The sequence below is a fragment of the Nomascus leucogenys genome, chromosome 12 (assembly GCF_006542625.1).
Source record: "Nomascus leucogenys isolate Asia chromosome 12, Asia_NLE_v1, whole genome shotgun sequence".
NCBI classification, from domain to species: Eukaryota; Metazoa; Chordata; class Mammalia; order Primates; family Hylobatidae; genus Nomascus; species Nomascus leucogenys.
In genome coordinates, this window is record NC_044392.1 from 63,994,572 (window position 1) to 64,229,710 (window position 235,139).

General features: G+C 47.2%; 2 protein-coding genes across 6 annotated transcripts; one reads left to right on the forward strand and one right to left on the reverse strand.

Moving 5' to 3' along the window:
* Positions 1-9,209: 9,209 nt before the first annotated feature.
* Positions 9,210-14,921, reverse strand: LOC115837576 (nascent polypeptide-associated complex subunit alpha, muscle-specific form-like). Its single transcript, XM_030823650.1, has 4 exons — positions 14,884-14,921; positions 12,928-14,197; positions 12,427-12,540; positions 9,210-9,310 (listed from the first exon to the last, which is right to left on the reverse strand). Exons 1-4 carry the CDS (start codon positions 14,919-14,921, stop codon positions 9,299-9,301), a joined length of 1,434 nt encoding a protein of 477 aa, XP_030679510.1. The 3' UTR covers positions 9,210-9,298.
* Positions 13,530-229,800, forward strand: KCND3 (potassium voltage-gated channel subfamily D member 3). 5 transcript variants are annotated; one of them, XM_030824837.1, is made up of 8 exons: positions 13,530-13,620; positions 20,336-21,513; positions 215,953-216,115; positions 222,563-222,664; positions 223,040-223,129; positions 224,861-224,917; positions 226,079-226,326; positions 227,076-229,800. In XM_030824837.1, the coding sequence occupies exons 2-8, from the start codon at positions 20,408-20,410 to the stop codon at positions 227,275-227,277; spliced, it is 1,968 nt and encodes a 655-aa protein (XP_030680697.1). In that variant the 5' UTR covers positions 13,530-13,620; positions 20,336-20,407; the 3' UTR covers positions 227,278-229,800. The 5 variants fall into 5 exon arrangements, with proteins under 5 accessions (XP_030680697.1, XP_030680699.1, XP_003268027.1 ...); XM_003267979.3 differs by lacking the exon at positions 13,530-13,620 and adding an exon at positions 13,969-14,376; XM_030824838.1 differs by lacking the exon at positions 13,530-13,620 and adding an exon at positions 19,479-19,542.
* Positions 229,801-235,139: the final 5,339 nt, after the last annotated feature.

Below are 235,139 nucleotides of genomic sequence, written 5' to 3' on the forward strand. Positions count from 1 at the left end.
TTTTGAGCACCAGTGATGGACCAGAACTTGTGCCACTGCTGGGGATGCCAAGATTGACAAGACTTCAGGAGTTTGGCTTGGCAGTGAAGAAAGACCTCAGGGAAACACAATACAAAGTGTTATTTGATGGGGGGGAAAGTGTGGAGAGGACACTTAGGGCAGGACAATTAACCCCACATGGGGTAGTGGGGCTGGGCATCAGAGAGGCCAGGCATCTGGATTGGTGTGGAAGGAAGAAAACAATTTTGCCCAGTGGAGAATTTGGAGGAAAGACTCTGCAGGCAGAGAGAACAGCAGGTGCAAAGAGGAAGTGGGGCAGGCCTGGTGTGTCTGGGGGAAGGTGAGAAGTTTAAGGATGATAAAGCGTATGCACATGCGCATATGCATGCTTGAGTGTATGTGTGTGCGCACGTGTGCTGATTGGGGGACATGAAGGGGGTGGGAAGAAGAATGATGGGGGATGAGACCCAAGAGTTAATCTCTCCTCTTATATCTCAACTGTGATCAGCAGTTCTATAATCCTTTAGCTTCTGTGGCCTGCTATCCTGGGATTTGCTCAGCCTTATTTTGAAAATTTATCCCTCTATAACCAAAGGAGTTATTGAGTTTGTTTCAGGTGAACCCAGCGTGTTTCTGAAGATCTGCATTGCTCTCAGGCTTTGAATGTCCCCAGCTGACAGGTCTCTCCAGTCCAGCATGAACAGCTCTGGCTGGAAAAGACCCTGAGAGAGAACTATGACCACCTTCCTTCCTGGAAGGACTGCATCTACACCCCCAGCAGCTCTGCTTTGCATTCCTGTGTCCCAGATTAGCACAGTCATTTGTCCAGGCAGCACAGCCTGAACTGGGACCTTCTTGTGCTGCTCCACATCCAGCCAGAGTCCTGATCATTTTTACCGCAAACATATTTCTCTCATGTTCCCTCTTGTCCATCCCCAGTACCACTGCCCTAGTTGAAGCCCTCCTTATCTCTCTCCTGGAATGCTGCAATAGCCTGCTAATTGGTCCCCCTGCTTCCCATCTGGCCCTCCTCAAATCCATCCTCCACATGGCCGGGCCAGAGTGGTTTTTTCAAACAAGATCTGACTGCCTTATGCATCTTCCTGAAGCCCTTGGGTGGCGCCTCACGGCCTGCAGAATAGGGTCCAACTCCTAAGCTTGCCACACGAGAGCTCCATGGGCTGCTTCCCCCGCTTTGGCCCTGAAGTGCCCTCCCTCTGGTTTCACACTCCAGGCACATGCTTTGATGTTTCATGCCCTGGTGTCTTTGCCCTGCCTGGTGGTCACATCATTCCCCCACTCATTTGGCAGATTCCTGCCTTCTTTCCAGGCTCAGCTCAGATGTCATCTCCTCCAGAGCATCTTCTCTGACAGCTTGGCTGGACCAAATGTCTCCTCCCTGTGCTTCCCTAGAGTCCACACACACCCCTATCACACATACTAGCTCTGCCACTACTGCAGCTGTGTGACGCATGCCTCCAGTTCTTCATCTGAAAATGGAATCATAGCTCTATCTCATGGGATCATTTTGAGAATTTGTAAATCTAGCTTCTAGTTACCCCTCAGGCTTCACTGACCCCAGATGAGGTTTTAGTAAGCCTAACCGTCAGTGCAGAATGCAGATTCACTGTCTGTCTTTCTCTTTAAACATGAGCTGTACTCCAAGAAGGCAAGGTCAGTGTCTATCTTGCTCACCACCATATGCCCGGCACAGCAATTGCATATTCAACATTTGTGTGTAAATGAATGAATTGTTTAAGAAGTGTTTATTGAACTAACATTAGTGGATAAAGACCTATCAGTTCAAATAAAATGTTTATTGAATGCCAGGTTGCCAGGTTCCCCTGTTAATATGTAGGTGGGGCAGAGGAATACAGATAAGACAAGGCACACTGACAGCAAAGCATGGCCAAAACAGCATCTTGAGTTGGGAGTTGCATTCAACTCAGTAGCACTTGCACAGAGTGAAATGAGGAGTAAAAGGAATCTTCTAGAGAAAAACAGTAAGTCACTCTCTCTCCTGACCCTCATCACCATCCCACTGATGCAAGCAGTGCTGTAATTCACTAAGAAGGCTGTTGTGTTTCCTTTTCTGTCCACGTCAGGAATCTGGAGCAAAGAAGGAACCTGCTAACGTTGAACCTGTATTTGCAAAATTGACTCAGGCATTAGTTAAGAAGTCATTAGCTTACCACTTCAGAGATTCTAGTCTGTCTCAGTGGGAACAAAGCCCTATGGAGCTATCAGGAAGGGTATTCACTCTGTCATCAACAAAGAGGTTAGAATTTTCTAACTTCTTTAAGCACGTGGCTGTTTTTTTGTTGTTTTTTTCACACCAAGGCTGGCTGTCTCCATTCTTTAAGACTCTGGGCATGATTTAACACATACACTTAAAAAATGGAAGAACAGCTTCTTAAATTTGCAGTAAATGTATTGTTCAATAGATTTGATTTACTAGTTATGAGCCATGGAAGAGCCACCATGGCGATTTATTGTCATGTTGTCTCAGGCATTGGAGTCACTGCTTCTATCTGCTCCAATCCTATAAAAGTAATCCAATGAAGTGAAGACCCACAGCGCTTCTTGGCACCAGCTTGGATTGTGACTGCCACACCCTATTCTGTATATCAGGCCCCCCTTTCAGATGATGGGATGATGGCAAGTAGGAGGGGGAGTGGGGCATGGCCCATGGATTTAGTAGCACTTGTTTCACAGTGGCTGGTTGGGGTCAAGGAGCAGAGATTTCTGGGCGTTACAGCTTGTGAGAGATTTACAGGGCTCCACTTGCCTCCCCGGTGACTCTGCAGAGGAATTAAGTCGATGGGAAATATGTGTGTGTGTGTGTGTGTGTGTGTGTGTGTGTGTCTGTGTTTGTGTGTGTGTCTGTGTTGAAAGGAGGGAGGGACTGAGACTCATGATTTAGATGGATTGAGAAGGGTCATCCTCTTGAGAAAAACCTCCACAAAATAGTCTCTGCTTTTGATACCTGAACTGAAAACATCTGCTGTTCCCTAAACATGGCTGGGAAGTGTGGTAAGTTCTATAGTGGGAAAGGGGGTGGGAGTGGGGAAGAAGTATTTCCAAGCTAAGCCCTACATGTAGGAGTTAGCTAAACAGACATGGGGAAGGATAGAGTCCTTGCAGAAGGAAGAGCCTGAGCAAACACTCAGGGGTAAAAGCAAACCTGTGAGTTTGGAGAACTGCAGCACTTTCAACATGGCAGGAACACCAGGTTCAAGGGGCCCAGAAGTAGAAAGTGGTAAAGCAGAAGTAATCAATGATTCAGTGACAACAGGAGACATGTTGAGATATGTTTACTCAATTCTGAGGGCAGTGAGAATTATAGAAGGATTTCAACTAATGGGCAACATTGTTGGATATGTGTTTTGAAAAATCACTCTGGCTGCTGTGTGAAATATCCCTAATCCAGGCCAGGAAGCGCAGCACTGTCAGACACCAGTCTCCTGGCATCTAATGCTCAGCATCTACACAGTTGCTGGGTAGGGAATGATGTGTGGACCCTCCTCTCAGGACTGTCTGGAGAACAGGGTCAGACAGAGCTCCTTCTGTTTAAGGAAGTCATATCCAAATTATGTTACCAGTGAGTATAGGAGGGCCATAAGATGATTGCCTGAGAGTTAACTAGGAAAGGCAAGAACAAAGATCCAAGGTTCAGGTCAGGGGAGAGACAGAGACATTTATGTCTATGACAATCTGATTGCTGGCTATGGTACCCTCCGCCCTCTCGTGAGCAGCATCCCCAGCTTCTTCCAGCTTTTCTGCAGGGGTCTGGGGAGGGGTGCATTGTGAATGAAGGTCTATCTAAGACAGCATTATCCAACAGCACTTTCCATGACGACAGAAATGTTCTCTGTCTGCACATTCCAATGTGGTAGCCATTAGCTACATAAGACTACTGCACACTTGAAATGTGAGCCTGCAATTAAGAAACTGAATTTTTAACTTTATTTTAATTAATTTAAACTTTAATTTAAACAGCCCCATGTGGCTAGTGGCTATCATATTAGCACAAATCTAAGATGCGAGATCTCCTTGAAGACAGTCCTATCACATGCTGAGCATGTAGGTGATTCTTATAAGCAATTCTTATTTGTTGTGCCTGGAGGCAGTGTGGTTTAGGGGAAGACTTTGAACACTGGCATAGTCAGATTGAGCGTTTAAATCCCATCTATGCCACTGTATTGGTCAGTCTAGGCTTTACTACTTGAACATACATCACCCACATTTCAGCAGTTTCACATAATAAAAATTTATTTATTTACTTATTTTGCGTATTTCACAGTTCAAAGAAGGTTGGGAGGGATCTCTACTTCACATAGTCACCCAGGGACCAAAGTTCCTTCCTTCTTGTGGCTCTGTCCTCTTCTAAGCCCTTGAAATTTTTTCCATTCAGCCAGTGGATGGAGAAAGAAAGAACACGCTAAATAGCCCTAGATGTTTTTTATGGGACTGGCCTATATTACTTAGGCTGGAACTTAGTCAGATGGCCAAACCTAACTGCAAGAGAACCTGGGAAAGTAATCTAACTATCTGTAGAAAAGAGGAACTGAATTTCATTAGCATCTAGTCTGTCTCTGCCACAAGTAACTACTAGCTGTGTGACCTTAGGTCTTAGTTTTCTTATCTGTAAAATGGAACTAACATGAGAATTGGTGAAAGCTGAATGAAGTAAAGTATGTGGAAAATGATGAATCCAGTTGGGATTCATGACCATGACTCTTTTCTCTGAGCTTGGACCTCATCACAGCTATTGAGCATCATCCCTGCTGCCAAAAAAAAAAAAAAAAAAAAAAAAGCTTGCACATAGTGGCACCTCTACCAGACATTTTATGGGTTCCTTTTTCTACCCAAGGAAAAGGACAAACTTTGGACAGCATTCAGTAAATCCTCAAGCATGCCTAACCCAGAGACCACTCCTGGGCATAGATGCAGGTACTGGCCAAATGTTCTTAGCATCATGGAGGGAGGGTAGAATGACTTCTTTTCTAGAGAGATGGATTTTGTTGCCATAACAAAGGTGCAGTCACAGAAATATTTACAGATGAAATTATATTTGGAATTTGTTTCAAAATTATGGTGGGGGAGTGTGTGAGTAGGGTACAGATGAAAAATGATTGGCCATGAGTTGGTAACTTTCAAAGCTAAATGACAAGTTCATGGGTGTACACTATACAATTCTTTTATCTTTTGTATATGTTTGAAATTTTCCATGATAACAAATTTAGTTATTTCCCCTTTTTCTTTCTTTACCTCACAGTCTCAGCGCAAAGGACACAATAAAGAATTCTGTAAGAGCCATGAGGACTCATCTTTAATGAGGATTTTGCAGAGAAGTCCAGAAGCCTCTTATGATTTCACGACGTGGGGACAATAGCTGGACTGTCTTTCTTTACTTGTTGATTCACCAAAGCAATTAATGACTTTGCAGCTGAGTCTCCTACAAACGCAGTGAGGCGAAAACACCCAACTCTAGCCTTGAGCTCTGAAGAAAAAGATGCACTTGAGTACAAGTGTCATAGATGTGCAATGCTGGAAAGGCCTTGGTGCTCATGAGCTGTGTCTGTTTACCAAGAAGAGGTTGGTATATAAAATTAGTGCCTAAATTTCCCTATTAGAACACTTTTGCAAAAGCTGGAGACTTGATTTTCCAGCTGCAGAATTCAAACACGACCACCTTGTTGCTTATAATGCATCAATGGTACCAGTTTTATGAATGGGCAGGACTCTGTGGAATTGGAAAGAGTCTCCTGGGACCCCAGACTTTCCCCATTACTTTGATGAATGCTTGAAGTACCATCCACCCTATTTCACTGCCTTGGCTTAAGGCTCTGACCTACTAAAATGTGAATACTGTATCTCTGGATGAGATGGTCACTTACATATCAGTTCAAATAATTTTATCAGTTCTTGCTAATGAGAAGGAAATGGAGAGAAATGGGCTTAAGCTCAAGGCTGCAGAAATGGGGTTGCACAGAATGGAGAGAGGAGCCAGTGGGGTGAGGGGAGTGTCTAGGGACAAACTTCTGTGATTTCGCACATTTACCAAGGTTCAGTAGAAACAATAATTACATAGAAAGAACTCAGGTGATCTGTCTAAACTACACAATACTGCTTGTAAAGCTGTACCCAGGATTTAAAAGAGCTAGTTTCAGACACATGTAGACTCAGTAACAATATTATAACAGCCAACATTTTTATTTATTATTGTATATGAAACATGTTGTATGCATTATCTAGCTCAGTCCTCATGAAACTTATGAGTTGATGCCATCATTATAACCCATTTTGCTAGGTGAGGGAACTGAGCATCAGAGAAGAAAAGTGGTTTGCCCAAATTCACACAGCTGGTGAATGACAGAGCCAAGACTTGAAGCCAGGTCTATCCAGACCTCATGTTCTCACCACTAAGCCTCCACTGTCTGAGATCTGCGATGTGCTTTTCATGCAAGTTTATACTTAAAGTTCAGCAGCCTTTGGTCTTGGCATCTTCCTGAGCCAAGCCATAGTTTGGCTAATACATTTTTGACAGGTCCCCATTTTGGTTTTTTTGGTGAGCCGTCAGCTTCCAGCAATCAGGAACATTTTCAACGGACCATGCCCTGGCTGTGCCCAAGGAGGTGACATTCTGGATATGTGATTGACATTCTGCCAGAAAGGAAAGAAAAGAGTTCTCTGACAACCAATCTGGTTCAAGAAAAGAACACTGGCAAGGTCTCTGCAGGCAGCATCGACTGAGGCTCACTTTGTGAGACTTTCCTTTCCTCCCCACTGGAGGAGGGGGGCTTTGGGGCCCTTTTCATGTAGGATAAGCTGAAAATCGAACACCCTCATTCTTTCTTTCTGTCCTCATGCTAGTGCTTAAGATCAATCAGATAAGACCTGGAGACCAACCAGCTGACAAATTAATCGCATATTCCCAGTTACATACAATCAAGGGAGCCATGTAAATTAAAGTTAAAATAAATTATTAATGTAAATGTATTGAACTTCTGCAATGTCCCAAGCACTGAGCTAGGATTCAGAAATGGCTGGCAATGGTCCTTGCCTTAAACAGCTTGAAGTCCAGAGAAGGATACCACCATGCAGAAAACAAGGCCATACAGGTCATAAGAACCATATTTGAGGTATGCAGGAAGGACCGTGAAAATCCAAAGTGGGGAATGATTAGTTCATCCTGGGATGTGGGGGAGGACTTTACCAACACTTACGTGACTTTTGTCTTGGGTATTTAAGGTTTGAGGCTGAGTGGAAGTTTGCTAGGAAGACAAAGGAAATAGGAAGTGGTGGAAGGCATTTCTGGAAGAGGGTGCAGCATGTACAAAGGCATGAAGATATGAGATTTTGCAGGTAATGAAGAAAAGATCTACATGCTAGAATGAAAGATGTGAGTAAGTAGAAGAAGGTAAGGTTGGAAAGAAAGTAGAGGATATACCATGATAGGAACAGGGTTTTTTAGGGGAAACGATTGCAGAAAGATTAAGGCTGCTGGTGAGATGAAGCATAGAGGTGCCTACGTACAAAGATGGAGATGCACAGTGGATCATTACTGGGAACAGAAGAGTGCAGGAAGAAATCATAAGCATCTGAGTGAACTTGAAACCATGGGCTTGCATAAACTCTCCAGGGAAAAGGCCAGAGAGAGAAGCAAAGAAGGCCAAGGACAGAGACCTGGGAAACATCAGCACACAAGCAAAATAAACCACCAGCAGAAAACAAGTCATTGCACCTAAGAGTTATATCCCCAGCCTCCACTCACCCTTCTCCAGACTTTCTAGCAAGAAACTAAACAAATGATTAGGATTTTCCCAACTCCCAGTACCTGTCTCCCCTTCTCACATTTGCTTTCCTCCTTCTCTTCCCTCCTCTTCCTTCCCTAGCATCTCCCTCCAAGGGAGGTCTTGATGAGCAGAAAACCCTCCACCTGGACTTTGCTTCCCCCAGGAGCTGCCTTGGTTGGAGCAGGGGTCAGGGTGGCAGAAGGTCCACTGGAAGGGCTGACTTTCGGAAGCTCCACTGGACCCCAGCAAGTTGGATGGCTTCTCATTTGCCTAACTGGTTTAAGCATATTGATCAATGAGATAACCATCTAGGCCACTACTGGCCTCCAAAATGGAGTTAATGCTGCAGGAAGCAAGAGTTCTCCATCCTCAGAAAGGGACTAGAAGCATCTGACAGTTGTGAGAATTCAGCCATTGGGGCCACCAATGTTGGACAGTGCCTCCTGGCCTGGAAGCTGGACAACCTAGGCTGATACCCAGCAGCCAAAGCCCTGGCCTTCTGAGACTGGGGCAAAGCTCCTCAGCATTTACACCACCACCTCCTACCCCACCTTGGGAAACTAGAGAAAGCCAAGCCTCCCCCAAGATTTGGAATTCCTCAGGCAGACATTACCCTGAAGAAAAATAGGGTACATCCCCACCCTGGACATACTGAGCCTCCACCCCCGTATTAGTCCAGGTTTATTTGGCTTATGGTTTCTGCAGGCTGTACAAACATGGCACTAGCATCTGCTTCTGGTGAGGTCTCAGGAAGCTTTTATTCATGGCGGGTAGGAAGGGGAAGCAGATGTGTCACATGGCAAGAGAGGGCAAGAGAGAGAGGAGGGAGGTGCCCAGACACATTATAACAACCAGCTCTCACATGAACTAATAGAGCAGGAACTCACTCATTACCATGGGGAGGGCACCAAGACATGCATGAGGGATATGCCCCCATAACGCGAACACCTCCCACTAGGCCCACCTCCAACACTGGGGATTGCATTTTAACATGAGATTTGGAGGGGGCAAATATTCAAACTATGTCAACCCTACACCTAACTTATGGAGGCCAAACACAGGAGAGGTCAAGAGTGTCCTCTTAGGGTAGCCCTCTATCTGACTGAGGAGGATAGTCTACTTTCAGAAGCGGGGAAACCAAGGATCCTGGGATAGCTGCAAAAGGGAGAGGTCAGAGCTCCAATCTAGCTATGCAGCCTCACATCCTTCTGGAGTGTCCCTCTCCACCAGCTACCTTCAGGTTCTCTATCAATAAAATGATGGTAATATCTACAGTGCAGGGTTATGGAAAATCTAGCAAGGAGCCCAACATATGGTGGCTCCTCAACTTACAGCTGATATGCTAAGCCGAGCATTTGCAACGTTGCTTCCATCCCTTGGACAGCCTCCTGTCCTTCACAGCTCCTCTTCCTGCCAGCAGCTTCCTGCGGGCCCATCTTCCTTCTTTACATGCTCATGAACCGAGGTGAAATAAACTCTAATAGCAACTGAATAAAAGCTCACATGCCCAGCTGTGGGAATAAGGGATGGAAGACAATGGCAGTATGAAAGTAAGAGTACCCCAAACCCAAGGGGAGCCTTGGGGAGAATGAGGTGCCACCCTCCTGAGTTTCTCGCTGGAGCTCACTTTCACAAGGCCTTGCTTTCAGTGGTTAAATAAGGGAGGCTGGGACCACATGGATAGTGAGGGTCCCGGAACTTACTCTTCAGCATAAAATCGGCCCCAATAAATGTCCCATGGGCTTCTGACGTGGTCAAGCCCCTTCCTCATCTCTATCCCTCTATCCCTAGACTCTTCCTCTATTCCTTCATCAGAAATCTCCCTTTTCTGGGACTTACAGAATTAACTATCTCAGCAAGGTGAACTTGACTCCCTGTGGGCTGTGGCCTGCCACTTTTATTGTTACATGCATGGGTAGGTGAGTGGCTATATGTGTCTCCGTGTACAATCCGGCAGTTCTATCTTCCGCCTCAGACAGATTTCTTTGCACCTCCTGCCTGTACCACTCCTACCCTGAACAACAACAATCAACAATTATATTGTACTTCCCATGTTCCAGGCACGATTCTAAGCACTTTATCTGTGTTACTTCATTTAATTTTCACAACCCTATAAAGTAGATAGTATTATTTATTGCCATTTGGGAGAGGAAGAAATCATGGCACAGAGGGATTAAGTACCTTCCACATGATCACACAGCTAATTACCAGCAGAGGCACGTTCAAACCCAGGCAGTCTCACCTCAAAGTCTGTACTTTTTACTTCTAAGGTACATAGCACCCTAAATGTAGAAAGGCTGTAACCCTCAGAGGTACAGCCCACCCCCAAAATTCTTGCCCTAGCATGGGGCAGATTGCTAAAATGGGACAGCTATAAGCAGTGAGGGTGGGAGTGACCCTTAAAGACATTCTGAGGCATATGAGGCATAGCTTCAAAGAGACAGCCTGAACAGAGCAGCCCTGGGAAGCAGCCACGCAGACACACTAGCCTGGCACGTCAGCAAAGAAGCAGCCGACTTTGAGCTGGGCTCCCTATTACCCTCACAGTCCACACAGTGACAAGCTTTGCAAATACCGGCCAGAGCCACGGGACTAAAGAGTCCTCATGTGTGCACAGCTTGGAAAGGACACACACAGAGAGAAAGAATAGTCATCCATAGGAGCACCATCTTTAAATAGAAAAGATAGCCTGAAATACACCCTGAGCTCGCGGGTGCTCACACACACAGACACACACGGCCAGGGCCAGAGGAGTGACTGAACAAATGCCTCAGCTGTGCTGGTGGCAACGGGAGGAAATCTAGTGCCCTGGCAGCTCCTGACTTTCAGTTCCTATTTAAAATGTCTGAATTGGGAGCATCGACAAGCTCCCAAATTAGCTTTTTAAATAGAAGCTGAGAGTTAAAGGAAAAGCGGCCGTGTCATGGGGGAAAAGCAAGTGAAAATCCCGGCCAGGCCAGGACCAGAGGCAGAGGGGGAAGGTGAGGACAGGCAGTGCTGGAAAGATGCAATAGATGACTGGGACTTGTGGGAGGGACAGCGTCTCCTGGGCAGTAGGACTACTACTCCAGCTGCCTGAGTCAAGGGGCCTCCTTTCTCCCCATCGCTTGCTCTCATTTTGCAGATCACCTGGTTGTAGGAAGGGCTGGTAAACAAAACCCACACTGGCCTAGACTAGAAATCCCAGTCTTTCCTATTTTCCCTAGATGGTTAAGACAGAAAGGAGAGAATAGTCTACAGCTACCACTCTTAAGCAATGAGTTACAAGCTTATGAGGAATGAGGGGGCAGGTGTCTGGACCGGTGTCTGGCCTTCAAACGGAGCTTACGAGTCTCAGGAGGCCACAACTGTCCCATTAGTTGACTTTCTGAGGAGAAATGATGTGCCCAACTGTCTCCTGAAGCCTCCAAACATTGAGGCAGACTCAACCCCTGAGCTGCCTCCAAGATGCTAAACAACAGTGAGAATGTACAGGAGTTCAAACCTGGGCAGAAATAAAATATGGGTTTCACTTTCCCGAATTGAACATGGGATGGAGGACTGAAGGAAACTGCCCCTGCCTCCTGAGTAGTGACCACCCAGGACCTGAGGCACTTTCTCCCAGGGGTCAGAGCAACTGAGGAGTGCAGTTGCCAGAAAATTAGCCCTTCCCCAGAGGGAAGGGAGGAGGGAGATGGGAGCAGCGCCAGGGCCTTCCCTGAATTCTTCCCCTGTCTGCCAGGGAGTGGCAGTGTTGTTAATCATTATTACTGTATGCAAATCCCACACAGCTCCGGGACTCCTGGCAAACGCTAATGGAGCCCACGCCCACCTCCTGAAGGGCCAATTGTGTACCTTTCAAACTGACAGACTGAAGGGGACTCCGGAAAAAGTGACAGTGAGTGAATGAGGGACTCCAAGGTGCCAGGGGCCCACAAGGGCCCAGACCACAATTACCGACTTCCACTCCTTCATCTGGAAGAGGGCTAGGGGTTCTCACAAGCCAGAAGCCCCGTTCCGGATTCAGGGAGGTCCTTTCCCGGCCCTGGGTCTACAATTGTCCTAGGGTCTAGAACACCCTCGCAGTCTAGAATACTCCAGCGGTCACAACGCACTTTGCATTTCTCTGCCTCGGGACCCACCTCTCCACACCCAGAAATGTGATGTCTCAAGCCAAACGTTCCCCGTCCCTGCTGGGGCACGGAGCTGCCTCGCTTCCGGAGCGCCAGGCCGAGATCCAGGATTCCGGGCACCTAGGCTGGAGACACCGGGAAAGCCGGAGCCGCGGGTCCGCCCAGCGGCTGGGACTGTGCCCTTTGCGCGCCGCCGCCCTGAGGGTGGGAATCTGGGCCGGACACCTGGCCCTGTGGGCACATGCTGACCTTCCCACTCCCCATCCTGGGTCGACGAGGCACGGAGCAGTGGTGACCCACCGGCTTCAGGGAGGGACTGAGGGGCTGGGCGGGCTCCAGTTGTAAGGGGACCGGCTCGGGTGAGAGTTCACGCTCCCAAGTCCAGACTCCCGGTCTGGGTAGTGGGTAGACGTGGCGGAAGAGGAGGGCGAATCTTGACCTTCCGATGGTGCCTTCGCTCTCCGAGAGGAGAGCGGCTCATACGTGGGGTTAGAGGCAGTGTGTCCCCCGGGTACCTCTTCAGCCTCTGCCCTCGGAGCTGAGAGCCGGGGACCAGCCGCAAAGCTTGCGCGGTAGGGGGCCCCACCTTGCCAGGTCGCCGGGCTTGGTCTCAAGCAGGTGCTGCTGCCCTGTGGACAGTCAGCGAGAAATAGACACACAGCTAGGTGCACACATACCCCACGCGTGCACACGCCGGCCCTCCCTGCCACCTCTCCGTGGGTCCCCAGCCACACACGCCCCCGAACTTACGCTCACGCCGTACTCCCTGCTCCTCCCCCACCCCCAAACCCAGCTCACCTTGCCACGCTCACCCCCGTGCCCACCCTCGCTGGCACACGCGCTCACACCCGCGTCGGTACACTCCGCCACCTCCAGGCACACCCTAGGATTCCTCCACTCGCCCGGGGAGACGCACTAGGCTCTGCCTCGTCTCCCCACCCCCCGCTCACGCGCGCGCCCCTCTCCACACACACAGACACACACACACACACACACGCACTCACACTCATACACACCCTCGCGCGCGGAGTCACTCCCCCTCGCACGCCCTCGCCCTGGGCACCCTCCCGCGGCGAGACTCCGGGTCCTCCTCCTCTCTCCCTCCGCTGCCTGGCGGCTCGGCGCTCTCCGGCCCGGCCTCGGGCCGCTGGGCCCGCGGGGATCGGAAGGGAGCCGAGGGCGCAGCCTTGCCGCCTCCCCCGGACTCTCCTCTCCTCCCCGCCCCGCCTGCGCCGCGCCCCCACCACCTCCCCCCTCGGGAAAGGGACCTCGGGAGAGGCAGCCCGCGGCCGGCCGGGCTCCGCTCGGCGCGGCGCCGGCAGCGGCGGGGGCAGGGAGCGAGCGAGGGAGCCCGCGAGCCCGCGAGCGGAGCGGCGAGGCGGGGAGGGGACGCGCTGCCGAGCCGGGGCTGGAGCGGCGGAGGCTGCGGCAGCGGCGGCGGCGGCAGTGGCGGCGGCAGTGGCGGCGGCAGTGGCGGCGGCAGTGGCGGCGGGGGAGGGAGGGCCCCACGGACGGACGGACGCACGAACCGACCGAGCGAGGGAGGCAGCGAGCGAGACTTCGCTGGCGAGGAGGAGCCGCGCGAGCGGCGGCTGCTGGGCGCTTCCCCGCGCTGCTGGGCGCTCGGCGCCTCCGCGGCCCCGGCTCCCGGCCGCAGCTTCCTCGCGCGCAGGGCGCCGGGCGCGGGGCCCGGGCTGGCTTCGCGGAAGGTAAGAGGGACGCGACCGAGCCTTCTGGAGCCAGAAGTGCGAGGAGTGCTGCTCCCACGCCTGTTGCTCCGGCTGCCCACGCCGCACCCTCCCACTCCCGCGCCCGGGTGGGTGGGCGCTGGGGCGCCGGAAGGATTGGGGGTGGGGCCCGTGCCGTGGGGGAGAAGGCAGCCGGCCCGGGGGCGTCGGTTCCCTCGGGCTGTGGAGCCACCTCCGGGCAGCCAGGAGCGGGGGTTCGGGGGTGGGGTGTGAACCTCTGCCCTCTTTCCATTGGCCTGTCTTCCCTCGGCGGGTGCCAGAGACAGGTGGCGAAAGCTTGCTCCGTCCCCGCTCTTGGTGAGGGGAAAAGGAGAGAAATGGCTGAAAGTGGAAACCCGGAGCGGTTTGGGGCGCTTCGCAAAGTTCTCCAGCCTGGCGAGCCGGCGGTGTGTCTACCAGAGGCTGGGGGCCAGTCCATCTGGTCCTGCCCGACGCCGCTTCCACCCCGCGAGCTCTGGGAAAGGTCTCTACGTGACGCCAAGGGCCGTCGCGGCCCCGGGGAGAGGGATCGAAAGACTCACTCTGCGAGGTGTTTACACTGGAGGTGGGGGACGGGAAGGGACTAGGCAAAGTTACCTGGACTCAACTAAATTCCTGGGCTTGCTTAGTGTTGACATTTGAATAGGATCCAAGATGTTCTGCTTTTATCCCGGGCAGCCCTGGTATGTCAGCAACAGGCTGAGGTTCCAGACCTGAAATCGCACTGCAAGAAAAAGGGTCCGTATTTCTTAAGAGAGAGCGTCTGAACTTTCTCGGGGTCCTAGGCACAATGCGATCTTTTTGTAAGACCAGGCATGCGTTGCTGTATTTTGCATGAATGTACGTGATGGTTAAATGTATGCCTTGTTTACCTTACTTCGAGGGCGCATGTATGTTTACCGTCTGTAGAAAGGGCTCCTGGGTGTCCACGAATTCAGTACAAAGCATGTGTACATTTCCCCATGTGGACCTGTTGGCACACAGGAAGGGAACTGTTGTGTTTATTTTTTCCTCGTCTCCACTTGAATGCAACAAAATGCAAGTATACAAGGGACCCCCCAGAGAAAGAGGTTAGTAGCTTGTTCCCTTTTGCTCTTGAGGAGGCTGGAGAAAAAGAGTTCAGGAAAGTGCCCTGGCTAGCCTAGGAGTGGCACTGTTGGAGAAGAGGATCTGTGTGTGTGTCCCAAGCCTGTCCCCCAAGGATCCCCAGCTTGGTTCACCTTGTCAGTTTCATGCTTTGCCTACCAAAATCCTGTGAACACAGGAGAAGCCCTCTGGGTCATGGGCACCTTCCTCTGCCCCTACACCAGCCCCATTCTGAGCTAGGGGATGTGATGTGAGATTGTGGAAAGTAAGTTTCCAGAGGCTCTCCACTGAGGTCATTGAAGGACAGACCTTGGTGACATGACTTTTTTTTGCTGCCTTATGCCTGTACTCAGCTAGGTGTCAAACCCCAGGACAAGCTGTCTGGTCACTCCACCCCCTTTTGGCCTTTTACCTCCAAAATAGAAGCTGTTTAATGAAGTAACTGACTTTTTACAGCAGGGGAAAATGTTTCCCTTTGCCAGGATTTGTCACCTTTTTCATTTCAGAGCTTACCTGTCTTGAATGTCTCTTTTCCAGCCTCCCCCCCACCCCCTATCTTTCCCACTGTCAAACTCTTCTGCCAAAAACAAAAATAGCTTCAGATTTTTCATTTGTAAGGCGTCCACGTCCTAGTAAAACCTTGGCATTTGAGGCATGTGCAGTGCCATTGGCTGGAAATGGGGCCGCACTGTTGTGCCTGTTGCAGGAATTCATACCCAGGCCAGCTCCGGAAGGTGTTGGCTCCTGTCAGGGGGCGAACGCTGCTGTATGAGCCATGGAGAAGGCCTACTTGAGTGGGTCATTCCTGCAGGGTTGTGGGGTGGGTATGGCCAGTGTGGCCTTAGGTATGGTATCTGGTGGGACACTTGTCCTCCCCTTTCACCTCCCAACCCCCACACACAGAGAAAGTAACAATGGGGTAATTGCTCCTTTTTTGGTATGTTTTACCAGGGGGACAGGGGCTGAGTCTCTGGAGACAGCCTGGTGCTTGCTTGGCCTTCTTTAGGAAGATTGCCCTGGATTCACGCATGGGGTAAACATTTGGCCTTGGGACCAGAAGCTTTTATGGTCCCCAGATAGGGAGGGGTTAATTTTTCCTTCCCCTGAGCTCTCAATTATTCATCTGAAAGCAGTTTGTAAAGCACTGGTGGTCCTTGGAGATTGGCTTAGGGTAGAGAGGAGAAGGTGATGGGACTCAGCTTGGCATGGGCAGGTACCTGGCATTAAAGCTTGGGAATCAGGGTAGAGCAGGACTAGGAGAATGAAAGGGGAAGGGCATCACCCTTTCAGGGGGCAGAACTGTGTGTCTGGCCACACAGGGTTCCACAGGGTGCCTCTGATTCAGTGATCTCTTACTTTTTGCCTCTTGAACCCCCTCAAGATTCTGCCTTTCTGAGCTTTATCCTGGGATAAAACAGGATGTTAAGGGTCAAAGGTCCAGGGCTCAGAGTCTGGGAGCTTGGTCTCCTTTACCCTCTAGGAAGGTGGCCAGGGTTCTGTGGGTGCACTAGGCCTTGGATTGCCCCTGGTTTCCAAGTGACACAGGTTGTGTGCCCTGTGCTGAGCACCAGCCTCAGCAGGAATTCCCAGAACTCCCTTTGCTACCTTGAGGCTCAGGCTAACTCCATCCTCACAGCAATAAGCCCAGATGCTCTACTTCCTTCTTTGCATGGGTGATTGTCATTAAGAGGTCTCAATGAGACCTAAGCTATTGACTTGATGTCCTGGATCCAGTGGAATCAGGGATCATTTGAGCCAAAGGGTCTTTTGTCACGTTCCTGTCCAATTCTTCTCATTTTACAGAGGAGGACTCTGAGGCCCAGAGGGTGATCATGGCTTGCTTTCACAAATTGAGGATGGGATTGAAACTGGAATTGCAAGGCCTCATGAGCCCTTGCTCATTGCTGCCTGGGGAAGACAGGGAAAGGAATCTCTGCATCTTGCTGTCTTCTGTTGGGAACATCAGTATTGGGCAGCACCTAGATCAGGAAAGCCATTTGGCAGTGAAGTGATCAATGGTCTATTTGAAAATTGTCAGCTACCATATACACAGAACTTAGCCACTTTGAAAGAGACTTCTGAGCTTCCTTCTCCTTACCTGTAACCTTTGGGCAGAAAAGGCTTTATCATAGGATTTTAGTGGGAATAAATTAAATGTTGTATGTAAAAGTGTCTCAGTGTCCAGAGCATTGTCAGTGTTCAATAAATGTTAACCAACTCTGAATTGGAATCACCTGTGAACACAGTTGAACTTGTGGGCTTGCTTCTCAAACATCCCTTGCCCCTTAGAAATAAATCCTAGCTAAGTGCATGCTGAGGAACTACTAAGTCTCCTAATCCTAAACAAAGTATAGTTAGAAGGGTAAATTTCTCCCAGAAAGAAATACAATGCAGGATGTGTTCCTGACTCTTCTATCAGTAGCATGTGGATTACCCACTGCCATGCATGAACGACCTCCATTCTTTCCTCAGTTCCTCAGTTCCAGTAATCAGGAGCTCATCAGGCCTATGCTGTTTTTCTGTTCTCTGAGCAGTGACATTTACGGGAAATGTCATTGTCATTCCTATTATCTTCTGCAGCATCTGACTCAACCTCCCTTTATTAGGGAGAGAAGGGACCTGTGACAATTTCCTTTAGCATGCGGATGGGGAAACTGAGGCAGAGATTGGCTTCTGTAGAAAACTCGACTGAGTGAGTCAGAGGCAGATACTTGAATTGGATTCTTCTGCTTCAGATCTGTCTTCAGATTTTACTCTGTTTGGAGAGAGAACGCTCACCCTTGGCAACCCCTGAAATATATTAGCAAGGCATAGAGTAAAGTTGATGGGAAAAAAAAAATGGCACATATAAAACCAGGGGTCCCAGCTCGAGCACTACTGATGCAGTGCACTGTGCTGCCTCCTAGGTTGTGATACAAAAGTGGAGGCATCTCGGCCTTTGCCCGAAAGAGCTTAGTGTGGGATAGGGAAAGTTGGAGAGTGGTCTGGCTGTACTCTTGAACTCCACATTGAGACTGCCTGGGTTTAATGGCGCTGCCTACTTATTACATACTTTAGACAATGATTACAACTCCTTATGCTTCATCTTTCTTTTGTAGGCAAAACATGGCCTACAGTGGTGTCTACCCCTCAGGGTTGTTGGTGGGATCTCTTGAGATTCTCCATGTAAGCGTGTGGTACTGTGCCTGGCACACCATCAGCCCTCAGCAGACTGCCTGAGGTGGAATCCCTATTCTGCCGCTTTGGGTTTGTCAGACTGCTACGTCTCAGTAAGCTTTAGCTTTCCTTATCTATGAAATGGGGGACACAGCAGACTCTTCTTCCTAGGGTTGCTGTGAGGGTTAAATGAGATAATCCATGGAAGACAGTTAGTGTAATGCCTTGCATAGCATAAGTGCTCAATTGTTGGTCATTATTGTTGATAAGACATATATAAAGTGTGTGTAATCCTAGCTGCAGGGTGATAGGTGCTAGGGAAGAGGGCAAACAATGAGTCAAGAGCCCAAAGGAAGAAGAGAATCTCATAGTGAGAAGAGGAGGAAGCATCGCAGAGAGGGTGATGAATAGGTAGGATTCTAATAGGAGGGGTCCAGGGGAAGGATATTATCATGAGAGGGAGAAGTGGTCCAGAGGCACACCTCCCCAGGGTCTGTCCATGAGCAGGTCTTGGTCTTATTGCTGGAGACTAGGACGGGTGCCTGGGCCATTGGGCTGGAGTATGAAGCTAGGATCTATTTGTGGGAATGGTGGAATGCCAGGCCAAGGAGTTTGGACTTTATTTTGCAGGTTGTGGGGTAAAGTACAATCAGAACCTTGCTTTAGGGAGATAACACTGAGCAGAATGGATTTCAGGGGAATAGGAGAAACCGGGTGGGGTGTGAGAGTGAGAGACAAGAAGGCCCGTGGGAAGGAGGCCAGAGGGAGTTTCGGCCTTCATGAGGGCAGTAAGAGCTATTGCCTATTATTTGGCAACTCTTTCAAGAAAAATGGTGAAGGTGACAGCCCTGCGGTTAGGGACGTCATGAAGAAAAGGCAAACAGCAGCTTTTTACAAGGAGGCAGGTTCTGTTTAAACCTGTCCACTTCAGAGGCATCTGAGCAGAAAAGTCCAGTGGCAGCTCAGGAGTTTGAGGGAGGTAGAGATCTGAAAAACCTCAAAGAGTTGCGAGTCAGGAGAAGGTGAAGCAGGTTTATAGGGAGAGATGAAGATCAACTCCCATTACAAGTCTTCATGTAACAGAAAAAAATTTCCAAGACTTACCTCTTCCTCGTTTATTTAAACATAGAATCACAGCAGCTGAATTCCAGAGGGCCCAAATAATTCTGAGTTAGGATTTGTTCTGTGTGATCAGTTTAGGATTAGTGGAGATGAGTGTGTCAACCCCAGACAATTTCCAATTTCTTTTACGTGTGTTTCCGTGTCACCACATGCCTTCCCACAGATGGTATACATTTGGGGACTGCAGAGTGATTTCACTATCATCTTTAAAAAGCCAGATTTGGGAAGGTAAATCTGCTTCCCAAAGCCAAATATAATTCTCCATGCCATTGCTCCCTCTGTCCACACAGGTAATGGGGAAGTGCTTATGCAGTGTGGTTTAGAGAGGTGAAGGGACAGGGTGGCCTGGCTGTGTAAAAATCTCTGAGGGTGGAGTGGGGACCAGGTGAGAGAGGCTGGCATGGGAAGGAGTGTTGTTATATAACCTGAGGGAGCTATGGATGGTGGGCAGATGGAGACGGGAGGAGAGGAATCTAGGGACGGCAGTGAGCGCTGATCAGCTTCCTCTGGGGAGGGAAAGAGACGATGCATGGAAGTCAGGTGAACCAAGAAGCCAAGACGCCTTTCACAGAGCAGGGAAAGAGACCCTGCCCGGCCTCACAACCTTTCCCACGTCTTTCCATCATGGCTCTGAGGGTCTGAGGGGAAAAATTTGATACTAGGTTGCTAGGGCAAGGAGTAGGGGCTGAGTGTCCCGCAGAGTAGCACTTTGCCAGGGAGAGCCTTCTCCATGGGAGTTGGGGACAGAGCCTCACCAATCCTGGTGGTCACCTGCCATCTCAGAGAATTTTCTGGACTTGGGCAGCCCCAGCCTCCTCCTCACTAGGGAGGAGTAGAAAGAATTGTTTACCTGATCTCCCTCATCTACACCCCATTCCTGATTACCCCAGTGGGTGAAAGAGTGAAATAAAAATTAGCATGTTTATCCCACTTTTAAATTCATTTAATGAGAACTCATTTACCCTCTCCCAGTTTAAATCGGTAATAACGCCATAACCTTTCAGAGCTGATTATTACCCACGTCTTGCCAGATCTTCCTGCTAAAGAGGCCTTCCCTCCAAATGCTCTTGAGCCCTCTTGGAACTTGAGGATTTGTCAGGCAGTCAGCAACATCTGGCGATCCCACCCTGCCGAGCTCCAGGAGCTAGGTGTTCTCCCAGTGTCTGGATGGCAAAGAATCAAGTCCCCTCTCTGTGGTGGGGATTTCAGTTTTATGAATCTGCCCTGGAGATTTTGGCCGTTTCACTCACCAGTGATCCTTTCCTGTGTCCCATTTCTTACCTGCCAGTCAATATGGACTCACCCCTTCTCTCTCTCCCCTCCTGTCTCCCAGGGTTTGCTGAACTAACTCCAAGCTGGTGTGCCTAGCGTCCACGCGGCTGCCGGCCCAAGAGCTGGAGTCACCATGGCGGCCGGAGTTGCGGCCTGGCTGCCTTTTGCCCGGGCTGCGGCCATCGGGTGGATGCCGGTGGCCAACTGCCCCATGCCCCTGGCCCCGGCCGACAAGAACAAGCGGCAGGATGAGCTGATCGTCCTCAACGTTAGTGGGCGGAGGTTCCAGACCTGGAGGACCACGCTGGAGCGTTACCCGGACACCCTGCTGGGCAGCACGGAGAAGGAGTTCTTCTTCAACGAGGACACCAAGGAGTACTTCTTCGACCGGGACCCCGAGGTGTTCCGCTGCGTGCTCAACTTCTACCGCACGGGGAAGCTGCACTACCCGCGCTACGAGTGCATCTCTGCCTACGACGATGAGCTGGCTTTCTACGGCATCCTCCCGGAGATCATCGGGGACTGCTGCTATGAGGAGTACAAGGACCGCAAGAGGGAGAACGCCGAGCGGCTCATGGACGACAACGACTCGGAGAACAACCAGGAGTCCATGCCGTCGCTCAGCTTCCGCCAGACCATGTGGCGGGCCTTCGAGAACCCCCACACCAGCACGCTGGCCCTGGTCTTCTACTACGTGACTGGCTTCTTCATCGCCGTCTCGGTCATCACCAACGTGGTGGAGACGGTGCCATGCGGCACGGTCCCGGGCAGCAAGGAGCTGCCGTGCGGGGAGCGCTACTCGGTGGCCTTCTTCTGCCTGGACACGGCGTGCGTCATGATCTTCACCGTGGAGTACCTCCTGCGGCTCTTCGCGGCGCCCAGCCGCTACCGCTTCATCCGCAGCGTCATGAGCATCATCGATGTGGTGGCCATCATGCCCTACTACATCGGCCTGGTCATGACCAACAACGAGGACGTGTCCGGCGCCTTCGTCACGCTCCGGGTCTTCCGCGTCTTCAGGATCTTCAAGTTTTCCCGCCACTCCCAGGGCCTGCGGATCCTGGGCTACACACTGAAGAGCTGTGCCTCCGAACTGGGCTTTCTCCTCTTCTCCCTCACCATGGCCATCATCATCTTTGCCACTGTGATGTTTTATGCCGAGAAGGGCTCCTCAGCCAGCAAGTTCACAAGCATCCCTGCCTCGTTTTGGTACACCATTGTCACCATGACCACACTGGGGTAAGTCAGCGCTGGTGGATGAAACCAGGACGGAGGTTGGAGGGCAGCTGGATGGCCTCTGAAACCTTGGATGGTGTCACCATGGGGAGAGGAGGAGGGAGTCCCTTACCCAAGTGTTGGGGGCAGGGGAAGTTGCTGTATCCCAAGGGGAAAGGCCATGAGTGATCTGTTTGGGGGTGGTAGCTTGCTGGGAATTGAGTTTTCTTTTTGAGGTGGGGGCATGTGTTTTATAAAGCTAAGAAAATTAAGTCACCAGTTCTTTTTTCAGCCATGCCTTGTGTGCGTGTGAAGTCTCGGGATGAGGTGATGTCTGCATTCATATATGCACCTGCCCATATAGGGGCTGCATGGGGAGAAGGTCAGGGCAGTGGTTGGGAAGGGAGGGGACCGTTGAGAAGTTCAGAGGGTTCAGATGTCCATTACCAGAAGACACCAAGAGCACTCTTTTTTGGATCCTTTCTGCGTTTTTTCTTTGTAATATATTTTGCAGGCCATTTTCCCATCTGTTATGCTTTTCTCCTGTGCTGCCACAGACACTCAAGGGTTCAGTAGCTCTGAGCAGACTTTCTCTAAGTGACTCTGAAGCTGGATTTTCCGCAAAGTGAGGCACCTGGTTTATTCTTTCTTTCTAAAGCAGTATCAGTCTTCCTTTCTTAGTCTGAGTCAGTGATTAAATGACCTGGGTGACTGTGAGATGGTCTGAATGGATCATGTGGTCAGACACAGAAGCAGCAATATCATCAGAAGGAGGGACAGGTGCTCGGTGAGGTCATGGTAATTCCGTCTCTCCGAGGTCCCCTCTCCAGCTGAGGTCACAGAAATGTATTCATGATGCTGGGATGTGAAGCTTTCCATCAGAGGAAGGGGGCTCAGGAAGGAGATTACAATCTTCACCCTAATAGGATTAGAGCCAATAAAGGTGGCTTTATGGAAACATAGATTTCTTAGGAGTTTCTGCCTCAGCTATTAGAAACCATGGAGCCTAATGCAAAATCTCTCCACAATTCGTATACTGGGTCATATTTGCTTAGGCTAGGAAGCATTATATTGCTGATGGAGAATTCATGAAGCTTTTTATTTTGCCTTTGACGATTTGGTTGGTGGTGTCCTGGTGATTTGATTTTTTTTTTTCCTGGCCGAAACCCGGAGGCGGTAGTGTCGGTTTTTCCATAGTGCTGCGTATGCTTATTGGGAATGACTGAGCAGGTGACGAGACCTTTTAAAATGATTACATTTGTCATTCTGCCACACACGAGAGGGAGGGAGTAGCAAGGGGAAGAGCAAGGGTGTCACCATCCATTTGCGAAGGCCACATTTGATTGGGGCATTCCCTTTACTTCTCATCTGTCTGACAGAACCACCCTGCCCCTTCCTCCCACTCCAACCCCTGCCCCACCCCCACACACGCACATACACACACTCTTCAAATGGCTGCTCACCCAGAGTGGGTAAGAATGTTTGGTCATTTGACCTTGTTTCTCTTGTCTCAGGTGGCAGATGTGGGCTTTTTGGCACAGTGGGGTATTTTGGGGATAAAATGGGCTGGAGAGCTTATGCTGTCAAGAGGTCGTCTTTATCCCTTTTAGGCTGACCCTAGCCATCCCTTTACCTTCCTGAAGGGGACCTCACCCATGGCCGGACATCTCACCTCCACTTCTAGTCAAGCTCCTGATGTGGCTCTGACTGCCCAGTGCCCTCAGATGCCCCTTGATGGGACTCATGACACCAGAGAGATCCTTCAGGATAGCCATGTGGAGGAAAACAGGCATGCTGATAGCCACCTGCTCATTACTTTTTATTAGTAGTATAACAGCATATGATTGTCTACTATATGTCGGCAGTGTACTAAGAACTTTGCATATATTATCTATTTAAGTTTTTACAACAGCGCTGCAAGGCTGGAAAAAATTCTATACCCTATAAAGATGCAGGAGCTGAGGCTCAGAGAGATTGTATAAACTTCCATAGTCATGTAGCTGATAAGGAGCAGAACTAATTTTCAAATACCAATCTGGCTGCTCCAATGCCCTCTCTCCTTTCACCCTACTACTCATTCCCATGCCATCAGGGCCCTTAGGTAGAAATCAGACCTTCACAGTTATTACTTTTTTGTTATGGCCTCAGGGTGTGATATTCTATTCTAGTCATATTGCCAGTCAAGAAAGCATCGGCCCAATGAGTACTATATGCCAGGCACTGTACCAGACACACAGAGATTTTAAAAATAAAACATTTCCTTCTGAGCAGTTTAGATACTGCCTTAGAAATTAATGGTGATTAATCCATGTTTTAATATTCTAGGGAAACTGCTGACTTCTTTTGTCATTCACCCTGTAGATTAAGGGGCAAGTCCAGCATCAAGGTGGACTATCTTGGTCTCATTTTTACTTTCTTGGGAGGGAACTGATAGATTCTGCTGGAGGGTGAAAGGAAAGGTGCCTGCATTAGGGAGAAGCATGCTTTTCCTGAATGTGGACCTGGTGAGCTCCCTCACCCCACATCTGACAATGAACAAGTTTGTTTTACCTTCCCCATGCATTTAAATGTCTAGCTTCTGGGAGGAGAACCAAATGGGCAAGAAAGAAAACCTTTAGTAGTGTCTTCCTTAAACTCAGATAAGTAATGAGAAAGCAACCCTTTTCTTTCCCTCTATCCTGGCTAGTGTAGGTCATTGCTGGGTCAGGCTACTTTGACTTTGACCTGAGTTGGCAGTTGACACCATTACCAAGCTCGTTGCTTGATTATACGTAGCAAGCACTTGGCAAGATGCTTTTTAGTGGATGAGCCAGTGTGAATGGAGTGTCTCTTCCATTTGCTTGACCTGATACTATTCTCAGTCCCTTCTAGACCTACTTGTCCTCTCTAGAAGGTAGATCTAAGATTTCAGCCTGTACAGCCTGCAGCCCCCTCAGATATGTGTATTCTGCCCCAGCCCTGGACCCCCAGGAGGGAGGAGAGCAGCCTTTACTTGGTGTCTGATCTATTCCCTGGGCTGCCCTGCAGTACTGTGGAGATCTTCTTGTCTTTACTGGAGGTTTCACTGACTTGACCCTGGAAACTTTTCCCTCTTCCATGGCTAGTTTCTGTCCTGACCACATTCATGGTCAGTTGTAACCTTGTTCAACCATTCCAGAAAGCCCATCTTTTTCTTTACACTGGCATTTGAGTCCCAAGTGGCCATGGAATACCAAGGACCAATATCTTGCCATCATTCAGTTGCTTCCAACAGCTCCCAGCAGACATCTACCTCTTCCTTTCTCCAGACACTCCCTTCCCTGGTCCTTCTCTGAGTTCCTATTTCCAGTCTGGAGAGGGAATGTCTCCAGCTCTTCTGCAGAGCAGGGCCGACTGATGCACGGAGAGCTCATATGCAGAGTAAAGGCATTCACTCTTCCTGCTCTGGTTGCCCTCTCTGCCTGCTTTCCCAGCACCTCGTTGATGAGTTACTCAGGTGTCCTCCAGGGAGGGATCTCCTGGAACCAATTATTACCATTTAGTTAATATCTCAGAATACCTTAAGCACACAAGAACAATAACAGCCCAGCTGCTGTCAGGGCTTGAGGATGGCTTTTCTATGCAGCCTCCTGCACTACTGGGGAAGACCCTTTACGCTCTGCCCACGTTTCCCTTGAGCCCCCTGACAGCTGAGTTCCCAAATGCTCCATTTGAGGTTTAATTTCCATCCTCATAATTGATGCTATAAATAAAGTAAATCCTCAATTATCTCAGTTAACAGAGGGAAGGGATAACAGAACTCCCAATATTAAATAAGACCAACCTAACTACTTTGAGAATGTATTATGTGATGTAAACTCTCTCAAAGCAGATTTCCCTTCTTAACTTCATTTGACTTTGTTTGGCATCATGATTGTCCCAGACAGTCCATGGGGGAAGCTCAATAGGGTCTGGGAAGGAGGAGAGCATGTGGGAGGAAAGCCTTGCAAGCGAGCATCCGCAAGGACCATGGGAGGCCAGCTCCCGGCCTGGTTTTGATGAGGCTGCTCTTGGGTATCCTAGGGAAGGGTCCAGAGCAGTGTCCGATCCTGACGAGATGGCTCACTGCTACTGGTTATCTCAGTTATGTAATTGAGACCAGCAGCCTCTCTGTCACCCGATGCTCTGAGATGAGAGAGCGTTTGACAGTGTCCAAAAATCACTTTAATGAAAACAGAATTGATTTTTACTTCTTCCAAGCAGGAAGCCACCTCCAGGTGATTTGCATTTCACTTTAAAACATAATCCTGGAAGGGGCCTGCCTGAGGTTCCAAGAGGCAAGAAGACTAAGCCTGGGAGATCAATACAGGCACACCACAGAATGGGGTACGTGATAAGCCTCCCCACAGTGCCAGAAGTGGAGCTAGTCTGAGATCTGCTTTTGTTAACCCTTAAATACCTGAAATTTTATCTGCACCTTTATCTACTGCCTCCGGAGCCCATCAATGCTCCTCTCAATGCCCAAGCACCTTGGCCCCAGGACACTGGCTAATAGTGTCCACCTACTTGGGGGTGGGCCTCTGCCTAGGGGACTTGGATCTTAGGACACCTATTGGGAACAAACGACCTCAAAGCCTTTTCTTTGTTGACATTTCTCTGTTGACATTTCTTTGTTGACAGTTCTCTGGTGCTGAAATTCTTAAGAGAGGGTGCAGAACTGCATCTCAACAAGGAATCTTTCATTCGTTCAACGTTTATTGAGTGCTTCCTACATTCCAGGCAGCATGGCAGGCTCTGAGAATACACAGGCACTATGATTGCACATCAGCCAATGTAAGGCTCAGGCAACATGAATTGCATGAGACCCCGTTCTCTTCCTTTGAACTTGAGCACTCTTTCTGGTGCTCCAGAGACTACCCTTCACTCTGCTTCTGTGTCTGGCTGATACACATCATCCTCCAAACTCAGCCCATGTCACCTCCAGGAGCTGGGTACACTTCTCTTGCCTCCTCTTGTAGCCCTTTCATTACTCTGTTTTGTCATTGCCACATTTTGTTAACTTCAGCTGTTTATGTGTCTTTCTGCCAGGATGTGAGCTCTCTGTTCCAGAGATCATGCATGATTCATGCCTTACACAGAGCTTGATATATAGTGTGTCTCAATAAGTATTTGTTCACTTAAACAGGTTCATTTGTTTACACAGCTTTAGTTTTCTCATTTGATAACCATCTTCTGGCGATATGAGAACCGATGAACGTGCTATCCAAATGTTAGCTATATAGTCATGTCAGACATGATATTTGTGGACAGAAAGGAGATAGGGAGGCCAGGCAGGGCATTCTGTGGTTCTGATTTTAGGCTTAGCAGGGTTGGGGCTTTCTTGCAAGGTAAGTTGGCATCAAACTCTTGGCTACTTGGCTACGCTTCTTCCTGCAGACTCTGGAGCCAGGGATGAGGAGAAGGGGAGCCATAGTTAAGCCCCTCTACCCATGATGTTTTTCTCCATTCAGTTATTTACTCAACAAATGTTTATTGAGCACCTACTAGACACTGGGAATACAGCAGAGAAGAAAATAGTCTCTGATCTTGTGGAGCTTACTTTCTAGTGGACAGCACCCAACAGCAAATAAATAAATACATTGTATCAGGTTGCAGAGGAAATTAAAGCCTGATATGACAAATATGGAGTGCTGAGTGTGGGGGGCTGGGCAGAGCAAGGGATAGTTGCTATTTCATGTTAGGAGGTCAAGAAGGGCCTCTCAGATATTTGAGCAGAGACATGAAGGAATGAGGATAGCTTGGGGAACAGCATTCCAGGCAGAGGGAATAGCAAATGCAAAGTCCAACAGGCAAAGTCCAATAGGCAGGAGGGGCCTTGGTGTGCTGTTCTTGAAAAAGTAAGAAGGTCCAAATGGTCAAGCTGCAAGAGCAGGAGACAGGAGAGTACCAGGAGATGAGGCCAGAGAGGTAACAGGGGAAGCAGCTCATGTAGGGTCCTCATGACCATCACAAGGACTTTGTCTTTGCTCTGTTTGGCATGTGAAGTCACTGGAGGGTTTTGAGCCACTGATACGTTTTTAAAGGATTTCTCTGGCTGCCCGATAGTAAATACCTTGTAAGAGAGAAGCTAACACAATAATCCAGGCAAGAAATCAAGGTGGCTGGGACTGAGGGTGGTGGCAGTGGAAATGGGAGAAGTGAGCAACTCTGCGTATATTTGAATGTAGAGGCACCAGGAAGCTTTCTCAGGAAGTGCTTGTTGGTCCTGCTCCCACCAAGCTTCACCAGCTCTCACAACAGGGGACTGGCTCAGAAGACACAGTCCTAAAGATCTTCTCTACCCCTGGGAGAAGGATTTCACAAGAAGAAACCTCAAGGCCTCGCAGGATGGCTCCAAGGCCAGGGGCAGCCGAGACCTCAGAATGTAGCAAACCAGCCAGAGCACCTGAGTTGCAGCATCAGCATCTCAGAGTAGGCCTGATGCTGACAGTAAGCAGGCAGCGTCTGTATCTGGGTGGAACTTTCCTTTCAACCTGGGCAACATTTACTGAGCACCTGGCAAGTGGCTGGGCACAGTGCTCCCTGCCATGAGGAAGACAGTGTTGACACAGACATGAAAACAGAGAGGCCACTCTAAAACTCAGCAGCTATGATAGCTGCAGCAGAGGAAGCCAGAGGGCTTCAGGCTGCAGAGAAGGGAAAGATTAATTCACACCGGTAGGATTTGAGCCTTTTGGGTGCTTCACACCGGGAGCATCACATTGAATTTGTCTTCTGATTCAGCAATTCAAATTGCTGCAATTTTTGGAAAGGGATTTCTAGGCTGGTGCCCATTTCACAGATCTTTTCTGGAATCCCTCAAAATCAATCCCAATCTCTCTCTGTATCTCTCTGTTTGGTTTTGTTTGGGTTTCCCTCTTTAAACACACCCATTAAACACAACTGGGATTCCTCCTGAGGAGCAGCAATTATTCTGCCTCAAGATAGTATAAATAAAAGGCAGCATTTCCATCTTCGGGAGGAGGGAAATGCCCCTCAGTAATTGCTTGAGTATTTTTGTTTCCCCCACCCAGGAGGGAGCTCCTGTCCCAGGCCATTGCAGGGCTTTTGTCCATGCTCCATTGTAGCTGGGAGCTCTTTCCCATCAGGGAGAGGAGCAGAGACTTTTAGCTCTGAGTCTCCTCACCTCCCACGCGCTGTCCTCAGGCAGGTGGCTCTGCACACAACCAACCACTTCCAGGAAGCTGATACTCTACCAAATACTCATACCTTAAGTGTTCATCCTCTAGTGATGTCCAAGTTTTTTTTTTTTTTTAATCTGGGAAACAGGGACCAGGCCCCCAGAAATTTCTTTGGAAGAAGTGCACAGTATTGACCTCAAACCAACTTCTAGTGACAAGCAGGAAGGAGTTCCCACAATGCTTTTGGGTATCCAAAGTTTTCTGCCAGAAGTCTCAGCTGCCACAGCCTCCAGAACAAGTTCAGACTCCAGCCTCTGTCCAGCCTGCTTTTCTCCGGCCCAAACACAGGCATCTTCTCCCCACTCCTACCTCCCTCCAACTAGCTCAATGCAAATGATGGGTGTATGGGAAGATGGGGACTGGAGAGAGAAGATAGCTGAGCCTTTGCTGACCATGACTGGATGGAGGAAGATTGCATTTAGCTCATGTAATCTTATTCTGGGTGTCAGGACTCGAATGAGTGTCATTAAACTGAATCAGAAAAATCGTTTTAATATAAGTGCCACCTCATACACAAGCTAGTTGATGGAGAGATGGATGAGGCTGGGGACGCCTCCTTTGTAATGTGATGCTGTAAAATCCCATCACCCTCATTATTTCCCACTGAGCCGATGCATCATAATACCCATGAGTGGCAGAACAGCTTGAATTTAATATACAGAAAGTCCAATCAAACAATAAATGGATGGAACTATATAAAGAAACCATTTTCTGGGAGGCTGGCTCCATTCTCTGGGATTCAGCTCCCTGACACATGAAATGTGCATCAATTTTCCCCAACTAATGCAGCTGCCGAATCTACCACATGTGATATTTGTTTGCTTCAGAAGTGGAAAAGGGGAACTTCCTCCCTACATTATCTAGCTATCATTGCAAAATTGCAAATCACATTTTCTTTGATTTGCACCCAGTGGTTTCCAGTGGCACAGCCAGCAACTTCCAATCCCAACAGTACTGGAAACATAGCCCTCCCTCCATCCCAGAACCTTATAAGTCCCAGTAGAACTTTGTTATCTTATTTATATGAAAACAAATTCTGGACACCAGAGTGGGCTGTTTAGGAGACTGGGAAATCTCTACCCTTTGCAGTCATCCAAAAGAAATGGCCAAACCATGGGGCCCTGCTGACACACTCCAAGTGCCTATGATGTTCTAACTGTCCAGAGCCTTGCCTTCGAGGTTGTACAAAGTAAATGTTTCGCTCTGAACTGGATTTCTCCCAGTGGCATAGTCCTCCATCTTTCCTTCCATCCCTATTTCCCACCAGTTATTGAAAGACTGTAAATGCAAATATCAACTGATCAGCCAAACAATTAAAACGGCAAATCAGCGCTTAAAAACTAAACAATGCATGTCAAAGACTGATGGAAATAATGTTTTTATGATTCTGATGTGGGAGTTTTTCCAGTGCTATTTTTCCAGTGGCGTGGATAACCGACAGTTAACCATAATTACAGGCTTATGGCTGCTGAGGAGTATCATTAGTTTATTTTTACTTCTTTCTGGACACGCATACTTAAGCAGAAAAGAAAACTAAGAGAATTAAACTAAACGATATCAAAACCATGGACGGCACAAATCTTGATTCAATTCAACAAACATTATTCAACATCCAGTTGAATTTGCAAGGCATATTAGTAGGCATTTTGGGGGATATAGAAATAAAGAAAACATGAGGCTTGTCCCTAAGAAGTTGTCAATATAGTAGGGAATTGGAGTATGTCTATGAGAGTGTACAAGAGAGAATGGGGCATGTGCTGAAAAGATCAGGAGTACAGAATAAATGCCTAATAAGCATTTGTTGATGAATGAACAATTGGCTTCATGGTAAAGAGATTTTAGCTAGACCAACAATGGTGAATAGGATTTTGATATGTGGAAATGGGAAATACTAATAAATTGCAAAAGGGCTTGATGTTTGGGAAGCTTAACTAATATGCTGGTCTGCTAGTGTTTAAGATATACAAATAGGAAAATAGCTAGAGATAAGCAGTAACAAAAGATTTGATAGAGATGCAGAGAGCCTAAAATATTAGGCTAAAGAATTCATTTGATAGGCATTAGGGAACCACTAAAGGTAGTCCAGTGTGTATTGATTAGGAAGATTTATTTGGCAGCTGTCTTCTGGATGAATGTGGAAGGGAGCCCTTGGACACAGGAAAGTCAGCCAGAAGATTAAGCCAGGTAAGAGGTAAAGAAGGCTTGACTAAGACAGTTGCAATGAAACAGAAGAGAAAGGACTGGAATGAAACGACACCCAGGAAGATAAGTCAAAAGAACTCTGGAATTATAAGACTGGATGAGTAGAGGTATGGAGTTGGCATGAGTAGAGGTATGGAGGTTTGAGTTCCTTAGAGAAGGAACAGGTTGTCAGGAGGTCAAGAGGGAAGACAGAGCCAGTGAGCTTGGCTTTGGACCTGTAGTGTTTGCAGTTAACCCTGTATGTCCTTGAGGTGGTTGGCAGACAGGTGGAAAGATGGGTCTGGAGCTTAGCAGGGAGAGAAACGATAAACAGGCCATTTCCAAAATCATCTGCTGAAGCAGAAAAAATAGATGAGATTGGCCAGGGAAAGATGAAGGGAGGGAAGAGAAGAGGGCATGGGGAGCATTTCCTGCCTCGTGCCCTACTTCTCTGGCTCCTGCCCCCAGTAGGAATTTTGGTGCCGTCTGTGAACAGCTTTGCTGAAGCTTGGATTCAGTCTCTCATCTTCACCTGTGGAAATTCCCTTTTATACTGTGTTTCTGCTGAAGCCAAAAGGTCACATTGGGTTTCTGAGTAAAACAAGGGTTTTCATTTGTTTGTTTTATGCTTTTTTTTTTTTGCCTCTGCAATGATTATTAAACAAACAGTACCCACCCAAGAAAGCAGAATTTATGCGCTTTGCTAAAATAATAATAATAATAAAGGGACCTTTACATTGGCATGTAGATAGCACATGATGTCTAAATGGCCACAGACCAAGGACCATTTCTCCTTGTCCAAGGGTGATGCTGCTTCAGAATGGTACTGCCTTCGTGGGTGACACTGTCCTGGTTCTTGCAGTGCCAAGCTCTTGGCAGAACTTCCAGACACTTAAGACACCACTTCTCTCATTTACTCCTTCCTTTCCCTTGGAGAAAAATTCAGATGCACCCGCTGGTATCACTGGGAGCATTCTGTGACCTGCCCCCTCTAGGAGACATCTGTCTTGGGCCCTTGGTAAGAAACTAGGGGAAGTGATGGTTCACTAATTCAGCAAACATGCATGGAGCTGACACTATGAAGATGACTCAGTCCTAGTTGATATGAGGGGCTGCAAAGAGAGAAAGGGGTGGGGACTAAATCCCTTGAGGTGGATGTTGGGTTCCCATTCTACATATGAGAAGATTATGAGAGATTAAAACATTGTGCCCAAGCTCCCACATGGTAGTAGCATTACTGGGTTCAGACTGAGGTCCTTTGACTTCATTAGAGTCCACTGGCTTCATTAGGAGCTTTAGTCCAGTAAGAGAAATGCCTGTGTTCACAGAGCTATACATTTCTGGGCTCAACAATGTCAGAGGCATGAGTCAAGGACAGGAATGTGTGAGAAGATGGAGGAGGCAAGGATCAGGGAAGGCTTCTTGGAGGAGGTGGCATTTCAGCTGGCCCTTAAAAGATCATTTTGGTGGAAAAATTAAATACATTAATTTATTTGATTGTTTATTCAACAAATGTTGTGGGTCTACCATGCAACAGGCATCATGCTGGAGGCCAAAGACGTATCTGTGAACAGAACAGGCAAATTATCTGAAGCAGACCTTTTAGTAAGAGCAGCACATGATCAACAAATGAATGTTTAAAATGAGAAGGATTGGAAGGCTGAGGTGAGTGATCACCTGAGGTCAGAAATTCGAGACCATCCTGGCTGACACGATAAAACCCTGTCTCTACTAAAAATACAAAAATTAGCTTGGAGTGGTGACGGGTGCCTGTAATCCCAGCTACTCGGCAGGCTGAGGCAGGAGAATCTCTTGAACCCAGGAGGTGGAAGTTGTAGCGAGCCGAGATCACGCCATTGCACTCCAGCCTGGGCGACAAGAGTGAAACTCCATCTCCAAAAAAAAAAAAAAGAGAGACAGAGAAGGAAAGATTGGAATAAAAGCTATGAAAAAAAAGAGAGAAAGCTGGTAAGAGGAGAGACAGCGAAGGCCATTAGCTTGCATGTGGAGTGAGCCGAGGGGTCACAGCAGGAGAGTGCACAGGGGCAGCCATCCAGCATCCCCCCAGGAAAGTGTCATCCACAGTTGGTTTCGAGATGGAGAGAGGCTGCCCCACAACAGAGATGACGATTTAATAGCTGTGTTTGAGTCTCTTTAGGGTTGTTAGCCAGAAGGTAGAGAAACAGCTGTTTGCCACTCCACTGAAGATTGAATGAGTAGAAATAGGTTCACCCTGACATGTGAGATGACTGTCATTATCCCTAACAACAACGACAGCAATAATAACAGCTAACACTATTGAGCCTTTATAATGTTATTAATTATTTTTACGTATTTTGCTCTCCCGATAACCATATGAGAGCAGTATTACTATTATCTGTGTTTTGTAGCTGAGGAAGCCTGCTCAGAGCCTCCCACTGAGCAGTGGAGAATCTGGGATTCAGACTGGCACTGAGCTGACCAGTGCCTGCTCTCGCCTATCATTTTCCACCAGGATTGCCACTGGAGGCATTTGGGAGCCTGAAATGCCTTCCCTGGAAGGTGGAGAAATCTCCTTCCACAGCCTCTGACTTGAGCATAGGAGAGGAAAATACATGCGCCCCCAATGTCCTACCACACCAGGACCAAAGACTCTTGGGCTCTGTTGGCACAGGTTCTGAGGGTGAAGGGTGGACACAGAATGGATGAAGAATGGACAAAGGGAAGGTCAGAGTCAAGGGAGACGAGGTCAGTAGGCACACGAGGGTGGGCATGGAGGCTTGTGTGGCCAACAGGGACATGGACACCTGTGGCAGGCAGACAGTGGTTCACCAGCAGGGGAAGCACATACTGGCGAAAGGAAAGGAAAACAAAAAAGAAGGAAATGGGAAACTTTCATGTATTATAAACTTCATGTTTTTGCCCCTCCAAAGGAAAAAAAAAAGCCTGAGAGGGAAAACTGTAAATATGCATACTATGTAAATATCTTTTATAATAACTTTTAAAATCTCATGCCGTCTCCTGCTCTTGAGAGATTCTGGTTCCAGGGAGCCTTGTTGCTAGTGTCCTGGACTGGGAGTTGGTGACGTCCCTACCCACTCCACAGTGGCTTTGGGTATCACTCAGCCTTTCAGCCGGTCCCCTCCTAGTCCACTAGAGAGATCACAGCCCAGCCAGCAGAGAGCTGGAAGCCAGTTCCCACATTTCTGGGGACCAGGTGGGGGAGCCTGTCAGAAGCCCGTGACAGAGAACAGGTTCCCCCATCTGCCATATGCCCCTCTGCAGTAGGTCCTGGCATTGACCTGCAGACACTTCTGGTTCCAGGAGATAACGGAGATGGGGCTGGGGGTGGGGGAGGAAGATCCTCCTGGAGATGTCACCCCTGGGTGTAACAGAACAGGCGTTGCCTCACAGCCTTCCTGAGGAACCCCCAGTCACCAGATATGGATCTTTCTTCATAAGTTGTGATCCTCACTTTCTCCTCTGCTGGCTCTTCTGACGTTGTAGCTGTTGGCCTCATTCTTTTTCATGCCATTTTTGCACAAGAAAGATGAAGATCAATACTGCTTATGTGACCCTAGATTTTTTTTCTTTTTTCCCTTCTTCTGTGGCCCATTTCTGTTCTGCCTGCAAAAATTGCTTTGAGTTCCTGAGATTTTTGTACCTGAGGACTCATGCCCCCTGCCTTCTGAGCCAAGTCCCCCTTCTCTCCTTTCTTTCCTCACTGCAGCAGAAGCTTGTCTCAAGCAAGCAAAATTGTGTTGTGTGGATTAATAAAAAAATTCTGCAGCCCAGCTGGCATGCTCAGAATTTGGGCAGGGCTTACAGAGAGATTATGAAGCATTATGCCCACCTCCCTCCTTCTCACCCCCACGCATTGTGTGTGTCTTTCTGAATATTTCCATGTAAGGTCAGCTTCTCATCCGAGGAGCAGAGGCTGCTGTGTCCCTGCTCTGAGTTAAGTGCTTTATGCCTGAGCTGGACCACATAGGTTGCCCAAATCCTTTGGCTAGAGTGGGGCTCTGTAGGGCCCTGGCAAGACCACTGGATTGGGAGTCAGGAGATGTGGGTGTGGGGCCAGCTTTGGCAAGCTGTGTGACCTAGGGCAGGTTACTTCCTCTCTCTAGTCCTCAGTATCCTCTTCTGAATGGTGAGGGGGTTGGATTGAATGAATTCTCACCTACTAGCTAGCTACAGAAGGCTTAAATCTCTCACTTTTCCAAAGTAAACTGGTCATTAGCCCAGTAGCCTGGATAATCCTTACCCTGGAGAACCAGCCCCTAAGAAGGTAGTGCACTGGGGTCCTTCTATTCCCATTTCTTCTCCTCCAAAGAAGAAGTTAAAGAGTCCTTGACTAAAGCAGCCATCAGAAATGCAAGTCTGCAGAGAGGCTTGGGAGGCCCTGCCTGCAGACTCCCCCAGAGTGCGTGAACAGGGTACTTGACGGTGAGCTGGCAGGACGCAGATCAAGGTCAACAGCTTCGCCCACACAGGGCTGAGGTGCCGTGCTTGGAGAGAGCAGGGAACCGTGAATTCAGCTCCCTGGATGCCTCTCATTGGGCCAGGAGAGGGAAAAGCATAAGACATTAACCCTGGGACAAAGAGGCGTTTTAAAGGATGAGCTCAGACACACACTTAAGCCCCACAAATCCTAGATTTAGGGTCTAGTTTGCTATTTCCTTTGGAGCTGGGCTGTCTTCAGCATCCTCCCCAGCAGAGGGCAACAGGTCTGCCTGAATATTTCCAGGGATGGGGAGTTTACCCCCCTGCTTTTTTTTTTTTTTTTTTTTTTTTTTGAGATGGACTCTCACTCTTATCTCCCAAGCTGAAGTGCAATGGCGCAGTCTCGGCTCACTGCAACCTCTGCCTCCCGGGCTCAAGCGATTCTCCTGCCTCAGCCTCCCAAGTAGCTGGGATTACAGGCATGCGCTACCATGGCTAAATTTTTTTGTATTTTTAGTAGGGACGGGGTTTCTCCATGTTGGCCAGCTGGTCTCAAACTCCTGATCTCAGGTGATCTGCCTGCCTTGGCCTCCCAAAGTGCTGGGATTACAGGCATGAGCAACCATGCCCCATGAGTTTACCCTTTTTGATGCAGTTCATTCCATTGGTAGAGAGAGTCAGTGATCACCAACCTCCTCTTTGTGTTGAACTCAAATCTACTTTCTCTATACCTCAGAAAGACAAGAGCTTTGAGAACCTGGAAGGTTCTGTTATGAAATAGTTCTGGAAGACAGGTATAACTTAGATCAGGGAAGTCATTAGGGGACTCTGTGTCAAGAGGATCCATGATACATCTGTCCTGGCACAGACTTAGGGTGACCCAGGCCCAGCCCTGGAAGAGTGAAGTCCGTCGGTGAGTGGAAGCTTCCCTGGTGAGCCACCACTCAGGGACCTCACCAGGCCCTCTGGGATAAACAGCCAAGGACCTTTGCAGCATGAATGGGTGGGTTATGGGGGTAAGCAGAGCTCTCACGCCTTCTTCTGTCTCCTGCCACCCCAGCCCTACTGATACCTCCACTAGTGGCTGGTTTCCTACATTCCCACTCCCATCACCAACTTGTTTTTCTTCCCCTATTATCCTGTTGGTCTGTAAATGGCCCTTTCCTTCTCCACCCCCATTATTTTATTACGAGTTCCCTGCAAAATGCAGGGGAATCTATATATTGCTGTTAGCATCCGTGTGGGCAGCATGGCTTACATTACCTTGAGTTATTTGAATGAAACCAACCATTAAATGATCACGGAGGGCTGAGGAGAGGGTAAGCGTGTGGGCTGTCTCCAGGATGCGAGCATCTTCTTGGCTTTCCTTCCAGTGTGCAGAGGGGATAAGGACTGGGGGGCCAGCAGCAGGGTGGTGCCAAGGAAGGCCAGCTTGGTGGGGTGGGCCAGGTGAGTGAGTCTTGTAGGGAGGTCCCAGTCACCACGATCTGAAAGCCTCCTAAACAAGCCCTGCTTGCATTGGCAGCCCTTGCTCCCCAAAGCCGGGGCAATTGTCCTGGAACCCAGCTCCCAGCAGAGTGCCTGGCACACAGAGGGGCTTAGTGGACGTATACTGGTCCATTGCTGCCTTGTCATGGTCCTGCTGGCTCACTTCAGACAGGAAGAGGCACCTGCACATGTGTGGATCAAACATACTGAAGGATAAAACTTCAAAACAAGCAGGAGTCAAGTGCAAGGTTTGTGCATTTCATGAAATGACGTGAGGGAGGGTGTACCCAAATTTGGAATGGCATATGTAGTTTGGGGACATTTCCTATCCAGGTAGGGGCTGCAAGGGGATCAATCAGTCTGTTCCACTTAGAGAAATCACAGAAGAGCTAGAACTTATAGGAGGGTATAAATCACTTGAGAAAGCTGGTTTGGAGAGCTGGAAAGGGCAAGTACTCTGGGCAAAAAGTGGAAGTTGGAGGAGAGACTCGGAGCCTGGCACCATGCTCCTGGCGTGTGTGTGTGTGTGTGTGGTGTGTGTGTGTGTGTGTGTGTGTGTGTGTGGTTTTGCTGGCCATAAGGGGTCGGGGAGGAAGGAGGGAGTTCTCAGGGTAACCTGGGCCATTGTTGACTTAGGGAACTTTAGGATCCTGCCCTCTTCCTGCCATCCAGAGTCCCTCCATTCTTGGAAGATTACCTCTTCAGAGGTGACCCTTCTCTCACACCAGAAGCAGCATTCTGATCCAGAGCTGGATCTTCTGGTCCTTAGATGAACCTCTGACCGAACCTCCACACCCCTTTTACTCAGAAAGCAACTCTGTGCCTGGAGAATCCAGAGAGAATTGCTGGGGGATGTTTCCTGAGCCAGAGAGATTCAGCAGTCCTTGGACTTGCAGTCCTGTTTACAAAAAAAATGAGTGTTTGGGGGCGGTTTGGGGGGGTGCAGCAAAGCTTTTGACTGCAGATGCTGTTTCAAATCTGCTGTTGCCCATTTCCTTTATCTGCTCAACAAACATTCCTGGCGTGCTGACCATGTGTTCAGGCCCTTTATGGTGATGAACAGCTTGCCAGGTGTGGTCACTATCCACAGAAAATGAACCAGATGAACTGGATGACAGGCTCATTGGCAGAGTTAAAGATTGCGCACATCGGGAAATGGGGAGAAAGGTGAGGGAAGCAGCCCTCCAGTGCCCTAGCTCACAGGATCCCTCTCTCGTCATTGCTTAGTCCCTCCCTGGTAGGTAGGACAATACCCCCTCCTTTTCCCGACTTTGCAAAGGAAGTAGTTTTGTTCTCCATTCTATTCTTGTGTCTACCTCCTAGTAACACCTAGAATTTCAGAAATATAAACTTTGATTCTGCTCCAAGAGGAGCCCCTCTGAGTTAGTGCTGCCTTTCCTGCTCCAAGTGTGCTGGTATTTTCACTTAGAGCTGTGTTTCCCATTGTGGTCACCTGGCTGTGTCTGACCTTGCTCCTCTGGGGCTGGCTAGGCTGCTTGAGGCAGGAGGTTACTGACCAGGGCTCTGCTGCCCCCACCCCACCAGCTGCCTCAGGAGCTGCGGGGGCCGGGGGTGGGAGGGAATCCGTATCAGTCTGCTGCCTGTAACCCCTTCTAACCCACCTGTGTACTGCAGCCCACAGGTTGGGAGGCTGTACTTTAGCATCCCAGGCTTCAGCCTACCCAGGAGTCACCCCTCCCCACCTACTGCTCTCAGGGTCCCAGCTGGGCCATCCTCAGTGAAAAATCTGCTTTGACCAGAGCAGTGTGTCAAGCCAGGCAAGACATTCAAGTCCCAGAGCCCAGTATTGTGGCCCAGGAAGACTGTTGGCCCCTTTCCCCTCCCTGCCTGGCCCTGGCTGGGAGCTTGGGCAGCCATAATGGCATGTAAGTGCCTGTTTCCCTCCTTCTGCCGAATCACAGTAGAGTTGCAATCGGAAAGCAATTCAGAGACCCTGACTGGTGGGTAGGATTAAGGATTGGAATAAAGGATGACTTCTCTTCTTCTTTCTTGTGGAGGACTAATTCCCTCTGAATCCTGAGATGGTGCCTCAAGGAAAGCCGTAAGATGATTCTGAGAGAAGCTGAGGTTTTGCTTAGGCAGGAAGCCTTTCAAAAAAGAAGTCCTTGTGTGCATGTTGGTGTGGTGATGGAGAGGCATTGCAGCCTGCCTAGGCGTTTCTGTCCCCAGAAGGCCATGTAGCCATAAGGTCCACTATTACCTTCTTTGTGTCTAGCAATGCTCGCTGTCAGGAAGTCTCTCCTGAGGTCTGACTTTGTCCCTCATGACGGTAGGCTCAGTTCACTTCCTCACATCAGCCCTCACTGTAAGTAGAGATCTGCTAGTCAGCCCCCTTCCTCCATGTAAAAACTCTTCGACAATTGGGACTTTGGCAGGACTGTCTGTTAGGGTAATAATGACAGGAAAATCCTCATACAGTGGACCAGGTCATGTTCTCAGTGTTCTGTGTTTAATCCCATTTCACAGCAGCCCTTATCAAGCAGGCATTACTATCATCCCCACTTTACAGGTGAGAAAACTGAGGAACAGAGAGATTAAGTAACTTGTCAAAGGTCACGTAAGTACTGAATGACAGAAGGGTTTCACCCTGAGGCATTCTGGCTCTAGGACCCCCTTAACCACTGCCTTCAGCTGACTCTCTCAGGTTCACAATATTCTTCTTAGGACCTATTTTCTAGCTCCTTCTTCAATTCCTTTGTGGGGCTCTGAATCAGTTAGCTTTTACTGTATAACAATCCACCACCCAAAATCTAGTGGCTTAAATCATAAACATTTATTATATCTCATGATTCTGTGTGGTGGGGGGTTGAGTTGTCTGGGCAGTTCTCTTGGTCTGGTCTGGCTCAGCTGATCTCCCTGGTCATTGGAGACCCAGCTGGGGATGGGTAGTCTAGGATGGCCTCACTCACATATCTGGTGGCCCGCTCAAGATCACCTGGGGCAACAAAGAGAGGTGACGTGACTGTTGTCTCATATCATCCAGCGGGCTATCCCAGATCCTTCAAATGGTGGTGGTCACAGGGTTCCCAAGAGCTGCACGACAAGCCAAGCCCTCATACACAAGCTCTGTTCAAGCCTCTGCTTGTGTCACAGTTGTTAATGTCCCAATGGCCAAAGGAAGTTGCATGGCCAAACCCAGATTAAAAGAGTAGATAAATAGATTCTACCTTTCAATAAGAGGAGGAGCAGTAACATCACATTGCACAGTGGTATAAATACAAAGGGATGAGAAGAGTTGGTGGCCATTTTCACAACCAACCTCAGGGTCCTAACCATGAACGATGTGGACTGAATTTCATAGTGAGAAATACAAAGAAGGTCTGGACAGGCAGGGCATCCACATAGGCTTTAGCCTGATCCAAAGTCCAAGTTGTTTCTACTGAGTTAGTGAAGCCCATGCAAAGGCAGGGGCTCTAAGTCCCTAAGAGTGGGATGTAATGGCGTGATGTCGCTCTTTTGGTTGGGGTTGGGAAAGGCAGTGAATGGACAGAGAATGGATTTTCTTCTCTGGTGCACTAATTTTCTCCTATCCCTAGGCCTTCTGCAGCTCCCCCAGGCCAAAGGGGAAGAAGCCACAGACGTGTTCATTCCTAAGATCATGATTGCAGTCTCAGCAGCACCCTGTGCTGCCCAGGCAGGTCAGACCCTCTCAAAGAAGACCCCTCCTGGAGAGTGTGGGTTAATAAGAGCATGTGTTCCAAACGCAGGCAGATCTGGGTTCCATCTGCAGCTCTGCCACTTACTTACAATGTGATCAAACAGAAACCCACCTGTGAACCTCACTTTCTTTTTCTGGCAAATGAGGATTGCTGTGATGATTAAAAATAAAGATGTTTATAACGTACCTAGACCAGGGCCTGGCACATGTGCGTGCCCAGTCTTAGCCATCACTGGGGCTTGGATGAGCTCTCCTGCCCTCACGCTTGGGTGGCAATGGCCAGATGAACAGAGCTGTCACTGGTAAATAACTCTTGGCTCACCCAGGAATACCAGATGGCGTGCCAGCAACTCAGGCCAGAGAAACTCAGGGCAGAAGCTGCAGGGAGAACAGAAGTGGGACTGTAGCTGCCTAAAAGGCTTGGTTCTGTGGGCATCACTTACTTGGGGTGGAGGGATGTAGTTGAGCCCCCTTGTCTTAGGCATGAGAAAGCTGAGGCAATAGCCCTAGTGTTAGCCAGGCAGCAACCGTGGTCACATCACTGGAACCCAGATCACTTTATTTCCTAGTGGATGCTCTTCCCTTCATGCCATGAAACCTTCAAATGCCCCCCTCTTGCCTCCCTTAAAATACCCAGTTCCCTAGGTCAGTGTCCTACTGGATCCCCATCCTGCTCCCATCCCACGATGCACACCTTCAGCATAGGGAAAGGGAAGAGGAGGGATTCAAACAGTAGGTGGGAAGGGAGGCAAGGAGGGAAGGAGCTTGGTAAAAGCTGGCAGCTGCCAAGTAGGAGATGGGGCTTGGCAGAGGAGCCTGTGCTCCCCTGCACTAAGCAGAGGTCAACCCTGGCTTTCAGATGCCACAGAGACAAAAGGAAGGACCGTCCCCATCACACCAGCCTCCACCCTTCCCTAGCTTGGAACTGCCTGGAGGGAACGAGGAAACAATTATTTATCAGGGATGAGTTGGTCAGGAAATTGGACATATTCAACAAAGACCAGGAAACATTGTGCCAGCCGGGTCTGATGGGGTGACAGAGCTGCTTAGAGCACAATGGCCTCACTGGCGCCGATATTTGCTTTCTGAGGAACAGCTGAGGACACACACTGCATATGTGATGAGTGCAGGTGGACAGGGCCCTCTGTGGCCAGCCAGAATCCTGGCCACCAGCCCCTGGATGCTAAGCCAGGGAGGAGCAAACTAGGCTGGGCTGTAGCCCAGGTCCCTGGACAGAGCTTCGCCCCTGTGCTGTACCTCTCTTCTCTGGGACAAGAGCACAGAGTCGAGGCTATGCCTATCTAGGCCCTCTCCTCATGGCTCTGGCAGGGACATGGCAAGGCACCACCAGGAGAGGTCTTCCCTAGAGTGGAAAGCTGGCATTTGGATGGGGTTCCCCAGTCACTCACTCACCTCCCCAACTGCCATGGCCCCAGGCCCCCCTCGATCTCCTGGTGAAGAATTAAAACCATGAGGGCTGGTGGGAAGCACTCTGGAAACAGCTTGTTCTGTTCTCTCCCCTCATCCCTGAGGACTTAAGCTCATTCCTATCCTAATAGAGAAGGGGTTGGAGAGAAAGTGTTCCCCCCATCCCAGCTGAGGGTTTACACTGTTTACACTTCAGTCAAGCCTCCTTCCCTGTCTCAGCCTGTATGGTTAACATGGGATTTCTCCCCCTACCCCACCTCTGGCCCAAGTTTTCCCCAGTATCTTCCAGTTTTTTTGTACCTGGCCACTTTCTGGGCTAGGGGAGGGAGCTGGAGAGGTCCTCTTGTGCTCTTGGGAACTGTCCGTGCCTGACCACTGCTGTGGGGAAGGGAGGAAGGGGTACCAGCCCTGGCTGGTCTTTAGCTCATATAGTTCCCCACCCATTGGTGTGCCCTGTTTCTGTTTGGAGGGTTGTGCTAAATGGGGCTTTATCAAGCATGCTGAGGATCAGCATCCTTCAAAAGAAAGGATCTTTGGCTTTTTGATATTTACTGGGGGCCCAGATTCCAAGCCCTAGATAGCTGGTCAGACCCTGAAGCATTTACATGGGGTCTGCTCTGAAGTCAGCTTGGGCAGAGGAAACAGATCCCAACATTGGGTATGGAGGGCTTTGGTCCAAGGTGGGAAAGGGCTGTGTATTAGTCCGTTCTCACGCTGCTAATAAAGACATACCCAAGATGAGAAAAGAGGTTTAATTGACTCACAGTTCTGAATGGCTGGGGAGGCCTCAGGAAACTTACAATCATGGCGGAAGGGGAAGCAAACACTTTTTTTTTTTCCACATGGCGGCAGGAGAGAGAAGAATGAGCACTGAGCAAAGGGGGAAGCCCCTTGTAAAACCATCATATCTAGTGAGAACTTACTCACTATCACGAGAATAGCATGGGGGAAACCACCCCCATGATTCAATTACCTTCCACCAGGTCCCTCTCACAACATATGGGGATGACGGGAACTACAATTCAAGATGAGATTTGGGTGGGAACACGGCCAAACCATATCAGGCTGTGAGACCATTTAACTGTGAACTATTTTTTGCACCTCCAGCCTCTGAGGAAGAGGCTCGCTACTAGAGTTCTACCATTTACCTACAGTGTGTCACAGAGCACCTAGCAGGGACACAGAAGTTGCTTCTGGTCATTGCCCACAGCTACTGGTGTCTTGGGTTTACTGCCATCCCCAGCAGGGGGCAGGAAGAGAATATAGACCTTACTGCCCTCGCTGGCCCTAGGAAGACTTCAAGAGCCAAGTTAAAGCGTCTACAGTTTAGTTCACAGGAGCCCCTGGAAGCTTCCAACCCTGGTGACCTTTAGGAAGGAGAGAGACCCTCCCTGATGAGGGCAGGAAGTGGTGGATGGGGCGAGCCTCCTGGGGCAAGGGAAGTAACAGAAGACCCAGAGGGGTGGGAAGGGAGAACTGTTTGCCTCAGAGTGCTTGAGGTGGAATGTTTAAATACTGGGGAATAGCCTCTGTTTACTTCTGTGTTTATAGTTGTCTTTCCATCCTGAAAACAAACCATCCTGGAGTAATTATAGCAAAGAAAGCTGAGGGTTTGTGGGGGATTAGAGGGAGCTAGTGAACATGAGAAAGCACTTATGGAAGCATGGGCCAGGCTGTCCACCACCGACCGCATCCCTTTGATACACAGAATCAGTAACTGTGCATGTAACACATTCTCTATTTAAGCAAGTGGACAGAGTCCAGCTCTTGGAATTTCAGAACAATTACTCTGCCTGTTATGCAGTCTGGCTGGCTCTGTGAGTGTGTGTGCGAGAGGGTGTTTCCCTTCTCCTATATGGATCTGTCATTGGGTGATAAAAAAGAACATGATGAGTGTCATTCTAAAGCAATTACAAGCAAGATGCATAATGGCAGAGCTGGAGAACATGGCATATGGCCTCCGGCAGCATCTGTGTAAAAATTAATCGAAAGATTTTGTTCCCCTACCACCATCCTCAAAAACCAGTCCAGGCTTCACGTTGAGGAAGAGAAGACAATAAAAACCCTCCACAACCCTGCAGGTGGATGCTGGACACTGTGGGGTGGAGATCAAAGGGCTATAGTGCAGTGTTGTCTGCCAGGACAGATGCCAGACAGAGGGGGCCTGCCAGCTCCAGAGGGGTAGAATAAAGGGGAGCAACAAAAGCATCCCCAGAAATCCAAGGCTTAAGCAGCACAATCCTGGAGAAATTTGGGAAGCTATGGGGAGTACGAAGAGTGGAGGTAAAATGGCGATGTGTTTTATTTCACCAATTTCGATTCTACTTAATTTTCCTGTTTCTAGCCGCTTCCTGCTCCCTAGTTCCCTGGCAGCACCTCTGCTCTGGTCATACATCAGAGAACTAAGTGAAGCTCACAGGGCCTCCATTCTGCTTTGTTTGTCAGTGACCAACTTTTCCTACTCTTCCCAGGGAATGACTCTGCTTCTGAGCACTGCGAATGGACCTGAGGCTCTTTTCTACCTTGGCTTCAGCTCAGGGTCCTGCAGGGTTTTGGGGAGCTTTTCTGGAGCAGATTAGCCATGGAACCCCAGCGGGGACGAGAACAGCCTGGTCAGGTTGGATGCTCTTTACACAAGTTGGATTAGGATCCTTACTATCACACACTCAGGATGAAAAGAAAATACCTCTCTGTCCTACTGCACCCCATGGTGTGTATGTATGCCAGGTGGTTTGGGGACAGCCTGTCTCCAGGCTGCTAGGTCACTGGGCAGGGTCCCTAGGGCTCAGGGTCCTTATCCATGTCTCTTGGAAAAGTACTAGTGATTCCTACTACACCCTGAGTTGTAGGACAGTGGAGAATAGAAAGTCAGCTCTGCCCAGGATCTCCCCAAGTTTCACCTCAATTGGGAGTCCTTCCCCCCTCTTTTTACCCCACCGACATGCCCTGGCAGAGTTTAACAAACTTATTTTTTAAAGGGACAGAGAGTCGATATTTTGGGTTTTGTGGGTCATATATTCTCAGCTATTCAACACTGCTGTTGTAGCACAAAAGCAGCCATAGACAATAGGTAAATGAGGGGGCATGGCTGTGTTCCAATTTTATTGATAAAAACAAGAGATGGGACAGATCTGGCCCACAGCCATGGTTTGCCATAAAGAGTGGAGGGCAGGAGCCTGACACCAGGTCCAGCCCTCTGCAGATGCCCTCCTTTTGGAGCCCAAGTGCTTTAAGATGAAAACAGAGCCTGGGCTCTTCTATGCTCTCTTCCTGGCATATGTGTATATATCTCTTTTTTTTTTTAACTTAAAATCTTATCATTGTGGAATTTGGAACAGAAAAGAACCTTAAAGGTCATTTTGTTTCACCTACTCATTTGACAGATGAGGAAAACTAAGGCATAGAAGTTAAGCTGCATTCTCAGGACCATCCCTCATTGGTAGCAGAAGTGGGATCATATGAAGCCTGGCAACTTAAAGGCAGACCCTTCTTGTCTGCCACACTGCCTTGTTCCCAGCCAATCACGTTCCTCGGGTGGGGCCGGATGAAACAGAACCAGGTACCAAGAAATCACAGAGTGGACTGAGTAGCAGCACTCTGTGTGTGCTTAGTGGCTGTTGGGGCCTCCTTAGTGGGAGTTGGAGAGCAGTCCTGGAGAAAGAATCTTGTGGCTTTCTGGGAAGTGACTCTGAAAGGCATCTAGAGGGGAGACAGTGTTCTACCTGGTGCTTTTCCACCAGTATAAAAATGTGTTAGTCAGAGGGATCATAATTAATGTGTTTTGTTTGAGATGTTTTCCTCCCCTTATTGTGACCCTGGGTCTTGTAGGCCCCGGGCCCTTCTTCTCATTGTCTTAAACATAGCACTGAGTATAGCATAACAAGATTGGTTCCACTTTTGTTAAGGAAGAGAAAGAGGCACGGACAACCCTAGTTGTGAGTTAGTTTCTTCTCCAGAGACCTTTAAACAAGATCGTCACTTGTCCAGGCCTCAGTTTCCCTACTGGTATAATAAGGAGGTGTCCAGGTGCTATAGGGAGGGATAGGGCTATTGTCCTCATTTGCAGAGAGAGGGAAAGACTCAGGTCCTGAAGCAGCCCAGGAGAGACAGTGTTCCAGCTTCTTGAGGTCTGTGCCGGATTTTCCCTGGGGAAGGCAAGTACCTTCTTGAGCCAACCCTAGAAGGAGCTGTGGAAGTAGGGGAGGGCTGGGAAAATGAGCTGAACTCAAGCCTGGTGTTCAGCTGCACCTGCCCTTGAAATTAGGAATGCCGCACATCAGAAAAAGAAAAGTGGGACTCGAGAGCCCAGGCCCGGCTTGGAAAGGCTCCCAGAGGGTGCTGAGCTCACAGCCCAGACCCTCCAATCAATAGGGCATGGCTATTTATAGCATCAGCCTGAGAGAAACTTAATTATGATCAAAAGGAGCTATTTAATACCATGCTTGCAGAAGATGCAACCTCTTGTCAGTGGAAATTAATCAGCTGCTGCCATGGGCTCTTGCCCCCTCGGGCTCCGGAACTGGGGAGGTGACTGGCGGGAGCACTGATGACGTTGGTGCCCTCACAAAGTCATCCAACATGCAGTGGTCTCCCCAGGGCTCCAGATGCACAGGGGTCAGGGAGGCAAAGTGAGAGTGAGGGGGATTCACGGTTCAGCTCAAGTGCAGTCTCCCCGCAAAGCAGTCCCCGAGGACTCCAGCTCACAAGCAACTCCCTCCTCTTCTAACTCCTCTAGTGTCTGCAATCTGTCCAATGCTGGTTGGGTCTGGGCATGCCCCTTCCTCACTTTAAGCTTCAGTTTCCTCATCTGTAAATTAAAGATAATAAAAACACATTCCTCATAGGGTGATTACAAGGATTAAAATGAGTCAGTTATCACATGGTAACTCACTTGGAACTGTGCCTGGCATGTGGCAAGCACTCCATAAGTGCTAGTTGCTGTTACTGCCACTACAACTACTGCTTATTAGTTCCCTCTGCCTCCTCAGCCAGATCGTTTGTTTCTCAAAGGCAGAAATGGTGTCCTCATGCTTAAGGTGGCCCCACTTCGTGCCTAGCCCAGTGCTGGTCATGTAGGGTGTTGAATGCATGTTGGCTGTTTCGTCCCTATGATTCAAAAACTAAAGGAATTCATTCTTTCATTGAGTCATTCATAATTTATTCTAAAAAACCTTTATTGGACCCTCATGTATCAGGCCTTATACCAGACATTGAAGATATGAAAATCATTAAGCACCAGTGAACCTTGTGTCAAGCTGTTCACTGCCTAGTGAGGGCCCAGCAAGGGAGACGCACATGTAAACAGATCATTACAATGCAGCGTGACACAAAAACAGAAATGTGGCCCCCATCCAGCAGAAGCACAGAGGAGGGGATGATTTACCCTCCCAGGGACACCATGAGAGGCTTCTTGAAGCAGATGGTTTTTGTTGTTGCTGTCGTTGTTGTTGTTTGAGACAGGGTCTTGCTCTGTTGCCCAGGCTGGAGTGCAGTGATGCAGTCATGGCTCACTGCAGCCCCAACCTCCTGGGCTCTAGCAGTCCTCTCGCCGCAGCCTCCTAAGTAGCAGGGAATACAGGCATGTGCCACCACACCTGGCTAATTTTTTAATTTTTTATTTTCTGGAGACAGGGTCTTGCTATGTTGCCCAGGCTGCTCTCCAACTCCTAGGCTTAAGCGATTCTCGTGCCTTGGCTTCCCGAAGTGGTGAGATTACAGGTCACTGTTCCAGGCAGGTATATAGGGTTGGACATGAAACATAACTACAAGAGATGAAGGAAGTAGAGAAATAGAGGCAGAGGGAAGAGTATGTGCAAAGAAAGGCCTGGAGTTGGGAAACTCAGAGGTATTCAAATCATTTGTGAAAATCTTGGCCAGATCCTAAGGACAACAATAAGGCAGACAGCTCCATCTAGGTTGACATAAAAGGCAAAACTGAGGGCATTAGCAGTGAGCGAGGAGGAGGACCTATGTCACAAATCATATTCTATATAAGTGCATTGGTTCAAAAACACAGACCAGTTTCCTCCCTAGAGAAACCAAAGGAAATGCCCCGAATCATGGATTTAGGTTAGAGTCCCAGAGGAGAAAGATGGAAATCTGAATGAAGGCTGCTGGAGGAGAAGTCTAGGTCTCCATCTTGCAATGGACATTGGAGGTTAAAGAGGTTCTCACTCCTACGTTGACTAGTCTTGTAAGAAATTGTACAGCAGAGTGATGACAGCATGGGCCCTAGAGGCAGACACCAGCCAGAATCCCACTCTGGCAGTTGGGAGAATGAAACAAGCACAACTCTTTGGTATAATCAGAAAGCAACTTTACTTTCAGCTCCCACTGTTGCTGCAAGTTTATTGGGTTGAGGCAATTCTGCACCCCAGATGAAATCTGGGTCAAGTCCCATGACTTTTCAGGTCACTTTTAGATGACACAAATGGTCTCAGTTCTGTATGTTCAGTTTAATAATCATAACTTTAAACTTAAGAGTTGGGTGTCTCCTATCCCCTGGCTCTGCCTGCCACAGATGGAAATGGGGTGGGGTGGGGGGCACTTAGCTCCTCGTCCCTTTCCTCTATGTCATTAAGGGTCCCAACAGGAAGCAGATGGCTCACAAAAACTGGACAGTTGAGGTGAGGTTCATAAAAGGACTATTTACAAAGGTGTTGGCATGGTTTGGGAGAGCAGAGAATTCCACAGTCTGCAGGTGCAAGGGGAAGGAGAAGTTACTAGAACTAAGAGAAGGGAGCTCTATGGGCCATCTGAGGGGCCTTCCATCTTCGGGAGAGGGACACAGCAACCCACAGTGACCTGGCAGGGAGGGGCGGAGAGTACACTCCGCCCCCACCCCCCACCCTGGCTTGTTAGCCCATGGTGCCTCCCTCTGGAGGGCAGGGAGCCTGCTGATGATGTCCATAGAGGTCGGCCTCCCAGGATTGGGGGCTAGGAAAGGGTAGAGAGTGGATCTGCAGCAGGAGGGAAAATGCCCTCAGTGAGCCTCCTCCTCCTCCTAGATTGCTAACCAAAGCGTCCCTGGGTTGGAACTGAGGCAGGCAGGAGAGGAGAGCAGGGCATGGAAGTTCTCACATGAGTGACAGTGTCATGAACTGCTCCCGTGCTCTCTGGGCCCGGAATATATGTAAAGCTGGCTCCTTCTCCCTTGAGGGACACTTTCAGAGTTCTTTGGAGAACTTTGCCCCACATAATCATGAGGAAGCCTACACAGCTCCTTGGATGCATGTGACGCCCTCTCCCTGAGTGAGCACTCAACTCCCTTCTCAGTTGGGCAGGTTCTCCGCTTCAGTCTTCTAGGCAGGCCGTTTTCCAGGCTTAGTCCAAACCAGGTTCATAAGAAACACTTTGCCTGGAAATGTGCAAGTAACCTGTGAAGCCATCCAAGCTGCCTGTGCACACATCACCTTCCCTTTAGATTATGTGAGCATGAATCAACACTGGTTTTCTGTGTCTCCCAAATGCAGAGAGCCCATATAAAACTCTCTGAGAGGTTTTCTTAATGCCCCTCGCTCTTGGCTCGACCTGAAAGGAGAAGCACTCACAGCACACCAGTAACTCTCTTCAGTGGTCCTCTTCCAATCTCCAACAAGCTTTTTATTGTTCTCTCCAACCTCATTGATGGACTGGATGGGTGGACAGCTGGGATCCTGTGTGGTAGCCTTGCACTTCACTGGAGAATGTGGTAGCTATTCATGTACAGCCTCATCTGAAACTGAGATTAATGAAGTCCAGCATCTAGTTATGCCAGCTTTGTGACATTTAGTAGGTTGGTTCTCCTCTCTCTGCTGTGGTTCCCTCATCTGTACACTGGGGATAATGGTACCTCATCTGATTTTGTGAGGATTTAGTGAAATTGTTCATATAAAGCATTTAGAATAATGCCCAGAATATAGTAAGTGCTCAATAAAATGTTGTTTATATTATTTTCCTTTTTATCTGATTGAGAATTGGCTTGGGGGAAGGTCTTCTGCAAGAGGAAGAGCTGAGAAGAGGGAACCAGAGACACCCCCGCCTCCATCCCCTTGTCTCTCCCTCCCCTTGCTAGCTTTTCAAGCCTAATGGGAGTGGTTGGGAAGCACTGGGCCTGTGTATGTCAAGAAAGAGGCAAGCATGGGAGTTTTGGGTTCTCTCATATTTAGCAGTAAGCATGACCTGGGGAAGTCCATCCTTCGGCATCTCCCTCTGGGGAGGAGTGAGCTTCCTCCTTGCCCTAGATGTGTGAATGGGAGAAGCCAAGAGGGATGTTCCCTCTTTTTCCAGCTACCTCGGTTGTAAGGGGAGAAGGAAGGCAGGGAAATGGCAGCCAAGCCCCAGAAACTTCTTACCCGTATTGGGCTGCCAGAAGCTGCAAGCGCTGTTGCAAGATGGTGACACATGAGCTGGGACAAAATGAATCACTCTGTCAAAGTTGCCCCGGGCCCCAAAATTCCCCCACACCAGCTTCAGAGTTTCCTTTTCATCTTCCTAGACCCTACATGGGAGAGTGTGAGGCAGAAGGAGGGTGTGCCTGTGTGGAAGAGGCTTCCAGGTCAGCCCTGCCCTGCAAGGGTGTGGTAGGGAGTGGGGCAAAGACTCTTTTGAAAGCAAAAACTCCCAGACATGCAGCAAGCAGCCACCTCCTAAGAGGCTGCAGGAGTGGCTTTCCCTAGTCCAGGCTGAAAGCAGCTCTTGCCTAATGCGACTCCTGACCCCCTGAGGCTGACTCCCAGAGACTTTTGATAGTAGCTGTGTCCTGTTAATGGACCAAACCACATTCCCAGAAGATTCCACCATCCCAGGCTTGGATGCAGGTGTGCCCTAGCTGATTGCAGCCATAGCTTGGCAGCATTTTATCAATGACTTCAGTGAGGACGTTTATGCCTCCTGGCTTTCATGCTGTTCCTGGACCCTGAAACATTCTCTTCTCCTACCAAATCCCTGCTGTCTTTCTGTAGGGACTGCTCTTAAATGATTTTTCTTAGACCTTCTGCTGTTGCTTCTCCGTCTTTCCACACTATCACCTTGGATGTTCCTTTGGAACTTCTCCCTAGGTCTCAGTTCAAATTTCACCTCCTCAAATGATCTCTTCCCAGACTGCTCTATTTAAAATAGCCAAACTCCAACCCAGCTTCTTCTTAGCGCTTATTCCTTCCTGGCATGATTTTGTATCTTTTTGGTTATTGTCTGTCCCTCCTTACTGTAGAATGTGAACTCCACAAGGGCAGGGAACTGTTTTGTTCTCTATTGTATCTTAACATGTTGGCCAGTACTTGGCACATAGAAGGTGCTCAGTAAGTGTTTGTTGAATGAATGAATGAGTACCCTGCTCTTCATCCCTTAGTTGTTCCCACACTTAAGGTGGTCAACACAGATGCCATCTTCACTCCACCCATCCAACCCCTCTCATACATATATCTACTCTCCTCCTGATTATAAGCAGCTCCCAATTCTAAAGAAGGTGGGGGCTTATAGACTGTGTCATCCATAAAAACTGATGAACAGGAGGGGGCAGCCAGAACTGAGGTATGGGCAAGGTGGTGCAGGGGAAAGTGTGTGGACCATGGACTCACACTGATCTGATTTGAATCCTGTCTAGGCCACTTACCAGCTGTGATTAGATGTATGCAAATGTTCTGGCATAGTACCTGTACATAGTAGGTGCTCAATAAATGCAGGCTGTTGTTACTATAGGTCTTTTTTTTTTTTTTTTTTTTTTTTTGCTCTTGTTTCCCAGGCTGGAGTGCAATGGCATGATCTTGGCTCACCGCAACCTCCACCTCTCAGATTCAAGCGGTTCTCCTGCCTCAGCCTCCCGAGTAGCTGGGATTACAGGCATGCACCACCACACCCAGCTAATTTTGTATTTTTAGTAGAGATAGGGTTTCACCATGTTAGCCAGACTAGTTTCGAACTCTTGACCTCAGGTGATCCCACCACCTTGGCCTCCCAAAGTGCTGGGATTACAGGCATAAGCCACCATGCCCAGACTACTATTTCTTTACTAAGCTGCAATAACTGGACAAAACATCTATCACAGGGCATCCTGCCTCCAGGCCAGAAACTTGGGGTCCTCTTTGTCACTTAGTCTCTGGCAAACCCACAGCTCTCTGCCATAAAACCTTGTCACCTCTCCCTTCAAAGGCCTTAAGGAAGGGCTCTTCCTTAGCCAGTGCCCTGGCCAGGCCCTCCTCCTTTCCTGCCTGGGATTTCTGCCCTCCTGCCCTCACACACTCTCTTAAGATTTCCTTCATCTGCCTGCCTTTCAAGGCCCTCTCCATTCAGTCCCACTCTTATTTCGCATTCCTGCGCTCCAGCAGGACATGCCTCCATTCAATAATTAATCTATTCAACAATTTTTAAAGCACCTGCTGGGCACCAGGCACAGTGCTGCAGGCTGGATCGAGGGGAGAGCACGGTCAGATGCCGGTCCTCAGGGAGTGAGGGGGATAAAGTCTTGCACTTGATCCGATCCGGGGCAGGGCAAAAGTGCTACCACAAGGACAGGCAGAAGGTGGTGTTGTCAAACAGTGGGTTACCAGCCCATTAGTGGGTCACAAAATTAACTTAGTGGGTCACGACCAGTATTTTCAAAAAATTAAATAGAGCAGAGTAGAAATATCACAGAATGCATCACACTCATAAGGGGAAATGTTTAAAAAACTTTTGGCCAGGCACAGTGGCTCATACCTGTAATCCCAGCACTTTGGGAGGCTGAGGCAGGTGGATCACCTGAGGTGAGGAGTTTGAGACCAGCCTGGCCAACATGGTGAAGCCCCGTCTCTACTGAAAATACAAAAATGAGCCAGGTATGGTGGCATGCGCCTGTAATCCCAGCTACTTGGGAGGCTGAGGCAGAAGAACTGCTTGAACCCGGGAGGCGAAGGTTGCAGTGAGCTGAGATCGGGCCACTGCACTCCAGCCTGAGCGACAGAGTGAGGCTCTGTCTCAAAAACAAAACAAAACAAAAACTTTTGTTTTCATTCTATATATTGAGTGTGTGTATGTGTGTTTATGTGTGTGATGTAAAATATATTTCTTATTTGGAGTCACAGTAAAAATATTTAGAAAACACCCATCCTTGGGAATCAAGAAAAGCTTCTTGGAAGGAATCACATGGTAAACCTGAAATATTAATGAAAGTTCATCAACCAGAAGGGTACAAAGATAGGAGCCTGTTCTAGGCAGAAGGAATCAACTAAAAATACGAGGGTGGAAGGGGGAAGAGGGGAGAGAGAGAAAAGCAATGAAACAAAAACAGAAAATTCATTTTCTAATTGTCCCACAAATAAAACAAGTATACTCCTGCTTCCTGCCCTTCTGTAGTGTTTGTCCTCTCCCTCTCTACCCCCTCACCTTTTCCTTAACCTTCTAAATCTGACCGTTTACCTTTCCCAGCCCAACTGAGAGGCTCTTGCCTGCAGGGCTCTTCTCTGGCTTTCCTGTTCTCTCTGGCTGTCTTCTGAGTGGCCCCAGTGCCAGCATCCAGCCCTAGGTTGCTCTTTTTCCTGCACTTCCATGGGGTTTTAGAATTTGAAGTGCATTTTCACCTGCAGTCTCCTTTGAGTGTCCTGATAGCCACATTAGCAGGACATGCCGTATTATCTCCACTTTACAAAAGAGAAACCAAGGCACCCGGAGATCCACCAAAGGCCCAGGCTCACCTTGCTGTGAGTGACACAGTCAGAACCATCACCCTACTTTCTATTCCCAGACAAAAGCGTTTTATTTCCATTTAGTTGGACTTGCACATGTGATACTCACACCAGCCCTTCAGCCCGATTGCAAGCCCCTGTGGGACGAAGGCCGCGTGTCATGCTTCTACACCTCCCACAAGCCTAGACACTCAGAGTGAGGCTCGGAAAGGCTCGTTGTGGTTTTCTGCCCATGCTGGAATATGGCATTGGCCCCTAAAGAAAGGATCTTCGTGATAGCCAGCCCTTCTATTGTTTATGTTCTTCTCCGTTTGGACTTGCCCTCTCTTCTCTGCCTGCTGCTTGCTGCTGCTCCTTCTCTCACCTTCCAGAAGCCCTTCCCTTCTTGCCTGTCCCTCCCTCATCTTCCCCACTTCCCTGTCCCTCCCTCTCCTGCTGTGCATGGTTGTCTGCTCACAGCTGTGATAAGAGGATCTTGCCCAGCCCTCCTGGTAGCGAGGAGGGCTAGACTGGGCCAGCTCCCTAGAGGGGAGCAGCAGGTCTGCTTGCTGCAGAGGGAAAAGACCCTGGCCACAGGCTTCCAGCTAATTGGTCTGAGGGTTTTTAAGGCTCTCTGGGGAAGTGACCTGTGCAGATGGGATAGGAACTCTCTCCAACCCAGGGGGGAAAAAGTGGGAGAACACAAGAAAGAAGAAAGAGAAAGTAGAAGGCAGAACAGCCCTATGCTGTGGGGAAGGGAAGAAATAAATTCTATCCTTAAGTGTGGGCCAGAGTCCTGAGCACCTCCCTGGCACCTCCCAGGGCTGCCGCCTCCCTACGCCACCTCAGGAGGCTGGCTCTCTGCCCTGTGAATCACAGGCTCTGTGGGGAGTGATCTATTTGCTGCTAAGCACTTGTCTGTGGCTGCTTTTCCAGGAGCTGGAGTCATTTACAGATGGGAACAGCACTCATCTCTGGCAGGGGAGCCCATGGCCAGCACCAGCCCTGTGGCTTGAAATAGATCTTTCTGTAGAGGCAGAGCAGAGAGGGAGGCCACACACAGGATAGGGGCATGGTGGGACCCATTTGCCCTGTGGGCATGATAGGGCAGCCTCCCCAAAGCACACAGATAGGACTTTCCTTGGCCATCCTTGTACCCCAGGGTACACTAGGAACTCACTAGGTGTTCATGGAAGGAATGAGTGGTGGCTGAACAGGGCTCCTCGGAGGTGAGGCCTGTACAACCTGTCCCTCCTCACTTCCCCCTGACTGCTTACCTGACCCTCCTCACATATATACACACATAGTCCCCACTGGAGAAGTGTCATCGTACCCAAGACAAGGGTTACAAAGCCAAACATAGTAATACAAACAAATAAACAAAAAACTAATCAAACAACAATTATCATCGCAGCCCAAGATTTCACAGGTCCCTCTGACAATTCTTAAACAGCTGGTCTACCAATATAGGTTATTTGTTAGCCATTATGAGAATACCTGGAGTTCTTCCAAACCTCAGCATCCCTCTTGGAAGCCCCAGACAGATGAAGAAAAGTCCCCACAATGAATATGCCTTCTTGTTTTAGCTGTTTTGATTGACCATTCGCCTGACAGAGTTATTGCTTCAAGAACACATGGTCTCATGTGTTGAAAACTGGGGTTTGAGTCCTAGTCTCACCAATTACTAGCTGTGTGATTTAGGGCAAGTAATTTAACCTCTCCAAGTCTGAATTTCTTCCTCTATGAGATGGGAATAACACAAATACAATTTTTACATCACTAAAGTGAAAATTAATTGAGATAATGTTTGAGAAAGTACATTATAAATTTTAAAGTGCTGTAGAAATGTTCTGTTTATGTATCGCCCCATTTATGTAAGCTCCATGAGGGCAAGAACCTTGTTTTTCTCACTGTTATATCCCTAGCACCTGGAATGGTGCCAGGCACATGGTAATCATTCACATGTTGAGTAAATTAATAAATGAATGACTGGTTATCCAGAACACAGGAATTGGGCAAAATTACCTAACCTAGAATACAGCCTAATTACATTCCGTGGAGAAAGGGACTAGTCCTGCCATCAGAAACAATTAATAAAATGGTACCAGTCTATCAATGATTACTTAGAATGTAAATAGATTAAATTCTCTAATCAAATGGCACAGAGTTGCTGAATGGCTTAAAAAAAACAAGACCAACCTCTATGCAGCCTACAAGAGACTCACTTCACCTTAAAGGATACTCAGACTGGAAGTGAAAGGATGGAAAAAGATATTCCATGCAAACAGGAACCAAAAGAGAGCAGAAAAAGGGACTAGTCCTGAGTCTGCCATTGTATCTGCAGAGCCTTAGAGTTCCTGATCCATGCAGTCCTTCCTTATGCATTTGTTATTGATTGGCTGATTCACTGGTTGAACAGCTATCTCCTTGGCCCTTGCCTACCCAGTGGGGCCCCCATATGTGGTGTGGAAACTAAGGCCAGCTCTGGCAAGACATGGATAAACCCCCTGCAAACCTGAAGAGCAACACAACCTTCAGACTTCTCACTTTTCAGTATTTAATAATAATCTGCAAGTCTCTGGGGGAGTATTAAAAGAAGAATGTGGTGTTCTCAGTCCAATGAGGTTAGAAAATAAGGAAACAGGCATGCACTAAGCCAGAGGGGTCTGGAGACTTGGGAGGGATCCTGGCAGGCCCTGGGGCTGGAGGCTTTGCATGGTCACCAAGAAAGTCCGGCTGCCCTTCCCAGTGCCAAGGAGGGCATGAAGGACTCAGACAACATTGCTCCCATCTTGTCTACTCAACAACTGCCACAAGGAGCACTGACTATGCTCTCAGCCCTTTGCTCAGCACATGGTCTACGAGAAACAGCGGCTCAGCGTTTTCTTCCATTTCTGAATGGAATGCCTTTCCCCTTGCCCATGACTTGAACACCAACTCAGACCAGGAATTATGGAGCCTCTCCTGGCCCTCCCCAAACTCTTTCCCCTGACCCTCTCTATGCACACAGGACATTATGAGTCACCTCCTGCTTTGTGTGTCCACTGCACTCTGAGCATGGGCCCACCACAGCCTTGATAACACTTTGTTACTCTTACATAGAACAGCTGAGCTGACAATTTATTGCCAATAACAGCTACCATTTATCAAGTACCTACTATGTGCCAAGCACTGGGTCGAGTGCTATACATTGTTATGTACACACTTAATCCTCACAACACCTAGTGATGTCGGTAGTGTTCTCCCCTTTTCTCAGATGAGGAGCTAAAGCTTGTCTGAGGTCACAGGGCTAGTAAGTGACACGGTGGAGCCAGGACTAGAGCCCAGTCCATCTGACGCCAAAGCCCATACTCCTTGCACCACTCATACAGCATGGAGAGAGGCTGCGGGGTCAGTGCACCAAGACCTCAGAGGGCCGTAATTGGTGTGGGCATCAGACACCAAAGGAAGGCAAGTTCTTAGTAAACATCACCCCGCAACACTGGTGACAGCCCAGGACCCTACTCAAGGTTCTTGTTTGGCAGAAAACCCAGCTGCTGGGGACTTTTGAGCACAGAAGCTGAGGCAAGAGCCCTGGAACTTCAGGGCTCTGAGAAAGTGATGAAGGGGCAAGGCTGAGACCTGGCCAAAGCCTGAAGCAGTCATTTCCACACAAATGGCTGTCCCGGGCCAGTGAGAGCAGCTGCCAAGCTCCTCCCTGAGCCTCAGTGCATTCATCTGTGGAATGGGCAGTGACAGTGCCTGCTTCGTGGGATTGTTGTGAGGGTTAATGGGGGTAGGCCATAGATGTAAATCTCTCAGTACAGTTTCTGAAACTGGCAGTGCTCCGTTAGTGGGAGATAGCCATAGAAGGGCCCATGGGATTTGCCCTTGACGTTGAAGGCTACACCATGCATTCCAAACTTCTATACTAATCCAGTGTGAATTTGTCTTACATGAAACCCCTCCTGTGCCTGCCGAGCCACACGAAGTTGCCACCTGGGGTTGTGCCAGTGTACCTCGAACAAGGGCACCAGAGGCAAGTGGTGGTGTTCTGCTCAACAAATCATCTGCCCTGCAGGAGGAGGGGTGCCCTGGGGCTGCCTTTACTCCTTCTCGCTGACTTCTGCTCTCCACAGGTGTCCAGTGTGTCCGTGGGTGGGGCTGTGTGGTTCAGGACTTAGCCCCACCACCTCCCCTCTACCACTTGACTTCCTTCCTCAAATATCTGTTGAGGACCTACTATGTATTGGGCACAGCTCTGGCACTGAGGGCCCTGCCCCATCATCATGGGGCTCATGGTTGAGTGACAGAGGCAGGCAGACAATTGGCAGCACAGCACCATGTGTGCCAAGGCTGAGTGGCGATAAAGACAGCGAGTTCATGCTCACTGCATCGCCTGGTTCAACCTGGGCCTCCGGTAATGGTAATGGCTGAAATGCCCATATTTGTTTTCATTTCCCTCCCCTTGGAGTGTAATCACCCCCATGGAATATATTCACGTGTTCAAAAAAGAACATTTACTGAGTTCCTTGTATGTGCCAGGCACTGCGGGAGACACACAAAGACCAGTGAGCCAACATCAGGGCAATAGAGGGCAGTGGGGAGACGACACGTGAGCAGATCCATTACGGGGCAGCATGCACTTGCCCCCACACAGCCTGCTGGGAGGCCCCAGGGTCCAGGCAGCATGCCCAGGAGGGGCAGCTGGGGCTCACCCTGTGCCCAGGGCATGGCTGGCCGGGCTTCACCTCGAAAAGGTCTACTGGGGGAAATGACAGAGGGAGCCTTGGGCCAGACGGAGCCTCCAGAGGGAGTCTCCTTGGGAAGGGCCTCCTTGGGGGTCCTACTAAGCTGCTGTCCTACTGTTGCAATCAAGGGCACCATTTGGCTTTGTAATTGTATCTTAACCTTTCATTTATCGGAGTGGAATGACAATGGCAGGTGTGTAAGCCAGCTCTGAGTGGGCTTCTTGTGGCCTGCGCCTCACTCCTTCCTCTCCCCTCAGCCGGGCCTCCCTATGGGTCTCCACAAGGGACAGAGGGACAGAGGGGCCTGGGCTTCCCTCTGCCTCCCCTGCAATCCACCCCTTCTCACCCCCTTACAGAGGCAGCCACTTGATTGGATTTTTAATGTAGTTTTCCCCTCCTCTTTTATATTTACATAATATTAAGTCTAATAAATAGTTGTCAAGAAGATGGATGAGGGTGCTGTCTTTATGCTTTCCTGACAGATTTAGTCCTTTATAAAACTCGCCAAAGCAGAGGTTTTTCTGCAGCTGATAAAAGGTAATCACTGTGTGGCCCCGGCTGGGTTTAGCTTGGAGTAATTGGAAAGAAAACGAAACTTGAAGCAGTTTCTGGATTTGGGTCCTGGCCATGCCACTCCTGGGCTGAGTGAACTTCCTCAGCATCAGTTTCTTCCTCTGTAAAATGGGGTGAATACTGCCTGTCCTGCCTGCTTCATGGGGCAGAAGGACTGTGACAAAGCACTTTGTAAAGGCGATGCATCATCTGAGTGCAGTGAACACATCTGGATGGCCTCCTGTTCTCACTAGCTTCTTCCCGTCCAGGCTCGGGACTGTCCAGGTGATGCACAAGAGGCATGACCCAGCAACACGCTGTACAAATAGAACCCTTCTTCTAGGAGAAAGGGCAATGGCTAGCCCAGCCCCTGAGGAAACATCAGGAGACTTAGGTTCTAGCCTCAGGTCTGCTTCTGCCTTACTGTGTGACTTTGGACAAGTCACTCACCCTCTCTGGACCACAGCCCCCTCCCCTGTAAGATGAGCAGATTCCATGAGCCAGTGTCTAAGTTTCCTCCAGCTTGAACTGCCTCTAGTCCAATGGGCAGGGGAGAGTGAAACAGTGCTCTGAGGAGATGCTAGGGCTGTAGGCTGGGTGAGGCTGGGCATGGTACGCTCCACGGAGAAGGAGCTGAGTGGAAATAGGTGGGGGCCAGGGCCCCTCTGCCCTATTTGCAGCTGCTCTTCTTCTCTTCTTAGCCAGGATTCAGCCAGGGTCCTCTGGCTGCATCTGAACGCATACTGGGGTGTAGCTTTTATTACTTCCTTCTCCATTAAAATGCCACCCCGCCCCGTCCATCCAGCCTGAGATGCAGCCTCCCCACACTGAACACTCACTTCACTCCTGGGTGTCCCCTTCTCCCAGACAGCTTGCCCTTTCCTGCTCACAGCTCACCTCTGCTAGAAGTCGTCCCCATGAGTGCCTCCTCCTGTCTTCTCCGCATTCCCTCCAGCACAGCATTCATGGGTTTTAGCTTCGGTTCTTCAGCCAGGAGAGAGGCCGGGTGTATGGTGCTGAAGAACATTTCCACTTTTGTGTCAGAAAGAAGGCCGGGAAGTCCAAGTTCTGCACTTCCTAGCTGACCTTGAGAAAGCCATTTAAATGGAGCCAGAGCCTCATTTCCTCCTCTAGAAAATGGAAATGCTATAGTTCTTTCCTGACTTAAAATGGAATCTCCACCCCCTTTCCTGCTTTATTTTCTCCGTAACACATCTCACCCTGTGTCTTGGTTTGGGTTCCCCTGAAAACAGAGCCAGGACCAAGACTTGGGGTGGCAATCCCAGGTGGCAGGCATGAGACAGGAAGGTGGAAAAGCCAGCGATGGGTGTAGTGAGTTGGTTATCCGAAGGGCAGGAGGGGCTTGGCCCACAGGCCTCAGAGACCTGTAGGAACTGTGGGGACAGTGCCTGGAACATTTGACTTTTGTCCCCACTGGCTGTTCCCTTGGCTCAGCAAAGCAGAGCAACCCTGAGGTGCCTGCTTGGCATGGTCTCAGGCATCCCACCACCCCTGCACTCAGTGACATGGGCAGGAGCTATGGCACAGCGCCCCAGTCAGCCACCCCATTTGATTCTCTACTAGATGTTTTTCCTATTTGTTTTACCATCTGTCTTGCTCCCCCACCACACAAAAATGTAAGCCCCACAGGGATGGGGGATTGTGGCTATTCACTACTGTGCCTAGAACTGTGCCTGGTATATTGCAGATACTCCATAAGTATGTGTTTGAATGAATACATGAGCAGATTAAAAGGAATAATGCACATACAATTTTTAGTACAGGACCTGGCTCATAGTACATGCCCAATGAGCTATTTCCATTATTGAATTATGTGGATGTGGCTTGTGCCCACCAGGGTTCAGGTGGGCAAAAGGGCAGAGGTATTTTTCTCTTATATTCCAAGTACCTGGAGCAGGATAAGCTGACAGATTGCAGGAGCCTGTGAAAAGCAGCAGCCCCGTGCAAGGCAAGGTGATCTGATGATTATTGGCAGCAGATCAAGGCTCTGGTTCCCTGACCCCCCCATCCACATGGCCTCTGATGGGCTGACTGATGGGGCCTCTTGCACCACCCCCCTACCCTTGGGAACACTTGTCCTTGCTAATTGTATGTCAAAGAAAAGCTGTTTCCATGTCAAAGGCAGTTTCTGTTCTTCTGTCAGAAATTCAAAGACCATATTTCAGTTGCAAGTGGGTAGACAGTATGCCTAGACGTTCCCCTTCCCAGGGTCAGGGCTGCAGGGTCCCCCTCTTTGGCTCCCTGAGGCTTGGGGCTGAAGGAGCAGCCCTGCCTCTGGCTGCCTGTCATCTGCTGGGGATTACAATGCTATTTGTTCTAATTCTTGTTGACATTTCATTTCACACACTATTAAATGAACCTCTCCAGAAGGGATGGGAGAGAAGTTTGCTTTAGTGAGAGAGGAAAAGTAATGTGTACTCGAGGGTAAAAAAAGGCCCTGATTTATTTCTGTGATAAAAACTCCAGTAGATATGGAGCTAAGCCCCCCAGCCCTGGGGAGCTGGACGGAGGGTTTGGGCTCTTCCAGATTATATATCCCTGAAGACCTATTCAGCCCTGCTGCTTGCAGAGAGACTGGGGCAAGACTGGGGCAGCTGGGGAGGTGGAGGGAGGGCCTGAAAGGGGGTCCCACCAGCAGAAGGCACCAGATTACCTCCTCACAAAGAGATAGAGAGCTGACACCCTTCCATAATGTTGGCTTTTCTGGGTGCCCAGCAGTGAGAAGTAGAAAATGTGTCTGGGTTTTTTTTGCTGTGAAGTTGGTCACCAGCTCTGCAGAGGCCCTGCTCTGATTTTTAATCCTGACATAGCAGCAGCTGCCACTCATCTGAGATAAGTTTGTCAGAGCCGGACAGTCTTCCTTTCTTCTTCTCCTCCTGCCTCACTGCTTTGCTTTGAGAAGTATTTATTAAACATCTACTTTGTGCCAGGCTCTGTTTTGGGAGCAAAGAACAGCAGTAAACAAGGCAAACACAGTCCTTGCTCTCATGATACTTACACAAAGAAGAGAACCATGAAGGATTCAGTTACCACAAGTGTTCAAAACCTTGGTTGTACATTGGAAACACCAGGGTGTGTATGTGGGGTGGAAGGTGGAGGGGGAGAGATTAAAAAATATGAATGCCTGGATCTCCACACCAGAGGCTCTGATGTCATCGGTGAGGGGTGCAGTGGACCCTTGGCACTTTTTACTTCTCCCCAGATGATTATCATGTGCAACAAGTTGGAGAACGATTGAATGACAATGTGGTAAATGGTATGAAGGAGGATTCAAGACTGTGTTGAGACAATAAATCACCTTGTGGGAGGCTACAGTAACCAAAACAGCATGGTACTGGTACCAAAACAGATACGTAGACCAATGGAACAGAGCAGAGGCCTCAGAGAGAACGCCACACATCTACAACTATCTGATCTTTGACAAACCTGACAAAAACAAGCAATTGGGAAAGAATTCTCTCTTTAATAAATGGTGTTGGGGAAACAGGCTAGCCATATGCAGAAAACTGAAACGGGACCCCTTCCTTACACCTTATACAAAAATTAACTCAAGATGGATTAAAGACTTGAACATAAGACCTAAAAGCATAAAAACCTTAGAAGAAAACCTAGGCAGTACCATTCAGGACATAGGCATGGGCAAGGACTTCATGACCAAAGCACCAAAAGCAATGGCAACAAAAGCCAGAATTGACAAATGGGATCTAATTAAACTAAAGAGCTTCAGCACAGCAAAAGAAACTATCATCAGAAAGAATAGGCAACCTACAGAATGGGAGAAAATTTTGCAATCTATCCATCTGACAAAGGGCTAATATCCAGAATCTGCAAGGAACTTAAATACTTAAATTTACAAAAAAAAAAAAAAAAAAACCCATCAAAAAGTAGGCAAAGGATATAAAGAGACACTTCTCAAAAGAAGATATTTATTCGGCCAACAAACATATGAAAAAAAGCTCATCATCATCACTGGGCATTAGAGAAATGCAAATCAAAACCACAATGAGATACCATCTCATGCCAGTTAGAATGGCGATCACTAAAAAGTCAGGAAACAACAGATGCTGGAGAGGATGTGGGGATGTGGAGAAATAGGAACGCTTTTACACTGTTGGTGGGAGTGTAAATTAGTTCAACCATTGTGGAAGACGGTGTGGTGATTCCTCAAGGATCTAGAACCAGGAATACCATTTGACCCAGCAATCCCATTACTGGGTATATACCCAAAGGATTATAAATCATTCTACTATAAAGACACATGCACACATATGTTTATTGCGGCACTATTCACAATAGCAAACACTTGGAACCAACCCAAATGCCCATCAATGATAGACTGGATAAAGAAAATGTGGCACATATACACCATGGAATACTATGCAGCCATAAAAAAGGATGAGTTCATATCCTTTGCAGGGACATGGATGAAGCTGGAAACCATCATTCTCGGCAAACACAGGAACAGAAAACCAAACACAGAATGTTTTTACTCATAAGTGGGAGTTGAACAATGAGAACATACGGGCACAGGAAGGGGCACATCACACACTGGGGCCTGTTGGGGGGTGGGGGACTACAGAAGGGATAGCATTAGGAGAAATACCTAATGTAGATGATGGGTTGATGGGTGCAGCAAACCACCATGGCACGTGTATACCTATGTAACAAACCTGCACGTTCTGCACATGTATCCCAAAACTTAAAGTATAATAAAAAAATTAAAAATAAATAAATCACCTTGTGGGGCCTGAGGGTTTGGAGGATTCCTTGAGGAAGTCGTGTTTGGCCTGAGATCCAGGACAGAGCTTCTCAAATGTTAATGCGTCTACCACAGACCTTCTGAGGATCTTGCTAAGTGCAGATTCAGACTCAGATGGTCTGAGTGAGGCCTGTGATTCTTCTAATAAGTTCCCTGGTGATGCCAGTTCTGCTGGTCTGGGAACCACACATTGAGCAGCCAGAATCTAAAGAATGATTAGGAATGACCTAGGCAGTTGGGGTATAAGTACAGCATTGGAGCTGCAGGGGTCCCCTGTTTAGCCCTTCCTTCCTTCGTGTGAGGACCTAGCTTGCCTCCCTCCTCTGCTCAGGACCCAGTGATGCCTTCTTTCACTTTGAGTAAAAGCCAGAGTCCTTGCTGTGGCTGGCACATCCCTGCTCCCTCTCTGGGATTATTGACATTACTCTCTCCCTTGCTCTGTGCAGTCCTGGTAGCCTCCCTGCTGTTCTTCTCTTTAGCCAAGCACGTTCCTGCCTCAGGGCCTTTGCAGTTGCTGCTTCCTCTCCCTGGACCCCCTTCCTCAGATAACGTTTACTTCTTTCAAGTTTCCATTCAATGTCCACTGATGGTAGAGGCATTCTTTTCACACCCTAGATAAAATTTGCATCCCCACTGCCGCTGTCTCTATCCCCTTTCCCCATGTTATTCTTCATAGCACTTATCACCATCTGACATGGTTTTTCTTATTGGTGATCTAGCTCCCCAGCTCTCCAAGAAAGCAGGGACTTCACTGCTTTATTTCTTATTATGTTCTGACACTAGCCTGGCACATAGAAGGTGCTTAGTAAACACTTGTTAAGTAAATGACTAAGGGTAGGTTTCATGTTCATACATGAACTAGAATAGTGTCTGGCAGGAAATAGACATTCAATGAAGGTTGAATATGAGAATGAATTGGCAAATGAACAAACATACTCTAGACTCAGCTCAGACCTCGGCCAGAGGCAGGTCACTTCCCCTTCCTGGTCCTGGATGTCACTGTCTGTAAAATGGAAGGCTGGGTTTGATGATTTCCAGGGTTTCTTCCATCGCTAACAGTCAATGATTCTGTTTTTATGAGGGCTTAAGTCAGTGAGGATACCTGTTTGCCTGCAGTGAAATAGCCTTCTGAGGAGAAGTGAGCTGAAATGGTGAGAAGTCAGGTTGAGATCAAACTAGAGGTGGCTTTGAAGGCTGGGCTTCAGACTTCACCTTCCTTCCAAAGGCAACAAGGGGCCACTGAAGGTTGAGTGGGAGAGTGGCATGATCAATGTGGTACTTTAGAAAAGCTAACTGAGCAGAACAGACTGGGTGGAGGAGCAGGGCGATTATGCCTCTGGCCAGCATCTCCATCCAGCTCCTCGGCCCAGAATGTGTGTTCAGGCCTGCCCAGGGAATGGAGGGAGAGGCTGGTAGACCCATTTCTAGGCCATGAATTCCAGCTAAGGGCCTGTCCCCTTCTCCTTGGCCATTCCTGGGAATGGAGACTGAGTGGCCAGGAAGTTCCTGGACTTTACGCCCTGGCCTCATCCCTCTGATGGCTACACTGTTTTATGCCTGCTTGTCTTACGCCTCACTGTAATAGACTTGTTACAATGAGCCAGAAAGGTTCTGAAAGGCATGAGCCCCAGTGTGGAGCAGTCCGCTGGCCTGTCCAGGGCATCTGCTTGAATCTCATTTCTACAGCAGACATTCTTTTCATCCTGTGCTACAACCAGCAGGCTCTGTGGGCCAGGCCTCCACCCACCTTCCCCCAGGGAGTCTGATGACCCGGGGCATGGCTGGTGGAATGGAAAAGCGCCTGGGGCTGGTCAGTCTACAGCAGGGTCAGCATGAATCCTAATGCTGCCTGTGGAGGGGTTGCCTGGGGTGGCCAGAGAGGTCACTGTGTCTGTTTCCAGGAAGAGAATGCTTGGAACCTCTGGGAACTCAGACTCCAGCTCACCAAGTCCATGATGGACTCATGCTTTCCCTCTCCTGCCCTCCCCCAAAACCTGCTCCTCTCCCTTGTTCCTCATCTCAGGAAATGGCCCATTGCCTCTATAGGATGTCAGCCCAGCTTGGGACTTACCCAGACAACTCCCTCTCCCCACACCCAGATCCATCAACGTCTGCCTACTGTTTGTACCTTTTAAATGTTTATGCATTCTCTCCTGAGACCCTTATCATTGATCAGGCAAAATTATTCCACTAGCCTTGCAACTGGCCTCCCAGTCTCTAGTCTCACCCCCATCCAACCATCTCATGATGAGTTGCAAGGATCGTTCATTAGCCATTCATTCAACAAACATTGAGTGGCTCATATGTACCAGAAACTGTGCTAGGCACTGGAGATGCAGTGAACGGGAAAGCCCACAGTGTCTAGATGGAGAGACAGTGCCCCCAAATCACTTGGATAATGATAAAATTCCAATTGGATTTAGAAGCACTGTGGTAGAAAGGAAGGAGGCCTGAGAGTGCTTCGCAGAGGGAGCAGGGACTTTTCCCTGAGTAGTTAGGATAGGACTTTAGTGGCCTCTCACCCACACAGTGAAGCCAAGATCCTTGGCAGGGTGGCTATGGCCTTCTCTTCTTTTCTGACTGCTGCTTCCCACACCAGCCTCAACTCTTGCCTGTCCCGCCGCATGCCTTGGTGATACCAAGCAACCCTGTCCACCCTCCATCTCCTGGTGCCCAGCACCCTTGGCTCTTACTGTTCCCTCTACCTAGAATGCCATTTCCACCTTCCTCTCTGGTTACTATGCCTTTATCCTTTAAGACTCAGACCCTCTTCCAGGAAGCCCACCTGGTCCTCTGTTTCTGCACTGTGATCAAACCTACTTTGTCATATTTTTTGTCTGTTCTAGGGTCTGCTTGCTCCACTAGGCCCTTATTCCTCCCTGGGGAGCCCTCTGCTTACCAATGCTAGCACGTTGCAGGGACTTGGTAAATATTATTAAGCTAAAAATGTCTGAGCTGGGACCGGCCTCACCAGTGGTAGATTGCAAGCTCCCCACGGACACAGCCAGTCTTCAAACTTGGGCTCTCTCCATCTCTTTACTGAAATACAAGCAGTATTATTGAAATACATACAGGGGCAGTCTGTGCATGCAATGTGACTGTGTGTAATCAGCAAATTCATGGGAACTACAAAAAGCACAATTTATCAGGATGTTTCCATGTTTTCTGCATGAATTATACACAGCAGGTTTGTGCTATGAGTTTTGCTATTTTTATAAACCAGTCTTGCAGAGTTTATTTTCCTTTAGCACATTTGTTGGGATAATTACATAGGGGGCATGTGTGTATGTGTATATAATTGAAAAGTGGATTGGGGGTGTTCTGTGCTCCCTATGAGTTGGAATGAGGTCGGGATTCCAGGAGGATGCTCTTGAACTCTCTGGATCTGCAGTCAGGGTTATAGGACCCTTGGCCCCTCGGTCACTCTTCCACAAACGTGAACAGGGTAAGTTTGCCCCTCAATCTGCAGGAGAGACAGGCCTGTTCTGGTGCCAAAATTAGAGGAGCTAATGCAGGTAAGGACTTAGTACAGCTCCTGGAACACTTGAGTGTTCAGCAAAAGATAGAGGCTGTCACTATCTCCATCATTATCATTATTATTGTTGCCATTTTAATTATTTAATATTTCATTATTAATCATTGCCAAGTGTATCACCAAAATACTAAAGGTTTGCATCTCCCAGGGGAAAAAGGACATGTTTTTCCTCTCTGGGCAATTATAACCAAATAAGGATATTAAAAGGATTTTATTTATGTAGCTCTCTCTCCACGTAAATGAGTAAAAACAGGCAAGTCAATTATCTGGGAGTAAGGGAAGCAGGTGGTTGCACAAATAATCCACAAGCCAAGAGAGTGGGCTCTAAAATCAATCCAGAAAGCTCCCTGCCATCAAGCCAGGGAGCATGACGTAGGTGGGGCTGGACCAGCTTGAAAGAGTTTGGTTGATGAGGTATCCAAAAGACTTTTTTATAAGGTTGTTGAACATATAAAAGGGTCCCAATGGCAGGGACTCTATGAATGATATTTCAATAAAATTCATCCTTGGGAATTTGAGAATCTACTGAAAACCTTAAGACTTGTGTTTATGGACATACCCCATGTTCAAGTATGCCATATAGATAGATGGATTTGGCTTTAAGTTGGTGACCTCCAGTGATTACTCAGTTTAGAGTCAAGAAGCAAAGGTGACATCCATCAGTCAACTGATCTAGATAAACAAATCAGAAGAATAGCTAATAGTTGTTGAGTGCAAACCACATGCCAGGCATTAATGTAAGTGCTCTATATGTATTAACTTGTTTAATAATCACAGCAGTCTCACATGACTTAGATACTATTAGTATCTCCATTTTATGGGTGAGGAAACTGAGGTATAGTAGTTTATAGCACTTGCCCAAATTCACCGAACTGCTAGATGACCAAACCAGGATACAGACCCAGACTCCAGAGGCTGTGCATACAACTGCCCCATTATTTGCTTCACTGCCTGCACTGTCCACACACAGATTCAGAGTATGCACACACATGCACAAACATACCAAACATGCATGCACACACTCACATGCCTACTTGGTGGCAGATTTACACTCCTTTTTCTAAGAATGATAATGGCTTTTCCAGAACACACACAAGTCTGGCGGGGTCTGATCTGGGATTCATTTACAAATTCCCCATGGATTAATTTAGACAACCGCCTTCACCTGGGCCATGTCTGGGGCTGAGGTGCTTGCTGTGGCCAGCATCTCCTACCTCTGGTTTCTCTGATCCTATTGGTTATCAGCTTCCCTGATTCCTTAGCAAGCAAGAGTTTTTGAGAGATGTGAAAACTGCTTGGGCTGAGCCCCACGTCTGATGAGTCTGTGCCTTTGACTCAGATGTCTTGTCATGAGGCCAGAGATGGAATGGGCTGGGGGCTGGGGTGTCTGGGGTGTCTGAAGGATGGGAGGGAGTCTGCTCTCTTGGGCAGGCCTTTCAGCTGAAGCCTCCACCCCCACCCTGCCTCCCACCTCCCACTTTTACAGGTGAGGAGACAGCAACCTGGAGACTTGGAGTGACTTACCCAGAGCCACACGGGGAGAAGCTCGGCTGCCACAAACTGACCTGCTGAGCCCCCGCACCACCTTCCCCAGGGCCTTTGGGAGGGGGAGAGCAAGCACTTAGCTAGTGGGATGGGTCCAGGAGTTGTCATTTTTTCTCCTTCAATTTTCTTCTGTCAACAGATGCTTGATCTGTGCATCCTGCCTATAGCACGGTATCTAGGTTGGGGGAGGGTTGGGATTGTCTTTAAAGTCTTGGGCAGTGTAGACAGATCAAGTACTTTAATCCAGATTACTGAAGTGCTTTTGTGCCATGACTGATAAACAAGTGCATATTGATTAAGTACAGACAGTGTAGGGAAATGTGGAGGGGATGTCTAGTGAAAGTCACTAGAATTCTGTGGGTTTAATCATGGAAAGCTTCCTGGAGGAGGAGATTTAAGATGAGGATCAGGAAAACCCATCAGCTTTGAAAGGTGAAGCTTGGCCTCCCTGCCTCCTTTCCCACATGCATGCCACTCTTGATTTGGTCCTGCTTCCTGGATGCCTCTCCAGCTCCATTTAGAGCCCCTTTAGAGGCCCCTCTTCAGAGCAGCCTCCCCTGACGTCTTATGAGACGCTGCTATAATTTCATGAATGCTCTTCTGCCAGGATTCAGACTAAGGCTTCCTGAGGCTCCTAACAGGATGCTCATGTGGAATGGTAGGGGTAAGTTTTTCTCTGGACTCTGCCCCCTACCCCGACCTCCTTTATAAGCTAACACTCACAAAGTACTTACTAAGTGACTGGGGCTGTGCTAAGCAGTTTCTGTGCTTCATATGCCTCGCACAGTGACTGGTGAGTTGTTGGTACTTGTATTAATCCAACCTCAGGCTGCTATGAAGAAATACCGGAGACTGGGTAATTTATAAAGAAAACAGGCTTAATTGACTCACAGTTCCACATGACCGGGGAGGCCTCAGGAAACTTACAATCATGGCAGAAGTCACCTCTTGACAGGGTGGTAGGAGAGAGAATGCGTGCCAATAGGGGAAATGCCAGATGCTTATAAGACTATCAGATCTCATGAGAACTCACTATCACGAGAGCAGCATGGGGGAAACTGCCCCCATGATCTGATTACTTCCACCTGGTCCCACCCTTGACACATGGGGATTATGGGGATTACAATTTAAGATGAGATTTTGGGTGGAGGCACAGCCAAACCATATCAGTACTCTATAAATGTTTGCTGATGAATGAAAGTCAAGCAGCTAATAAATGGCTGGGCCTGGACTGGAACCCAGTGCTCTGAGACCCCAGAGCAATGCATACCACCATATCACATCACACTCTGTTCTTTTTAAATCTCCAGGCCACCTGTTGGCAAACTTTTAGCCTAAAATGCAATTTCTAGTGGGGACTTCCTGCAGGGCCAGCTTTTGGGTAGATGGGCGGAATCAGGAGCACAGAGTTGTTGCAAAACAAGGAACCAACATGCTATAGTATGTGTGAACTTTGAGGACAGTGCTGGGTGAAATAAATGAGTCACAAAAGGACAAACTCTGTATGACTCCATTTATATGAGGTATCTAGAGTAGTCAGATTCTTAGAGTCAGAAAGTAGAATGGTGGCCTCCAGGACCTGAGTGCAGAGGAATAGGGAGTTAATGTTTAATGGGTACAGAGTTTCAGTGGAGGAAGATGAAAAAGTTCTGAAGATGGATAGTGGTGATGGCTGCACTGCAGTGTGAATGCACTTAATGCCACTGCATTGTAAGCTTAAAAAATGGTAAAAACAAACCAACAAAACCCAAGAGACCCAGCCCTGAGCACAAGTGAAGAGGGTGGAGCTGGTCAAGAGCTGGCCCTTGTGGGAGGCAGAATAAAGCCCCCAGTGGTGCCCAAACTCTCATCCCCTGCACCTGTGGATATGTTACCTTTTCTGACATAGGGGAATTAAGGCAGCAGGTGGTATTAAGGTTGCTAGTCAGCTGACCTTAAGAAAGGGAGAGTTTCCTGGGTTATCCAGGTGGGCCCAGTGTAATCACGAGGGTCTTTAAGGTGGAAGAGGGAGGCAAGAGGAGAGGTCAGAGTGATGCAATCTGAGAAGGACTCAGCCTGCTGCAGCTGGCTTTGAAGGTGGAGGACAGGGGCCACAAGCCAAGGGCTAACCCAGGGAGGCCCACTGCAGACCTATTATCTCCAGAACTGTATACACTGGTGGTGCTGAAGACACTACGTTTACGTTTGTGAGAGCTGCAATGGGAAACTAATAGTCTCGGAGCAGGGGCATTTGCCACCATGGTGAGCCCGCCACTGGAAAGTTCCATGTCAGTCTGGCCCATTCCTAATCTTAAGGGATGTCCTAGTAGGAAAAGGGAGCTATTATCTCATGGGACAGAAGATGAGTCTCTGCAACTGCCCAAAACATCAAACCCTACAATAATGATAATCATGCTAACAAGCACTTAGCAGCATTATGTGCCGATGCTGCCCTAAGCCCTCGGTTTGTGCTGACTTACAAGCTCCCCATAACGGCTATGTGAGGTAGTTACTGTCTTACTCCACTTTACAGATGAGGAAACGGAAACCCAGAGAGGTTAAGCAACTTATTCAAAATCACACGCAGCTTGTAAATGATACACTAGGATTTGAACCCAGGCTCTAGAATCTTTGCTTTCAGCGACTACACTAGGAAAGTGATGAGCTCTCCTTTCTGTGGGACCTTTTCCTTGGGGAAGACAGAGTCTGCCCTCAGGGGGAACTCTACAGGTTTTTTTAGGGGGTGGTTGGGAGACTCCTTCCACATCCTGTTGGTTTCATTTGTTTATTTTGGGCGTATGAAGGCCATGTGAAACGTTACTGAGCTTTTAAGAATCAAAACAGTACAAGAAGGTATTATCAGAAGTGTCCCACCCTCCTCATCTCTTCTCCCAGTTCCCATTCCTCCTTCCTTTTCACCTCTTTCCCACCTATCTCTTGTAGATAGCCAGTCTAAGTTTCTGGTTTATCTTTCCTCCATTCTTTTGCACAGATGAGCAAGATGCCTGTGTGCTTTCATACATCCCTCTCCTTCTCATACGAGGCAGAGTATACTGTAGATACTCTTCTGTGCTTTCCTTTGTAACCTAACTTGTTCAGGAGACAATGTGCTGGATGTGCTGTGGATCAGCTTCCTTCATCACAAAGACAGGGGTGTTGTGGGATGGGGCTGGATAAAGAACCCGCCTCTCCCCAGCACACACTTTGGTTTAAAACAGAATGACCTTGTAGCATCACAACCTTTTTCACCTGCAGAACTGAGCTACCTGGGTGTGTGCCCTGCAGTGGCCTCCCTTCCTGGCATTTCCAGCAGGTCACCGTTAAGTCTCACTGTATCTTTGCCATCCTTATAATGAAGATAGAAACCAGAATCTCCATGTTGCTGGAGGAGAAACTGAGACTCAGAGGGGCTTTTAAGTCATTTACTCAATTACATGATGATTCAGCACAGAGTTAAGCCAAGATTCCTTTTTTTTTTTTTCTACACTTGGGTGCAGCCAGTGGTGCTTTATGGAGATCGTTACTGAGAAGGGGGGTTAGGGAGTCGAAACTAGCCAAGAATCAAGGACCAGAGGCAGGCAAGTACCCCGGGGCCAGTTGGACAGGAGCCAGAAGCCCCTTGCCCAGGTCCAGGGGCTGGCTGGCTTCTTGGTCCACTGCTCAGACACTGATTCGGTTATCCGTCCAACCAGCATTCATTGAGGAACACCTACCTTGTGCCTTCCTGCAGAGAGAACCTGAATGAATGTTTTCCCATCCACAGATGAAGACGCCAGTTCTGGTGTCACATTAAACGGCGAAGGCCGTCTGCCTTTGGGTGTGCTAGAGTTCAGCACTCTGTGCAGTATATGAGACCCCCTTTTGGGATTCCCTCCGGCCCCAGGATTTATCAACTACTAACACAGGGATGTCCTCCTGTTCCTTGTCACCTCAGTTTTCAAGCCAATTTTCTGTGACTTTCAACACAACTTACTGCTTAGAAAAAAAAAAAAACAAAAACCGAAACAGTGAATTGCATCAAATCACCTCGCTTTGTCCCGCATTCCAGCAGCCCTTCTAAATCTGCCTACCTAATTAGCTTCTTCTCCTAACCCAAAATATGATTAAATCTGTATTAAAAATATCTGTGCAGAGTAGGATCAGACACACCTGAGCATTTTCTAAATTTAGCAAAGGACAATGGGCCCTGGGTTACTTTAATTGGGTGCAGGATTGCTGCAGGAATACATTTTAATTTGGATTTCCAGAGCGTTTCACTGTCTCCTGCCTTTAAATTGCGTAGCAAAGGAAGGGGGAGCATGGTGGGGCCCGTTCATAACTGCCATCCCTCCCAACTTATCTGGGAGCTGAATGAACAATGTGCGTCTGCTGGGGGAGGGGAAAGGCAGCCAAAGGGTGTTTCTGTCCACTCAGCTCTGCGGCTCCAGGAGCACTGCTTTGACAGGTAGAAAGACACAAGCAGGATGGGAGAGGCAGTCGTGGGATCCCTGCAGCCTCCTCTTCACTCAGTTTTTTCTGGGAGCCCCCAGTAGTTCCCTCCACTTTCTGGTACTATGGGAGAAGGTGCTCACTCAGAGGTGAGAAGCAACTGTGTAGTTGGGACAAGAACTTAAAAAAGGAACAGTTTCAATTAGTAGGTGCATCTCCAGGTTTTCTGTCAGTTCCTTCGCTGAAAGATGAAACAGTGCCACTCGATAGTGCCACTGATGATAATGATGTCCCCCCAGGAGATGCCAAGGCAGGCTTCTTACAAGAAGGCTTGAATGACTTCCCTGATTGTACCTACCACCCTCCATGGCTGGGGAAGCAGGAGGCTGGGAGTCCCAGCATCTGGAAACCACTTGGGTAAAGTCAGCCAGTGGTGCTCAATAGAGAATAGTTTACTGAGCAGTGGGGGTTGTGGGGGGCGGAACGCAGCAACCGAGGAGGTGACCTGGTGCCCAGGTACCAGAGGTGGGACAAGGCAGGCAAGGTCTGGGGGTGGGCTGGCTGGTGTGAGAATACCTGATTTCTCCTTAGGGTTCTCAGTTCCCTGTTGGAATTATTACACCAGGTGCTTGCAACTGATTTCCAATTTGTGAAGCAAAACAAATTTGCATTAATCAGAAAAATCCCCAGGAAAGACTGTTCAGGTTTTAATGCAGCTGCCAGAGCCGTTTGGATTCCAAGTTTGCAGGAGGCTCTATTAACCTTGATGCCATCACAGGCTTGTTATCTCATCTGTGAAACAGTCATGTCTGCGGAGCAGATATTTCCTCCCCGATCCCAGGCTGTGTGGCCTTTTCATCCCGAACACCGGAAGGCAGGGGCAGAAGGTGGGATTCTGTCACATCCCACAGTGACACTGCTCCCAGGAAGGGCTGTGTAGGGAGTGGCGTGAGGTCTATGTGGCAAGGTCCTGGGACCAGGACCCTGAGGTCACCTGTGAGCTAGACTGCCTCCCTTTCTGAAAACTCAGGAGTTGCCTTCACAGCAGCTTCTTCATTCCTGGCTGCCCCTGCCACTGTTCACTCAGTTTGGGGGCTCCCTGCTTGTGTGTTGTGCCCAGAGAGTGAAAGTTCATCTTAACCTCAACATGTGCAAATGCAGTCAGGGGTGAATTTGTCTCCACACCAATTGCATGGTGCCGTCTGAAGCCACTTAGGAGTGGGCTCCACAGCCAGGCCCCACCCCTGGTCTTTGCTTGAACTTCATTCCTGCTGCTTTCCACTGAGGTGGAACAGCAGGCATGGGCCATGATCTGTGTTTGTTGTGCGAAGGTAGGAAGGGACTTGGAGATCTTTAAAAGCAGGTATCCCATCAGCTGAGACTCTGAGAGGCTGAGCTTCCCAGGGAGTAGGTGAGCCTCACTCCAGGGCCCGTTCACTTTCTAGTGCACCATGACCTCTATGCCACTCATTCATTTAACAAGTATTTATTGAGCTCCTATGCGACAGACACTATTCTAATCATTTGGTGGTACAGCAGTGAACAAAGTAGAATAAAATTCCTACCCTCATGGAACTTATATTCTAATGGGAGTTAATAACCTAGAGATATGTTAGCTAGAAAAAAAAAAATCAGTGGTAGTAAGGGCGCTATGGAGAAAACTAGAGCAGGGCTAGAGCATGGAGAGTGTCAGGGGCCTGGTAGGTCCAGGCAGTGGGTAGGGGAGGCCCTGGGAGAGGTGAGCAGTGACCTCAAAGAGCTGAGGGAGTGAGCCACTCCTGTGTGTGGGAGGAGGAACATTCCAGACATGGGGAGCAGACAGGCCAGCAGGAGCAGGCCTGGAATGCCTGAGGAGTGCTGTGGAGAGGGAAGAGGAGTGGGCCCTGGTTTGGCCTCACTCTCCTGCTGTCATGTTTACAACATCACTGTGATTTCTGGCCCACTTTTCTGATGAGTGCTTGTCCCCTAGGGCAGGGATGTTCTTTGCATCTCTGGTGCCTAGCACAGTGCCCAGCATGGAGTGAGGACTCAGTGAATGCTTGTTGGATGAATGGAAGAGGAAGGAGGAAAGAGGGAGGAAGAGAAGGCAAAGAGAAGAAAGAGAGAAATGGATATAAGCATTGTCACTCATATTTCGTCCTGGAAAGTCCGCCCCAGGGTTCTCTCCCTCTGCACACGTGGGAAGTAGTGACTTGCCCTTTCACCTGTAATGTGGTCAGCTACACAGGAGGACAAGGGCTGTCAATCACATTCTCCATCGTGTTCTCTAACTCAGTGGCTTATAGCCAAAAAGAGGGAGGCATGCCCATTCAGGAAGGGATCTCCAAAAGTGGATGAGAAAATGATGTGCTCTCCTCCACCTATGGGTGTGAACACTGAGGCCTAGATACTAGGCCTTGGAGTGAGAACAGAGTCTGCAGGCTTCTGTGGTAAGGGGGAGCCCTGCTCCTCACAGCCTCCTCAGCCTGTGGGCACCCCATAGCCCCCACTGGAGGGCAGCCCCATCTCATTGGTCCTAAATCTGCTGGCTCTAAATCTGTGCTCTGACATTCCCAGCTGTGTGACTCAGGGCCCATATTTAATGTCTCTGGGCCTCAGAGTCCTTAGCTAGCAAATGGGGAGATAATGGTGGTTCCTACCTCACAGAAGTATTGTGAGGATTAAGTGGAAAAATAGACATAAAGCACTTAGCACCATAATCAGTCCCTAGTAAGTACTCAGTTAATGCTCGCAGTTGCCTTTTGCAGGAAGATAAATGAAGGAGTGAAAGGAGATGCATGTTTAGAAAAAAAAAGAAAAAAGGACAGAAGGGGAAGAGACCAGGCATCTTCCAAAGGGAGCACTTCCTAAAGCAGGTCAGCTTTCAAGAATTAGAGCAAACTGCTGTTCTTGACCAGGCTGACGATCTCGCATGAGGTGTGTGCAGCTGCCTGCGTCAGCCCCGAGTGATGAACAAGAATTCAGAGATGCTGCCTCTGTCCCCAGTACAGCTGCCTCCTAAAGTGCTGAAGGGGAAGCCAGGCATTGAGAGAAGCAGGGCTTTATCTCGGTCTGTCCTCACCTGGTCCTGCAGGCCTGGGCAAGCCACTTCCCCACTCTAGCCTCAGTGTTCTACCCTGAGAACAAGGGGAATGGACTGGATGGCCTCCAAGCCCCTTCCTGCCACCACCAGGGCTCACCTTGCACCCTTCTACGGGACAAGGACCTGTGAGGTGTTGGAGGTCAGGCTCAGGACTCAGACATACCTGGATTTGAACCCCAGGCCTGCCAGTTCCCATCTGGGTGACCTTGGATGCATTACTTAACCACTGTGCCTTGCCTCATCTTTAATAAGAGGATGGCTATGAAGTTCAAATGATATCATGTACAGAAATGCTGAAGTGTCCAGTACATAATCGCTCAATGAATTGCAGCTATTACTACTGCTGCTGCTACTCCCACAGTTGTTCTTATGTACCATCACAGTGCGGTGTGGCCTACGCTAATGTCCCCCAACTCAGTTTAAGGAGCTCTTATGCCACGGGAACCACAAACTGTGGAGTGAATCACACACAAACCATTTAGTATTGAAGTTAAGTAAAATTCACTGCAAAGTTACCCTGATAACATCCTTAATGGTGTGCATAATTGTTTCTGAACTGCACAATAATTAGGAATAAATGGTGAGCTAGGCATATAAATGGAAATGATTAGTATGTATAATAATTGGGCAAATAAGGCATTTTTGTGATCAGTGGGAAGGGGGAGGATACTAAGGCTGGGAAAGAGGATGGGGGGGGGGAAGGATGCCTAGGCCCTGTGCACCGTCCCTGGAAGCCCATCCTCTAATCTCATGTTGGGGGGTTGGTCTTTTTACCGAGTTACATCAGAGCCAGACCCATTAACCACCACACCCCAGCTTTCAATAGGAGGGCCTGATAAACCACATGGGCAGGCACTCTTCTCTTGTCACAAACACTGGACTTGTGACAAGAGAAGAAAGTACATGACTAACTGCCCATGAGAGCTTCAGTGTGCTGAGTACATTGTTCCATCTTTACCTCCTTGAAGGCAGGTGTTCTTGTTCCATTTTACAGATGAAGAAACCGAGCCCCAGAGAGATTAAGTGACCTTCCCAAAATCACACAGTTAGAACCCAGGTCTCCTTGTGTCTGACTCCAGAACCTGCTCTGTTAACCACTAAAACTGCTATTTTAAAAGAACACTGTGATGCTTCCAAAGTTAAAGGAGGAATTCAAGTGAGAATCATGCAGTAGGTAAGAACTTGGGCTTTAAAATAATATTCCTAGGGTTTAAATCCTAGCCCAGCCACTTGCTAGCTTAAGTGACCTTGAGCAAGTCCCATAACCCCTTAGTGCTCATCTGTACAACAGAAACAGTCTTGTGAAAATGAAATGAGTTAACCCACGTACAGCAAATGCTCTTGTTCAATACATCTCGTAGTACCTGGCACAACATTCTGGGGTTGCTGAATGCCAGGGCAGCCTGTGCCAGCAATAAGGGCCATGGGCAGCCTAGGTGTGGGGAGTGAGGCCAGCCAGCTTCTTCTTTGTCCTGCCTGGTACCCTGGCAGTCAGCTGACCACAGAGGTCAAAGGGGCATTTGAGGTGAGGTCTAAAGCATCACCCAAACTTTTAGTGCTAGTCCCTGGATAGGTAGGGTGGCCCACGATGTGGAGATGAGAGCAGCAAAGGCCTTCATTTGAAGACTCCTGGGCTGGCTCCACAGATCCCTGTCTCAGAAGTGTTCACTTATAGAGTGGATACACATGCAGGGTCTGGCTTCCCTCCCAGGTAGGAGACAGCAGTCAGAAAGGAGGATGCTCTTGTCCCTCTCAGGGTCATAGCCAGAAGCAATATGTTTTCCTCTCCAGGGAAATTAAAGAGTCAGATGCAAGGGAGCCAGTGTCTGGAGGGAAGACAAGCCAGTCTGTTATGTCTTAAGTGTCCTGAAATAGCCCTGAGCTATGGCAGCCCTGACCTCTGCTCCTCCTAAACTAAGACCATCCAAGGGCACCCTTGCCCTGGCCCTTCAGGCTGAGAAAGTCCTGGTAGGGAGGCATTTTCTAAGTATGAGGGACCTTTGGCCATTGTGCTGGGATGGCTCTGCCCTGCTGTGCCATTGGACAACCCTTGAGCCCAAGCTTGCAGCCTGTGACTTGGTCTCCTACACGTTAACAAATAAAAACTTCACTGACTAAGGTGTGAGCTAGAAATGCTTTTGGATGACCTGCGCAGGCCTGACGAAGCTCCATCTCTGCTTCTCTCAACGGTGTTCTATAGGGCCTAATGTTCTCCAGAATCTCCTGTGGTCCCTGAGCATCATGTTTATTGCTCAGGGACCACTTTATAGCTGTATTACATCACTTAGTGCACATTATCGTAATTATTTGTTCATGTGTCCATAATTTCCCCTTCCAGGCTAGGAACTCTTCAGAGGGAGGCTGCTCATGTTGTTCACCTTTGCTTCTGAGGTCTCACACTCAGTGCCTGGCACGCAGGTGCTTGGTGAATGTGGAGTGGATATGAATGGATAGTTGGAGGGCAGTAGAGTGCAATGCACAACTCTCTGTGGCCTGTGCTGCCATGAGCCATCTGCTTGTGACTGCGGGTCCTAGTTAGGGTTGTACTGGTGGTCCTGGCCCGTGGGCACATTGGAGGAACAACTCCTGAATTCCTGCATGATTGAAGTCCTAAGCCATGTCATTTGCCCAGTGGTCAGACACTCCCATGCCCTCTGCCCAGCCCCCTCTGCACGGCGGTGCTTGAGGCAGCATTTCTGCCCACCCCACTGCCTTCAGGAGGAGGAGTAAGGTAAGGAGGAGTCATTTACCTACCAGCGTGGTGGCCCTAAGTCAACTGACTGTTAGCACCCTGTGCACGAAGCCCCTGTGCTGCACCTCTGCTGAGGAGCTTAGAGCTTCAGATGAGGTAGCAGGGCCCTACTAGTTTTTTCATTGAGACAGAAATATGTGCAGCTTCCTTAGCTGGCAGTACAGAAATAAATTTCCAAGATGTTGACCCAGGTGTTATAACACCGGAGATTAAAATCCTGGAGACAAAAGTGAAAAGGTCACACACACTCCCTCTCACCAGCCCAGCTGCCCAGGTTGGATGCTTCTATAAATTTTCAGGTTAGGCACAACTACCTGTCAGAGTCCTGAGCCTGGAAGCTTCAGTGGGATAGATGCCCTGAACTTGTTGGAGAACCAGAGGAAGTCACTTTGGGAAGATGGGGCACAGGAAGAAGGGTATAGGGCAATCATGGGGCACATCTCAGCTTTTCAGCCTCAGCCCTGTATTGAGGAATCAGATAGTAATGACTGTGCTGGCAAGGGAAGCAGGCAGGAAACCACCTCTGGGTGTGTCTGATGCTGTGCTAGGCCATCGGGTACCTAGGATGCAACCCATATCTATTCTGATAAGCCGTGTCCTCTCCACTCTCCCACACTGGTTCTCAAGACTAGGTCTGGGCAGAAGTCCAGAGGGTCTGGGAGAATGTGCCTCAAGCTGTAAGGGGTCTTAGAGGCCATATATTCCAAACCCTTCATTTTGCTGGTTGGGAAACTGAGATTGAGAGGTCAGGCAATTTGCACATGGTCACACAGCTAACGAGGACAGGGTAGAACCAGGCCTCCTCACTGGTGTTCCAGTAGTCATTCAAAGCCTGCAGGGATGATCAGATCTGAATGTGTGTGCCTGGTTTATCCCCAGACATTAGCCTTAAGGCAGGGCCATTATAAAAGCAGAAGAGACAGTCAATATTTATTGAATACTATACATTGCCATCTCATTGAATTCTTACAACTACCATATAAAACAGAGACTATATTCTCCTATAGATGAGGCAACTCTAGCTCAGAAAGGTCAAGTAACTTGCCTGAAATCACACAGCTGCTAACTGCTAGATGCAGAACTCAAATCCAAATCTCACTGCATAGCCAAAGTGTATCTAGCGAGGCTCCACCATGCTTCCTATATGCTGGGTACTGTTCAGAGCCCTTACATGTATTAACTGAATTAATCTTCCTAACAACCTATGATATAAATGCTGTTAATATTATCCCCACTTAAAAGAGAGGAAACAGGCACAGAGAGGATAAGCAAACTTTCCTGAAGTCACACAGCTAGTAAGGAGCAAGATTTGAACCTAGACTTTCTGACTCAGAAGAGCTCACTCTTAAATGCTGTACTGTACTCCGTAAACATTTGTTGAATGAATCAATAAAAGTACAGGAATAACTGCTGGTGGATCTTCCACAGTGCTCTTAGCACCTGGTGGTCTGGTGTGTGGGAAGAACCCCTCCTGTCCTGACCGCAGCCGTATCACCCTTCCTCAAACACAAATTGAAAACCACTTAGCTGTGCTGGAATGGACTAAAATCTCAGTTTTACCTTGAGTCCAAGGCAGAATCTGAAGGCAGTTCCTCTTAATGTCTCCCTTCCTTTTCTCCTGCCAATGCCGCCCTGCTCATGAATTAAAGATGCTGCCTGTGGCCATGGGTTCATAATGGCATCACCTCTCTTGTGTTCATCTTGGACAAATTAGGGCTGCCTGGAAGCATTCTTAGGCTTCAAGGCAACAAATAGTTGGAGACAGAAATGTCTGCAGAGTGAGTTTTTTAGCTGCCTTGAGAAGAGAACACCGTGGCTGTTGCAGTAGCTTTAAAATTTTTTAAATCATTGCTTGCCCATAAGCATTTTCTTGTTATCCCTACCACTGGGATACCTAATATTTAGGCATCCACATTATCTCCCCAGGAGCTCAGACCCGTGGTTTATCCTGTTGATCTTCCTAACAGTTTTAGAAAAGGCAAGGCCAGGGTACCCCTTTCAGCTTTTTTTCATGCAATGAAAAAAATTAACCATGAAAATAAGTAGTGATTCCTCCTAACAAAGGCCTGGGAGAAATCAGGTGGTTGGTGACACTGAAAAGATAAAACATTACTTGGAACAGTTGGCAGACTTGTACTGCATCCCCAGTCCTCCCTTGTGCCTGGCATCCAGTTGAGTTCAGCCTGTGGGAGACCTAAAGGTGGGAAGAGAGAGGCATGAGGTATTTTCTCCCCACTTCCCCATGATTGGCGCTGCTGCTGGGCAGCCCCTGATCCCTACTTCCTCCCCTGCCCTTTCAGGCCTGGGGTAGACACAGCTTCCTGCCATTGCTAGTCCCTGGGTGCCTCAGCATCTCTTGCTGGTTCCCATAATCCTGCCTCTACCTCTGTAAATGGTCCTTCCAAAAGACTCTTGTATTCTCTGAGATAGGGTCTGTTAACCGCCTGGCCCTGACCCAAGCTCCATTGAAGAATAAGCTGCTTGAGGGAGCTGCTGTGGTTTCTTGGAAGAGATTTGAGGGCCCTTATGCTGTACAGCTGTAAAAGCAAATTCCAGCTACACATTTTTCAGCTGTAGCCTTGCACAAGTTACTCAACTCCTCGGAGCTGCTTTCCTCAGTTGGTTTACAGAGTTAAGAAGACAATAAGAATCTCTACATCATGGGGTCACTATAGAGATTGAATGAGAAATAAATGAGACAGCTTGTGAGGCTCACTTAGCAGAGTGGCTGGCTAAGTGTAGGAGTTCAACCATGTTAGTTTTCCTTACTCTTTCCAGCCACAGACCTGTCTTCTTCCTCCTGGAATTCCCACTGCTGGGTATGCTGCCCGCCACAAAGCCTGGCACATTGCACACAACCATACACAGGGTTTAGAGAATGAAGAAGCGCAGATAAAGAGGATACTTTGCAAAGACTCCCTGCTGGGGCCAGGGGAGGGATTGAGTCAAAGTAAGAGGTACCTTGGACAGTGGCCTATCCCCAGAAGAGGAGTCCTGGAGTGAGAAGGTCAAGGCAGCCCCACCTTGGTTACACAAAGGAAGAGGTTGGTTGCTTGGGAGTGTTGGGGCACACACAGAGCTGCCGGTGGCTTGACTGGCAGTGGACCTTCAGTGTGAGTGTGGAGCCGCAGAGTATGTGGAGTGGATGAGGAGGGAAGTGGGAGGAGCCTGGAGTGGCTTCAGCCCAGCAGAGTGCACTAGCCCTGGGCTGGACCCCCACAGGGGCTGCAGCTGCCCCTTCGCTCACATTTGGCCTGGGGTGTTCAGCAACAAGAGACTGTTCAGAAATGGGAGGGAAGAGGAGGAAGCACCCAGCACTGGGAGGTTTGAGTGCTGCCAAGCAAGCTGGTACTGGAATTATTTGCAGTCCATATGCCAATTTGCTTTGTCATTGCCTGGCTATTTTTAGAAGCCACTGGCGTATCTAGGAAACCAGAATCTGTTGACTGTGTTTCTTCAGTGCGGGGAGTGTGATTATTTCCCAGAGATGCTGAAGGAATGTGTGAGGTCGGGCTGTAGGAAGACGACCTCTCCTCCCCCAGGTCAGGACTCACGTGCAGATGGCGCCCACACCGCTGCATGCCCTGCCCTCCCCAAGGGTTCGCTTCTGCCCAGTTGATTGTGAGTGCAGGGTCTGCATGACGTTCTCCAGATGGAATGTTGGCAGGAACTGGAGGCCTCCATTTTGTCTACCAGCTGGAGGGGCCGGGTGGGGTTCTCTCCCACTCCCTTACATTCCCTAGGGCATTAAGTGGTCATTGGTCCAGTGGCCTGGGGGCAAAGCTGTCCTTCATTCCCTGTTCCTAAGGAGGAGTAAGAAGTAGAGATGAGAGGGAGATGTTATAGCAGCAAGCTGAGCTCCTAATGAGAACCTTGAAACATTCCCCATCTCCCTCCGTCCAGGCTGGCCCCTTCAAGGGCAGTGTCATTCATTCAGATGCTGCTTAGAGCCTGGAGAAATGGGTGGCACCTGTTTCAAATCAGTTTGAGTCCTAACAGTCCCAAGATGCCATCTCAGGAGGGACTGGGTTCCAGCTTTAGGTGAGGTTATCCTGTGGTAAGAGTGTTGCTGAGGGGACTCCAGCACAGGTTTGACTGAAAGAACTTTGCTGTGAGATTTTTGTATTTGTTCATGTGTAAATTTGCCCGGCCTGCTGTGGGGACATCATTCAATCAATGGATTAGGGACCACTTTGGTAAGGGACAAATTGAGGTACTTAGAATAAAATCCCAGGGCTTTCCAGGCCTTATCCGATGAGACCTTGCCTCCTCTCCTAACCCATCTCATACCATGCCCCCTCGCCCTCAGGGCTTTAGCTCCTCTGGCCTTCTTTACAGTCCTTGAATTTGCCTCAGGACTGTGGCACCAGCTGTTTCTTCTGCTTCCTCCACATCATCATAGGGCTTGCTCTTATCATTCAGGTCCCAGGCAAATGTCACACCCTTGGAGAGGCCTTCCCTGAACCCCACACCTAAAGTTGCCACTCACCTCAGCTGTGTGCCCACCATCAGCTTCCATTTGGTCCCATTGCCCTCTCTTACTTCATTCATAGCACCTATCGTTACCTATATTTATCTTGTTCATTTACGTGTATGCTTGTTTACTGTCTGTCTCCCCAATCTAGAATGCCAGTATATTGAGGGCAAGGGTTCTCCCTTGTTTACTGCTCCATTCCCTGCATCTAGAACAGTGCTTGGCACATAGTAGGTACTCAAGACATTTTTGCTGAATGAATTAATGAATGAAGGCGCCCCGGGGGTGAAATGATGCCCTGAGCTCAGGCTCTGGGGTTAGCACACCTCAGCACCAGGTCCTCTCATGTGATTTTGTCATCTTTCTTCTGCCATCACTTGGACAGCTCCCCTCTTCACCCTTCCTCAGCTGCCTCCCCCCTACAGGGGCTTCTACACACAGTCATTTAAGATGTAAAAATCATCTTAACATTCATTAGGTGGCAAAATCTTGAGGGTATAACCCATGCACAGAAAAATAATCTCATGACGCAAAAGCCTGCTTCATCATCCCTAGTTGTACTTCCTGGTTCATCATTCCCTGCCTCCAGCCTGGAAAAGTACTCCCTATACTTCCTTTGGGCAACAAAGGAAATTAAGTTGTTTTTGTTTTTTATTTGGGCTCCATTCAGCCCCACAGTTTCATATTAAAACTACTTTCTATCACCCCTCTTTTCTGATCTTACTAGCAACGCCCCTCTCCCCTTCCCCAAATCCTCTGTGCCCCCAAAGCACCATGGACTTACCACGATCCCAGCACTCACTGTAGCGTATGGAGGGTCTCTATGTGCCTGTCGCTCCCCACAAGGCTATGAGCTGGTTAGTGGTGGGACTGTGTCTTTTCATCTCTGTTTCTCTAGCACATAGCATGGTACTGAAAAGTCCTTAAGAGATGCTAGAGAAGCCTGCTTCTCTCCCCAAGCCCTATGCCCATCAATTCATTTACTACATGCCTTGTAAACTCTATTTTTCAAGTTTCTAGGTCTCTTCCGAGCTCTGCTCCTACACTCACCCAAATGACAGTTTGCTCAGGTCTTCCTTTTTAGATCTCATTGTCTTCTCACACAACTGCTAGCATTGACATCAGTGTTTGTACATTGTTTTACAGTTTACAAAGTGGTTTTCTTGTGCACACTTATTTCATTAAATCTAAGCCACTTGCATCTTCCCTGGGCTCCAGTCAGATTAGAGTTTCTAAGTAAACATTTACTGAGCACTTATTATGTGCCACAATTGGATTTGGGTATTTTAAGTTTTAGTCTTCTAGGAGCCTCATTGTGTGAACCTCAGCCAAATATGCAGGGTAGGACAACCTCACAAAAGCAAAGAGGCAAATCTCCAGGATCCTGGATTCCCAGTGCCTCATAGACTACCATTGTTTATCAAGGTGCACTTGTGTTCTGGACCATCCTTCTCATAAATGTGCCTATTCAATTCTGTCTGCAGAAGCAGGGAAGCACCCTGTTTTGAGACCTGTCCTGTGGAAAGGAAGAATGGTGTAGTGGAAGGTGCAGTGGTCTGGGATGGAGACCTCAGGACTAGTCCTGGTATTGCACAGGTCTATGGCTCTTTACCTCAGTTCTCCCATCCTTAGGATGTAGATAATTCTACCTGCCCTGTCCCTTTCCATGGTCATTAAAGGATTATATGAGATTTGGAGTCCTAATGGCCTTTGATGGAGAAGTACAAATGTAAGGGCTCATTTTTCCCCGTCTTCCAGTGGCCCTCCCCCATTCCCACATGGGCGTGAGCATCTGGTGCTTCAGAGGCAAGTAGGCATTTTTCTCACAACCACCTCCATCAATAGATAGATCCCCATTATATGGTCTCAGTTCTGTTCTGTAATCATTTGAATTAACAATAATAGTGAGCATTTACTGAGCACTTTTGAGGTGCCAGGGACTATTCTAAGCACTCCACATACTTGCAGCTCAGTCCTTGTAATTCAGTCATTACGCCTTCCCTAGGAGGTGGGGTACTTTTACACGGATGAGCATGGAGCCTGCAGTTTTACTTGTTTCCAGTTTGTATCCTTTTTAATTTTTTTCTTGCCTTATTGTACCAGCTAGGATTTTCAATACAATGTTGAATGAAATGGTAAATAGAAATGATCAAAGCAGGCATTCTTGCCTTGTTGTCAGTCCAAGGGAGAAAACATCGAGTCTTCACTGTTAAGTATGATGTTAGCTGTAGGATTTTTTCCAGTCATAAATAGGTATCATATTTTGTTAAAAGCTTTTTATACATCTTTTGAGATGATCATATGGGCTTTCTTTTTTAGTTTATTGTATGATAAATTACACTGAAGAATTTATATAGAATTAGTATTATTTCTTCCCTAAATGTTTAGTAGAATTTATCAGTGAAGCCATCTGTACTGAAATTTTATTTGTGGAAAGATTTAACTAGAAATACAATTTATTTAATAGATACAGGGCTATTCCAGTTATCTATTTCTTCTTGAGTGAGTGTTGGTAGTTTGGTAGCTGGTGTCTTTCAAATAATTTCTCCAATTTGTCTAAATTTTCACACTTACTGGCATGAAGTTGTTTATAATATTCTCTTTTTGATGTGTGTGAAAGCTGTAGTGATGTTGGCCGGGCGCGGTGGCTCACGCCTGTAATCCCAGCACTTTGGGAGGCCGAGGCGGGTGGATCACGAGGTCAGGAGATCGAGACCATGGTGAAACCCCGTTTCTACTAAAAATACAAAAAATTAGCTGGGATCGGTGGTGGGCACCTGTAGTCCCAGCTACTCGGGAGGCTGAGGCAGGAGAATGATGTGAACCCGGGAGGCGGAGCTTGCAGTGAGCCGAGATCACGCCACTGCACTCCAGCCTGGGGGACAAAGCGAGACTCTGTCTCAAAAAATAAAAATAAAAAAGAAAGCTGTAGTGATGTTCAGTCTTTCATGTCTTATATTGGTGATCTTGTCTTTTCTCTTGATTAGTCTGGCATTTTTAAAATTTTATTCATCTTTTTAAAGAAAGAGCTTTTGGTTTTATTGAGTTTCTCTTTGCTTTTCTGTTCATTGACTTCTGCTCATTATTCTTTCCCTTCTGCATACTTTAGATTTAGTTTTCTTCTTTTCCTAGTTTCTTAAGGTAGAAGTAGAAGCTTAGATCATTGATTTGAGACTTGTTTATTTTCCAGTATAAAATTTAATGGTATAAATTTATCTCTAAGCACTTTTAGCTACTACATACCATTGACTTTGGTATATTGTCATTTTTTTCAGTTCAAAATATTTTCTAATTTCCCTTGTGATTTTTAAATTTGACTCATGGGTTTTTAAGAAGTGCATTATTTAATCTTCTAATATTTGAGGATTTTCCAGATACCTTTTAATTTTTTATCCCTAGTTTAATTCTAGTATGGTCAAATTAAAGGCTATATGATTTCATTTTATCACAATATATTAAGACTTTATAGTCTAGAATATGGTCTTATCTTAGCCAGTGATTTATATGCACCTGAAGACAATGTGGATTGTGCTGTTGTTGGTTAGAGTATTCTAGTAATGTCAGTTAGATCGAGGAGGTTGATGTGATTATTCAAGTCTTTTACACCCCTCCTGATTTTTAATCTACTTTTTTCTATCAATTACAGAGACAAGAATGCTTAAATTTCCAACTATAGGTGTGGTTTTGTCTATTTCTCCTCTCTTTATATCAACTTTTGCTTCATGTATTTTGAGGTCTGTCAACAAATACATATACATTTAGGGTTGTTGTTTGTTTGTTTGTTTTTTTGAAAAATTGATCCCTTTATCATTATAAAATCCCTCTTATCCCTGGTAATATTCCTTGTTCTAAAGGCTACTTTGTCTGATATAGTCACTCCAGTTTTGTTTTTTTTGTTTTTTTTTTTTTTGAGACAGAGTCTTACTTTGGCGCCCAGGCTAGAGTGCAGTGGTGTGATCTCGGCTCACTGCAAGCTCCGCCTCCTGGGTTCACGCCATTCTCCTGCCTCAGCCTCCCGAGTAGCTGGGACTACAGGCACCCGCCACCAGGCCTGGCTAATTTTTTTGTATTTTTAGTAGAGACGGGGTTTCACCATGTTAGCCTGGTTGGTGTCGATCTCCTGACCTCGTGATCCGCCCGCCTCAGCCTCCCAAAGTGCTGGGATTACAGGCATGAGCCACCGCGCCCGGCCTCCAGTTTTGTTTTGATGAGTCTTTTCTTGGTATATCTTTTTTTGTTCTTTTCCTTTTAACATACTTGTGTCTTCATATTTAAAGTGTGTTTCTTGCCGATAGCACATAGTTAGGTCTTGCTTTTTTAAACAAATCCAGTGTGATTATCTCTGCTTTTTAACTGAAGTTTTTAGATTAGGTATACTTAATGTAATTATCGATATGATTGAGTTTAAGTCTACTATCTTGCTGTTTATTTTCAGATTGTCTCATATGTAATTTGTTTATGTTTTCCTCTCTGCCTTACTTTGTATTAACTGAATATTTTTATGATCTCACTTTATCTCCATTGCTGGCTTATTATCCATATGTATTTTTTTTTAGTGGTTGCTCTATGATTTAAAATATACATTTTAGCATATCAAAATCTGCCTTCTAATAATATACCACTTCATGTATACTATAAAAAAACTTATATATTCAATTTTGTACCTCTTGTCCTTTGTGATATAATTGTCATATATTTTACCTCTATATTTTATAAATCCAACAATACAGTGAAATTTTTTTGTTCTAAACAGTTAACACTTTTAAAGAGACTTCAAAAATGAGTAAAAAATTTATTTCAATTTACCCACATATCTACTATTCCCAGTGTTTTTTATTCCTTTGTGTAGATCCAGATTTATATCTAGTATCATTTTCCTTTTTCCTGGAGAACTTCCTTTAAAATTTCTTACAGGCAAATCTGCTAGTGATGACTTATCTCAGCTTTGATCTGAAAAAATATTTACTCTGCTTTCATCTCTGATTGATATTTTTGCTTGGTGTAGAATTCTGAGTTGGCAGGTTTTTTCCTTTTCAGTACTTAAGGCCATTGTTGTCTTCTGGTTTGCATAATTTATGACAAGAGTCTGCCACTTTGTCTTTCCTCTGTGTGTAATGTCCTTTTTCCACTGGCTGCTTTTAAGATTTTATCACTCGTTTTCAGCAATTTGGTTATAATGTGCCTTGGTATGGTTTGTGTTTACTGGGAATTCAATGCATTTCTTGGATCAGTGAGTTTATAGGTTGCACCAAATTCTGAAGGCTTTTGACCATCTCTTTAAAATATTTCTTCTGTGTTTCTCTTCTTTTTGGGGACTCCAGTTACATATATGTTAGATGACTTGTTACTTTCCTACAGGTCACCGATGCTATGGGTTTTTTTTTAATCTTTTTTTCCCTCTTTGCTTTATTTTGAATATTTTCTATTTCTATTCTTCAAATTCACTGATCCTTTTAGTGTATCTGTTAATCTCATTTATTATATTTTTATTTCAGTTATTGTATTTTGTCTTTTATTTAAGTTTTATTGGGGTCCCTTTTCTATCTTCCTTTTTTAATCCTTACCATGTTCATGTTTTCCTGTAAATTCATGAGCATATACTATATTGGCTATAGTAGTTTTACCATTCTTGTATGTTAATTCCATTATCTCTGTCATTTCTGAGTCATTTTCTAATGATTGATTTTCTCCTGCTTATTAGTTATCTTTTTTCTTTTTTGCATACCTTGTGGGGTTTGTTTTTGTTTCTTGTTGTTTTGAGGCAGGGTCTTGCTCTGTTGCCCAGGGTAGAGTGCAGTGGCACTATCATGGTTTGCTGCAGCCTTGACCTCCCAGGCTTAAACAGTCCTCTCACTTCAGCCTCCTGAGTAGCTCGGATCAGAGGTGCACACCACTACACCCAGCTTGTTTTAGAGATGAGGTCCCCCTGTGTTGCCCAGGCTGGTCTCTAACTCCTGGGCTCAAGTGATCCTCCCATTTCAGCCGAAGTGCTGGGATTACAAGCATGAGTCAATACACACATCTATTAGATGCCAGACATAGTTAATTTTACTACTTTAGCCACTGATTTCTTTTCTTTTTGTATTCCTTTAAAGAGTGTTGGACTTTGTTCTGGTATACAGTTAAGTTAATTGGAATCAGTTTGGTTATTTCAGGGCTTGCTTTAAGATCTCTTAGGGTAAGTCTGGCACTGCCTTTTGTCTAGGGCTAATTTAGCCTCACTGTGAATGTGATGCCTTTCTGAGGACCCTACCTGTTGCTTTGTATACAATCATGCATCACTAAACAATGGGGATACAGTCTGAGGAATGGATTGTTAGGCAATTTAGTTGGACAGACATGATAGAGTGTACTTATACTAACCTAGATGGTATAATCTACTACACACCTAGGCTATATGGTATAGCCTATTGCCCCTAGGCTACAAACCTGTACAGCATATTACTATATAGAATACTGTGGGCAATTGTAACACAATGGTAATTGTGTCTCTAAACATAGAAAAGGTATAGTAAAAATACAGTATAAAAAATAAAAAATGGTATACCTATATTAGGGCACTTATCAGGTATGATGCTTGCAGAACTGGAAGTTGCTCGGGTGAGGCTGTGTGAGTGGTAAGTGAATATGAAGGCCTGAGACATTACTATACACTAGTATGGACTTTATAAACATTGTACACTTAGGCTATACTACAAAATTGTTTTTTCTTCAATAATAAATTAACCTTAGCTGACTGTAACTTTTTTACTTTAGAAACTTTTTAATTTTTGTAACTTTTTGACTTTTCCAGTAATAGCTTAAAACACAAATACGTTGCACAGTTATAAAAAATATTTATTTACATCCTTACTCTATAAGTTTTTCTATTTTAAAAAAGGGGATTTTGGGTTTTTTTTTTTACTTTTTAAACTTTTTTAAAAACTAAGACACAAACACACACATTAGCCTAGGCCTACATCAGGTTAGGATTACCAATATTACTGTTTTCCACCTCTACGTCTTGTCGCACTGGAAGGTCATCTGGGGCAATAACATGCATGGAGCCATCATCCTCCATGATAACAATGCCTTCTTCATGAATACCTTCTGAAGGACCTCCTTGAGGCTGTTTTACAGTTAACTTTCTTTTTTTTCTACATAGAAGTAGGACACTGTAAAATAACAGTAACTGGTAAATACATAAACCAGTAACATGGTCACTTATTACCATTATCAAGTATTATGTGCTGTACATAATTATATGTGCTATGCTTTCCTAGAACTGGCAGCACAGTGGGTTTGTTTATACCAGCATCACCACAAACATGTGAGTAATGCATTGCACTACAGTGTTAAGATGACTATGATGTCACTATGTCACTAGGTGATAGGAATTTTTCATCTCCTTTATAATCTTATGAGACCACCATCATATGTGCCGTCTGGCATTGGCCAAAACATTGTTATGCAGCACACAACTGTATCATGAAATCTGTTCATTCTCACCTGGGAACATGAACTCTTCCCAGCTCTGGAAATCATTTGGCTTAGTGCTTTGCGATGGTTCTTTCTCCAGCCTTATGGAGTTTCATTCCTTGCATGTGAAAATCAGTATTTTGGCAAAGCTGTTTAAGTGGATCCCCTTTCAGATAGCCAAAGTTGTTTCTGGCATTGTGCCTGCACACTCTAGCTGCCTCAGTCGTCTTGAACTTCAAGAATTCTGGGCTCTGGGCTCCCCTTCCCTGTGCTGCAGCCTGGAAATCCAATGCAGGCAGTAGGGTAGAGAAATTGTAGGGGTCTCCCATTTGATTCACCTCTCTCAAGGATCATAGTCCTGTATCGCCTTTTGTCCAATGTTTGAAAATATTTGTTTCCTATATTTTGTATGACTTTCTAGTTGTTTAAGACAGAAAGGTAAATCCAGTTCTTTTTATCATGGCTGAAAGCAGAGGTGGCAATATGTACTTGCATTATCCTTATTTTAGAGGAAACTGGGGCACAGAGAGATTAAGCAACGTGCCCAATATGACATTATTCTTGAGTGGTGGAGTCCAAATTTGAGCCCTGGTCAGCAGTCTTCATTAAGTCTGTGTTGTTCACTGCTATATAACTATATACAGCAGCTGGTACCTGGATTTGGTACTCAATAAATGTTGTTGAATGAATGAATGACCAATCTGAAGGTACTCAGCTTTTCTTATACTACACCCTGCTTGTGTTTAGGTTTATATAAGTGCACCTGAATGGTCCATTCTGATTAGCAAGTCCTAGGGTCTCCAGGCCCCAACAAATGCTTTTTTACCTACTCCTCCGTGTACCTTGCAGACACCCCTGTGTGTAAGCAGCAGCTGCTGCCTTCTAATACCAAATCTGCTGTCTGGCTCCCACACTGAAAGATATCATTTTAATCATGTACTTTCAAGCCAGGAAGTAAATTTGCATTACAAAAGTCAAATTCCTTTCCCTGGTGGTAGCCATGCAAAAGACTTGGCCACTTTTTCACTCTTGTCCAGGAAAGAAATTCTAGAAGTAGGAGCCCATCTTAGTCAGAGTCAGGGCCACATAAAAAGAGCAAAAAGGTCATCTGGCAAAGACCACCCCCCTGCTTCCTAACCTACATTCTTTGGGATGCTGATGGCAAGGGAGCCAGAATTATCTCTCAGTGGTCCCCTCATCCAGAACCATAGGTCTATTCATGATGATGCCAGAGCAATTGATTAAAAATTGTATGCTCATTTCCACATCTGCATAATTTTGCATATTTATTTAATGGACAAAAAAACTCATTTGGATTCTCTCATTCCCTTTCTTTCTGTTCTGCTTCTGATGTATCATCTAGGTCTGGCTCGGCCTGGGTAAATGACCAGTTCTGGTCTTCATTCTACGGGAGAAATGGGTTCTTGTTAGGAGACCTCTAGAAGCTGTCCTGGTCCAGTCTTCCAGAATTCACTCCTTTGCACCACAACCCAGGCAGTGTGGCCTGGGCAATGTCCTGGTTAGCTGAGGTCTGTGCCTGGCTAGGGTGTGTGGAGGAAGTGAATGGGGTGGAGGTTGGGGTTGCTTCTCAAGAAGATTTCAGGTGGACAGGTTGTTGACCGCCCTGCAGATGAGTATCTCCCCAGGGACTAAGCTGCTGTCACTGTGGGTAATTGGATTCCTGCTCCCCAGCAGAACAGGCACCAGTAACCTTTAGGATTAATTACTCCAGGTGACCTCAGCTGCCCGCTCTGGCTGGTTGTCCTCCCCACTCTTGATCAGAAAGCCCCAGGGGCTCAATGTCGGGCACTGGATATTGGGACAGGAGTATGAGCTGGAGACCTCTTGATCTGAGCCTTGAGAGGTTGTTCACGTACATTTGCAAAGGCACTTGAGAATGATGTTGTGCTTCACCTTTAAGGAAAGGCCATTCCGTGCCCTCGGGTGGGGTTAGGGAGCTCTTCTGTGGACGGCAGTGCGAAGTCAACAGCCATTCTAAAGAGAAAGCCAAGCTGTCAACCTTCTCTCCACCGGGTCCTCTGAGGGGGAGGCAGTGGCTTGCTCGCACCTAGCGAGAGGGAGAGAATGAGAAAGAGAGAGAGAGAGAGTTTGGGAGTTTCTTATGGCAAAAGGCTATAGCTGTGGCTCCCAGGCCACTGAAAATTTATTCCTGCTGCATTTGCTCCCCAGAACGTAAAACCTAAGGTAGGGAGATAGGGAGACACTGCAGTGGCATCATCCTTGGTGGCGCTGTGTGTGATCAGTTGGAATAGTAATGGCTAATGTCTATGGAGTTCTTACCATGAGGTGGGCATGCATTAGCTCATTTAATCCTCACAATGGCCCTACAAGGGATATGGTATTATAATCCCCATCTCATAAAAGTGAAAATAGGGCTGAGAGATGTTAATCACAGAGAGACCACACAGCTGCTAACTGGCAGATCTTCAAAGCATAATATGTTTGTTACCAGGCTTCACTGGTTCTTGTCCTTGGAGGTCTTGACAACAGGACTTTTCCTTTCCTGTTTCTGGACTGGGGGGAAGGAAGAAGCAATGACCATGGTGACACTAGGTTCTATAACCTTTGGCCCTTCTCGGCACCAAAAAGAACTAACTCCCATATATCCTTCATATGTATCACGTGACAATTACCACCTTGAAGGGCCTTTTGCTTTCTGTGTTACCATTTGCTGTTTGGTTCTCCCGTCTCATGCTGATCAATAACCCGTCACTCAGCAAAGAGACATTCACATGGACAAAATGTCCCTCTGACTCTCGATCCCTTGGCTGAGATTAGGCGGGGCACTATCATTGTGCCCCCTCAATAGGGTCCTCACACACTCATCTTTATTGCACCCAGCTCCGGCAGTTGGCAGTGAGCAGTGTGTCATGATGAGACGTTCCTGGAAAGCCTGATTGGCCACTCATTTGTTTCCACTGCCACCTCTCCACCCCCCAGATGGCAATGGATATTGCCATGACAACATAATGGGATGCAATCACACCTATTGTGGGGCAGGAATGTTGACTGCATGAAAGAGCGTGTATGGGGCCAGGGAGAAGATGAGAGAAACATAGACCTTCTTGTGCCCAGGAAGAAAGGAAGTTAATTCAGAATTGAGGAGCCTGCCTTCTGAATTTTAAGTTCCCACCTGAAGCCTATAGAAACTATTTATTACTTGCCAGCTCACATTATTCTCCTACTGTCACAGTCTTCAAAAAAAAAAAAAAAAGGCACGAGACCAGAGTTTTGGACTCATTTTGAAACAGAACTTAGCCTCCGAGATGAGAAATTCCTTGCTGCTTTAGTTTTATTTATTCCTTTCTTGTCTGCCCCCCTCCTTCTCCCTTTCGCACACATCTCCCCAATAGCCAGACCTCCACAAAGTTGGGGAAGGGAATGGGTGACATTTCTATGATAGGAGAAGAGTTCTGATTTCTTCATTTTTGAGACAAAAAAAGTGTTGAATTAAGTCAAGGAAATACTCAAGAGAAGCAAATTCATCATCAAATTGGAACATCACTGGAACACAGAAGAGAAGTTGGATGGAGGGAGGGGGCCTGGGCAGGAGGTGGGAAAGAGCATCTCTGAGCAGGGCTGACAGACTGGGGACTCCAGTCCAAAGACCTAACTCTGAATTTTAGTCCTGCTACAACCCTTAGTGTTGTTACTAATAAGAATTCTAAAGTCAGAGCCCTAGGTTTTGTTCCTGGCCCTGCCACCTACTAGCTTACAAGTGTAAACTTGGGCAAATTACCTAACATTTATTTGCCTCAGTCTGGGCTGGAGGAGGACTAAATGAGTTTGTTCAGAACATTCCAAAACCGTTTGCTGTTATTTTTACTGTGCAACTGAAGCAAGTTATTTTGCCTCTCTGAGCTTTGATTTACTCACTAGTAAATGGGAATTATATTTGCTTCACAAGCAAGCATTTGTGAGAATTAAATAAGCTAATGTATGGAAAAGTGCCCAGCTGCTTTCCAGACATATGATAGGTGCTAAATAAATGTCAGTCAAATCTTGATCTATCCAAGGGGAGAAAGGAGGAGAGTGACTCTTAAAACCCTCAGAGTGTTTTCAGGGAAGCCAAGGGAAAAGGAACAATGCAAGTAAAGCTATTATGTCGTCAGTGGGAGCTGCAGGCTCCTCTGCAGTGGGGAATAGTCCTTGGTCCCTAGGAGGTACTCTACAAATATTAATTGAGTAAATGAATGAACGAATTTCAAGTAGAAAGACAATGAACTACTAAGACAGGCAGTGTGTTCTGGAGACACAGCAGAGAGGCAGAATCCAGTGAGTATTAGAATGGTTAAAAAGGTGGTAGAGGAGCTGGGATTTGAGCTTGTCTTCATCAGAGCTCTGCTTCCTAGCACAGAGTCTCCAGACAGCTTTCCTTTCCAGTCCACTGGCCTGTTCTAAGCCCTGTTAGGTGCTATGCTCACAGCATGTGTGCACATAGGAGGAATACAAAGGACAAATATTAATCAGCTATCTATTGCTGTATAACAAAATTCCCCCAAAACTTAGCTACCTAAAAATGACAAACATTCATCATCTTACAGTTTCTGTGGGTTAAGAATCCAGACACAGCTTAGTTGGGTGCCTCTGGCTTAAGAACCCTCACGTGATTGTAGTCAGGATGTCAGCCAGAGCTGCAGTCACTTAAAGCCTTGACTCACATGGTTGTGGGTTGGTCTCCATTCCTCACCATGTGGCCTACCTCTTGTCATGACAGCTGACAGTTGATACAAGGGCAGTTGATCTGAGAGACAGAGGCCACCAAGATGAATGCCATGTCATTTCTGCCATAATAGGTAGAAGCAAGTCAACAAGTCCAGCCCACACACAAGGACAACACACAAGATGTGAATACCAATAGGATATGGTCTGAGAGTCTTCCCTTTTGTTATTTTGTACACACATAAAGGAAACATTGCCTTCTAACTCTTCTGCATCTGAAGACAACATCTGGGACTCCCTGGGCACACCCCAGCAACAAGTCTGTTCTCTCATGGAGATCAGTTCATCAATCTCCATTGCACACTTGTGCCCCATGAAGTGTGGCAGGTGCTGTGACAGCTGGCTGAACATGAGGGAACAGGAGCCCAGGGTTGGGGGACAGCAGGGGGGAAATGAGGACAGAGATGTCATCCCACTGAGCAAATTCTGGACCAATCCTGAAGGACAGGAAATGTTAGCCAGAAGAGGGGAGTGGGTGTTTTAATCGGCAGGGACAGTGAAAGCAAGACTTTAGAGGGAAGAAAGGTGTGGTGTGTGGGGACGAGAAAGGCTTCGGAGATGTTGGAGTATGGAAGTCAGGAGAGCATGGGAAGCTTGGGAAGCAGTGGGCAGCTTGTTCCCTAGTTTTCTTTGGATCCATCTTGATAGCTGTGGTCAGACTGGATTAAGGAGTGGATGCTTTGTGCACAGAGAGATCTGGAATAAGGAAAGAATGAATGATCAGCACAACCTGATCCCCCAACCCCAAAAGTCAGGATCGAGGGGATATCTCTGAGCCCAGTGTAGAGAGGAAAAGCAAGGTAAAAGAAGCAGTGTCCTGAGAGAGAACCAGGTCCAGCCTAGGGCAAAATTTAAAAATCAAGTTGCTTATTTGGCTTGATAAGACAGGAAAAGAGTTATATTTTGTTTTATTTAGAAAAATATATAGTGATTCTAGGTGTCACATATCACAAGTAAATGACAACTGCCAAATAATTGATGCTGACACGAAATGGCAGGAGGTCTGAAAGGATGGAAGCTCCTCTTCTGGAATGGTCTGGACAGTGGGGAACTTTACATGGACAGTGGGTCCTTACAACATGGGCCGGATGGTTGCCAGGTAAGACGCTGTGCTGTTTCCCAAGCAGGGGAGGTGGTGCAGATGTTTGGGCATGTTCATAGTCACAAATGCTGACCCCAGAGACTGGGGGTCTCTGCACACCACATGCACTTTAAAACATCAGGCTGTATGTGTCTGTCTCTACCTTCTTTCACAGCCTGATAGCTCTTTCTCCAAATTAATGAGTCTAGGAAAGGAAAATTAGTATACTCTTCCCACCCTACACCACCCTTGAGAATGGGACTCCAGTGGCTACTCTGGGGCTCACAGCCCCCAGGACACAGAGCTTAGAAGTAGAGAGAGCTTTGAAATGAAAGTCAAAACATTGGGTTCTCCTAGTTCTCCTCCCAGGTAGTTACGAGACTGCTGACAGCTCATCCAACTCACTCCCTCTCACAGAGCTGCAGGGTCCTCATCTGTGAAATACAGGGGCCGATGCTGCAGGCGCATGGTCCAGTGTTCCAGCTGCACATTAGAATCTCCCATGGAGCTTTCTAAGCTCAGGTATGCCCAGGCCCCAGCATGAAGGATTCTACTTGAAAGGGCCTGGGTGGGGCCCAGGCATTACTGTTCCTTTAAACTGCCCAGGTGATTCTGATGCCCTGCTGGGGCTAAGACTCACTGGACCATGTGCTCACCAAGGCTCCTGAAGGAAGCATTGATGGTTTTATACGTGACTCCCAGAAGGGCTGCACGCCATAGTCACCTGAAGACTGATCAACACCAGCCTCCACCTCTGGAAGCAGAATCTCCAGGTCAGAGTGAGACCCACAAATCTGCATTTAAGATTGTCCCCCAGGGAGTTCTATTGCTGCAGACGCATGGTCCAGTGTTTGGTAAACACCAGATGTCCTTACCCGGTACCAGAGCTGGAAAACTTGAGTGCATCCACTCTGCCCCTTACCAGGGATCCTTGTGAAAGCACCGAGCCTCTCTACTCTCATATTCAGTTAGAATTCTAGCAGTTCCTCACAGGGCTGTGGTGATCAGCTGAGTGCTGGTACAGCGATATTGTTTTTATTATTTCCCTGCTGCCTGGGTGTTCTGGGTGCGTGTCTCCCATCAGTGTCTCCTGCTCTGTTGCCTCTTCGGGTACAGCACACAGTGCTGTGTGGTCACAGATGCTTAATCAAAGGGTGTGCATGGAGATAATGAAGACCTGGGCCTGCTCTGGAGTGTGCCTCAGAAATCCACTCAAAGAACAAGACCACGCAGTTTCTAAATCAGTCATTTGGGCTGGTTTAGCATGAAAGGCTCTGATGAGCCGGGACTGATTCATCCATTCTCAGTGTTCTGGGGAGGCACAGGGAAGAGCTCTCTGAGAATGCCATGGACTTCCGGCGTGAATAACACAGCCTGTCTCCCCCTCCGTCACTGACAGGGCTGCCCCCTCCGCAGGTGGCCTGGAGTGGCCAAGGCAGAGGGACATGATCCCTGCTTGGCCAGCTGGGAGCCCGCGAGGGTGGTGGCCCAAGTGCATCCTGAGTCTACCTCCACAGAGTCAAGCCCCTGTCCCCCCCCCCGCTCCACTGTGTGAGGTCGCCATGGTGACTTCCTGTCCGCAGTATGTCAGGGCTGTATCAGAGCCAATCAGTGGCAGGTGCAGATAAGGGTCTCTAAGCAGGGGCGGCTGTCACGCAGCCTGCCGTCGCCACCAAGCGTAGCATCGATTCTCGCCTGTGCCCGTGCCCACAGAGGATGAGGGAGGCTGGGGGAGGAGGGAGCCCTTTCTATATTTAGCTCCTGCACTGGGTACATCCCAGTGGACAGCTTTGAAAGACGCTGACTTCCAGCTCAGCATGGGAAGGCTTAACATTCCTCAATTAGGCACACTCACGTGGGGCTGTGTTTTGCCCATAGAGAGGGTTAAAAGAAAACAGGCAAAAAGTAAAGCAAGAGGGAAGAGAACAGCAAAGCTAAGCTGATTTATAGCAACTAGGAAAGCTGCCCCTAAAGGGTTCCTCCAGCCACCCACCAATCCCCAACCCCACCCCTAGGCCTTGGGGACAGTGGAGGGAGGTTGTCCCAGTGGGTGCTGGGAAGGGTGACAGGAGCATCAAAATAGGGGGTCCTCTGGGTTGTTTAGCAGTCAGCTCAGTCCCTTAGACCAGAGGCAGAGCCCAGGGCAACTGAGCCTTTGCCCTGAGTCCTAGAGTAATGTCCCTTTGGCGGGACTCCTCCATCTGGGAGGGGTGCAGTGGGAACTCTCAGGTTGCTGGAAATTGAGGTTAATGGACAAAAAAAAAGAAAAAAAACCTCCAAAGAGAAATGAAAGGGATTCAGCACACCAGGGGAGCCAGAAGGCCAACAAATTGTTTATTTGCCTGAATTCACCAGGTAATTGCTTGTCCTTCTGCTCACTTCTGCTACCCAAGCTGTGGCCCATCCAGTGGCCTGGACTGAGCTCCCTCAGTCTGGACATTGTAAGATAAGAGAGTCCAGGAAAAACGATCAAGGTTCTGGCCTCCCAAGGCTCCTAAGCTCCCAGAACACAGGCATGAAAGAGAGACCTAAGGACAGACATGGAGAGACTCATGCAAATCAGCATTCTATGAACTGGCTGAGGGGCAGGGAGGAGCAGCCCATGGGTCTGGGGGACTGTGACTGAAGGCAGATGACCACCTGACTCTGGCCTCAGGCCCCCTCCCGGCCAGTCAGTGTGGGGAGTATGCAGCCAGCCTGGCATTCTTTCAGAGATGTCAGCAATGCCAGGTGAGGGCTTCAGTGCAAGATAATTCTCATTGTTCAAATTCTGCTCAAATATGGCAGTAGATGCAAGTCACCCTGCTGCTTAATGAGCAGATTCAGAGATCAGAAATCAATGGCTTCTCCCCTGAAAGCTTCACTCTGCAGCATCACTCTGAGCCTGAGCAGAGAAGAGGCTTCCGGAGGCTTGACCACAGTTGGCCCAGGACATACTGAGTGGGTGCTGTCTCCAGGTGGCTAGGCTGGATGCTAGCAGGGACATTTGGAAAATCTTCCCTCCCCCACTACATCCGTGTTGAATGTCACATGACCTTCCTCCGCCTCCCACCTGCTCAGCCTTTCCTGCTCTAACTTTAGCCTGGAGATAGTAAGTAGGCACCAAGGAAGGCTGGAGAAAGCAGCGAGGTACTGAAGCTGGTACTTTCCTTCTGCTCCCTCTGGTCTGATGGTCACCAGACTCTCAGGGAACAGTGAGCCAGGCTGAGTATATGTCCCAGACTGGAGTCTGAGAGAAAGAGTTCCACCTCTCTCTCTTGACAGCTCGGTTCTGCCCCAAAGCATATTGAATGAAAGAGTCCCTTCTGGCCTTCAGAATCTGTTTTTGAGCTCCTACAGCCTATATGTATGTGTGTAAACACTTACACATGTATGTCGACTGTATATCCACATGTCTGTATATATGTAAATATGGATCTTTAAAAATATATATCGAGCACCTACTATGAGCAAAGCACTCTGCTACTCTCACAAGTGTTCAGAATGGGCAGGGGAATATATGAAGGTACTAATCATATTATTTACTGAGTACCTAGTATATTCCAGGCACAGTATTAGGTACTTGACACCCAGTGCATCACATTTATGCCTCACAACAACCTCAAGGTAGATATTGCTATCCCTGTTTTGCAGATGAGAAAACAAAGGATCAGAAAGGTTAAATTTGCCCAGGCGCACAACACTGGAAAGTAGCTGGCAAAGTTCAGATTGGAATCCAAAGGATCTCCTGGCCACAGACCTGTGGATCACTAGTTTTTAACACTAACGAGCAGTGGGCACGAGACAGGTGCATTCACAAACCCCTCCCATTACAAAGAAGTGAGGAAGCAGGGCTAGTAAAATCAGGTTGGCTCCACACAGGAGTGTGGTGTTAGACACTGTGTCCTACCCAGGACCTGTGAGCATGGTGTTGGGGGCCTATCTTAGCCACACTCCCTGTGTCCCTCATCCGCACTCACCTTTGTCCCAGGGTGCCTTTCCTTCCACCAAATTGCTGTCTGTTGCTCCAGGCTCATTCATTTGCCACTGGGTAGAGGTGTGTTGTTAGGTCACGTGCTCCTCACCTGCTCCGTCACCCCTTTAATCCCTGCACACTGGCTTCTCTGACTTGCAGTACAAAGCGTCCCACGTTATTAGCTCCCCAGAGGCCTGGACCCACTTTGGGATTGGCTGCCCCCTCGCTGGTCATTTGAGCCCCGTTCCTATCTCGGACCCACTGGCCAGGTGCTGGGAGCAGGGATACACCGCTCTTCATTCACCTGCTGCACCTGAGTGAGGCCGGAGGGGCTCTGGGAGATTCTGAATCCTCAAGCATTTTTGTGCTTTAGTAAGTAGACCCCTGAGCACGTGGGATCTTACTCAGCTTCGTTGCTGCCTAATGGAGTAGTTTGGGGTCCTCAACTTCTCCTGGCCTCAGTCTCAGCTGCAAAATGAGGCTCCACTTTTCATTCAGATGATTTCCAAGTTCCCCTCTGATCAGAGCTGATGCCCCAAGATTCCTGGGAAGCTTGGGGTGGGGACCGTGGTGGGAGATGCCGCTTTCAGGGTGGGGTCAACATGAGGTGCCTGTGGATAACCGGGTTCTCCAGCCTCCAGCAGGAGAGGTCAGGCTGGGGCTTTGGGACCCACATCTCTCAGAAAAAAGAAAGCATTTTTCCTAAGCCCCTTCATCAAAAGTACTGGGAATGAGCCTCCCCACCGCCTACAGAGGTGGTGCTCTGGGCTCTGCTTCAGCATTAATTGTCCTGACCCATTTTCATGAGGTCTCATTCTTTAGTCTAGGAGCAGCTCATTGAATTCATCGTATATCTCAGGGTCCCCAGTGCCTAGCTAGGGGCCTGCCACTGCACAGCCAGTGCACTAGGAATATTTGTTGAAGAAACAAATGAAAGTTTTGCCCCGGCCGGTAGAATGCAGGCTGAGTCTCTGGCTCCAGCTGGAAGGCTTTTATGCTAATGAGTGTTGATCTTGCCTCTCCAAGTAGAAAGTAACTCCTTTAGGAAGGTAGCCTGACTTAATTCTTTTGTAGCTTGCGTGGGATCTCACCAATTCTGGGCACATAAGATGGGCTCAATATAAACTTGTTAAAATAAATGGAATGCAATATAACACATCACCCTTTGGACTCCAGGGGCAGCTGCTAGATTCTTTGGGGCATGTCACTATTTAGCCTTAATTACCTGCTTTTATATTAGCTCTGGGAACCAATCTGACTGAATGATAAGATTTTGCTCCTGGATAATAGCTAACAATAATAACTACCTTATACTCAATTCATAATATGTGACATTGCTGTGATAAATTCTTTACTTCCCTCAACTCACTTAATCCCAGTAACAATCCTTCTGTATTCATTTATTCATTCAACCAGTTTTTGTTTGTTTGTTTCTTTTGTTTTTTTAGATGGAGTTTCGCTCTTGTCGCCCAGGCTGGAGTGCAGTGGTGTGATCTCAGCTCACTGCAACCTCCGCCTCCCAGGTTCAAGCGATGCTCCTGCCTCAGCCTCCCGAGTAGCTGGGATTACAGGCGCGTGCCACCACGCCTGGCTAATTTTTGTATTTTTAGAGACGGGGTTTCACCATGTTGGCCAGGCTGGTCTCGAACTCCTGACCTCAGGTGGTCCGCCCACCTTGGCCTCCCAAAATGCTGGATTACAGGCGTGAGCCACTGCGCCTGGCCTCAACCAGTATTTTTTTTTTTTTAGCATCCACTGTTTACCAGGCACTGGGCATATGGCAGTATACAAGATAAACACAGTTTTATTTTCCTCATTTTACAGATGAGGAAATAGACTCGAGGAATCTCAGTAATTTGCCTGTAGCCACAAAGCTCCTAAGTGGCAACACTGCATTCATCTAATTGTTTTCACAGTGTCAGGGAAGTGGTGCCCCTCTGCAAACTCAAGTTTGTGGCTAGTTTGCAGAGTGGAGGCTGCTGTTTGGTTCCTTTAGAATCTAAACCAGTGCCTTATGCAAATGGATGTTTGGCAGGTAAGCACACTTGTCACTAGTACCTGAAATGCTGTCTCCTGGAGGTTTGGAAGGCAGGTCCGGGAAATGCTTGCGCACCGTAGTCTCAGATACAGCATCACTGGGGCTTTCCAGAGGCGGTAAAGAGTCTTGAAGTGGGAAGGGTCAGAGGGAGAGAAGGGTCTCTCCCTCTGGGTGGGGGTCTCTTGGGAGAGATGTGGAGAAGGCAAGGGTGAGGTGCCCAGCAGCCCTGCATATCCGTATGCCTGTATATATGTAACGGCTAAGATAGGCCCCCAGCACCATGCTTACAGGTCCCAGGCAAGACACAGTATCGAACACTGCACTCCTGTGTGGCACCAAGTTGATTCTACTACCCCCGCCTCCTCACTGCTTTGTAATGCCCCTGATCAGTGCCAGTGATCATTCCCTGCTCTGGGTCGTGTTGCAGAGAGTCCTGGGAGGCATTGCATGGATGTGTGGTTCCCCCGGGGACTCATAAAGAGCATGTACAGGAATCTGCTTGTGAGTATCACACCCCTCCTTCTTAGTTGCTGGGGCTCACCCACACCTAAGTGCCACACACACATATACCCAGATGGCCAGACAGCTCACCTAGGAGTGTCCAGCTTTGTTCCCTGTCTTCCTTTGCAGCTGCCCTATGCTGACACACACCCACACATTCACATGTGTACCTGAGTGCTCACACACAATCTACAAGGAAATTAAAAACAACTTCCCAGGTCTGACTTTTAAGGGGTGGTCTAGAGTACAACTAATGAAATCCAGTCTCCTCACTGTGGCAGACCCCCTGTAATTGGTGGAGGGAGTGCGAAGTCACAGAAATTGCCACTGGGTTTTGATCTTAGGAGGCCTGTCTGCAGACATATCACTTCCATCACCTACAGCAAGAGGCAGAAGGCCAGGGCCGCCTCGCCTCCCCGACCCCAGTCCCTGCCTCAGGCCAAGAAGCAGAACATAAAGCCATTTTCAAATTGATGCTCATTGAGCAGAAGGAAGAGAAGCAAAGATGGAAGGGAGAGGGACTGGTGTTTGCAGAGGGCTTCCCATGGACTAGACCCGGGTGCTTTACCTTCATTGTTTTATTGAATCTTCATGGGAAGCCCCTGGGGGATCAGCGTTACTATCAGGGCTCTGTGGAGTCACCCGCTGGAACAGTGATAAGCTAGGTATTGAGCCAGAAAGCAGGGAGGAGACAGAACAGAGGTTTGATAGTGACCCTTGTAGTCACAGTGGGGCTGCACTGTGAGCAGATCTTCAGCAAGAAGCACTGTGGAGTCAGGATGGAACCCAGATTTCTAGCTCTGGGAGATTTAGAGAGTACTCCTGCCACAGCTAATAGGAGGATGGGATAGGATTATGCCACCCTGTTCCTGGCACTAGTGGGACAGCCACTATCATTGATGATGGGAAAAAGAACAGTAAGATGGTGCTGAGCCCCAGCAATGCTTGGTACCTAAATAGGAGAGGAAATGGGGGTTGCCACGTTAGGCTGGTCTGTGGTCCTGCAGCTGAGGGCCGGAGGCAGCTGTGGTCATAGGACTGTGTCCTCTACCCCCAACTCTGCCCCCTGTCCTCTGTAGCCTCAGTGGAAGCCGTCTGGACCCCACACTGTGTGGTCTCTGCTGTTTCCCCTCTTTCTGTCTCCCTTTTGCCCTTTCCCTTGGACTCAGCTTCAGGAGGGCAAGGCCTGTGCTTTGTGTACAGTTGAAGCACTCACTCAGTAAATAACAGTAAACACATGACTTTACTGCCCACGGGGCTGCTATATTTGAGTTTTCATTTCACTTGTTGCTTACTGAAAGTCTCCTTGTGCCAGACCCCAGGGACCAAGGGGCAACTGAACAGTTCTGGCCCTCAGGAAGCTTATAGTCTCCCAGGGAGACGGCCACTTGCACCACCAGTTGTAACCTGGTGCAGTCAATGTCAAGTGATGATCAGAATGATAAGGTCTTTTTGAGTACTGCACATGTGCCAGGCATGTGGAGGTACAGGTGCTGAGCCACGGGGGAGCAGATGGAGGAGGTAACCCTGGTGGGCAGATTCAAGAAGACCTTCTCAAAGCAGGTGATGGGCATTTTAAAATTCACTTTTGTTTCCCACCCAGAGGTAGAATCATGGTAAAGAAAGGCTAAGGTAAGAGCTAAAATGAATAGAGTCCTTCACTCTCTAAGCATTCCAGGTGGATTGATTTATTCAATCCTCAACCCCCTGAAGAATACTGTTGTGGTCCCTGTTTTACAGATGAGGAAACCAAGCCAGAGGACAAGGACCATGCGTAGGGTCATAGGTAAAATGTTAAGCTGGGAAGCAAACCTAAGCAGTCCAGTTTTGTGGGCTGCTCTTGTAGGAATTGCCCAAGGACCAATGAGGCTGGAGAGGGAGAGAGACTGTGTTTATGGAAGAAAGGTGGTACTTGGAGGTAAGAAACCGCTGGTGTCCCAAAGTATTTGGTGGCCTAAGGCATATTTGGAAATAAGAAGTATTTTCTCCTTTATGCCTGGCCTGTGTTTGTCTATCCTTCAGGTTCTAAAAAAAATACGAAGTGAATTTCTGTCTTAAGAGCTGATTCTGGGGACTCACTCCTGCCCTCTCCCCATGTGACATATGTACACATAAACCTGCAAGCCAGCTCCTGCCCCTGCACCCAAGCTCCCCTCACCCACACGTGGATGATCTAGCTTCTTTCTGTACCCCAGACTTACAAGTGAGCCCATCTGCCTTCAACGCCTCAGTCCACTGCCCTCAGACCTGCATGCCCTGCCCTACGTGGCCCCACATAGGCAGAAACCCACATACCCAGCTAGACACACTCCGCTCCTGTGCCCCACGCATGTTCACAGGGCACCACACACCGAGCTGTCCAGCATGCACAGATGAGGCCCGTGTGCCTGACTGCCCCACACAGGCACAAGCAACTCCGGAGGCAGCGAGGAGGAAGCCACAAAACCAGACGCAACGTCTGAAAGGACATCTGGGACTGAGGTCCAGGCGCCCTGCCAAGGGCTGAGTCCGTATTTTTCTGGGATGAGCAGATTGGAAAGAGGGCAAACCATAGAGGGTGGGAAAGATCCCCTTCTCTTCGCTAGGCTGTGAGGGCCACCAGGGTGCAGAGAGGCAGGCAGCCCTGGGACTGTTGGACTGACACAGCAATCCCAGGAAATCCTACAAATACTAAACATGGGTGAGGACTTAGGAAAGTCCTGCAGTTCATGGGCAGGGCCAGCGCTGTAGGAGGGTGAAGGCTGGTGTCCATTCCTCAACTTGCCCCATGTGGGCTGAGCACCTGCTCCTCGCCTGCCCATGTGCTAAGCCCTGGGAATACAACAGTGGACAAGACAGACCCCAGCCTGCCTTAAGGGGTGGGCAGTTTGCAGGAGTGGGGCAGTGATGGTGGTCATAATAATAGTGACTAAGCCCCTCCTATGTGCCAGAACTCTATCACTTACACGTGTGGTATGTGTGTAACCCCTGTAACAACCCACAAGGAAGGTACTTATGATGGTGGAACCGAGGCACAGAGAGGTTAAGTAACTTGTCCAAGCTTTCACAGCTCATAAGTGAAGGAGCCAGTATCTGGACCCAGGCAGTCTGAGAGCCTATGCTGTTAACTAGGACTTGATGATGATGCCCATAAAGGGGATGCCACCTTCCAGCTTGGCCTGACACTGTAGAGTTTGTACAGCATTTTAAACACACCTTTGCTCATTTGAACCTATAGCTGTCCGCTGAGGTGGATCTCAACATTCCCATTTTACAGATGAGGAAGATACAGGTAGGCATTTTAAATAATGAGCTCTCTACCAGTCAGCTAACAGGTAGCCTCCAGCCCAGTTCTGTTGGGTCCAGATAGCACTGCGCAGTTTCTGTCAGCACCATGTCCACCTGCCTCCTCTCTCTGGGCTTCAGGGTCCCCATTTGTAAAACAGGAAGAGCCACACTTGCTCCCTCCTGATTTCCAGAGAACATGTTGTGTGGTATTAATCAAATGGTATTGAAAATAAAATAGCAACAGTGAGCTGAGATCTTCTGGGTGAAGAGCCAGGAATAGGGGGTCAGTCCCCTCCTGTGTTCTCACCACCTCCAACTCAGAAGAGAAGCAGGTGCTCAACCACCACGCCATGCCATCTGTGGACAGACTCGAAGCCAGTAGGCCTGGATTCCGGTTCTGCCCTGATGCGTATTCACCATGTTCTCGGGGAGGTCCCTCCGCTTCCGAGCCTCTGCTTTCCTCAGCACCATGGGACGGGTCACACCTGCCTCCCGGGGCTGTTATGAAGAGAAGTAAATGATCGCGTGTGGAGCATGTTGCCCGCAGTCAGCTCTCGCATCCTGGCAGTCATTTAAAATTATCCTCATTATTTTTATCTTAGTCCTGGAAGTGTTCACGCCTGAGGGGATGGCAGAACTGCTTCCTGAACTTCTTCCTCCTGGCAGTGAACCAAGCTTTCTTCGAAGAAATCCTTTTCCACACTTGATGTGGCCCCAGATACAGGACTCGTCATACTCTTACCCCCAGGAGTTTGCAGGAGGCTAGGACGCACCAGCCGGCTAGCCCCAGGAAGAGCTGGCAGCGTTTCCGCTGAAGCTTCCTGCCCACCCACTGGGCCCGAGGCCTGTTCCCCATCCAGCCCCCTGGCCCCTCCACCCCCCACGGCGGGCGCACTAGCGCATTCTGAGCATATGGAGAAGGGGTTACTCCGCAGCCCCCTGACTCATCCTGCAGCTGAATAAGCCTGGAAGGTGACTGATCTAGGGAACATGCCAGTTTGCTATCAGGGCCTGATCATTGGGATGCAGCTCCCCGGGGACAAGAAAATGAAAAATATGACTAAACTGTCCTCCCACACGGGCTGTCATTAAAACAGTGCTCGCTATGTCACAGATATTTTTGCTTCGTCTCCAAATAATTTGTTCTTCCAACTTTAAAAAATTTCTTTAATTTAATTTTTATTACCCCTTCCTCCACCTCCCCATTTGGTGTGCACTTTGTTCTGTGAGGCCAAGGCAATGTAAAATGCGTGGCGTTCTTGCCCAAAGGCCTCCCCCTGACCCTCAGATTTGGTAAAGGCAGAGAAGCCCCCAGGCAGTCTGGTCTACAGCCCGGTCCCACAGCTGAGGTAGAATCATCCCTTCCTCCTCCCTCTCCGTCCTCACCCTGCCTCCTCCCCCTCCTTCCTCTTCATCTCCCTCCTTCCCCCTCCCTTCTTCTCCTTCTCCCTCCCCACTTCTCCCTCCTCCCCTTCCTCTTCCTTCCCCTCCTTTTCCTCTCGTGCTGTCCTCCCTTCTTTTTCCTCCTTCATGCTTCCTCCCCCTCTCCACGTCTCCCTCTCATCCCTCATTTCCTCCTCCCCTTCCCTCCCCCTGAGTCCTCTCCCTTCCCTCTTTTCCCCTCTTTCTTCTCCTCCTCCCTCTACTTTCTTCCTCCTCTTCTCCCTTCTCCTCCTCTTTCCTTTTCCTCCTCTTCCTCTTCCTCCTCCTTCTGCTGCTGCTCTGACTTCAGCTGAGGAGGAATCTCTTTGGGTATGTGTTTAGGAGAAAGAAATCTGTAGAAAGGTCAGGCAGGCACAGGGCAGAGGCCTTCCTCGCAGGCACAGTCCCCGTAGCCAGAGCATCTCCCCTTCTCTACACACTTGGGACCGGATGGCTCCTGGCCTGACGACCCTGCCATTTGCAGCCTCTGCCAGCCCCAGCTAGGAGCTTCCCACATTGCCGTGGTGCAGCACAGCCTGCTAGTCATCACGCCTGCCATCCTTCATTCCCGGGAAGAGAGTCAAACTGTTTACTAAGTGCCAAGTACTGTGCTAGGATCTGGGGTAGAGCCAAAAATAAGACCAAGTTCCTGCTCTTACATGCTGGTGTTAGTCGGGGGGGATAAAAAACACATAAATGTACAGATGACTAAGATAACTTGAGGCAAAGTGCTATAAAGGAGATGGAACAGGGTAGGGTGGGAGAGAAAGACAACTTTAAACCAGGGTTATGGGGAAAGGCCTCTCTGAGAAAGTGACTGAGGGCCTGATGCTAAGAAGTTAGCTCCGCAAAGATCCAGGAGAAGAGCATTCTAGGGGGGAAAAGGAGCACAGAACACAGCCAAAGCCTCATAATGGGAATGAGCTTGGCATGTTTGAGAGAAGGAGGGAGGCCATGAGGCTGGAGCAGAGTGAACAAATGGGTAAGGCAGAGACACGTGGAGTTGAGAAGAGCCCTCAACCACACCACAGCGCCCTCGTTCATAGGCTGGGGAAGATTTAGGCTGTATTTTAGGTGCAGTGGAAAGCCACTGGAGACTGTGAGGCAGTTGGCTGATTTGATCTTGTTCATGCTTTAAAAGCTCACTCTGGCTGATGTGTGGAGGTTGGATTGTGGGGAGCAGAGGGGACTGGAGAGCCCCAGGAGAAGGCCAAGTGCAGTGTCTGAGTGATGGGGGCATGGACCTTCTCTTCTGTCCTCCCCTCTTCCTCAAGCTGCAGGGAACTCAAACCCGCTGTGTCCAGATGAAACTCTTGGTTTTATCTCCCCAAATCTGACCTTATCCCATGTCAGTGGTGATACCATTAACCGAGTTGCCTGGGTCAAAGACCAGTGCTGGCTTTACCTTCAAGCCCATCTCAAACCTGACCCCTTCTCACCATGACTCCTGTCACTTGGGCCCTGGGTTGTTCAACTCCAATAGGTCAAGGAGTCACTTGGCTTCCTAAGAGAAGGGCTGGCCCCCAGGGAGCACCTAACAGAGGGTGAAGCACAGCATAGGGGCAGGAAAGTAGTGTTGAGTTTTCTAGCCTTGCCTGTACTATAGAAATGACCTCATTTACATGTGAATTCCTTAAAGAGTTAAGGAATTTTCAAAAATATTCCCCACCTTCTCCAGCCACACTTCCACAGCCTGTGCCCGGCACTCCATAGTCCCGAGTCTCTTACCAAGGCCATCATTCTTCCACGAGTTCCTCCATATTCCGCACTCCCTGAACACCTCCTGACGGCCTTCTCCCTGCCCCCACCCTGGTTCCCAGCAAACTTCTAGTCATCCTTCAGGCCCCAATTCAAATGTCACCTTCTCTGCCAGACCCCACATTCCCTCTCCCAGCTGTCTGCCCAGGCAGAGTTCACAACTTCCCACTTAGTACTCTGTACTTACCGGGCTGCCATAGCCTTCATCAGCTACATCATTGTTTATTGTAATTATTTGTTTACCTGCCTATCTCTCGCTTCTGGACTGTGAGCCTTCAGAGGGTGGGGATGGTCTTCTTTCACCATCTTCCTGTCCTCAGCCAGCTCAGCCCAGAGCATCTGCTCAATAAGCATCTATTGACACAGAGCCTTCTCTTTGGGTCATCGCTTAAGCAAAAAGCCAAGCTGTCTAATCACGTTTGCAAGTCCAAGGTGAGCAAAACTCACCTTCTCCAGGAAGTCTTCTTAGATCTTAGAGGATACTTTGGTGTGTCCTCTCAGCCCTTGGGCTCCCTGTTTGAACTCCATACCTCCTGGGAATATGGTTTTCAGAAAGTCTCCCTTCCTATTTCCCTTTTATTCATTAATTGGTTCAGTAGATAGTTATCATTCAGTCTCAGCTTAAATGTCAGAGACATGAATTAATTAATCAATCAATTAAATGTCAGAGACCTTTTCTGATTACCAGTCTAGGGGAGCCCCACTCCATCAGATCACATTACCTATTGTTATTCTCTGCGTGGCACTATATTACCTTTCACGTATGTGTTCATTTATTTATTGCATAACCTTCCCTCATAGAATGTACTATAGTTCCAGGAAACATAGCCTGGTCTGTCTTGTTCACAGCTGCCTCCCTTGTGCCCAGAAAAGAGCCTGGCACTCAAGTTGTAGGCACTCAAGAATTATTTTGTAAACAAATGACTCTTGAGCTCTTATTACACATGAATTGTTGCTATGGGCACCAGAGCCCCATCCCTGAGAAGGAAAACCACTTGCCTGAGGTCTCAAGACTCACACATTGGAGAGTTGGCTCACTGCAATGTCCAGGGCAATGCCCAATAAATGATACAACATGAGATGTTAGGGTTGGAGCAGAGAGAGGGAGAGAGTGTGTCTAGGGGGCCAAGTGACCAGGCAGGCTTCATGCACAAGCACTGAGGCAAGCTTTGGATGCTCCCTTTCCCCTCCAGGCCTCAGCCTTTGTTGCTCTGCCACCTGAAACACCTGCCTCATCCCTCATCGTCAGCTCTGGTTTTGTTCTTCAGGTTCCGGCTGCCCCTTCTCTTGGAAGCTTTTCCCTGTCCCTTATTCCCAAGTCTGCAAGACCCTGAACAGCCCTCTCTTGTAAGACTGATGACACAGTTTTGCAATTGCTTTTTATTTTTTGCTCTCCTCCAACACACACACACACACACACACACACACACATAGGCTAAATAAGGGCAAGGATGGTGTCTGATTCATCTTCAAGTCTCCAGGATCTAATACAGTTCCTGGAACATAGTAGATGGTCAGAAAGTATGTGTAGAATAAATGAAGAAGGGGACTTTTCTTCCCTGAATGGCAAGAAACTAAGTACAGATACCAATTTATTCATTTACTCAGCAAATGTTTATTGAGCTCTGGAGATACACCTGTCAACAAGGCAGACAAAAATTCCTGCATTTAGTGGATCTACGTACTAGTTTTGAGACAGACAACACAAGACACGATTAAGTTTGCTGGTAACCCATGTGATGGAGAATGGTAAAGCAGAGAGGGAGATGGGGACAGCTGAGAGCAGTGTTTAACAAATCAGTAAGGGCCAGTCTCCCTGAGAGGGTGTTGGTGGGGATGCCCTTAGGGAGCTGAGGGAGGCCACATAGAGTCTGTGCATTTGTGCAGTAGGTACTGCGCCTCTTGCATGACACTGCTCCAGCAAGCCTTCTGCATCCTTGAAGTCTCCTCTCCGATGGACCATTCAGGCTGGCACTCAGACATTCTGTTATTTATTCCTTCTTAAAATACCTTCCTTTTTACCCTACTTCCCTGCAAACAGACTCTCACCACTTTTTCCTTCTCTTTGCAGCAAAACCACCTCAAAAGAATGGTCTGATTCATCTCTTGCCCATTTTCTTTCTTTTTTCTTTTTAACCTGATAAGCATTTATTGTGCTGCCCATGTGCCCGACCGTTTACAAACACCAAGTGATTTTATCCTTCTAACAACCCTATGAAGTAGGTGGCCTCAGATTAGGAAATGGGGCAAAGAAAGGTTAAACAACTTGCCTACAGTCACATGGCTAGTAAGTGGAGAGCTGGTTTCTGACCCCTGGCAGACTGGTGCCCAGATCTGTGGTTTCAGTCACTCTGCCACGCAGCCTGTCAGTGTCACACCCGCTCAAACCCACCCTACTCAGGGTTTCACCTGCACCACTCTCCCGAAACCCTTCTTGTCCAGATCACCATGACCTCCATGTTGCTAAATCCCATGGTCACTTCTCACCTCTCATCTTACCTGATGCGTCTCAGGTAAGAGATGGTTTAGCCAGTTGGTTATTCTCTTCTCCATAACACCACACTCTGATTTTTTCTCCAGGCTTCTAGGACACCACACTCTCCAGGTCTACCCACCTTGCTGTTCACTCTTTATCAGTCTCTTGCTGGCTTCTCTTCTCTTTCCTGGGCAGGAGAGCCCAGGATTGGGTTCTTGGTCCTTTTCTCCATTTACACTCACTCCCTGGCCATCTCTTCTAGTCTCCCACCTTTAAAAACTCTGCATGCTAAGACTCTGGTATTTATATTTCCATTGCTGATCTCTTTCCCCAACTGCAGATTTACATACCCATCTGAGTTCTTTGCCTCTACACTTAGGTGTCTAATAAACATCTCAAACTCAATGGGCTCAATACTGAACTTCCGATTTTCTCTTGCCAGCTGCCTTGCCCAAACCTGCTGCACCCATGTATCTTCATTGATGGAGAACTCCATCCTTCCAGGTGCTGAAGCCAAAAGCCTTAGAGTCAGCTTTGACGCCTCTGTTAATCTCACGCCCATATCCAACCTCTCAAGACATCTTTCTGGCTCTTCCCTGAGAGCACACTCAGAACCTGACCCCTCTCACCATCTCCATCTTCAGCTTACTGTAATGTCCTCCTAGCTGGTCTTCACTTGCATTCCTGACTCCTTATCTACTCATCCCTACTGCCAACATGACCCTTTGCAAACTTAAGGCAGAGCATATTTTCCTCTGCCCAGGATCCTACAATTCCTCCCCATTTCACCCAGAGGCAAAGCTGAATTCTTCAGTGTCCTTCAAAGTCTTCCATGGTCTGGTTTCCATGGCCACTCTGGAGTCATTGAATGAGACTCTCGCTCCTAGTCCCTCCCCACCAGCCATTCTGTTTGCTGTCCCTCAGTGTTCCAGGAAGAAATTCACAGGTCTCAGAGATCCTCAGGGCTGTCCCCCTCAGATGTCACCCCTGAAGGAAGCTACCCTGACCTCCCCAGGCCTCCTGCTCCCCCTCTTCTGCTCTGTCATTTTCCTCCATAAGATTTCTTACCTTCCAGCTGATTGTTCCCCTACCCCATTTTGTCTGTTATCTTATGTAAAATGCAGATTCCCTACATTTTTCCTCTGCTCCTTTTGTTTATGTGAAAACTGTGTGCTTCTCAATATCCTGCCCCTTCACCTTTACCTTTGGAGCCCTCAAAATCATAGAAACAGGCATAGACCTGTCTCCTGGGTGCATCCTTAACTTTGGCAAACAGATCTCCTAAAATGATTTAAAAAAAAAAAGATTTCTTACCTTCCCACAGATGGTGTGGTTTACCTATTTAAGTGAATCTTCCTTTACTAGAACCTTCCTTTACTAGAACCTTCCTTTACTAGAAGCTCAGCTTCCTGCTCTCTACAGGAACAGATATCTTTGTTTTGTGCAGTGATATTCTAAGCATCTAGGACAGAGCCAGTGCTCCATAAATGCCTATTGAGTGATTATCTGGGTGAAAGCATTGCAGGCAGTGGGACTAGCAGGTGCCAGGGTCCCATCTGGGCCTCCTCCCTGCTTTAGCAGGGTCAGGGGCCATCACTCAGTCCATGGGGCAGACCCATTGGCAAGGCTGCGGTGTCTGTCCCCTGAATTTTTGGGGCAGGCCTCTGTTCACTTATGGTGGTTATGTCTGTGGTTTGTGGCTGGTCCAGGGAAGAGCAGCAGGTTGCTGAAAACAATACAGTGAACCCCAGCCCTGCAGCCACATCGCCTCCATTTACCCAAATGAACTCATTACATCAAGATAAACACAAAACCCTGATCTGAAGAAGTCCCAGTGATGAACCAACCACTGCCCCTCCTCCTGCTTCCCTCGCACACACAACCAGAGAAAAGTCCCTCATTAGCAAAGCTGCTGCCGGTGAGTGCCAAGAGGATAAGCTCCAAGGGGACTTCAGACAGCAGGAGGAGCTTCCCTCCTCTCCTCTGCAGCCTCTCCTCACCAGAGCCCAGGGTTCTTTCTTCTCTTCCCTTTCTTAATGCATGCTTGCCTCTCTGTGCTGCTCCTTCTCTGTTGTTCCTTCTCTCAGTAGCCCCTGCAGAGGTTTCTGTCTCTCTTTGGGTTTCTGTGTACCTGGGTCTTCATGTCACTGTCTTTGTTTTCTTTCTTTCCTTTTTTTTTTTTTTTTTTTTTTTGAGACGGAGTGTCCTCTGTCACCCAGGCTGGAGTGCAGTGGCGTGATCTCAGCTCACTGCAACCTCTGCCTCCCGGGTTCAAGCGATTCTCACTCCTCAGCCTCCTGAGTAGCTGGGATTACAGGCGCCCACCACCGTGCCCAGCTAATTTTTGTGTTTTTAGTAGACTGGGCTTCTCCATGTTGGCCAGGCTGGGAACTCCTGACCTCAGGTGATCCACCCACCTTGGCCTCCCAAAGTGCTGGGATTACAGGCGTGAGCCACCAAAGCCGGCCTCACTGTCCTTGTTTTCTTCTGCCTCCCTCTGTGTGTCATCTGCCTCTATCTTTCTATAATCTTTGCCCTCATCCTCCTTTCCAGCTCTTTTTCACAGCCTCTTGCCATCTTCCTTTCCCTCCTATTTCTCTCCCTCTCTTGTGATTACCATGATCCCCACCACCTCCAGCTTCTTCTCTTGGCCTCTGGCCCTTGGAGGGCAATGCTCTGCTGCCCCTGCCAGGCATCCACTGCCTAAGTCCCATCCCTCTTCCCTCCCACCCCACAGTTAGGGCTCCAGCTGGTCTGAGCAGAGCCTGCCTCCAATCCCTGCCCTCCCAGCTCCTCTGCCCTCTCTGGACCTTTCTCTGCCCATCACTCTGGCACACCCAGCCAGGGGTACCTTGTGCTAGGTCCACTGTGTTGGCTTGTGGGCTGGCTCACAGCCTTTGCCAGGACCTGGGACTTTTCTCCTTTTCCAGGGCTGTCCCCGTAGTTGGGTGTAAGGCGTAAGATTATTGTTCAAGATATCATGTTAATTTTCTGAGTCTCCTGTGTACATGGGTTCCCTGGGATAGCCGTCTCCAAATTACAAGTCCTTCTCCCAGGTCCTTCCCACTGAGCATGAGTTTCCCATTCCTGGATGCTTTGAAGTGATTCCTTCTCACATTTAAGTGCCACCGGTCTTTCTCTTTTCCAGCCAGCACATCAGATAACTTGATAAAGCTACATGCCAGCCCCTTGGTTTATCTGCTCTGATTCAGCCTGCTTTAAATCTGGCTTATCTGCTGGCTCTTCCTTTCTCCACCCGGTAAATGTTTACCCCTGCTACTGTGCGATAGAGGAACCGGGCAGTGACCGGGAGTCATTTGCCTTTTGGAGCTTGTTTAGTTTGGAAATATTGTTAAGTCCTTGAGGCACCTGAGCTGGCCCAGCTGGGCCCCAGAGGAGGTTGAGAAGCCTTAGGTATTTTTTCTCTCCTCTCTCACCTTCCCCTCTTTGTGCTTCTCTAGTATGACCACCACCAAATTGTTCTCTTTTGTGATTCTTCCCCTTCTGTCTCTGGAGAAACTTCTCCCCATCCCTCTCCACCCGCACCCTGCCAGAGTTATATTTTCTCACAAGGTATGATTACTTAAATGAGATATGTCTTTGAAGGGGCTTTGTGAGTCAGGAAGCATAATACCCAATGACTTGTAAGTGCTGCCACAAGCCTCCGTGGACAGGACAGACAGCTCTTCAGCGCTGGGGCAGCGTTTCTCCTCGGCACTCACCTCTTTGACTTCTTTAAAGACCAAAACCAAAACTCCTCCACCAAAAACTCCACTTTAGCCCCTAGACAGCTGTGAGCAGGAGCCTGCTTGCCTCTCTCTCTCCGTATGCCTCACTCCTTTCCCTGGCAGAGTCACACACACAGGGCTTATTTTCTTAGAGGACTACAGTGTGGTAAGCATGAAACAGGCTTCTCCCACCTGCTCCGAGAATTTCCTCAGAGTGTGGTGGCCAGGCAGTGTTTACCCCTCCGTTAATTCCTGCCACGATACAGTGCTCACTGCCTTCAGGAAGGAGGCTTAGTGGTCAAGCATATATGTGTTGGGGTCACATGAATCCACCGTCTACTGGTCATGTCACCGCAGGCATGTTTGCTTAACGTCTGTAAGCCTGCTTTCTCCTTTTGGTTAAAATAACAATGAAGTAAGTGCCTTGGCCAGGATGTTGTGAAAAGTCAGGGAAATAATGCAGAGAAAGTGCTTATCACAGGGCCTGATGCTTTGTAAGTGCTCAGTAAGTGTTGCTATTTTATTATTATCTCACAAGGCAGCCTTTGCATGGTTCTAAACTGAAATCGGCCTCCCAATAAATTGAAGAGGGCCTGGTTCTGCAGTCTAGAGCTATACAAAAAGCCCCTAACCCTCCTTGCACAGGACAGGCCTTCAAATGTTTGAAGACAGGTTTCACATCCTTCTAAATCTTTTCCAATTTAAATGTCCTGAGTTTCATCACCTCTTCCCCATATTTTTCATGGTTTCCAGGCCTTTGCCATCTAGGTCACTGTTCTTTGTACACATTTGTCAATGCCTTTCCAAAAATATAGCGGACAGAAGTGAAGGTAAGACTAAATTTGGTCTGACCTGCCCAGAGTACAATGGGCCATTTCCCTTGATCCGGATCCCATAAACAGTCCAGGCTTTCAGTGTGTATGTTGGTGGGTCTGCTTGTTGTTTGACTTAATGGCCTATGACCATCTAAAACCTCCTACCTGATTTTCACATGAACCTCTCAAACCTGATATTATACTCATCATCATTGCCAAATTAACTTTTTAAACTAATACAGGATTTATTTGCATCGGTTCAATTGCATTGCATTTGATTTCAGCCACACTATAGGTTGAGTTCTGTTTTTAATTACATTACTTGAGTAGATAATGCACTATCATGTTTAGCGATCAAAACATGCGGCTGGGTGCGGTGGCTCACGCCTGTAATTCCAGCACTTTGGGAGGCCGAGGCAGGTAGATCAGGAGGTCAAGAGTTCGAGACCAGCTTGGCCAACATGGTGAAACCCTGTCTCTACTCAAAATACAAAAATTAGCTGGGCGTGGTGGCAGGTGCCTGTAATCCCAGCTACTCAGGAGGCTGAGGCAGGAGAATTGCTTGAAACCAGAAGGCGGAGGTTGCAGTGAGCCGAAATCACGCCACTCTACTCCAGCCTGGGTGACAAGAGTGAAACTCTGTCTGAAAAAAAAAAAAAAAATCACAAAATGTAACAGGGTAAATGGAAACGTTCCCATACCACACTTGTTCCTCATCTGCCCAGTTGGACTTCCCTCCACATAAGTAATGACCATGTTGTTCTTAGTTTCCCATGCACCCTTCTGGGGCTCCCTTATGCAGCTCTAAGCAAGTATCAAAATTCATTTTTATATTTGACTCACTTTTTACACAAATGGGAATGTGCAGTGCACACTGCCCTGAAGCTTGTTGTTTTCACTAACAAAGTCCGGAATCCTTGTGAATCCTCAGCATTTTGTCTGACATAGTTTCATATCTACCAGTCTTATGACATTTGTACCTATGATGAACATGCCATCATTGTCTCTATTCGAGTTGTTGATAAGAGTTGTGTTAGTAGAGCCTGGAGGTTTGTGAACATGGATGTGCCCAGGCTGATGCCCATCATAAATCAGCATGCGGTACACAGTGTCCTGCTGGTTACTGGGACAACTAACTAGGCTCATTCTCAGCCCACCTTCCTCCTCCTTAGTCACAAAGATAATGTCAAATCCAAATCTATCAAATATCTCACTACAGAACTAGGTGTAGAGAAGCTTCCTGATTTATCAGACTAGAACAATGGTTCTCAACTAGGGAAGAGTTTTACCATAGGGGACATTCAGCCATGTCTGGAGACATTTTTGGTTTTCACATTTGACTGGGTGGTGAGATGCTACTGGCATCTAGTGGGTAGAGGCCAGGGTGCTGCTGAACATTTCACAATGCACAGGACCGCCCCCATCGCCACCCTCACCCCCAACAAAGAATTATCAGGCCCAATGTCAATAGTGCCAAGATGGAGAAACCCTGCTTTAGAACCTTACCAACATTTTTTTTTAAGTTAAAAGATGAATTTGGTGTCACCTAGTCTTAATGAATCCATGCTGGTTCTAAAAAATACCACTTTTCAAAAGTTACATTGGCATGCAATTCTTTTTTGGCAAGGGAAAATTCTCTGATTGAATGAAAACATCTTCTGATTGAATTAAAACTCTCCAGTCTCGTGGGAAGAGTCCCCAGATTTGGGGGACTGCTCCTCTCATGGGAATCAGTTTGTCCAGGGGTGCCCTGCTCCATGGAGATCTCTCAGCGTGGTCTCCTCTGTAGTGCTTTATCTCCTGTTTCCTAGAATTGCTCACATCCCTGGCGATGACTTCGGGTCTGGCTCCTCTCCCTCCATTGTCCCCCACCCCAGTCAGGAATGGCACAGAACCCACAGAAAGTTAGGAAGTCCTGGGGAAATGTCAGTAGCAAGGGAACAGGCACAGCAGGGCAGCTCTCCTTCCCTCTTTCAATGTGGCCATTTCCCACTTAGGCAGGTATCGGTGTCCCTAGTGTAACATCTGAAAAACCTTGACAAATGGAGGGAAAAACACTCCCACCAATACCTGTTTAGAAGACTGAGTCTGAGAGAATTGAGTTGAAACTTTAAAGGAGTTGTTGGTGTTTACAGAGCCCAGAGCCCCACAATCCCCAAGGAGACTATAGTGGCCGACCAGTCCTCCTAGCCAAAAATGGCCCATCTCCGTATTCTCTACTCTACCCAAGATGCTACTAGGGTCTTATTCATTCCGGAACAAATAAATCATGGACCCACCTGTTGAAGAGCCTATAAGAGGCAGCCTGTGTAATGAGAAAAACATGAACTTGAGACAGATCTGCATCGGAATCCCACAGAGATGGTGAGGCAGCATTAACCAGATCATACCTAATGCCTCAAAGAATCAGTTTCTCATCTTTAAGAATGGAGAAAGCAATACCCACCTCATAGTTGGGGGAAAAAATCAGCATCTGCAATGCCTTGCACATGTAGTAAGTCAATATTGCGGCTGTTATTGAGTACTCTCATATCCTAGCACCAATATCAGACATGCAGAATCTGATAAGCACTCAATAAAGGCTCAGACAAAGGACTGTGGATGCATAAAGGGAGAGTCATTGACATGGTTGAAAGTATTTTGAAGAATGCTGAATTTGGGGCCATCAGGAGACCTGGCCTTGAATCCCTCCTCCGTCACTCAGCATCTGTGTAAACAGAGATACTTAGCTTTGTTTCTCTAAGCCTCTGTTTTCTTATCTATAAAATGGAGATAATAGGACCTATCTAAATGGCAGTGAATATTAAATGCTTATCGAGTCCATGGTTGAATTCCAACCAGGGAGGCTTCTTTAAATAGGTGGCGTTTGAGCTGAGCCCTGAACAATGAGGAGGATGTTCATAAGGGCAAAAAGGAAAGAGAAGACGGGTGAGACAAGAGCTGAGCAAAGCAGGGAATGATGAATGTTTGTGTAATTCTCCAGGAAGTTAAGAATGTAAGCTTGTGTATCAGACAGATCTTGGTTAAGTTATCTAACGCCTCTAAGCCTCCATTTCTTCATTTGTAGAAAGTAACCTACAAGGTGGATATGAGTATTCAGTGAAGTCACGGATGAAAGCATTGGCTCAGTGCCTGGCACGTGGCAAGTGCTTAGAGGACAATCACTGTTACGCCCACGGGCGTTGGGGCTGGAAGGGTCAGATGGACCAGTTGTTAGGCCAAGGAGGTGGCCAGTTGTTTGGGCAATGGGAAGCCATTATTACTATCTTTTGAGAAACATGACTTGATCCAAACTGTTTTAGGCTAACTCTTGGCAACAGTGGAGGATAGGCTCTCAAGGAAGGTGCCTGGAAGTAGAAAGACAAGTTGGCCCAGAAAACGGGGCCACAGTTTAGTTTTTACCATTTATTTGCTCTGGACTCTGAGCAAGCCACAGAGATTCAGCAAGGCCACAGGCTCACAGCTGGGCTGGGCCGAGGTCCTGGGGTGGAAAGGAAGAGTTCCAGCCCCTCCCTGCTGGACTGTCTTCCACCACCCTCACCCAGCCTCTCTATGACAGCTGCGGCTCCCACCCCCAGTCCCTGTTTGGAGCAGTGATTAATACAGGTTTAAAATAATCTTTGTCTTCTCCCTTTGTCCGCCCCCAGCACAGCCGCTGCTCTCCTCCCATCCCCCACGCCCTCGCCCCCTGCACTGAGCCGGCCACACCTCAGAAGCCAGCCTCAGTGCACCTCAGGGCCTGGGCCCCAGCCTTCACTCACACCCTGAGACTCTGTCGCACACTGTCACCTTCACACACACCCCCAAAGCAGGAGTAGACCACAGAACTTCCCCTCTAGGCCACTTCTTGGCCTTGGAGTCTGCACAATGTTCTCTTCCTCAGAGGTTCTGGGCTTGGGGCAGGGAAGACCAGCAGCAGGTCATCTTTCTCTAACACCGATGTCAAGAAGTGCCACTGGGCCCTGCTGGGCATCCAAACCGGACGCCAGAGGCCCTGCCCCACTCGAGCATAGTTGTAGTCGGTAATTCTAGACTATGAGGAGTGCCCCATGCCTCGGTTTCCCCATTGGACCTCTGGCTTCTTTTCCTTCCCAAAGAAAAATATTTTCACTTTCTTATTGATCCTCCTAAGTTGGGGCATGGGAAATCACCTCATTAAACAGACAGAGAAAACCAGAGTTCAGAGAGGTTAAGTGGCTTCCCCAAGGGTCAGAGCTAGAAACTGGGTACAGGCACTCATTCCAACAGCCAACAGCCAGTCTGTCCTGGAGAGGCCACCCACCTGCCTCCTTCCACAGCTGCTGGGTCTCCATTCCTATTTCTTCAGTTTACCAGGGTCCCAATGGTGTTCCGTTCCCAGGAATAAACCTGATCATTAACAGGGGCCCCCTCAGAACCACGTGACTCTGAGCCAAGCACGGTGCTTTTGTCTGGCTCCAGCCCTGTAGACCTATTCTCAGGGAAGGACATATGGGAATGGATAAGGCAAAACAGCAGATAATGGATCAAAATGGGTATCACTGAAATGTACAGTTGTGGGATACTATAGTTTAAAGGGATGCAAAGACATCTAGTCTGCCTTATTTTACAGAGAGGGGAACTGAGGCCCAGAGAGGGGAAGGGAGTTCTCAGAGCCACACAGCCGCAGAATGAACTGACTTCCATGGCCCTGCCCTTTGCCCTGCCCCAGGGGCTGCCCCGGACTCCCATGATGTCACGAGAGGTGGCTGCTGAGTGACTTCTCCCTCCTAGAGACATTGGAGGTGACATAGCACAAAGAGGATTCATTTTTCCGCACGCAGTAGCCAGAAGCAACAGGGGTTAGGAAAGAAACAAATGTGTCCGGTGACAGGAGAAGCTGGCTCAGAGTTAAACCTGAGAGACCAGATGAGAGAGTAAAGCCCTGTGCGGGGCAGCTGCTGAGACTTGTGCCCGCCCGGCCTTGGGCAGGTGCACACTTGGCTGCCAAGCTCAAGTGTGCATCTGAAAGCACAAAAGGTACTTTTTCTCTGCTCTGTCTGGTGGGAGAGAGCCGAGGAGCTCACGCCTGTGCTCAGACAGAGCTGACAAATGCCGAGTTAATCCCGAATTGCTTGCTTGGGATTAAAAAAAGATGGAGGTGGGGAAATGCATCTCTCTGGGTAGGAAGGGGAGACAGGAGTGTGTTTGATAGCCTGGATGGAGTCAAGCCAAATATTTAATGTCCTCAACAGAGACCTGGAGGGGGGCTGCCACTTTCTCTAAACAGTGACACGCAAGGCTTCCAGGCTGGGAGACAGAGCCAGCAGCTGAGATGGGAGAGCTGCTTCCAGCTGCGTCTCAGAGCAAAGGCAGGAAACAGAGGAGGTCGTGTTGGGAAGTGTGACAGAGGATGTGGAAGCCAAGGGCCAAGGCAGACCGAGGCTAGCGAGTGGAGGGGGCTGGGACGGACCGAGAGCTTCCTTTATTAAAAAAAACGATTCATTCTTTACATTTGGAATAAAAACCTGTTGTAATTACCTAGCAGTGGGAAAGCAATTTCCAAGCAGCTTTATTATTCTGCTCCCCAACCAAATGTGCAACGAAACATTCACCAGGGAATAGCAGGAGCGAAGGCACACTGCAGTAACTATGATATTTAAATGTTTCCACGGTAGAAATTTCAATAAGGTTTAAATGAGCCATAAGTTGATTTCTCTCTGGATTATTTTTTCCTCCTTCTCCTTTATTACTTAAGACATTGTGCTCCTAAACCGTATTTATATGGTACTGCTGAAGAAGTCCCAGTAGGAAACCTCAAACTTTATTTGTTGCCATTTGGAGTGCCTCTCTCCCAGTCTATGTCCTGGAGGAGATGGGCATCTTCCATCCACCTGAGACATCAGCTGAGTTAGCCTGAGGCCACAGGGGTCTCACCTCACATCCCAAAGGTGCTGTGGGTAGATTCCACCCTGGCTGGCTAAACTCTCCACGGCCCCCCACCCTGTTCTCAGTTGTACCTCCTCCAGCAGCAGTTGTCAGTTTATAACCCAGTGAGAGTAGACAGGGCTTCGTAAGACAATTTCTAAGTCCTTGAGGACCAAGACCATGTCTCAGGAATCCACTGCTGTTCGGGGCAATGGGTCAGGTCTGAAATCAGAACGTTTAGGATCTCCCTATATTATTATTAGGTATGTAATTCTTAGAATACCAGGCAGGTTCTAGCCTTAGTGGGAAATACAAAGAAGGGTAAACTATTCCACTAACTTAAAAACATCTACTAATGGCTAAAATGTATATAGCGCTACTATAGGTCAACCATTCACTGTATATACATATATAATTTCATTCAATCCTCACAGCAACCCTAGGAGGGTAGTTACCACTATAATCATCCCATTTTTTCAAATGAGGAAATGAAGGTACAAGGAGCTTAAGTAACTCTCCCAAGCTCTCATAGGTGGTAAGTGTTAGAGCTGGGGTTGAACCCAGACACCATCACTGAGCACCCCACCACCACCACACTGCCGCACCAGCCTGTCCTGAATGCACCTACTCAAGTCTGCATTACAGAAACATTGACTTTCCTTGGAATTCAAGGATTTGAAATTTTCTGGATGAGCCAACACTGGAATAGATAAGTGAGACGCTCATAGTGGTACCCTCCTTGGAAACCTTGAGGAACTGCAGAGACTACATGTCACGAGGGAAGCTCCTCCTTCTTGGAGGCAGAAAACTGGCAGAGACAGCCCCCTTGAATTCAGCCATTGTTTTTCCCCAGACTCTCTTGCATCTAGACACTCAAGTAAGCTGCTGTCTGCTCTTTTCAGCCCCATACCACATGCAGAGCTGGGAAAGAATGAAGAGCTCTGAGCATGGACTTTAATTTCAAGCTTTGAAAAACAGGCCATATCTAGAAATATTTGGCCAGAGAAGTGCCTTCATGCTGAGTTTCCTGGTCAACGCTGTATTTCAGGGGCCATTTGAGTCATCCCTGGAAGCTGAGAGGCAAGAATGTAAACACTTTGACTCAGAACCACCGGTTACATGCAAAAACCCAACCTACCAACATCCAAGCCAGGTCCCTACCAATGAATATTTATGGTACTTATATTAGTCAGGGTTCTCCAGGGAAACAGAACCAATAGGATGTAGACAGAAAGAGTTATTATGCAGAGCTGGCTCACGTGATGATGGAGGCAGAGGAGTCCCAAGATCTGCAGTGGCAAGCTGGAGACCCTGGAGAGTTGGTGTGTAGTTCCAGTACAGAAGCCGGCAGGCTCAAGACCTAAGGAGAGCTGATGTTTCTGTTAGAGTCCGAAGGCCAGAAAAGACCAATATCCCAGCTCAAAGCAGTCAGGCAGGAAGAATTTTCTCTTCTTTGCAGGAGGGTCAGCCTTTTTTGTCCTATTCAGGCCTTTAACAGAATGGATGAGGCCTGCCCACATTAGGGAGGCCATCTGCTTTACTCAGTCTGCCGAATCAAATGTTGATCTCATCAGGAAACCCCCCTCACAGACACACCCAGAGTCATGCTTGACCAAATACCTGGGCACCCTGTGGCCTTGACCTAGCCAAGTCAACACATAAAATTAATCATCACAGTGCCCTTGCCTGGTACAGCTAACTCTGCGTTCTCTACCCCTTACCCCTCAACTGCTGTTCCAGGGGGCAGGAGTATAGGGAGAGTGCTTACAGCATCCTCTTAGCTCCACTAATGAGGTCGCCCTTTCCCTTGGCCTCCCACATCTGTGGGCTTCAGCAGCCAGCTGTGCGGGTTAAGGCACCAATACTTGACAACGAGGGTGCCTCTCTTCACTCCTTACCCCTTCTTTTCCTCCCCAGACCTCACCCCACCAGGGGGAATGGAGCAGAGGAGCCAGGGATGGGGAGAAGGGGCTGCACATGGGCCCTGTGTCATCTGTGGCCTCAGGCCCCACAGCAGGTGCCCTGGACAGGAGGAGGCTGGGGTGGAAGCAGAGTCCCCATGTCTCCCCTGTACTCAGCAGCTGAGCTTGTGCTGACTAGAAGCCCATGTCTTATTAGGCATAATCAGGCCATATTGTGGCTGGCAGGAGGGAAGCGCATTTCACACTCTGGGAAATAGGATTCGGCAAAGAGACAGGAAGAGGTTTCACGTACATGCTTCTCTGCCTGTTAGTCTGAAAGTTGGCAGTGGCATCAAGCCAGAGGAAATAAGTACAGACTTCCCATTCCACTAACCCAGAGGCAAGACAGCACTAGGGCTCTAATGGGGGCTTTTGTCCCAGGCACACATCATCCCCCACCTATTAGCTGTGTGACCTTGGGCAAGTTGCCTAACCTTTCAGTGCCGCAACTTCCTCATTTGGAAAAATGAGAATAATAATACACCAACTCCATGGGGTGGTTCTTGTGATGATTAGATGAGTTAATATATATGAATTGCACATAGTAGGGCCCCAGTAAATGTTGGCCATTATTCTTGCCCATCAGCCTCCTTTTGCTTCTTGAGATGTGATGATTTGGTTTTCTGCTAGTTGAATATCCACCACAAATGTACAGTCCAAGGCTGGCTCCCATTAGCAGCCAAACTTACTTCAAGAGGGGATGAACTTACTTCAAGAGGAAGGTCAAGGACTCTATCCCTCTGCCCCTGCTACATATCAGGAGGCTGGCAACCAACCACCAGCGGCCAGGTGGGTGTGGGAATAATATATGAGATCCTCCATTATGATGCCTCTCTCCCAGCATGGAAAATAGGAGCAATGGCTGTTGACCCTTGTGGCACGAGATAGAACCCTTTCAGTTCCATCCTCGTGATTCCCCTTTCTCTCCACACTCCTGTCTTCCCTGACCTCATAGTCTCTCCTGGGCCTTCCTCACTGGTATGGCCATGTAGGAAGTGAGTGGTCCCTCTAGTCCCCTCCTACAGGCAACTCAAGGTGCCCTGCCCTTGCCTCCCCATCCCCAGAGCACCCCCCGCCACCTTCTAGCGTGCACATAGGTACACATGAACTGAAAGTGCTGAGGAAACCAGTGTGATGGAGCTTCAAGCATTTCTGGATAGAGGCAAATTTAAGACATAGATTAACCTCATCCCAATTCCACTGTAGATCATTGACGCTTCAGACAAGGACAACCCGTAAGCCCCTAGCACAGTGCCTGGCACTTCACGGGAGTGCTCAGTATGAATTCACTTAAATAAATGAGCTTTTTTTGCTAAAATTGACCAGGAAACCTCTTTCTCTAGGACAGATGGTATCTCTGAGACATCCGTTTCTTGAGGACAGAATTCTAATACTTCTTTGCATCTCCCAAAGCATTTAGCACAGAGCCTGGCACATACTAGGCACTTTTCTAAATGTGTTTGGATGGCTAAGTGAGTCAATGATGGGGCTCTGGGGCAGGATCCCAATCAGTCCATCCAGATGTGGAGCCATCCTACCCGGAGACAGAAGGATGCCGAAGATCCCTGGGAGCCAGGCTCGATGCAGGAGGAAGCACCAGGGAACTGGTTGCATCATCATTAAGGGGCTTGTGATGATCTGCCACTTCTGGGCAGGAGCTGAAGCTCCAGCTCCTCCTTCTTCCTTAAGCCTATACATTTCCCTTTGTTCCTCTTCCTCCCCTCTTCTTGCCTTCTCTGCCTTGGGGAGAGGCTGGGCAGAAGACAGAGAACAAAATCTGTCTCTTTCCCTACCCCTATGTTGTCTGAAAATAGTAACTAATTCAAAAGTCACTTTTCTTTGGCCTCAGAATAGGTCCCATGAGTGTTTGGGAGCAGATTGAACTTGGCTGGTTTTATCTTGCTTGGGCTGAAGTTAAAATCCAGTCACAATTCCTGGCCGCCCACTGGCTGAAGTCAGGGTAGGCAGCCTGGAAGCAGAGGTGTCAGATGGGGTGGGGATGCATTGTGGGAATTAAAATTGATCCGAAGAGGGCCTCGGAGGTGAATTAGCCACTCACTGGGCGGGGCCAGAACAGCCACCTCGAGTGCTGAGTGCTTCATAGGCACTCGGCAAATGCACGCCACTGAGTCGCACTGGGCCACCCATTGCAGGGTTTGTCTTGTATCAATTCCAGACACTATTTGGAATTATAGAATGTAGAATTCTAAACAGAAAAGAATCATTTTGCAGGTGTGGAAACTGAGGCAGACAGGTGAAGGGACTTGCCCAAATGCACAGACTAAGTTGGGAGAAGGGGAATAGGCAACTGGTTCACTCCAAAGTTTCAGCAGAGTGGATTTAGCCCGTGAGCCATTATATAAATGTGACCTAAGGAGGAAGTGGACATTTGGGGGCTAGTTTCCCTGCGAGTTGAGTAGTGGATTTCCTAAGCCTGTGTGTTTCTGATCTTTGCCGCCTCTCTGGTACCTACACTCTGACCAGAGAAGGCAAACAGCAGACAAGCTCATTGGCCCTGTTTCTCTGCTGCCTCCATGACCATCCATCAGCCACAATTTCATGTTGAATGGGCTGTGAGGAACTTCAAAGCTGAGATTATTACATTTTGTACATTACACTTCTGCCAGAGAGCTAAAAATACCATCCTGGTGGTTGCTAAGTGCAGGTCTAATGGTTTTCCTTAGAGGAAAGAATGGAATTCTAGTTTCTCTGAATCTGGAGGCCCCAAGTCCAGGGAAATGAAGACAAAATTATTGGAGCTGGTTGTAGAGTGTCCCAGGGGGAGGAGAAGCTAAGAGAGGCAACACAAGTATTAATTCTCCCCTGTGCCAGGGAAAATCTCCAGGGACTGATGTCCTCAGAGGTGCTGATCCGGGGAAGGAACACAGAGCGGCTGTAGCTTTCCTAGAGAATTCTCCCTGATCCTCAGGGTCCCCTTGGGGACCCAGCTTTCTGAACTTTCATTCTTGGAAACCTCACTCTTTGGTTTGTATAGAAATGGCCAGTCCCCAAAGCAGCAGCTACAACCTAGTTATTTTAAGGGAAAAATATTGATTTAGGGAAATTAAGGAGGGTCTTGGGGACAGCTCACTGCCTTCATCAAGACCTGGAAATAGATCTAGGCTGTCTCCTAGTTGGTAAGTCCCAGAATTACCAAGGATATAGTCATCCCAACACTGCCTGCTTCCTCTCACCTGACACAGCCCTTTAACTACAAACAAAAACATTTGATTTATTATTTAACCAATACATCAAAAAAAGTCCTAGATCCAACTAGGAGGCTTGATCTCCCCTGAGAGGTCCTCTTGGAGGATTCCTGCATTCCAGTCACTGCCATCTCCTAGAACAGCTTCAACCCTCCTCCTTTGAAAAAGCGTCCAGCCCCAGGTCCCTGGAGCCAACATGGCCCCTCTGGAACCAAAGTGTCTCCTCGGGACATTTGATTCATTAGCTGGAGACTGTTGCCATGGTTTCATCCTCCTGACTACCTAAAGCATTGAATTCATGTGAATTTGCCTTCCCTGGTGCAGGCTGATCAGTGGCCCTGGAGGTAGGTGAGGAGTTAGTTGGGTTGCAGGGGAAGCTAGCCTGGAGCGAGATGTTTGAAGCAGTGTTTTAGCAGCTCCACAAAGGAAAGGCCCTGGGGTCTAGTGAGACGTTGTTTGTACCCATGTGACAGTCAGTGGGTGCCAGGCTGAGAGCTGTGTACTCAGCAGAAGAAAAGGTGTGTGTGTCATTGTTGGGGGTAGGGGGTGGGTTTTATCTTGCTTGTTTTGTGCAGGGAAGCATTGACGAGTTCACCTCCTTGCTCAGGCAATGATCACAAATGCAGAGTTCATCTTAGACGACTTCCTTGGGAAGAAAAAATAGTAGGAAAATAAATCTTTATGAGTAAGAAGTATAAGATTGCACTTGACTCACTACGCTTGGCTCCACAGTTCTTTCTCCTGTCACCAAAAATCAATCCTGCTCTCCCGAGATGGAGATCTGCCCTCTTGGTAGACCACAGGCCCTTCAAAGAACAGACAAAAGGCTCCAAAGGCAATTCCAAACAACAAAGAAAAGAACTTCTGGAAGTTCTCAAGCAAGGCAGCAACTCAGTCCCAAGGTTTCTATTTTGAAAGAACAACGTATTTGAATGTGTATGTTCTCAGATGTTTGTTAAAACAGCCCCATGGGTTGCAACTCCTCAGCGGTCCATGCAAGAGGGGGAGCAGGGGGGTGATTTGTTTAAAACAGTGGAAAATCACAAAGCTCACTGTTGTTTGACTCCCAAAGTGTAGTGGGATACATAGATATTGTACCTACCTGACAGTATGTTTGCCTTACCAATTATGTTTTAATTCAACCAGTATGGAAATGAGCTGCCCGTCGGTGAGTGCACAGCAATTAATGGCTGGGTCAGGCTGCGTGGAAGCTTTCTGAGTATGTGGAGCAATGGGTAAAACCTCACAGGATTTAACATTTCTACAGATGACTCGCCCAGTGTGTAATCCACCTGGGTATAATCGAGTGTTGGCTGCAATCAGATTCATTAGTAGCCCAAGAATTAAACCTACCCCCATCCCCAACCCTGTCCAGTCATTCTCCGTTCTCCCCTGCTTGTGCCAGATATTTTATGAATCTTGAGTACCACAGGCTGCCAAGCAGGCAGCTCTGCATCAGTGGCAAGGGGGCTAATCTATATTTGCATATTAACCATACTTCCCAGTGAATTTCAATAACTTGGAAATGGGCATTTAGCAGCTGGGAGGGAGAAGGCATGTTAAATGCTCAGAACAAATCTATAATAAGCATCTGCTTGAGAGAGAGATGCTCTCTAGCCAAATGCCCAGTGCCTGATCGGGGCCCCGGGCTAGGTCTGCAGCTGCACATAACAGACACTTAGCCTGTCTTCCCAGGTGGAGTGAGCAGCATTTCTGGCCCAAAACATCACTCCCTTATTCATAAAGTAGAGTTCCTAAGCCAGACTTCTGCCCACAATGCTTCTCACCCCAAGTAGGGCTACTAGTGTAAGACTCTGTCCTTCAGAAGATTTCACCCAGTAATTCCCACCACCTGTCATGCCACAGGTGCCTCCATACCACATGCCACACCATTACATGCCTTGTTAATATGCTGCTAGGCAAGCAGTCCTAAGGAGGGCCGGTGCCACCTTTGTCCTGGCTAGATTTCTGTCTCCTTGAGGGCAGGGTCTGTTCTTGTCTGAGTGCTTCATCCTTTATACCACCACCCTCCACACACAATGCACACAGCTCCTGGAAGAGGGCAGAGACATTTTGAGGCAGGACAGGTGGGGATACTGCACAAGGGAACAATGTCGGGTAGGTGGCCCAGGCCAGGACTGGATCAGCATTCTCACCTGAAGCTTCTTCGGACACTGGGAGCAAAAGAGGCATTAGCCAGACACCACTGGAGAAACTAATCTTCAGGCTCTGGGAAGCCCAGACATAGCTTCAAGTCAAAGGATCAGAGGCAAAAATAAAATCCAGGTTGCAAAACCAAGAGCTGAAGTTGAGAAGAGACAGCATCAGAGTGAGAGCAATGCCTAACATTGTACCTGGCCCAGAGTGAGTGTCCAGCCTGGATTTGTTGAATGAATGAGGAATGCTCCCTAAAGCCACGGAGACATCTGCCTTTGTAAAACTGATGAGTGTTCTCACTGGGTACATGGGAGTGGACAGGCCAACTTAAAGGGCCTGAAGTGGAATTGATCATAATTTTCCCTCTCACGGCCTCTTTTTCAGGAATGCTGGCTCCAACCTCTACAAATGTGTTGTTCATTTATTGTCTGGCACTAAGATGACTTGTTTCCCATTTTCTCTGTCACTTTCTTTTAGCCCACCCTAAAATTTTGCTCTCCTTCCATAAAAAAAAGTCTTTCTCCCCAAAAAAGAAGCAGCAGTATCCCTTCAGCCTCCTCATGTATCTGATCCTAATGCTTCTGTCCATGACTTTATGAGAGTCTTCTATACCAGCATTTCCCAAAGTGTGCCTTGTAGAACATTGTTCCATAGAATGTTAATGATAAAAAGGTTCACAGGTCAAATAAATTTAGAAAACACTGGATTTAATAAAATTAAACAAGGTTCTTCAGTGTAGGGCTTCTCTGTCTTTAAAGATACTAATAATGTGCATTCCTAGAAGGGAAATGCCAAATTTACTTAACCTCAGAGCCCTTTTCTGTGGTGCTTCTGCTTCTTGCAGGACTAAGGGTCTGCCGAGCACACTTTGGAAATCTACGGTCTTGTCTTTTCTTTGGTGCCCCGTCCTCTGTCCTCTTACCTGTAAAGTGGGGATAATAATAGTGCCAACCTTAAAGGGTTATTGTGAAGATCAAATGAATTAGTACATGTGAAGTGTTTACAATGTGCCTTGCACTTAGTAAGCATCACATATAAGGTTTTATTTTTAGTATCTTTGTTATTATTATTTCTGGCTCTTTTTAATCTACTTTTGGCCTTTGCTGCACCACGGAACTTGCTCTTGACAGTACTGACCATTTCTCAGGCCCCAAATCCAGTGGCTTTTCCTTGCTCCTGATCTCCTTGACCCCTGCAGCATTTGATGCTCAATTGTCCCCACTTCCTAACACTTTGCCCTTCTTTCCTTGGACCTCTCTTCACCTGCTCTCTCCTGCTGTCTTCCTGCCATTCTGGTCATTACTCCTTTTGTTCCTCCTTTCCTCCACCTTATAAATTTAGGTTTTATCCAAGGATCATCCTTGCCTCTTTTTTGCTCTTTCTCAACACTCTCTCCTTTGGAAACCATATCCAATTTCAAAGCTTCATCTGCTAACCTTGATGAAGGCAGGTGGTACCTAAATTAACTTCCTATCCCTAACTTCTCTCCTTAACTCCATACTGTCCTTCTTTTCTATCTTTGTGTCTCTACCTTCATTCCTTACAATCTGTTAAACTCAATGTGTCCAGTGAGTTTATAGCTTTACCCCTTTAACTTTGTTCTTTCTTTCATGCTCCCTGTTTCTCTTAGTGACACCGTTGTCCTTCCTGTCACACAAGCTGACTCCTCCTTGCCTCTCGCTAGGCCCTACCAATTTTGTTACCATCTGGCTCTGAACTCCATTTCCTTGTCTGTGTTTTCTCTGCCTCATCCATGATTCACTCCTTCATCATTCCTTCATAGCCTTGATAATCATAACGGCTTCTTAACCTGACGTTCCTATCACAGTTCATTTCTCACTGTGCTTCTAGAATGCTCTAAAAAAAATCATTATTTCATATCCTGCTTGAAAACATTCAATTACTCTCTACTTACAGAACCAAGTTGCAACTCAAGGCCATTCACAGTATAGTCTCAGCTATCTTTCTTATCTCACCTCCCATTCCTTCTCTTCACAAACCCTTCACCACAACCCTCTGATATCTCAGTGTGCCCCACATATGCCCCCATTCCTCCACATTTCAATTGCTGCTTTCTCCATGCAGTCACAGGGTTGATCCAGCTAGAGCCTGCCCTTTCCTCTTCAGATCTCCCACTGCACATGCAGATAAGTATGTCTCTTTGTGACATCCCCCTATGTGTGGATGTTATATTCCCATTATATCTCTACTGTTATATCCCTACTTGGGGGATGTTATATTCCTTCAGGACAGGATCTATGTCTGACTCTGTCTATCTTCCATCCCACATACGCTTTGCACAGGATAGTACCTCAATAGATGTTTGTTAGATTGAATGAATGGATAGGTGATTGGATGGAGGTACCTCTTTCTTCTTTTTGTGTCTTTTTTTCTTTCACTGAGTGCAATCCCATGTACCATCTTCAATAAGAGACCCTGTAGCATCCTATTCGTTGGCTTATGTGGCTACTACTCCAGATCTTGGACTTGATGCTCCCTCTGCACAGATCAAAGCTCTCTTAACAAGGCACCCTAGCTGATAGCTCTCCAAGCAGTGCCCTCCTTGGATCCCTGATGCTCTTATCTTCAAAATGGCACTGGCATCAGCTGACCCTCTAATTAAAGCCATAAGCCTTTGTTATTCCCAGTAATTTCCTTCAGTGTCAAAGTGATCATCTGTCCTCTTAGTTCAAGCTAAGTCTCCCTCTGTGACAGAGTGACTCTGGTGTCCAGCATCAGAATGAGAAGTCCCCACCTCCCTTCCTTCTGCACTGCAATTGCCCCCTAATGCCTGCTATTAGCAAAGCCTGATAGAAAGCCAGTTATCAAGGGAATCCACAGAGTTCCAGCTCAGAAGAGAGACTTTAGTGGGAGCTGTGGCAGTAGGCAAGCAACTGGCACCATCATTTGCTGGGTCTGTAAGCTTGGGCAAGTTGCTTATCTTCTCTGTGCTTCAGTTTTTTCATCTTTAAAATAGGAGTAACAATTATGCTTACTTCATAGGGTCATTGTGAGGCTTAAATGAGCTAATGCATGGAAAATACTTAGAACAGGGCTTGATACAAGCAAGTGCTTGATAAATTTTACCTATTATTAGTCTGCCAGTATGTATCTCAATTAATCTCTTTGCTTCCCATTCCACTCCCTCAAAAAACACACATATTACAGTTGTGCTTGATATTTATTTGATGCAAACACTTTATTTCAGCATGTGACGTGTGTATGTACGTGTGTGTGTGTGTGTGTGTTCATTCTTTTGGAAAACAGCTTCACACACACAGAGTACAGACTTCACCAGATATGAATCCCAAACCTGGATCCACCACTTACTGGCTGCATGTTAATCTTTACAGTAAAGACCCATGATCTGCTGGGAAATTGTAAATGTTTATTTGTGAGAAGTTAATTTAGTGTCTTTACAAATCCCTTCCTCATCTGTGAAAGCAGGCTAATAATACTCCTTGCAGTGTTATTAAATGAGGTGATACACATGGAACTGACTAGCACAGGGTCTGGCAATGAGAGAATATAGTGCATGTTCTCTGTGTTGGTCTCACCTCTCTCTTCCTTCCCGACTAAGTACATTGGGCAGTGGGTGGCTTGGAGCTTTGAATACTCTGTGACTGTCCCTATTTATTGTCCAGTTAGGCCAATCCCTGGAAGAATATGTGGGCCAGTATATACAATGTGGCCACAACCCCAACTCATTCAAGATCACATAGTGGCACTGGGGATGGAAGAAGGTGAAGTGATGCTGTGACAAAAAAAGCTCAGGCTGATGAACAAATTTGGATGAAGGTGAGGAGGAAGCTCATATCTAGGGTTCCTGGGGGGTCCTAGAGGTGGCAGGAGGAGCCTCTAGGAGCTCTGTTTCTGTCTGATAATTCCAACAGCTTGTATAGCCCTGTCTCATGAGCTCATTTTTTAAAAAGTCTGAAATCGATAAAGCAGACTTTTTGAGACGAAACGTTATAATAAGGAGAAGGAAAGGGAGAAAGAAGTGTTCTGATTTTAGCCAAGTACTGCTGGTACTTGACTTCCTGCAGTGAGAGGGCCCGTGGGCAGGATGGGCAGCGTGTGGAAGGAAGTATGGCGTGGAGCTTAAGGGGACAGGCCTTGGAGTCCCAGGCTCAAATCCTGACTCATCACTTACTATTTGTATGACTCTGGGATAAAACCAGTTAAGTTAGCCTAGGCAACATAGTGAGACCCCATCTCTACCAAAAATAAAAAGTTAACTGTATGTGGTGGCGCGTGCCTGTAATCCCAGCTACTCGGGAGACGGAGAGGGCTAAGATGGGAGGATCATGTGAGCCCAGGAATTCAAGGTTGCAGTGAGCCATGATTGTGCCACTGCACTCCAGCCTGGGTGACAAAGCAAGGCCCTGTCTCAAAAAAAAGAAACAGTTAAATTCCCAGGCCTCAGTCTCTTCAATTATAAAATAGAAACGATAATTCAAAGTGTTATTGTGGAGTTTAGATAAAATATATGCATGAAGCAGTATAGCAAAATGTTGGCATATAGTAAATGCTTAATAAGTGGTAGCTATTATTGTAGTCACCTGCTTACAAAAATATGGTAGTCCCCCCCATGCCCATGGGGGATACATTCCAAGACCCCCAGAGGCCACCTGAGACCGCGGATAGTACTGAGCTCTACATATACTATGATTTTCCTATGCATACATACCTATGATAAATTTCAATTTATAAACTAGGCACTGTACGCTTGTGTTTTGGGTGTTTTGGGGCCTCTATTAAGTAAAATAAGAGTTACTTGAACACGAGCACTGGGAAATGCAGCAGTTATCTGATAACCAGATGGCTGCTAAATGACTAACTGGCAGGTAGCGTGGACAGCGGATGTGCTGGAGGAAGGTTCTCATCCCGGGCAGGTTGGAGCCAGACAGCATGAGCAGGAGAGCATGAGGTTTCATCACACCACTCAGAGCAGCCTACGACTTAAAACTTACTAATTGCTTATTTCTGGATTTTTTTCATTTAATATTTTCAGGCCATGGTTGACCACAAGTAACTGAAACCACAGATAAGTGGGGACTACTGTAATAGCAACCGCTTATTATGTTGAGTTTGCCAGGCACTCTACTAAGTGCTTTATGGGCCTCTTTCATTGAAATCTTCTAACAGCCCAATGAGATAGATGTTAGGATTATTCCCATCTGACCAATGAGGCTCTGTGGCTTAGAGCGACTTCCTCCATGTCACCTAGTTTGTGTATGTAAGACCAGAATTGGAAGCCAGGTCTGTCTGCCCCCATAGCGTGTGCTCTTACCTAAGAAGACACTATGTCTTATACATTGCTAGGATTTTCACTGTGCTCAGAAGGGTTTCTTCTAAGTTCCTTCCAAATAATCAAAAATTCTCCTCTTCAACTCTATCCAGGTGCCTGCCATGCTTTCCTTGGAAAATCTGTAGAGTTTTTAAAGCTTCTCCCTCTTAGATGTGCATACTACCCTAGGAGAGAGGGAAGAAGACTCATAAATCAACACTTTAGCAAGAACTGCTCCCCAGTGTGACCAAAAGAGCTCCTGTTGAGAGCACAGACTCCAGCCTTCCAACACCCCACTGCATGGAAATACAAGTGTTCCCATAGGGAAAGGGATGCTCTAAAAGGATCCTAAGGCAGGTTTCCCTTCCAAAGTCAGCCTCACCCTGGTTATAACCCAGGATTAGGGTGCTCTGCATATTCAGAAAATATCTAAAACATGTTGATTATAGAAATCAATCCAAGAGAGATTCCTGTTTTCAGTAAATCCTGATGCAAGCCCTTCAGCTTCTAAAGGGGCTATGTTTAGTTCTATTTGCATCAACAAACACACATTGAGCACCTACCTGATGCCAGGCATCAGGCATGCCAAGGTACCTAACAGGCCTCAACTCACTGGGTTTTCTACCCTAAGATGTGCCTAGAAAATGATGGGCAAGAGCTTATATGGTGCGACCATCAATTAAGGGCTTACTGTGGGCTGGGCATTGTTCTAAGCACATTTTACTGGTATCAACTCATTAGCGACTATTGCTATCTCCTTTCTACAGATGAAGGAACAGAGGCCCAGGGAAGTTAGATAACTTATCGAAGATCACACAGGTGACTAACTGGCAGAGCTAGGACTTAAAAGCAATAAAAAATATTTGTATTAGCCTACCTAGGAATTTTTCATGATGCGCATTTAAAAGATCACAGTGCCCTTCAAATAGCTTCCTTGGGAAGCTGCATATTTAATCCAATGTTGCTGGCACTGCTGATTAGTTGTAGAATATCCCTCTAGAAATTGCCATTAGACCTGATTTAGAAATCAAAGAGGAAAGTCAGCTTTAATACATTAGAGTCATACTTTGTTTTGTTTTGTTTTTCTCAGAGTTGGGGGTCTCACTATGTTGCCCAGGTTGGTCTCAAACTCCTGACCTCAAGCAATCCTACTGCCTCAGCCTCCTGAGTAACCAGGACTACAGGTCACACCTCGTTTGTGACCCAAAATAACACTACTCAGCTTCTCAGCCGTGTGTGTGTGTGTGTGTGTGTGTGTGTGTGTGTGTTTAAAGAAACAAACAGGTCAGTCACAGTGGCTTATGCCTATAATCCCAGCAATTTGGGAGGCCAAGGCAGGTAGATTGCTTGGGCTCAGGGGTTCAAGACCAGCATGGGCAGCATGGCAAAACTCTGTCTCTACAAAAAATACAAAAATTGACTGGGCATGGTGATGCACGCCTATGGTCCCAGCTACTCAGAAGGCTGAGGTGGGAGGTTGGCTTGAGCCTGGGAGGTCGAGGTTGGAGTGAACGTAGATTGCCCCACTGTGCTCCATCTAACCTGTGCAACAGAGCCAGACCTTGTCAAAAAAAAAAGAAAGAAAGAAAGAGAAAGAAAGAAAGAAAGAAAGAAAGAGAAAGAAAGAAGGAAGGAAGGAAGGAAGAAAGAAAGAAAGAAAGAAAGAAAGAAAGAAAGAAAGAAAGAAGGAAAGAAAATCAACGAAACAAACCTAGAAAAATAAAAGGGTATTCATTCAATTTTGCTACAAACCTAAAACTGCTCTTAAAAAATAATCTACTAAAATAATTAAAACTAAAAAATAAAATAGTGAAAAATATTTTATTTAAAAATTAATCTGCGCCCCCAAAAAGAAAATTTTTTTCAATTGAAAACATAAATGTGTTTGGCCAGACATGGTGGCTCACACCTGTAATCCCAGCACATTGGGAAGCCAAGGTGGGCAGATCGCTTGAGCCCAGGAGTTTAAGACCAGCCTAGGCAAAATGGTGAAACCCTGTCTCTACAAAAAAATACAAAAATTAGCTGGACATGATGGTGCATACTGGCAGTCTCAGCTACTCAGAAGGCTGGGGCAGGTGGATCAGTTGAATCCAAGAGGTAGAGGCTGCAGGGAGCCATGATCACACCACTGCACTCCAGCCTGGGCAACGGAGTAAGACCTTGTCACAAAAATTAATAAATAAAACATAAATGTGTTTAAGGAAACCCCAAAAAAGGATTCCAAAGCTGTTTTGAACAATAGCAATATAACTGGAATGGGTTGGAGTTGCTAGAATCTCTGCTATGAAGGATCCTCTTTCAGAGACAGTATTTCTATGTCTTTTGAAGATAATAATTTATAGAAACACAAAAAACTTCCCAGGATCCTGAACCCTGTTAGCACATACGGGCCATATTCTGGTGGGACATGTCCCTGACAAGATCCACTGTGATGAGTGCTGGCTCACTCCCTGTGTAGTCCTGACCTCTTTGGGAATCATTTAAATGTAACCAGCAACCAGCTCTCTCCCCTTATCCTTGCCTTTCTGTAAAGGTCCTCAAAAAGTAAAATACTGTATCAGTACCTATGCCCTACTATAGTTTGGCTTCAATAACTGAAGGCAAGACTTGTGGCCATTCTGTGAATTATTGTGTTAGGAAGTTATTGTGTGATTAAATAAGACTATGTGTGAAAGCAAATAGCAGTATATCTGGCATACAGTGGCTACTCAATAACTATTAATAATAAGGAACTAGGTGAATATAACAGCTTAAAGTCACAGCATGGTTCACCCACCTCTACCTGATAGTGGGGCCTTAGCATTCAGCACCATGGCTAAGGACACTTTCAGACCAAGATGAAGATTGGGTTGTGGAATGTCTGGCTGTTCCTAGAACATGCTTGCTGCACACCCCCACCACCCTGTATCTGTTTCCTGTTTCCTGTGTCTTGCTTGTGCCTCTCTTGTATGTGAACATTCTCTCTGTTGCTCTCTGACCACATTTGTCTCCTTCTATGCCTTTCTCTCCCTTCCCTTCCCCCCAACCCTAACATACACACACAAACATGCACACTAGTCTCTTACTCCTTGGGAAATCTTTGTTCTTTCCTTATCTGCTCTGCCCATCTATGAGGCCAAGGCTGGGGACTGAAGTGAGGCCATCTGAAGGGCATAGTTTGGGAAGCTGCTTGACCTTGCTGAGTCAGGAGTTCCTCCTGAGATGCCTTCTATGGTCCCAGGAACTGTCGTTTAGTGGAGCAAAAGTGCAGCAGCAGCAAGGGATTATTGGGGTCTGGGGCAGATGGGGACAGCTAGGCAAATATTTTCAAGCTACATGAAAGCAAGCCTGCGTGCAAGGACATCCTTTGTTTGCTCATCTGTGTTAATGGCACTACAGCCCTTAAGAAGCCAGATAACTAGAACTCAGCATAATTATCAAGAATTACATTTTACTGAAATACAAAAAACGAGAGAGTGAGAGAGAAATGAATGAATTTGCAAGTTGTTCACAGCAAAGTAGGTTCTTACAGAAGAGAAATTCTTACTTGAGGTTTTCCCTGGGACCCTCCCCTAGAGCTGAATGTTGAGGCTGCCCCGCCAACAGCAATCTTGGGACTACCCTCCACTGTTCCCACAAAGTTGGTTCTTGGGGCCTGATGAATGTGCTATTTCCCAGCTCTTATCAGTGAGTGCCATGTGGGACTGAGAGAAGAATGTGTGTCCTTCTTCTCTTCTTCTCCATCATGCCTTCCACACGCCCACCCCTCCACCACATCTAGCCCCACACCAGCCACCCTCAACATGACCAAAATGGAAATTGTGATCATTATGTAAACCCTGCTCCTCCTCCTCTGCTCCCCATATCAAAGCTGCCCCCATTTATCTCATCACCCAAGGCAGGCTCCAAGTCAGCCCAGACTCCATTCTTTCCTTCCCACCTCACTCCTCATTTCAATCATCATCAAGTCTAGCCTCCCCACTTCCTCAGTATCTCTTAGACCAGTCTCCCACTTTTTATTCCCACTGCTACTTTTTAGTTAACCCCCCTCATCATTTCTCCCCTGGATTACTCAGTTGTCTTTCATCTGGTCTCCCCGCATCCTGCCTCATTCACCTTCTAGTCCAACCTCCTTTTTTAAATTTCTAAAACAATTTAATTATGTTGCTATCCTGCTTAAAACCCTTTAGATGCCTCCCCATTGTATGCAGGATCAAGTTCAAACTCTTCACCATGAGCCACCAGAGCCTCCCTAAGTCCCCTGTGACCTCTGCATCTCCAACTTCATTGCCCTCTGATTGCCCTTGCAACTCTGCCAGAGCAAATCAGTGACTGTTTTCAAAAGCACAATGTTATTGAATGCCTCTCTGTGTTTGCATGAGATGTTACTTTTTGGAATACCTTTTCTTCATTGTCCTCCCAGGAGACTCCCATTCATTCTTCAAGATTCAGATTAAGTGTCTCTTCCTTGGTGAGGGCTTCCTGCTTCTCATAACTTTCCTTTGCAGCCCCACCTTAACGATTGATTTAAATTTTCATCTCTATCATAGACAACATAAGCTGTTTTTTTTTTTACTGTTTCCTAGACAAATAGGTTAGTCAATATCTGGCACATAGTTGGTGAAAAAGAAATATTTGAGGAAAGAATGAACTTGTAATTAGGCAGTCTGGGTGACCCTGAACATGCCACACAACCTTTCTGAGACTTAATTTCTTTGTGTAAAAATGAGGATAGTAATGCCTGCCTTGCAGGTTTGTTGCATAGATTTAATGAAACAAAATATGTAAGGCACCCAGCCCTGCCCAGCCCCTTGTAACAATAAATGTATTTTCCTTGTCTTTTCTCTTTCTTCTTCTTGCTGCTATCATTAGTCCACTTTCTATTCTAATCAAAATGGGCAGAGGCAAAAAGAGAAACCTCAAATGTCCAGTGCCGAGGTGCCTAGATGGGAACGGTCACGTATTGCCCATCTGGTAGGAACAAAGTGTCCTCACACCTCCATCTCTTACATCACCGAAGATCAACCAGCCCCTGGTCAGGATTTAGTGAAGGTTAACTAAGGTCTGGCAACAGTGAGGTGTGCAGACTGATCACATGCCAGACACTGTTCCAAATGCTTTACCTATAATAGCTGATTCAGTTTCACAACAACCCTGTGAGAGTAAATTGTTATTGTCCCTACTCTATAGAGAAGGGAACTGAGGTAAGGGAGGTTAAGGTCATCCAACTAGTAAGTGGTAGAGTAAGGACTAAATCCAAATAATGTTGCATCAGAGCCTATACTTTGAACTCCTACACAGTTCTTTCCTACACTGATTAAAGGGTATTGTGAGAACTAATGGCCACAGATCCACAAGAGAGCAGATCCCTTGCTTTCTTAGACTTGATGATATAATTTACAGACTCACCATATTAGAATTAAGGGTATACTCCAGTGGCCCCATTGCATAGTTTACAGTTTTTCATTGCAAAACTTATTTTTTAGTGAAAGGGTTGGGGGCATTAGCATTCGGCCCATGGCCATTCACTTTGTTTTTGTAAAGTTCTATTGAAACATGGCTATGCCCATTTATTTTTGAATTGTCTGTGGTTGCCCTTGCACTACAGTGGCAGAGCTAAGTAGTTGTGACAGAGGCCTATGGCCTGCAAGCCTGAAATATTTACTATTTGGTCCTTTTTGGAAAAAGTTTACCAATCCCTTCAGCTAATACTGTACTTTCAGCCAATGCCCTCTTGTCAAAGCAGGCTAAGAAAATCTCAATGACCCCAGATATCTGTCTGGGCAGAGTCTCTAGGGGCTGCTTCCTCCCCAGCCAGCGCCCTGCACTATAAAAGTCCTCATTCCTACAGGCCATAAGGAAATGCATCATCTCTTTTGGGGAGTCTGTTTAGCCCAGGGTAGGAGCAGGCAGCTGCAGTTTGTGAGTCAGTAGCTCTGTGGATGATGTGGGGTTGGATTCCTTCTACTTGTTTGGGGGTCCCTCGCATAACTCAAACCACAGGAGCCCAAATAAAGTGGCTGAGCAGTGCAGTCAAGACAAATTTCCTGACCCCACAGAGGCTGCTGGAGGCAGTCCACTGATAGATGGCATGAGGAAGAATTTCTCAGTTGCCGTCTAATCTGTGCCTGGGAAATAAATTGCCCTTGTCACTGGTGTCTGCCCTGGCCCTGCAGGCCCCTCTTCCCTGCAGAGCCCTCCCTGCACCTCCACCCCTGCTCTGCCAGGCTGGGAATGCTGCCTCAGGGAGTGGGGAAGGAGAGGAATAAAGAGATAGGAGAGGGTGACATGTTCTGTTCCACTGCCAGTGGGCCCCCTCCTGCCACCCGCTTCCCTCCATAAACACAGGAACAAGGTCCTGCAGTGGGCCTGGGACAAGTCTTATGACCCCAGTTTTCTTATCTACAAAATGAAAAGCCTTTTAAAGTGATTTCAAAAACGTTGCCATTCTAAGTTCCTGAGACTGGGCTGGGGGAGGGAAAGGAAAGGGATTTGCACAGTTGAAGTTTAGAAGGATCCCTAAATCTACACATAAAGTACCTCCATGTGCCTAAATCTCTCAGCCTGAAGTTAGAGCACATCTTGGCTGGAACCCAGGGTGTAAACTCAGGTTATTATGGGTCATCGAGGGACCCTTGCCTGGACAGAGCCTCTCCTGGGAAACTTTCCCTTTCTTTAAAGGAAGCCCCTACCCCATTGTTATCTACACCATCTACCTCTTTTCCCCCGCCCCGCCCCCTTCCTCCTTTCTGCCCTTTTGCTTTTCAAAAGGCAACCTCAACTAGTCACCACCTATGAGCTGGTGAGTTGACCCCATGAAGCCCTTTGGAAATGGGAGATGGTGAGAGGGGCTCTGCCAGACAGCTCCTATTTGAAAGGGGACTTCCCTTGGGACACACAGGAGGACTTCCTTGCTGGGAGCTAAATTTTTAGTGAGGTGTCCTATCAATAATCCAATAAGACAGGGACAGATGCTGGCTGAGACTTGGGCTCAAAGCTTTTTCTCTCCGGATGGAAGAACCCACGTTAGCTGACATCCAACATCTGGTCAACCCGGGAGAACTAAATGGAGGAGGCAGTGTTTTAGTAGCCACCTGAATGAGAGAGGAGAGCTCACTTGTCATGGGCAAGGACAGAACAGGGGTCACCTCCCTGCTGAGGCAGACATAATCGCAGGCTCATCCTGGGAACTAAACTGGAACTGTCACTATGATTTCACAGTTGCAGCTCAAGGATAGATAGGGCTGAGAGGGAGCTTGGAAGTGTGGGTCATGCATTAGCAGCATGGATAGAACTAAATCCCAAGTTGGGGGGGTGGGGGACTGAGAAGCTGTAACCATGCTCCAAATTCCTCTCCCCCTCCTGAACACCTCTTCCCCAGGGGCCTGGATGCACAATGTTGGTCTTCTATCCTAGACAGAGCTGTCAGCAACCCAGTTTTTGTTAGCCACCTAACAAGTATTAATCAAGCACCTAAGCTGTTAGAAGCAAGTCAAATAGATCTGAGGACAAATCCCAGCTTCTGCGTTTATTAGTTGTGTGGCCTTGGTTAAACTACTTATTCTCTCTGAGCCGTATTTCCTTATCTGCTAAATGAGATTAACAATAGCTACTTCTTAGAGGTTTTGTGTGGCTTAAATGAGATAACGTGTGCAACTTACCTTTTAGAGCACTGGCACTAAGTACATGCTTAGTAAACTAATTTATCCACTAAATATTTTGAAGTGTCTGCCGTAACCATTGTTGGTAGTATCTAAGATGGTGAAACTTGTGTCAACTTCAGCTGTAGCTATATCAGAATAGCACCAATGAAGTTAGGTCCTCAGGATCGTTCCTGATTGTTTTTAGGGCCATTTCCTGCAGCATGCAGAAGATTCCTTCCCAAAAAGCGTTAAGGGTCAGGGAAAGGCTCTCTCACACCTCCTGCCACCCTGGCATCATCAGTAGTGTGCAGGAGACAGGGTCTCCAAACCCTCGTCTCATCAAATAGTACCCACCTCCTTGGGCTATTGTGAGGAATAAATGACTTTATGCATGTAAAGCACTTAGGACAGTGGTTGCCACATGATACAAGCTTGATTCGATATTCATTTTTGTTGTTTTAATAGGGCTCAGCTTTCATGGAAACAAATGGCATGTGGAGGGAGGATCATCCATCTCTCCATTTCCACTGAGGAGTGAAGTTGTAGCATGCAAGATGTAGGGTGGGCACAAGGAAGTACTTCCTGGCTGTATCCTATACATTCTGCTTACTGTGGCTTCTGTAAAGTACTGTCCAGACTCAAACAATGCCTAGAGTTGAAAGAAGGCAAACATGTCCAAGCAAATTCCTGCCAGTAGTGACTCCTTTTGCCTTCTGGGCCCTGGTATCCTTCAGGGTCTCTTCAGTAGTTCTAGCTGGGTTCAGGGAGAGAGTAAAGTACCAAACTTGCAGGGCCTTGTGAAGTCATCCCATCCAACCTCTCCTTTCCCTTGATGCCAGTCCCAGCCCTTCCCTGGCTCACTGAGGTCTCTTCTCTTCTCAGAGGAGGTAATGCTGAGACCAAGATGACCCAAAGAGCTTCTCTGTGCAATCGGAGGACCTTGGGAGAAGAAGAACTTCAAAAGGGTCAGCATTGCAACTCCCAGCCAGTGGCCTCCCAGCAGGAGCCTGACACATAGCATCAGCTCATCAGGGCCTTGTAGGTCATGCTAGGGAGTTTCAGTCTTCTAAAAACAGTGGGAACCAAGAAACATTTTAAATAGGAGACAGACATGATCAAATTTGCTTTTTAGAAAGGTCGCTCTGGCTACTGTGTGGAGAAAAAAACTGGACATGAGTGGGAGGGAGAAATGGAGACCAATGAGAGAGCTATTGTGCTGCTGGTCCCAGAAGGTCCCAAATGACAAGGTGACATTTGACCGAAGATCTGAATAAAGTTAGCCAAGCGTTTATGCCAGGCAGAGGGGAGGATAAGTGCAAAGTCCCTGAGGCAGGAGTGTCCTCATTTGATCCAGGACCAGCCTGGGGGCAGGGGAGTGTCTAGAACAGAACTGGCCAAGGGAAAAGAGTAGGCATTGAGGTTAGAGAGGCGGTGGGGAGCCAGATCATGGAAGGCCTTGTAGGAGAGTGACCAACCACTCCATTTTGCCTGGGACTGAGGGTTGTCCTGGGATGGGGGACTTTCAGCACTAAAACTGACCTGTGGATAACAGAACTGACCCATCCATCAGGCACAGGAGAGACTGTGCTTAGGGCCCACAACACTTTTAGGGGCCCATGACAATGTTTTAATTTTTTTTTTAATCAGAAGAAAAAATCAACATGATAATAATGAATTTAGCCTGGATTATATTTGTCTTCATTCCTATGCTATTTAAAAGTCTAATTTTTCATAAGTTTTTATGGAGAAATGGGACCATGAAAGCAAAGGATCCACAAAAATCATAATGCAGCCCCCAAAACCATGATGTCAAGTCACCCTATCTCACAGGCCTTTGGAGGGACTTTGGCTCAGGGTTCACCTTTTACAGAGGAGAGAACTGGAGACTTTGAAGCGTCAAAGTAAGGCAGTCCCTAAGAGATGCTGGTGGGTTTGCCCAGGGAAATGGCACGGGAGAAGGGATTTGAAGGAGTTAAGAAAAACTCTAATAGTGGGGTTGACAAGACTGGATGATTGTTTCCATGTGTGCCTTGGGTGGGCATGGGTGAGAAGGAGGCCTGCGTGACTCTCAGTTCACTAACTTGGGCAGCCACATGTTTGAAGGTGCCTTTTGCTGAGATGTGGAACCAGCAGCCGACAACCTCCGGCAAGTCACGTCACTCTTCTGAGTGTCAGTTTCCTGTCCCAATGGGGGCACTGCAGACCATCTCACAGCATTATTGCGAGAATCAGAAAGATTTTTTAATAAGCCAAGTAAAATGTGCCTGGTACACAGTAGGTGCTCATAAACATGAGTTGAAGCCTTCTTAAGGTCTAGTATCATTCATTCATTCTAGATTGCAAAAAAAAGTGAAATTCATATATTACTAAGGTTAAATGTACTATTAAGAAAAATTCTATAAGAAGATGGAGAGTCAAGGAGGGGGCTCTTTAGATAGGGGGATCAGAGGAAGCCTCCCAGAGGCAGCACCTGTGGACCAGCGAGTTCACCTGGTGCTGGGGAGGACCTTCCACCGAGAAAGGGGGTGAGCCTAGGAGTACTCTGGGTACCCCTAACAGGAACAGAGAGGAGAAGACAGCTGGAGTCCCCTGGAGGGCTGGGCCAAGCGGTTGTCAGAGGCATAGATTTGCTGAGGAGGCAACAATCACCACACTGTTCTTCCTACTGAGGGTTGCCAACACCCCCCATAAGCGACGGGTATTTACTTCTCCTGGCTGTACTGCATATGCTGGCAAAAGAAGCCTTCGGAGCTCAGCCAGGAGAGGAGGAGGACAACACTCACTCCATCAGCCCACAGGAACACTTCGTCCCTGTCCCCGCTACCTGGGTCAGCAAAACCAGCCCCATGCCCTCTGCGCAGAAGCAGAATGGTGCAGACATCTCTGTCCTCCTCAGCACGCGCTGTGACCCCACGCCCAGGGCTGCACCTTCTCTCAGGGTAGGTGGAGCCCAGAGCATCTGTAACACCACGATGATGATACTAGAAACCATACAGGGCTGCTGTGAGGCTTACCCAAAGTAACGAATATGAAAAGTGCTTTGTAAACTGCAAGGCGTTTTACGGATGTTCACTTACGATTTGTAAACGAATCAATGAGAAGGCGCATGATGAGTGTCCAGGAACTGGGTGGAGGCAGAGAAGGTTAGAGGAGGAGGAGTGGCCACAAAGCACCCACAGGGACTGTGACCGACACAGAAAGACAGTGTGTCAAAGGTACATGAAGAAACATGAGACGTCCTCGACTCCTAACTGCTTTAATTGTGCTCCAGTTAACAAGGTAGACAGGCAGCTGCTGGTTTCTCTCAGGCAGAAGAGGCCCTCCCCCTCTTCCTGCCCTGCTTAGCTGCTTGCCCAGAGGACAGAGGACAGGATCTCACAAGGTAGGTCCCTCTCCCTGGGTCCCCCTCCCTCCTCCATCCAGTCTGGCCCCCAGATCCTTTGCACGCCTTGACACCTAGCAATGCAGTCACTTGGGGCTTGGAACCAGTGCTCCTAAGTAAGCTCTGCCAGATGCTGGAGCAGGTCAGTGCTGGCCAGCAGTCACCCTTGGCAGGTGGGGCTGGCAGCTGGCTTCCTGGCGCTGACCCCAAGCCAGGCAGAGGCTCAGGATCCACCATGTGCAAGGGGGGTCTGGCCTAAGGGAGGCTGACAGAGACAGCAGGCAGGAAGCCTGGGATTGGAGGGGAGGCCGAGGCTACCAGGTGACCATCAGCTGCCATTCTAGATTCAGGCTGTGCTTCAGGCTAAGTGCCCTGTGCACGGCACGCTGAGAGTTTCCACTCGTGTTATCCTCTGTAATGCTCACAGTTGCCCTGTGTGGAATTAGCAATGCTGCTGTAGGGAGAAGAGCAGGGACCAAAGAGGGCAAGCAACTTGACCAGGGCCACACACAGTGCGAGGTCTCAAGGCTTCCGAGACCAAATTGTGTGTTCTGAAACTTCTGAAAACATCTCCCCACCCCACATCCGTGCCCTCACCAAACTTACTGTGGACAGCGAAAACACCCCTGCTATCCTACCTCTTCTCTCCCCTGCAAGGCAGGTGCAGAGTGCGGAGGCAGTCCCTTGGGTATTCGTCAGGGAGGGTCTCCATCCAGGTCTGCTCGCCATCCTTCTCCATCCTGGCTTCTGGCTGGGTTTGGCCAGTGGGGGTCCTGGCAAGAGCCTGGAGGGAGAAAAGAGGGTGAGGTTGGGGTACTCCCTTGGCTGCCTCCCTGCAGGTCATCTGATCTGGGACTGGCTCTGCCCCATAGCTGAAGGCCATAGCTCCTCTCGAGGGGGCTGTTTCTGTGATTCTCTTCTCCTAGGCTTTGGTCCCACTCCCTCCCCTCATCAAGTTAACCTAGATGGCGACAGCGCCACTTTACTTTCCTGTGAGTGGAGCCATCTCTCGTGGTTTCTGGAGACCCTGCCCACATCTCTGTAGGCAACCCCTTTATAAACCTCCCACACCCTGATTTGAGTATGCCACCTGCCTGGGGTGGAGGTGTGCAGCAGGGGGTTATGGAAAAGTCTAAGGTGAGAGATATGGTCTTCCTAGACCCATATAGAGAACAGGATGCTGACTCTGACCTATGCCCCAAGGATATGTACCCCAAAGCTTCCCAAATTTCAGCAGTTTGGCAGAAGATCCAGCAGCTTCCTTGCTATTGGAAGATCCCCTCCACAGCCTTCACAGGCCAGGCTGGTATGTGGTCATTAGCATAAGACAAAGACTCAGCTCAGGGACCATCATGATGTAACCAAGGTGTGAAAAGTAATTACAAGCTGGTGATCAGAGTCACCCCGGGTTGCACTTGCTGGAACACGCCTCCCTGACCTTGGAAGATGAGGGGGATGAGTTAGCTTTCAGATAACGGACACTGGGAACTCATACTCAGGAGGGAGTCTGGCAGGCTTGTCCCCATGAGGGGAATATATGGGACTGGGGAGGAGAATATATGGGACTGGAGGCTGCCCAACTGGACATTCTGGGGCACTGCAGGATTGAGAAGCAGCCCATGCCTTGGAGCTCCAGAACACAAAAGGGGAGCTCTGGTTGTGAGGTTTCAGTCTGGGTTTGACCTCAGCTTAACCTCCCCCATGGGCCTAAGGATCTCAGTTTCATGCAGTGGACCCCAGGGGTGGTGAGAGCAGCTGGCCAGACCAGGATGGAGACAGGGCACAGTCAGGTAAGCCTTTAGGTGGCAGGACTGACGAAGCTGCAGAGTGGCAGGTACCTTACTCTGTGACAGGAGGCCAGGGATGTAGAAGGTCCCCAAGAAATGTGAATGAGATTCTCCAGGTGCTTTGAAGTTCCCTAATGGCACTGACTAGACAGTGAGGCCTTGTTTCACCCCTTTTCAAAGAGTAGTTTGGCACCAGGAGGCCAGGAGGCTCCAGCTCAGCAGCTAACCAGCGGGGTAACACAAGCAGTGCTTTTGGTAACTCGAGGCCTTAGTCCCCTCATCTCTCAAACAGAGGAGACATCCACCCTGAGACTGATGGATGAAGCAATTTGCAAATGTGGGAGATATTTTAGTAGCAGTAACTAAGAGCAGGATGTGTGTGTGTCACAAAGAAGCACTTTGTACTGCCGCCCTTTTACAGCCACTCTTCAGAGAACCAGCCTCTGCCCAGTGGCAAGGGTGAGTGTCTCACTGACGCCTGCCTTTCCTTGCCCTCTGACCCCTCCACTGGACAACCGACTCACCTCCCACAGGTCTTGGTTTCTGCCTTTCTGCCTCTGAGCTCCCCAAAGTCCCTATCTAGGCTAAGCCCCTCTATCCACAGCAGAGGAGAAGAGACGGTTGTAGCCCAGGGGGTCTTCCTGATGCCTCCATCTTCTCCGAGTGCCTTGAAAATACCTCCCCCAGCTTGGGTGCCAGATTTCAGAAATTAAAACACAGGACAATGGAATTTTTTAGTCTAAGTATGTCCCAAATATTACATTATCTGAAGTTCATATTTAACTGGACATACTATATTTTATCTGGCATCCCTACCCCCTGATCAAGAAGGTTTCCAACTGGAGTCAGCTGCCAGGTGCCTGCTTTGGTGAGCCGCCATGCTCTGAGCAGTACAACATTCTCAGCTAGGACCCTCTGTGGGCCACAGGCCGTTTTTTAGAGCAAGAACATCAGGGGCCCCATGTTCTGACAGGCCTTCTGTACTTTTTCAGGCTCAAAAAAACCTTCAAACAATAATCCACTCAGCAGATATTTAGCAAACATCTACCTTATATGAACCACTCTCCTGAGCACTGGAGCTACACTGGTGAACAGAGAATAAACAGTCTCATCTGTCATAACTATTGTGTTTGCAGCAAGTACCAAATGCCAAGCACTGTATTATGCATTTTAGAAGCCATCTCATGCAATCCTCACAAAAACTCAAAAAGATGGTGTTTTACAGATGATGAAACTGAGGTTAATCATTTATTCATTCAATAAACCGTTATTGAGCACCTACCAGGTGCTGGGCATTATCCTTGGTGCTGGGAAGACGGCAGTGAACAAAGCAGATGAACCTCACTGCCCGCATGGAGCTTACACTCTAGTAGGGAACAGGGGTGGGGACACAGGAATGAGGAAAGAAAGCATCATGGACCATGTGTGAAAAGGTAATGAGTATTATGAACAACACAAAGCAGAGAATGAGGCCATGGAGTGCCAGGGTGGGCTTTGTAATTCAAATTAGGGTGATCAGGGGAGGTTGCCTGACAAGGTGACATTTGAGCAAAAATGTGAAGGAAGTGAGGGGAGGTTGGGAGAAGCAGAGGAGATTCCCCCGAGATAGTTCTGGTTCTAGAGCTGGGTTCCCAATCACTATGCATTGCAGCTCACCAGACCTCAATTGAAGGTCTGCTGCCTGCTTGCCACTTTCACATACAAGATTTCATTTAATCCTCACACCAGAAAGACCCTGAAGGTTAGTTTTATTATCACACTTTCCCAGAGAGGGGAGATAAAAATGACTCAAAAAAGATAAAATGACTTGCCTGAAGTTCTGATGCTGGAAATTCCAGCCCAGTTGTTCCATTTCCAAGTCCACCAAGCACAATGGGCTCACCCTGTCTGCACAGCCTTGCACAACCCACTACATTTTCTAAGCCTCGATTTCTCCACCTGGAAAGTGGGGTTAGTATCATTACCTATCTCATAGCATTGCCGTGAGGATCAGTGGGTAATTCATGTAAAGTGCCAGGCTCCCTGCATGCATGCTGTTACTATGACTCTAAGAATCATGCTCTACTTATCACATCACCCTGGAGGACCAGGGTTAAACAATGTGGTGCTCAGGACTTGGGGAGGGAAAGGATGCTGTGGGAGAGCAGGGGTCGGGGAAGTGGAGGAAGCACAGGCAGAGCAGAGCTGAAGAAAACCACCAGTAGGCAAGCCCACCTGCATGAGAGCGGATGAGTAAATGTTGCTTAAACCTAAGTGGCACGACTCAGTGATTGTAATTACACTGGATTGAGGTTATGACTTCAGCAATTTTATTTTTCTTTTGGAGGTGCTGGCTCATTTTTTATGCATGCACAGGAACTAATTGCCTCCCAGAGAATGCTCTCCGCCTGTTGGTCTGGAGGTGCACTGCCATATGCTTGGTGTGTGCGTAATTAACCCAGTGCAGCTGCACTCCCCTCTGTCTGGATTATGGATTCGATTTCAGTTTCACTCTCAGGCAAGAGGCCCACAGTCCCTATTTATCAAAATGATTACCCCTTAAAAGAAGGTGCCGGAGACAGAACAGAGCCCAGCACCAGGCTGGAAGCTGTCTGGGCCAGGCTTATGTAGATGACGCCTGTTGCCAGCATGCACAGCTCAGGCTCAATCCCTGCCGGCCCACAAAAAGGACTCCCCGCCTGCTAGGCACGTTGCTGAGCAGGCTCCACAGAGGGCAGAGGGCCGCAGGCTGCCTTGAAGGCATTCACAATTTCTTGTTCCTGGACTTGCTTTGCTTTTCCAGCCCCCACTCCATCTTCTCCCTGCCAATCTTCCTCCAAGTCATGACAACCACTGACCACTCAGACTTTCCAGAAAAGTGCTTTCAGCACCTGGAATAGGGACTTAGACATAGTAGGCACCTGATTAATATTGGGCAAGGCAGGTGACTAGGATGAGAAGAGGACCACGAAAAGCTCCATCCGTCCTCCAGGGGAGAAACCTGAGCCTGTGACCCACGTATTTTGTGACCTCCACAAATAGCTGATTATCCAGACAGTGGCAGCTGTAGAGATTGATGGGTCAGGTACTCCTGGGAGCTTAGAGGCAGGGACAAGAGGAGGCTATAAGGAGCCAAACCAAGTTGCTGGCTGTCGTGGTAAACATCCCTCACACCTTACTGCCCTCAGCAAGTGGGCAGTGGCTCTGACGAGTCTCTCCTGGAGAATCCGGGGTCCCTGTCGAGCTGTGAGCCACTCTTTGTTCCATAGCCATGGCCTCCTCATGGTGGTGATTCACCCCACACACAGGCACTGAGCGTTCTCACTGTGCCAGATTCCCTGCTAGGTGCTGCGTTGGGGAATACAAGAAGAATGAGGAACAGACTTGGTCCCTGAGGAGCTCGTGTCTAGTGAGGAAGACAGATAAGTAAACAAATGGTTGCAATACAATGGGATAAAGACTGTAATGCAGGCATGTTTACAGAGGTTTGAACACAGAGAAGGGAGTGACTGCATTTGCCAGGAGGAGTTGTGATGAGATTATTGAGATTTTCATTGAGTACAGATGAGTTTTGGGGCAGAAGGGAGGCAATGACATTTCATTTATTCCACAGAGGTATGTGAGCTGGGTTAAGCACTATGCTGGCTTTTAGAAGATGAACAGTCCTTAAGGACTCAAGGAAACTGCATTCTAGAGGGGAAGACTCACACTGCACTCATTGACTCAGCAAGCATTTATCAAGCACCTATCACATGTGTTAGATGATATGAAGGTGCTTAGACACAGTTACTGCCCTGATCTAGGGGAAAGACGGACAAACAAAATCATTATAAGTCAGTGGCATATATGTCCATCACAAGAAGAGCCTTTTAAAGGTACAGAGAGAAAGAAACAATTACTTATGTGGAGTGAATAAAATAGCAGCTCAAGGAAGACTTCCTAGGAATGGTTATGTCCAAGATGGGTTTTGAAGTATGATTAGGAGTTGTCAGATAAAAAGTAGCAGGGGTGGGGGTTATTAGGTCAGTGGGAATGATTCTAAGGACATTATGGGGACCTAAACAGCTGCACAGTACAGGAGCTCAACAATAACATGAATGAGAGATACACAAGCCATCCAACATTGAGGAGAAACATAAGTGCCAGAGTCCTGTTACAGAGAATAAACCCCACACAGCGTTTCTCATGTGAGAGACATGCTCAGTTCCATCTTCGCAGTTGTGGTTTGTGCCCTAAGTGTCTGTGTCATGTGGGTGTTTGAACATGGGGCCAGCCTTTTTCTGCCGCCAACAATGTCACTGGTCACTCGCCCAGTCCCTGGCTGAGAATGCTCAAGGGCTACTCCCTGGGCTTCTTGTGAGTTGAAGACAAACACGAGAAAGTCCTGGTGCAGTGGTCCCCGGTGGCCAGTGGCCGGACCAGCCATGTCAGAATCCCCTGCGGGCTGTCTTCACACACAGCTCCATGCCTCTGTCCTGGAGGTTCTGGTTCAGTGCGCCCAGGCTATGACCCAGGGTCTGTACATGTTAGGCTCCCAGAGTGATTGTGATGAGACCCCTTCATCATATATCCCTATATTGTTCACAAGGAAAGGAGGGTCCACTGTGGGGACATTTCAAGGGGAAGGAGGCCTATGGGTCAGCTGTGAGGGGTCCCCAGATGGCACTGCGGCCTCCAAGGATTCCCGAGGGGGTAGAGGCTCAGGAGCTGTGTCCCTAAGCACACTGGGGTGGGGGTGCTGTCTGTCGGGTTGTTTAGTCACTGCTGATGATGCTATTCTTAGCACTCAGGCAATTTGGGCTTCTCTAATCAAGGAGCAGGGAACAGGCCAACTGAGGGTGCAGGAGATTTGAAATTCTATGTAGGGCCTGTTAGGAGACCAGGAAAATGTAGACCAGGAAAAATGACATTCTTGGGCAGGGATTGGTTAGAGGAGAATCAGATATTCTCCAGCTCTGCAGAGAAAAGGACAGAGTTAAAGGTGGTAAGATGCAGCAGGAAGGAGCGCAGTGAGATGTCTGATGAGTTATGGGCTCGCTGGTGGGTTACCTAGGCAAGAAGGTAGGCTCTCTCCTCTGCTCTCAGAAAGTCGAGAGCTGAATCAGGCAGGGAGATCCGATGGAAGATACGGAGGGCCCACAGGGAGGAGGCTGAGTCTCAGATCCAGAATCTTGTAACAGGAGGGCTGCAGCAGCATACAGGAAGTCACGTCCCAGAAAGAATGCATAAAGGGATCAGAGAAGGACCCGAGCCACAGAGGAAATCAGTGCCAGCAGGGGACAGGGCCGTGGAGTTTTGAGGAGAACAGATAAGCAAAAAGACACTAAGTTGAGCCAGGCCTGGACAAGCTAAATGGCATCTTTGTGCAAATTAGAAAAGGTGCTTCCCTCCACCCTGACAGATACAGCCATGCAGATTTCAGCCCCTTCTCAGCCAGGACCTGTGCAGTTGTACACAGTGGCCTTGAAGCCGAGCTGCTACCTGGACTCCTGGGCATCCCCCTGTCTAGAAATAGGATTGTACCCAGAGCTTGGTCTGGGACTGCTCCTACAATACTCATAGGGGTAGAGGGACTCAGGGGCACTGGGCCAGGCCTGAAGCCACAGGTGTTCCTTTCACAGAGGTGGGATTCCTTGAGTCCTTGGGAGCAAGAGACCCACCCCAGGGGGCAGAGAGGAAGATGGGGTAGGCTGGGCAGGGACCCTGTGCCAGATACCCTGGGCTTAGCCCCTCCTTGCTGCTTCCCAGAGGCTAAGTGCTGTTTCTGGGTGTCGCGGCACAGCCGGTGGCTGGCCAGGTCACAGCCTCTGTCTTCTGCTTACCAGGGAAAGGGGAAATTAAGAGTCGAGAGTCACTGAGGAGTTTTTGGTGGTATTGTAGCAGCACCCACTTTGGGTGGTTTGCCGTGTCTAGACAGTGTTCAGGCTCAATCAATACACCACCAGTCTGTGAGGGCCACCTGCACCTGGCCGGGAATAGACAACAAGCAGAGCACAAGTGAGCTGCCCAAACCTCCCACGCCTGTGCCTCGAGGAGGAGGGAGCTACGGGGAGCGGCTGGGAAGGAGGAGAGGAATCAGAGGAGGAAAGGAGAAGGAGGGGCAGGAGAGAACTGGGGGAAGGATGAAGATCAGCCTGGAGACTGGAAGACAGGGGAAAAGGGAAGAGCAGGGAGGAGAGGTGCTCCCAGCCCCTGTGGATGAGGCAGCCGGCGCTCCCTGTGGACAGCACATCCCGCGTCCCTGGCATCCTTCTACTCTGGCCTGTGCCCACCTCACGTCATCTCCATGCCCTACAACATCAGGTCTTACTATCCACGTCCTACAGGCAAGAATGGAAGCTTGGAGAGGTGAAATAATTCTCCCAAGGTCTCAGAGCCAAGAGAAGGCAAAGTCAGGACTTCTGCTGGGTGGGCCAGCCCCAGGGGCCATGCATCATGCCGCCTGTAACCAAGCCTGTGTGGCTGTGTGAGTGCAGCCCTCCTGGGCTTGTGCAGTGGCTAGGGAATGGAGTCCATGGTTTCTGAGGCCTTCAGGTTTGGCCTGAGTATCTGTGAGCCTATTTGTTTGCAGCTATATAGACAGATACCCGAGAGTCACTTCAGGGTGGAGATCAGCACCTAGTGGAGGGGGACACGAAAGGAGTTAGTCATCAGGAAAGGAGCGATTAGTCCCAAAGCCCTGGCTGTGTGACATTTCCATTGGACTTTCTGGAATGCAGAAAATGGTCTGTAGATGCCCACCCACAACCATACCCCTCTGGGGGCCCTGGGTCAGGAACTCAGCACTCTGTAGAGCAGACTACACAGACATGAGTTCTGATCTCAGGTGCTGAGTCTCAGACAGCCTTTGTCATGCCCAAGATCCAGCTCCCTTCCCCGTGACTGCACTCCCTTAGTATCAGGGACTTCCAGGAGATGGAGTGGCTGAGGAGTGGGCCGTGAGCGAGCTACTCAAGACAAGGCATATGCCCCGGTCTGTCAGCTCCCTCAGTGCCTAGGACACACAGGTCCTCACAAAACACAAGCGATGTCTCAAGAAGGTGAGGTGGCAGCAGAGGAGCTGCTTAGCCCTGCCTTGACTGCACAGCGGCCTGAGGGGAGGCCGTGGGAGAGGGGAGGCCTGGGCAGGTGCTGTCGTGGGAGCTCAGGGAGGGGCTGTGTGATTCCACCAACAGCTCCCTCGACCTGGGGCAAATGATGTGACCTTCTCCCTGTTGAACTTTTCCTCTGACTTTCCCCTTCGCCGTCCTGGGATCTTGCCTGCAGTTCCAGGACTCCCTGCCCTGCCAGAGGGAAGCTGGAGCACTCTGTTCCCGCCATCCTCCCTCTCCAGCTGCTGTGTACAATTAAGCCCAGGACAGCCATTACCTTGTGCTGAAGGGCCTGTATTGATTAAGGATAATTATATTTACTATTTGGCAGTGTGAGGCCTGGTAGGAATATTTTTTGTTAATTTGCTGCTGCTTGCCCTCAGGAATGGGGACTGATACACCAGCCCCACGTAGATCACGCCTGCACACATGCACGCGGGCACGCACGGCTTCACTGTTGTTGAATTACTGTAAATGCTCATCTAAGGCCCATGGCATTCTGGGCTGCCCTGCCTGATGTGTTTATTCCAGAAAATAACATGGAAATGGTTGAAAGAAGTTTATTTTCTTTTGGCCATTTTTATCTTGGATAAGAGGCGTAGGCGAGCCCACATTGCAGCAAAACACACATACACACACATACACACTCACATGCTTTTCCTCCCTCCCTCCTCCTCAATCAATATACTTTTGTAACCTAAGTTCTAGGAGGAAAGGTGATACAGAGCTGTCTCTTTGGCCTGTCTCTGTGATATGAAAACCCCAGTACTATGGGAAGGAAGATGGCCCTGCTGCCCCTCCTTCGCCTGCTTGAGAGCATCTTCCCGCCTCTCGGTTCCTCTGGCCAGTTTGCCCTGCCTCCCTGACAGCACTCCTCATCGTGGGGTTTTATTTTGGTCAGGCATGAGCATGCCTTCCCCTGTTTGTAGGTTATAAGTGCCTGTAGACATTTACCAAGACTGGGCCAGGCACTGGGCTTGAGCTGAGAATATGGAAGCAAAAGGTGCCGTCTCTGCCCTCGGGTGGGCTCACAGTCCAGTGAGGGAGACCCAGTAGGAGAACACAGGTACTAACGTGCTGTGAGGTAGAGGCCTGCGTTCAAACCTGAATCCAGCACTGCCCAGGACTGCTTCATGACCTAGGGCAATAGCTTCTCTAAGACTCAGTTTCCCCCCATTGTCAAATGAAGATGACAACCCCTGCTTCACAAAACTGTTGTGACAAACAGTACATGAGGTCATGTATGTGAGGTGCTGACAATGCCTGGCAGACAGCAAGTGCTCTGTAAAAGGTCATTGTGAATGTCTGTAAATGCTGACTATGTCCCAGGCAGATGTCCTGTAGACTGTCCTGTAGAATCCTCATGAGAACCTTATGAGGAAGGGGAAGCATGAAGAGGCCAAGTGACTTAACCTGGGTACGTAGGAAGCTGAGATTCAGCCGCAGGCTGTCTGGCTCTGTTGTCCATAGGCTCAACTACTGTGCTGTTCTGTCCTGCACCCCACCCCCAGGTAACACTGGCTGCCATTCTTTTATCAGCAGCAGCAGCAGAGAGTGTCATGGGTGTACAGAGGAAAGGTATCTTACATAACCCGGGGAAAGTAACATCAGGGAAGAGCTCCCGAAAGAGGATAAATGGGCTTTTTCTGGCAGAGGGAACTGTGTGTTCAGTGGCCCAGAAGTGAAAGAACACAGAGTGTTTGGAGAACAGCAAATATTTCAGTATAAGTGGATGATAGTTAGGGTGGCCATATATCCTAGTTTGCGTGGGACTGTCCTGGTTTACACTTATTGACCAAGCTTAATTATAAATAGTCCCTCATTCACTCACAGACAATCCCAGTTAGGATGATAAATTATATGGTCACCACAATGCAAGTGTGCTGGTAGGTAACAGGGAAAGGCAAGGAGCAGGGCCAGAGAAGTAGAAAAACAGAGCTTTGCAAACCCGCTGAGGCCTCTGATTGTATCCGGAAGGATATGGGGACTTACTGAGGAATGGATTCTAGAGAGACAAGGCTGAAGCCAACCAGACCTTTAGGATATGGTGGTGCAGGGGGACAGCAATGTCGAAGGCATTATTCAGGAAGGAGAATCCACAGGTTTTTGTTACCAAGAGGCAGTGGGGTTAGTGGGTAAGAAAGAGCATGAAGTCTAGCACCAGGCTCACTAGGTTCAAATCCCAGGCTGGCCACTTACTAGTTCTGTGCCCTTGAGTAAGTTATTTAATCTCTCTGTGTCTCACTCTCTTTGTCTGTGAATAAGATATAATAATAGAAGCACCTCACAGGGCTGTTGTGAGTTAATATAAGACAACTGGAACCACACGTGGCTCACAGCAACAAGTCAGGGATGACTCCTTGGTCTCTGGCTTAAATAACTGGAATGAAATCTTGAGAACAGGAGGAGGCCCTGGGGTATTGGGGGCATGAGAGTGATGGGGAGAGACAGTAAAGCTCCATTTGGGATATGCTGCATTTGAGGTGTCAGAAGTGAGTGGAGGTACTGGATAGGTAGCTGGACACGCCAAGTCTGGCATCCAAGGAGGATCCAGGTTAAGATTCCAATCTTGACATCATCTGCATGTAGCTGGGAGTGGATGGAGTAGGAGAAGAGAGCACTGTGAGGAGCCTTTAAATTGGAGGTGGAGGAGCCTATGAGAAATCTGAGGTGTGCTCAGAAAGGCAGGAGAAAAACCAGGACAGAATTGTTTCCCAGAAGCCAGGAGAATTGAATTGCAACAGGTGGGGCAGTTTTCAAGTGTTAGATGCTGCAGAGAGGCTGCCAAAAACTTTGCTCTTCAGACTGAAGAGCGCCCACTGGATTTAGCATCAGAGGCCATCAGTGACCTTGGTGAGCACATTTCACTGTAGATGGCAGGGCTTACAGTGTGAATGGAAAGTAAGGAAGCCGAGAGAATGCACGTGGACTGTGCTGAAGAACCTGGGCTACGAAGAAAAGGGGAGCAATAACAGCAGGATGCAGGGTCAAGAGAGGTGTGTTTGTCGTGAAGGAGCACAAGCGTTGAGCTTGGGAGAGAATAGTAGAGATGGAAAGGTTGAAGAAGATGTCTGATGAAGGCACAATTGATGGAACAAAGTCCTTGAGGAGGCAGAAGGGACCAAGATGCTGGGTGTACCAGCAGGATTAGCTCTGACAGGAGGAAGGCTGCCTTCTACAGTGACATGGAGGGAGAGAGAGAAGGATGAGAGGGGACACAGGTAACTGTGTGCTGTGTGTATGCCAAACGTGGAGAGGTGGGTGGCCACCATTTTCTCTGGAACATCAGAGGCAAGATCTTCTGTCTCAAATGAAGGAATGGGAGTGAGGAGGCTTGAGGAAAGGGATGAACATTTGTAAAAGCTGTGTGGAGAATGAAAAAAGTGTTTCCAGAGGATAGTCAGGGACATGGGCAGACAGCTGTTGTTAGAGTGGTCCACGTGGATCCTGGGGCCAGCTGGGATGATGGCAGGGCTCAGAGTAGGATGAGAGCAGATGCCAAGGTTCTCAGTGACCAGAAAGCTGATAAAATGACACAGACCAAAAAGAGGATAGACGTGTGTATCTTCTTTGTATATCCATCAAAGAAGCTGGATCCTTTAAAGAATGGAAATACGAATAATAAAAGGAATAATTCTGAAGTGACATTGCTTATCAAAGAGGGGGCCTCCCCACCTCCTGGAAAAGTGAGCTTCTGTCCTGGAGAGGTCTGCAGGGACATGATGAACTTGAAGGCAGAGCTGGTGTCCAATTTGCTTTCATCTCGTGTTCTTCCCCCACTGGCATTCCACGTGTCACAGGTCGTTTTAAAATGTCGAGTGGTTGAGTGAGTGAGAGAGTGCCTTGCTCCCATCCTGAGAGACACATCCACCTGAACCTGCGTTTCCTGCCGTGCCCTCACCTCTTCTTCTCTCCGAGAGGTGTCCATCGAGCCTCTGCTCTGCTATGTGCAGGCCACTTCTCTTCTGGGGCCATATGGGGAATTGGAAGGTGGAGAAAGGGGAAGAAGCCATGTTTACTGTCACTCTCAGTGTGAGCCAAAGTCCCAGAGAATGTAAAACCTGCCCACCCACCAAGCTCCATTCCCAGACCCCATTTTACGCCGACATAAAATGATTGCTACATCATCTGCCAGCACTTGGGTTTTCAGTATCTCTAAATAACATTGCAAAATGTCGCCAAAGGAGCAGCAGTAACACCGTGTAAGGGGAAACACAAGGTTCAAATTTGAGGAGGCTATGTTTTTGCAACCCTAGTTCTATTCTCTCAGTGGGCTTATTTTGTCCTTATCACTATCTTCTTTCCAGCCTGGCACCAATGCCTGCATCAGAGAACCCTGAAATGCAGGGCAGAAGGGGCTTCACTGGCTCCTGGAGTCAAAACAAAGCAAGATGTCCATCCAGGCAAGGAGGACCCCCGCTCACCCATTCCCAGAGGCCACCCGGACACCCTCCAAAGGAGCAGAAACAGTCAGGCTTTGTTTTTAGCTCTCCTTGTGGGCCCCTGAGGCCTGCCCCACTTTCTAGAAACAGGGAGCTTGGGGCCCATACCATCTGGAGGGACTGGGCAGCCTTTGCCTTCTCTTGCCACTCATGGGGAAAAGCCAAGGGAATGCAGCCCTCTCCATGTACACAGCTTCCAGGAAATCCACGTGGTAGGGCCTCTGGTGGGACTGGAGTCTATCAGAACCACACTGGTCAGTCTGTGCACAGGGCTGTGTCCCTTGCAAGAGCTCCAAGAGCCTTGCTATGGAAACCCCAAACTCCAGGGACTGTTCCGATTCTCTCATCCCCTCCACAGACCCCAGCTAGCATTTTTCTGAGCTCAACTTGAGCTCAGGTCTAGGAAAAAATCTGTAACTCAGAGAGCGAAAGACAATGAAAGCAATGCAGAAGCTCCCAGTTGAGCTCAATCCAGACAATGTAATAACAAGCATCATTTATTCATTCATTCAGCAAAGGGTGGAACTCATGCCTGTAAAGATGCTAACCATGCCAAAAATAAAATAGCATAATCTTTGCCCTCAAGATGCTGTTTATACTCTTGTTCTCTGTCTCATAACTGATCACAAAGACTGCTGTGATCCAAGGACCCAAAGCAGAAGAGGTGGGGAGAGCTGGGGTTTCTCCTTTCTGAAAAGAATCCCTGGGTTTGTGGTACCCACCTCCCCAACTTTTTCTGTTCTCTGACAGTGCCTCTTGGTTCATTCTATCTGCCACATGTTCTCAGATCATATACACAACTGAGTTGGAAAGGCACCTGCCATACAGAGACAGTCCTACAGATGGAGGTGGGGGCCACTCACGCTGGCAGAGCCACAGCATTAATTAGCTACTCCGTGGAGCTCCCGTTGGTCACTGTCCAGAGTGAAAGCCTCCTTGGCATCATTTTCCACCCCTGCTCACTAGTCATCCAGGCCTCAGCTGAGATGGTTTTTCCAGCCCTCCCAGCCCCCGCTGCATCTTTCCCAGCCTGGACCTCTCTCAGTGCATTTCCTCTCCAGTCAGAGCCTCACTGGACCTCTCCAGGGAGAGTGGCACTGCTTTCTCACTCTAGGACCCTGACATTTTAGGGGGTCCCAGCTTCCCTCATGACTGCTCCCCACAGGGATGCTAAAATGGAACGACTGAGTTAAAGGGCAGGCAGGCATCTGGGCAGCATGGCCCACTCAGGGTGGGTGGGGGGCCTGGACAGCTGGGGCCTATGTGGAGCCCAGCACCGACCCACCCTCACTATCAGCCCTTCTGCCTAGAGTTCTGTGAGTCCCTGTCCCCTGTGAATGCGCTGTTTGTCAAGATTCAGAGTCCTGAATCCAAAACACCTGGGCCCCTTTCTGACTGACACTTGGGGCCCACAGTGATGCCCATATTGCCTCCCAGGTGCCCTGCTTCCCAGCTGCCTTCCCTCTCTCAAGGACAAAGTCCCAATGTGCCCTGGCCTAGAGGCAGGGTCTGAGAAGCAGAAATGGTTGGAAATGGCATATCTCGGTGAAGAGCCATCCCCTGACCCCCCAGGCCTGTACTCCCAGGGCCGCTTGGGCATAGCCTTCTGCCAACCTGACCATCCTTCTAAATTCTTTCTTCTCTCCTAAACAGCCTCAAACAAGCAGACACTGAAATGAGACATTAAAGAGAATGTAAGCAGAGGAGACGGAAATGCCTAGAAAAGGCCAAACACTAAAGGAAGACAGGCCTGGCAGAGCAGAGGAGCCAGGGAACTGACATGGCCTGTGCCCTTTATGTGGTGGCCTCATTTTCTGCAACAGGCAATTTAGCTGCTTACAATTGTCTCATTTACTCTTCACATCAACCCCAAAAGATAAGTAGTATTATCCTTGTTATATAAATGAAGACACCTCAGAGAATTTAACTTGCTCTAAGTTGCATAGTGACTAAATTGAGCATGCTGATTCTAGAGAAAGAAGAAATTTTCCAGAAGAGTTGCCCAGCAAGCCTCAGGAACTAGTGGGTGAAGAGTCAGGAACAATTCCGTTTTCTGATATTTACCTACTGAGAAAGAGAGAGTGGTAAAACAAGTTAACATAAGCTCATGGGTCCTCCTGTCTGTTGGATGGAACTCAGGCCTGAAATGTACAGCGAGGGAAGTTCTAACTGCACAGAGAAAGAGAAACACTACGTGCCTGAAAGTTGCATGCTTGTCTGAATCTGTGAGCCAGAGGAAGCCGCCCATGTGAGAGGATTGGAAGAAGGGTATGCCACACACTGCCTCCCAGATGACGATGTCCCAACAGCACAGGATGGAAAGGAATTGTGATAGGGCCTCTGACTAATTAGATGACTGCAAGTATTCTGCTAAAAGCAGAAGAGCTGATAAATGTTTTACTTGACCCACTAATAATTTTATCCCTTAAAAGGTGGAAAAGACAAATAGGGGAACTGAGTCTAGACTTCATTGTGATCCACAGAAAAGAATGAATCATTGATATGAAGACTGCTGGTCTCCAAAGGATGAGGACTTGACTGTTTTCTTCACTGTGATGTCCTCTCTGCCTAGAACAGTGCCTGGCCATTGTAGTTGCTGCATTATTTGTGCAGTGACCAAAAACAGCAGGGATGGGAAGCTGGAGGAGCAGCCAAGTCATCCGAGCATGACTGATAGCCTGGGGAGGGGACACTGGGCATCTTCAGACATAAGCCTGAGGCTTTATACAGGTAGAGTCTACAGAGCACAGTGGAGCAGGAAGTTCAGTTCCACAGCCAGAAGAGCCAAAAGGGAATACAGCTTAGGTGGGGCAGGGAGATTATAAAGGTGAAATGTCTATATTACAGTCACAAACCGTGCCCACCTAAGAAAAGATACATCAAAAACAATGACTTACAAATTTCTGAATGGGGCAGTGGAGGGGAGCAGAAAATAAATCACTTTGAGAATCTAATGAAAACTCTAAACACTTCCCCCATTAAAAAAAAGAAAAACAAGACACACCTATACAATGTTTTGTGTATAATTTTAGAGGGGGTTGGAGACCTATTGTTAAAATGATCTAACATAGAGGAACCAATGAAGATGCACAGAATGCTTGCAGGGAGTTCCCACCTGGAAAAGGTGCAGGGCCCATCAGAAGATGAGAGGGCTCCATACCAGAGGAGCGGTACCAGAGGGCACAGTAGTGTGCAAGAACTGTGTCTGGAGGTCTGAGGCCAGTGTTGTGTCCCCCAAAAAATCATATGTTGGAACTGAATTTCCAATGCTACAGTTATTAAGAGGTGTGGCTTCTAGGAAATGATTAGGTCATAACTGCAGAGGCCTCATGAATGGGATTAGTTTCCTTCCTTCCAAAAAAAAGGCCCCGGGGAGCTTGTTCACCGTCTTCCACCATGTGAGGATGCAGCAAGGACGGCCATCTCTGACGATCAGGCCCTTGCTGGACACCAAATCTGCTGGCACCTTAAACTTGGACTTTCCAGGCCGCAGAACTGTGAGAAAGAAATGTTTGTTGTTTATAATCAACCCAGTTTATGGTATTTTGTTATAGCAGCTCAAATGGAGTAAGGCACCCAGAATAAGCCATTTTTTAAACAAAGAATTCCAGCCAAAAAAGGGCAGTTTGGTATTTCTGTGGTTACTGTTAACAGTAAGAATTCAGAATCAGACTCACCTGGTTGAATCTCAGCTTTGTGACTTTGGGCAAGTTCTTTAACCTTGCCAAGCCTCTGTCTCCTTATCTGTAAAATGGAGATGATATCCATTCTCAAAGGATTATTGTAAAAAATAAATGAGATAATGTATGGTAAGTGCTTGGCCTAGTGCTGGCACATTTGGTTCAATACATATTAGCCATCATTAGTATCATTATTCCCTGCGTGTAATGCTCTTCCTCTCCTTTTCTGACTATCAAACCCTTAAATAAAGGTTAGCTTTTAGTGGTTTTGTTATTTTTAAGTAATGCCTGAAGCAGGAAAATGAACAGGGTAAAGGACTGCTCCTTGGGGAAATGACATAATGTTAGCTTTGTCCAAAAGAAAGATCTAACAAAAGGGAATTAGGATAATGCTGAAGGGCAGGAAGGAATACAACATACATACCTGTGTGGAGAACTGGGCCTCTGGAGAAGAGTGAGGAAAATAAAAGCACCTGCCTCTTGTTTGTTTCCATCTTTTTCACCAAAGGGAACAAATTTTGATTTTATGCAGCAGTAAGTGCACATCTATCATCCATGAATGAAGTCAAGACTCCAGACCCAGGTACTTGGTGTCTCAGGACTGAAAGAACGGGCAGGTACAATAGCTGAAATGTTGCTGGAAATTGTCGAGAAAGCACGTGGAACAAAGGACATGCTCAGAGACTGGAAACAGCTTTTTCAAAAAGCAAGATTCTCGTTCTGCATTGATCAGTCTGATGTCAAACCGATGAAACTCTAAAAAGATAGAGCAGTAAATAGATGATTGTTTGTGTGCACTTGGGAAAGAGATAGATACCCAGGAGCCAGCAGGGGCTCACTAAAAACAAATCATGCAAAATTTAAATGATTTCCTTTTCCTAGTAGGGTGTTTTTTGTTTTTAGAACCCCAGGGGAATAGAATTGGCATATAGCTTGATTTCAGGAAAACATTTAATGAAGTTATTCCCTATCACATTGTGAGTAAAATACAGAGATGTGATCTGGACAATAGTACAACCATGTAACTTCAAAACTGTCTTCCAAAAGTGCCAGCCCTTTTTCCCAAGTGTCAAGAGAACATCTTGAAAGGTGATTTGTGAACAGGTCTCTGTCTTTGGCCTCGTCTGTTGTGTGTGTTTTTTCTGGGGCGGGGGAGGTTTGCTTTTGTTTTTGTTTTTTTGAGACGGAATCTCACTCTGTCGCCCAGGCTGGAGTGCAGTGGCGTGATCTTGGCTCACTGCAACCTCTGCCTCCCAGGTTCAAGCCATTCTCCTGCCTCAGCCTCCCGAGTAGCTGAGATTACAGGTGCCTGCCACCACGCCTGGCTAATTTTTTGTATTTGTAGTAGAGATGGGGTTTCACTATGTTGACCAGGCTGGTCTCGAACTCCTGACCTCGTGATCCGCCCGCCTTGGCCTCCCAAAGCGCTGGGATGTCTGTTGTGTTTTTTATAAGTGACAGTAAAAGATAGAAGCCATGTTAATGGAGGCACCAGTAGCACATACCTGGGAAAATTAAATTAAATTACCAGTTGCATACAACAGTAGGATTCAAGCCGACCTCCACCACCTGGAGCGATGGGTTTACCCTGAATAAAGTGTAATTAGAGACATCTAGAAGAATTCCAAGTATTTTATATAGATGTCCCACCCTCAAGGAGCTGGAGTACAACTCCCTATTCCGTAGTGTGGGCTGCAAGTAGTGACTTCCTTCCAAACAGTACATCACAGAAAGGAGGGGTGTAACTTCAAGTTGACTTGACCGTGGAGAAGCCTGGCAAAACGACCTCAGCCCAGGTGAGCAAGGTTGACCTCGACAGTGACGCGTCATGTTGATCATATGTGCCCTCGGTATGACATGATGAGAACGGCACCTCTGTGGTCTCCCCCTAAAACACCCAGTCTCATTATGAAAAAAATATCAGACAAATTCCAATTGGGGAACATTCTACAAAATACCTGATCAGTACTCTTCAACACTCTCAGTGTCATCAAAATCAAAGAAAGTCTGAGAAACTGACAATCTAGAGGGGCCGAGGGAGACATGGCAACTAAATGTAACATGGTGGCCTGGATGGGAATCCTAGATAGAAACCAAGGACATCTGAATATAGTATGGACTTAGATAATAATATATCAGTATTGGTTCATTAATTGTGAAAAATGTGCCAGACTATAATGTAAGATGTTAATAATAGGGGAAACTGAGAGTGGGTTTTAGGGGAACTCTCTGTACTATCTTCACAATTTTTCTGTAAATATAAAACTTCCAAAATGAAAAGATGCTTTATAAAACAAAATGGGTGCAAGTGTAAACTTCTGCATGTAGCATAAAAATGACTTAGTACATTAGTGTTTTTCAGAGGGGTATCTAAATTAGACACAGCTTATGGGAAAGACATCTAGGGCTTTTAGTTGACCACAGTCTCGATCCACGGTGCTGGGCAACATGGCTGTGAATATGCCCGTGTGATCCTATGCTTCATCGACGGCCCTTGGGAGTCTAAATCAGGCAACTAAGTGGGACTCTGTACTGCCTAGACCACGTGGGAGTCTCAACTCTGAGCCAAAACTTCCTGGTCCAAATCCAGGCTCTGTCACATACTAGCTTTACGAGCCCAGTCAAGTCAGTAAACCATTCTCATGCTTAGTTTCCTCATTTATAAATTGGGCTAATAATGATAGCTACCTCATAGAGCCATGGGACAGAGCAGGGCCCCTGGCACATAATAACTCTCAAAAACTGGATCTCTTTGAGCAGCAGAGCTCTGCTTGTTTTTCAGAGTAGGCGTCATATCAGAAGGATGTCTGGTATCTCAGAGAGTAGCATCAGGTGTGGTAATGTTGAGGGGCTCATGATGACACTGCAGAGAAAAGACTGGGCCTGGGAGCTGTTACATCAGAGGGCAGAGTGAGGGCTAGCACGGAAGTGACAGTCTTGGTCATTAATTCACTGAGACCCTAAGTACGTCCCTAAGCCTGTCTGGATCTTTGCTCCTTTATCTTCAAAATACAGATAAGGACACTTTTTGGTCAGTTTTGTAGGGTGACTGAGAGGATAAAATGACTTAATACATATGGAAATGCACTGAATGAAAGACATTGTGGTTAATAAACATATGTTGGTATTAAAACTAACTTAAATGTTGATTTCCTTTTGTGCCAATTCACAGGGGGTGGGGAAAAGTACAAGACACTCTTACTAGAAATACTTACTTTGTTTAAACTGGAAAGCCACCAGGGACAAGTGAAGGGCACCGGGGATGGAGTTTGGAATCCTGAACTCATAGAGAAGTCAAGGCCAGACTGGAGAGAATCCACAGGCCTTAGACTCAGAGGTGGGATCTTGGGAAATTTACCCAACATCTGTCAACCTCAGTTTCCGAGCCATAAAATGGATAACATCAACTTCCCAGGGTTGCTGGGGGTCTATGTGCATGAACAGGCCAGCACTCAGCAAGCTCCTTATAATCTGCCCCTCTGGAAGCTATGAGGAAATGGTAGTGATCCTAATACCCCTACCTACAGGGCCTGTCAGGTGAGATGGTCACTGCCCTTGGAGGCTTCTGGAGGTCAGAAGAGAAAAAGCCCACCCTCACAGGAAACAAACCTAGAAGGTGCAGGGAAGCAACTAAGAGAGCAACTAACAGAGTCCAACAGAGTACAGACTGAGAATCATAACCCATCCCAGACTCTTTAACAAACACTTTCTATCAAGCTCTTGCCAGTTGAGAAGATTCTTTGTAAAGTCAGAGCCCAGAGAAAATCAGATTACTGGGAGGGAGTGCGATCGGGCTGGCGCGAGAGACGGGGAGTCATTGCCAAGCTGCCCGCTGGGACTGTGGCTTACAAGGAAACATGGGGAGCCCCAAGAAAGCAGGTGACCCAAACTGGCAGTGCCCAGTTCCAGACAGGGACGTGGCAGAGAGAGTACCCATGACTTGGTCCTTCAGGATTCATGTTGACTTGTCACAAACCTCAGATGACCAAAAGTCTCTTGTCCAAGATCCACCCATGTGAACTTCAACATCCTTCAGGACATAAGGCCATGCATTATGCCCAAATTTTCATTCCCTAGAGATTTCTGAAGATGTTACCACATGCCTTTGGAGAAAAAAGCAACAGCAAGGTAATCAAAAAATTTTACAGAGCCTGCAGGTACACTAGATGATCACAGATGTGTTACCAGAAAGGGGTTCTGATCCAGACCCCAAGAGAGGGTTCTTAGACCTCACTCGAGAAAGAATTCAAGGTGAGTCTATAAAGTGAAAGCAAGTTTATTAAGAAAGTAAAGGAATAAAAGAATGGCTCCTCCATAGGCAGAACAGCAGCATGGACTGCTCGACTGAATATGCTTATAGTTATATCTTGATTATATGCTAAACAAGGGGTGGATTATTCATAAGTTTTCTGGGAAAAGGGCAGAGATATCCCAGAACTAAGGGTTCCTACCCTTCTTAGACTATATAAGGTAACTTCCGGATGTTGCCATGACATTTCTTAACTGTCATGGCATTGGTGGGAGTGTCTTTTAGTATGCTAATGATTATAATTAGAGTATAATGAGCAGTGAGGATGACCAGAGGTCACTTTCATTGCCATCTTAGTTTTGGCCAGCTTCTTTACTGCATCCTGTTTTATCAGCAGGGTCTTTGTGACCTGTTTCTTGTGCCAACCTCCTATCTTATTCTGTGACTTAGAATGCCTAACCCCCTGGGAATACAGACCAGTAGGTCTCAGCCTTATTTTATGCAACCCCTATTAAAGATGGAGTTGCTCTGGTTCAAACACCTCTGACAGATGGATCTGGATTTACATAAAATGACACAAATACTGATTTTCTGAATATCTGTTGGTAAAATCAACAACTAAAAATGATCCTTTCCCTGCCCTCCAACCGCCTATCCACCCATTGTCAAGCCACAGAGAGTCCCCGCATGGGCCAGCACAAAGATCTGAATGCAGAGCTTCCAAAGGTCAGGAATTAGACCCTCAGCTAGGTATGGCTGACTCCCTCCCAGATCCCTGGCCACCAGCGCTGCCTCAATCTCTGTAGGTTGCTTTGGAGGATGATCTGCCTGGGGTTTCTCTGAGAAACAGCTCTCAGCTTAACTCTTAGAGGCACTGAGCACCCTCCAAGCCCCAGGGATCCAGTTTGCCTCCTGTTCTTCCAAGTTGGTCTGAACCCATTGGATGCAATGAGTTGGCTTCTCTGTACTCATAACAGGGCCCACATTTTAAGAAGGATATTGACAGACTGAAGCATGTCTACAGCTGGGTACCCTGGCTGGTGGAGGGCCTGGCCCATGTCCTACTGGGAAAGTTGAAGAGGGGCTTGCTGGTTGTCTTCAACTATCTGCAGGATCATCACTTATAAAAAGATGTAATAAATTTCTGTGTTTCTTCAGAAGGCAAAATGAGGACCCAGGTATGGGAGTTAAAGATTTGGGCTTAATTCTGAGGCAGACTTTTTCACAGTTGGTGTCTCTGATAGTCTGATTGCATAGAAAAGTAATTAGTTCTTCATTATTGCAAAGGTTCAAAGCCTGGGTGACCTCTTGTCAAAACTGGTGTTGAGGAGTTCCACTTTGAATGACAGATTGAATTAGAAGATCTCTAAACTCCTTTCCAAGTTTCAGATTATATATGTTTCTGTGTTCTCAGTAAGTACAGAGAGCAGACACTAAGGATTGGAGCTTACCCAGAAGGAACTGAGACAAATATGGAGAATGGGGAGAAAATCCTTAAGTTTAGCAAATCTTGGGGTTGGTTTTTCAAGCTGTTGTGTTTTGTTTTTCAAGCTCTTCTCAGCAGAAAGGGCAGTAAATATGAGTCTAAGTCCCAGGATCAGATTTGGCTTCTGCTTTGGTGTTTAAAGACATCTCCTCCTTACAAGAAAATTCTCTCCAAATCCTAGTGGGCATCTATAGCTACTTTTATTCCCTGGACTTTACCCTCTTTTCCAACTTCAGGGTGGTGACAGGAACAGGGAGAGAGCTAGATGCACATCTGTAACCCCCTTCATTGGTCAAATCCTTGATCTGATCCCATGTAAAATGACAGAGTAGATAAATGGCATTAGGCCTCTTCAAGTGGCCATCTCAAGTGACTCAGAGTTTTACATCTCAGCTTGTCAAGGATGCATTCATACCTGATTGGATAACTGATCTTCCATCTACTCCTGGCCTGTGTGCCCTGGGCCTTGAATTCAGGCCCTGGACAGTCCTTCTCCCTCCTGAAATAAGACCCCTTCAGGCCCACTTCTTGTTGGGTTTTCCTTATTCTTTCTTTTTCAGTTTCTTTAGTCAGATAAGTTTGTTCTTTTTAAAGGTTTTTAACCACCACTGCCCACCACCATCTTCCTTGAATATGTATCTACACACTATTTCTCAGCTATCTATATGAGGAGATACCCCCTGTAGATTAAGAAATTGATTAATTAGGTGATATTGAGAGAGTCTGTTTTAGACTTCTGGCCTTCGTGTATGGGCAGCAGAAGGCAGAGTAATTATGCCAGAAATCAGCACCACCAACATTTGGACAGCGTTCTCTTTAATTTGTTCTCTTTTCCTCATCCAGCAAATTCCGGCTGGCTTGCTGCTCTTGCCCTGACCTGCCTGAATTTCTTATTTCGAGCATGATTCCTAAGAAACTGAGGACTTGTTACCAGCTTGAAGTATAATTTCAAGCAAGTTACCTTTCTTTCTGGGCCTCAGGCTCCTTGTCATTGAGCCTTTGACTGCCCCATGGGCTTCACTGGGAAAGGCCATTCAATAAGGATATATTGGATGCCGATAAAACGAGTGCAAGGTTCCAGGCTGCTTGCAAGCAAGGGAAGGTCTGCACTAATCATCCCAGATTCTAAAAGGTTTCCAGCATCTGTCAAGATCCAAGTGTAAACTGGGCACCATAATTGGGCCCTTAGTATCTCTAGCAAGTTTGCTTGACACCTCTGCAGAGCAGTGGATGGATCAGACATAGTGTCAAGTGGTGAGCCTGTTAATGTGCAATGCAGAGAGATGTCAAAACTGGCAAAAAGAAAAGCCTCCAGTTCTTCTCAATCTCTGTAAAAACAAGTGAATGCAGATGCTCAGCTGTCACCAGGAACCAGGGACCAAGGCCAGTTTGGCAACACTGCCAGTGTATGGTCCTGCTGCTTTCTTGGCTCTCGCCCCTCTTGCTTCCCACCTGCCCCTGAAACTTTAATTACCTCATGGACCCAGTATGATGTCTGTTTGCTGGTGGTGAGCTGGAGGAGGGAGGAGAGATGGCTCCTGGAGAAATACAGAAGCCCATCAGTCTTTGCAGCAACCATAGGGAACAGAGCGGCTGCTTTTAGTTATAAAGACATCTTGGTGGGAAGATTTACCAAAGAGGTATTTATTCCATTAGAACTATACCTCCCTTCAGCCTCGTTATCTTCAGCATCACATTTGTGACTCTGCCATTGCATTCTGGGTGGGACGGGGAGCGGGGGACACACAGAGACTCTGTCTGAATCAAAACTGAGTTTTCAGATGGAGCAGTTCTGAGTCTAGGTAACCAGCAGGACCAGGGGCTCAGCTTTCCCTGCACTGTCTTAGAAATCGTTCTGACTGCTACATGCTTTAGGGAAGGGGCATCAGAGAGATGTTTTCAGAAAAAAGGAAATGGAGTGAGAGAATGGGGAAATATATGGGTAAAAATGATAAAAGAGATGATTGGAGAATTATAGTAATGTTTATTACAGATGGCTTTGGTTGACAAAATCCTCCCTGGAAACCTGTCTGGAACTTAGAAAGTCTCCAGAAAAAGAATGAAAGAACTGCCAGATCTGGTCCACACTGTCACCCAATGTCCCAGGCTTCTCTCGGAGTTACAAACCATGGGTTCTTCCCCATTGTGTCTAGGCACTTTTACGTGCACATGCTTGGGACCACATGCACCCCACCTTTTAAGGAGGCCTTGTCATTGGCTTCTTGATCCTTAGCCTGGGAAGGTGTAGACCCAATGGGAGTGAATGTACAGAGTGCTGAGTCTGTGCCTTTGATTTCCTAGATACTTCCTGAGTAAGGGGAGACCTGTGGTGTGGGTAATGGGATGGGAGGCAAGTAGAGAGGCTATTCCAGCTAGAGTTATGATTAAAGCAGTATATTCCCCGCATTGAGGATCCCAGTTCAGTGGGCTTCCATAACCATGCCTGGAGCCCTATGCCCGTTGTTCTGGAGATATGAAAGAAGGAGGCATTCTAATCCCTGTGCTCTGGGATATTATAATCTGTCAAAGGAAAAACTTACAGACTCAGCAGTTCCCATTCCTGGCCTCAAGGATCTCCTAGAGAGTTTTTAAAAATATGTATCTCTGGGGCCGGGCGCGGTGGCTCACGCTTGTAATCCCAGCACTTTGGGAGGCCGAGGCGGGCGGATCACGAGGTCAGGAGATCGAGACCACGGTGAAGCCCCGTCTCTACTAAAAATACAAAAAAAATTAGCCGGGCGTAGTGGCGGGCACCTGTAGTCCCAGCTACTCGGAGAGGCTGAGGCAGGAGAATGGCGTGAACCCGGGAGGCGGAGCTTGCAGTCAGCCGAGATTGCGCCACTGCACTCCAGCCTGGGCTACAGAGCGAGACTCCGTCTCAAAAAAAAAAAAAAAAAAAAAAAAAAAAAAAAATATATATATATATATATATATATATATCTGAATCCTGTAAATCAGTATATCTCTGAAGATGCGTTGGACTTGGAGAGGCTGGGTATTTTATGGACTCTCCAGGTGATTCTTATGGGGACAGCCCAGTATAGATCTGTGGATCCACATTTGAGAACATTTAAACTGGGCAGTTAGTGAAGACTTCCTGGAGTAGGTGAGACCTGAGTTGTTACCTTGAAGGGAAAAATAGAATGGGAAGGTAGAACGTATTAGACCCTTCTCACTCTGCTATAAAGAAATACCTGAGACTGGGTAATGTATAAAGAAAAGAGGCTTAATTGGCTCATGGTTCTGCGGCTGTCCAGGGAGCATGGCTGGGGAGGCCTCAGGAAATGTACAGCTGGGGGAAGCAGGCTCTTCTTACGTGGTGGGAGCAGGAGGAAGAGGTTGGGGGAGGTGCTACACACTTTTAAACAACCAGATCTCCTGAGAACTCACTCACTATCATGAGAAATCTGCCCTCAGGATCCAATCACCTCCCACCAGGTCCCTCCTCCGACATTGGGGGTTACAATTTGACATGAGATTTGGGTGAAGACACAAATCCAAACCATTATCACAGGAAAAGTACAGGAAGAGCAAAAATGACAAAAAGTAAAGGCATTCAGGACAAGAGTTTTGAGCCTGTGAAAGGAAGAATCTTATCTTCATCAATTTTCTCTTTCCCTGCGGATGAAAGGGGGAGTCAGCACAGCCGGTGTCAGAGGAAAGCAAGTGTGGAAAACCTTCCAGGCCAGGAGGGTGCCGCCTGAAGGCATCCACCCTAACTTCTCTGAAGTCCTGTTTAGTCACAAAATTCATGCAACCAGTGCTTATTATAAGCAGTGTTTTCCACGTTGTCTAGTTTAACAAAGCAGTTCTTAAACTTTCTGGTTTCAGAAAAATTACCAAGAATCCCAATGACCTTTTATTTCTGTGGAATATGTGCAGTGTTAGAAATTTAGCATGTGGATTTTTAAATGTTTTTAAATACTTGTTTATTAATTCATTTTAAAATAACAAATCCCATTACATGTTAAAATACATTTTATGGAAAATATATTTCCAAAATTTAAAAAGCCTAGAAGGGTGGCATTGTTTTATATTGTTGAAAATCTCTTTAATGAATTAGAAGACAGCTGGATTCTCACATCTGCATCTGCATTCGATCTGTTGATATCTGTGGCTTTGTTTGTAGTATATAAAGAAAACCAGCCTTACGCAGCAGGGCCCAGACTCAGGGCTCAAAACTTAGGGAGCCACCCACTCTTGAGGTCCGGCAAGGGTAGGGTTGTCCCTGAGAGTGAGTGCCTCCTTAAATTTTGCACTCAAGGGCCCTGCCTTATCTCACTTGGGTCCTAGCCTGGTCAGCTGGGAAAAGCCACTGGCTTAAGATATGCTCCAGAGATTGCAAGGAGGATCTCCTACCTGGAATATAGGCCAAGATACAAAGTCATGAATGAGTCCAAGGTCTGAGGAACTGCACTGGGGCCAGACCTGAGCAAGCCTTTTATGCTGCATGAAGAAACAAGCCTTTATCTGGAAGACTATGAGGAGCCACAGAAGAGTCAAGCAGGGAGTGATGGGATCAGATTTGCATTTTTAGATTCATTCATTTGTTTGTTAATTGGTATTTATTGAGCTCCTATTGTGTGTGGGCACTGGAAATAACAGTGAACAGAGGTTTCTGTTCTCATAGAGCTCATATTGTGGGGAAGCAGATAATAAACGAATATAGATCTATAGATCCACCCTGCTGACATAGAAAGATGGACTGGAGGATAATTAGATGGAGGGGAGAAGAGTTCAGGCAGTTGGAACAATAGCCAAGGAAGAGGTGATGGTGAACAGGAGAATGGCAGTAGAAATGGAGTAGGCGAGAACATGAGAGTCAATGCAACACTAAGGATGCAGCCACCAGTGCTACATGGGAGAAATCAAAGGTGACGCCCAGCTTCCATCTCAGGCAGTCGGGTCTACTGTGATTTGGGCACCCTAAAGGAGAAGCATTTGGGGGGATAATCCATTTTGTTAGCAACAACACGTTGAGTTTGAAGAGCCTGAGAGGATGGGGTCATTTGGGTGGAGATGTCCAGTGAGGTGCTGGGTTATATAGGTCTGACCTCCAGAATGGAGGGCGGGACAAGGGATTGGAGTGTGAGAGTTGTCAACCATTTGGGAGGTGAGTGGATAATGGCATTCAGGAACAGTGCTCAGAGTGAGACCAGGGACACTTATTCCTGCCACTCTTCCTCAAAGTCAGCGTATCTGAAATCAGATTTGTAGTCTTTCCCCCATCCCTGAAGACCATTCTCCAACTTAATTAATGACACCAGCAACCTTGCATCTATTAGAGCTAGAAACCTGAGGTTCAGCCTGGATGCTGTCTCCTGCTCAGCTCCCACCTACCATGGCCTCATGATCTGCCAGCTCTCTCCCCTTGTCTGCCACACCCCCAAACTGCTGCTTCACTCTTCCAGCCCATTTCTTCTGTCTGGAAGGCCCATTTGCATTATCCCTACCATTCTCATCAGAAACATCCACCTAAGAAATTCCTACTCATTCTTCAAGACCTGCTCAAGCATCCCCTTTCATTTTAGGTCCCCCCATCCCCCTGCAACCGCACAACCACACAGCATGAGACATAATTGTTCGTCTTCTTTAGTTTCCAATTTCGTGACCATGACTCTGTTTAACACTCATAACACTGCAGCGCAACCATTTGCTCACATGACTTTCTCTCTTACTACAGTGAAACTCACATGACGGAAGAAAATAGACTGAATTGTCTTTGTAGCCTTTGTTTCTCGGGTGGCTCCTGAATGAATGCTAAGACCTCAACCAGATGGGTTTAGTGAGAAAGGCAGAAAGCCAGGACCAGAACTAGGAAAGTGGCTCTCCCCAGCTAGTCTACCCAGCATCTAGGTCAATGGGAATCCAGTCTGAGGTATAAGCAAGACCACAGTGGGCTGTGAGCATGGTAAAACTCAGGCAAATAGGAAGCAGTACCTTGGTTCCAGGGGCCTCATGCAGCAGTGGCTGGGGTGGCTAATGGGCGGTGGCAACAGCAAAGAGCAAAGCAGTGGATCTGAGTAAAAGGACAGAGAGCTGAGCAGAGCTGGTGGCAGGATGGGGGGTCTCTCCATACCCCAGCACACCAGGCATATGGTGCATAGCAGATCCCAGAGCTCACCTGGGGTAACAGTGAAGATAGGTCCTACTCAGAATGGGCCTGGGGCTGGGGATTACTGAGCCTTCTTGAGTGAAATGCCTCTGAGCCTTCCAGCCAGAAGGGTTTGTCCAGGTAGCAGCTGATAACACCTGTTGTTTGGGGAGACAGTGAGGAATCTGGCCTAACTAGGGCCATTGGTGACTAATGGGAGATGCAGTTGAGTAGTATAAACATACTCTTTTTTATCTATTCAGTCAAGAGAAGTAACAGCTACAAACCCAGACAGAAACCCATAAAATGAGACAATTATTTTGAGATGGCCACAGGTAGATGGAAGTAAAGGTTAGATCCTATCCTTGTTCACAAAGCCACGGGTAAATTGTGTGAATGCCAAGCTCTGTGAGGAAAGGCAAAAGCCGTTTTAAGACTTGCTGCCCACACCAAACACAGCCCTGAGCCCAGTGAACATAGATGGAGCTGTCCTCACGGGGAGTTGCTTCCCACTCCAGATATGCCCCATCAGTGCTGCTGCTCGGGGCAGAGGGGCAAGCCTTGGGCTCAGAAATGCTGCTTCCAGAAGCCCATAAACAAAAGGCAGCTGTCTGCCCTCCCTCTTCCAAGAATTCCTAGCAAGTACCAGTTTTCATTAGTAGGAAGCAAACCCACTAATGGCATTCAGGAACAGTGCTCAGAGTGAGACCAGGGGCCTCACTCTTTTTCTCTTATTCTCTATCCCAGGGCTCTAGAAAAAAGATAGCAGGGCCCCCTGCTGCATCCCTTAGAGCTCCATTTCTTCTTCCTCTGCTCAGCCCTGGCTGGTCATCAGGGTGTCCTGGAGCAGGAGGGAGAGAAGAGCTCCATCATATCAACATTCCTCACCCAGGAGGGCAGAGAGCAAAGTGAAGATAATATACAGACTTTGGAGTTGCACAGGCTCGCCAGTTAGAGATGTGTAACCTCTCTAAGACTCAGTTTCCTCATATATAACATGGTTATAATAACAGTACCAGTCTCATAGGATTGTCACAAGATCTTTACATGTGAAGTTCTTGGTCCAGCGCTTGGCATGTACTTACTGCTCACTATAAGTTAGCTGCTGCCACTGTGATTATTATCTGCTCCTGGCCCTCATTGGAATTCCAATGCTTAGCTTGCAATGGAGGCAGGTATCAAAATTCTGTCTGCTCAGTGTCCTGGGACCCCTGGCAATATCTCTGATTCCTGTGCAAAATGTGTTCCTGCATCGTGAACCCACTGAAAGTCAAGGGACCAAGTGCTGGGGGTCACAGGACATGGGTGTGCTCACTTGGGCTCCACCCCTAGGCTGCACCAGCTGCCTTCCCTCTCCTCTTGGCACTTGTATTTCCTGTCTCTGCTTTCACTCATGGGCAATTCCAACTGTCATCTGCATATACATCTGTTCTCATAGCAACATATACTACATATGCATGTCTTCCAGCTTTGCTGTGCACTTAGGCAAACTACTTAACCACTCTGTGCCTTAGTTTTCCCATCCGAAAACTGGAAATAATCATACAGGGTAAGTATTCCTAATCCCAAAATTCCAAATCTGAAACACTTCAAAATCTGAAACTTTTTGATTGCTGACATGATGCACAAAGAAAATGCTCAGTGGAGTATTGGATTTGGGATTAGGGACGCTCAACCATAAGCATAATGTGAATATTCCAAAATCTAAAGAAGTCCAAAATCCAAAACACTTCTGGTCCCAAGCCTTTTGGATAAGGGATACTCAACCTGTAGTACCAGCCTCATAGGGTTGTTGGAGATTAAACCAAGTAATTAATGTGAGGTACTTAGAACAAAGATCAGCATATTTCAGGCGATCATTAAACATTAGCTGTTATTATCATGACTATTATTATTATTATAATAGAAACTTCACATCTCCCATTAGTAGGGATTTTGCTCTGAGGTGCCACTGTCCTATTGAAACTCTGAATGAACTCTTCAGCCTTAGGAAACATTCAGAAACCATGAACTCATTGACACAGTAAACCACCTGTGAGTGACCTCTTGACCCAAATAAGCATTAAACATAGAAAGATTACGAGCCCTGAGCCAACCTGAGGGCCTGAGACCTGCATGTCTTTGTATGTTCATGGCAGGTGATGGTGGGTGTGTGCACATGCGAAGGAAGAGCACGTGGCATGAGAGCAGACACATGTCCTAGACCTCAAAGTTGAAAGTCAAGGTTTTGTGGTCCGTGGCTGCACACTCTAAAAGAAAACATCTCACAAGGACTGAGAGACTCTAAAAACGAAATTAGAACAATAAAAATCACATATACTTCCAACAAGGAAGAAAAATGAGACATCTAAAGAAATCAATGTGGCTACCTGGGAAACCTCTAATGAACCTAAATTTTAAAAGCCAAAAACTATATTTACAGCAAATATTGGATAAATTGTTAATATCTTTAATATATAAAGAGCTTGTGCAAATCAGTGATGAAACCCCTAAGGCAAAATAGAAAAGTGAGTCAAAGATGTAATAAACAATTCGCTAAAGAAGAAATAAAGCTAGCTTTCCAACAGATGGAAAATCTTCAATCTTACTAGTAAGCGCAGTGAAAATTCAAACAACTAGATAGCTATTTTTGGCTTGTAAATTAGCAAAGATTTTGATTTTGATTTTTAGTGAGTACCCTACCCAGTGCTGGTGAGGGTGCAGCAAAATAGTCCCATTCAAACACTGCAGGTGGGATATGGCACTCAGGAGAGTCACTTCTTGGATCTCTCCTGAGGAAATAGTGCTAGTTTAGAAATACTGTTATTAATAATATTTGTATATGCAAAAATTAGAAAGAATCAGAATGCATACATGTAGAATAATTGTTTATTATTATTTCAGATGGTAGTGTGGGAAAAAGCAGGAAACAAAATTATACACATAATATGTAACTATGATTTAAAAGAAAAACAAGACTAGAAGAAAACAAAATACAATGATGGTATCTTTAGGTGGTGGAAGGCATGGATGATTTGTTTAATTCTTTCTGCATTTTTGCTTGGTGATCAGATTTCTTGCAATGATTGTGCATTACTTTTATTATGGAAAAAATAAACTACTGTAATACTGGAGATGTAGAAAGAATAGGAAGAGAGCTCACACCACAGAAGACAAATCCAACAGACGAGTGGGTTCCTGTGGTCCAATGTCAGGGATCCTTAAAGCTTCAAGTGGATCTGGCTTATGGGCAGAGCTACAATCAACATGAGGAACTTGTACTGTGTGAACGTGGCAGAGATTAGTGTGCCGCCTGGGAAGTATGTGCAGCATTTAAGAACAACCTGAGCATGATGGGCCATTGTGCCACAAAGTAGGAAGAATCCTGGACCTCAGACATATGGGTCAAAAAATACTAACAGTGTCATAGACATCACTGATATCGGTGATCACCAGCCTAGTCCACCGCTTCCCAAAGTGTGGACCCTGGACCACTGGTGGGCTCAGAATGACTCCAAATAATGCCGAAGCAGTTTAGGTGGTGTATGGACATGGAATTATTATTTTTGAGTTTTTCTTCTTGAATTTTCTTTCAATCTTTCTAGTGATACCAAAGAGAAGTCTTAATCTGATGCTAGGATATCTTTAACACTGTTACTGAAATGTCAGGGGTTTGTTCTGGGTCCTGCTGCTTGCCAAACTGAAAGCCAATCACTGAGACAACAAGTGCTGCCAGGGAAGAAGGCTTTAGTCAGGGCTGCAGCCAAGAAGAATGGGAGATCAGTCTCAAATCCATCTCCTCAACCAACTGAAGTTAGGGATTTGTATATAACAGCAGGAAAGAAATGTAACTATGTGTGGAAAAACAGGATTTAAGGAGGGGTAAGGAAGAGGGGTTGGAAAACAGGAATTGCCATGGATGAGGGGTCTGGCATCTCATGTCTGGATGCAGTGATCTGGTGAGTTTCAGTTCCTTGGTACTCTCTGGGAGGCCTGAGGGTCGGTTTTCTGAGGATGGAACTCAAATAAGATAAACGTAAGTTTCAAGCTTTAAGATCAGGAGGGTCCATTTCTATGTTTATCCAAAAAACAGTAAACAGCAGTTTGATGGAACAGTTGGGCCGGTTTCAACATCTCTTTAACCCTTGCTCATCTCCCTTTCTAACCAAGTAGGAGCAGGCTTCAGGCTCAGTTCCTTAGGCAGACAACAGCATCTGGCTAGAATTCAGTGATGCAAGTGGTGTGTGGGTGTGGCAGAATCACTAGGGTAGAAGAAGAATTAATGTAGTTTGGTAAACACTGAACTAGTCCAGAACTTTGGGCATCTGGGACATAAAGGGTCAGGGAGAGAGGGTGATTTGCTGTAAGTCAACCAACTGGCCAACACCAGACCAAGCCTGATCTCCCTGCTTCAAATATGGGCTCTTTCCCCAAGCTCTTCTGCTCTCCATGTGGAGCTGTCAGTATTTCTCCACTTTCCTTCAAAAAGCAGACCTAGTACTATCTTGTTCTTTGCTGTCTTTGTTATTGTTTGAGCTTTTTTTTTTTTTTTTTTTTTTGGAGTTGGAGAGGGCATGGGATCATGCTATTAGCATAACTAAAAATGTTTTTAGTTTGCCTCTGCACTTTGCCCAAGCCTCAGCTTTTCCTAAAAATTCAGCATCTTCTGCATCCTTCCCTGGAGACCACACTACTCCTCAGTGCTGGGCATTGTCTGTTTACAACTAAAGCAGATTTTTTCTTTTGCTTTTGTCTTCAAATGTGAACTTCTCAGAGTCTCTAGTGCAGCCATATTAGAGTCTTTAGATGCTTCCTGATTATAGTTATTTGTGCTTATGTAGTCAGAATTTCCCCCAAAGTGTCTTCTGGGCATGGATTTACACCTCAGTTCTGCCTGGGCTGCTAACTAGCTGAGGGACCTTGTGCAAGTCATTCACCCTCACTGAACAGGTAATAGCACTGCCCTACTTAGCTCTGAGGGTTGCCATGAGGACCAAAAGAGCAGTAGTCACAAAGATGCTTTGCAGGGCATAATGGACCCCACATAATGCACCCCACAATGAAATGTGTTATTCAGCTCCTATTTTTCTTTTGCTTTTCCCATCAAGAAGAATGATCTTCAGATTGGGCAGTGTAAAACCAGCATCATTAAAAAAAGAACTAAAGCTCAAAATAGGAGCAAAGATAGAGAGCAGCTCAGTCTTTAAAGGAGCTCAATCCCTGAGTGTCTCAGAACCATCAGGCCTGATCTGCAGAGCTGTGATGGATGTGTCAGGCTATGTTATGTCAGGGACCAGCGTAGGTTCCATGGAGGGAGAACAGGAGGGCCCGTGAGGGCTTTGGCCACTGTCACTGTGAGAAACCGTTGAAAAAAAAACTATGAAATTTAGATAAGAAAAGACTCAAAAGATGGCACACACATGCCACTGCCTGCTTAGAATTAGAGATTCCTCCAAGAACCTCACGATTTGTGGAACACCTGTCCTCACCCCACACCATGCCCAGCCCCCCAAGACATTCCTCAGAATCTCACCATCTTCCCAGCAGGCCCCTCAGCAGTAATGGGGAAGAAGTAGAGAGCCAAGGAAGAATAGGATCCCTGCTTCTGTGATTCGGCCCATAGCCACCCTGCGGGTCCCCCGCCATCTGTCTGGGTTCAGTTCATGCCTCCACACTTATAAACCATGTGACCTTGGGCAGGGGCTGTGTCTTGAATTTCCCATCATATGGAAATGATATCTTGTTCATAGTCTTGTTACAGAGTTTAGACAAGATGACATAAAGTTCTTAGCACAAGTTCTTCTCAAAAGATGCTAGGTTGTTTTTGTTTGTTTGTTTGTTTTTGCCTTCTCCATTTCCTGTAGCCCTATCTATTTCTGATTATAAAAAGAGGACTGTTTCAAAAAATTAAACATAAACTTACCATATGATCCAGCAATTCCACTTCTGGTGGTATACATACCCAAAAGAATTGAAAGAATTGAAGGCAGGACTTCAACAGACATTTGTATGCCCATATTCATAGCAGCATTATTCACAGTAGCCAAAAGGTGGGAACAACCCAGTGTTCATCCATGGATGAATGGACAAGCAAACCGTGGTCTATCCTTACAGTGGAATATTATTCAGCCTAAAAAGGAAGGAAATTCTGACACGTGCTACGACATAGATGAACCTTGAAGACATTATGGTAAGAAAAATAAGCCAGACACAAAGGACAAATACTGTACACATCCACTTATAAGAAGCATTTAGAGTAGTCAAATCCATAGAGACAGAAAGTGGAATTATGGTTACTGGCGGGGCAAGAAGAGAGGGTATGGAGTTTCAGTTTGGGAAGATGAAAAGAGCTCTGGAGATGGATGGTGGCGATGGTTACACAACAGTTTAAACAATGTCACCAAACAGTACGCCTAAAAATCACACATAGATAAAATATACATTTTATGTTATATATATCTTACTACAGTTAAAAGCTTGCTTACACGACAAACACATTTTAATTTCAGTTATGACATAATTTTAGAAATATTAAAATGTGAAAATCACATAAATCTTTAGAATAAAAAGAATATGGTTTTTAACACTCAAAAAAAAAAGAAAGACTGCTTGAGCCCCCACATACAGAGGAGGATAGAAATATAATCCATGGCTCATTGTCAAGGGCATGGAGAGACCAATCCTTTAAGGGGAAATCCCAGTCAGAGTATTGCTTATAATTGCCTGAAAAGAACCCCCATTACTCACAGTTCTGGGGGACAGGGTAGACACTGCAGGAGATGAACCCCACATCTTCTGTAACATCAGCACACACACACACCCTCAGAGCCAGCCATCCCCACCACCCACTTCCAAACAGCAGAGGGGCTGCAGGATGCTCAGGGTCCCAGGGACTGTCCCCCTGGCCCCTGCAGGAGGCCATGTCTGCTGGCAGAGATGACAAGAGCCCAGGGTGAGACACATCTGGCTGTTGGTACTGGAGGAGGAGAAGACACTAACTGGGCCTCCAGTTGGGGGTGGTGAGGAGAAGCTCACCACTGGGTGTTTCCAGAATGTGTCCTGAGCCCCACAGCCTTCAGCTCACCTCTTAGAAAACCCAAATCCCAGAGCAACCCTGTGACCCGGGACCAGAGCTGGCCACCCAGGGCTTCCTGAGCAGGCGGGAAACCAGGCATTTTTGAGTCCTCTGTCCGGCACCACCACAGACCCAGCACATTTCTAATGGTTTCAGTTAATGGTGCCAAAGATACCCCCTGTGCACTCAAGGCCTCTGAGCTGGGCTGACTCACATCAGAAGACAAAATCACACCAGCTGCATTTCCAGGTGCCACGCTGTCTAGCTGTTGAGACCCAGGACTCCTGTCCTGGAACCAGCTCCGCTGCCAGCTAACTGTAAGGTAACTGACCTCGCTGGCCTTTAACAACCATCCATAAAATATTTACTACATTCCTTGCCCCTAGGACCTCTGCAGATAGGGCGTGAAAATCTCTGGTGCATTCCACAGGCATTTACTGAGCACCTATCATCTGAAGACAGCACGCAGGTCTCTTAGAAGGATAATGAGAAGGGTAAAAACAGATCCTGTCCTTGAAGAGCATACGCGTGTCTTAGGGCAGCCATAACAATGTATCACAAACTAGCTGGCTTAGAACAACAGAAATTTATTATCTCACAGTTCTGGAGGCTGGAAGTCCAAGGTTAAGGTGTAGGCAGGGTTGGTTGGTCTTGGAAGGTTCTCAGGGAGAATCTGCCCCTGCCTCTCTCCCGGTCGTCGCTGGCATTCCTCACCATTCCTTGACTTGTAGATGCCTCACTCCAGCCTCTGCCTCTGTCTTCACATGGCCATCCCACCCTGTGTCTGTGTCCAGTTTTTTCTTTTCTTATAAAGACATCAGTAATTGGGTTAGGGCCAACCCTCATTCAGTATCTCCTCCTCTTAATTACATCCACAAAGACCCTATTTCAAATGAGGTCACCTTCTTAGCTTCTAGGGGTTAGGATTTACATACATCTTTTTGGAAGACACGATTCAATCCGGGGAGCTTCCAAAAGTAAGAATGAAAACAATCCTGGAGAAGGAGAAGCAGCAAAAACTTTAGAGCCAAATAGAGTTGGGCTTTTTAACCTCTGAGAACCTCAGTGCACTCCACTGTAAAATGGAATAGCAATATCTACATTGCAAGGTATAGTATATACAAGGCAACAAGCGCATGTTGGCACTAAGTACTAATATTTTTACAACTATTATTATTATTATTAACTGAATGACAAGGCACAAAAAGATGAGGTAGCATAGAAGAGGTTCAAGCAAAACACCCTAGAGCAAGGCTCCATCAGACTGTAAGGAACAAGATTAGCTTAATGGAATAGACATTTGAAATGACACTTGAACTTGGAAAGATGGACAGGATTTTGACAGGTAGAACCAGCAGGAGGGAATTCCAGCAAGTGAGGGCTACATAAACAAGCCTTGGAGGCAGGAGAGTTTAGAGCATGTTTGGAGAAGAGCTGGAGTTCCATTTGGCTGGAACATTGGGAAATGAATAACAAGTAATGATAATTAGGGTTGTAAAGGAGCATTTGGACCACAGAGCATGAGGAGTTGGCATTTAATTCATAGGCAGTGGGGGAGCCTATGAATGTTTTTTGGAAGGAGTGACGCAATTAAGCCTGCATTTCAGAATATTAATCTGGCTGCAGTGTGCAGGATCAGGGAATTCTGCAACCTCCGGGGCAGGGAGCGATCAGGGCCTGAAGCCCGAGGAAAGCTTTCCTGGTCCTGGTTAAAGACGGAAGGTGGGTGGTGGAAAGTGTCCTTGGACTCGGTCATGGCTTGTCTGGTCACCTTGGACAAGTCATATACCCTCTGTGATTACAGATACAGTGTTGCCTCATTGTAAGATGGGGCGAGCCAGTGACAGGCGCTGGGAGACCTTCAAGACCCTCCCATGGCTAACACTTCCCAGTCTGAGGAGACACCAGCAGGCCTGTGAGCTGCTTTCACAGGGCTCTTGCGGGTGCAGAGGGGGATCTTCTGCTCAAACCTCTGTCCCAACCCCTGCTCCTCTTCCGCCCCTCTGGAAGACCAAGGGCCTCCCAGATCTCTGGGCTTTGGGGAGGCCAGAGTCCAGTCAGGCTGCTGGCGAGCTGTGAGCAGTCTTAATTGTTCTGCATTAAGTTAACTTTCACCTCGATCTTACTTTAGAATTCTGTGAATATTTATGAGCGAGCTCTTGCTTAATGAAGAGGGGAACAGAGACATTAATGAGCTTTCTTTCCCGGTTGGGTTTGGGGAATTTTTTTTTTTTTTCTTTGGCTTCACATCTCTAATCTGAATTCCAGTGATGCTGTACTTTTCTTCTCCCTGGTTCTTCAGAGGGAAGAAGACCCGCTGTAACTTTTTACTTCTACTATCCAGGTGGAATCCAAGCGCACAAATGCAAAAGCTGAAGCAGTCCCACACTCCCAGGCTGGGGAGAGGCCTCTTCCCCCTGCAGTAGAGTATTTGTGTGTGTACACATGTGAGCGTGTGAGTGAGAGGCTGTGTGCACACTTGCGGTCACACATGTGGAAGTGTGAGCTCTCCTAAAAGCAAGAAGGGGCTGGCTGGGTTCAAATCCAAATGACTCTGATGGTGCCACTGCACTCCAGCCTGGGCAACAGAGCAAGACCCTATCTCTAAATAAATTAATAAATTAATAATAACATAAAACAAATGCATACAAAAGCTACTTCTCTCTTCAGGGATGAGAGAAAAGATAAGACAGGGCCTCTTTCTTTTCTTGGGTCTCTTCTTTGCAGGACAAAAGTGTAATGTTTAGGGCCTCTCTGGACCCTATGCCTCAGGGACCAGCCCCAGGATCTCCCCAGAATGGGACAGCACCTGTGGCTTGCACTCCTGTCAGCCAGCTTGAGCCAGGGCAAGACTGAGAGGGGAGGCCCGAGCGGCCCTTCTAACACAGAGGAGAAAGTGAGGAGTCTCCTTGGTCTAGCCACCCAGAGCATGGAGCAAAGAAGGGAAACTCAGGGGACAATGGATGGGTATCACCCCCACTCAGGAAGTTTGGAAAATATCAACAGTTCCCGCACTCCATCTGCTCCCCTGGGATTCACTGCCCGGTCTCTAAGAGACTGCAGAAAAGCCTGGCAGTTGCATCATGGATGGATCAATAAAGAAGAAACAGAGAAGGCTCGCAGACAGGTGAAAACCCCTCCCTGGCACAATGTGAGGTTGTTTCTCCCTGGCCTCCCCTTGGCCTTTCAGCCAAGGGGCACTCTCCAGCTCGCTCCATCTGACTCCCATCTGCCTTTGGCCTCTGATGTGATGTTAGTCACTTTGTACTTCACTGTACATTTGGCCAAAGCTGGTGGGAATCTGTTCTCAAGAACTCCTGCTGGGGCAGAAGCCTCGGGCCCTGGCGCAGGCAGATCCTCTTCAGTCCTCCCAGCCCTGGTCCTCCTTCCCTCCTGCCCAGAGGCCATCCTTGCTCCAAATCCCCTCCCCACGCCAACTGCATCTTTTGTAGCAGCTTCACTGCCTAGAACCACCAGCCCAGGTGGGAGGTTCATATGCCCAGCCCTGAAGCCTGGCTGGCAAGACAGCTGCCTTATAATTTTGTGTGTGTGTGCGTGTGCGCGTGTGTGCGCGCGTGTGTGTGCATGTGCGTGCGTGCGCGTGCGTGCGTGTGTGTGCGTGCGTGCGCGTGTGTGTGTGTGCGTGTGCCTATGGGAACAGCTCACCCCTGGTATTAGGCTAACCTGTCAGCCCTGATGCGGGTGACAGATGCTGAAGAACAACAAAGAGAGAAACTAAACACTGATTTTGTGGTATAAAAGGCAAACTAATTACAGCTTCTTATGAGCATGCTCTTCACTATTTAAGTCCAATCACATATGCACAGTGGCTGCTTTGCACACATTGACGCAATAGATCATTTCTGTTGTGGGTTTCGCTTGATTACAACACTAAATTCTGTATCCATATACTCAGCTTTCTATCACTCGTGCAGTGTTGTGATCTGCTCCCAACTTTTTCTGTAAAGTTTAGCTTTGTTAGAAATGTGAGGCATGATCTTTTTCAAGAAAAATGCAGAAAACCGAAGAAAGAAGATGGGTAGGGTGCTAGGAACAAATTAACCATAGTCTGATCACTCAAACCCAACCACTGTTACTATTGTTGTGTTACTGTTTGTCTTTTTTCAGTCATTTTTCCTTGACAGAATTTAATTAGCTAACCCCCTAGTGTAAGTCATTTGGGTCAGTGTCAGGTCTGTGCTATAATAAACAATGCTGTGTTAAACATTTTTATGCATTTACTACTGGGTGACACTTAGGTGAAATTATTGGGTCACTTTCGGTCTTGGACATTTTTAAACCTCTTGATGAATATTGCCAAGTCACTTTCCCAAAGAGTTGTACCAATCAGCAGTGTACAAAAGTGCCCATCTCAATGCATCCCCACCAGGACTATTTTCTCATTTATTTTCTCCCTAATTTTTGGTATTTTGATGAGCTAAAATGACAGTACTTTCTTGCTACCCCACTTCACTTTGTTTTTTTTAGTAACTAGTGAAATTAGATATTTTTCCATGTGTTCACAACATTCAAAAGTTAAGGGAAAAAACATCGAGACTGCATATTGGGTACAGTGTACACTGCTTGGGTGACTAAAGTCTCAGAATTCACCACTAAACTACTCATCCATGTAAACAAAAACCACCTGTACCCCCAAAATATTGAATTTTTTAAAACATTGATGTGTGCATGTATGTGCACATCCAGGTGTGTAGGCAGATGCACCCTGTGCTTGTGGACTGCGCCAGACACAGGCGCGTCTCAGAGCTCAGATGCTTCCGAGTGTGCGTCAGTAGGTGTGAGCGCATGTAGTTGGGATGTGGCATGTAGTTATTTCGCTTTCTTGTAGGAGCAAGGGAGGTGAAAAGAGAAAAAAATAAGCTCCTTAATCATTCAGACTCAAGTCCAGGGTTACCAAGTTAATCGTTGTATGAGTTGAGACAAGTGACTTCCCTTTCTCTTTAGGTTTTTGTTTCTCCACCTGTAAAACAGTTGACAATAATACCTATGATCTAGAATTGTGGAGAACATTACATGAGGAATGAAGACACAGTAGAAGCGCCCACCCCCGGTAGGAATTCCCCCTGTCTTTCCCAGCTTGGGGTGTGAAGGCAGGTGTGTTTGGGCATCAGTGAAGACTCACTGGACGGCCACTCCTTGAGAGCCACACAATCTTCTACTGTGTTCTGTAGTCACTAGGAAAGAACCGGGTTTATTCTTCGGGTTCTGCAGATGTTTGTGGAGTGAATGAAGGAAGCTCCGTGTGAATGCACGCGAAGCTTTCCTGGAGGAAACAAGGGAGTCTGAGGCAGTTCGCTCCACTCAGGCTTCTCTTCTCTGTGGACTTGACAGCCTGCCAGGTCTGGGGTGACCCTTTGAAGTCTGACATTTCCAGCTCCTGGAGAGATGTGGCCAGGCCTCCTTAGGGAGTGAGAGGCTCCAGTGCTCGGACCCCACCCCTTCCCAGAGAGGCCATGTGGTAAGGGTTTGCCTCCTGGCCACACCCGGCCGAGCTGTGGGCCTGGGCCTAGTCACTGAAGCGCCCCATGCCTTTGTTTCTTCATCTGTAACACAGAAGTTTCAATAGCACCTACCTCGTTGACTATTGCAAGGATTAAACGAGATGATTCCTATGAAGCTCTTGCTGCCTGGCACAGCATTAGCGCTCAGGGTGGCCCCAGCCTGCCTCCCTCTTCCCCTCATTTCCTTCCCTGGGGTCCTAGGAGTCACTGCTGGCGGTGGAGGTAGGGGCTGGGCAGCTTTCCAAGGAGGAATTTCTGTGTGGGGGGGATCATCCAGGAAGGCCCAGAAATTCCTGCCTACCTTCTATCTTAGCCTCTCTGAGGAGCAGTGCTTATGGACTGCGGGTATGATATGTCAAAGAAAACCACAACTAGATAATAGTTAAAGCAGTAAAAATATATTTTATTCGGGACTATTGCAACAGGGGAAAAGAGACCTCAATATAGAACTGGGCTCAGTTCTCAATGTAACAAGAAGTGCGAATTTATAGCCAAGGAGCAGGGTCAGAGGTGTTGGTGGATGGAAAATTACTAAGAGAAAACATCACAGGTAAGGGGGATTCTGGCTAAACCAACCTAACAGGTGTCTTGCTGAAGTCAGGCCAGGGCGACTAGATATCAACTGGGGGATGGCAGGGGATAAGAAAGCCAGCAGATACCAAGGCTGATCAGATACCCATTTAGCAGGATTCTTACTAAAATAAGGCAACCCTAAGACAGACATGGAAGTCCAACCATGGAGTCCTACTTGGGAAGAGGATTCAGAGAAGCCTGACCAGAGTTTGGTCAAGGAGAGACTCTGTCACATGAAGGGAAATGACTGATCAAGAAGGAGAAGAGGAAAGAAGGAGGGAAAGGAAGAGAAGAGAGGGGAACATCACTGTGCTAATTGCAATAAAACTTACAAAGAGGCAAAGGGATTGGTCTCAGCCCTCCGAGAGCTGAGAGGGCACACAGAAGGCAGGACTCAGTTTGCCTGGATGCCCCATAGATTCTAGTCCAGGTTCTACCACCAAGGCTCTGAGGATTCAGACAGACCACCTTGTTTCCCTGGGCCTCATCAGCCTCCTCTGCCAAAGAGAGCGAGCCGGTTGTTCCTCTCTGAGGCAGGAGCAGGCTAAACAGAGCAAGGGCCCATTGCTTTGTGTTCTTTGTAATAAAGGTACCACATGAATCAAGGTACAAATATAGCCAGGTATTCTGCCATTTGATAAAAATATTAGGGCACTGGGTGGGCCTCCTTAATATGGCTGAGCAGATGCATCCTAGGGACTCTGGTGGAGAAGATAGATAAGCATGTGCCTAGAACAGCGGAGCTGTGGGCTGTGGAGATAGCCGTCGGGGATGGGATCTGGGCAGCTGGGCAGCTGGGCCTGTGTCCCCTGCACAAGCCGGACATCTGAAGAAACAGGGAACTTATGTCAGTATCAGTTTTCTGGCAATAACTTTCAGGCTCCTAAAGCAGATCTTTACACCAGCAATAGGGGTTTCTTTGGTAATAAGATCTCTGCTTTAAGCATTTGTTAAAACCAGATTAATCTGAATAAGAAAATAAGATGACAGAGGCACATCAGTTACTCATCACTCAGTTAATCCCTGGCAGTGCATATATCTACTGAGCACCCACCAAGGTATACGCAGAGCTCATGCTAGGTTATGTCGACACAGTTCAGGCCTCAGGATACACCCAGGTCTTGTTCATAGGTGTGTTACTTATAGTGGATTCTCAATATATGCTGTTTCCTCTTCTCACGGCATAGAATCCACAGTGCTTTCGCAGATGTCCGCAAGCTTGGCTGCCGCCTCCTGTAGGCCCCATGCTAGGTTGCCGTGTGTGTTATGGAGCTTCCTGTGCTGCCTTGTGATTTCTGTTTATTTGCTGGGCTCCTCCACGAGCCTACCCTTTCCTAGGATAAGCACCACGCTCAGTGTTTCACCTTTCTGGACCTGGTGTCTGACGCAATGCCCGGCACATAGAATATGTGAATAAACATCTACTCATGTGAGACAGTCACAGATCTGTCTTGGATTGTGGGCTTCCTGCTGGCAAGACCATTTCTGTTATTTATATTTGCACCTGAAGACCTTTCCTGGGGCCCAGCACATCATAACTGCTCTTCATTTGATCAGTGACTGATGCGTTCAGCAAATTGTGTAAAAAGCTCGGGGAGACTGCCAGCACGTTGGTGGGGCAGGGTCCCCAACAGAGGGAGATGTTGTGTATAAAGCACTTAGCACAGTGCCTGACAATGAATAGAAGCACATTGAAGACTATGATTGTTGCCTTGGGCAAATCACTGAATGCCTTTGAAGCTCAGTTTCCTCATCTATACAATAGGAAAGGAATCCCAGCTGCCACAGGATTGTTGTGGGAATTAAGGGCAGCCACAAATGAGGCCTGCCTGGCTCCTAGCAGGTTCTAGTCGGTGCCAGCTGAACCTGTCCAGCACCCTTTGACCTACCTAGGGAGCCAGCACCTGGCTAGGGAAGATTCCCAGAGCAGAGCCTCCGCACCTGGTACAGGTGTGTGGGGCACAGACCCCTTGGCCCGGCTGTGGCTAGGCGAGCCTAAGACAGCTAGAGCCTTGAGCTGCTCACCCTCTCACTACAGATGGCAGCCTCTGTTGACTCCAATGTCCTAGGCAAATATTATCATCTTCCACATGTGCTATGATGTGAAGAGGATCAGGAGGCTCTGACCTAGAAGACCAGACAGGCCCCTGCTGAGGGAGAAGAGGCTTGGCTTCAGCTCTGATGCTCAGCCTCCTCGTTGCCATGACTCTTTTCTGACTCTTCATGTATTTTTTAAAAATATGTAATTTTCTAAAGGGAAATTAAATTGGATCGTGCATTAATTTGAGGGACTGGAGTCTGATCAGGCTGGCATCAGAAATTGCTGGCTTCTGATCCTTGCTAGGGTTCCAAGCTCCCTGAGCTTGCTAGGGTTCCAAGACTGATCTGGGGGCCCCTGTGACTTCACTATGACCCCTTCCCATACCCCCACTCCCACATGGAGGGCACTTGTGTCCACTGGCCTCTAGGCAAGCTCCTCACCTGCTCGTCTCACCTGGGGAGATAGGGGCGATAGTTGGATTCCCAGGAGCCTGTGGTCACCTCACTTTCATGGGAGCACCCCACTCCTGCCCACTACTTGACTTTGGAGCCTGAACTGGCTGCTCCTGCCTCTAGCAGTTCTAGATGGCAGACTCTACCTTGGTGGGAGTGAGGGGCACAGGATGCTTGGAGAACATCTTCCTGGATGCTGCCAGAACCAAGCAAGAAAAATCCGAGGGATGGGACGGCAGTAGTGTGTGCAGCAGGGACTGGCCTCGGGCTTCTCCTGCCAGCCTGTGCCCGGCTCCCTGTGCCCTGTAGCCACAATGAATTCAAGGGCTTTAGCTGAGATACTCATGTGAAGCAGGACTGGGTTTGAGGCCCACTTCTACTGTTTATGAGCTGAGTGATTCCAGAGAGGTTCTTAAGTAAATGAGGCCTAGTTTCATCATCTGTAAAATGGGGGTGATAAGAGAACCTACTACACTGGGCCCTCGTACAGATTAAAAATGTAAAAGGTCCACCTGAAGAAAGTTCTTAGCACGGTGCTTGGCATGCAGTAAGCACTCGTGACATGCACACTGCCCTTATTTTTTATGATTGTCTACTTTGTGCAAGGAACTCTGCCCCTGCTTCCCCTGGAGGAAAGCCACATTGCAATCTCATGGCACCTTCACACTGTGGCCCTCAGCCTTAAGCCCTACCACTGCTCTATGTTTGGTAGTGGTGGGTGCCCAGGGACCCTCACCATCATTTCTGCATTTCCCCTAATTCCCCATGCAGGGTGTGGCACACAGAGGCCACAGGCAAAATCAGCTGAGCAGCTGGCCCCGAGGGTGTGAAAACCAGCTCCTCCAGACCCACCAGTGGAGCCAGGAGTTGGCCTTGACCTTCATCTTCCCTCTTTGTCATCACTGTTGGTGAAGATCAGCTGTCCAGGCCTTTCCTTTCACAGAAATGGCTGCTGCTCACTGAGCATTTACCAGGCACCGTGCCCAGCACCCCACAAGCATCACCCCTCCAGTCCTCACTATAGTCCTGTGATGCAGGATTAACATCATCCCCCATTTCCAGATGAAAACACTGACCCTCCGGAAGGCTGACGTGCCCGACGTGGCACGGCAAGGAATGCTCTCACTGGTCCTTCATCACCACTCTGCACTGTCCCTAACTCTTGAAGTCATTTCTGACCCGGGCCAAGGAAACAGGCAGGTGGGGAAAAAGAAATAGAAATGTCTGAGCCTAAACTCTCCAGGCCCCAAACTCTCAAAAAAAAATGCTAATGATACTTACCTATTCCCAGTAAGTAACAGCTCTCCAGGGAAAGTTGAAAATAGAATTTTAGTCATACCATAATGGAGCCAATTGATTTTTTAAAAATAATGAAGGCTTCATCTTAGGTAGCTAAGTCTGACTATGCGTGCTACGGGAAGAGAGGAGAGGCAGAGAGTCCATGGCCTAGGGGTGGACGATCCGAAGAGCGCATTTGCCTTGGAAATTCAGTAAGTGGCATTCACCCAGGGATTCAGAAATACCCAAACCTTAAAGATTGACTCACCCTGTCCTTTCATCGCCCTCCCCTTAGCCAGTCCTCACAGCTGAGCCCACACCCAGGTAAGGGAGGAACAGACCCCTCACAGCTATTCTGCGTATTTCTTGAGCCAAACATTGTCAGGATTTCCTGAGTGTGGGTAGCAAGCAGTAAAAATACATCAACTTTCATCTTGGTGTAGTATTTTCTGGTTTTGTATAAATTCCTTGACCTCTCTTTTTCCATCTGATTTTCACCATAACACAGGACACAGAGACAATGTATACAAAACACCTAGTCCAGGACCGGCCACACTGTTGCCCCACTCAGTAAGCACTGATCCTCTCTTCTTCCTCTGTCTGAGCAGATGAGGAAAGTAAAGCACAGAGAGGAAGATGACCTGCCAAGACTCACACATCAGGATAGTGATAGAACCAGGACCTTCCCCCATTACACTGTTCAGACCCCTCTCCCCGATCATCAGTTTTATACAGATAAGATCTAATGAAATGGAACATTGACCGTGGTGTCAGGAAGATGCCGCAGCAGCCGGGTGTGTGTGTCAGGCTTCCTGAGGCTCCGAAGCTGGAGGGGTGACAGGCAGAGGCTAGAGGGAGTGCACATCCTGAGACCAATTATTTTAACCCAATTATTGGCTTGGCTCCTTTTACAGCTGCCACAGCCCCTCACAGCAAAGACCCAATTTGTTGGACCCCAGGGAGAGTTCCTGCTCTTTGCACACACCCGCATAAAAAACCTAGACAGACTCTGGAAAAAAAATATGGCCAAGTTTTGCACTTATTTTATGCTACTTAGTGGAGTGTACCTTTGCCTTTTGTGTTATTAAAGCCTTGAGCTGACAGCCTCAAACCAGCTCCTTGGAATCCTGGAGGTTACTCCATTCTCGCCCTTCACAGAGACATCTACAAGAAACAGTGGATTCGCTGTTAGCTCCAGGGCTGGAGAGAGACATTTTCCACCTCTCTGGGCTCAACTAATTGGCTATAGATTCTCACTGAGAAGAGAATAGTTCTCAGGCACCTGCTGTCTCTCCAGCCAGGATGGGAGCTTGGAGAGAAAGTCAGAAGGTGCCAGCCTGTGCCCAGCATGGGCCTTTGGGTGCAACCTTTGGGAAAACTGGAGTGATGGAGCACCAGAATGGGGCTTCTTCCTCTGTGCCCTGTCCTGGGTCACAGGGCAACCAAGAGCCTCTCCTCTCAAGGTATTCGGTCCCAGCATGAGAGCTGCCCTCTTCCAGGTAGGGAAAGGCCTATTCTGTAGGATCAAGGACTGGAAGAGACCAGTCACTGGACCAGGGCACCTAACCTAGCCCCAAATCAGAAGAAGGGACATAAAAGCCAGAAGTGAGAAGAGCCACAATCGCTCACCCAGTTTATTCAAGATAGAGCCACAAATAGCTTCAGGAGGCCCCTCATACGCTGACCCCTTGGTGATCTTCTGTTCCATGATCCTGAGCAGAAATGGCAGACAAAAGCCAGAGCTGGTCATGCATCTTTTATCTCAGTAATATCCTGTCCACATTGGGTGATGCTGGACCAGGAAGCAGCTTCTTGCTTGAAATTTCCGGTGCTGCCTTTAGAGCCCAGGAGGGGGCTAGGAAAAACCATTTGGTTGGTCCAGATACCAATCAGTGAATGAAGAGGCTTCTAGAGCAGGATGGGCACAGAGAGGAGCCATCAAGAGAAATTTCATCTCCCTGGAGCTGATGAACATCCCCAGAGCAGGTTGGGGACCCTGTCTTGGTCATTTTTGAATCCCCAGCACTCAGCCCATTGTCTGACATGTAAAGGCTATCATTTAGTATTGTTTTAACCTTTGATCAAATGAGTGGGTTGGTGCATGCATGCAAGCATTTGCAGGCACGCGCACGCGCGCGCACACACACACACACACACACAGGAAATGTGACAATTTTTCCAAGTCTAGAAAAATAATCTTCTGACTGGGCATGGTGGCTCATGCCTGTAATCCCAGCACTTTGGGAGGCTGAGGCGGGCAGATCACGAGGTCAGGAGATCGAGACCATCCTGGCTAACACGGTGAAACCCCATCTCTACTAAAAATACAAAAAATTAGCCAGGTGTGGTGGCAGGTGCCTGTAGTCCCAGGTACTTGGGAGGCTGAGGCAGGAGAATGGCGTGAACCTGGGAGGCGGAGCTTGCAGTGAGCCAAGATCGCGCCACTGCACTCCAGCCTGGGGGACAGAGCGAGACTCCGTCTCAAAAAAAAAAAAAAAAAAGAAAAGAAAAAAAGAAAAATAATCTTCCGCTGTTGAAACAGAACCGGTAAGGCCAGGACATTGGGTTCTGTAATCCCCTTGGGCTCTTACTAATCAAAACACAACTACCACAGCTTCTGCTTTCTGCCTGCACAAAGCTACTTCCCTGGTTTCCACCCCTACCTTCAACAGCAGCCCAGGCCCCACCCATAGCTCCTCCATTTCAACACAGCCCAGCAGCCAGGCTTCCAAAACTTCTCTCTTCTTTCTCTCCCAGAGCCAATTCCAATCCTTCTCCCTTAGACTTCAGGCCTATTTAAAGGGAGACAGGCCACTGGCCCTGGTCTGGCCAGGGGTCTGAGATGATCCAGATTAGGGATGGAGGATGGGGTCGTTCAGGGCGTCCCCTCCCTCTCGCTTCATGGTGCTTGAGAATGAAGGGCAGACACTTAAAGTCAACATACAAGAGGCCTCTTTGGCAAGGCACATCTTGGTTCTCCAAGTCCTTAAACAGGCGCTGCAGAGCAGAAGTATTTAACAGTTTTTGCAGAGTTGGCAGTCTCCTCTTGGAGCTGGGGATTTTGTTGGTCCCGTTGATGTCCATCTCTAGCCACTTCCCCTCACCAACTCTGTGCATCAGAATTTCCAGAATGAGCTGAGATGAGAAGCTCTAATAACAGAGGAGAGCAAGGCCTGAGAGGGCTTATGCATGCTCTCTGTTTACCATGAACACTGAGGTATTTGTTGTGGCCTTTAGCCCACAGTTGTCTTGACACAGCATTGACCAAGGAACAGGGTCAGGAAGCAGACCATATTTTGGAATTCAACTAACGCCTTTTCCTCGGAGCAATACCTCTAATAAGCAAGCTCTTGCATTTGTACATCATCATGGCACAGAGGAGGAATGAGTTTGTGGACCAGGAAAACTTTGACCAATGGCATTAGTTTTGGGGGAGGCGTTAACTCTTGCATTCATTGATCTCAGGAAATAAGTGAGTACCTGTCAGTATGAACAAACCAATTACAAAGATGCTGAAAAAATTCAGAGAAATGGAGTGGCAGACGTCAGGCCAAGTGAATCAGAAAAGGTTTTCTGAAAGAGCAGTGTTTTTTTAAGACTTGAAAGAGGAAAAGGATGAAAGTAACATTTTTTGAGTTCCTACTTCTCTATCCCAGGCGTTATACAAGGTGCGTGGACTTTCCTGTTTGTTTCTGTGTGCTACATTCTGGATAGTTCCTTCTAACCTACAGTGCACTAATTTTCTCTTCAGCTGTGTTTATTTAGCATTTAATAAACCCATTCATTGCATACTTAATTTTAGTTGTTGTGCTTTTTAGTTCTTGAATTTGTATTTGGGTATTTTCAACATTTCTAGGTCACTTTTTAGTTCCCATTTCTTAAGAAAATGTTCAAGCTTGCCTTTATTATATTTTCTTGAATTGTTATCATGGTGGTCTGTGTCTGATACTTCCGATACAGCCATGTATCACTTAACAATGGACATACGTTCTGAGAAATGCATTGTTAGGCAATTTTATCCTTATGCAAACATCATACAGTGTACTTACACAAGCCTGGATGATATAGCCTGCTACACTCCAGAGTATGTGGTTTAGCCTATTGCTCCTAAGCTACAAACCTGTATAGCATGTTATCTTATTTTATTTTATTTTTTTGAGACGGAGTCTTGTTCTGTTGCCCAGGTTGGAATGCAATGGTGCAGTCTAGGCTCATTGTAACCTCTGCTTCCCAGGTTCAAGTGATTCTCCTGCCTCAGGCTCCTGAGTAGCTGGGATTACAGGCACCCGCCATCACACACAGCTATTTTTGTATTTTTTGTAGAGATGGGGTTTCACCATGTTGGCCAGGCTGGTCTCAAACCCCTGACCTCATGATCCACCCACCTCGGCCTCCCAAAGTGCTGGGATTACAGGCGTGAGCCACCACGCCTGGCCATAGCATGTTATTGTACTGAATACTGCAGACAACTGTAACACAATGACAAGTATTTGTGTATCTCAACCTATCTAAACATAGAAAAGGTACAGTAAAAATACGATACCACAATTTTATAGGACTGCCATCATATATGCAGTTCATCACTGACCAAAATGTCATTATGCGTGTGCATGACTATATGTCACTTCTTTGGGGGTCTCTTTTTATCATCATTTTTTTCTGGTTCTTACTCATGGTGTCTTCTTCCCTTATATGCTTTATCTTTGACTCTATCCTGGTCAGTGTATTTGAAAATTATTTGAAGGATAATCTGTGGTTTAGAATCAGTATTCTTCCTCCAGAGAGGATTTCAATTTACTGTGCTAGTCACCTGGGAATGTTACCAGTCCAGGACCTCCTTAACCCAAATTCCTTAATCTAAATTCAAGGCTTTAAGTCCACAGAGGAGATATTTACTCTCAGTTCATCTTTACCCTGAAGGTAAAGCACTTCAGGACCCCAACTTTGAGTGAAGTGTAGGGTATTTATTTAGGCTTCCTATCTTAGAGCTGGGTGGGGAAGCTGCAAAAACCACAGCTCATTGTTGTCACTGTTACTTCTGGATTAATTTTTTTTAAAGGCAAGGGTGGGGTTGAATACTGGGCTTACCTCTTTGAGTTCTCACTTCCTCAGAGATTATGGCCCATGGTTCCTTATTACTTTATTATGTCTTTGATGTTTTTAAGAAAATGTTTGTTATATTTCATCCAGCATTTTAAATTATCCTCAGCAGAAGGGTTTATTCAAACTGCTTAGTTTTACATTACTGGAAGTGGATATCTCTTCTCTTATTTTCCTCACAATAACCATGTGAGATGAGTAAATATAAATATTCCCATTTACAGATGAGAAAACAATGGTTAAAAATCTTAACCCAATCAAGTGATCCCCAGGTTGAGGACCACAATTGTTCTGAGCCCAAAGCCCATAGTGTTCCCATTATGCCGTGCTTGGGAATGGAAAAGAGGAGCATAAAAGCCATTTAAAGTACATGGGCGAGAGTTCAGAGGAGAATGGGAGGGCTGGGCCGTGAGGGCCATGAGCACGTCCACCATAAGCAGGGCTTCCACATCAACAGGAGTGTCCCCAGGAGAAACAGCAGGCCAGGCTGTGCAGACACTCCCCACTAGTGTAGAAGGTCTCTGTTGAAAAAGATGTGCCCCCGCTTTGAGTGGCCCCGTTCTATGGGAGACAGATGTCCCCTGGAGCTGCAGCACACAGGAGGCAGGTGAGGACCCAGCAGCTGGGAGCCAGTGTCATAGCAGGGGTGCTCCTCAGAGAAGAGGGTGCTTGGTGAAAAGGCCCCTCGGGAAGGCCAGACAGGATTTCGGATTTGGCCTGAGGGGAACCACAGTGTTCCCCTGGCTCACCTCATGTTCTTTTCTCTCCTCTTCCTGCCCTCCTGTCCCCCTCCTGCCACCAGGAAGTAACCCAGCAGCTGCTCCAGGATACCTTGGTCCCAGACCTCTGAGCCTCTGTTTTCATTCTGTCCTTCTGTAATTACTTGTCCCCCACATGCAGGTTGCTGCCCTGCTCTGCAGCCGCAGGGAATTTTCACACCGTCCACACAGGAGGCTCACTGAATTCTCCTTAGGCGCTCCCTCAGCCACGTGGGCCAGCGGCAGACTCCAGCTCTCCACGTCCCCCCACTCTTCGCTTGACTCTTGTTCTCAAGGAGTTTGGTTTTTCCCTAAAGTTTAAGGTCTCTGCTTAGCCATGCTCTTTAAAAGAGGTTGACTTACATTCCCCTAGGAATTTCCTTTTGGACTTGATAACATTTCTAAGATTAATTTTCATACTGTCCAAACAGGAGGCTTATTGAAACGCACAGGGTATGTGTCAGTCTGACTGTGAGGGGCTCAGAAAGGAACCTACCAACTGGGAGACAGAGAGGGCAGACTGGAAAGTGCAGCCAGACTGAGGCAAGGGTGAGGGGACAAGGCTGGCCCAGGTGCCCCCCAGGTTGTGGCATCCAGGTTGTGGCAGTGGATCTCTGGCCAGCCTGGAAGAGTTCCTCCCAACAGTGTCCCCACGTGCCCTGTCTGGTGGACTAGGCTGAGATATATGCGTTCTCTTCTTGAGGATTTTCTTACTTTTTTTTTCCCCTGTTGGGGTTGATATTCCATTGAGATTAATGGAATATCTGTTGAGTCATTTTGAAGGGGCCCTGTGACAAAGAGAAAGGAAATAAATAAACCCTGCCTGTCAGCTTAGGCCACCCTTTCCTCCACGCCACCTGGCTCTGCTTTGTAGCCAAGAAGTCCCCTGCCCTTTCTTTGATCCACCCGCCACCCTGCAGCTGGGAGGATCTCCCTGTGCTTCGCCCGTGCTGTCAGCCACGCCCTCAGCCAGGCCCTTAGGGGAGTGCGGGACAGGGAGGCGGGGAAGGCGGTGGTGCCTCCTGTGCTGTCTGTCCTGCGTGCAGCATCCGCCCTCACTGAAGGGCAGCAGTCAAGGGCCTAGGCGCCTGAGGCAGACCGCCCGGGCACCAACTTCAGCTGTACTGTTAATTCATGCTATGATTTGGCAATTATTATTTAACCTCTCCAAGCCTTAGTCTCCTAATATGCAAAATGGGGATAATTATAGAACCCATCTCCCTATCTGGGGTTGTTTGGAGAATTAAATAAACTAACAGTCACAAAATACTTGGACCAGTGCCTGGCACATAGTAAGCATTCATCCATTGTGACTTCGCATACTCTCCCCAGCAGTGGAGCAGGGCACCTTCACTCCAGCCTCTTCCCTGGGGGTCAGCTAGATTTCCCGCAGAAGCTACAGGCAGGGCTGCTGAGGAAGCCTTGCGGAGCCCTGCAAGTGACCCCAGCATGTTCCCTTCCCCGCACACTGCAGCTAGGTCAGACCCAGAACACAGGAGGTTAATTGAAGGGCAGAGAGCAGAAATGTTGTAAAAGGAGGGTTCAGAGCAAACATAAAATGCGTGCAGTCACAACAGGGTGTGGGGGAGGCTGACAGATGGGTCCCTGCTAGCCCTGTAGCAACCCCTAAGCCCACCTGCCTCTTTCCTGCCTGATTAGAACCTAAATTAAACTAAATATTGACCAACAAGGAGAGCATGCTGCCAGGGCTAAAGAAAGGCTCTGATTGCCAAGGAAACAGGAGAGTCCCTGGCCATAGCATTACCCTGTCACCTTGGCGGAAGCCAGGGAGGAGCTGGGCAGCAGCAGGGGTTGGGGGACAGAAACGGAGTCAATGCCAAGGACATGAGGCATGTGAAAGAAGGCCTCGGTCCAAGGGGAAGGGCTGGGGAGCTCGGTCTAGTGGACATTGATGCCTGCCCTTCTATAAGCGCTATTATAAAAAGGATGTAAAGTAGCGTAAAACACAGCCCTGCCCTCAAGAAGCAAGAATCTAGTTGGGAAGATGAGCCCCACATAAAGAAAAGTTAAAGAAGGCACGTGGGATTTTGCAGGACTGTTTGTCACATGCGCAAAATGAGTAGTGGCCTCAGAAGGGAGTTGGAGTTGATGGTTCTTCTTTTAATGAAGTTTTTTTTTTCTAACTTTTTAATTATGGAAAATTTCAAGTGTATACAAAACCAGAGAGGGTGGTGAATGAAAGCCCATGCACCCACCCACCTGGCTTCAGCACACTGCACATCCTATTTCTCACTTGCCTTTCATTTTTTCCTGGAGTATTTTAAAGAAAAGTCCACATACAGGTCCTTTCACCCATAAATACTTCAGTATGCATGGAGCAGATGATTTTTAAGGTTTTTCCATCTCCAACCTTGTGTGAGTGTATGTGTGATGGTGAATATCAGAGGGTTTCTCTGACAGGGTGAGGAGAAAGTGACGTGTCCATTTGGGGGCTTGGTGTCTACGAGGAATTTTACACAAACACACACACACAACCAGCATCCCTAAGGACCACCTCTAATCACCCCAAAACTGACCCTAGCATATCTCAGCACAGACAAGGCTGGCTGGAGCAGCTAAGACATGGGGATCTAAGAGAGGCAGAGACTGAAAGAGAATCAGAGAAGCATCCATGTACTTATAAAACATGTAATGGAACCCTACAGCATGGCAGGTGCTGTGCGAGGCTGTGGAGAGGCAGAGGTGTCCCAGGCAAACGAGGCCTCCACTGTCACCAGCTCACATGGGGTGGGGGCGGGTAAGGCTAGGGTGCTAGGGTGTCACACCAGAGGGCATCTCACCTGGAACTAGAGGGGAGGAAACAGAGAAAAAAGGCAAAGGCTCAAAGAACCAGAGACTTAAAGATAGAAGCCGAAGGGGCCCTGGCTCCTGTCCTTTGCAGGCAGGTGTCCAGACCAGGCCCCTGCTGAGGACTGCAGGAGGAGCCTCCTCACCCCACACAGCCTCAGGGAGTCAGGTGAGCCAGTGTACAGCACACAGCTCCATTTCTGCCTTCCAAAGCAGAAGAAATACTTCAGGAGAATGTTTGATGTTCAGTCAAATTTACTGAGCTGGGTCAAACCAAACCCAGAAGCACGGAGCCCAGAGCTGGAAGCTTGCAAGATGTGAAAGGGCTCTTCTGGGTCTTCCACGGCTAAGTTGAAACATTCAATTGGCCCTAGGCCCTGAGCAGGATTTTAAGTACCCAACATGAGGTTAGAGGCCATAGTTAAGTTGGGGATCCATTTAGTCCTGCTACAGGCTCGATGTGACATTCCTACTATGTGCCTAGTACTGCACTGGGCCTGCTCTCATGCAGCTTACCATCTGGTGGGTAGAGACATGAAACAAGCATCTTGTCAGTGCTGCACTGTGGGGTCTGTTAGTGTATATTAACCATTCCCTGTAGGGAGACTTTATTCTCAATTTCACAGCTGAAGGATCTAAAGCTTAGAGATCTAAGTCGCTGCCCCGAAGTCACACAACTAGAGAGAGGAAGATGCAGACTTGCAGGCCAGAGACTTCTGACTCCAAGGCCTATGTTCTTTGCATGACATTGTCTTGTACCCAGCTTAGGGCCTGCCAGAGCGGGGGCAGGCAAGTGTGAAACAGCCACTGGCAGTGCAGCCAAATGAGATGAGGAGCAGGCGGTGCTTTCAGAGCTTGGAGGAAGGCTGTGGTGTTGACAGAGGGGCAGATGTACTCTGGAGTTACCAATGGCAGAAGTGGCACTCACAGGTGCAAGTTACAGGAAAGCTGATGATGTGAGCAACCCAACCATGGCCCAAGTTGTTTCATGCAGAAGAACTAAGCACTGTCTGCCACTGCACAGATCATGAAATGCTTTTACAGACTTGATTTTTATAACAACGCTGCGAGGTAGTTTATTGCTATTCCATTGTTCAGATGAGTCAACTGAGGCCCAGGAAATTGTGCCTGCTTGAGGTCTCTCAGCTGGGTAGTGGGAGAGCAAGGACTTCTGCACAGGTCTGTCTGGCTCCAAAGCCTGTGCCTGGCAAGTTCACCAGTAGGCTGAAAGGCCGCCGTGGAGAGGATCCCTGTGCCACGTGGGTGTAGGTCCTGCCACCCTGTACAACCCTTCAAGACCTGTAAGAGTCTGAGACTTAATGGAAGAGGGATAACTTCTGGTTCTCAGAGGACGAGGATGGGTGAAAAAGGGAAGAGAGGATGCCCAAGATGGAGGGCAGCACAGCTTGGGGAATGCCGGATCAGATTTGCAAAGGACAGTTGGAGCAACCTGGATTTACCCTATGAGCAGTGGAGAGCAGAGTGCTCTGAAGAGTGGGGACACCTGGTGGCCATATATTGGGTCAATTGGCCAAACCGCTAAGCACTCAATCTGGCCTGGCCTGGGGCTAAGACTCCTCTGGTCACTACTGCTACCGTTTTGCCTCTTGCCCGCTTCTACCTCCCGCCTGTCACTACCTCAACCACATCCCACCTGGAGCCACAGAAGGCAGAATCAGGGGTGTGCGAGGAGAGGCAGGACTGAACCTCAGGGAAGACTCTGGCCATAAGAGTTTGTCTGGTTGACCAGGCCAGCTTCTGTGTCCTAGCTCCCTGTCACCTCTGTGGACTTCCACTTTGACGCTTCACCACCTCTAGCAGTGCTATTTTTGGGAGATACGTCAGGGCATAAAGGTTTCTGACTCTGGCCAATCCTGCTTCTGCTGCACAGACTGCATGGAGCCCTTCCCACCTTCCCACATTCTCCCAGCATCCAGCCCTCCCTTCTGCCTTACATGCCCACTTTGGCACTAACCAGGGCTAGTCATGGCAGTTGCTCTACTGTGCAGTTGAGGCAGCTCCTCCCTTTCTGAGGAATGTGTGCTAGCCTAGGGTAGCAGAAGGCTGAGAAGCAGCCCCAGGGAAAAGGCTTTTGTGTGAACATACGGAGAAAGAGAAACAGATGGTACAGGCCTGAGGGACAAGGGCTCCACCGCTTGACCAAACACATGTGCTGCTCCTCATGTCTCTTTCTTGTGAACCCCGACTCCCAAGAGCCTGGAGAGATAAATGAGAAGTTTCCTGGGATCTGGGATTGGGAAGAATGGACTGAGCAAGGCCCAGTCTCTGTAAAAGCATGCCTCTCATAATTGGGCTTGGGCTTTCGCCCTGCCAGCATGGCTCCCAGCCCCACCCAGGGATGCCCCAGGTCAGGGCGTGTGCTCTCTCCAGAGCTGAGGGGCTGGCTCATCACTAGGCAGGGGGCAAGTGGCTTCACAGCCTCTTGAGCTTCAGCGCTTCTACTTTTCCCCTCCAAAGTACAAATGTCCTTGTAGACTACACTCTGAGCCAATGCATCCATAGGGCAGGGAACAACTGACTAGACATTTAGGAAGCATCACCACAAATAACCAAATCCCAATTTTCATTTTAGTATCTTCCTATTGACAGGAGACCAGTAGTGAAGTTGATGACATTTCCTTTCCTGGTTTTTATCCCACAGGTGGCTGGCTAGCATTTGCTCTTCCATCTCTGTCTCGTTTTAACACTGGTTTGCAGTCTGCTCACACTCTCTGTATTCATCCATATCAGTGTGTTTTTCCTAGGAGCTGTGCAGGCTGAAGGAATTATGTCTCTACAAGAACCAGACTTCATTGTGCTCTGCGATGGGCTACAGTGATCACCTCTTTTGGTGACAGGGCTGGTGCAGGCAGCTCTCTGGTCTTTATTGCCCTCCTTCTTGCCGTAATAGGAATAGACTCAGGTACAAGAACTTCTTGGGCCAAGTGACAACAGGAGGGTTCCCAAGAATTAGGTTGGGAAGAGGACATCCACTTTAGAAGATGCCCAATAAGAATAACCAGTTGGTTTAAGGCATTATACTCAGTAATAATTTTAACATTTAACTTTTTCACTTCTAGAAACTCCATTTGTTTCTTTTTCACATCTGCATTGTGATTCGTGATAGTGTTCTATTGCTTGCTAATCTTTGTGATTTTATGCTTTATTTTTAGAAAACATTTCATACATAACTGTTCTGTATCTATCAATTCTAGTATCTGAAGTTCTTGGGGAGGGTCTAAATCTATTGCTTGTTTGTTTGGTTGACTCACTGTTGGTTGCTTGCTTTCTTATGATTTATTTTACTTGATCTTAATCTATGGGAATCCTGAAGCCCTAGGTTAAGAATGTTTACCTCTGGACAGGATTTAAATATGGTTTGCTCATAAGTCAGGTAGTACTACCATCTTGGGATGACTTCAGCCCATTTCGAGGCCCAACTTAAAGTTCTCTCTGTTTGCTTTTAGCCCAAGGTTCCATCTCCCAGTGACAAATCAGGGATCACCTGGTTACTGTTCATGTATCCCTCAAAGCAAATATTCCTCCCTCTGCTTACTGCTGACTCCTCCCAGCTGTGATGTGGCCTTAGATTTGTTCCTTTTTATTGGAGGTGAGATAGATTCCCCTTCTTCAAGTGAATCATACAGTGCATTAAAAAGTATACTTTAGGATAGAAGTGTTTTGCAGCAGAAAGGCCCTCTGATGATCCAGTATGCCGAGTCAGCAGTTCTACTGATAATCTTTTCATAATTCATTCACTCATTCAACAGATGTCTTGAGTGCCCTTCCTGTGCCAGGCATGGTTGTAGGTACCAAGGATACAGCCTCTCTTCTCCTGGAGCTTGCAGTTTGATTCAAGAAGTCAGTCCCAGGAGCCAATCCAGTCCATGGAACACACACCAGGGGGATTGCTTTCCTTCTCATTCACTCATGAACAATTGAGTCCCTACTCGGCATTGTGCAGCATGTCAGGCACCAGGGATCCAGAGATAGAAAGCCCTGTCCTCAGATTGCTCTTATTTCAATAGGGGAAATAGACATTTTGGGGAGGTATGTCAGGGTATAAAGGAGTAAGTGCTCCAACCAAGATGGAAAGACAAGAATAGGTAATACTCTGCCTGGGGAAGTCAGGGAAAGCCCAGGGAGGTGACATTTGAACAGCATCTGGAAAGAGGAGTCTGAGTTACCTAGCAAAGAGAGAGAGAGAAGGCCATTCTCAGCTGAGAGAAAGCCCTGGATAGAAGCTTGGAGTCATGGAGGAGCCCAGTGCCTATGGGAGCACAGATGCATACAGTGTGGCAGGAGCATGTGACAATAGAAGGAAGGGAAGGGTGGGAGCTTGGCTAGAGATGGAAGGGGCTGCCCCATTTCCCAAGCCTGAGCCTCACCCCAAGATTCTCCCCTCCACCCTCACAGTGAGTCAGTTACTAAGCCCAACAGAAAAGGACAGATAGGTATAATAAGTACCTATCTGTCCTCTCTTTCCCATCCCCACTGTGTCATTGCCTTGGCTCAGGCCTTTCCTGCCTGGACTGATGCAGTAGCCTGCTAACTGGTTTCCCTGTCTCTACCTTCATCCCCATCCAATCCATCCACCACACTGCTTTCAAGGTGATCTTTCAAAGATGAATATTTTTTCATATCATTTAAAATCCTTCACCGGAAACCTGCTGATTTCAGGAAGAAGTTCAAATTCCTGGATTAACCCAGAAGGATCTTCAAGTGACTACCCCTCCAGCCTCATCTCCCACCTACCCTTTACTCCAGCCAGTAATTTCTCATAGTTCTTCCTTCACAGCTCAGAAGTCAGCCTGTGCTGCTGCCTCCAAGAGATCCTCTGACCACCCTCCAGTTTGATTTAGAGGCCCCTCCTTTGTGCTCACACAGGACCCTGCATACATCCTTCTTGTAGTGTTGTGACATTGGACCATCATCAGGATTTATTTGTCTGTCTTCCCTATAAACATCATAAGCTCCTTGAGGGCAGAGGACATACCTGTCTATTTAGCTTTGTATTCCCAGTCCTAACAAACACCCAGCAGATGTTTGATGAGTTCATCAATCCAGGAGGATGGGGGGAAAAGTATTGGCCAGTGCAAGGGGCTATGGGTAAGTGGAGTAGACAGTGTGCAGAGAATCCCTCTGGATGAACAGGCAGGATCTCCCACCCGATGTCTGACTTTGTCTGTTTCCTCATGTACGCATGACTGGTCTGAAGCTGGTTGCTATGACCCCTTTCTGCTGACATGCTATGAGTCTACAGATCTGTGACCTATGGAGAGAGGATGATTTAAAGCAGTGGTCCCCAGATCACCAACATCAGTGATGCCTAGGAACTTAGAATGCAGATTCTCACATCTCACTCCGGAGCTACAGGATCAGAAATCTGAGACTGGGGCCCAGCAATCTATGTTTTATCAAGCCTTCCAGGCAATTCTGATGCACACTAAAGTTTGAGAACCACCAGTTTAGAATAACAGCTCTGTCACCCAGCACAGCCATTGAGGTGGCAAGACAAGATTATTGCCACAGGCCAACAGTGGTAAAGTGATCTTGGCCAGGAGCCTGCTGCTGTGACTGGCTGTGACTCTGCAAGCCAGAGCAAACCACAGCAATGGTCTGGAAGGGTTGCCCACCCCTTTTCCCAGGACTCTCAACTGGCAGAGCTCAGGAAACATCTCCCAGAGAACCTCCCAGCAGGGTTTCTGGGTTCATGCCACTTTGAAAGTTTCTCCATTGTCTCAAGGCTGTTCTTTCTTTTTTTATTTAACTTTAAGTTCAGGGGTACAAGTGCAGGTTTGTTATGTAGGTAAACTTGTGTCACCCAGGTATTAAGCCTAGTACTCATCAGTTATTTTTCCTGATCCTCTCCCTCCTCCACCCTCCAATAGGTCCCAGTGTGTGCTGTTCCCCTCTATGTGTCCATGTGTTCTCATCACTTAGTTCCCACTTAAAAGTGAGAACAGGCAGTATTTGGTTTTGTCTTCCTGACTTAGTTTGCTAAGGAAAATGGCCTCCAGCTCCATCCATGTTCCTGCAAAGGACATGGTCTCATTCTTTTTTATGGCCGTATAGTATTCCATGGTGTATATGTGCCACATTTTTTTATCTAGTCTACCATTGATAGGCATTTAAGTTGATTCCATGTCTTTGCTATTGTGAATAGTGCTGCAATGAACATTCACATGCATGTGTCTTTATGATATGGAAGACAACCTAGGCAATATCACTCTGGACATAGGAACGAGCAAAGATTTCATGACAAAGATGCCAAAAGTAATTGCAACAAAAGCAAAAATTGACAAATGGGATCTAATTAAACTAAAGAGCTTCTACACAGCAAAAGAAACTACCAACAGAGTGAACAGACAACCTACAGAATGGGAAAAAAATGTTTGCAAACTATGCAATCCCACAAAGGTCGAATATCTACCATCTATAAGGAACTTAAACAAGTCAACAAGCAAAAAAGCAAATAACCCCATTAAAAAGTGGGCAAAGGACATGAACAGACATTTTTCAAAAGAAATACATGCGGCCAACAATCATAGGAAAAAAAGTTCAACATCACTGATCATTAGAGAAATATAAATCAAAATCTCAGTGAGATACCAGCTTACACCAGTCAGAATGGCTATTATTAAAAAGTCAGAAAATAACAGATGCTGGTGAGGTTGCAGAGAAAAAGGAACACTTATACACTGTTGGTGGGAGTGTAAATTAGTTCAACCGTTGTGGAAGACAGTGTGGCAATTCCTCAAAGACCTAAAAACAGAAATACCATTCGACCCAGTAATCCCATTACTGGGTAAATACCCAAAGGATTATAAATCGTTCTGTCACAAAGAGGCTGTTCTTTCTCATGTGGATTAGCCAGGTCTTCAGCTCATTCCTCTCCTCCTCCAGCGAGAAAGCGGAATGCTCTGAAGTCAGACAAGCCTGGTGTGGAGCACTGGCTTGGATAAGCTGATGATCTTGAGCACATTACTTAACTTCTCTGAGCTTCAGTTTCCTCATCTCAAAAATGGGGCTAATAGTACCTTGTAAGGTGATGATAATTAAATGGCCCATACTTATGCTAAACAAAAATAAATTATTACTGAATTGCCACTGTGATTATTATTAGATTACCTTGCTCTGAGCCTCATCTGTCCCGTCTGGGTCCACCCCCAGGTGGTGTCTTCAGAGGAACTTCAAGATTCCTAAAAGCCATCCTATCTTTTTGGTTCCTGGCTCACTGCTAGGGCTCACTTTGCAGGTGAGCCCAGGAGAGTGCCCAGCTGCAGAGACATGAGCAGAGGTGTGTGTTGGGGGTAGGGGGTGCATGTGGTAGAAAGGAGAGGTGATATGGGGTTTCATTTCATTTCCCAAGTCTCCCACCTTGAGACTTGACAGCATAGGGCTAAAGTGTTTTTGTAGAATTGTGGCTAGGCTGATGCCCTAGATCTGGTCGCCTCTGAAGTGTTCTCCTCCCTTGCTCTCTACCAGGACTGCTGCCTGCCATGTTGGCTCCCCAGGAGCCATAGCCTTGGGCCAGATAACTAGTGGCTATGCATAGACTTTGGAATCAAAGGGACCTGGTCTGTGCCCCAGTTCTGCAGCTGGCTAGCCAAGTGACCTTGGGCATATTACTTACCACTCTGTGCCTCAGTTTCCTCATCTGTAAAATGGGGATAATAATAGTATCTACTCATGGAAGGGGATTTGGACATGAAAAGAGGCTGCACAGGTGTTTGTCACGGGATGAACTCAGCCCTGGCTGGTATTTTTGGTGTCTTACATGATGGTTTACTGTTGTCTTTTGCCCCTGGACAAGGAGGAAGCCACAGAGGTCTGAATCCCTGGAACTCTCTATGGTGGCCCAGTCTGCTCTAAGAACTCTCCTCACCCTGGTCCCACCCAACAGGACAGCTTCTGTGCCCCACCCCCATCCCCAACACTAAGGCTCCAGGAAGCCAAGTTCAGGGGCATCCCAGTGGAGAAGATAGGTGCAGCAGTGGGTGTGGCAGTGAGGCTGAGACATCATCCTTGCAGAAACTCATTGAAGATGTGTCTCCCTGGTTGAGCTCGCAGCAGCTGGGCCCTAACTGGGCAGTGCCCTGGTCTCCAGTAAAGAATGGACCCCCCACCACATAGGCAGCTGTGCCCCCACCTGAGAGACAGGCAAAACTGGATGGGGGAGCTTGGCTTGCACTTATCTCTCAGCACCTGGAGGAAGAAATGAAGGGAGCAATTAATTGTACAAGTCAGGTGGTTTGTGCAGCTTAAGTTCAGATAAAAAGTTTAATTATCCCTAAGCCCTAATACAAATTAATTAGCCTTCCATATTAGGAGGGTAAGCTTCCTTGCTTTTGCCTCAGTCCAGACATTACTGTGGATTACTGAGGATGTGCTGGGAAAGAAAGAGCAACCGAAGCAGAGTCCCTGAGCCTCCACCTGCTCAGGGCAGACAGCTGCCTCCACACTGGCCCCAGATAGGGTTTGAGTGTGAGTCCTAACTCTGGGTGGGGCGCCACAGCTCACCTGTACCTGGGATGTCACCTCCAGAAAGGGCTTTCTCATCCCTTACTATCCCTACCCACAAAGCTAGGGTAGACAGAAGAGGAGAGTCCTTATTTGCATGAGCAGAGGAAGACAAAAAGGAAATAAGGCTTTGGGTTTAAACTTTGGGCTTAAATTTTTTTTTCTAAGCCAAGACTGTTTCTGTTTTTTTCTTTTCTTACCCCTTCTTTCTTCAAAATTCCACAGAGAAAATAGGCCATAAATGCCATTAGGACTTAGAGAATCACCATTAGCTCCCCTACTTCAGTCTTCTGCCCAGGTGGGCCCCAGGAGGCACCATGGGATAAAGGGCCCTGCACACCACGGTCATTACACTCATAATTAGCTGCCATTTAATGAGTGTTTACTGTGTAATAGCCATGTAGTCTTTGCAACAACGTTGAGTTAATTTACTCATTAACTCATACATTCAACAAACATTTATTGAAGTGCTTTGAGCAGCAGAAATGACATGCTTTGATTTGCATTTTAAGAATATGCTTCTAGCCTGGCGCAGTGGCTCACGCCTGTAATCCCAGCACTTTGGGAGGCTGAGGCGGGCGGATCACGAGGTCAGGAGATCGAGACCATCCTGGCTAACACAGTGAAACCCCATCTCTACTAAAAAAATACAAAAAATCAGCCACGCATGGTGATGGGCACCTGTAGTCCCAGCTACTTCGGAGGCTGAGGCAGGAGAATGGCATGAACCCGGGAGGCAGAGGTTGCAGTAAGCCGAGATTGCACCACTGCACTCCAGCCTGGACGACAGAGCGAGACTCCGTCTTAAAAAAAAAAAAAAAAAAAAAAAGAATATGCTTCTGGCTGGGTGTGATTGCTCACACCTGCAATACAAGTGCTTTGAGAGGCCAAGATGGAAGGATCACTTGAGGGCAGGAGTTCTAGACCAGCCTGGGAAACATTCTGAAACCCACATCTACAAAAATAAAAAATCAGCTGGGCATGGTGGCAACCACCTGCAGTCCTTGCTACTCAGGAGGCTGAGGTGGGAGGATCACTTGAGCTCAAAAATTGTTATTATTTTATATATATAAAATAATATAAATTATAATTACATATCTATAATTATAATATATTTTTATATATATAAAGGGAACAAAAGTAGAAGTGAGAATTAATTCTGGTTAAGAGACTTTTGCAGAAGTCCAGTTTAGAAAGTATGATGGTCTGGGCCCAGGGTTTATTTAATAAACACTTATAAATAAAGCTCTTCCTATATGCCAGGTTGAGCTTTCACAAAAAGTAACTCATGCAATCCCTCACAACAACCCTGTGACGTAGGTACTATTAATTGATCAATGCCAGGAAATTGAAGACAGAGGATTTAAGTATCATGGCTGAAGTCACCCAGCTAACAAGTGGCAGAGCCAGGATTTGCCCTGGGTAGTCTGGCACTCAGAGACCACACTTTTAACCACTGTGCTGTGCTGCCGCTACTGAGGGGAGGTGAAGAGAAGGGGCTAAGTTCCCGCTGACTCCTCACAGCCCTCTTCCACAGCCGTCCTCTCCCTAGCCCCACCCTCACTTCCCCTTCCGTCCTTCTCTGACCCTGGGAGGAGCAGGATGTGATGGAAAGAGCAGGGGCAGTGAAAACAAGCTGCGCTCTAACCCCAGTAGTTCTGCCTCTTACTACTTGAGTGACCTTGAACAGGTTCCTGTCCTCTCTGGACTTTCGCTCCTCATCCCTAACGTGGGTTAACCCTACCTGATAGGGTGGGTTACTATGAGACCCACTAATGCAGATAAGTTCCTAGCACAGGCCCTGGTACATTGTTCCTTTCCATTCTTCCATTCCCTAACTCCTCTTCTTCAGGCCAAACGTTCCCATTCCTTTGATTATTTCCCTTGAGAGGAATTCCAGACAGTTCACCATCCCAGCCTCCCTTCTCTAGACATGATCCAGTTAATCAGTGTCCTATAGACTATACAGTGCCCGGAACTCGACACAGCAGCCTAGAAATGGTCTGCATCTAGGAGCAGAGTACAACACCCACTCCCTTTTTCCAGACACTGCACTCCCATCAATCCAGCCAAGGATGGCATTAAGTTTTTAACAGCCTGTTTATACTGGTGGACGATGTTGAAGTTAAATTCCCTGGTGATTTTTAACAGAGACTCTTTTGAAGCCAGGTCTTTCCCATCAGCTATACGTCATTGATTATTTGAATAAAAATGCTGGTGTTCTCATTTATCTTTGTTAAAATTAATCTGGTTGGTTTCACCCATGATTACAACCTGTTAAAATCCTTTTTGACTCCTAAAGACCTCAATTCACAGTAGCTCTGTCATTTAGAAACGTGAGGAACTTACTTTCAAACAATCACCAGTTAGCAGCCTCACCACCATCATTACCACAGGATCTAAATGAAAAAAGGTTAAACAAAAACAGTAATTTGTTAGTGAGCAGAGTCAAAGGAAAGATGGAACAGCTAAGCGACAGGAAACTCAGGGGTACAGCTGGTCCTCGGTAAGAATTAGAACAGGAACTCCAGCTCCATCACTGCCCTTTCCATCACGCATCTCCTGCTAGTGCCAGCCTTCTTCCTCCCCGACTGCAATCCCGCTTTTCCCCATGGCAGACAGCATGGCTGCCAACAGCTCCAGAGCTTTGCTTGTTGCAGCATCAGCTTCTTTGAAAGAGACTGATCTGGTCCCTAACGTAAAAGTCCAAGGAAGGGGAAAAGATGTTCAACATCATCAGCCATCAGGAAAATCCAAATCAAAACCACAATGAGATAACACCCACCAGGATAGCTATAAAAAGATGGACAATAACAAGTGTTGTCTCAGATAAGGAGAAATTAGACCCCTCATTCATTGCTGGTGGGAATGTAAAATGGCACCGCCACTTTGGAAAACATTTTGGCAGCTCCTCAAACTATTCAACATAGTTACCGTATGACTCCTAGAGAAATGAAAACGTGTCCACACAAAAACTTGTACACAAATGTTCATAGCAGCATTATTCAGAATAACTCAAAGGTGGGAACAATCCAACTGTCATCAACTGATGAGTGAATTAACAAAATGTGGTCTATCCAGACAGTGGAATGTTATTCAGCCATAAAAAGGAATGGAGTACTGATACATGCTACAACATGGGTGAACCTTGAAAACACATTCAGTGAAAGAAGTCAGACACGAAAATCCACATATATGGTTCTGTTCACATGAATTGTCCAAAACAGGGACATCTATAGAGACAGAAAGTAGATTCATGATTGCCTAAGTCTGAGAGGTGGGGTATGGAATGGTCACTGACTGCTAATGGGTACACATTTCTTTTAGGGGTTATGAAGTGCTCTAAAATTAAACTGCGGTGATGTGAGTGCAACTCTCTAAATACATTAAAAACCATTGAAGTGTACAATTTAAATGGTTGGATTTTATGGTATGTAAATTGTGTCTCAGTAAAGCTTTTAAAAAATCCAGGAAAGGAAGTCATTGGTTCAGCTTGGGTGAGATGCCCTATTTTGAGCTCACCAGCTGGGGCAAGTGGGCATCGGGGCATGGGAAATATGGCAGCTTATCTGGACAGTTTACAAGTTTACATCATCATGGGAATGAGGGACACAGTTCCTATAAGGGTGTCAGCAGACAAAACAATAGGTACCCACTACACTGGCTAATTCTAGACAATTTACAGTTATTCAAACACTGAATTAAGTGTTTCTTTTGAATTATCTCATTAATTATCGCAACAACCCTGGGGATATAAACCCATTTTATAAGTGATAGAGGCTCAGGTTAAATAAATGCCCCAGGGTCACTTAACTAGTTGGTAACTAATGTAAGCTAGGGTTCAAACCCAGGTTGGACTCCAGTGTCCTCTCTTAATTATTAGGCCATGCTGCCTCCCTCTGGCTTTTACAAGTTGTTGAAAAATTCTGGAACATACCACTGAACATACTCATAACTTGAGATCCATTCTTTATTTCATTTACTTATTTCCTTTTTCATTAAAGGAGACATTTTAACATGAAAACCATGAACTTCCTTTGCTGGCATAGGACCACAGTTGGTAATCTTTGAGAAGTGCCAGAAGACTGGAGATGGTTGTGCAAACCCTGCTAACCACACTGCTATCCACACCACATTCCTCCAGCTTGTCAAGGGTATAAAGAACTGGGACAAGAACACATCTTGTTAAAATCATGATGCAGTAGGTCTGGAGCAGTCTCCTGATCTACCAACCAGCTAACCTCACTGTCAAAACAAGAAATAAGGTTAATTTGGCAAGATGTGTGCCTAGTGAACCAATACAGCTTATTTTCCAAGTATTCACAAGCTGTCTACTTAATAATCTGCTCTCGAATTCTGCCAGCAATTTGATGGCACACTTTATGGATACCAAGCCTATTGGTCTGTGGTTTCTCAGACCTCCTTTTGCCTTCTTTAAAAATTCAGTACTGCCATTTTCCATCTCTAGTCTCTTGGTAATTTTCTGCTGCACCATGATTTCTCAAGGATCCAGGGCAGTGTTCTGCAACCCCATCTGCACATTCCTCCTGTCTCCCGGGTGGGATTCATGTGGGCCTGTGATGTAAATTTACTGAATTCAGCTGGACACTTGCCTGCTCTCCTGTCTCCTACTTTAAGCTCTGGATCCTTCTTTTTGGCATTTGTTCCAGCCTCTCCAAGATGCAGCTCCTTATTCCCGGTGGAGAAGGCAGAGGATGCCTGGGAGTGGATTGTTCGGCTTTCTCCTTGTCATCTGTCACTAGCAGACCATCTGCCCCAGCAGGAGGCATGGCTTCCCTTCTCCCACTTTCTTCATATGGATGAAGCAATCTTTCTGTTGTCCTTAGCATTCCTCACCAGCCTTGGTCACTCTGAAATGCAGCCTTTCTGGCATTGTTCTTCTGCACTCCTGCCATGCTTTATTTTCATCCACAACCCTGTGCCCGCAGGCCCCCTTTCAGTTGTGTCATCTGAAAATCCCAGCTAAGGTGATATATCTCAGAGGCAGCCCCCTTTTCTTCATCAATGGGGCTATTTGAACTTGGGACAACCAACTGTGTTTTTAGACTTTCCCATCAACAGAGACTGTGGTTTTCAGAATGCCTAGCTAAAAGTAATAGTATCTATTGTTTGTGGAGCTGTATATGTCACAATAGGATTATAATCTAGGTTACTGTTATTATCTTCATTTTACAGACAAGGAAACTAAGGCCCAGAGTAACATCCCCCCAAGATCATACAGTTATTTTATGGAGCGGGGTGAGTCTTGAACCCACGTTATCTAAATTCAGAATCCATGTTCTCAACCACTTCCCTGGAGGCCTCTCCTGAGTACCATGGCAGAGGAGACAATCCTAGCTGCAAAGATCTAGAAGGCTCTAGCACAGGCCTTAATGCTAGTGCACGTCCAGGAAATCTTGAGCCAGGGCAAAGGGCATGAACACTGAAGGAGAAGGAAGACAGTCTCAAAACAGGAGCCTACTTCACAGGGAATTGAGAGGCTTAAGTGAGATCATTCATTCATTCATTCACCAAATACCCGTCTACCTCTGCCATGTCCTCCACCAAGTTCTTGGGTGTTCATACTTCTGAAATAGCTTGCCCCATCCCCTTCCACATCCTCTCTGGAAACCCAAGCCCCGTGGTTTCCTCAGGACAGATGACTTTGAGCCTATTTTAGCAGAAACAATTCCTGGTCATCCTAAGCTTGTTTCTGCTCCAGACACCCAGAGGGCACAGAGGCAGGGGAGATGGTGTTTCTGGCTTTAGTCGAAGGAGTAATCACAGCTCTTTGCCTAATAAGGCCTTTCAATTATCTCAATAAAGAGGAGACTAAACACTTAACCACTGTGGAGAGTATCTTATTGATTGGAGGGACAGAGGCTCTGGCCTGCATGCCCAGAACTGAGTAGGATCCAGGCCAACCTGGTCCCAGAGGGCAGCTGAGCTGCTAGGGTGTGAAGTACTTAAAAGAGTTTCTCCAAGCTCTGAGAGGAGCCAGCACAGTGCCAAAGTGGCTTCACAGCTTTAAGGGGCTGAGCTTCAGAGCTCATGGTCCCCCTCTGAGATGCTATGGCTACTGGAAAATAGACAAAAGCAAGAAGAGTGGCTTTTAATCCCAGCTGAGCAAATGAGAGCAGTCCATGTAATTATCTCAGCCTCAGTTCCTGCATCTATACAATGGGGATAAGAATACAAAGTTCACAGGGTTCATGGGGCTTATGTGAGCTAAATATGTAGAAGTGCTTTGTAAATTACAAATCCACATGAATACGTGAGTTTGTTATTTGTTGTTATCATCATAAATGAGATTCTGTTACTCTTCTGCTTAAAACTCCTCATGGCGCCTCACTGAATGGGATAAACCCGTATCCCTCCCCATGGCCCATCAGACACTGCGTGATCTGGCCCCTGCCTGCCTTACCCTCCTCTTGTGGTGTCCAGTCATGCTGACCCTTTGACAATTCCTAGATCAGGCCAAACTCCTTCCTGCTACTTAAAGGCCTCGTACGTGCTGTTTCCCCTACCACACACACTTGTCCCCAGGTGTTTTACATGGCTGGATCCTTTACATTCAGCTCTCAGCTTAAATGTTAGCTCCTCAGAGAGGCCTTTCCTGACCACACTCCCACCACCTGATGCAGCACCTCTCTCTAGTCTCTTCATAGAACCAACCAAGACACGATATTTTTATGTATTCACTTAATTGTTTATGGTCTTGTTAGGATGTTGGCTCCCTGCACATAAGGATCTTGTCTCTCTTGTTCACCCCCAGGTCCATGTCACAGTACCTGGCACACAGTAGGTACTCTAAACAATTGCTGAATGAATGAATGAATGAATGGGTGAACGATTGGCAGGGAAGCCTGCCTTGTTTCCCAAATGACCCTCTCTCCCTTACACCCTGTTTCTCTCCCTCTCTCAGGTACGGAGACATGGTGCCTAAGACGATTGCAGGGAAGATCTTCGGCTCCATCTGCTCCTTGAGTGGCGTCCTGGTCATTGCCCTGCCAGTCCCTGTGATTGTTTCCAACTTTAGCCGGATTTACCACCAGAATCAGAGAGCTGATAAACGCAGGGCACAAAAGGTAAGCCTCAGACTCAGGGAAGCGGGGGCAGTGTAAAGGATGTGGGGGAGCACCAGTCAGGGAGCCAGGCCTAGAGCTCCTCAGAGGATCACTGCACAGACGGCCTCTGGCTTTGCAAGGTAAGGTAGCTTCGGTCCCTTCCTGCTCACCAGTCTCCTGAATTCCAGCCCCAGTCAGTTCCAAAAGGCATTGAACCCTCAGTTATCTGTAAGCTGATTATCCCTCTTTGGACATTTTTTGGCAATTTCCTTGGCCCCTGGCTCCACCTCCACTCCCTCAGCCACTGCCACTCAGCCATCCCCGCACTCCTCCCTCTCCCAGCCAAGAGCTTACTAGGAAACATAATCTCTTTTTAATATCCTATAAAAGCCTATACAAAACCCAGTGGCAAAAATAAATTTGTTGAAAAGAAAAATAAATACTGTGAAAGGAGAGCATCCTGAGGCCATTGAGTTCAGGGACAAATGGCACAACAGGCTTTAGGAATTTCCAAGATATCATAGGGCAAAGGCACTGAAGTCAACTGCAGTTGGTGATCAGGAGACTAACCATCAGTCCTGGGGAAAGTTTTAGATTATGTTCAATACACACTGCTGAAAATGGCAGGAGAGAGTAAAATACGGTCATTTGCCCATGCAATGAGGAAAAATGTCTGAAGGCTTTGGTGCTCAGAAAGAAGCCTCTTTTTCCAGCTAGCCCTCAACCTTGTTTCCAGAACAACTTATCAACTCAGCCAACTCTTGTTCACTTGCATTTTTAAGGCATCTAGCCAGTGAAGTTCCTGAGTAGTGACTTTCCCCAGGTTTCCTCTCAGAAGAGGGATATCTGGGTTGGGGAAGTGGGAAAGCGGTGTTTTTCATTGTCTTCAGATCTGGGCTGAACTGTGGTGCCCCTTCAGCAGCATCTCAGCCCCCAGGGGTTATGGCCAGAGCCTTTCTGAGGACAATGGGCAGGAGGAGAACTGTTGAAAGACTGGCTTTTGGAGGCTTGGGGTTTTGTCTCCTTACTTTATTCTTTTATCCATTATTCCGCAAACATTTACTGAGCACATACTATGTGGTCGGCCCTATGCATTGCAGCCAGATTCTTTCCTTGCTACAGAATCCCTGCTACTGGCCTTCTGCTTGCAGGGATAACCTCCAGGTAGCAGGGCTTGCCTTGGGTGTAAAGGCTCAAAGGGAAGTTAATGTCGTTATGGAGGAAGAAATCCAGAATTTCCGAAAAGATCTGTGTATGCCGACCATCACAAATCTATAAAGGTTATGAAAGCTAGCTCCAAAATGTATAATAAATATAATTGTATAGTGAATCCAGTTGGTTCTCACCTCCAGCCTATCACCTTCTGTGTGCTTTTATGGTTGGCTCCTTGCCCTCCTGTCCCCTCTGCCTCTGCTTTTATTTATCCTGACCTGGTCTGTTAAGTTGCCACCTTAAGATTTATCTTCTGGCTCTGTCCGTCATCCTTTCTGTCCCATACATGCCTATCTCCTACCTCTTCACCCAAGGTCAGGGTTTCCCTACCTCCTGTTCCCTGCCAGTCATCCCAGAAATGGAAATCTTACCTCTTTCCCTGTTCAAGTCAGGCAGCAAATTTGAATAGGGTCTAAATTTGTTATGCAGAAACTGGGATCTCCTTCCCACATTCAGGAACCAGAGACCCTGAAGGGCCAGGGATCCTCTAGTGGCCCCGCCCCCAAGGGGCTAGGGCTGACACAGGTTTCTGGCAGAGCAGGTGAGGTTCACAGGAATCCTCAGCTCACACACTAGCCCACGGCTGTGCACACACCAGTGACAGCCCATTCCAGCTGTGTTCTCAGTGGCTCCTACAGCTACCTTCCCTTCACCTGGGAATTGATTTATTATTATTATTATTTTAGAGATGGGATCTCACTATGTTGCCCAGGATGGAGTCAAACTCCTGGGGTCCAGGAATCCTCCCACCTCAGCCTCCAGAGTAACTGGGATTACGGGCGTGTTCCCAGCTCTCCCCTAGGACATTATAAAGCTCATCCTGTGTGATTAAAATCTAGGAGCAACTTAGGCTTCTTCCATCCTCTAGCTGCTAAAGATGGGTCTCCCTCCCGCCCTGCCCCTTTCCCTCTCCCTCTTCTGTATCCCCTTGAAATCAGAGTATTTACAGTGTTTTCAACTTGCCTGGATACTGTTTCTCCTCAAGGCTGCTCAGCTCTGTCTCTGTCACCTTGGGCTTCCTATAAGAGGGAAAAAAAATACTGGCTGCTTCAGCATTGAGTCTGTCACCATGGGTCAAGGCAAGTAGGTCCAGAGGATTTGGTGGAAAGTGGAAATATGGGATGGGAAGGAAACTAATGATAGTTCTCAGCCCAGACCACATACTTGGGAGTTATAGTAGGTATATCGTCATCCTCTTCCCATGACTGGTTTGCTTGGGATTATTACTAAGATTAGTCTATTACTATTTGCCTTAGATACTGTGTCCTCTGAGCCAAGTGAACTGGAGATAGGGGGAGGTCTGGCAGTGGACAGAGAGAGAGGAACATCTGGATTGGGGCATTTCATCCCCATATCCAGTTCTGGTGCATACCCATATTCTTTTTTTAATGAAATGTTTTATTGAGATAATTATAGATGCTCACATAGTTGTAAGAAATAACACAGAGCAATCTCTTGTAAAGTTTGTCCACCAGTTTCCCCTAGTGGTAACATTTTACAAAACAGTAGTACTATATATCACCACCAGGATATGGGCATTGTACAACCTACCAATCTTATTCAGATATCTCCAGTTTTACTTGGACAGGTGTGGGTGGGTATGTGTGTGTGTGTGTGTGAGTGATAAGTTAATGCATCCACTGCCACGGTCAAGAGACTGAACAGTTCCAACATCACAAGGATCCCATGGGTTGCCCTTTCATAACCCCACCTTCTGCCCTAGCCCTGCCCTGTCCCTAACCCCTGGCAACCATTTATTTTTCCATCATTTATAAATGTTTTAATTCCAAAAATGTTATATAAAGGAATTCATGCAATAGGTAACCTTTGGGTATTGGCTTTTTCCATTCTATATGATTCCTGGATTTTCATCCAAGTTGCTGTATAGGTAATCCATTCATTATTGCTGAGTAGTATCCATGGTACAGATGTACCAGTTTGTTTATTTGCCTGATGAGAAACACCAGGGATGATTTCAGTTTTGGGCTATTACAAATAAAGCTACTGTGCACAATCATGTAGAGGTTTTTATGTGAGCATAAGTTTTAATTTCTCTGAAATAAATGTCCCAGAATGCAATTGCCCATGTTTTGGCCTTTCCATTTCTTTCTCTTTCTCCTCCTTCTGCCGCTCCAAGAACAAGAGATAGAAATACTCATGGTTAAAAGGCACCCATCAGCCAGATAGGAAGAAAGTGCTTAATTGTGAGAGGCCTCCCAAGGATTGATAGAAGTATTGGCTTGAACATAGATGGTACCTGCAACTGTACCTAGGGTAGCAGCATTCTCCTTCCAGATCCCCTCTCCTCAAAGCTGGAGTCTCCACATTTGTTGAAAACGCAATCTCCTGGGCTTTGCTTGAATTTTGAAACTTGTCTGATGGTGAAAATTCAGGAAAGGAGAGGAATGTTCTGGAAGCAGCATTCAGTCTGAAAGTTGGAGGTCCTGAGCTGAAGTCTTGATCGTCCACTGCCTTTGCCTGGATAAGTCACTTCCCTCACATCCTCCTTTTTTTTTTTTTTTTTTTTTTTTTTTGTCTTTGAATTTGTCTGGATGATCTCTAAGCTCTCTTTTAACTCTCACATTGTTCTTAAGGCCATAGAAGAGGGTGAAGCTGACCAATCCACTCAAGGATTAAGCCCATTACAGTGGCAGTATAAGCATGGCCTTCCAGCCAACTACATGGGATCTTCTTCCTTCCTCGGCCATCATAAACTTTGCTTGAGCACCTGTTCAGTGTGAAACCCTGTGTTGGATGTTACAGATAAAAATATGCATAAGCCACATGCCCCAGCCCCCAAGAGCTCAAAACCAAGCCATAGAGCCCCACCAAATTTCATATGCTGGGTATGGTTCTGTAAATCCATTGCAAATCTCTTTGTCCTGTGTGGGAAGCGATTAAATGATCTAGTACATTTGATATGACAATCTGTTGTTTTAATAGAGCCCAGGGTAAGATATGATTAAAAGAAGTGCCACAAAGAAGAACAGGAGAATCTTTCATCTCTAGAAACTAATGAAGACGGACCCCAGATACAAGAACGGTCTGGCTCCAAGTGGTGCAATCAAATTATATAAGACTATAATAAGCTTGACACAATTGGATTTCCATATGAAACTCTCAACACCCAGCACTCACCTAAAGCAATTGCAGCCACATCCTCAAATATGAGGAACTTGCTTGAATGTAAACATCTAGCCAAGGGGAGGGCTGGAGCAGGATTCCCACAGAGTAGAACTGTCCTGGCCCCCTAATCAATGTTCTCTGCTTGTAGAGAGGAGGAATGATAGGGCTGATTTGCCATCATCCTTTCTCTCCCAGGTTCCCCTTTTTATTCTCTCCTTTATTCTTCCTCAGACTTAAAGGAAGATCTTTCAGGCTCAAGTCCTGGCCCCTTCCCCACATTTGGAAGCCTGGGAAGGGAGTTGAATTGTTTCTGCAAGGAGATAGTTCCCAGGAAGCAAGAGATATACGTCCTTTGTGCTTCTGTTGACCACCTGAACCCCTGAGACCATGGTCTCCTTTTAGCAGATGAACCAGCCCAGCAGGACACTTGGGGAGAGGGTGACAAGAAGTGGAAATTGCCACAATTTCCCTAGGACTCTTTTCCTGCTTAGGGTCCGTGTTGAAGTCACATGTGGACTTGCTCAGAGCCAGGAGGGACCTTCTACTCCAGGATGGGTCTGCTATCCTTGTGGGCTGTTCTGCTTCCAGTAGCAAGCACCTGGGGCTGTAAATAGATCTACAGAGCCCAAACCTCAAGCTGCATTTTTTTAAACTAGCAAGAAACCTCTACCCAGTCCCTTCTCCCTCTCTCAGTCTCATTCCTTAGTCCTTTCTCTTTGGCTGTGCTACTGTCATAGTGACAATGATTACAGTCATTAGGAAGGAGAAGGGCAGCCAGCATGTGTAATGTGTTCAGCTTCTCCCTGTGCAAGCAGGAGAGATGAGCTTGATACCATGCAGCCCTCCTGCAGTGGACCTTCTCTGCTGAAGGTTTCCCAGGTTGGAGCTGGGGAGAGTTTCAGTTGTCCTACTTAAAGCCAAGTAGTGTATAGAAATGTGTCCTATCCTCCCTTCTTATGCACACCCGGTCAACTCTCACATGTACCTATACTCATTCCCACTGTCATGCGCAGCAAAATAAATATATATTAACATATATACATGCGGTCAGGCGCGGTGGCTCACACCGGTAATCTGAGCACTTTGGGAGGCCAAGGCAGGCAGATCACCTGAGGTCAGGAGTTTGAGACCAGCCTGGCCAACATAGTGAAACCCCATCTCTGCTAAAAATACAAAAATTAGCTGAGCGTGTTGGTGGGTGCCTGTAATCCCAGCTGCTCAGGAGGCTGAGGCAGGAGAATTGCTTGAACCCAGGAGGCAGAGGTTGCAGTGAGCCGAGATCACGCCACTGCACACCAGCCTGGGTGACAGCGAGACTCCGTCTCAAAAAAAAAAAAAAAAACAAAAACAAAAACAAAAAAAAAACACCATATACATGCATGAATCCACTCCCAAAGACAGAAATACAATTGTAAATGTGTTTTATTAACTTAAAAAATCGAGAACCTACTGTTTACTGTGGGTACATCAGTAAACAAGGCAAAAACTCCTGCCCTCAAGGAATTTACATTTTAGTGGAAGAGAAAGAGAAAGTATCAAGATAAATATATAAAACATATATTTCCTTAGTAATAAGTGCTAAGAAAAAAATTGCAGAGGAGTTAAGAAGCATTGAAGAGCACATAGGCACACTCCTTGCTTTTCTCATAATTAACTAATATTTGGGGACCTACTATATGCAGAAAATTGTACTGGACCCTAGAGGAGAATCAGGGCAGCTAGCACATACACTCCTCTAAGGAGTTTGCAGTTTAGTTAGAGATAAGAAAACTGAGTAGCGCAACTGAATAGCACATGGCATTTTGCAATACTGAGTAGATAAAGGTCATGAAACCTTTGGGAGAAGAGAGCTTGGATGAGTGATATTTCTCCTGCCAGGATTATACCCGGGCTGGAGAGATGAGTGGAGACTCCTGGGAATTCTGACCCAACCAAACTATAGAAAGTGGGTACACAACGTCTCAGACCCAGTCCCTGGGTCTGTAACTGGAGATGCATGAGGTTGGAGAGAAACAGCCTCATCCCCTTCATCAGGTGTCACCTGGGAAGCCAGCCTCACAGCTTCACCAGGCTTGCTGTCTTTTTGTACCATGGTCTCCCTCATTCTTTTATTATCTCTGCCAATCACAGAAGGCCCGCCTTGCCAGGATCCGTGTGGCCAAAACAGGCAGTTCGAATGCATACCTGCACAGCAAGCGCAATGGACTCCTCAACGAGGCGCTGGAGCTGACGGTAGGTGCCTAGAGGACCTGGGCTGGGAACATAAAGGGGCAGATGGGCTTGCTTCCTCTTTCTCGGGACACCAGCCCTCCCACCCCAGAGCCCCAGTATGAACCCCAAGGAGGACATGTTTCCAAACTTTCCCCAGGTAGCAGCCCCCCATTCACACACCACTTCCATAGGATTATCACCACTACCCCTAAACCAGATTTAGACCAAGGGCCCCTGAGCCCAAAGCCTAGCATATTCAATGCTGACCCTGAAATTTGGTCAAATAAAAAAAATTTGATTATTCTATTGCCCTTTGACCTTTAGTGGAGAAATGAAGGAGCTGGAGAGGGGAAGAGCCACCAACTTTTTACTCAATCTCTCTTCCTTTTTTACTAGGGCACCCCAGAAGAGGAGCACATGGGCAAGACCACCTCACTCATCGAGAGCCAGCATCATCATCTGCTGCACTGCCTGGAAAAAACCACTGTGAGTCCCAGCCCATTGCCACCTCCTTTTCATCGCTGACCCTGACCCTTTTCTAAGGCTGTACTCACATCTTCACTCTGGGCCAGAAGTCAAAGTCTGTCCCCTTCAGATCGAAAAGGTAGTGATGGGATCTACTGGCCCTCAGGTGGAAGACCCTGAGGAGTGGGGCAAGGTCACCAGGGTGGGAGACCAGCTCTGTCCTGCAGGAGCATTGAGGAGGCCACTCCCCCGGCCTCCCACACACTCCTACACTCATCTCCACGGCCCATTTCTTGATTACTGAGGACTTAGGCGTCTGCCTATCAGTTTCTCAGTTCTGACGGGCATCACCCTTCAAAGCTTGGGCTGAATTTGTATAGAACGGTAGAGAAGAGTGTTGATTTCTGTCCCACCTCTGGGGCTGGGTTGATGCAGCCTGTGGGCCCCTTGGCTCCCTACATCCTCCTGCAGACAGCGTGTGAAGGAGGCAGTGCATGTATTTCTCCAACTAGGATTCAGAAGTACCACCCCCGCCCCCACCCCTGCCCAGTCACCCTGTGGTTCTCAGGGAGTCCAGATGCTAACAGGCTGATTGTTAAAACAGAGCCATGGTTTAGGGTGCCACAGCTGGAGTGTGGAATGATGCTTGTGCCTAACCATCAAACTGAAAGGAAGGGCAGTGGGGCCAACCCTGGACCCTTGGCAGAAACTGCTAGGAATAGTAGACAGGGAAGAGAGGTCAGGGTAGAAAAGCCAAGGAGAAACAAAATGAAAGCCTTCCTCCTCCTTTCTAGAACCTCCTCCCCAAAGAGTCTACAGTCAGGGCTGAGTACCCTTCAGGAAGGAACTTCCTAATTCTAGATGTTCCATATCCTGGCCTCCCAGATGTAGAGAGAATAAATGTTAGATGACTCTTTTTTTTTTAGTGGGGAGGGGGGTGCGGGGCTGCAGGGACAGGATCTTGCTATGTTGCCCAGGCTGGTTTTAAAACTCCTGGCCTCAAGTGATCCTCCCACCTCAGCCTCCCAAGTAGCTGGAACTACAGGTACAGACCACCATGCTTGGCTTCGATGACTCTATCTGAGCCAAATGTGGACACTGTGGATGGCAGTTGAACCCAATAAGGACTTCCAAAATGGGAAGGTGCTCTGCAAACCCTAGTTACAAGATTTACAATCAAGAATGTATATTCATATCTAGACTTTCTCTCAAAGACTCTGAGCTTGCCAAAGGGATAGGCCCGGACCCAACTGCCCTTTCCAAGTTGCATGTGCTGGGTGGAATGTGTAAATTGAAAGGATATGGGTGAAAATATTTGGGTTTGAAGGGCTGGAATGTTGGCATTAAAGAAATGAGATTTTAGACTTGAGGGATGGAATGCTGGCATTGAAGGGATGGAATGCTGAATTTGAGGGAAAGAATGTTGGATTGTGGGGGTGAGATATTGGGATTAAAGCTCTGGAATGCTGGATTTTAGGGGAGGAATGTTGGACTCAAGGGGTGGAATGTTGGGGCAGGAGAGGCAGAATGTTGGGATAGAAGGAGTGAATGTTGGGGTTGAGCAGGGTCCTGTTGGGGCTAAAGGGTGGAATGTTGGGAGGAAGGAGGCAGAATGCTGGGAATGAGGGGTGGAATGTTTGACTCAAAGGGTGGAATGCCGGGATCAAGAGATTGAATGTCAAAACTGGCTTGGGAATGCTGGAATGTACAATCAATGGTGTTTTTATCTTCTGTTGGCATGTTGTCCTGTAGGGGTTGTCCTATCTTGTGGATGATCCCCTGTTATCTGTACGAACCTCCACCATCAAGGTATAACTTTTTAAAAATTCAATTGATGTTTTTCTCTCTGATAATTCTGAGTCTGTGGATTCTCCCCTTTTTACCCCCCGGCCTGGTTCTGTGCATGTGCTGCTGATTCTTCTGGGGTTCCTCCTACCTCTGCTGTCACACCCAGCACCAGCTCAGGCTTCCAGTTTCTTGTGCTGAACCACCCAACTGTCTTTCTAGTTCCCTCTTTGGACCTCCCCAGGGGCGTGGAAGGGGTGGTGGAACATGGCAGCAGTGCTGGTATCCTGTGAGTCTCCATGTGCCACATCTCTCTGTGCCACATCCCAGCTCCGTGGGGACTCCTGGTATTTGCTGCCAGGCTGGTCTTTCCCTGAACTCTGTTTTCATGCCATTTCTCTTCAGACTTTCTCCTCACTCTGGCAGCCTTAGCCAGACCATCAATGCCATAGATTTGTAGTCACCTTGGCCAAACAGCCATTTTTTAGTTATCCTGGGTTCAGCTATACCCCATCCCAATGGCCTCCAGTCAGGAAATAGTTAGCAATCCCTTCCCGTGCTTACACTTGACCTAGGGAATCCTGTGCCTCCAGGTATATTAAGGACTCATATCCCATAATCAGGTGGGGAAAAATAATTAAAAGAAACCCTATCCCTGACAGTTTGCCCCACTGGCCTTCAGGATCAATGCTCTCCCAATTCTGTGAATGACCCCCATGTTTAAAAGTTTTTGTCACACCCCTACCTGTTAAATCCAGGAAAGACAACCTAGCATACCCACTTCCCACAGTCAGTGACTCCTTATCTGCCACCTCTGGCAGATCTTGTACAAAGCCTGGAAAGTAAAGTCTTTGCTTCTAGCTGTGATGATGCCATTGAATTCCTCTGTGTCCTCTATGTCCCTTCAGCTCAAAGCTGTAGGTGAAGTATATGTCACATCATGATTTCACAACTGTAGTCCCTACCCTTTGAGCTGATGGCCAGGGCTGCCAATATGATTCTCTTTCTGTCCTCATTGGATGCCCATGGGACATCACCCCTCCTGAATGCTTATCTGTCATCCAGGCAGCTGGGAGCCCTTCCTTTAAGGTCCAGAACAGAGACAGGCAGCCACACAGAGTATAGGGGCTTACCTCTCTCCTCCCTACCTCCTTTTCCTACTTCTTCTCCTTCTGCCTCCCGCAGAACCACGAGTTTATTGATGAGCAGATGTTTGAGCAGAACTGCATGGAGAGTTCAATGCAGAACTACCCATCCACAAGAAGTCCCTCACTGTCCAGCCACCCAGGCCTCACTACCACCTGCTGCTCCCGTCGTAGTAAGAAGACCACACACCTGCCCAATTCTAACCTGCCAGCTACTCGCCTGCGCAGCATGCAAGAGCTCAGCACGATCCACATCCAGGGCAGTGAGCAGCCCTCCCTCACAACCAGGTGGGTGGCTTCCATCCCATCATCCACAAAGGCTCGAATCATCCCATTCACAGAATTAGACAATCGCAGCATTAGGAGAACCTTGAGAATCCTCTAGCCACTCCCCTTATCTAATGCATGAGCCCCTCTACCTTCCTCCTTTCCTTGCAAGGAAACCCAAAGGCCCTTCATATGCTGTTGGAGTAGGTACTATAGCAGCTTAGGCTGAAAATAGATAACAGGGAAAAAAAAAACAACTTTAAAAAGAATTATATATATACATATAAAATAACGTGTCTCTAGATACACAAAAATGACCTGATCTGGTACAAGGAATGAACCAACCATTTTCTCGAGAAACAGTTTTCATATCTGTGTTACTCATGGCTTATCCTAGGTTGATTTGAATCCCAGAGACTGACTTTTCCCTCCCTGTCTGCTTATATTTAGGCCACTTCCCACTACCTCCAAATGGGTTGCAGAGAATTCAGGGAATGCAAATGCCAAATGCCACAAATGATAGGTAAACAATCACTGGTGGGGGTGATGTACACTCTGCAGTTCAAAGCCTACTATACACAACTTGATAATTGCTAGTAGTTTGGGAATAATAATTAGAACGGATAATTACAAGTTGATTACAAAAGGCAGAGATAGAGGCACAACAAAATATCCTCCTAGTTACCATGAGCAAGAAATGTAGGGGGTCAAGGGAGCTTTGGGATGCTGGCCAGCAGGAACCATCATCAACTCACTCTTTTCTATCCCAGTCGCTCCAGCCTTAATTTGAAAGCAGACGACGGACTGAGACCAAACTGCAAAACATCCCAGATCACCACAGCCATCATCAGCATCCCCACTCCCCCAGCGCTAACCCCAGAGGGGGAAAGTCGGCCACCCCCTGCCAGCCCAGGCCCCAACACGAACATTCCTTCCATAGCCAGCAATGTTGTCAAGGTCTCCGCCTTGTAAAACCACTGGACAGAGGGCCAGAGGGGGTAGTGGGGAATGAAGGGGACTGGCATGTTGGTGGGTGGCCACTGGGACCACTCCCTCCCCCCTTTCCCCACTATTTCTGCCTGCCCCATTGTACCCCTAGCACTGAGACTTGTGCCTGGAAGGAAAAACAGGTAGCAAAGGGGCACCTGAGGTTCACGCTGCTAGCGTGGACATAGCCCTGTGATACTGCATCTCACTGGGGCCAGAGGAAGGGAGGGAGGGTGGGGGGGTCAGGGATGGGCCGGGAGATATAGGCTGTGTGCCAGGACATGGCCTGGATGGAGAAGCCTCAGACTCAGACCAAATAACAATCGTTTCTGGAGACCCCAGTGAGGAAAATACAAGACCAAGAGCAGCAAAGAGGCCAAGTTGTCACAAGCAAAACAGAAAGAAAATATAACACTGTGTATTTAAGCACCTTTTTCAAGGCTCTTAATGGATAATATTTATTCATGGGAAAAGGTGGAAAACAAAAACACCAACGGATTTTTGTGAAATGTTTTTCTCCATGGACCCAACACCTTTGAACCAAAACAATGCATTTTGTGAGGGATTTTTTTTTCTCCTTTTATAGCAAAAGCTTTTAGGCTAAGAAGTCAGTTATTGCTGAGTTCTCTCTCCATTCCCCCAGGTGGGTGAGGTCAACTGAGCCTGGGCCCCCACTGCCCAGCTGACCTGCGCAGAGCTGCCAAGTGACCACACGGCAATCCTTACCCTTTGTCTGTCCCTGTCTCCCTTGTCTCTGTACCTCTCTGCTTACCCCTGGCTGTTTCTATGTCCAGCCGTCTGTCTCTACTTGGATCCCAATGATCCTGAAACACATCAGTAAAGCCTTCTTCATCACTGCCACGCACAGCAGACTTGTGCCTGGGAGTTCTATCTGTGTGAATGCAACTACAGAGGAGGAAAGAGTGAAGCAAAAATTGGGAGAGTTTAGGGGTAAGGGAAGTCTACCTCACAGAACAGAGGTGCTTCCCTTGGGGTTGGAACCACTGATGTTTGCAGTTTCAGTTTCTGGGAAAGAAAGGGAATGAACAGATTTATCACACTGGAATCTTGAAAAGGCAAATCGCCAACACCTGAGACGCGGTCAACTCTGGTATGTGCCAGTGAGGGGAGAACGGAAGGACCCAGGGCTCGCAGCCTCAGCCGGTCATTATGGCACCTTGCTATAGACCCTTCCTCCAAGACCCACCATAAAGCCCATCCAGAGCCCTTCCAAAAGGCCCCGGGAGTAGTTTCCTCCAGAGAGGGCAGTGGTACGGGGACCAAGATTCCTCTGACTTATATCACACCAGAGGCAACTCCCACACAGAGGCTGTGGAAGGGTAAGCCTGTGTGCCTCAAGAAAAATGCTTCAAAGCAAAAGCAAGTAAGAGATTCTAGATGATTCTTACCTGCTATGAAAGATGACTTGATGTCTGAAGAGGCTTCGGCCTGATCTCCCTGAAGATGCTGAAATGGGGGAGAAGCCTGATCACCTCTGTGCAAGCAAAGGAGTGAAGATTATTTCTTGAACACCTGGACAACATATCTGTTCAACTAGCTTGCACCCTGGTGGAGCTGGGGGCTGCATTTCTGGAATCCTCCTAACCATTGTTCACTGCTTATAGCACAGTAGGTGGGCCTCAGGGTTAGTGACAAGTCCTTTCCTGCCCTTCCCAACACCCAGCCACCTTGCTGCAGTCTCTGTAGCCTGGGCTCTGAAATACGTGAGCTCCTCGGGAGCTGCCTATCCATCCTACAGCTTAGTGGTTAGCTGTTTAATTGTAGGCCAAGAATTTCTCTCCCCACCACAGCCATCTAAATGAGTTTCACTAGCCAGGAACCTAAAAACACCCTTCGTGGGCTTCCCTATGATCCCAGCTCGATTGACCCTGTAGGCTCAAAAGGTTTCGAGGTGGCACCTAACCAGAATGTGGGCAGAAGGCAGAGGAGAGGGAGCCTTCTTTCTATCTTTATTTCCTTATGCTTATCCTCACTGACCACGGGCTGAGTTCTTTCTCTGGGTCTGGCCTCAAGGATTTCCCCTAATGTGGGAATGGAGTGGTTCTTGCCCTCTGAGCTTACAGACTAAAGGCAGAAAAGCTTTACAACTACAGAGTACATGTGTATACACACAACCAACCTAATCACATCAGAGAATACATACTTAAATCAATTCACTTCATATACACATCTCATTAGAAGACCAAGCTAAACTTCACTTAGAGGGCAGGCAAAGGACTAGAAAAGAATTTTTCTCTTAAAGAAAATGAGTACTAGAGCAAAATTACAAGTGTCTAAGTATCTTAGTTATACTTCATAAGATCTGAGTGGGGTAAGAGATAAAGCGGTAAATAGGGCCGGGTGCGGTGGCTCACACCTGTAATCCCAGCACTTTGGAAGGCCGAGGCGAACAGATCACCTGAAGTCAGGAGTTGAAGACCAACCTGGCCAACACGGTGAAACCCCATCTCTACTAAAAATACAAAAATTAGCCAGGCATGGTGGTGGGCCCCTGTAATCCCAGCTACTTGGAAGGCTGAGGGGGAGGATTGCTTAAACCCGGGAGGTGGAGGTTGCAGTGAGCCATGATTGCACCACTGCACTCCAGCCCAGGCGACAGAGCAAGACTCCGTCTCAAAAAAAAAAAAAAAAAAAAAAAAAAAAAAAAAAAAGGAGGTACATTAGAACATGGTTGCATACACATACAAACTTCCTGTGGTGAATTTAAGAACAGATCATTACAGGGTTAGAATAGTGACAGATTCAACAAAGGATCTGTTTGATAGGGCACCAAGGGAACATTTTACTGGTTCCCACAAAAATTAATAAATGTTAAATATCATGTCCCAAGCAATTTCCCATGTTTTTTTTTTTATTGGTCCTAATCAACAGAATGTTTTGTGTTCCTTCCACTTCACGTTCAGAGCCCACATCATGCCACTTCCTAAAAGACCATTAGACTATCCCCTTTTTCTCCATCCTCCACTGTAGCCTTAGCCAGAGAAAAGACTCAGCTCACTTCTGGTCCAAAAAATGTCAACCTTTGGAAAATGGCTCATCTACACAACAGAACACAGCCAGATGACACTGCTAAAGGGTATTGTAAGAAAACACAAGGTCCAAAGTATGCTGAATCAGTTTCATAAGTCTAACTCATTGGCCAGTGACTGAAAAACCGGGATATTAGGATTTTCTGGGGGCCAATAGCCATGACCCTTGAGCTTTCATAGTTCATGAACCACTTTGACATAATAAAAGATTCCCAAAACCACCTATTCCATTCAGTCCCACTCAGCATTAGGAGGGGGAGGACAAAACAAACAAACCTAACAGTTACATTCAAATGTCAAATGAATGTGAACCTAGAAAATGTAGTATTAAGAGCATATCAGAACTAGAAAAGATTTAAGAATGTCTAATTCATTTTACAGTATAGAAAACTGAGACCCAGAAAAATTAAATGACTTGTTCAAGGTCATGCAGTTATTTAATGACAGAGCTGAGACCAGAACACAAGTCTTTTGACTATTAGTCTAATGCATTTTCTACCACACCCACTGCCTCTGAGAGCAGTGATGCTTTGGAGAAGATCCATCAAAGAATCCATACTGTAATTGGAGACATAGTCTCATATGTCAATACGTATATGTCAATACTACTTGGACACACACAGCCCTTGGAAATCACCCGACTGTACCAATACAAACCATACTTTGGAAACCACCATTCTCTGGGTAGAACCATCTATGGACTATCAATTTTGTCAGAAATCAGTGAACAAGTGAAGAGTCAATTTTTTTAGTCAAATTTATTTTCTCTTCTCAAGAGAAGACTAGGACAATGACATTTTGAAGCATACCTTTTATACTCCTTGTGGTCCTTATGACAGTCTGTGATGGTAGTAGGTAAAGTAGCTAAATCCTTGATTCGGAGAGGGGAAAACATGTGAAAGAAACAATGATTTATCCAAGTTCACATGGCAATTTAGTGGCAGAACCATTATTGCAATCCAGGACTTAAGACATCTTGTCCTAGGATTTTTCCTCCACATTATATTGCACTGCTCTGAGGCTTGCTTACATTTTTAATACCCGGATTTCCCGGGTGGTGACTTGGGGGAGGGAAGTATTCAATTCAGAACCACCGTGAACCAAGATCTCTAGAAACAAACTCTGTACTACTTCTCCTTCATCTCCTATTTTCATAACTAGTGCCAAGCTCAGGACTAACTGCATAGACTCCCTTTCAAAAGACCAATAGACATTCTCAGTGACAGTTGAACACATTAGCTTACAATCACACAGAATTTGAACAGAACTTAAAGTTGACAGTTAATGCCCATCTATGATTAACAAAAACGTCAACTTGTGGATATGCTGATGATTTTATCTAGTTTTCAAAATATGATTCCTACAGTTCAGGATATCACTTATTAGATTGTAGACAAGGAAAGTGTACATTGGGACATTATGTACTTAAGAGTTTTTCCTTAAGTTTTGCAGAGGAAGTGGTTGAAAATTGAGCTAACACTAGATTTTGAGGTTATTAATGAATTCCAGTTTTCCAGTCTCTCACTTCAATTACCAGGTAACTATAAGGCAAAAATATCCCAATGCTGTGAACTTAAGGCAATATTCATTTCCTTTCTACACTACTTGGCATGGTAACCATGACAAACTTTTATTTTCTCTTTCTGATTTCCTAATGAAATCTCATTACTTGCAAAGCTTTAAAATGACTAGATGAAGGAAAAACATTGTTATGACCCATGACCCTCGGAGCCCAAACAGCACCATGAAGAGCATCATTAAAACTAAGAGAAAGTGGCTATCAGAAAATGAAACAGCTTTAAAGGGGTTCCTTTTAAGTCTTGTTTTCTATTCAGAATGTTCTGTGTTTTTTCTCAAGTGTGGGAATGACATTTATCTTAGCAGGTTACTCAACTACACTGGATGATGTCACTCTAACCAGTGTAGGGCACTGACCCAAGTCCTGGGGGGCTCCTTGGACCAATGGACTATTTTACAAACCTGGGAGGTGGGAGGGATGGTATATTTTTGATAATCAGACATTCCAATGTAATGTTTTCCTTAGAGGTCACACCCTTCCCCCCATTAATGTCATCGTGAGATACATCAAGTGTGTTCTTTTCTATTTTCGTATAATAAATGGGCTTTGCTTATCAACATCACAATGGCAAAGAAGAAATATACTGTACAAAACTGCAGGAAGATAAAACATGAAAACTTTCTATGAAAAAAAAAAAACCCTTGAGTTTCCTGTCGTCTTCTTTTGAAACTGTAGTGCATATGTTAAAACATGTATATCATTTACAGTACTGAGTCGTGTGCCACTGCTGTACCTGATGTATCCAATCTGGATTAAACAAATTATGTGCCACAAACCCTAAAATGACTGTTTCTTTGAATACTGATTCTCCTTTCCTCCCAAAGGTGCTGGTATATACTAGAAAATAGAATAATTTGAACACAGATTGGCTTTCTACCTTGCTAGAGAAAACTCACAGAATCTTAGGAGGGTTATTAAAGGCCTAGTGTAATCTTCCCACTCCATCCCTCAATGTAAACATAAACAACTCCTCTATGATATCCCTGATGGTTCTTGCCTGCTTGTATGCTGTAGTTGTGGATGTTCACTAACAGGTAAAGCATTTGATTTTATTTATCAACGGCTCTATTTTGAACACTGACCCCATATTATTGAAAGAAAATCTGACTTTATGTATCAGTACTGGTTTTGCTGAGTACCAAGTTCTCAAACTAAAAAGAAAACTCAGAATTAAATGCTGTGTGGGGTATTGTAGAAAGCTTGGGAATCAGATGGTGGAGATTCAAGTTTAAGTTCTAGCACTTAATTGTGACTTCACATCAGTAACTCCCTCTTGGCTTCAGTTAGTTTCCTCCTGTTAAAAATGGAGAATTAGAGCATAGTGGCATGTGCCTGTAGTTCCAGTTACTTGGGAGGCTAAGGTAGGAGGATCCCTTGAGCCCTGGAGTTCAAGTCCAGCCTAGGGAACATAGTAAGACCTCATGTCTAAAAAAACAAAAAACAAAAAATGGGGATTGGATTGGTTATCTTGGAAATCTGTTCCAAACTTAACAATTCTGACTTAGGTGATGAGACCAACCGGCAGTCTGTTTCACCATTGGCAATGAGGAGAATCCTTTTAACTTCCCCACAACTAGATCCTAATTGATGAAAACAGTAATAGAAATGGAACATTAAAACAAATACATGATGCCCAAAGACCCTAGAAGTTAGCTGTGAAATTCATTTTAATCATTGATGCTCACATCCTTATCACCCACTAGGTGTCACTGCAGACCCACAGCCCAAATAATCTTTGGGTAGAAATAACTGGAAACCAGATGTGCAGAGCAATTTGTGTTCTTTTTCATTAAGACGCACTGAATGTCAAGTGAGACATACGTGCTTGTGCACAGAGGTACAAAATAATAAACACATTCTGCCAAAATAAGTCAATAACCTTGCGATGGAGTTCTACTGTCAGCTAGGGTTATCAAAAATACATATTTTTAAAAGACTAACGTAGATTTTATTTAAGGGGAAAAAAATGTAAAACTTCATACTACTCCCTTGTCTCATACACAGTGATCCACAAGTACTGTATGTTCAATTATTTTTAGTATTCAGGGGCTGAACTTTGCCTTTAAACCACATTTTTAAAAGGTTAGTATTACTGTAATACCTAAGCTACTTTAGAAAATATTACCTTTAATCATCCAAAATAATTCATATTCTAAGTCAGAATTATTCAAAGTAGCAGGTTTCTCAAATATCTTGCTACATGTTAATATTGCTAGCCTAATTCAAGTTACAGCTTAACATGAATAGTTGCAGTAAGTGTAATGATTTACAAGTATTCACAAATTCAGACATTTAACCAATTCACATCAGCCTTCGTCCAAATCACTTCAATTTATAAAGGCTTTCTGTATTTATAAATTTGATTATCCTTTTCCTGAACTAGAAACTATTTTTTCTTCAGCATATGTCATATAATCATAGAACTAGAAGGGATCCTAAAAATCTTCTGGTCCAACTTTCATTTTATTGATGAGAAAACTGGACCATGAGAGGTTAAATGACTGGTACAAGGTTAAAAAGTAGGTAGCAGCAGTATCAACCAGGACAAGTACCTTTTTCACACCACCACAGAGCGTTCTCAAGTGAATCTACCTTAAACCTCTCTATGGTTCCTAACAGATGATGGAAAGATGCACCTAGACTGACAATCAAAAAAAAAAAAAAAATTTTCCACACAAAGGTAAGTCACACACAAATAGTAGTATGTGGAAGATCCCTTCCACATCCACAACTATAGCTACCTGTTAGTTGAGAAGGTGGCAGCTGCCATTTTCCTGGTAAATGCTTATGGAAATTGAAGCAATTAGTATTTTTTTATGTTATACATATGCTTACCTCCAGCTTATTTTTGTGGGGAAAAAAAAGCAAACACAAAATAGAGAATCCAATTAATCTGAAGACCCTGGGTAACCTCGTCTCTAAAGATGTGGCAGTACCCTAATTAAAATCCCCTAGCAATGACAAACTCAACTTGGCTGTATTGTAGGGGAAAGGATGGAAAAAGTAAATTATATATCAATGACAGGATCTTATTTAAATGTGTAATTTAAATCTCTACTTCTTAATGACATACTGGACCTAATTATGGATTTGCTATCTACATTAATTAATTAATTCATATACTGACACATGTAAGAAAAGCCTAATATTGCCCAATCCAAATGACAGGAATCCAAGTTAAGTAGGATTTTAGAATTGTGTTATGTAGGTGTTGGACA

Excerpts from the sequence above, each read along its gene's own strand:
- LOC115837576 (XM_030823650.1), bottom strand. The coding sequence starts at position 14,921 with ATGACCCAGAGGGCTTCTCCTGTGTTCACAGGATTTTG. Across the intron at positions 14,198-14,883 it reads CCTGTGTTCACAGGATTTTG|TGTAAACACCTCGCAGAGTG; the intron begins GTAGGCAAAGCA and ends CCCCACCTCCAG. Across the intron at positions 12,541-12,927 it reads GAGTGACTCCGCGCGCGAGG|GGCAGCAGCACCTGCTTGAG; the intron begins GTGTGTATGAGT and ends GACTGTCCACAG.
- KCND3 (XM_030824837.1), top strand. The coding sequence starts at position 20,408 with ATGGCGGCCGGAGTTGCGGCCTGGCTGCCTTTTGCCCGGGCTGCGGCC. Across the intron at positions 222,665-223,039 it reads ACGAGGCGCTGGAGCTGACG|GGCACCCCAGAAGAGGAGCA; the intron begins GTAGGTGCCTAG and ends CTTTTTTACTAG. Across the intron at positions 226,327-227,075 it reads CAGCCCTCCCTCACAACCAG|TCGCTCCAGCCTTAATTTGA; the intron begins GTGGGTGGCTTC and ends TTTCTATCCCAG.